General features: G+C 41.6%; 2 protein-coding genes and 1 long non-coding RNA gene across 8 annotated transcripts; 1 reads left to right on the top strand and 2 right to left on the bottom strand.

Annotated features, from left to right (window-relative positions):
• Positions 1–17,627: 17,627 nt before the first annotated feature.
• csnk1g1 (casein kinase 1, gamma 1) lies at positions 17,628–152,939 on the bottom strand. 6 transcript variants are annotated; one of them, XM_034159975.1, is made up of 14 exons: positions 152,755–152,939; positions 124,403–124,816; positions 123,715–123,755; positions 104,372–104,441; positions 86,541–86,692; positions 76,274–76,508; positions 76,090–76,175; positions 66,968–67,052; positions 66,640–66,788; positions 66,452–66,559; positions 47,474–47,584; positions 31,879–31,985; positions 25,401–25,424; positions 17,628–20,936 (listed from the first exon to the last, which is right to left on the bottom strand). In XM_034159975.1, the coding sequence occupies exons 2-14, from the start codon at positions 124,587–124,589 to the stop codon at positions 20,882–20,884; spliced, it is 1,410 nt and encodes a 469-aa protein (XP_034015866.1). In that variant the 5' UTR covers positions 124,590–124,816; positions 152,755–152,939; the 3' UTR covers positions 17,628–20,881. The 6 variants fall into 6 exon arrangements, with proteins under 6 accessions (XP_034015866.1, XP_034015882.1, XP_034015873.1 ...); XM_034159991.1 differs by having other exon boundaries at positions 86,541–86,689; XM_034159982.1 differs by having other exon boundaries at positions 152,772–152,932.
• On the top strand, positions 30,361–47,074 carry LOC117501177. Its single transcript, XR_004557955.1, has 3 exons — positions 30,361–30,371; positions 36,134–36,137; positions 46,995–47,074. It is a non-coding gene; the product is annotated as an uncharacterized LOC117501177 (long non-coding RNA).
• A 2,631-nt stretch (positions 152,940–155,570) lies between the features above and the next one.
• On the bottom strand, positions 155,571–195,357 carry LOC117501132 (sorting nexin-1-like). Its single transcript, XM_034159966.1, has 15 exons — positions 195,195–195,357; positions 185,997–186,144; positions 182,285–182,418; positions 182,079–182,145; positions 181,844–181,887; positions 181,064–181,205; positions 180,917–180,995; positions 179,929–180,004; positions 170,277–170,390; positions 160,177–160,270; positions 159,739–159,944; positions 158,506–158,649; positions 157,507–157,587; positions 157,302–157,373; positions 155,571–156,688 (listed from the first exon to the last, which is right to left on the bottom strand). Exons 1-15 carry the CDS (start codon positions 195,315–195,317, stop codon positions 156,638–156,640), a joined length of 1,575 nt encoding a protein of 524 aa, XP_034015857.1. The 5' UTR covers positions 195,318–195,357; the 3' UTR covers positions 155,571–156,637.
• Between the last annotated feature and the right edge of the window lie 13,019 nt (positions 195,358–208,376).

Raw genomic sequence — 208,376 nt, 5'->3', positions numbered from 1 at the left:
CTGTGGATAAGTCAGCAGGGAGAGCAGCTTCAGCAGCTGGAGGAGGCAGATCTCACCAAGTTTGGTTTCACTGCCGTCCCTGTGAAGAGTGAAAATGATGATGAAAAACCAGAGTCATCACAGCTTCATCAAAGGCGAAGTGATGAGAGCAGAGAGGCTGAGCCTGTAGCCAGCAGCTCATCTGTACACAGAACACTGACAGCAGAAGCTGATGGAGAGGACGAGGGAGGACCACAACCAACCAACCAGCAACTCAGGTCCAAACAGTCATTTACAACCAAATACCAGTGGCAGGAGTTCAGACAGTTCTGGAACTGAACAGAAGGACACTTGGCTGGATAATCCACCAGATCAGCATAGTTCTGATCCTGGACTCCAGCAACAACAGCGTCAGTGGGCCAGAAGAAACAAACGAAACTACACCACAGTAAATTGGACCATTGATGAGAAGAAAAAGATCTTTCACTGCTTCACTTACTCAAGGCATGAAAAGTGGGGCAGAAAGAAAAAGGCAGTATTTGAAGAGTGCATAAAAGACGCGGATCTACCATCACAAAAGAAAGAAGCCACCACAACTACAAAACTGGAATCGATCGCCTCACAAATTGCAAAATATCTGACAGCAGAGGAAATAAAAAAAATAAAGAAGCCCAAAAAGAAGCGATTAAAGATTATCAGTTGATGGATAAAGGGAAGTACTCCAGTCTGAAAGGAGTCAGTGGAAGATGGAGGAAGAGTGGATACTGCTGTGGGCAAAAGAATATGCCAAAATGAAATACCCCAAAAACCAGACAAAGAGATCTAGAGAATGGCAAAAAAATATTCCACCACCACTGCCCAAGTAAGAAAGACATCCCAAATAAGACTCTCACCACCCAAAAATCCAATTTTATCAAACAAAAACATTTCTTGGAGGATGAAATAAAAGCAATGCAACAGAAGGTTGGGCAAATGATCAGAGACGGCATCTGCCCTCTGACGCAACCCATTGCACCACCAAAAAATGATTTCCCTCAAAAAAAGTACATCCCCGAAAAAACAAACCATCCACTGCCTCCGGAAAAAATGTACAACTCGCTGCCTCCCGCAAAAAGGAGCAACTCACTGCCCCCAGAAAAAACAAACCATCCGCTGCCTCCGGAAAAAATGTACAACTCGCTGCCTCCCGCAAAAACGAGCAACTCACTGCCCCCAGAAAAAACAAACCATCCGCTGCCTCCGGAAAAAACGAGCAGTTCACCAGCTCATCTACAAAATAATATACAGGTGCACACAGACCCAGAACAGAAGGAACTAGAAGAGGAATTGGCAAATAAGATTGAAGAAACAAGAAAAATGGACATGAAAGAGCGCCCAAAGCTGACTAAACTAAAGGAGAATAAAAAATTCAAAAATATCCTGCAAAAAGTTAATATAGGACTGACCAAACTGGTCCCAAAAGGAACCACATTGACAGAGTTAAACTCTGTAAATTATGGAGCGGCATGGTACATACAAAGTAAATTAGTCCCACAAGATTTGGAGAGAAAAGGAACCACAAATAAGAAAAAGAATACCATGCCACGATGGAAAAAGAAATTACAACAAAAAATCAGCCGCCTAAGAGCAGAGATCTCCCAAATCAATCAATCAACTTTTTTCTTGTATAGCGCCAAATCACAACAAACAGTTGCCCCAAGGCGCTCCACATTGCAAGGCAAGGCCATACAATAATTATGAAACACAGTCTACGTCTAAAGCAACATAACCAAGGGATGGTCCAGGGTCACCCGATCCAGCCCTAACTATAAGCCTTAGCGAAAAGGAAAGTTTTAAGCCTAATCTTAAAAGTAGAGAGGGTATCTGTCTCCCTGATCTGAATTGGGAGCTGGTTCCACAGGAGAGGAGCCTGAAAGCTGAAGGCTCTGCCTCCCATTCTACTCTTACAAACCCTAGGAACTACAAGTAAGCCCGCAGTCTGAGAGCGAAGCGCTCTAATGGGGTAATATGGTACTACGAGGTCCCTAAGATAAGATGGGACCTGATTATTCAAAACCTTATAAGTAAGAAGAAGAATTTTAAATTCTATTCTAGCATTAACAGGAAGCCAATGAAGGGAGGCCAACACGGGTGAGATATGCTCTCTCCTGCTAGTCCCCGTCAGTACTCTAGCTGCAGCATTCTGAACCAACTGAAGGCTTTTTAGGGAACTTTTAGGACAACCTGATAATAATGAATTACAATAGTCCAGCCTAGAGGAAATAAATGCATGAATTAGTTTTTCAGCATCACTCTGAGACAAGACCTTTCTGATTTTAGAGATATTGCGTAAATGCAAAAAGGCAGTCCTACATATTTGTTTAATATGCGCTTTGAATGACATATCCTGATCAAAAATAACTCCAAGATTTCTCACAGTATTACTAGAGATCAGGGAAATGCCATCCAGAGTAACGATCTGGTTAGACACCATGCTTCTAAGATTTGTGGGGCCAAGTACAATAACTTCAGTTTTATCTGAGTTTAAAAGCAGGAAATTAGAGGTCATCCATGTCTTTATGTCTGTAAGACAATCCTGCAGTTTAGCTAATTGGTGCGTATCCTCTGGCTTCATGGATAGATAAAGCTGGGTATCATCTGCGTAACAATGAAAATTTAAGCAATACCGTCTAATAATACTGCCCAAGGGAAGCATGTATAAAGTGAATAAAATTGGTCCTAGCACAGAACCTTGTGGAACTCCATAATTAACTTTAGTCTGTGAAGAAGATTCCCCATTTACATGAACAAACTGTAATCTATTAGACAAACATGATTCAAACCACCGCAGCGCAATGCCTTTAATACCTATGACATGCTCTAATCTCTGTAATAAAATTTTATGGTCAACAGTATCAAAAGCAGCACTGAGGTCCAACAGAACAAGCACAGAGATGAGTCCACTGTCCGAAGCCATAAGAAGATCATTTGTAACCTTCACTAATGCTGTTTCTGTACTATGATGAATTCTAAAACCTGACTGAAACTCTTCAAATAGACCATTCCTCTGCAGGTGATCAGTTAGCTGTTTTACAACTACCCTCTCAAGAATCTTTGAGAGAAAAGGAAGGTTGGAGATTGGCCTATAATTAGCTAAGATAGCTGGGTCAAGTGATGGCTTTTTAAGTAATGGTTTAATTACTGCCACCTTAAAGGCCTGTGGTACATAACCAACTAACAAAGATAGATTGATCATATTTAAGATTGAAGCATTAAATAATGGTAGGACTTCCTTGAGCAGCCTGGCAGGAATGGGGTCTAATAAGCATGTTGATGGTTTGGATGAAGTAACTAATGAAAATAACTCAGACAGAACAATCGGAGAGAAAGAGTCTAACCAAATACCGGCATCACTGAAAGCAGCCAAAGATAACGATACATCTTTGGGATGGTTATGAGTAATTTTTTCTCTAATAGTCAAAATTTTGTTAGCAAAGAAAGTCATGAAGTCATTACTAGTTAAAGTTAATGGAATACTCAGCTCAATAGAGCTCTGACTCTTTGTCAGCCTGGCTACAGTGCTGAAAAGAAACCTGGGGTTGTTCTTATTTTCTTCAATTAGTGATGAGTAGAAAGATGTCCTAGCTTCACGAAGGGCTTTCTTATAGAGCAACAAACTCTTTTTCCAGGCTAAGTGAAGATCTTCTAAATTAGTGAGACGCCATTTCCTCTCCAACTTACGGGTTATCTGCTTTAAGCTACGAGTTTGTGAGTTATACCACGGAGTCAGACACTTCTGATTTAAAGCTCTCTTTGGAGCTACAGCATCCAAAGTTGTCTTCAATGAGGATGTAAAACTATTGACAAGATACTCTAACTCCCTTACAGAGTTTAGGTAGCTACTCTGCTCTGTGTTGGTATATGACATTAGAGAACATAAAGAAGGAATCATATCCTTAAACCTAGTTACAGCGCTTTCTGAAAGACTTCTAGTGTAATGAAACTTATTCCCCACTGCTGGGTAGTCCATCAGGGTAAATGTAAATGTTATTAAAAAATGATCAGACAAAAGGGAGTTTTCAGGGAATACTGTTAAGTCTTCTATTTCCATACCATAAGTCAGAACAAGATCTAAAATATGATTAAAGTGGTGGGTGGACTCATTTACTTTTTGAGCAAAGCCGATAGAGTCTAATAATAGATTAAATGCAGTGTTGAGGCTGTCATTCTCAGCATCTGTGTGGATGTTAAAATCGCCCACTATAATTATCTTATCTGAGCTAAGCACTAAGTCAGACAAAAGGTCTGAAAATTCACAGAGAAACTCACAGTAACGACCAGGTGGACGATAGATAATAACAAATAAAACTGGTTTTTGGGACTTCCAATTTGGATGGACAAGACTAAGATACAAGCTTTCAAATGAATTAAAGCTCTGTCTAGGTTTTTGATTAATTAATAAGCTGGAATGGAAGATTGCTGCTAATCCTCCGCCCCGGCCCGTGCTACGAGCATTCTGACAGTTAGTGTGACTCGGGGGTGTTGACTCATTTAAACTAACATATTCATCCTGCTGTAACCAAGTTTCTGTAAGGCAGAATAAATCAATACGTTGATCAATTATTATATCATTTACCAACAGGGACTTAGAAGAAAGAGACCTAATGTTTAATAGACCACATTTAACTGTTTTAGTCTGTGGTGCAATTGAAGATGCTATATTATTTTTTCTTTTTGAATTTTTATGCTTAAATAGATTTTTGCTAGTTATTGGTGGTCTGGGAGCAGGCACCGTCTCTACGGGGATGGGGTAATAGGGGGATGGCAGGGGGAGAGAAGCTGCAGAGAGGTGTATAAGACCACAGCTCTGCCTCCTGGTCCCAACGCTAGACAGTCACAGTTTGGAGGATCCCAAAAAATTGGCCAGATTTCTAGAAATGAGAGCTGCTCCCTCTAAAGTGGGATGGATGCCGATGGATCCCAAATGGCCACATTTTTGGGAAACAAAAACCACAAAAAGAATCTTCTTAAAAAAGTAAATCACATTAAAAGAAAATACAATGTTGAAGACAAACAGCTGCGTGGGAGGCTGAACATCAAGCCTTAGTAAAAGCTTAGTAAAATTAGGAACAAAGACAAGAAAATACAAGCAAAACAGATAAACTATTTGCAAAAAATCCCAGACTAGTGTACAGAAAGCTGGCAAACGACACAATAGAAGTACAACAGCCACCTGAGAGAGAGGAAATTGAAAAATTCTGGAGACCACTCTTTGAAGACCCAAAACAACACCAAGAGGCTGAGTGGATTGAAAAAATAAAAGAGAAAAACAAAGACAAACAACAAATGCCAGCAATTGTAATCACTGAAGAGGACATCAGAAAGAAAATGAGTGAATACAGTAACTTCAAGGCACCTGGCATCGACAAAATCCCAAATTTTTGGCTGAAAAGACTGACAGCATTACACCAACATTATGCTGTGACCTTCACAAAAATATTGAACGGAGAAGAGGACACACCAGACTGGATAATGACTGGGAACACAAGCCTACTACCAAAGACCAAGGAAACAGCTTCCCAACAAGTACAGACCCATCTGCTGCCTAACAACAATGTACAAATGGCTGACAGGAATCATAGCTGATTGTTGTGTGGGCCGCCCGAAGAGGAGGTACTGCTGGCCCAACACCAGAGGGCGCCCTGCCTGTAGTCGGGCTTCAGGCACCAGAGGGCGCAGTCGCTGCCAGGAGCACCAGGAACTCTGACAGCTGTCATCCATCAAGTCATCATGCCACCCATAAAAGCCTGGAGAAGACACCACACCTCTGCCGAGAAATCGTCTGAATCATTCAGGTAGACACTCAGCCGTATTATTCAGTTGTGACGTCCTTCACGTCTGTATTAGTAGTTAATTTGCCTTCTGAGTTTGAAGCTTCTCCACGGTCTGCCGAGTCGAAGGGAATGGTAAGAGGTGGGGTTCTCCACTCTTCACTCTTATACTTGTGTAGTGGAGTCTGCACGGATAACCAGAGGATGCAGTAGGATTAGGAGGTGGTGTTTTCTCCCTGTATCAGGAATACTCAGCTGACTGTTTACTGGGTGTGTGCACACACACCCACTCTTGACTGTTTCTGTTCCCTGCCAGCAGTACCCGATCTGACAGCTGGAGACGGTGGCCACCTGGTGACTCGGGACTTGGCGGCTCTGGAGTGTTCCAGATCCGTTGGCGGTGGAAATCGTGTGGGTCCCGACTCTTCTCTGGACAGGCGTCTCCTATCCTCGAGCCTGCCCACACGACACCAACTTTATAATTGACTTTAGTATTGCATTGTATCTGTATCCATTGTGCATTTTTCACAACATTAAAAGTGTTACTTCTTATTTCCATTGACCGTTCATTTACGCTCCCTGTTGTGGGTCCGTGTCATTACACTTTTCACAACAGCTGATGCCATTTATGAACATCTTGACACTGGTAGCTACCTGGAAAATGAACAGAAAGGATGTTCCAAAAGAAGATTAGGAGCTAAAGACCAGTTACTGATAGACAAAGTTATCCTGGAAGATTGCAAAAAAAGGCAGAGGAACCTCAGCATGGCTTGGATTGACTACAAAAAGGCATTTGACAGTGTACCACACTCCTGGATCATGAGGTGCTTAGAACTCTACAACATCAATGAGGAAATAAGATCTTTCCTGAGAGCACCAATGAACAAGTGGAACACCACCATCACCCTCAATCACACAGAGGGACAAACAACAATCCCAGACGTACGAGTTCAGAGAGGAATACTTCAGGGAGACAGCCTTTCACCTCTCTTATTCTGCTTAATCATGGACCCGCTCAGCAAAACCCTGAAGGAGCAAGACATCGGGTATGACTTAAGCAGAAACAAGAAAAAAAAAACAAAAAAAAAACTTGTGAACCATCTGCTGTTCATGGACGATTTGAAACTCTATGCCAACACAAAAAAGGGACTCGGTCAGCTCAAGGAAACTGTCCATAAGTTCTCAAAAGACATTGGTATAGAATTTGGACTGGATAAATGCTCAAAATGCACAATGACAAAAGGTAAAAAGACAAAAACCAAAAACATACAATTGGATGAAGGGAGCTACATTGAAGACCTGGCTGCAGACTCCACATACAAATACTTGGGAATTGAACAAAGTAATACAATTGAGCACAAGAAAATGAGAACAAAAACAACACAAGAATACTTAAACCGCTTAAAAAAGATCTGCAAAACACAGCTGACACCAAAAAACAAGATCACAGCCATAAACCAGTTTGCAATACCAGTGGTGACCTATGGGTTTGGTATAGTGAACTGGCCACAATGTGAGCTTAATAAGTTGGACACAAAAACCAGGAAGATGCTCAGCCTCCACAAAATCACATACAGAAATCAGTGCATGGACAGAATATATCTCCCTCGCAGAGAAGGCGGTCTGGATCTCACTGAAATCAACCAGGCCTACAGAGCATCGATAATAAATATTGGACAGTACTTAAAGAGCTCTGAAGAAGAAATCATAAAAAAGGTCGCACAACACCACGAGGCCTTAACTAAACGGACCTCAATCACTAAACTGGTAAAAAAAACTTTGGCGGAGAACTTCTACAAGAGAGAAAAAGCAACAGTCTCATGCCTGCAACAAAACTTGCAAGACAGACCAGAGAACAATACAGCAAAAAAGAAGGAAAACATCAAGTGGAAAGATGGAAACAGCACAAAAGAGCCGGACATTTCCAAGAAGAACTCGAAAAGGAATACATCGACAAAGTTGGATCAATGCAGTGGCTAAAAAATGGAAAACTTGGTTTTGATGGAGAAAGACTTCTGATTGGAGCACAAGATCAGGGACTTCTAACAAATGGCTTCAAAAAAAATGGCAGGGATCTCACAGAATGATAAATGCCGATTCTGTCATACAGCTGTTGAGAGTGTAAACCATCTAACATCAGCATGCCAGATCCTCATGGCAGATGGGCATTATACATCCAGACACAACAAGATCTGTCAATATCTCCACTGGAAAGTATGCAAGAAACTGGAGATGGAAGTCAAAGAACATGTCTGGGAGCACAAGCCAGCACCAGTCTCATCCAACGGAAAAGTAACGGTCTTCTACTTGCTTGCCTCTACTGGTGGTTGGCTCTCACTGCGGTATTGTATCACTTCCTGTTCCGGAGCACAGCGGTGTTTTTCTGTATCTGTTAGCTGTTTAATCTGCGCAGTTAGATTGATCTAGTTATCTAGATTACGATTTGTTTCCCAGTGTAATCTTTACGTGCCTTAACTAAAGCACTCCTTCTGCTGAATCACCTCTAAATTATTTACACATTATTCACTTTGCGTGTTTTTAGGAATCCGCTAGGTTAGCGTAGCTACTAGCTCTTAGCCGATTTAGCATGGCGGCTTCTCCTGTCTCTCCCGCACTTTTCTGCTCTGGGTGTGAAATGTTTAGTTATTCCTCGGCCTCCTTTAGCAGTAACGGTACTTGTAATAAGTGTAACTTATTCGTAGCTTTGGAGGCCAGGCTGGGCGAATTGGAGACTCGGCTCCGCACCGTGGAAAATTCTACAGCTAGCCAGGCCCCTGTAGTCGGTGCGGACCAAGGTAGCTTAGCCGCCGTTAGTTCCCCCCTGGCAGATCCCGAGCAGCCGGGAAAGCAGGCTGACTGGGTGACTGTGAGGAGGAAGCGTAGCCCTAAACAGAAGCCCCGTGTACACCGCCAACCCGTTCACATCTCTAACCGTTTTTCCCCACTCGACGACACACCCGCCGAGGATCAAACTCTGGTTATTGGCGACTCTGTTTTGAGAAATGTGAAGTTAGCGACACCAGCAACCATAGTCAATTGTCTTCCGGGGGCCAGAGCAGGTGACATTGAAGGAAATTTGAAACTGCTGGCTAAGGCTAAGCGTAAATTTGGTAAGATTGTAATTCACGTCGGCAGTAATGACTCCCGGTTACGCCAATCGGAGGTCACTAAAATTAACATTAAATCGGTGTGTAACTTTGCAAAAACAATGTCGGACTCTGTAGTTTTCTCTGGGCCCCTCCCCAATCAGACCGGGAGTGACATGTTTAGCCGCATGTTCTCCTTGAATTGCTGGCTGTCTGAGTGGTGTCCAAAAAATGAGGTGGGCTTCATAGATAATTGGCAAAGCTTCTGGGGAAAACCTGGTCTTGTTAGGAGAGACGGCATCCATCCCACTTTGGATGGAGCAGCTCTCATTTCTAGAAATCTGGCCAATTTTCTTAAATCTTCCAAACTGTGACTATCCAGGGTTGGGACCAGGAAGCAGAGTTGTAGTCTTACACACCTCTCTGCAGCTTCTCTCCCCCTGCCATCCCCTCATTACCCCATCCCCGTACAACTCTGCTTCCTGGTCCCAACCCTGGATAGTCACAGTTTGGAGGATTTAAGAAAATTGGCCAGATTTCTAGAAATGAGAGCTGCTCCATCTAAAGTGGGATGGATGCCGTCTCTCCTAACAAGACCAGGTTTTCCCCAGAAGCGTTGCCAATTATCTATGAAGCCCACCTCATTTTTTGGACACCACTCAGACAGCCAGCAATTCAAGGAGAACATGCGGCTAAACAAGTCACTCCCGGTCCGATTGGGGAGGGGCCCAGAGAAAACTACAGAGTCCGACATTGTTTTTGCAAAGTTACACACCGATTTAATGTTAATTTTAGTGACCTCCGATTGGCGTAACCGAGTGTCATTACTGCCGACGTGAATTACAATCTTACCAAATTTACGCTTAGCCTTAGCCAGCAGTTTCAAATTTCCTTCAATGTCGCCTGCTCTGGCCCCCGGAAGACAATTGACTATGGTTGCTGGTGTCGCTAACTTCACATTTCTCAAAACAGAGTCGCCAATAACCAGAGTTTGATCCTCGGCGAGTGTGTCGCCGAGTGGGGAAAAACGGTTAGAGATGTGAACGGGTTGGCGGTGTACACGGGGCTTCTGTTTAGGGCTACGCTTCCTCCTCACAGTCACCCAGTCAGCCTGCTTTCCCGACTGCTCGGGATCTGCCAGGGGGGAACTAACGGCGGCTAAGCTACCTTGGTCCGCACCGACTACAGGGGCCTGGCTAGCTGTAGAATTTTCCACGGTGCGGAGCCGAGTCTCCAATTCGCCCAGCCTGGCCTCCAAAGCTACGAATAAGCTACACTTATTACAAGTACCGTTACTGCTAAAGGAGGCCGAGGAATAACTAAACATTTCACACCCAGAGCAGAAAAGTGCGGGAGAGACAGGAGAAGCCACCATGCTAAATCGGCTAAGAGCTAGTAGCTACGCTAAGCTAGCGGATTCCTAAAAACACGCAAAGTGAATAATGTGTAAATAATTTAGAGGTGATTCAGCAGAAGGAGTGCTTTAGTTAAGGCACGTAAAGATTACACTGGGAAACAAATCGTAATCTAGATAACTAGATCAATCTAACTGCGCAGATTAAACAGCTAACAGATACAGAAAAACACCGCTGTGCTCCGGAACAGGAAGTGATACAATACCGCAGAAGACTGCCCCTCCCTGAGCCTGGTTCTGCTGGAGGTTTCTTCCTGTTAAAAGGGAGTTTTTCCTTCCCACTGTAGCCAAGTGCTTGCTCACAGGGGGTCGTTTTGACCGTTGGGGTTTTACATAATTATTGTATGGCCTTGCCTTACAATATAAAGCGCCTTGGGGCAACTGTTTGTTGTGATTTGGCGCTATATAAATAAAATTGATTGATTGATGTGAATGTTGTAGCTGTAGATATAAGCCATTGTATCAGCACTTAATAGAGTGCACTTCTAATTGTATTTTATTTCCCTTTTTATAGACCACATTTACACTGACAGTGCAAAGTTAGTGAACTGCTGTATGACGATGATTAAAGGAGCCTAGAGTTATTCCAGCATCCAGTTTGTGTTCCTTACCGATATCCCGGGGCGGATATCAATACCAGAGCTAGAACCTATACAGTCCTTGAGCCCAAGTCCTTGCTATTGAACACACACACACACACACACATATATATATATGTGTGTGTGTGTGTATGTCTGTATAGGTTCTATACAGTCACACACACACACACACACACACATTTATATATATATATCCCTTCATTACCCCATCCCCGTAGAGACGGTGCCTGCTCCCAGACCACCAATAACCAGCAAAAATCTATTTAAGCATAAAAAAAAAATATATATAGCACCTTCAACTGCACCACAGACTAAAACAGTTAAATGTGGTCTATTAAACATTAGATCTCTGTCTTCTAAGTCCCTGTTAGTAAATGATATAATAATTGATCAACATATTGATTTATTCTGCCTTATTGATTTATTCTGCCTTACAGAAACCTGGTTACAGCAGGATGAATATGTTAGTTTAAATGAGTCAACACCCCCGAGTCACACTAACTGTCAGAATGCTCGTAGCACGGGCCGAGGCGGAGGATTAGCAGCAATCTTCCATTCCAGCTTATTAATTAATCAAAAACCCAGACAGAGCTTTAATTCATTTGAAAGCTTGACTCTTAGTCTTGTCCATCCAAATTAGAAGTCTCAAAAACCAGTTTTATTTGTTATTATCTATCGTCCACCTGGTCGTTACTGTGAGTTTCTCTGTGAATTTTCAGACCTTTTGTCTGACTTAGTGCTTAGCTCAGATAAGATAATTATAGTGGGCGATTTTAACATCCACACAGATGCTGAGAATGACAGCCTCAACACTGCATTTAATCTATTATTAGACTCTATTGGTGTTGGGTATTTTCTCCTCCAAACATTCTTAAAACCTTTGATAAGACAAACAGAGTCAAGAAACACCAGTGAGACAGAAAGTCAAATTAATCACGCGCGGAGTGCAGCCAGGCTGTACACCAAGGCTACACTAAAGTCTGGCCTGTGCTCCCGCTCTTTTTATTAGAGAAGCCCTCATTACATCATAAAACTTGTCCTAAGGGGGGGAAGGATGACGCAAGACAAGTTTCTTCCCGTAACCTAAACACATACGTCAATAAGTGCAGCTGTAAGGAAAAACAGTTTCTTTCTTTTACTCTTATCATCGAAGGTCAGCACATCCCGTTCGTCTGTTGCAGTTATCAGCTGTTGTGCATCTGCCTGGAGTGTCCTGTTCTTCACACTAAGCATCACATCACAACAGTCAAAACAACCTTCAGTTCTTTTACTCCCAGTTCAGATTGACCCCAGCATGCTAAAACAAGGTTGAATAACACGTACATTCTCGGGGTTAGGTGCAAACAGCACAACACCGTTCTCATAAGAAAGAAGACAAAGGTACAAATGTTTAACAGTGATAACATATATATATATATATAAAATCCTTAACAATTGGCTTTGCTCAAAATGTAAATGAGTCCACCCACCACTTTAATCATATCTTAGATCTTGTTCTGACTTATGGTATGGAAATAGAAGACTTAACAGTATTCCCTGAAAACTCCCTTCTGTCTGATCATTTTTTAATAACATTTACCCTGATGGACTACCCAGCAGTGGGGAATAAGTTTCATTACACTAGAAGTCTTTCAGAAAGCGCTGTAACTAGGTTTAAGGATATAATTCCTTCTTTATGTTCTCTAATGCCATAGAGATGCTGTAGCTCCTCTGAAAAAGAGAGCTTTAAATCAGAAGTGCCTGACTCCGTGGTATAACTCACAAACTCACAGCTTAAAGCAGATAACCCATAAGTTGGAGAGGAAATGGCATCTCACTAATTTAGAAGATCTTCACTTAGCCTGGAAAAAGAGTCTGTTGCTCTATAAAAAAAAGCCCTCCGTAAAGCTAGGACATCTTACTACTCATCACTAATTGAAGAAAATAAGAACAACCCCAGGTTTCTTTTCAGCACTGTAGCCAGGCTGACAAAGAGTCAGAGTTCTATTGAACCGAGTATTCCTTTAACTTTAACTAGTAATGACTTCATGACTTTCTTTGCTAATAAAATTTTAACTATTAGAGAAAAAACATTACTCATAACCATCCCAAAGACATATTCTCTTTGGCTGCTTTCAGTGATGCCGGTATTTGGTTAGACTCTTTCTCTCCGATTGTTCTGTCTGAGTTATTTTCGTTAGTTACTTCCTCCAAACCATCAACATGTCTATTAGACCCCATTCCTACCAATCAATCAATCAACATTTATTTATAAAGCGCTTTACAGCACCGACTGGTGTCCAAAGTGCTTAACATTAAAAACACAAATTTACAAAAATAAAACACATATAAAATTTTAAAACAACACATAAAAAAAGAACATAAAAATAACAGAACATGTCACCTCCCCATTAAGTGTTAAAAGCCAGTTTAAATAAATAAGTCTTTAACTTAGATTTAAAAAGTGCTAAGTCAGGAATAGTACGTAACTCAAGAGGTAGCTCATTCCACAGTCTGGGGTCAGCTACCGCGAAAGCATGATCACCCCAGCGTTTATATCTTGACCTTGGAACATCTAAGTAAAGCTGGCCAGACGCCCTTAATGTCCTACTGTAGCTGCGCAAAGTTAAAATTTCAGACAAGTAGGGAGGTGCAAGGCTATAAATAGCTTTAAAAACAAACAATAAAATTTTTAAATCAATTCTAAAACGAACTGGAAGCCAGTGGAGTGAGTACAGGACGGGCGCAATATGCTCACGTCTAAAAGTGTTTGTTAGAAGACAAGCAGCAGCATTCTGCACCAACTGGAGACGTGCAAGAGATGACTGATTAATGCCCGAATAAAGTGCAATACAATAATCAAGTCTGGAGCTGATGAAAGCATGAATGGCCGTCTCAAGATCACGTCTACTGAGGAAGTGCTTTACTTTAGCCAAAAGGCTAAGTTGGAAAAAACTAGCTTTGACAACAGAATTTATCTGTTGATCGAACCTCAAACAGCTGTCAAATATCACTCCCAAATTCTTGACAGCTGGTTTTACATAGTTAGCCAAAGCACCAAAATTTGGTGTTACCACATTTGGTATGCCAGAGCGCTCAAACACCATGATCATCATTCAGGTAAAGGAAGTTTTGGGACAGCCACTGCTTTACATCAGGAATACAATTAAATAATGATGACAAAGCATCACTCCCATTAGTCCTCACAGGCAGATAGATTTGCAGATCATCTGCATAACAATGAAAGGACAGGTTGTGCTGGGTTATAATTGACCCCAATGGCAGAATGTACAAAGAAAATAGAATCGGCCCAAGGACAGAACCCTGCGGCACTCCACAGCACAGAGGAGCAGTTGACGAGGAAAGGTCCCCAATCATGACAGAAAAGCTCCTTTCAGCCAAATATGATCTAAACCACTCAAGTGCAGTACCATGAATGCCAATAAAATGTTCTAACTGGGAGACAAGTACTGTGTGATCCATAGTATCAAAGGCTGCTGTGAGGTCCAACAGAACCAGCACAGCAGGATTCCCTGCATCCACCGACAGAGTAATATCATTATGAACTTTTAAAAGTGCTGACTCAGTGCTGTGTCGTGATCTAAACCCATATTGGAATTTTTCAAGGATGAGATTGTCTTCTAAAAATGATTGTAACTGTAAAAAGACAACCTTTTCTAAAACCTTAGACAGAAATGGCAGATGAGACACAGGTCTAAAATTAGATAAAACTGATGAGTCCAGGTGAGGTTTTTTAAGAAGAGGTCGAACCACAGCATGTTTAAAAGCAGCTGGAACAGACCCTGATCTAAGACAAGCATTGATAAAAGTTAGGAGACCGCCCCAACAGTATTAAAAGCCTCCTTCAGCACCTTAGCTGGAACAACATCAAAAGGACAACTTGTAGATTTTATGTGTTTTACAACATCAGCGAGAGATGCAAAAGAAATGGGCTCAAACTGTTCGAGCACAGCAGAATGTGCACGAGGAGCAGACAACTCAACATTACAGCTCTGATCAGCATTCTGTCTGACTGATGAAACCTTATCAATAAAAAAACTGAAGAAACTACTCACAGGTTGTGGTTGTAGCGTCCATCAAAACAGAGGTGTGTGGATTTACAACTGAGTTTATAGTCTGAAATAACACACTGGGACGATGACAACTGCTCGAAATAATATGAGACAGATATTGTGCTTTTGCCTCCTTCACAGCCTTCTGATAGTCAGTCAGACTGTCCCTCAGAAAACCCAGAGACACCTGTAGTTTGTCCTTTTTCCATTTTCTCTCCGCCCGTCTGCAGCGTTGCCTGAGGGCACGGGTCGTGGCATTTAACCAGGGGTCGGATTTTGATTTCCTGGATTTGCAGCGCATCGGTGCAACAGAGTCCAAAATGACTGTGCATGTAGAGTGGAAAGAAGAGAGGATGTTATCTGGGAGTAATGGAGAAACCAGTCCATTCATGGCATAAAACTGAGAGTCCATGAAGGCAGCAGCAAAGTCCCCCGCTGTCGAGGAGGTGACCAAACGGTGGCGAGAGACAGGAACAAGTGGCTTACTAGCAGATGGAGGAGCAATAAATTCAAAAATAACAGGAAAGTGATCTGAAATAGCAACGTCTGATATGTCCTTAAGTGAAACTGAGAGCCCAAAAGAAATAACCAGGTCCAAGGTGTGTCCAAGATTATGTGTTGGTCCATCCACAACTTGTGTTAGACCAAAAGAGCTCAGGAGGCTTTTAAAATCATCAGCCAGCTGATTAGAAGGACAACAGATATGAATATTAAAATCACCACAGACCAAAAATTTGTCATATTTTGGGATAAAATCTGCCAGAAAGGCAGATTTTACCAGGCTGCTCAAGGAAGCCCTACCATTAATTAATGCTTCGATCTAAGCTAAAGCTTATAGTTAGGGCTGGATCAGGTGACCCTGAACCATCCCTTAGTTATGCTGCTATAGACGTAGACTGCTGGGGGGTTCCCATGATGCACTGTTTCTTTCTCTTTTTGCTCTGTATGCACCACTCTGCATTTAATCATTAGTGATCGATCTCTGCTCCCCTCCACAGCATGTCTTTTTCCTGGTTCTCTCCCTCAGCCCCAACCAGTCCCAGCAGAAGACTGCCCCTCCCTGAGCCTGGTTCTGCTGGAGGTTTCTTCCTGTTAAAAGGGAGTTTTTCCTTCCCACTGTAGCCAAGTGCTTGCTCACAGGGGGTCGTTTTGACCGTTGGGGTTTTTCATAGTTGTTGTATGGCCTTGCCTTACAATATGGAGCGCCTTGGGGCAACTGTCTGTTGTGATTTGGCGCTATATAAGAAAAAAGTTGATTGATTGATTGATTTGCTGCAGGACAGGTGCCGTCTCCATTCTGGATTACAAGGAGGCTGGCGCGTGATAGAAAAATGGAGAGAATGTACAGTTATTACGATGCTTTAAATCCTCGGGATAAAGCTACTTATCGTGATAGATGTGTAGCAGTCGGTTCAGTGGATCCGTGTCTTATACCAGATAGTGAATTTAGTGGTGATGTAACGAACTGGACGACCGTGTCACACTGCGATATTGTGAACTAGGAAGCTGCCGACCAGGTCAGCCTCGCCGGCCTCCTGCAGAGCATCACAGCGCAGCTCTGAAAGCGGAGGTCGTCTTCTCTCACCAGGCAGCAGCTCGGTGCTCGAGGACCACAGTGTAAATAAGCGTCCGTATTGGAAGCGTTCTTGTGTTATCCTCGGCAGTATTTTTTATGTATTCTTATATAATTTTATTGCCGAATAAAATAAAATAAAATTCTGGTAGCAGTGGATCTCTTAGCGCCATGGTGCCGTGAGGCTTCTTCACACCGACGTTGAAGCTTCTGCAATTGTTCGCCAAATGCACGTAGAGTGATACAGCGGCCACCGCGTTGTAATCCAGAATGGCCGCGGGACACAAAATGACGTGACCGATACGTCACATGAAAACCCTCTATAACTACTTTTTGCGCAGGAATTCATCAAGCACGTTGGTCGCGTACCAACACCGAATACCCAGAAACTCGACAGTTGTTCGGCCATCAAGACAGCGTCCACTTTTAGCTTGTCATAAACTAAGCTCGTGGCGCTCGTGAGAGTCTGCCCAGTGAAAGAGAACTGCTGTGACGTCACACGGCAATTTTACAGTTGCTTCCAACACTGCGGACCCGCACACTACCGCCCCCTGGCGCCTGGAAGACAAAAGTGCTGCTTTTGAAGTAAGGCAACATTTATTTTCTAAGTGGTCCAAAGTATGAATTAATTGAAGCCCAGTTCCAAAGTATATCAAAGAAATGAAACAAGCTTTGTAACAGTAAATGTTTTGGATGTATGTGTTAGGTGAACCCTGGTCGGGTTCAGAGCTTCAGAGCGTTGAGCCACGTGCACTTTGATGACAAACTCCAATCATCATAAAGGGTCCTCACATTTCCAGCATCCACCTTACATGGGCTGGTCAGGATTATGGAGAAGGACACACACACACACACAACAAAAATTTTGAAAACCTTTTGTCTAGAAACCTCAGACATTGATTACTGAAGTTGTTTAACATTTTTAAAAGCATTTAAACACAACCTTCAGGATCAATGCGATCCAAACCTCGGCACAGGATGAATACCTTGACAACACTAAACCTGCTTCATGCATTTAGAGAAACAGGACACTCTGCTATTCCCCTTCAGTTGTCTCCATTTCGCCAAAGTCTGGACTCAAGTACGATGAAGAACCACTTCCAAGACACTGCAGTAAGGTGGAGAGATCTTTTATTTTACATTAAAAAAGGGTGCAAACTGGAGTTTCCCTGTAGGTGTGGAGGGAATAAAAAGAGATTTTGTTTGTGTGAGACACATCGTATATTAATCTGAGTCAGGGTGGGGTCATCTCCGATAAAAAGGACCTTAGTCGTTCTGCAGCGTAAAGGGGGGGGGGGGGGGACATAAAAAGAAATGTGGGTTCATTCTTGAAGCCCTTGACCAACTCATTCAAAATTTCTTAACTGACATTCATATTTCAATACAATAATATTTATTTACAGTTTAAGATTCCTCTCATAAATCAAAAAAGTTACTGAGAAGGATAAACTCTTGAGCTGTACAGTTTTCCACAGTCGGGGGGGGGGGGGGAAGAGATACATCTTATATGTAATCCCAACAAAAGAACAAAAACTGTACAATTTACAAATAATCAGCACAATATTGCAGTAATGTCACTTTAAATCTGTCTCAAAGGAAAAAAAAAAAACAGTAAATCCAAGAGGATTCTACAGTACAGCAACAAGAAAAAAGTGCCAGAGAACCAACAAAGACCTCATCGCTCACGTCCTCCTCAGCTTATACACGCAAAGCATCAAAGAGGCGCGGAAATGATGCTGTGAAATGTCAAATTATAAACAAGACAAAACGTGTTGGGAGCAGCTGTACAAGCCCAGCAGGGTCAGCTCCAGATAGGTCGTGTGCACAGAGTCCATACAGAGGACTCATTGGGCTGAAGGAAGCCAAAAGACGGAAAAGCATCATAGCAACATCTTCAACAACCACAAACTGAAGAGCCAGAAAACCCAGTGTGGAAAAGCAGCTGCAAAACTGAGCAGTCAGAGCACATCAGTGTTGGTCAGCAGTCAGACTCCAGCGCTTCCTCCTACTGAATCAAGCTGGACACCGCGAGGACGGGGCGTTCCAACACATTCTTCTTATCTTCCTGGCACAGGTAAAGGCTAGTAGTCTCAGCAATGGCACTGGGGAGTTCCAGGAAACATTGATGGCTATCGAGTGGCGATATCCATCTCACGACACAGGAATACTTTTGACCGTATCGGGCGGAAAAGCAGATCTCGCCTGAGTTTTTCAGGAGGCAGCAGATGGCAGAAGCTCAGGCTCTTACAGACGCCACATCCAAGTCCAAAGGAACGCACCAAAGACTGATCAACGATCTAAATCCACTTCAAAGTGAAAAACCAACGAGCACGCAGAACTGAAGGTCCTCTGGAAAACCAGACAACTTGACGACCATTCCTGTCAAAACAACTCAGAATCACAACTTCCCCGTCTAACAATCTCACGCCAAGACGTCTTGGGTAAATTAATACCTGCCATTCACACAGCCTCTTTCCTGCAATCCCCCTCACATCCTGTGTGTGTTATGGGGAAAACAAAAGGTCCCGTAGAGTTTGAGCTTCAAGTACTTTCAAAAACAATAAGTTAGATCCCGGAATGACCACCGCCAGCAACGGGGCCGGAAAAACTAACCCCATACAGTGTAAATACAGACCATGAGCAAGTTTACATACTGATTCAACGAGATGGTCCGCAACACACCAAATCCACCAAGGACTCAGCATCATAGTCCGTGCAGAGGGAAGGACGTCATAGCACAAGGAGTGGGTGGGGCTTTAAAAACATATTGCCTGCACCCTACAGGGAAGGCCAAGGACATGAGGCGCTACAATATAAAGTAAGGAGCACATGAAGGTACGAAGGAGGCTCTCCTGAGGGGACGTCAACCTGTGTAGTGCAGTTATGGTGCTGAGCTTTTCGGTTCCCTCTAAACCACGGCCATGTGGAACAGAAAACAAATTCACATTAGCAAGATAAAAAAAACAAAAAACAAAACAAACTAAACCTGTTGAGGCTAGGTGACATATCAAGGCTGTCCTCTCTGACAAAAATGATACCAACATCCAGGGTCATGCCTCCGTCAGGTGGACCAAATCAGACAGAGGGGCTTTGCAGCGCGGCTCTTAAACACCTTTACAGATTAATACACCAAACCTTGCGTTTGGCTTTGCTCACTTACAGATACATCATCAGTCTTACAAGTCATTAACTGCTCTGAACTATTTGGGAACAGTCATGGAACTTTAGGCTTGATTATACAGGCAGCCCTAAACATCTGGCGTGTGCATCATGCTTCTGCCACATTAATCACGTCATGTGGCGCTCGTTTGGGGGTTAAGGCATTGGACAGCGGCATTGAGAGGCTTCAGCTCCATCACTGCGCTGAACTCTTCTCATCACGCTGAAGCAAAAATTCCTCCAGTTTCCACCAGTGTAGAACGTCAAGTCCGTCACGTGATTTAAACAGACTGCGTCGGACTCCAGACTCGCTGATTTTGGTCTTGTGTGTCCTTTTAAAAACATTGGTCTTGCTTTTGTACTGCAGTCTGCTTCCCATGCGCAGAACATATAAACGCTCCACAGTCGTTTGTGTTTCTGTCCGTACATTCAGTGTGTGTATTAGAATTAGTAAGAAAACTGCCGGCAACCAAGAGATAAATAGCATAAATAGTATATTTCAGCCCCTGTAAGGACTAAAAGCTGCGTGAAAGTCTAAAGCGTAGCGGTGTAGTGTGTAGTGACGCCGGTGCGGTGAAGACGAGCACTTCAACCGAGCAGCGGGGACAGACGGCCCTCCTCCTCAGAGGACATAGTGCAGGTCTTCACAGGTGACCTCTTCAGAGGAAAAGGTGCACAGCTGACGCAGTCACGTGCACACATTTAGTCCCCGTCAGGAATGTCATCAGGGCTCTGACTCAAAACCAGGTCACGACCGCTCTCACCTGGGATTTAGCATAAAAAAATTAAAATAAAATAAAAATAGGATTTTTTTTTTTAAAGAAAAAAGAACAAAGAAAAGTAAAACAAAGGGCTGAATGAGTCACAGTAAGGATGAATTTGTTTTCACAGAAAGACCAAAGTCTTCCTTTGCACAAAAAAAAAAAAAACTGGCAAAAGCTGTTTTATGAAGATTATTCCTCTGCTAAACTCAAAGAAAAAAGGATCCCCATTTAGACAAACAGCTGGCAAAACATTTCCATGTAACTTGGAAAGAGTTTATAAAAAAAAAAAAAAAAAAAAAAACCTAAAATAATTTTTTTTTCACTCCCACTGAAACAGACGATCGTGTTGTAGGTCATGAGAGTAGTTTTTTCGGCCGTCCACAGAAGCTGTCTCTGTCTTCACAGCTGAGGCGGACACTTGTAGCGTTTCAAGCCTCCGGGCAACTCATTTGTGTCGTGGCGTGTTCTTCTTCCGTTTTCGCTTGAAGAAACAGCAGCACCTGCAGACACAGAGGAGCGGCGAATCAACGAGCACCGTCGCACAAAAAATAAAACCAACAACACAGACTGACACGGCAGCGAGACAACATACAGACACCATAAAAATAAAAATGAACTGCAACTGAGATGTCAGAGGTCAACTACAGACTACTGCAGCAACTACACAACTCTGTACCTAACCCCCCCCAAAAAAAGGAACAGTGCGTGGAAAGTGCATGAGACACCAACATGATGAAATGATGAAGCTGTAGGGGGAGGGGAGCGGGGGGTGAAGGCAGGATATCGACTGCACACAGATGAGATTATTAGTGATGTTGGTCATGTGACGATTCACTACTTTAGACTGTGAGGAGACAGTTAAGGTCCTGGTTTATTCTGTCCACTCTGCTCAAGTTTTACAGCAGAGGTACAGAGTTTCTTTCCTCTAAAGGTCCATAAATTATTTGGGGGGCCATAAGCCACCCTTAGCACTGTGTTTAAATCTCTCTCTCACACACACACACACACACACACACAAATCACATTGAGATGTTTTATCTTAGTCGTTCATTAATGAGCTGTCTATGTAAAAATTAGGCGTCCACATGGCCCGACTCGGATTTTGATCAAATTTTCACCAATTACCCTTCAAATAGATTGATAAGGCATGGTAAAGTTGTTTTTCCATCAGGCAAAATTTTACTTGCGTTTTGGTCAATTCAACATTTGATGTCAAAACAGCCTGAAATCCTGTTACATGTATGTAAAAGTTTGTGCCTCCCTGATGATTTTCCTTTATAAATCATTGGTTGTCTGAATCAGAAATTTCAGTTAAATATATCACATAGCAGACAAACACAGTGATATTTGAGAAGTGAAATTAAGTTTAGAACTGTAAGTAAAATAGTTCAGTTCACCAGTACTGGTGTAAAAGTGTGTATCTGTCTTGAGGAATAACGTGGTACAAATACAACACTTTCAAAATTTGAATTATGTAATGTTGAAGCTGAAATATCACATGAGATAATTCTAAAGTTGTAACATAAAGGGGCATTATAAGAGTCCAACTGGTGAAGCCGAGAGTGACGAGCAGAACGTCTGGTATCACAGTCACATCCCAAACTCCACACTGTTCTCATTAATAATATCATACACACAACACTTTTTGTAAGATGACAATGTAAGTTTGACCTTTACACTCCTTGTTACCTCGACATTCAAAGTTATTATGATATAAGATACAAACGGTCTACAACCTGTGTTCTGGCTGTATGTTTGAATGATATTAAGATTATCCTACCAACACAAATATGTGTCTTTAATGTGATACTTTGGGAATAACTGTCTTTGAAGAAAATTCTTATTAATGTAGATTTCACATGCTTTGGAGCTAGCATACTGCTTAAATTAGGTCACATATATTATTGTTCTAATGCTAATCTCTTCATATACAGTATTAATGATAGGAGGATATTTAGACACTTCCTTTACTGTGAGATGTGGCAAAGTGTTTGAAATAGATGAAAATGTAGGAAAATGCGACACTGACCTTGACATTTCTCAATGACCTTGGATCACACAAATTACCCCATAAATGAACTTCTCAAACCCCAAAACATACAAAATGATACCTCATTTGCTGAGCTATGTCAAATATTACATTTTTCAATTTCCCTACTCCTCCGGAATTTGACCCTGGGAGGGCAACATATGAATTTCAAAACGTTCGAATCACTGAAATATACGTAAAAGTTCTGCCAGACGGACAATGAATCTTTGGTATTTGGATCATGGTTGATGATGCCCCATAGCCAGTTTTTCCAAGCCACACTTCCAGATGGGCAGTGTTGCCTCAAATTTGGGCATTTTTAAGATATATTTTAATGTAACGAGATTTCAGGCTGATTTGACATCAAATTTTGAATTGACCAAAATTTGACCAAAATCAGAATCGGGTCATGTGGATGCCTACATAGGCAGACGTCTGATTTTTACATGCACAGCTCAATCAACAGACAGCTGATCAGTTGCCACGGCAGGTCAATGCGGGGTCCATGGGCCATGCATTGGGCAGCCCTATTGCAGCGTGTGACCCATTGTTCTAAAGGTGACGTCACAACTAAGTACACTACAAAAGTGACGACAGCTGGTAAAAATCAAAGCTTGTGGTGTCTGGTTGACATGGTAACAACAGATTTGAGGGGGCAAGTTTTCCACAGGTGTAAAATTCAAAATTGTATCTATCAGGGAAAAAAAGTGATGACGTCTCATCAACATTAAAGCGAGTGAACTGTAAGTTAATACTGGGAAATTTATCCAGATATAAAATTATTTATAGCAAAGTAAAGACCAGATGTTTGCTAAAAATAAACAGACGGGTGATTAAGACTTTGACTATCGCACAGATACCAACTCAGGTTCATCAGTGCCGACATGTCCTTTCTGCGATGCCTGATACACAGTGCGCAGAGCAACACGATAGACTTAATTAGACTTAATTTTCAGGCCTCCGCAAGCCAATCTGGAGAACTACAACACAGAATAATACTGCAAAGACTCTGCTTCCTAAGGCCCTGTGTCCAGATGGCGATTTTAAAATGATCATTCTTCTGGGCCCCACCATATTTTTCAATTGTTCTAAAAGAGAGCATACAGTAGTGTTCATAATAATAGTAGTGCTATGTGACTAAAAAGATTAATCCAGGTTTTGAGTATATTTCTTATTGTTACATGGGAAACAAGGTACCAGTAGATTCAGTAGATTCTCACAAATCCAACAAGACCAAGCATTCATGATATGCACACTCTTAAGGCTATGAAATTGGGCTATTAGTAAAAAAAAAAAGTAGAAAAGGGGGTGTTCACAATAATAGTAGCATCTGCTGTTGACGCTACAAACTCAAAACTATTATGTTCAAACTGCTTTTTTAGCAATCCTGTGAATCACTAAACTAGTATTTAGTTGTATAACCACAGCGCTTGTAAGTTGAAAATCCCTGAACTTTTCAGATTCACCATGATGTCACTGCAGTGCTTTTTCAGACAAATGGGAGGAGAGGTTTACTTCCAGTGATTTGTCACTCAAAATCTATCATAGTAGAGACAAAAATAATCATCTGTGGTAGCAGACTGGACATACGCTTGGTTCTTGCTGAGGGCGAGTGCTTTTTAAATTGGCATACACTATAAAGGTGGTTGTTAGCTGGTCCCCCCCCCACTAAAAACGCAGGAACTGCTGGGATGAAGGGTTTGTAGGTGCCATCTCACTCAACAATTTTCCTGCAGATAAACACGCTACATGGACACAGGGCCTAAAGCTGTTCTTTCTCTGGGAAGTCAATTTAAATTAGGGGTGGCCAAGTTCGGTCCTTGAGATCTACCTTCCTGACACACTTAGTTGTCTCCCTGTTCCAACACACCTGAATCCAATGAAAGACTCGTTAAAACCCTGCTAATAAGTCTTTCATTGGATTCAGGTGTGTTGGAACAGGGAGACAACTAAGTGTCAGGAAGGTAGATCTTGAGGACCGAACTTGGCCACCCCTGATTTAAATGATTGCATGTTTGACAAATCAAGATAAATTACAGATCTGTGAGCAGGACCACAAAATTATACGTCCACTCAACTGTACTATTTACTAAAAGGTCCAACCATCTTCCTTTTGAAGACAGTGGACCAGAATTACTTTCCTGCTTGCAGTGGTTGGGGTTGGTTGCAATGCTTGAAGTGGTTCAGGACGAGTTGAACTTACAATTTATAGTCTGAGGTATCAATTAAGCACAAAAGGCCAATGATGTCCCCTTCAAAACGCTGGACCAGTGACACTTTACTGAAATCTGCGGATTAACATGCTCATAGTGAGACAGACAGATGGACAGGGTAATTCCTTCCCCTGAACACCATCCCAAAATGTTTGTTTGGGGGGGGTGTATCCTGAAAATAGAGGACTGACAGCATCACCTGTTAGATTACATGTGGTTACTGTTAATGTAGCAGTTAGCACTCAACAACTTAAAACGATACTGTTGTCAGCTTACAGATAAACGATGAGTTACACTGGTGCTCATAAATACGGAATGAAAGCATCCTGGTCTGTGAAGCATACACATCTTAATTCTGTGGGTGGCAACAATGTGTGTGATGAATTAAAGGCACAGTAGAGGGAGAACTCTGACCCCAGCATCCTTAGATTCTGCTACGAAAGTCAATTTGCAGACAGTTTTTTTGTTTTTGTTGCAGCCCTGAGAATAAGACTGCATTCTTGCATTCCAGCGTGCGCTAATGTGTGCTCATTTAGTTAGCTGATTAAAGCGAGTCAGCGTTGGCTAAAGAAGGACCTGTGGTTGGTGGCTTGGCAGTGATGAGAAACTCTACTGACATAGGTGGTGTGAGACGGCACTATGAGACAGAACGTGCTGGGCCCAGCCTGAGCGGGTCCACTGCCTGTGCCGTGAGTGAGGCGGACGAGCAGAGAGCGACTCACCACAGGTTGAGCATTTTCACGCAGCTACAGAGGAGAGAGGAAAGAGTGTCAAGGAGGAAAAGATTAACAACAGCAAGAACAAGATGATGGGGACTGGACTCACATGCACAAATATATGAGGCAGGAACACACACACACACACACACACACACACACACACACACACACACACACACACACACACACACACACACACACACACACACACACACACACACACACACACACACACACACAGAGAAACTGATGGGTTAAAGAGGATCACTTCCTGTATTGTGTGTCATCCTCAGGACTAATGGCTGTGACGATAATTATATGTTCAAAGAAGAAGAACCTCGACTGTCACTGTACATACATACATACAACAAAATCTGTCCTTTGCATTTAATCCATGTCAACAACAATTAGACACAATCCAACCGGGGACCAACTCCAGATGGAGAGACGCTGCCTCGGTCAGGAGCAGAGCCTAAATAAGCAGGTTTTTGGTTGTGAGAGGAAACCGGAGGAAACCCACACAGACACGGGGAGAACATGCAAACTCCACACACAAAGGGCAGGATGCCATCCCACGACCTTCTTGCTGTGAGGCACCAGTGCTAACCACTAAACCATCGTAACACCATCCTGAGAACTGTGCAGGTGGATCTGCTACAGTTTTGTGAGGTTGGATTTCTGCCTGAGAATTCCAGAATAAATGCAGATGAGGTCTGGATAAGCCACGCCCCCTCACTGTCAACACTATGAGGGACCAGTCTGCTGAAAAGTCGCTCCAACAGAAGGTGACTGACAGTCTGCATGGCTCCATAACAAAGAGTATGCGTTAAATTTAAGGAAACGCTGTTTCACACAGCTGAAAGAACACAGAGTGGGTTCAAGTCAAACATGTGCAGAATGATTCAGTCTGATGATCAGAAACTAATTTATGGACCTGACGAAAGAGTTGATCAAACACCATGGATCAATTCAGCACAGAAACCAAATATCCCCCTCAAGACTGATGCAATGCTTTCAATAACCCAACATAAAGCAAACATTTACTTGTCTGAAGAGCTGATCATCACCCTCCTGAATAGAGACATCAAGAGGACGGCTGGAATACAAACGAGCAGAGCGCGGCATGTGGGTCAGAGGTCAAAATACCAACTCCAGTCTGGCTCCACCCAACCAGCCCCATTTTAAAAAGACATCTATATCCTTATCTTTGCACCAATGTGGCTTTAAACAAGTCAGGATGGACACCAGATGGTTTCCAAATCAGTGACTACTGCAGGTGGTTCAGCTCAGATGGGAACAACGTGACGCAGGACAGCAACGCTGCAAATGCTCAAAACACAAAGGAAGGAGAGCCACTGCCCTCGTGGCCTATAGGAGAGGAAGAAACGGATGTCCAAATTTAGTTTCTGTCATTACAAGAATAACACAGAGCCTGGCGGCATGTGCCCCAACTGTCAGGGAAGAGTGCTCTTAGAGACCAACCCCCCCCAAAAAATTTAAAGCATTCTGGAGTTAATTTACCAGAAATTGTTTAAGGACACAAAGACAACAAGGCCAGGATCTCGACGTCATGGCCCCAACCTTTGGAGGGGTAATCTTGTATGGTGTTGACAGTCTGAGGACAAACTGTTAAAGAACAACAAACACAACTAGTACTCCTGGTGCTGCAAAGTAAACTGCACGTGCACATGGTTTGGGTTAAGAGAACCCACTTGAGTTCCAGGTGAGCCCTTATGCCCCGGTCACACGGCATACAACAATTCCTGAACAACGGGAAAAAAGTCACAAATTGCCAAGAAAAGGTGGACGAAAGAGCTTTTGACTTTTCTCATCACCGAACAGCCTGCGAACCAAGAACGCAAAAGGAACGAAAGAGGAACAAAACAAAACCGAAGCTAACATTGATTTCCACGCTTTAAAAGAAACACGTCTGGAGTCACTGCTGGAGCAGTGTGTGTCTTCATCCTGCTCTGCGTTCCAGGACTCAGCACTGGGAAGGTGCTCTGTGGCACCTGAGTCCTGGAGAAGCTGCAAAGAGAAGCGCGTGATCTGACCCACTGTGGAGATCCGTGCGCACGTCAGTGGATCCACCTGCTCTGGTTGCTTGTCCAGAACAACAGAGGGATCATTTCCATCATTAGAATCCTCACTGTCTGGTTCAGACTGATGACGCGCTGTGCACTCCGTCTTGCTCCAATAAAAAAAAAAAAAAAAAAACACATCAAAGCGCTTGCTCAACATTCATAAGATGCCTCATTTAAAAAAAACAAAACAAAAAAACAAACACTAACCACACACGCTAAAGACTCCACCAAAATAATACACACTCCAAACATGCCAAATACAGTGAGGAAAATAAGTATTTGAACACCCTGCGGTTTTGCAAGTTCTCCCACTTAGAAATCAAGGAGGGGTCTGAAATTTTCATCTTAGGTGCATGTTCACTGTGAGAGACATAATCTTAAAAAAAAAAAAAAATCTGGAAATCACAATGTATGATTTTTTAAAAATAATTTGTATGTTACTGCTGCAAATAAGTATTTGAACCCCTACCAACCAGCAAGAATTCTGGCTCACACAGACCTGTTAATTTTTCTTTAAGAAGCCCTCTTATTCTGCACTCTTTACCTGTATTAATTGCACCTGTTTGAACTTGTTACCTGCATAAAAGACACCTGTTCACACAATCAATCACACTCCAACCTGTCCACCATAGCCAAGACCAAAGAGCTGTCTAAGGACACCAGGGACAAAACTGTAGACCTGCACAAGGCTGGGATGGACTACAGGACAACAGGCAAGCAGTTTGGTAGAAGACAACAACTGTTATAATTATTTATTAGAAAGTGGAAGAAACACAAGATGACTGTCAATCTCCCTCGGTCTGGGATTCCATGCAAGATCTCACTTTGTGGGGTAAGGATGATTCTGAGAAAGCTCAGAACTACACAGGAGGACCTGCCCATTTGAAGTTCACCAGTGACCATGTGGATCATCCAGAGGAGGCATGGGAGAAGAAGAGGACCATCTCTAGTTCTCAAGACCAGGCACCTAAGTGGCTCTACTCTACTCTTTTCTACTCTCCTATTTTACTCTTCCTTTTTAGATATTTAGATATACCTTTATATACTAGCATAGTTCCACCTTAGAATTGGAATATGATATATAAGATATACCTTACTGAATTTTCATGTGGTCAGATGAGACCAGAATAGAGCTTTCTGGAATCAACTCCACTTACCATGTTTAGAGGATGAGAATAACCCCAAGAAAACCATCCCAACCGTGAAGCATGGGGGTGGAAACATCATACTCTGGGGGTACCTCCTTCCCTCAGTAAGAGCATTGAAGATGGGTCATGGCTGGATCTTCCAGCATGACAATGACCCCAAACACACAGCCAGGGCAACTAAGGAGGAGCTCCGTAAGAAGCATTTCAAGGTCCTGGAGTGGCCTGGCCAGTTTCCAGACCTGAACTCAATAGCAAATCTTTGGAGGGAGCTGAAACTCCAAACCTGAAAGATTTGGAGAAGATCAGTATGGAGGAGTGGACCAAAATCCCTGCTGCAGTGTGTGAAAACTTGGTCAAGAACAACAGGAAACATTTGACCTCTGTAACTGCAAACAAAGGCTACTGTACCAAATATTAACATTGATTTTCACAGGTGTTCAAATACTTATTTGCAGCAGTAACATACAAATAAATAATAATAAAAAAAAATTATACATTGTGATTTCTGGATTTTTTTGTTCTTTTTTCAGATTATGTCTCTCACAGTGGACATGCACCTAAGATGAAAATTTCAGACCCCTCCATGATTTCTAAGTGGGAGAACTTGCAAAACCGCAGGGTGTTCAAATACTTTTCCTCACTGTATTTCTCAAGTCTTTCAAATACCAAAACTCTAATCGCTGTCTGTACGCCCGAAATGTATGCGTACTCAGCGTTTTTCACATGTCATTGCATATGTAAATTTGCTCGCAGCTGCATATGTTTGCTTTTAATGTATGCGTTCTGTCATGTGTAGCCCTTGCTGCACTCCTGCCTTTGTTTTTTTTTTTTGTTGTAGAAATGCGCTCTGTTCTCAAAACAGTAAAGCAAACAGCACTCAGGTTTCCAGATGTACAGTGGGACATATTGCTTCCTTGTCAGGGCTGGAAACATCAGCTCGCAAAGTTCAGGGTCCTTCTGTGCCCCCCCCCCCCCCCCCCCAAACAGTAGAAAATATTGACATTTAAAGTCATAAGCAAACTTAAACCTTGCCCCCTCTTGTTTCAGCGCAGAGAGAGAGAGAGAGAGAGAGAGAGAGAGAGAGAGAGAGAGAGAGAGAGAGAGAGAGAGAGAGAGAGAGAGAGAGAGAGAGAGAATCTCTCTGCCTTTGTTTTTCAAAACCCTGGTGTTTCTGATCATAGATCAAAACTGTTCACACGCAAACGTCCGATGCTGCTGAAACCTTTTTCACACTTGATGCTCAAAGTCACGCTTCTGTAAACTGCCGCCTGGTTTGCACAAACCAAGGCGCACTTTGCTCTGAGAGGTCACTGCAGATGACATGAAATATTAAATCGTGACAGCCCTCAGCAGCTCTATGGCAACGAGGCTGATCGTGCTCCTGCAAACCCCCTCCCGCTACGAACAAATACACAGCCATAAAGGATCACTTCCTCCAAACCTTTGAACTGTCAGACTTAAAGGGCCAGCAGGCTCTTCTCTCTGCACGGGCTGGAGGACAGCAAGCCCTTCAGAATGCTGCAGCTCCTGACAGGACACTGGACAGATTTTTTGTGCAGAAACTCTCTCCCGGCTGGACTGAAAAGCACAGGAGCCAAAAATATCATAGGAGTGGGCAGGAGGCCTGAAAAAAAAAAACCTGCTGGTTTGCTGTGGTGGCTACTGTATCACTGTATTACTTTATTAGGCCATATATATTGATTTATAACAGAAAACTGTCAAAAGGGGGAATAAAAATAAGTGTAAAGATAATTGAATATATCATCAGAGCAGTAAATTGATCAGTCCGTGTGAATGTCGCGCATTGACTCCATGTGCGGTTATTTCCACCAGCTGCAGCTGATCCACAACGTGAATTCTGCCTTCCAGCACAGCTCTTATATAATCATCTGAATCATCTACCTGTTGCCACATGTACAGAAGGGCTGGATTGTCATTCCTACACTCATATTTAATAAAAAATTATAAGCGCACGCAGGAGGCAATTGCTGCTGCTGCCGCTGTGTTCATGTACCGTTGGAAATTACATGTTTTTTTTTTTTTGCTTCAAAATCACCAGTTGCTTGTGTCAGGAGTGTGATTTTCATTTTATTTTTGGTAAAATAATTCATTGTATCGGCACAAAAGTTTAATTCTGGTGTATATAAGGTGCCTGAGCCCAGTGAAGCTGACCCCCCACCCTGATAAAAAAAAAATAATAAAAAAAAAAAAATCCAAGCAAACAGGCAGTTTGCCCTGTAGTTTCCGATGGTACATGAACGCAGCAGCGACAGCAGCAGTGCTCACAAACTGGTGTCGCAGACTGAACAGTCCACCCCTAAAAATTGATTCACCTTTTGCATCTGCGCATGTGTCATTTCGGACCACAGCAGCTCGTCTGAGACGGAGTCTCTTCACCCAAAGCAAACAAATGGATTAAAGGTTTTATTAACCATCAGATGATAAAGGTAAAACTTCTTGAATCATTCTAAAGTCAGTTTTAGAAACGAGGCCCTTTTTAAGGTGAAACGAGGTGAAATTCCGTGGCACTTTGAAATGTCCGACATGCAATGAACGCATCAGCTAGCAGCTCGTTTAGCCGTGGCTCTGATTGCTTCTGCCACTTATTATGATGAAATAATGCTGAATTTATGTAGAAATTACTGTTTTAAAAAACCTTCAGATATCTGTCACTAAGACAGATGATGACTGGAAGCAGTTTGAAGCAGAAACGAGGTGATAATCAGTGAACCGTGTCATCAGGGGAGCCGATTTTTAGGGGGACAGTTGGGTCTATGACACCGGCTTCTGCAGTGTGTGAAAACATGTAGCTGGTTGAACGAAGTCAAACTAAACGCTAGCCTTACAAAAACTAAGCAAATGATAAGAAACCATCAAGAACGACAGCAAAACAGACGAATTGAGGTTTTCGGCAGCATTTGTTCCAATTTTTTGACAGTTTAAAAATCCTGACAAAGCGCCAGCTGCAGGAACGAAACTGTGCGAAGGTTAAACAATGCCAATGAAAAAGTCAATGAAAGTCCAGATTTCTCATTTCGTTTAGGCTTTGTTGCCTTTTGTTAAGTGCCGTGTGACCGGGCCTTTAGTTGCAAGGGCCTTTCTGTTAATGTGAGACTTAAGGATTAAGAGACAGTGAACAACTAAACTACAGGAAGGACCTGTCCCACTGTCACAGCTGAACATGGCGTGAGGAGGAGAGGAAGGGACAGACAGACACGGACAAGATGGCTGGAGGTCGGTGACACGTACTTGGCCTCGTCCACCACTTCCACCTCTGCCTGAGCTGTGATCGGCGCGTTGGAGTGAACAGCCAGCTGGTCATCTGCGTTCAGCTCCCCGTTGGTGGAGCTGACCACCTGCGGGACAGACACAAGTTACTTCAGACAAACACACAAGCATTGAACTGCAACAAACTACGGCAGCAAAGCAAAGCCCACCCGTGGGTTCTGTGTCGACTGTGTACTGACAGAACAGAATGTGCAGTAATTCTGCACTGTACAAAAAAAAGGTACACGTTATATATTCTACCAGCAGCTCACTTGGTTCAAGGCGGGATTCCTAAAAAATACACAGTGTGGAGTCACCGGGTGTGAACGTGAATAAATTACAAGAAAGACTGTCACTTACAAACGTGTTACAAGAGTTTGGCACGATTTTCAATCCTACAGACACGTCTAACGCTCCACAGTGGGAAGAGACTGTGTTTTATTTGGCGAGTGTTACTGTGCAAGCTGCACCACCTAGTACAGTAGATAAATGCATATATAAGAATGTTTCATTTTGTGATATAAGCACCAAGTTTAATACAACGGTACTTTTGCAAAAAATCCATTTGCCACTTCAGTTTTCATGATGGTGCACTTTTTTCAAGATGGCGCCTGGAAATATGTCATTTTGTCATGTATTTGCACAATCTTTGTTTATTTTAATGTTGTACCTGTTAGATACGGTACTGTGGACTCGGGGAGGGGGGATTTTAAATCAACTTCAGGCAATATTTTCATGTTTTTTAGATGGACTGTTTACGTTTTTAGTAAGTGTACACACATGCTGTATAATGTGTATGCTGTAAAACCTGAGATAGTAGTTGGGATGTAAGGGTTTAGTAGTAGAGATAGTATTTTTACCTCCAACACCAAAGATGGGCAGAGGTTATATTTTGTGTTATTTTTCATCTTATGAAAAGTCACTTCTTAAAGGACTTTGATCTTGAAATTTTTTTCCAAGATACAAATTTGTGGAATTGGAAACTAGTGTTGGACCACTGCAGTCTGCTTTTAGAAAATATCATTCCACAGAGACAGCTCTCACTAAAGTGGTGAATGATCTTCTGCTTGCAATGGTTTCGGACACCACTATGGTTCTGGTGCTGTTAGTGCTGCATTTGATACAGTGGATCATCATATTCTACCTGATAGGCTGGAAAATCATTTTGGGATTACTGGGAGTGCCCTTGCATGGTTGACATCATACTTGACCAGCCATTCTGTTTTGTACATTAAAACTACCTCTAACCTTAGTGACATGAAACTTGGGGTTCCACAGGGGTCTGTCTTAGGCACCCTGTTTTTCTCCCTTTATATAGCACCCCTTGGGCGTTTTGGGATTACCTTTCACTGCTATGCTGATAATGCTCAGTTATACATGCTAATAACTGCTGGTAATCTCATTCACATTTCAAGATTGTCTTGGCTCGTGTGTCATACATCACACTGACAAAGTGAGGAACCTTGGAGTAATTTTTGATCCTTCGTTGTCCTTTGACCTCCACATTATAAATATTACGAGGACTGCTTTCTTCCACCTGTGAAATATAGCGAGGATTCGTCCCATCCTGTCTATGGCTGATGCCGAGACCCTGATCCATGCATTTATCTCTTCTAGATTGGACTGCTGCAATGTTCTATTTTCTGGTTTACCACAGTCCAGCATTAGGGCTCTCCAATTGGTTCAAAATGCTGCAGCCAGACTTTTGACACAAAGCAGAAAGTTCGACCACATTACACCCATTTTGGCGTCTTTTCACTGGCATCCTGTCCCAGTGAGACCAGATTTTAAGGTTCTGCTACTAGTCTATAAAATTGTTCACAGACTGGCACCTCCCTACCTAGCTGACCTAATTAAACCTTATGTACCGGCCCGGGCTTTGCGCTCTCAGGGTGCAGGACTACTTTGTGTCCCTAGTGTGAATAAGAAGTCTGCGGGTCACAGAGCTTTCTCTTATGCCCCTGTTCTGTGGAATGAGCTCCCTGCGTCAATAAAACAGTCAGATTCTGTGGAGACTTTCAAGTCCAGACTTAAGACGCACTTATTTTCCCTTTCGTATGGCTAGCATACTGCTATAGTATAGTTCTGCGCTTTTTACTCTTAATTCATTTTATTAGGAAACTGAGCGTGCCACAGCCTCAACTTTACCTAAATTCATTTGGGTTTCGTATAGACATTTAATAATTTTGTACCATAATACCCTAGATTTACTCACCAATGCGTTTTATTTGTGCAAATAGGCAATTTTTTTGGTGGCCATATTGAAAACCAGCTGCTATTTTACAATTTCATGAGGCTAATGGCTTTACTGAAGAAAATAATTCTCAGAAGTATTTATACCAATTTTGGTGCTTGTCTAATCAACTGAACACTTCTTATACATATCTGCTGCTCTAACAGCTGTCAACATGACATTACAGTTTAAAATGCTAAAATACACAAATTTACAATAGTCTGAAAGTACTGAACTTATGTTAATTTGCTTTTTATATGCTCTTATATTTTTTATCATTATACATTTTTTGACTTATTTTTGTTTCTGCTGTTCACTGAACATTTCTGGGGTCGAGATAAATAAATATATATTAAGACTGTTGACACAGAGTCAGCTGGATGAAGACCCTCAGGCATATGTCTGGGTTTGGGGGTGTCTGGCTATGGTTGAAGGTGTGGGCTCTGGCAACCAACCCTCATGGACCACAGGCCATGGGGGTTGGTTGAGGGAGATGATGGCGATTGTGTGCCCCGTGGCTTTCAAGAGCCTCCTCTGGGTGTTATGGACGCTGACAAGGCTGCTCCATTGCCAGGTTTGGTGAGATTGGGTGCACTTATTCATTGGGTGGCTCGTCTATGGTCCCAATGGTCACTTCTCACTCTCCCGCCCCAGTGGAGTGGCGTACCGATCCTATCCTTGCACGTCTTCTCCCACAGAAGCGGGGATGCTGTGTACTCTGTGGTGCTCGTCACGGCTACGGGGCCGTGTCTCAGTTTGGGGTTTATAGATCACTAATGCAGCTCTTTATAATATTTCTATGATCACTGCACCATCCTGACCAACTCCTCTACTATGCGCAGCCTGTTTCTTTCCATCTCTGTTCAGTCCTCGTTGTTACAAGCAGTCCATTTCCCCATTATGGTCACTGTTCAATACCTCCCCCCCAAATCATTGGAAAGCAAAAGGGGACAGAAACTCACTGCTGCAACGCTAAAAACTGTACAACTTTTTAATGGTATGAGCCAGTTGTAACTTATACTGGAGCGGTATATATACAGATACAGTGTTTAAAAAAAGAAAGTGTTGGTTTACCTCCTGTCATTTACATTTGAAGTTGCTGAACAACCACCCAAAGTTTAGGTAAAATTAAACACTGAACAGACATCTTACAGTCTAAAAACAAGAATTTGATGTACAAGTTTTGATTTATTTTTGGTTTTCTGAAATCAACATGGTGAAAATCCCCCAAAAATATCCATACAGTACATGCAGTATTTCAATGAATGTTAGGTCGGGTTTGGGAGCATGTGCTGGCACTGGCACATCCACCACATGCCAGAACAGGGTGGACAGATGGCAACCATCCAGCCAACCAACCATTCGTTCCTACCTCTTGAAAGACATCTGTTGCAGCCAGGTGACAAATGGGGTCCCCTTGGCATTCTCCAGCTGCTGGAGCTTAAATACTTACTAATGTAAATCGGCCCCACCATATACTGTCCATGACTCCATAAGCTCTTCACAGGCATTGTTTGTTTAAGAATGCTGAGGACACAGGGGCAAGAATATCTCTGCCAAGACAGGTGAATATCTACAAGTTTGACATCTTCACCACATAGAGATACACTTTTGATGGCAGAGTTGATGAAGTTATTGAAGGCCTGGATCTTTATCCTGATCTGGGACAATTACAATCCCAGATACTACAATTCTTCAGGTAGCTTCTCAAGTGCTGCAATCAGGGTGTCCAATGATTCTGCAAAGATCATAGCATTCTCTGTGAAGTCAAGGTCAGCCAACCTTTCCTTGTCAACAAAGATGTCTAAGCTGATGTTTCCACTTCATGCAAGAACATGACAAGAGCCAGAACACGTCCCTGATGAACACAAGTCTTCAGTGGGAAAAATTCTGCGGTTCTATTCACCTGTTTTACAGCAGTCATAGCTCTTGTGAACAAGCTAGCAATGATGTCCAACAATGTCTTGGGGATCCCATAAACTGTCAAGATGGCCCAGAATGAAGCCCTGTCAAATGAATCAAACACTTTGCAGCACTGTGCTCAATGATGAGGTCGTCGGTGCAAAGTCAAACATTTCCAGTCACTGAGAGGCAAGTAACTGGAACTGAATCCTGTTAAGTACAATACTTGTAGGTGATCACCCTTTCCTTCCCACAGTGGAACAAGTCCTTTCTTACAGTCTGTAGGTTGACACGTCTCCCAAATTGAAAGATTTAACTTGTGCACACAAATTAATCAAACTGTGGGGATGAGCTATACATAGTCCACAGACAAAGCACATCAGGTCCCTCATTGTTTTGAGTATTTTCTTCTCCATGGGCCTCCGGTGTTTGTGGCTGTCCTGTGACATTATGTGTGCATTTTGGAAATCTGGACCTGCACCCCGTCACAGCTGAGATCAGGTTTGTACAGAGTGGCAAGGCTGCAGCCTGTAAAGTGACTGTAGCATTTAAATATCATATTCATAAACAGTGAGATCCAAGTTTAATTAATTTGTGTTTCAATGTTTTTCAACACCAGAAGGGGAAAATCAATGGCAACATTTCATTTGTTTCAAATGAGGTTTCAAAATACTCTGAAGTAATGTTTCAAGCGGACATCGATAATTTTCAGAACCAAAGAACAGTTTTGGTACCATGCCCACCCACATGTTCAATCTATTGCTTAATTCCAGTTTGACCTCCCATCATGTTGTAGATTTCATCCTGAATTCTCCCCTGTACTAGGCATCGTATTTCTCCCCACAGCTGTTATCTGAGCAGAGTCATGAGAACACAACATGTCAGCGTTCAGGAGGTAAACTACAGATGAATTCCAACCACAGCTATTTGTACTTTTAGATTATTTATTCAGCATCCGCTAACCATCCAACAGTGGAAAACATATTTATTGGATATGATACAGACAAAACAAAGTTGCTCTTTTCATGGATCGGATGCATTAAAGTTCACCAGATGTCACATACAGTTGTATGTAAATGTTTGGGCCCCCCTGATGATTTCCGTGATTTTCCTTTATAAATCATTGGTTGTTTGTAACAGCAATTTCAGTTAAATATATTTAACAAGCGGTGATATCTAAGAAGTGAAATTAAGTTTATAGGCTTTACAGAAACCGTGCTATAATTCTTTAAATAAAATTCAGCAGGTGCATAAATTTGGGCACCCCAACAGAAAAAAATCCATCAATATTTAGTAGATCCTCCTGTTGCAGAAATAACAGCCTCTAAATGCTTCCTATAGGTTCCAATGAGAGTCTGGATTCTGGCTGAAGGTATTTGGGACCATTCTTCTTTACAAAACATCTCAGGTTTGTTGGTTTCTGAGCATGGACAGCCTGCTTAAAATCACACCACAGATTTTCAATAATATTCATGTCTGGGGACTGAGATGGCCATTCCAGAGCATTGCACTTGTTCCTCTGCATGAATGCCTTAGTAGATTTTAAGCAGTGTTTAGTGTCGTCTTGTTGAAAGATGCAGCCCGAGTGCAACTTCAACTTTGTCACTGATTCATGAACATTGTTCTCAACAATCTGCTGATATTGACTAGAACCCATGTGACCCTCAACTTTAACAAGATTCCCAGTACCTGCACTGGCCACACAGCATGATGGAACCACCTCCAAATTTTACTGTAGGTAGCAAGTGTTTTTCTTGGAATGCTGTGTTCTTTTTCCGCCTTTTATGTCCAAATAACTCAATTTTAGTTTCATCAGTCCACAGCACCTTATTCCAAAATGAAGCTGGTTTGTCCAAATGTAATTTAGCATACCTCAAGCGACTCTGTTTGTAGCATACCTCAAGCGACTCTGTTTGTAGCATACCTCAAGCGACTCTGTTTGTAGCATACCTCAAGCGACTCTGTTTGTAGCATACCTCAAGCGACTCTGTTTGTAGCATACCTCAAGCGACTCTGTTTGTGGCATGTACGCAGATAAGGCTTCCTCTGCATTACAGCATCATACAGCATCTCTTTGTGCAAAGTGCGCTGTATAGTTGAACGATGCACAGAGACACTTTCTGCAGCAAGATCATCTTGTAGGTCTTTGGAGCAGGTCTGTGGGTTGACTGTGACTGTTCTCACCATCCTTCGCTTCAGCTTATGAGATTTTTCTTGGCCTGCCACTTCGGGCCTTAACTTGCACTGTGCCTGCGGTCTTCTATTTCCTCACTATGTTCCTCACAGTGGAAACTGACAGCTGAAATTTCAGATAGCTTTTTGCATCCTTCCCCTAAACCATGATGTTGACCAATCTTTGTTTTCAAGTCATTTGAGAGTTGTTTAGAGGCTCCCATGTTGCCACTCATTAGAAGAAATGCAAAGTGGGGAAACATTTGCAAATGGCCACCTTAAATACCCTTTCTCATGATTGGATTCACCTGCGTAAGGAAGTCAAGGGTCAATGAGCTTACCAAACCAATTTAGTGTTCCAATAATTTGTGCTAGATGTATTAAATTCAACAAGGGTGCCAAAATTTATCCACCTGCCTAAGTTTTTAAATAATTATTGCACACTTTCTGTAAATACTATAAACTTAGAGCCATGTCAGTAAGTTAGAGCAGCTTCTTAGCTCAGTGGAGTTAGATGTTACGGGCACTCCAGATGAGGTTAGTGTTGGGCCGGCTAGCGAGCCTATTAGCATCAGCTTAGAAATGCTGGCTGTGGAGGACGGCTTTCAGACTGTGGCTAGGCGGAGGAAGCCCCGTAGGGCTTGGTGCCCGGTTGTGGCACACCGATCACACTCGCCAGTGCGAACTGTGAATCGGTTCTCCCCTTGGATTTGCCAGATGTGAATTCTCTGAGTCCACAAGTGACTTCGACTCCTGTCTCCAGCCCGAAACACCGGACTTTAGTGATAGGGGATTCTATCACCCGCAAAGTCAAGTTACAGACGCCGGCTGACATTAAACGTATTCCTGGGGCCAGAGCTTCTGACATTGCATCTCATCTTAGGGTGCTGACGCTGAAGAAGGGAAGACAGATGAAGGAACATGACATGAGATATAGTCACATAGTTATTCACGTTGGCACCAATGATAGCAGGATGAAGCACTCAGAGGTCACAAAAATGGACAGAGAGGACTTGTGACCTTGCCAGAAAGATGTGTCGGCATCAATTAATAGTCTCTGGTCCCCTCCCCTCCCAGGGTACTGATGAGGCGTTTAGCAGGCTGACATCGTTAAATAGGTGGCTGGCGCAGTTTTGTAGACAGCAAGGCTTTAGCTTTATTGATAACTGGCCTTCGTTCTGGGGCCACCGTGGCTTGCTGATGCCGGACGGCCCCCACCCTACTGGGGAAAGCGCCGCCATCTTGTCTGCGAACATAGATAGAGCTCTACAGGGAGGGTAACATTAGGAATCTACAGCAGGCCACGGAGCAGGTGATTAGAGACCATGCAAGGCTTATGACAAATGTGGGTGTGGAATCCATTAGCTTAGCATGGAATTTAGTGCAGAAAATCCACTATGGTGACAGTGCAGTCTATTTGGCAGGGAGGGAATTTCAACAAGTTGAGACTGTGGCCTGCTTCCGTCGTCGTGTCCATAATAAATCATAGAGAGATATGCTTTCCAAACTTAATACCCATTATTATATTGGATGATGTTGAAACTGAGGATAGCCAGGTGATTGTTCCAGCAATAGCAAAGATTTCGTGTCTGCTACCTACAATGCGCATGGAATGTCTTAAACCTAAACCTACTTCTAGGCATCTTATATATGCTACTCTGGAACCAGCCCTAAACCCAAACAGTTCAACTGTCAACCCCACTGAGGTCCTTAGACTGGGTCTCATTAACATAAGATCACTGTCCTCAAAATCACTGTTGATCAATGATCTAATTATTGATCATCACTTAGATATGATTGGGCTATGTGAAACCTGGCTTAAACCTACAGCTGTCCTTCCCTTAAATGAGGCCTGCCCACCAGCATATACATTTAGTCACATCCCTCGTGATGCGAAGCAAGGCAGGGGTGTTGCTCTTATTTATAAATCTAGGTTTAGCTTATTAGCTGTTGGGGGTTACAAATATCACTCATTTGAGCATCTGATTCTCCGCTCCGCTCAGGATTAAAAGTATATATCTATCTATCTATCCATCTATATTACACATTGCCAAGGTCAGAAGAATAAAAATCAGCCGTATTACTTTGTCACTGTATACAGGCCTCGTGGCCCATATTCTGAATTCTTAGATGAATTTGGTGCGTTCATCTCTAACTTCTCAACTAGAGCAGATAACATTCTGATCACTGGTGACTTTAACGTTCATATAAATAAGCCTTCTGATCCCCTCTGCAAATCATTTATGGAAATTGTGGATGCATTAGGATTTTGGCAATGCATTCGGGATTCGACGCACATTAGTGGAAATACCATAGATCTGGTTCTCGCACGTGGTATTGCTGTCACGAATATTGACATCATGCCTCTTATATCAGTGGTCTCTGATCACGCACTTATTAATTTTACAGTTTTGCTGCCGTGTTTAGTGGAACAACAACCTTATGTGTCATTATGGCGATGCATCAACTCCTCAACTAAGACTGAACTCAAAGCTAGACTGCCTGATGTCTTAGCTTCACATTTGACAAATACCCAGTCAGTAGACAGACTTGTGGACAGTTTAAACTCAGTGCTCAAAACTACACTCGACATGACTGCACCACCTGTGTTAAAACCGTGCTCCCCCAAATCACAGTCACCTTGGTTCAATGATTATCTGCATGACCTCTTGCTTGCTAATAATGCGTCTTGTAGACCTTGCGTGGCATGATGCTATCTTAGACTATAAGCATGCATTATTGGCTACAAAGCGAGTTCTTGTTCGACACGGTGGCAACACTTATGCATGGACAACCACCTGTAGTTCGCTGTCCTTTTACAGCACAAGATTTCCTGGATTACTTTGGTAATAGAAGACATTAGGTTAAACATATCCCAGCATGCCTTAACCCAGCCACCACACCGTGCTATTGAGGAGAATTTGATAGTATCTCACTAGGCATGGTGACAAAACTCGTAATGTCAACAAAACTGTTTAAGGACCTGTGGCCCACTCTTGGGCCGACTGTGCTGGAAATTATTAATCTTTCTTTAACTTCTGGATCTGTTCCTAAATGTTTCAAATCTGCAGTGATTAAACCATTACTTAAGAAACCTAATCTTGACCCTAGTGTATTGACAAACTATCGGCAGATATCAAATCTATCATTTTTCTCTAAAATTCTGGAAAAAGTGGTGTCACGGCAGCTCATAGACTATCTTACTGAGAATAATCTCTTTGAGCTACTGCAGTCTGCTTTTAGAAAATATCATTCCACAGAGACCGCTCTCACTAAAGTGGTGAATGATCTTCTACTTACAATGGATTCGGACACCACTACGGTTCTGTTGCTGTTAGATCTCAGTGCTGCATTTGATACAGTGGATCATCATATTCTACTTGACAGGCTGGAAAATCATTTTGTGATTACTGGGAGTGCCCTCGCATGGCTGACGTCATACTTGACCAGTCGTTCTCGCTGTGTTTTGTACAGTAACACTACCTCTAATCTTAGTGACATGAAAGTTGGGGTTCCACAGGGGTCTGTCTTAGGCCCCCTGCTTTTCTCCCTTTATATAGCACCCCTTAGGCACATAGTGCGGCATTCTGGGATTACCTTTCACTGCTATGCAGATGATACTCAGTTATACGTGCCAATAACTGCTGGTAATCTCGTTCACATAAAATCCTTAGAAGATTGCCTTGCAGCAGTGAGAAGCTGGATGTCTAGAAACTTCCTACTTTTAAACTCTGATAAGACTGAAATGATGGTTCTTGGTCCAGTGAGACATCGGCATCAATTTGACCAGTTAACGCTCAACCTCGGCTCGTGTGTCATACATCACACTGACAAAGTGAGGAACCTTTGGATAATTTTTGATCCTTCGTTGTCCTTTGGCCTCCACATTAGAAATATTACTACTGCTTTCTTCCACCTGCGAAATATAGCGAAGATTCATCCCATCCTGTCTATGGCTGATGCTGAAACCCTGATCCATGCATTTATCTCTTCTAGATTGGACTGCTGCAATGTTCTATTTTCTGGTTTACTGCAGTCCAGCATTAGGGCTCTCCAACTGGTTCAAAATGCTGCAGCCAGACTTTTGACACGAAGCAGAAAGTTCAACCACATTACACCCATTTTGACATCCCTTCACTGGCTTCCTGTCCCAGTGAGATCAGATTTTAAGGTTCTGCTACTAACCTATAAAATTATTCATGGATTGGCACCTCCCTACCTAGCTGATGTAATTAAACCTTACGTACCGGCCCGGGTTTTACGTTCTCAGGGTGCAGGACTACTTTGTGTCCCTAAGGTGAATAAGAAGTCTGTGGGTCACAGAGCTTTCTCTTATCATGCCCCTGTTCTGTGGAATGATCTCCCTGCGTCAATAAAACAGATTCTGTGGAGATTTTCAAGTCCAGACTTAAGACGCACTTATTTCCCTTTCATATGGCTAGCATACTGGTAGTTTTGTTTTACGCTTTTTACTATTAATTCATTTATTAGTAATTGGAGCGGACTGTGGCCTCAACTTTACCTAAATTCTGGGTCTTTTAGTGACGTTTAGGGCTTGTGGCCGGCGATCACCTTAGTATTTCTGTTTTTCTTGTTGATTAATGCTGACAAATGCCTGATGCCTGATTCTGTTTATTCTCTGTTTAAGGTGCAGCTCCATCCAGAGATGGGAGTTGTATTCATGTTGGCAATCCTCCTGTCCTGTGCACCAATAGCATTTCTTGTATATTCATCTGTGAATTGTTCTGTAATTTATGTTTGTATCATGGCCCAAGCAGAGGGTCACCCCTCTGAGTCTGGTCTGCTTGAGGTTTCTTCCTCAGAGGGAGTTTTTCCTTACCACTGTTGCTCTGGGGGTTGGTAAGGTTAGACCTTATCTGTGTGAAGCGCTTTGAGGCAACTCTGTTGTGATTTGGTGCTATATAAATTAAAATAAATTGAAAATTGAAACTTCATTTCACTTCTCAAATATCAGTGTGTTTGTCTGCTATATGATATATTTACCGTATTTTCCGGACTATAAGTCGCACTTTTTTACATGTTTTAGCCGGGGGTGCGACCTATACTCCGGTGCGACTTATAAATGAAAAATATACCGGGAGGATCTCAATTAATTTACTGTAACAAAACAATTTTACGTGACAGAGTCGATCTATGTTTTAAAATGGCCACCGGAAAAGGAAATGCAATGCATCATGGGCACTGTAGTATGACGGCCATCCTATAGTTCACGCTGGTCGCGATAACCAATCAGAGAACAGAACGTTGGATGCGTATTCCTCACCTCACCCACAGCGTGTGAAGCTGACGAACACGGTGCTTGCTGTTATTCCGGCATGGCAAACAGAACAACTTCAACCCTTGGATATCAATGTGAGCAGAGTGTTTAAGTTGACGCTGAGAGCTGCGTGGGAGCATTGGGTGAGCGACGGCGGAGGATTAGCGTGTGCACTTGGAAGGAGCTGGCGTTGATGATTGTGAAAAGCGTTTGAAGCAGACGAACATGGTGTTTATTCCGGGACGGCTAACAAGACAGCTTCAACCCTTGGATATCAGTGTGAGCAGAGTTGACGCTAAGAGCTGCATGGGAGCACTGAGCGACGGCGGAGGATTAGCGTCTGCACTTGGAAGGAGCTGGATCGACACCGCTGGGTGGTCATGAGCTGCGCAGGTAGGTGCTGCATGGTTCGGCTCGCAATGTGGTTCGCAAAATACAAACATATCTGTAGGTAAAATGCAGCTCACGAGAGGGCACTCACGGCTTGTGTGACTGTTCCTGCGACTTCTGACTACCATAGAAAAATAAAAATTTTAACGTTACTGATAACATAACAAGACAACGGAGAAGGCCCGAAAAAATGCCACCAAAAAGAAAATCATACTCTGCAGATTACAAGTTGCGACTGGTGAAATATGCATCCGAAAACGGTAGCCGTCACAATATTATCATCTGAACTTTTCATGTTAACATACCTGTATGTCCATGGGACTTATAGTCCAGTGGACCTTATTTATGGTTTATTTTTCTTTATAATGGATAAAGTGGCTGGTGCGACTTATACTCCGGTGCGACTTATTTATGGTTTGTTTTTCTTTATAATGGATAAAGTGGCTGGTGCGACTTATACTCCGGTGCGACTTATAGTCCGGAAAATACGGTAACTGAAATTTCTGATCTAGACAACCAATGATTTATAAAAGAAAATCATGCAAATTATCAGGGGGCCCAAACTTTTGCATACAACTGTAGTTTGCTCTTATGACATGTTGATTTAATCTGGTGAGTTAGAAGATGTCATTTGTAGTTTTTGTGATCCTCTACAAAAGGTGGCTGGGATGCACTCACTCATCTTATCCACATTTCTGCTGTTCAAGCTCTGTGTTGTATTTTCAGTGGGTCAATGATTTAGAAACAAGATGAATGCCTCTTCAAACAGTATGGAAGATTCCAGAAGAATCCATAAACTGGTTCACAGTAACTCATTTTAAAAGCTTTTGGTTGCCAAAGCTATGTTCACTTATCTCTGGCAGAAAAACCAGCTAGAGGTCATTACAGCAGAATCCCTGTTATCTGCAGCGGCAGACTGTAGGTGACGACGTGAGACGTCGTCATGTTTATACCATCAACACAGACAGTAATTTGCATTAACATCTCAATGAAAATAATGGAACATCCGGTTTACAGTCTCTCACTTACAGCCGACATTTGAACACAGCATAAGGTATAATTAGTGGTGAATTGGTCTACTACCACTATTTAGTTTCATGATTTAGAAGCTCTTATTTCCTGACTGTTCCACATTGTTTAAGCAGGCAGTCATATTGACATCTGCAAACTGGTGACCCACTGAAAACCCGACACTGAATAACAACCTGAAATAAATTCACCTTTCAATTCTTACTTTTATTTTTCAGTTCATATATAAAAGCCACGTCCCTTGGTTAAGGACCTGCTCTAAAGTTGGCATGTTTTACCCTCAATGCCCTTCCTGATCCAACTCCAGCTGAACAAAGAAAACTGTCATGGGAAAGCTTGACCCCACAATCTTCTTGATGTGATGCATGAGAGCTAACCACTGCACACGGAAATAAAGTACAAGTTATTGTTGACTTAACACATTGTGTGATAAAATGGAAATGTGTAACTGGTGAAAACTGAGTTTGAAAGTTTTTAGCCATGCTGTATGTAAACTCACAGGCCCAACTATAAAATGTCAATCAGGGCTGCCATTTTGCAAATTTTCACCATCTGGGTTGGGCAGCCCCAGATGTCATGCAATGGTGCAGAAAATCAACATATCCCAGCAAAGGGTAAACGGGAGGGAAAGGAATATATGGCTGTAGATCTGTCTCATAAGTTTTATTTTTTATATATATATTTATATATATATATATATATATATATATATATATAAAATAAAAGTGTGTGTGTTATTTCCTGTGAACTTGTCCTTTATTTGCACAGGATTTTTAAGCAGATTCAAATTTGAAATATTCTCATTGAGATTAAATCACTCTAGGAAAAAAAAACCTAAGGATAATGCAAACTTTTCTGTTGAATGACACTGCAAAATTAATATATATAAATAGCAACTCATCTGAGAAAATGTCATTGTGAATGCCCAACCTTTGTGTTTTCACTATTATGAGATGTTCAGTTGGCATATATGTCTGTAAGGTAGAATATATAAGGACTATACTTACTCTTAAAAGTAAAAATGAAATAAAAAATATATAAAACATACTGCAACTCATTTTTTTCCTGATAATGACACTGATAATATAGAACCCATCCAAAAAAGGGGCATTTTTGACAAAAGCACACTTTACTGTGATTTCAGACGGGCTGATACTGGGGCTTTAACAGGTGTTTATGCTTAGTTTGTCTTATTTACCTGATACATCTACACAATGTGTGACATAAGGTCTAAGAGACAGATCTGACCACTCATACGGTGCATCCAGAAAGTATTCACAGCGCTTCAATTTTTTCCATTTTTTTATGTTGCAGCCTTTTTCCAAAATGGCATCAATTCATAATTCTACTCAAGAACCCATAATAACAACATGAAAAAAATGTTTTTTTTGGTTGCAAATTTATAAAAACACGTCCATAAGTATTCACAGCCTTTCCTCAATACTTTGTTGATGCACCTTTGGCAGCAATTCCAGCCTCAAGTCTTCTTGAATATGATGCCATAAGCTTGGTGCACCTATCTTTGGGTAGTTTGATTGATTCCTCTTTGCAGCACCTCTCAAATTCCATCAGGTTGGATGTGGAGCGTCGGTGCACAGATATTTTCAGATCTCTCCAGAGATGTTCAGTCAGATTCAGGTCTGGCCTCTGGCTGGGCCACTCAGGGACATTCACATAGTTGTCCTGAAGCCACTCCTTTGATATCTTGGCTGTGTGCTTTGGGTCATTGTCCTGCTGAAAGATGAACCGTCGCCCCAGTCTGAGGTCAAGAGCGCTCTGCAGCAGGTTTTCATCCAGGATTTCTCTGTACATTGCTGCATTCATCTTTCCCTCAATACTGACTAGTCTCAGTTCCTGCTGCTGAAAAACATCCCCACAGCATGATGCTGCCACCACCACGACATGCACCATTAACTGTAGGACCTTATATGTAGACAGGTGTGCGTCTTTCCAAATCAAGTCCAATCAACTGAATTTACCAACAGGTGGACTACAATTACGCTGTAGAAACATCTCAAGGATGATCAGTGGCACAGGAGGCACCTGAGCTCAATTTTGAGCTTCATGGCAAAGGCTGGAAAACTTATAGTAAAGTCTTGGCTGCTACCTTGTTTTTCCACTCGGTGTTACCACAGCACATCCAAGGTGGATCTGCATGTTGATTTGGCACAAGTAGGATGCCAGATGGCCTTTGTAACGCAACTCCACATTACATAGAGAAATGTGGCATGGGTGGGGTTTAAACTGGGAAGCTTCTGCAATGAAACCAAGCGCACTAATTACTTGGCCACCACCCCTGCCTAAAGGCTGACATTTCTTTCCTTTTTTTTTTTTCATAAATGTGTTCAAAGACCAAAAAAAACCAAAAATAAAACAAAAATAAAAACTTTCACATTGTTATTAAGGGGTATTGTGTGTCGAATTTTGAACAAGAAGAAGAAGAACAAAAAGAATTTCACCCACTTTGGAATAAGGCTGTAACAAAATGTGGAAAAAAGTGAAGCACTGACTACTTTCTGGATGGACTGTAGGCTGGATGAGGGCTGCTGGTTAACAGGGTGAGAGATGTATACCTGCACTGAGCCCCCGTGCCTGTCCGCTGCCAGGTGGGAGGTCAGATAGGAGGAGTTTGGCTGGCGAGTGGGCTGCACCTCCCATGCTCCTCGTCGGTCAGAGGCTGCCGTCTGCTCAGGAGGTGGAGGTGAAAAGGGGAATGGGATTGGGGTGTGATGGAAGAGGGAATGGTGATCAAGTAGTTGTGTTAGGAAAGATGGCAGTTGGATGTGCAAGGTCAGGTAGCATGCAAAGCAGAGCATGAGAAATAAAGGAAAATAAAAGCAAAAATAAATTATTTAAAATCAATGTGGGACTTCGGCCGGAAACATGGGCCAGTAATTATTAAGCCACAAAACACAATCACAGTGGTTGCAATTCTCAAACTTTGATTCTCATGCTCACTGAAATATGCACATGAAATAAAAAATAAATTAAACTCCATGCTGGCTGTATGGCAATACACAACCACAGATCAGAACCAAATTATACAGGAAATCCTCCATAAAATCTGCTCTCTCCTCCTCTGGTGGACTTTACCTAATTGCATGTGTTGTTGGTGTATGGTGGCCTTCTGCAGGACAAAAGCATCTTGAATAAATGCTTTGGTTCCCAATACCTTGACTGCTCATCTTACCGTGGCAGAGACTTGTAACCTTTAAATTATCACAGGCATTATAAACTTGTTACGTGTTCGAGTGGCAATACTAATTCAATTCTTCAAGCCAAGTGGACTGAAGGTGTTCACCTCAAACACTGCAACTTCTGTCAAAACCGCAGCAAACAATGTAATGTGGACACTTTTTTGTGAATAATTATATTGTGGTGCACCTTTAAAGAAGATGTGGATGCCTATTGTTAATTTCAAGTCACAGAACCTTCTTTGTCACCATTTCTGACAACAGTTATCCAGTTGCCATCTGCTGCTGCAGTCAATATTAGACCTTTTATCCAGTATTAAACTAATCTGAAGCTGTAATCTGTTTCTGTAGCATGAAACGGAAGAGAGCCTCTGATTCACCCTAGATTGAACACTCATCCAACGCAGGTTCCACCACAGGCAAGGCTGGAACCCACCTAAAGTTTAGTAGACTGGGACAATGCAGGTCTAGTGGACAGGCAGCCCTCAAGTGGACACAACCACAATTTAATCCCAGTTGACAAACTGGCAGTTGACCCAGCTGTGCCACACTAACCTGCTCTGTGGCACAGCTGGGTGAGTGTCATTAACAGAGGTCTGTGTCACAGAGTGCTAATATGTAACGTGTGCTTCAATCCTTAAATATTACACCATTCAATAAGTGTCATGACTAATACAACACACATCACAGACATTTTGTGCATGCTCAACCTCGTCACATGGATCCCAATCTCACAAACATACACTTTACATTCACAGTAACTGTCACTGCAATACGCTGTACATTTCTGTTCAAAGTGGCCCTAAAGCGGATTCCCATCACATCACTGTGTAGTGCACGACCGGCTTTAGCTACCACCAAGTTCCTCCCGGTGTGTGGCTGAATGGGTTGAGCAAAATGTGAAGGATCATTGTAAGGCACTTTGAGCATCTACATCAAATGGGAAAGTTCAATAATGAATGAATGAATGAATTTATTCAGCACACAGACAAAAATGACAAATTAGCCTCACAGCAAAAAAAAAAAAAAAATCAATCTGACAAGGCGCCCATGTGATTGAAAGGATGTGGGCAGAAGCACAAGCTTATAAATGCCCACCCCTTTAACCAAAAGAACAAAAAAATGTATATGAATATGTATACATATATACACACCCATGATAATTGATACAAAATTTAAAGTAATCACTAAACTAAGATTCCAAAACACAAACATGCAAACAGCAGTGGACCGTGCAGCCCCCCCCCCAAAAAATAAATAAAATAAAATCGATAAACCTAATTCATCATACTATAATAAGTAATTAAATGATTTTTGAAGAGCCTTTTGAAGCCAACCAAGTTACCGAGCGACTTTATGTTATCCGGGCACAAATTCCAAATATTAACACCTTTAACAGAAACACAATGACTTTTTACTGTAGTTTGAATCTTCAGTTTTTGAAATAATAATGTTCCTTGCAAATTATGACTGGAGTCCCTCATTTTGAACAGGTCCTGGACATGTTGTGGTAAAAGGATATTTTTTACTTTAAACATAATTTGTATTAAGCTATACTCAATCAGATCCCAAAATTTTTAAACATTTAAACAGACGAACAATGGATTTGTAGGCTCATGATATGCTTTCTAATAATTCTTATGGCTTTCTTTTGTAGTAAGAATATTGAATTTGTATTCATTTTGTAGGTGGTTCCCCAACCTTCAATGCAACAGGTCATGTACAGAACTAGTAATGAATGATATAGGGCAACTAATGACCGTTGGGGGAGGAAGCATTGTGCTTTGTACAAAATGGCAATGGCTTTTGCCATTTTTGATTCAACATAATTTATGTGTTTTCCAACTCAATTTCTCATCAATATAAACCCCAAGAAATTTAGTTTCATTTACAAGTTCAATTTCAATATCATGCACTAGTAAATTACTAGATAAATTCCTGGGTTTATTTACAAATATGATACTGTGACGGCCCCTGCGGCTGTCTTAATGTGTTTGTAATCGTTTTACTACAGAGGTCTCAAACCGGTTCCAGAAAGGGCCGAGAGGGTGCAGGCTTTCTGTGCAACCACCCACTCCATTAAGATCACTTTGAGCAGGTGAAATCAGTTAATCAGTGAAATCACCTGCTGGAGTGGGTGATTTCACAGAAAGCCTGCACCCTCTCGGCCCTTTCTGGAACCGGGTTGAGACCTCTGTTTTACTATGTCTGTTGTGTGTTCTGAGGTCCAGGTCACCAGGAGGCGCTGTTGTGGTCCTCTCTGTCTGGTCCTGCCTGGGCTTTTTTCATCACGCTATGTTTTTGTTTTTCTTTTCCTTTTTCTTATTTTAATAATAAATATTTGTTATTGGTTTTAAACAACCCGTTGCTTCTGTGTGTGCCTCTGAAGTTTTGTTGCGGCTTGTGAGCTGAGTCGTAGCAATACACTTAGTTTTACCAAAATGAAGCGATAATTTATTTGAATCAAACCATTCTTTGAACTTCTGTAGTTCCCTCTCCATCAAGTCAAGAACCTCTTCCAAATGATCCCCACGTGTCATCAGCAAACAAAATGCAACTCACAAATTTTTAAACCAAACATATGTCATTAATATACAAAAGAAACAACAAAGGCCCAAGGACTGAGCCCTGGGGCACCCCACAAGTACACTTCAAAACTTCAGAACTTACCCCACCAACATGAGCATACTGATACCTATTGTGCAGATAACTTGCTATCTAATCATAAGCTAGTCCTCTGATACCATACTTCCAGTTTATCCAGTAATAAGGTGTGATCTATGGTACTGAATACTTTCTGTAAGTCAAAAAAAACAAACAAACAAACAAACAAAAAAACCACACTATACAGTATATTGCTTGTTTTCAATTGCATTTGTAATATGTTCCACAAAATTAATCACCGCCAATGAAGTTGTCTGATTTTTTTTCAAAATCCATATTGTTGCTCAATTAGTATGTGATGTTTAGATATAACATCATTTAACCTCTTAATAATACCTTTTCCAAAAGTTTTGAAAACTGAGGTAACAATGAGTTTGGCCTATAGTTTGAGAAAACATGTTTGTCACCAGAATTGAACAATGGTATTACTTTAGCTATTTTCATTTTGGAATGAAAATCTCCCAGTCATTAATGACAAATTACACATATAAGCTAGAGGCTTAGCAACACAATATTTTTTTAATCAAAAACATGTAAAAGTTTTCGCAATCTGTAGATTTTTTTCCTTTTAGTTTATGAACTATATCAATTATTTCATATTCATTACTTTCTCTGATAAACATTGAATCTGAAGAGTTATTTCTTACTGTACTGTTATCCCAAGAATGTAATTAGAAGGTACTATTGAATTTGCTAAATTTTTCCCACATTAGCAAAATATTTATTAAAATTATTTATTATGGGTTCCTTTTCCTTAACAATTGTTCCAGTATTTGTGTAAAAATATGTTGGATAGTCTTTGATAACTTTTATTTAATAGCTTCCAAGTACCTTTAATGTTTGTTTTATTTTTTTCCAATAAATCACTATCGTACTGCCTTTTGCAAGATCGCATAATGTTGGTAAGCTTGTTTTTGTATGTCTTGTATTTGCTCTCAGCCTGAGTTTTAAGAATTGCTTGTACAATTTTTTTTTCTTCTTACATGCATTCAGCAGTCACTTTGTGATCCAGGGTTTAGCAGCATATCACTCTTTACCAAGTTTTAACATCAATGGACAATGTTTATCGTATAAACTGGAAATGTAAGTCCCTTCGGCTGCTCCCTTGTTTGCACTCGAGGTCACCACAGCAAATCCAAGGTGCATCTGCATGTTGAATTGGTTTTACGCCGGATGGCCTTCCTGACGCAACTCTACATTACATGGAGAAATGTGGCAGGGGTGGGATTTGAACCCGGAACCTTCTGCACTGAAACCAAGCGCATTAACCATTTGGCCACCACCCCTATCATATAAACTGGAAATAATCAAGATAAATGATTCACATGATTGATCAATATCCTCGGTGTAAGTGTCATGCCCGTTTTGGTGCATTAAAGCCGTTCTAAGTTTTGCCATAGATTCCTCTGTTATTTTCCTTTTGAAATTTGTGATTTCGGTATGTTCAATTTTGTCAACTAAGGAATTATAAGCAACGAAGACTGGCAAGTGATCATTAATGTCACTAATAAGCAACCCACCCATTAAACTCCCAACAATGACATTTGTTAGTATATTATCAATGAGTGTCTGAGTTTGTAGTAATCCTAGTTGGATGTGTTATTACTGGATACAGTCCCATACAAAACACAGAGTCTAAAAATTCAGCTATTTGTATTTGACTATGAGGACTAAGAAAATCTATGTTGAAGTCTCCACAGACATACAAAAGCTTATTATTTTTAACTGAGTAGTACAATTCCGGCAATTTCTCCACAAAAGTATTGATGCTAGAACTGGGAACTCTATAGATGCAACTTATAATTATGTTTTTGGATTTTTCACATGTAACACATTCAATAACGTTGTCCAAAGAAAAGGACATATTGTGAACAATTTCACAGTGATGGCTAGATCTAACAGAGTGCAACACCTCCACCCTGTTTATTCACCCTATTTTTGGCAAAAAAAAAAAAAATAAATTATAACCCTCAAACTGGACAGAGTCAACATACTCATCTTTTAACCACGTCTCAGTCACTGCAATATCTGAAAAACATTCAACACAATATGACGCCTATCTATCAAAAGCACATTAAACCTGTCAACAGTCATGGCTATTATTCAACCAGGGAGAAATACATGTGTAAGCTGTGTACACTGTCTACACATGTATACAGTCTTGAATTCTAATAAATACAGTCAACTACGTAAGTATTTAGACAACTTTTGTGATTTTGCCCTGTGTTTAGAGGTAGTTAATGATTTTCTTCTTATAGCCGCTTGTGGGGTCTCTCTTCAGACACTCGTATGTATTGGAGTCACTGAGCAAGTTGTTCATCTTGGCCTCGTAGTCTGATGTGTTCAACACAGAGCCCTACAGGTGCCCACAACTACAGACGGAAGGGCTAAAGAACAACAACTTGTCCAGAAAGCCCTCACAGTATGTAGGTACCCATGATGGTCCCTGGATAAAGTGCAGAAGTCCCAGAGAACAAAGACACCAGACAGACAGGAGACGGAGACAAGAAGAAGAGTGTCTCTCCCTTATTTAGCAGGAGTAGGGGAAAAACTACAGAGGATCTTCAGACAACACAAAATCCCAGTTTACTTTAAACCTGTTAACACCTTGAGACAGAAATTAGTTCACCCTAAGGACAGGATCCCTAGTTACAAACAGAGCAATGTAGTGTATTCTATCAGATGCCAGGAAAACTGTAACGAAACACTAAATAGGCAAGACTAAACAACAGTTACACAAAAGGCTATACCAGCACCTCAGAGAGGGCGCCAGTGGACCTCAGTCTGCAGTTCATCTCCGCCTTAACGGCACTAACCACACGTTTGAGGACAAGGAAGTTAAAATCTTAGCCAGAGAAAGGAAATGGTTTGAGAGAGGAGTGAAGGAGGCATTTTATGTGAAACAGTTGAAACCCAGCCTTAACCAGGGAGGGGGTCTGAGACACGTTTTGTCCCCCATTTACAATGGGGTACTCAGGTCTCAGTGGTGGGCACAGATAACCAAAAAATTAACTTTGATAACAGATAATCAGATAACTGAAAAGTTATCTTTGATAAAGATAAACCGATAAACCACCCAAAAATGTATTGGAAGTTACAGATAACCGATAAATTCCAGTGTTGTCTCCGGTACATTTGCAACTACTAACAAGCTGAATTTGAGTTTTAACACCACGATCGCTTTTGTAATCGACAAAAGACGCAAACAATGAATCAGCATTTCTATGTTTGAACATGCTGCCCCCTGCTGGAAGCTACATGGCTACAGCACTGAAGCACCCTGAGAGCAGTCACAAAGCCAGCTCTCTACCAATCACAATGCTCGGGTCAGGCGGAGGTCTTGAAAAATAAAGGCATCCTGACTTATGGTTTTGTGTGAATACTGATAGAATAACTCCATTAATGTCAATTCTGTCATATGTACAAAGTTAAAACATATATGTTTTAATGTTGAATAATGCACTAATTCTGAGGTTTTGCAACAAACAGATCACAAAGGATTCTGGGTAAAATGTGCCTCTGCTAAACAGTGATTGGTTCAATCATTCATTATGTAAACCAACACGTTAATGTGATGTGTGTCGTGTGTTGGTGTTTACAGATAATTGAGATAAATGTGCTTTTGTAAAATATTCCATTTTTTATTTGTAAAAACAGTCATTTTTACGGAGCCCTGGAAGTGTCATCGCAAAATGTTTTACAAGTGAAGAGAATGTGCGCACGTTTTATGATGTTGTAAAACGTGCATTCAATATTGTTGACATAAATGTTGGCTTTACACTGTGCAAGAGAATTTTTTGGACCGAGTTTCAGGTTAATCGCGTCCTGCATTGTGTAGTGTACATGAAGTAACAAGCTTCGTTTAACATCTGATGACCACCTCCTGATCGTCGATCGTATGGTCGAATGAAAATCAAGTGTCCAACCGTGCCTGTGCAAACACCGCAGAGCTGTCTTGTAATGTTTTTTTTGTTGTTGTTTTGTTTTTAAACTTAATTTGTAAAAAAAAGCCATTTGCAAAGCCAAAAAGGTGATTTGACAACACTGCCATCTACTGTTGCCCAGACGCTTAGCACTTAGGGCGAATACTGCCATGAACACCACTGGACAGTAGATGGCAGTAGAGGCCTTGAAATCTTTCCAAAACAAAATCCCAGATAATCCGTCTGCTACATTAAGATGCGTGGAATTTAACAAACACAAATACAATAACGTCTATAAACCAAGATAATATATTCACAAGAGTTTTAGGCACTAGAGTTTAATGCTGCTGTCCGTGGAGCCTGAACAGTGTCTGAAATGCATTTGTCCTGTCGTGAACACCCTGTCCTACCCATAATGAACTGCTGGGCTCAGCATGTGCTCACACAACCTTAAAAATTAGCACATTATTTTAAAACTAAAATATATATCTGATATTTTCACTTTATAAAACTTCAGACATGACAGTAATTTTAAATAACTTGTCCAAAATTAGTTTTGTTAAAATTTGAACCATAAGTTAAAAATGTATGCCTCTGGATGACTTGGGTGATATTGCCAGCGTATCAGTATGGTGTTAAAGGAAATTATTATTTTTTTTTTTTGGTGACTAGTTCTCCTTTGCCTGCAGAGGTAGAATGGTTTTTCCTGGAAGTATCTCTCTACTATTTGCAGAGGGTAGAACTATATACATCTATTAAGAAACTTTTAACAGGTAGGTCTCAACTAATTTTAAAAATGTTTGCTGTTCAGCTGGGTTTACTGCATTATCGGAGGACAATTCATCGGAAGATAATTAGTCCCATAATGGTTTTTAAAGTTATCTAAAAAGATAATCCGATATCGAAAACATTATCTTCGATAATTATCTGTTATCGGATTATCGGAAGTGTGCCCACCACTGTCAGGTCTAAGCAGTTTCAGTCTTTTGTTCATGGTAATGAGTTATTTACGTCATCAGGAGACTCGTCAGGAGAGGGGTCAGTCCCATCGTTAGGAGGGACAGCTGCCCTGTCATTAGGAGGGTGCTAACTAGAGCACAATAGATGCTAATTAAAGCTGTTGTTTAGTCACTAGCCAACAGCAGTCTGCCTCTCCGTAGGAGGGGCTGGTTAGGTTTAAAACTCCAGCTTTTGTGGCTTCTGTTTGTTCTTCTCTACAAGGGTCAAGATAGAAGTCAGACTACCAGAACAAGAATTTTAGCTGAGGAAGCTTCTGCGATTTGAAGCGAAACATCCTCTCATCAAGCAACCCAGTCCAGTCGAAGATTTATGCTTCTCTACTATCCTAGTCAATTGATGCAATATTAACTGATTTCATCGTTACTTTGTATTTGTCTGCTCTGACTGTTGATTCAGTTCATAAAGTTTGCGGTGTTGCTGTGGAGGATGCGCCCATTTTAGTGGGGAGTGGAGCGACCAGTGAAAAAAACATTTTCTAAAGCAGGGGCCCGGTGCAGAGCCAGCACGTTCATTTCTGACAGGTCTTCATGCCCAAACGAGCAAAGTCCAGTGCTGTCCACCAATAACACTCCTCATACATTGAGGAAAATAAGTATTTGAACACCCTGCGGTTTTGCAAGTTCTCCCACTTAGAAATCATGGATTTTGTCTGAAATTTTCATCTTAGGTGCATGTCCACTGTGAGAGACAATCTAAAAAAATAAAAATAAAAAATCTGGAAAGCACAATGTATGAGTTTGTAATAATTTATTAAAAAGGCTGGGATAAACACTACACAAGAATACAATACACAGGAGATGACACTAGAAATAGAAACCCAGATATAAATTAAGCACCAGAATTTAACAGAATTGTTAAATCCCAGCCTTGGGCTCCCAAGGCTGGGATGGACTACAGGATAACAGGCAAGCAGCTTGGTAGAAGACAACAACTGTTATGATTATTTATTAGAAAGTGGAAGAAACACAAGATGACTGTCAATCTCCCTCGGTCTGGGATTCAATGCAAGATCTCACTTTGTGGGGTAAGGATGATTCTGAGAAAGCCAGAACTACACAGGAGGACCTGGTCAATGACCTGAAGAGAGCTGGGACCACAGTCACAAAGATTACATTAGTAACACATGATGCTGTCATGGTTTAAAATCCTGCAGGGGGCAGCAAGGTCCCCCTGCTCAAGCCAGCACATGTCCAGGCCCATTTGAAGTTCACCAGTGACCATCTGGATGATCCAGAGGAGGCATGGGAGAAGGTCATGTGGTCAGATGAGACCAGAATAGAGCTTTTTGGAATCAACTCCACTTACCATGTTTAGAGGATGAGAACAACCCCAAGAAAACCATCCCAACCGTGAAGCATGGGGGTGGAAACATCATACTCTGGGGGTGCTCTTCTGCAAAGGGGACTGGACGACTGCACCGTATTGAAGGGAGGATGGATGGGGTCATGTATTGTGAGATTTTGGCAAACAACCTCCTTCCCTCAGTAAGAGCATTAAAGATGGGTCATGGCTGGATCTTCCAGCATGACAATGACCCCAAACACACAGCCAGGGCAACTAAGGAGGGGCTCCGTAAGAAGCATTTCAAGGTCCTGGAGTGGCCTGGCCAGTCTCCAGACCTGAACTCAATAGAAAATCTTTGGAGTGAGCTGAAACTCCAAACCTGGATCTAGAGAAGATCTGTATGGAGGAGTGGACCAAAATCCCTGCTGCAGTGTGTGAAAACCTGGTGAAAAACTACAGGAAATGTTTGACATCTGTAATTGCAAACAAAGGCTACTGTACCAAGTATTAGCATTGATTTTCACAGGTGTTCAAATACTTATTTGCAGCAGTAACATACAAATAAATTATTAAAAAAAAAAAAACATACATTGTGATTTCCAGATTTTTTTTTTTTTTTTTAGATTATGTCTCTCACAGTGGACATGCACCAAAGATGAAAATTTCAGACCCCTCCATGATTTCTAAGTGGGAGAACTTGCAAAACCGCAAGGTGTTCAAATACTTATTTTCCTCACTGTAAGTAGGTTCGCAAGTCACTATACTCTATGCACAGGAGCACAATGGTGCATAAGAGGACAAAGGAACTGAACTGCACACCAAAATTAACATAAATAGAACAGAGTAATAAATGCTAAAGCTTGAATAACAAAGGTCTGCACCACGTTTTAACACCTTCCACATAATTTTCAAACAGAAAGGGTGTTTTACAGCGACAAGTAGTCGCTATGCTGCCAACTAGGCAGGGCCAAAATAGACGAAGTCTTATTTATGCAAATGCTGAGTGATGTAACAAGGTGGCTGCCAATCAGAGTAACAGGACCTTGATGATACATGATGCGCATCATTTGTTATATTTATAGTTATTTATATTTCATGTTTAAAGTGTAAAATATCAAACATCAATTAAATTTGTCATAAGGGTTTGAAAATAAAATGTTTGAAGTTACTGCTTATATATAAACCATCTGCAGCTATACTGGTATAGTAAATGTTTTTTAGTCTCCAATATCGGTATTGTATCCCCGCCAACCCCATCCCCCCAAAAAGTCCATATTGGCCGGGCTCTACTTTTTCTCGTAGATGCCGCCAGTACTTACCATACCAGTCACTATAATTTCCAGTGATATACATCTGCTTCATGCATCGTGTGGAGCATTAAATCAGCCACTTTTCCCCAAATGACTCTGCACTCATTTGTGCCACCATGTGGGCAGTGCATGTTTGTGCCTCCTGTAAACACAGGGACCTCTGTTTGCTGCATGGCCATGACTTTAAGACAATAAAACAGCTCCAGTCTGGGCTCAAATGTCCTGTGAGGTTTCTGGAAAAAAATAAAGCTGAAATTTCAAATCACTCTATACTAACTCCTTTTCTATTCCGCTCCATATGAAACTGTTTAACTGGTGATCGAACAGACAACATTGGCAAGATGCACAGTCTGTCCAATTACAGGGGCTTCAATCGCTACAGTCCACCATCACAGCTGTCACACATCTTTATAAAAATGCGACATTTAATGGTGCCATGAAATACCCCTCATTTCTCTGTATGCATATGAACTGCAAACAGACATAATAGTGTAAAAATGTATTGTCATGGTGAAACATTTTTGAAGTACTGTATTTTCTGGAGTATAAGAGTCTTTGAGGTCATGCGGCTTGTACTCTGGTGCAACTTATATACTGAAAATCACAAGTTTGTAACTAATAATAGTAATAATAATAATAACTATTTCTACAGGGGTTTCTCAGTAATCAAAGCACTAAACAAAATACACTCCAATAATAAAACAATAAATGGCAATAATAAAAAGTACATGCACAAAATTCACAAAATTCACAAATTAAAGAAGCCATAGCAGAAAAATGTGCAACTTATCGTCTAGTGGGACTTATACTCCATAAAATACGGTAATTACTGCATAAGCCTTGATGAAACCTTACAGTGACATTAAAGCAGCAAACAATTCTCTCCACAACTGTATACTGACCAAAACTAGCTACTAATCTTATTAATTACTAACAGTCAATCTTAGCTGATCTGTTAAATTATTAGCTTATTGTTGAATCATCTCTTCCTTGTCTCACTCATGACCTAGAATGAGATTTTCTGATTACTGTGTCACTGTAGAGCTACAAGGCAACACCTCTGTGGGAGGTTCTTTAAAGTATTTTTAAGTTTAAAGCAAAGTATTTTAATGTTTGTGCTTCCTTGTCCTGCTCTCACATTTACACGACATCCGTGGTGACTCACCCACACGTGATGTAGCTGCAGCAACTTGCAGTCGCCATCGTAAATTTGTAAATTTTTGATATGTTTTATGTCGCACAGACCAGCAGCTATGTTTATGACTTTATATTGTGCAATGTTCGATTCCACAAACAATTTTTTCCCCTTTACCAACTTTACTTGCTGATTTCAATGTAGAAAAGCCTGGTGTCACAGCTACGCCACAGTATGTTAACACATCCATCCAGACCCGGTGTGGTCTACAGTACCTTAATTGAGAGAGCGGCGTCAGAACATGGTGCCATTTTGGTTCCAACTGCACTCAACTACTGAATGAACTTTTAATTTTTTCAACATTTTTAAAAAAATCATTTAACCACATACAGCAACAGATCCAGGTACAGGTGCTATCAAAATAAAAGTACAAATAGTTAAACTATCAAATTTACAATTTATGATGATTTATTTAATTAATTTAAAGCCTGATTTATGCAGCTGCAGCTCTGTAACTCTGTGTCATACAGTGACATGCGTAACAGTTTAAAAGTTCTCCGTCTCTGGATTATGTTTTATTCTGGACTAATTTGACCCTCAAGCTTTTCTTTCAACAATCATCACCTCCAAATCAAAGGTAAACTGTACAATTTCCTCTTTTACTGACTTCGTGCTGTAAATATGCAGACTTTTCAGATCCATTTATCAGCGTGTGCACTGCAAAAACTACTGTAATATGATGGGAGACGAAGGAGTGAAAGCAGAAAAGTGTCAAATCACAGCCTTTTGTGTCTGATTTAACAGGTGCACATCAGGCTGCAGGTCCGAGTCTGAACACGGTGTGAAAGAAATAAATGGTCGGACTTTTAATCACAGAAATGACTCCAGTCCCACTTTCCTCAAATCGGCAAGTGTCAGAGCTGAAGTTTAATTTGTACATCTGTTACTGTGCACGTACAGACTGCTTGGGAGACATTGGGCGTCATTTGCTGCTATCGACAGATCTGTGTGTGGTCTTCGGAGTGAGATTGCATCAGAATTTTGGCTCTCTGTTGGGACTGTTTACACAGAGTCTGCTACCTGCTGCTTTGGACTTGAAGTCTTTTTCAAGACTTTTTTTTAATTTTTACTTTTTTACTTTTTTACCTTTTTACTTTTTTTTTTTACTTTTTTACTGTGCTCCAACGCCTAAGGAAGACCTCTAACAGTCGAAACATCGCGACGGAGCACTTTTATCAGCTAACTTTCATCAGCGTTGGCAAGCTAACTAGCTTGCTAACGCTTTCGTTTTTATTTATTTATTTTTTTATTTATTTTTTGGCACTGTTGTCGTGCGTTATCTGTGCTGCTCCACAGCGTGTTTGGTCGATTTTTATTTTATTTTAGCACCGTTGTCGTGCGTTCGCTGTTGTCGTGTGTTGCCTGTGCTGCTTCATGGCCTGTTTGGTGCCTTGATTGGGGCACTCCTTCTGCTGAATCACCTCTAAATTATTTACACATTATTCACTTTGTGTGTTTTTAGGAATCCGCTAGGTTGCGTAGCTACTAGCTCTTAGCCAATTTAGCATGGCGGCTTCTCCTGTCTCTCCCGTACTTTTCTGCTCTGGGTGTGAAATGTTTAGTTATTCCTCGGCCTCCTTTAGCAGTCAATCAATCAATCAATCAATTTTTTTTTATATAGCGCCAAATCACAACAAACAGTTGCCCCAAGGCGCTTTATATTGTAAGGCAAGGCCATACAATAATTATGTAAAACCCCAACGGTCAAAACGACCCCCTGTGAGCAAGCAGTAACGGTACTTGTAATAAGTGCAGCTTATTCGTAGCTTTGGAGGCCAGGCTGGGCGAATTGGAGACTCGGCTCCGCACCGTGGAAAATTCTACAGCTAGCCAGGCCCCTGTAGTCGGTGCGGACCAAGGTAGCTTAGCCGCCGTTAGTTCCCCCCTGGCAGATCCCGGGCAGTCGGGAAAGCAGGCTGACTGGGTGACTGTGAGGAGGAAGCGTAGCCCTAAACAGAAGCCCCGTGTACACCGTCAACCCGTTCACATCTCTAACCGTTTTTCCCCACTCGACGATACACTCGCCGAGGATCAAACTCTGGTTATTGGCGACTCTGTTTTGAGAAATGTGAAGTTAGCGACACCAGCAAACATTGTCAATTGTCTTCCGGGGGCCAGAGCAGGCGACATCGAAGGACATTTGAAATTGCTGGCTAAGGCTAAGCGTAAATTTGGTAAGATTGTAATTCACGTCGGCAGTAATGACACTCGGTTACGCCAATCGGAGGTCACTAAAATTAACATTAAATCGGTGTGTAACTTTGCAAAAACAATGTCGGACTCTGTTGTTTTCTCTGGGCCCCTCCCCAATCAGACCGGGAGTGACATGTTTAGCCGCATGTTCTCCTTGAATTGCTGGCTGTCTGAGTGGTGTCCAAAAAATGAGGTGGGCTTCATTGATAAATGGCAAAGCTTCTGGGGAAAACCTGGTCTTGTTAGGAGAGACGGCATCCATCCCACTTTAGATGGAGCAGCTCTCATTTCTAGAAATCTGGCCAATTTTCTTGGATCCTCCAAACTTTGACTGTCCAGCGTTGGGACCAGGAGGTAGAGCTGTGGTCTTATACACCTCTCTGCAGCTTCTCTCCCCCTGCCATCCCCTCATTACCCCATCCCCGTAGAGATGGTGCCTCCTCCCAGACCACCAATAACCAGCAAAAATCTATTTAAGCATAAAAATTCAAAAAGAAAAAATAATATAGCACCTTCAATTGCACCACAGACTGTCAGAATGCTCGTAGCACGGGCCGTGGCGGAGGATTAGCAGCAATCTTCCATTCCAGCTTATTAATTAATCAAAAACCCAGACAGAGCTTTAATTCATTTGAAAGCTTGTCTCTTAGTCTTGTCCATCCAAATTGGAAGTCCCAAAAACCAGTTTTATTTGTTATTATCTATCGTCCACCTGGTCGTTACTGTGAGTTTCTCTGTGAATTTTCAGACCTTTTGTCTGACTTAGTGCTTAGCTCAGATAAGATAATTATAGTGGGCGATTTTAACATCCACACAGATGCTGAGAATGACAGCCTCAACACTGCATTTAATCTATTATTAGACTCTATCGGCTTTGCTCAAAAAGTAAATGAGTCCACCCACCACTTTAATCATATTTTAGATCTTGTTCTGACTTATGGTATGGAAATAGAAGACTTAACAGTATTCCCTGAAAACTCCCTTCTGTCTGATCATTTTTTAATAACATTTACATTTACCCTGATGGACTACCCTGCAGTGGGGAATAAGTTTCATTACACTAGAAGTCTTTCAGAAAGCGCTGTAACTAGGTTTAAAGATATGATTCCTTCTTTATGTTCTCTAATGTCATATACCAACACAGAGCAGAGTAGCTACCTAAACTCTGTAAGGGAGTTAGAGTATCTCGTCAATAGTTTTACATCCTCTTTGAAGACAACTTTGGATGCTGTAGCTCCTCTGAAAAAGAGAGCTTTAAATCAGAAGTGTCTGACTCCGTGGTATAACTCACAAACTCGTAGCTTAAAGCAGATAACCCGTAAGTTGGAGAGGAAATGGCGTCTCACTAATTTAGAAGATCTTCACTTAGCCTGGAAAAAGAGTTTGTTGCTCTATAAAAAAGCCCTCCGTAAAGCTAGGACATCTTTCTACTCATCACTAATTGAAGAAAATAAGAATAACCCCAGGTTTCTTTTCAGCACTGTAGCCAGGCTGACAAAGAGTCAGAGCTCTATTGAGCTGAGTATTCCATTAACTTTAACTAGTAATGACTTCATGACTTTCTTTGCTAACAAAATTTTGACTATTAGAGAAAAAATTACTCATAACCATCCCAAAGATGTATCGTTATCTTTGGCTGCTTTCAGTGATGCCGGTATTTGGTTAGACTCTTTCTCTCCGATTGTTCTGTCTGAGTTATTTTCATTAGTTACTTCATCCAAACCATCAACATGTTTATTAGACCCCATTCCTGCCAGGCTGCTCAAGGAAGTCCTACCATTATTTAATGCTTCAATCTTAAATATGATCAATCTATCTTTGTTAGTTGGTTATGTACCACAGGCCTTTAAGGTGGCAGTAATTAAACCATTACTTAAAAAGCCATCACTTGACCCAGCTATCTTAGCTAATTATAGGCCAATCTCCAACCTTCCTTTTCTCTCAAAGATTCTTGAGAGGGTAGTTGTAAAACAGCTAACTGATCACCTGCAGAGGAATGGTCTATTTGAAGAGTTTCAGTCAGGTTTTAGAATTCATCATAGTACAGAAACAGCATTAGTGAAGGTTACAAATGATCTTCTTATGGCTTCGGACAGTGGACTTATCTCTGTGCTTGTTCTGTTGGACCTCAGTGCTGCTTTTGATACTGTTGACCATAAAATTTTATTACAGAGATTAGAGCATGTCATAGGTATTAAAGGCACTGCGCTGCGGTGGTTTGAATCATATTTGTCTAATAGATTACAGTTTGTTCATGTAAATGGGGAATCTTCTTCACAGACTAAAGTTAATTATGGAGTTCCACAAGGTTCTGTGCTAGGACCAATTTTATTCACGCTTCCCTTAGGCAGTATTATTAGATGGTATTGCTTAAATTTTCATTGTTACGCAGATGATACCCAGCTTCATCTATCCATGAAGCCAGAGGATACGCACCAATTAGCTAAACTGCAGGATTGTCTTACAGACATAAAGACATGGATGACCTCTAATTTCCTGCTTTTAAACTCAGATAAAACTGAAGTTATTGTACTTGGCCCCACAAATCTTAGAAGCATGGTGTCTAACCAGATCGTTACTCTGGATGGCATTTCCCTGATCTCTAGTAATACTGTGAGAAATCTTGGAGTCATTTTTGATCAGGATATGTCATTCAAAGCGCATATTAAACAAATATGTAGGACTGCCTTTTTGCATTTACGCAATATTTCTAAAATCAGAAAGGTCTTGTCTCAGAGTGATGCTGAAAAACTAATTCATGCATTTATTTCCTCTAGGCTGGACTATTGTAATTCATTATTATCAGGTTGTCCTAAAAGTTCCCTAAAAAGCCTTCAGTTGGTTCAGAATGCTGCAGCTAGAGTACTGACGGGGACTAGCAGGAGAGAGCATATCTCACCCGTGTTGGCCTCTCTTCATTGGCTTCCTGTTAATTCTAGAATAGAATTTAAAATTCTTCTTCTTACTTATAAGGTTTTGAATAATCAGGTCCCATCTTATCTTAGGGACCTCGTAGTACCATATTACCCCATTAGAGCGCTTCGCTCTCAGACTGCGGGCTTACTTGTAGTTCCTAGGGTTTGTAAGAGTAGAATGGGAGGCAGAGCCTTCAGCTTTCAGGCTCCTCTCCTGTGGAACCAGCTCCCAATTCAGATCAGGGAGACAGATACCCTCTCTACTTTTAAGATTAGGCTTAAAACTTTCCTTTTCGCTAAGGCTTATAGTTAGGGCTGGATCGGGTGACCCTGGACCATCCCTTGGTTATGCTGCTTTAGACGTAGATTGTGGGGGGGTTCCCATGATGCACTGTTTCTTTCTCTTTTTGCTCCGTAAGCATCACTCTGCATTTAATCATTAGCGATCGATCTCTGCCCCCCTCCACAGCATGTCTTTTTCCTGTTTTTTTCCCTCAGCCCCAACCAGTCTCAGCAGAAGACTGCCCCTCCCTGAGCCTGGTTCTGCTGGAGGTTTCTTCCTGTTAAAAGGGAGTTTTTCCTTCCCACTGTGGCCAAGTGCTTGCTCATAGGGGGTCGTTTTGACCGTTGGGGTTTTTTATAATTATTGTATGGCCTTGCCGTACAATATGGAGCGCCTTGGGGCAGCTGTTTGTTGTGATTTGGCGCTATATAAGAAAAAAGTTGATTGATTGATTGGGGTTTTTAATGGAAATACATTGAGATCAGACGGGACATTTTATCAGATGCGAGTAAAAATCCATTGTACAAAATCCGTTATATACTGTTTATTACATGGAAAACAATACAAAAACTTTGGGACTTTATTTGTCTGGTGACTGTGAATATCTGGTTTATACGATGACGGTTTAGGTGAGTTTTACTGTACATGGGACTGAACAATAAATTTACCGCTCAAAAGTTTGACGAAGATATCGGCTTCCATCCCACACAGCTGACTATTTTCCCAAATTTTTCTTCTGTTCGGATCTGAAGGGAATCTGTACATCTTGAAGCCCTTGTTGTGTCTATTTGTGTCTCCAAATGCACAACAACCCGGCATTTTCAGTGAATAAATAAATAAAATAGCTGGATTTTCATGCAGACATATTAACAGCAAACACTATTTTGAACCCAAGATGGCACTGGGAGTCATGTGACCATCCCCCCCCCCCCCCCCCCCCCGTCACAACTCTCTCAATTAAGGCACACTAGTGTGGGCAGCTTTTACTCATCATAATTAATTATATGTCATCCCCAATACATTAGATATCACCAGCCCAATTAAACTGCACTCTAAATTGTTCTGAACAATACAAAGATCAATGGGAGTTATGATTTGAAAACCACATATGCTTTTTGCTTGCATTAGGAGCAGCGGTTAGCTCCACTGTCTGACTCTGCAAGCTGGCACCTTCCTGTGTGGAGTATGAATTCTCATTCCCACATCTATGAGGAGTCCATCCCACAGTCCACAAGCATATGGGTTAAGACATAACTGGTGACTCTGAATAGTGCACACATGTGAATGTGGGTGGCTGTGTGTATGTGGCAGCCTTGTGATGGACTGGGAAAAATGTACCCTGACTTTCATCCAGCGGATTCCCCCATGATCCTTACAGTCTTGGTTCCTGCACCTTTATACCAGGCTGCATTATTAGGTTTAGAAATTGTGCTGTTGAATCTGAAGAACCCTGTGTTGGTTAAAATCTGTGAACCTCATCGAGTGCCTCCAGTTTGTAACTTCTCAGCCTTCACTGAAACATTTTCATGCCACTTATTAAAAAAAAAAAAAATCTAACAAACACGTGTACCTGATTCCTTATTGGCGGGTGCTGTGATGGCCGGTCCCTGTGAAGATGGCTCTCTCTTGTGACAGCAGATGCCCCAGAGTCGATGTGGACAGAACCCACTGGTGTGGGCTGTGAGGAACAAGAACCAGTTCAATCCTGTGCAATCAGTAATTTAAAATATTTGGCTTCTGTTAGCAAGTGCTACTTACTATTTGTCGTCCCACCCAGTCGTACGTGTAGTCAAAAGTATATCCTTTTCGCTCAAACAGTTCAGTAAACAAGGTTCTCAAATATCCGTAGTCAGGCTTTTCAAAAAAGTCCAAGCGCCTCACGTATCGCAGGTAAGTGGCCATTTCCTCTGGATGACAGCAAACAATGTTTAATTGACAAATGTTCAAATGTAACATCAAAGTGCTGTGCTGTGCAGTGGGTTGACAACTTAAACCTTTGGCTTGGAAAACATTCCAGTATTACCAAGCATCTGCAGATTTCTGCAGCCAAATATGAGCTTCACAACTCCTGAGAGAATCAGCATACCTGGGAAATTCTCACAGAGGACCTCAATGGGGGTGTTTCTTTTTGTGTCTCCAATCTTCTGGTATCGTTCTTTTAACGTGTCAGCCTACAAGATAACACATACGACCAAACATTTTTAAACAGAAGCAGCCAAAAGAATCAATTCAGAATTATTTGCAAAAGTAACAAAAGTGATCATCTGAAATGGAATACGAACACAGTGGTAGTAAAACACTAACAACAGACTTGTGTAATTTAGGACAAAATGCTATGACAACTTTTTTGTGTGTATAAAAATAAATAAATAAATTAAAAAAAAAAAATCACAAACTGGTGTAATGTGCCATGACATTATATTTAATGCTCAAATTAAAACAGTAACTGAGCCAAAGTTGTTTTCATGGTTACTCAGCTAAATAAAGAGGCCATGATGGCAGGACTGAGTGAACGTCAGTACAATTGGAGAAGAACGCACACAGTATTTTCTGGAGTGCAAGTCGCACCGGAGTATACAGTGAGGAAAAAAAGTATCTGAACACCCTGCGATTTTGCAAATTCTCCCACTTAGAAATTATGGAGGGGTCTGAAATTTTCATCTTAGCTGCATGTCGACTGTGAGAGACAATCTAAAAAAAAAAAAAAAAAAAAAAAAAAATCCGGAAATCACAATGTATGATTTTTTTTTTAAATAATTTATTTGTATGTTACTGCTGCAAATAAGTATTTGACCCCCCACCAATCAGCAAGAATTCTGTCTCTCACAGACCTGTTAATTTTTCTTTAAGAAGCCCTTATTCTGCACTCTTTACCTGTATTAATTGCACCTGTTTGAACTTGTTACCTGTATAAAAGACACCTATTCACTCACTCAATCACACTCCAACCTGTCCACCATAGCCAAGACCAAAGAGCTGTCTAGAAACACCAGGGACAAAACTGTAGACCTGCACAAGGCTGGGATGGACTACAGGACAACAGGCAAGCAGCTTGGTAGAAGACAACAACTGTTATGATTATTTATTAGAAAGTGGAAGAAACACAAGATGACTGTCAATCTCCCTCGGTCTGGGATTCCATGCAAGAGCTCACTTTGTGAGGTAAGAATGATTCTGAGAAAGCCCAGAACTACACAGGAGGACCTGGTCAATGACCTGAAGAGAGCTGGGACCACAGTCACAAAGATTACGTCAGTAACACATGATGCTGTCATGGTTTAAAATCCTGCAGGGTAGCAAGGTCCCCCTGCTCAAGCCAGCACATATCCAGGCCCGTTTGAAGTTCACCAGTGACCATTTGGTTGATCCAGAGGAGGCATGGGAGAAGGTCATGTGGTCAGATGAGACCAGAATAGAGCTTTTTGGAATCAACTCCACTTACCATGTTTAGAGGATGAGAACAACCCCAAGGTTTAAAAAAAAAAAATCATACATTGTGATTTCCGGATTTTTTTTTTTAGATTATGTCTCTCAGCCAGTACATTCTGAGTGCCGGTCCCAAGCCCAGATAAATGAGGAGGGTTGCATCAGGAAGGGCATCCGGCGTAAAACAAGCCAACCCAACTATGCAGACTCAGAATCAAATTCCCATACCGGATCGGTCGCGGCCCGGGTTAACAACGTCCGCCACCGGTGCTATTGCCCAACAGGGTGCCGGTGGAAATTGGGCTACTGCTGGGCGAAGACGACAAAGAAGAGGAGGAAAACACTGCCACGAACAGCGGGAGAAGAAGAAAACTAGAAGGGTGGAAATGAGAGTGGGGACTTTGAATGTTGGTACTATGACTGGTAAAGGGAGAGAGCTGGCTGATATGATGAGAGGAGAAAGGTAGACATATTGTGTGTGCAAGAGACCAAGTGGAAGGGAAGTAAGAGCAGGAGCATCGGCAGTGGGTACAAGTTGTTGTACCATGGTGAGGACAGGAAGAGAAATGGTGTTGGGGTCATTTTAAAGGAAGAGTATGTTAAAAGTGTAGTGTCTGACAGGGTGATGAGTGTGATGTTGGAAATTGAAGGGGTGATGATGAATATCATCAGTGCATATGCCCCACAGGTAGGTTGTGAGATGAAGGAGAAAGAAGATTTCTGGAGTGTGTTAGATGAGGTGGTGGAGAGTGTGTCCAAGCATGAAAGAGTGGTGATAGGAGCAGACTTCAATGGGCATGTTGGTGAAGGGAACAGAGGTGATGAGGAAGTAATGGGTAGATATGGTATCAAGGATAGGAATGGGGAAGGACAGATGATGCAAAAAGGATGGAAATTGCTGTGGTGAATACCTACTTTAAGAAAAGGGAGAAGCACAGGGTAACATATAAAAGTGGAGGAAGGTGCACACAGGTAGACTACATTCTTTATAGGAGATGCAAGCTAAAAGAATTCACAGACTGTAAGGTGGTAGCAGGAGAGAGTGTCAATAGACAGCATAGGATGGTTGTTTGTAGGATGACTTTAGAGGTAAAGAAGAAGATAGTGAGAGCTGAACAAAGGATCAGATGGTGGAAGCTGAAGGAGGAAGACTGTTGTGTGAAATTTAGCGAGCAGGTGAGAGAAGCACTAGTAGGAGGGGAAGCAGTTTTGGACAACTGGAAAAGTACTGCAGATGTGGTGAGGGAGACAGCTAGGGCAGTACTGGGTATGACATCTGGACAGTGGAAGGAAGACAAGGAGATTTGGTGGTGGAATGAAGAGGTCCAGGAAAGCATAAGGAGAAAGAGGTTGGTTTTGGGATAGTCGGAGAGACGAAGAAAGTAGACAGGAGTAAAAGGAGATGGGCGTAAGGCAAGAAGAGAAGTGGCAAAAGCAAAGGAAAAGGCATATTGCGAGCTGTACAAGAAGTTGAATAGTAAGGAAGGAGAAAAGGACTTGTACCGATTGGCCAGACAAAGGGACAGAGCTGGAAAGGATGTGCAGCAGGTTAGGGTGGTAAAAGATGCACATGGTAATGTGCTGACAAGTGAGGAGTGTGTGCTGAGAAGGTGGAGGGAATATTTTGAAGAGTTGATGAATAAAGAAAATGAGCGAGAGAAAAGGCTGGAGGATGTGGTGAGATTAAATCAGGAAGTAAAAGAGATTAGCAAGGAAGAAGTGAGGGCTGCTATGAAGAGGATGAAGAGTGGAAAGGCAGTTGGTCCAGATGACATTCCAATGGAAGCATGGAAATGTCTAGGAGAGATAGCAGTAGAGTTTCTAACCAGATTGTTTAATAAAATCTTGGAAAGTGAGAGGATGCCTGAGGAGTGGAGACGAAGTGTGCTGGTTCCTATTTTCAAGAACAAGGGTGATGTGCAGAGCTGCAGTAACTACAGAGGCATAAAGCTGATCAGCCACAGCATGAAGTTATGGGAAAGTAGTAGAAGCTAGGTTTAGAAAACAGGTGACGTCTGTGAGCAGCAATATGGTTTCATGCCGAGAAAGAGCACTACAGATGCAATGTTTGCTCTGAGAATACTGTTGGAAAAGTACAGAGAAGGACAGAAAGAGTTATACTGTGTGTTTGTGAACTTAGAAAAAGTTTATGATAGGGTGCCAAGAGAAGAGTTGTGGCATTGTATGAGGAAGTCTGGAGTGGCAGAGAAGCATATTAGGGTAGTGCAGGACATGTACAAGAATAGTGTGACAGAGGTGAGATGCGCAGTGGGAATGACAGACTCATTCAAGATGGAGGTGGGATTACACCAAGGATCAGCTCTGAGTCCTTTCTTGTTTACAGTGGTGATGGACAGGTTGACAGATGAGATCAGACAGGAGTCCCCATGGACTATGATGTTTGCAGATGACATTGTGATCTGTAGTGAGAGTAGAGAGCAAGCTGAGTCTAGTCTGAAGAAGTGGAGATATGCGTTGGAGAGAAGGGGAATGAAAGTCAGTAGAAGCAAGACTGAGTCCATGTGTGTGAATGAGAGGGAGCCCAGTGGAATAGTGCAGTTACAAGGAGTAGAAGTGGTGAAAGTAGATGAGTTTAAATATTTGGGGTCAACTGTTCAAAGTAATGGAGAGTGCGGTAGAGAGGTGAAGAAGAGAGTGCAGGCAGGGTGGAGTGGGTGGAGAAAGGTGGCAGGAGTGATTTGTGACCGAAGAATATCAGCAAGAGTGAAGGGGAAAGTTTACAAAACAGCAGGAGGCAGAGCTGGAGGTGGCAGAGCTGAATCAAATCAATTCAAAATCAATTTAATTTATATAGCGCCAAATCACAACAAACAGTTGCCCCAAGGCGCTTCATATTGCAAGGCAAAAGCCATACAATAATCACAGAAAAACCCCAACGGTCAAAACGACCCCCTATGAGCAAGCACTTGGCGACAGTGGGAAGGAAAAACTCCCTTTTAACAGGAAGAAACCTCCAGCAGAACCAGGCTCAAGGAGGGGCAGTCTTCTGCTGGGACTGGTTGGGGCTGAGGGAGAGAACCAGGAAAAAGACATGCTGTGGAGGGGGAGCAGAGATCGATCACTAATGATTAAATGCAGAGTGGTGCATACAGAGCAAAAGAGAAAGAAACAGTGCATCGTGGGAACCCCCCAGCAGTCTAAGTCTATAGCAGCATAACTAAGGGATGGTTCAGGGTCACCTGATCCAACCCTAACTATAAGCTTTAGCAAAAAGGAAAGTTTTAAGCCTAATCTTAAAAGTAGAGAGGGTGTCTGTCTCCCTGATCTGAATTGGGAGCTGGTTCTACAGGAGAGGAGCCTGAAAGCTGAAGGCTCTGCCTCCCATTCTACTCTTACAAACCCTAGGAACTACAAGCAAGCCTGCAGTCTGAGAGCGAAGCGCTCTATTGGGGTGATATGGTACTACGAGGTCCCTAAGATAAGATGGGACCTGATTATTCAAAACCTTATAAGTAAGAAGAAGAATTTTAAATTCTATTCTAGAATTAACAGGAAGCCAATGAAGAGAGGACAATATGGGTGAGATATGCTCTCTCCTTCTAGTCCCCGTTAGTACTCTAGCTGCAGCATTTTCAATTAACTGAAGGCTTTTTAGGGAACTTTTAGGACAACCTGATAATAATGAATTACAATAGTCCAGCCTAGAGGAAATAAATGCATGAATTAGTTTTTCAGCATCACTCTGAGACAAGACCTTTCTGATTTTAGAGATATTGCGTAAATGCAAAAAAGCAGTCCTACATATTTGTTTAATATGCGCTTTGAATGACATATCCTGATCAAAAATGACTCCAAGATTTCTCACAGTATTACTAGAGGTCAGGGTAATGCCATCCAGAGTAAGGATCTGATTAGACACCATGTTTCTAAGATTTGTGGGGCCAAGTACAATAACTTCAGTTTTATCTGAGTTTAAAAGCAGGAAATTAGAGGTCATCCATGTCTTTATGTCTGTAAGACAATCCCGCAGTTTAGCTAATTGGTGTGTGTCCTCTGGCTTCATGGATAGATAAAGCTGGGTATCATCTGCGTAACAATGAAAATTTAAGCAATACCGTCTAATAATACTGCCTAAGGGAAGCATGTATAAAGTGAATAAAATTGGTCCTAGCACAGAACCTTGTGGAACTCCATAATTAACTTTAGTCTGTGAAGAAGATTCCCCATTTACATGAACAAATTGTAATCTATTAGACAAATATGATTCAAACCACCGCAGCGCAGTGCCTTTAATACCTATGGCATGCTCTAATCTCTGTAATAAAATTTTATGATCAACAGTATCAAAAGCAGCACTGAGGTCTAACAGAACAAGCACAGAGATGAGTCCACTGTCCGAGGCCATAAGAAGATCATTTGTAACCTTCACTAATGCTGTTTCTGTACTATGATGAATTCTAAAACCTGACAAACTCTTCAAATAGACCATTCCTCTGCAGATGATCAGTTAGCTGTTTTACAACTACCCTTTCAAGAATTTTTGAGAGAAAAGGAAGGTTGGAGATTGGCCTATAATTAGCTAAGATAGCTGGGTCAAGTGATGGCTTTTTAAGTAATGGTTTAATTACTGCCACCGTAGCTACTCTGCACTGTGTTATATGGCATTAGAGAACATAAAGAAGGAATCATATCCTTAAACCTAGTTACAGCGCTTTCTGAAAGACTTCTAGTGTAATGAAACTTATTCCCCACTGCTGGGTAGTCCATCAGAGTAAATGTAAATGTTATTAAGAAATGATCAGACAGAAGGGAGTTTTCAGGGAATACTGTTAAGTCTTCTATTTCCATACCATAAGTCAGAACAAGATCTAAGATATGATTAAAGTGGTGGGTGGACTCATTTACATTTTGAGCAAAGCCAACAGAGTCTAATAATAGATTAAATGCAGTGTTGAGGCTGTCATTCTCAGCATCTGTGTGGATGTAAAAATCGCCCACTATAATTATCTTATCTGAGCTAAGCACTAAGTCAGACAAAAGGTCTGAAAATTCACAGAGAAACTCACAGTAACGACCAGGTGGACGATAGATAACAAATAAAACTGGTTTTTGGGACTTCCAATTTGGATGGACAAGACTAAGAGTCAAGCTTTCAAATAAATTAAAGCTCTGTCTGGGTTTTTGATTAATTAATAAGCTGGAATGGAAGATTGCTGCTAATCCTCCCCCTCGGCCCATGCTACGACCGTTCTGACAGTTAGTGTGACTCGGGGGTGTTGACTCATTTAAACTAACATATTCATCCTGCTGTAACCAGGTTTCTGTAAGGCAGAATAAATCAATATGTTGATCAATTATTATATCATTTACCAACAGGGACTTAGAAGAGAGAGACCTAATGTTTAATAGACCACATTTAACTGTTTTAGTCTGTGGTGCAGTTGAAGGTGCTATATTATTTTTTCTTTTTGAATTTTTATGCTTAAATAGATTTTTGCTGGTTATTGGTGGTCTGGGAGCAGGCACCATCTCTACGGGGATGGGGTAATGAGGGGATGGCAGGGGGAGAGAAGCTGCAGAGAGGTGTATAAGACCACAGCTCTACCTCCTGGTCCCAACGCTGGACAGTCACAGTTTGGAGGATCCAAGAAAATTGGCCAGATTTCTAGAAATGAGAGCTGCTCCATCTAAAATGGGATGGATGCCGTCTCTCCTAACAAGACCAGGTTTTCCCCAGAAGCTTTGCCAATTATCTATGAAGCCCACCTCATTTTTTGGACACCACTCAGACAGCCAGCAATTCAAGGAGAACATGCGGCTAAACATGTCACTCCCGGTCCGATTGGGGAGGGGCCCAGAGAAAACTACAGAGTCCAACATTGTTTTTGCAAAGTTACACACCGATTCAATGTTAATTTTAGTGACCTCCGATTGGCGTAACCGGGTGTCATTACTGCCGACGTGAATTACAATCTTACCAAATTTACGCTTAGCCTTAGCCAGCAGTTTCAAATTTCCTTCAATGTCGCCTGCTCTGGCCCCCGGAAGACAACTGACTATGGTTGCTGGTGTCGCTAACTTCACATTTCTCAAAACAGAGTCGCCAATAACCAGAGTTTGACCCTCGGCGGGTGTGTCGTCGAGTGGGGAAAAACGGTTAGAAATGTGAACGGGTTGGCGATGTACACGGGGCTTCTGTTTAGGACTACGCTTCCTCCTCACAGTCACCCAGTCGGCCTGCTTTCCCGGCTGCTCGGGATCTGCCAGGGGGGAACTAACGGCGGCTAAGCTACCTTGGTCCGCATTGACTACAGGGGCCTGGCTAGCTGTAGGATTTTCCAAGGTGCGGAGCCGAGTCTCCAATTCGCCCAGCCTGGCCTCCAAAGCTACGAATAAGCTACACTTATTACAAGTACCGTTACTGCTAAAGGAAGCCGAGGAATAACTAAACATTTCACACCCAGAGCAGAAAAGTGCGGGAGAGACAGGAGAAGCCGCCATGCTAAACCGGCTAAGAGCTAGTAGCTGCGCTAAGGTAGCGGATTCCTAAAAACACGCAAAGTGAATAATGTGTAAATAATCTAGAGGTGATTCAGCAGAAGGAGTGCTTTAGTTAAGGCACGTGAAGATTACACTGGGAAACAAATCATAATCTAGATAACTAGATCAATCTAACTGCGCAGATTAAACAGCTAACAGATACAGAAAAACACCGCTGTGCTCCGGAACAGGAAGTGATACAATATCGCAGTGAGAGCCAACCACCAGTAGAGGCCCTGAAGATGTTGAGATTCTCTTTGGGAGTGACAAGAATGGACAAGATTAGGAATGAACGTATCAGAGGGACAGCTCAGGTGGGACGGTTTGGAGACAAAGTCAGAGAGGCGAGACTGAGATGGTTTGGACATGTGCAGAGGAGGGACCCAGGGTATATAGGGAGAAGGATGCTGAGAATGGAGCCACCAGGCAGGAGGAGAAGAGGGAGACCAAAGAGGAGGTTCATGGATGTGCTGAGAGAGGACATGCAGGTGGTTGGTGTGACAGAGGAAGATACAGAGGACAGGGTGAGATGGAAACGATTGATCTGCTGTGGCGACCCCTAAAGGGAACAGACGAAAGACAAAGAATTATGTCTCACAGTGGACATGCACCTAAGATGAAAATTTCAGACCCCTCCATGATTTCTAAGTGGGAGAACTTGCAAAATCACAGGGTGTTCAAATACTTATTTTCCTCACTGTAAGTTGCAATGGTCCAAAAATGCCTCTAAGAGGAAAAAAAAAAAAAAAAGTACATGTTCATTTGCACGCACGCACACACAGACAAACATGAATGTCTTTCATTTGCGCACGCACACACACACACACACACACACACACACACACACACACACACACACACACACACACCCTGTTTCCTGTGCGTTTTTACAGCGCAGTTCTTCATGTCATTGTACATGAAGATTGATATTTGATTGATTTATTCATATATATTTGCTTGAAGTGAGCATGAGTGCTAAGTGTAGTTTATCTGGAGTCCGACACGAGGAAAAGCTCATAATAACAATGTCACGATGATCGTGAGTTTAAAGAATGCTTTAAATGTGACCTGACTTGGTTTTAAATGGGTGCTGAAAGTAATCAAGCTCTGTTAGGAAGTTTCCACCTCTCTCCTTTTATTAAAACAATAATTAGGGATCAACCCCGTTGTGTTTGATGATTCGCAGACATTAGTGCTGGATTTTACGGTCGCAAAAGGAGTTTTACCGGCAGTGCGTTAGTGATCAATAGATTTTCTGACACTGCCAGGTTCATGACATACCTTTAAGCCTTGCCAAGGTAGACTTCCACGAAGAAAATACATGAACATGTGTCCCAAAGCCTCAAGGTCATCTCGTCGGCTTTGCTCTGTAACAGGTTTTGGCACACCACACAGAAACTGCAACTTTGACAATACAGAGTACCACAGAACCAAAACAAACATAATGCTACAAAACCAATCTTACCTTTGCCCAGATGTGTGTTTATGGACATATATCGCGCAGTCCCAGTCAAACTCTTGTGTTCCCGGTATGGAATGTGCTTTTTGGTCTCAGGATCAATGTATTCCTTGGCCAGGCCAAAGTCAATGATGTGGATAATGTGTTCCTTTTTATTCTCTTGCCTTCCAATAAGAAAGTTTTCAGGTTTTACATCTCTATAAATTAGGTTTTTAGAGTGCACGTATTCCATTCGAGAAATCTGGTAAAAATAAAGATACAAAGGAATTAGGGGAGGGAAAAAAAAGTAGTTCCAAAGTCATATTTGTGCGACAGAAGTTGACATGGTTTGGGGAAATCCTAATAATGAATCCCTGAGGTAGTCACATTACAAGACTCAACAAGGAGACATTGGCATGTTTGCAGGGAATCACAGAAGACAACTGGTTTCCCCAGTATACCTGCCAGAGAGTAAATATATACAATAAAACTCGCAGAAGCTGTCATGGTATAAACTGGATACTCATTCACCGGACAAAAGCAAAAGTCCCAATGCTTTTGTATGGTTTTCCATGTAATAAACACCATATATAGTGGTGGGGAGGTGATGGTCTAGTGGATAAGCCTTGGGCTTGAGACCAGAGGATCCTCGGTTCAAACCCCAGTCTAACCAGAAAAATCACTAAGAGCCCTTAGTCAAGGTTCTAAAGTCCCTAGTTGCTCCTGGTGTGAAGTGAGCACCTCGCATGGCAGCACCCTGACATCGGTGTGTTTGTGTAAATGGGTAAATGTGAGGCATAATTGTAAAGCACTTTCAGCGTCTGGTGCAGATGGAAAAGGGTGATATAAATGCAGTCCATTTACCATTTATATAATGGATTTTGTATAACAGATTTTCGCTCACATCGGACAAACGTCCTGTCCCATAAAAATGTATTTCCATTAAAAATCCTCACATGTACCACACAGAGCAGTCTGGACATGCTCAGTAACAGAGGTACAAAATGAAGTTCAACACTGATACTCATTAATTAAATGAAAGTGGGTACTATATTTCCTTGTATGAAAGACTGGGAGGGCTTTTATTTTTTTTCAAACTGTGCTCGGACCCAGCCCCTAAAGGAGGCAGGATTTTAAAATTATCTGAAGGTTTCCAAAACCTGAGAACCGACACATGTAGGTTTAGTTGTACAGTGTGTGGTGTCAGCCACACGGTAAAAATAACACACAAACAGATTTGTTTTCCGGATGCCCCCTGGACGCCTCGCTGGAGAGGTGTTCCGGGCACGTCCCACTGGGAGGAGGCCCCGGGGAAGACCCAGGACATGCTGGAGGGACTACATCTCTCGGCTGGCTTGGGAACGCCTTGGGGTTCCCCCGGAGGAGCTGGAGGAGGTGTGTGTGGATCTGGAGGTCTGGGCGGCTTTGCTTGAGCTGCTGCCCCCGCGACCCGACTCCGGATAAAGCGGAAGAAAATGGATGGATGGATGGACGGACAAACAGATTTCACACACGAACATTCCCAGGTCAAACAGCTTGCTTTCTGATTGGCTGCTTGTCACATTTAACTCCTCACGTCCTTCTTGACACACCACACACGGCAGGAATATCTGATAAGATTATATTTAGCAACATCATGATTGTCAGGGCGTCCTTAAGCTTGTCGGAAAGGGAAGATTGGGTCTGATATCGACCTAATTATCTTGCCATGTGAACCAGGCTTGATGTTATGAAGCCTCACGGAGCGACTGATTGATGCGTTATAACACCGCTCAGAACATGTTTTCACGATTATTTGATTTCTTTGTGCGACTGACATCGTTATTCAAGCATTCAAACGGCGATTCCTATCACCACACAACTCCAACTTTCTCCACGAGAAAGTTTTTTGACAGTTCTTGTTATTGAAAGAAGCCATGTCTCCCTTGTGATGTCATCACGCGTGCGCTTAGGCGCTGTCTAGCGGGATCTTGAAAATTTCTTTTTTCAAATCAAATCAACTTTATTTATATAGCGCCAAATCACAACAAACAGTTGCCCCAAGGCGCATTATATTGTAAGGCAAGGCCATACAATAATTACGTAAAAACCCCAACGGTGAAAACGACCCCCTGTGAGCAAGCACTTGGCGACAGTGGGAAGGAAAAACTCCCTTTTAACAGGAAGAAACCTCCAGCAGAAGCAGGCTCAGGGAGGGGCAGTCTTCTGCTGGGACTGGTTGGGGCTGAGGGAGAGAAACAGGAAAAAGACATGCTGTGGAGTGGAGCAGAGATCAATCACTAATGATTAAATGCAGAGTGGTGCATACAGAGCAAAAAGAGAAAGAAAGACTCAGTGCATCATGGGAACCCCCCAGCAGTCTAAGTCTATAGCAGCATAACTAAGGGATGGTTCAGGGTCACCTGATCCAGCCCTAACTATAAGCTTTAGCAAAAAGGAAAGTTTTAAGCCTAATCTTAAAAGTAGAGAGGGTGTCTGTCTCCCTGATCCGAATTGGGAGCTGGTTCCAGAGGAGAGGAGCCTGAAAGCTGAAGGCTCTGCCTCCCATTCTACTCTTAAAAACCCAAGGAACTACAAGTAAGCCTGTAGTCTGAGAGCAAAGCGCTCTATTGGGGTGATATGGTACTATGAGGTCCCTAAGATAAGATGGGACCTGATTATTCAAAACCTTATAAGTAAGAAGAAGAATTTGAAATTCTATTCTAGAATTAACAGGAAGCCAATGAAGAGAGGCCAATATTGGTGAAATATGCTCTCTCCTTCTAGTCCCCGTAAGTACTCTAGCTGCAGCATTTTGAATTAACTGAAGGCTTTTCAGGGAACTTTTAGGACAACCTGATAATAATGAATTACAATAGTCCAGCCTAGAGGAAATAAATGCATGAATTAGTTTTTCAGCATCACTCTGAGACAAGACCTTTCTAATTTTAGAAATATTGTGCAAATGCAAAAAAGCAGTCCTACATATTTGCTTAATATGCACATTGAAGGACATATCCTGATCAAAAATGACTCCAAGATTTCTCACAGTATTACTAGAGGTCAGGGTAATGTCATCCAGAGTAAGGATCTGGTTAGACACCATGTTTCTAAGATTTGTGGGGCCAAGTACAATAACTTCAGTTTTATCTGAGTTTAAAGCAAGAAATTAGAGGTCATCCATGTCTTTATGTCTGTAAGACAATCCTGCAGTTTAGCTAATTGGTGTGTGTCCTCTGGCTTCATGGATAGATAAAGCTGGGTATCATCTGCGTAACAATGAAAATTTAAGCAATGCTGACTAATAATACTGCCTAAGGGAAGCATGTATAAAGTGAATACAATTGGTCCTAGCACAGAACCTTGTGGAACTCCATAATTAACCTTAGTCTGTGAAGAAGATTCCCCATTTACATGAACAAATTGTAATCTATTAGATAAATATGATTCAAACCACCGCAGCGCAGTGCCTTTAATACCTATTGCATGCTCTAATCTCTGTAATAAAATTTTATGGTCAACAGTATCAAAAGCAGCACTGAGGTCTAACAGAACAAGCACAGAGATGAGCCCACTGTCTGAGGCCAAAAGAAGATCATTTGTAACCTTCACTAATGCTGTTTCTGTACTATGATGAATTCTAAAACCTGACTGAAACTCTTCAAATAGACCATTCCTCTGCAGATGATCAGTTAGCTGTTTTACAACTACCCTTTCAAGAAATTTTGAGAGAAAAGGAAGGTTGGAGATTGGCCTATAATTAGCTAAGATAGCTGGGTCAAGTGATGGCTATTTAAGTAATGGTTTAATTACTGCCACCTTAAAAGCCCGTGGTACATAGCCAACTAATAAAGATAGATCATGTTTAAGATCGAAGCATTAATTAATGGTAGGGCTTCCTTGAGCAGCCTGGTAGGAATGGGGTCTAATAGACATGTTGATGGTTTGGAGGAAGTAACTAATGAAAATAACTCAGACAGAACAATTGGAGAGAAAGAGTCTAACCAAATCATTGCATCACTGAAAGCAGCCAAAGATAACGATATGTCTTTGGGATGGTTATGAGTAATTTTTTGTCTAATAGTTAAAATTTTATTACCAAAGAAAGTCATAAAGTCATTACTAGTTAAAGTTAACGGAATACTCGGCTCAAAAGAGCTCTGACTCTTTGTCAGCCTGGCTACAGTGCTGAAAAGAAACCTGGGGTTGTTCTTATTTTCTTCAATTAGTGATGAGTAGTAAGATGTCCTAGCTTTACGGAGGGCTTTTTTATAGAGCAACAGACTCTTTTTCCAGGCTAAGTGAAGATCTTCTAAATTAGTGAGTTATACCACGGAGTCAGGCACTTCTGATTTAAAGCTCTCTTTTTCAGAGGAGCTACAGCATCCAAAGTTGTCCTCACTGAGGATGTAAAACTATTGACGAGATAATCTATCTCACTCACAGAGTTTAGGTAGCTACTCTGCCCTGTGTTGGTATATGGCATTGGAGAACATAAAGAAGGAATCATATCCTTAAACCTAATTACAGCGCTTTCTGAAAGACCTCTACTGTAATGAAACTTATTCCCCACTGCTGGGTAGTCCATCAGAGTAAATGTTATTAAGAAATGATCAGACAGAAGGGGGTTTTCAGGGAATACTGTTAAGTCTTCTATTTCCATACCATAAGTCGGAACAAGATATAAGGTATGATTAAAGTGGTGGGTGGACTCATTTACATTTTGAGCAAAGCCAATCGAGTCTAACAGTAGATTAAATGCAGTGTTGAGGCTGTCATTCTCAGCATCTGTGTGGATGTTAAAATCGCCCACTATAATTATCTCATCTGAGCTAAGCACTAAGTCAGACAAAAGGTCCGAAAATTCACAGAGAAACTCACAGTAACGACCAGGTGGACGATAGATAACAACAAATAAAACTGGTTTTTGGGACTTCCAATTTGGATGGACAAGACTAAGAGTCATGCTTTCAAATGAATTAAAGCTCTGTCTGGGTTTTTGATTAATTAATAAGCTGGAGTGGAAGATTGCTGCTAATCCTCCGCCTTGGTCCGTGCTACGAGCATTCTGGCAGTTAGTGTGACTCGGGGGTGTTGACTCATTTAAACTAACATATTCATCCTGCTGTAACCAGGTTTCTGTAAGGCAGAATAAATCAATATGTTGATCAATTATAATATAATTTACTAACAGGGACTTAGAAGAGAGAGATCTAATGTTTAATAGACCACATTTAACTGTTTTAGTCTGTGGTGCAATTGAAGGTGCTATATTATTTTTTCTTTTTGAATTTTTATGCTTAAGACTACAACTCTGCTTCCTGGTCCCAACCCTGGATAGTAATGGTTTGGAGGACTTAATAAAATTGGCCAGATTTCTAGAAACGAGAGCTGCTCCATCCAAAGTGGGATGGATGGCGTCTCTCCTAACAAGACCAGGTTTTCCCCAGAAGCTTTGCCAATTATCTACAAAGCCCACCTCATTTTTTGGACACCACTCAGACAGCCAGCAATTCAAGGAGAACATGCAGCTAAACATGTCACTCCCGGTCCGATTGGGGAGGGGCCCAGAGAAAACTACAGAGTCCGACATTGTTTTTGCAAAGTTACACACCGATTCAATGTTAATTTTAGTGACCTCCGATTGGCGTAACCGGGTGTCATTACTGCCAACGTGAATTGCAATCTTACCAAATTTACACTTAGCCTTAGCCAGCAGTTTCAAATTTCCTTCGATGTCGCCTGCTCTGGCCCCCGGAAGACAATTGACTATGGTACTGGTGTCACTAACTTCACATTTCTCAAAACAGAGTCGCCAATAACCAGAATTTGTTTGTCGGCGGGTGTGTCGCAGAGTGGGGAAAAACGGTTAGAGATGTGAACGGGTTGGTGGTGTACACGGGGCTTCTGTTTAGGACTACGCTTCCTCCTCCTCAGTCACCCAGTCGGCCTGCTTTCCCGGCTGCTCGGGATCTGCTGGAGGGGAACTAATGGCGGCTAAGCTACCTTGGTCCACACCGACTACAGGGGCCTGGCTAGCTGTAGGATTTTTCAAGGTGCGGAGCCGAGTCTCCAATTCGCATAGCCTGGCCTCCAAAGCTACGAATAAGCTACACTTATTACAAGTACCATTACTGCTAAAGGAGGCCGAGGAATAACTAAACATTTCACACCCAGAGCAGAAAAGTGCAGGAGAGACAGGAGAAGCCGCCATGCTAAACCGGCTAAGAGTTAGTAGCTGCGCTAAGCTAGCGAATTCCTAAAAACACACAAAGTGAATAATGTGTAAATAATTTAGAGGTGATTCAGCAGAGGGAGTGCTTTAGTTAAGGCACGTGAAGATTACACTGTGAAATAAATCGTTATCTAGTTAACTAGATCAATCTAACTGCGCAGATTAAACGGCTAACATACAGCAAAACACCGCTGTGCTTCGGAACAGGAAGTGATACAATACCGCTGTGAGAGCCAACCACCAGTAGAGGCAGCAAAGTAAAATACCCACCTTTTTTTAATATAAATGAGAAAAATGTGTTACATACATATGTTACATTGATTACTTGTGTTGGTTTTTACGTACAATGAATGACAACCAATCAGTATGAGTGGAGGCTTAGTTTACCCATAATCCCTTTGGTGTGTTAATGTTCAAATCTTCAGAATTAGTGCATTATTTGAGTTGTAGTCTTACACACCTCTCTGCAGCTTCTCTCCCCCTGCCATCCCCTCATTACCCCATCCCCGTAGAGACGGTGCCTGCTCCCAGACCTCCAATAACCAGCAAAAATCTATTTAAGCATAAAAATTCAAAAAGAAAAAATAATATAGCACCTTCAACTGCACCACAGACTAAAACAGTTAAATGTGGTCTATTAAACATTAGGTCTCTCTCTTCTAAGTCCCTGTTGGTAAATGATATAATAATTGATCAACATATTGATTTATTCTGCTTAACAGAAACCTGGTTACAGCAGGATGAATATGTTAGTTTTTCAGACATTTTGTCTGACTTAGTGCTTAGCTCAGATAAGATAATTATAGTGGGCGATTTTAACATCCACACAGATGCTGAGAATGACAGCCTCAACACTGCATTTAATCTATTATTAGACTCTATTGGCTTTGCTCAAAAAGTAAATGAGTCCACCCACCACTTTAATCATATCTTAGATCTTGTTCTGACTTATGGTATGGAAATAGAAGACTTAACAGTATTCCCTGAAAACTCCCTTCTGTCTGATCATTTCTTAATAACATTTACATTTACTCTGATGGACTACCCAGCAGTGGGGAATAAGTTTCATTACACTAGAAGTCTTTCAGAAAGCGCTGTAACTAGGTTTAAGGATATTATTCCTTCTTTATGTTCTCTAATGCCATATACCAACACAGTGCAGAGTAGCTACCTAAACTCTGTAAGGGAGATAGAGTATCTCGTCAATAGTTTTACATCCTCATTGAAGACAACTTTGGATGCTGTAGCTCCTCTGAAAAAGAGAACTTTAAATCAGAAGTGTCTGACTCCGTGGTATAACTCACAAACTCGTAGCTTAAAGCAGATAACCCGTAAGTTGGAGAGGAAATGGCGTCTCACTAATTTAGAAGATCTTCACTTAGCCTGGAAAAAGAGTCTGTTGCTCTATAAAAAAGCCCTCCGTAAAGCTAGGACATCTTTCTACTCATCACTAATTGAAGAAAATAAGAACAATCCCAGGTTTCTTTTCAGCACTGTAGCCAGGCTGACAAAGAGTCAGAGCTCTATTGAGCTGAATATTCCATTAACTTTAACTAGTAATGACTTCATGACTTTCTTTGCTAACAAAATTTTAACTATTAGAGAAAAAATTACTCATAACCATCCCAAAGACGTATCGTTATCTTTGGCTGCTTTCAGTGATGCCGGTATTTGGTTAGACTCTTTCTCTCCGATTGTTCTGTCTGAGTTATTTTCATTAGTTACTTCATCCAAACCATCAACATGTTTATTAGACCCCATTCCTACCAGGCTGCTCAAGGAAGCCCTACCATTATTTAATGCTTCGATTTTAAATATGATCAATCTATCTTTGTTAGTTGGCTATGTACCACAGGCTTTTAAGGTGGCAGTAATTAAACCATTACTTAAAAAGCCATCACTTGACCCAGCTATCTTAGCTAATTATAGGCCAATCTCCAACCTTCCTTTTCTCTCAAAAATTCTTGAAAGGGTAGTTGTAAAACAGCTAACTGATCATCTGCAGAGGAATGGTCTATTTGAAGAGTTTCAGTCAGGTTTTAGAATTCATCATAGTACAGAAACAGCATTAGTGAAGGTTACAAATGATCTTCTTATGGCCTCGGACAGTGGACTCATCTCTGTGCTTGTTCTGTTAGACCTCAGTGCTGCTTTTGATACTGTTGACCATAAAATTTTATTACAGAGATTAGAGCATGCAATAGGTATTAAAGGCACTGCGCTGGTTTGAATCATATTTGTTTAATAGATTACAATTTGTTCATGTAAATAGGGAATCTTCTTCACAGACTAAAGTTAATTATGGAGTTCCACAAGGTTCTGTGCTAGGACCAATTTTATTCACTTTATACATGCTTCCCTTAGGCAGTATTATTAGACGGTATTGCTTAAATTTTCATTGTTACGCAGATGATACCCAGCTTTATCTATCCATGAAGCCAGAGGACACACACCAATTAGCTAAACTGCAGGATTGTCTTACAGACATAAAGACATGGATGACCTCTAATTTCCTGCTTTTAAACTCAGATAAATCTGAAGTTATTGTACTTGGCCCTACAAATCTTAGAAACATGGTGTCTAACCAGATCCTTACTCTGGATGGCATTACCCTGACCTCTAGTAATACTGTGAGAAATCTTGGAGTCATTTTTGATCAGGATATGTCATTCAAAGCGCATATTAAACAAATATGTAGGACTGCTTTTTTGCATTTACGCAATATCTCTAAAATCAGAAAGGTCTTGTCTCAGAGTGATGCTGAAAAACTAATTCATGCATTTATTTCCTCTAGGCTGGACTATTGTAATTCATTATTATCAGGTAGTCCTAAAAGTTCCCTAAAAAGACTTCAGTTAATTCAAAATGCTGCAGCTAGAGTACTGACGGGGACTAGAAGGAGAGAGCATATCTCACCCATATTGGCCTCTCTTCATTGGCTTCCTGTTAATTCTAGAATAGAATTTAAAATTCTTCTTCTTACTTATAAGGTTTTGAATAATCAGGTCCCATCTTATCTTAGGGACCTCGTAGTACCATATCACCCCAATAGAGCGCTTCGCTCTCAGACTGCAGGCTTACTTGTAGTTCCTAGGGTTTGTAAGAGTAGAATGGGAGGCAGAGCCTTCAGCTTTCAGGCTCCTCTCCTGTGGAACCAGCTCCCAATTCAGATCAGGGAGACAGACACCCTCTCTACTTTTAAGATTAGGCTTAAAACTTTCCTTTTTGCTAAAGCTTATAGTTAGGGCTGGATCAGGTGACCCTAAACCATCCCTTAGTTATGCTGCTATAGACGTAGACTGCTGGGGGGTTCCCATGATGCACTGAGTGTTTCTTTCTCTTTTTGCTCTGTATGCACCACTCTGCATTTAATCACTAGTGATCGATCTCTGCTCCCCTCCACAGCATGTCTTTTTCCTGGTTCTCTCCCTCAGCCCCAACCAGTCCCAGCAGAAGACTGCCCCTCCCTGAGCCTGGTTCTGCTGGAGGTTTCTTCCTGTTAAAAGGGAGTTTTTCCTTCCCACTGTAGCCAAGTGCTTGCTCACAGGGGGTCGTTTTGACCGTTGGGGTTTTACATAATTGTTGTATGGCCTTGCCTTGCAATATAGAGCGCCTTGGGGCAGCTGTTTGTTGTGATTTGGTGCTATATAAAAAAAAAATTGATTGATTGATTGATTATTTTAAAATTAACAGATATGCGTTATATATCACTTTGTGCATTTTAAGAGTTTACATTAATGTAGTTATTTTATCCGGTATGACAGCCACACGAGGGTGGCAGTTATAGCCAGGTAGAGGATCAGTGAAGGATTACACAGCAGTCAAAATGTAAAAATGCTCTAATCATATTGAAACATATACCTCATCATTTGACTGATTACTGAACCGGTTGCACATCCGGGAACTCTGCCTGTGAGATCTTAGCAACGCCGGCCGGTGTGTAAACAATCCATAGCAGACAATGTAAATTGATGCAAGTTTTTCACCACTTTTTTTTAAATGCCTCAGCAATGCGAGGCAGTGGGTTGTACCAACAAAGCGAGAAAGACCTTGAGAGGACAGACAATAGTGTGAACTCACCAACTGAATTGCTATCATTAAGACTGTCTTCAGTGAAAAGGTCCTGTCACAGAGGTCAAAGAGATCCTCCAGACTTGGGCCCAGCAGCTCCAGAACCATGGCATTGTACTTCCCGCAAGGTCCAAAGTAAAACACCTGGGGCACACCTTCTGCTGTAAAACAAAACAAGTGAAATCAGAAAAATCCTGGTCTCAGGGAGCACAAGAGTAGCACTGTTACTTCAGCAAGTAAACAGAAAACTGCTCGACAAGAAGCAAACATGGTAATAACCAGACTAATCTTTACCGCATTTTACAGTTGTTTATTAATGGTGGAAGTCTGCAATAGCTGGTGAACATCGTAAGAGTATGTTTTATTCTATCCGTCAATGACATTTATAGTTCTGACCAAAGTGAAACAAAAGAGGGAGCTCAAAATGGATAGAGAGGAAGCAGAACATCACAATGGACAAAAGGGCAGGAAAATGTAATCCTCCTCCTGGCATCCGTCCATCTGTGGGAGACGATGCTGTAGTGTCGAGATTGTTTTTTGTTTTGTTTGTTTTTTTTAAATGCAGTTTTTCCAATTCAATTTCAATTTATTTTCATTTATATAGCACCAAAAACATAAAGCTGCCTCAAGGTGCTTCACACAAATAAGGTCTAACCTTACCAACCCCTAGAGCAAGAACACAGGTGACTGTGGTACAAAAAAACTCCCTCTGATGATTTGAGGAAGAAACCTCAAGCAGACCAGACCCAAAGAGGTGACCCTCTGCTTGGGCCATGATACAGACACAGTTGACAATACAAATTTACAGGAATTTGTCGTCTTTTGTTTCTATCTGCACCTGCGCAAATGACTTATCAGCCCAATGCACAAGTGACAATCTCTGCTGCAGTTGTTGCACGTGTGCTGTGACGCCTGCTGAGGCTGCCACTGTCACTCCTCTTTGCTCAGCAAGGCCTTGGTTCCTCTCCTGCTCAGACGGCTGAGCAGGAGAGGAACAGGAAAATGCAATGCAGCTCGGTAAATATTAACTTCAAAGTACAACAAAGCAAAAGCCACTGTCACCCTTCAACCACAACAAAAAATAAACTTTTCATTTAAGCTGTAATACGACAACCTCCCAAATGAATCCCAACATCCTTCTACAACTCACTTTAATTATACCGAAGTCTCTTCCTCTGGCTGTTAGTTTGTGTCACTGTTCAGTTGCTACAAAATTAATGTCAAGCCGGCACTCTGACCATTGTGCCGCTTTGAAGGAGTGGTTTATTACACTTCTGATCTGAGAAATAGAAGTCTTTGTGATTGCACCAAAAGTGTGTCAGGTTAATGCCTAAAACTAATACATAAATGAACTTTGAACTTTGTATCCAATTTTCATGGCGAGCACAGAAACAGCTACCTGAGTGAAGCCTGCGGTTACACTGAATTACACTGATCCTGCACAGGCCTGTCCCACTGAGTGCAGGATGGGCAAAGGTGGTAGGGAGTCTGACCAGCTTCTGGGGTAATTGAATTCTCCGCCCTTACTTGTACCAAGTGGTGAGTCTGATCAGGAGGATGCTACCAGAGGCTGCTGCTTGGCGAAATCAGCAGAGATGCTCCGGGTTATAACTTGATCAGTTATGGTCTAAAAGGAGACAGATTTGGCTCACGAAATCAGGATGGGCCACGGTGCCAGTTTTTAGGAAAGCATGACTCATGGCAAGAGATTAGCATGTCATAGGTATTAAAGGCATTGCGCTGCGGTGGTTTGAATCATATTTGTCTAATAGATTACAGTTTGTTCATGTAAATGGGGAATCTTCTTCACAGACTAAAGTTAATTATGGAGTTCCACAAGGTTCTGTGCTAGGACCAATTTTATTCACTTTATACATGCTTCCCTTGGGCAGTATTATTAGACGGTATTGCTTAAATTTTCATTGTTACGCAGATGATACCCAGCTTTATCTATCCATGAAGCCAGAGGATACACACCAATTAGCTAAACTGCAGGATTGTCTTACAGACATAAGCACATGGATGACCTCTAATTTCCTGCTTTTAAACTCAGATAAAACTGAAGTTATTGTACTTGGCCCCACAAATCTTAGAAGCATGGTGTCTAACCAGATCGTTACTCTGGATGGCATTTCCCTGATCTCTAGTAATACTGTGAGAAATCTTGGAGTTATTTTTGATCAGGATATGTCATTCAAAGCGCATATTAAACAAATATGTAGGACTGCTTTTTTGCATTTACGCAATATCTCTAAAATCAGAAAGGTCTTGTCTCAGAGTGATGCTGAAAAACTAATTCATGCATTTATTTCCTCTAGGCTGGACTATTGTAATTCATTATTATCAGGTTGTCCTAAAAGTTCCCTAAAAAGCCTTCAGTTGGTTCAGAATGCTGCAGCTAGAGTACTGACGGGGACTAGCAGGAGAGAGCATATCTCACCCGTGTTGGCCTCCCTTCATTGGCTTCCTGTTAATGCTAGAATAGAATTTAAAATTCTTCTTCTTACTTATAAGGTTTTGAATAATCAGGTCCCATCTTATCTTAGGGACCTCGTAGTACCATATTACCCCATTAGAGCGCTTCGCTCTCAGACTGCGGGCTTACTTGTAGTTCCTAGGGTTTGTAAGAGTAGAATGGGAGGCAGAGCCTTCAGCTTTCAGGCTCCTCTCCTGTGGAACCAGCTCCCAATTCAGATCAGGGAGACAGACACCCTCTCTACTTTCCTTTTCGCTAAGGCTTATAGTTAGGGCTGGATCGGGTGACCCTGGACCATCCCTTGGTTATGTTGCTTTAGACGTAGACTGTGGGGGGGTTCCCATGATGCACTGTTTCTTTCTCTTTTTGCTCCGTATGCATCACTCTGCATTTAATCATTAGTGATCGATCTCTTTTTCCTGGTTCTTTCCCTCAGCCCCAACCAGTCTCAGCAGAAGACTGCCCCTCCCTGAGCCTGGTTCTGCTGGAGGTTTCTTCCTGTTAAAAGGGAGTTTTTCCTTCCCACTGTGGCCAAGTGCTTGCTCATAGGGGGTCGTTTTGACCGTTGGGGTTTTTCATAATTATTGTATGGCCTTGCCTTGCAATGTGGAGCGCCTTGGGGCAACTGTTTGTTGTGATTTGGCGCTATATAAGAAAAAAGTTGATTGATTGATTAGCAGAAATAATACATGTGATTTAAATTTTTAGTTTGTGCATTTTTTTTTTTTTTTTTTGCTAAATGTAGGGAGATGTTGCCACTTTTGGGTGCTCAGTGTGATGCCCACCAGCAGTTACTGAGGATGGCTGTAGATGTAGAATTCTAAGAGATGCTGCCAAATCAGTCAATGTTACTTTGCCAGTTTACTGAAGCTCATTCTTTGCAGCAAGAAATAAATTTATATTAGGCATCATCATCTTCAAACCCAATTCAGTAAAATTTGTGACCGTACTGAAAATGCAAATGCAAACATAAAACTTTACTGTGCAAAACAGAAGTCTTATGTTAATCTCATCCAGAACTGGTGTCTACTTTTCTGGGCTCAGAGGTATCAGGGATGGACCATCACAGAGTGGAAATGTGTACTGTGGTCAGATTATTCAGTGTTCCAGATCTGTGTTGGAAGAAATGGACACAATGTGCCCCAAACCAAAGATGAAAAGGACCATCCAGACTGTGGCTATACGGCTGTCTCAGGACCCTTGGTAAAGGCAGTTTACACTTATGATGGCAGCATGAATGCAGAAAAGTACACAGATTTTAGAGCAAGTCCAGTGACTTGAAGACACTGGACTGGCCTGCCTGCAGTCCTAACCTGCCCCCAAAGAGTTAGGACTCCAAAGATCACAACCCCATACTGCTGCAACCCTTAAGACGTGTTTGCAGGAAGAATGGGACAAAATAACACCTGAAAAGCTTCTTAGTTTAGAATTTTCAATGACAAAATGTCTCAAGTGCTGTGAGAAGGAATGGCAACATTACAAACAGCTAAATGCTTTAGCACTTTTTTTCAAATGTGTTCCAGGCCTGAAATTCATGTACATTAACAAGTAAAATGAAGGTTTCCAGACAAAACATGAAATATCATAGCTTCATCCATACTGTCTGCATTGAAACAGAAGTTAAAGTAAACACAAGAATTACCATGTTTCCCACTTATTAGCATTTTTTCCCCCATGAGCTTTTTCTTATTGGGGTTGTACTCACATACAACCCCTGGCAAAAATTATGGAATCACCAGCCTCGGAGGATGTTCATTCAGTTGTTTAATTTTGTAGAAAAAAAAAAGCAGATCACAGACATGACACAAAACTAAAGTCATTTCAAATGGCAACTTTCAGGCTTTAAGAAACACTATAAGAAATCAGGAAAAAAAAATTGTGGCAGTCAGTAACGGTTACTTTTTTAGACCAAGCAGAGGAAAAAAATATGGAATCACTCAATTCTGAGGAAAAAATTAAAGGAATCATGAAAAACAAAAGAACGCTCCAACACATCACTAGTATTTTGTTGCACCACCTCTGGCTTTTATAACAGCTTGCAGTCTCTGAGGCATGGACTTAATGAGTGACAAACAGTACTCTTCATCAATCTGGCTCCAACTTTCTCTGATTGCTGTTGCCAGATCAGCTTTGCAGGTTGGAGCCTTGTCATGGACCATTTTCTTCAAATTCCAAAGATTTTCAATTGGATTAAGATCCGGACTATTTGCAGGCCATGACATTGACCCTATGTGTCTTTTTGCAAGAAACGTTTTCACAGTTTTTGCTCTATGGCAAGATGCATTATCATCTTGAATAATGATTTCATCATCCCCAAACATCCTTTCAATTGATGGGTTAAGTGTCCAAAATATCAACGTAAACTTGTGCATTTATTGATGATGTAATGACAGCCATCTCCCCAGTGCCTTTACCTGACATGCAGCCCCATATCATCAATGACTGTGGAAATTTACATGTTGTCTTCAGGCAGTCATCTTTATAAATCTCATTGGAACGGCACCAAACAAAAGTTCCAGCATCATCACCTTGCCCAATGCAGATTCGAGATTCATCACTGAATATGACTTTCATCCAGTCATCCACAGTCCACGATTGCTTTTCCTTAGCCCATGGTAACCTTGTTTTTTTTTTTTCTGTTTAGGTGTTAATGATGGCTTTCGTTTAGCTTTTCTGTATGTAAATCGCATTTCCTTTAGCCGGTTTCTTACAGTTCGGTCACAGACGTAAACTCCATTTTCCTCCCATTCGTTCATTTGTTTTGTTGTGCATTTTTGATTTTTGAGACATATTGCTTTAAGTTTTCTGTCTTGACGCTTTGATGTCTTCCTTGGTCTACCAGTATGTTTGCCTTTAACAACCTTCCCATGTTTGTATTTGGTCCAGAGTTTAGACACAGCTGACTGTGAACAACCAACATCTTTTACAACATTGCGTGATGATTTACCCTCTTTTAAGAGTTTGATAATCCTCTCCTTTGTTTCAATTGACATCTCTCGTGTTGGAGCCATGATTCATGTCAGGCCACTTGGTGCAACAGCTCTCCAAGGTGTGATCACTCCTTTTTAGATGCAGACTAACGAGCAGATCTGATTTGATGCAGGTGTTAGTTTTGGAGATGAAAATTTACAGGGTGATTCCATAATTTATTCCTCAGAATTGAGTGAGTCCATATTTTTTTCCCACTGCTTGGTCTAAAAAAGTAACCGTTACTGACTGCCACAATGTTTTTTTCTTGATTTCTTCTAGTGTTTCTTAAAGCCAGAAAGTTGCCATTTGAAATGACTTTAGTTTTGTGTCATGTCTGATCTGCTTTTTTTCTACAAAATTAAACAACTGAATGAACATCCTCCGAGGCCGGTGATTCCATAATTTTTGCCAGGGGTTGTACAACCCCAATTCCAGTGAAGTTGGGACGTTGTGTTAAATGTAAATAAAAACAATACAATTATTTGCAAATCCTCCTCAACCTATATTCAATTGAATACACCACAAAGACAAGATATTTAATGTTCAAACTGATAAACTTTGTTTTTGTGCAAATATTTGCTCAATTTGAAATGGATACCTGCAACACATTTCAAAAAAGCTGGGACAGTGGTATGTTTACCACTGTGTTACATCACCTTTCCTTCTAACAACACTCAGTAAGCGTTTGAGAACTGAGGAGACTAATTGTGAGTGTCATTACTGGGTATAAAAAGGAGCATCGCCAAAAGTCTCAGCCGTTCACAAGCAAAGATGGGGCGAGGATCACCACTTTGTGAAAAACTTTGTGGAAAAAAATAGTCCAACAGTTTAAGAACAATGTTTATGGATTCCATCATCTACAGCCCATAATATAATCAGAAGATTCAGAGAATCTGGAGAACTTTTTACACATAATCAGCAAGGCTGAAAACAAACATTGAATGCCCGTGACCTTTGATCCCTCAGGCAGCATGGCATTGTGTAAAGGATCTTACCGCGTGGGCTCAGGAACACTTCAGAAAACCATTGTCAGTTAACAAAGTTCATCGCTACATCTACAAGTGCAAGTTAAAACTCTACCTTGCAAAGTGAAAGCCCCCTTTCACATGTTTTATTTTCGACTACGCAGACAAGAATAAATAAAAAAATTTTGAGATCATATATACCTATATAAACACACACCTTGCATTATACATATCAACAAGTATTTACATAAATACACTACCTCTATACACAAATGCCCTTGCATGCACCAATACACACACTAGATTCAATGAGATTTGACAGTATAACACTTTTAACCCACATACATGCACCCATGGGCACCCAGCCCATGCATGCATGCACGCACATTTACCTATATTCGATTAAACTTGATGATATATTAATTTTTTTTTTCCCCCCCCACACACATGTATCATGGGCAACTCGTGGGCATTCATATTTCCCATACGTTCGTCATGCCCAAATAATATAACAGTTTAGATCCACAAACATACACACCTGTATGTATACTAAGAATTATGTTATTCAGTTTCATATTTTTAATATTTTGAGTTTTAAATTTCTTTTGAATTGATGTACTGTAGTACATACTTTGATGTCCTCAGTTAGGTTATTCCATAAATCCACCCCATGTCTCGTAAGGCACATTTGTTTCATTGTTGTACGAGCACACTGTTTTTTTTAATTATATTTCCTTCTTAGATTGTAATCTCCCTCTCTTTCACTAAACAATTTTTGGAGGTTATCTGATAGTAGGTTTTGTTTCACTTTAAAAATAATTTGTAAAGTTTTAAATTCTGCAAGATCTCTAAATTTTAGTATTTTGGATTGTAAAAACAGTGTACTCGTATGATCTCTGAAGCCTACATTATGGATGATTCTCATTGCCCTTTTCTGTAACTTAAAAAGTGTGTCTACATTACTTTTATATGTATTACCCCATACCTCAATGCCATAGCTAATATATGGTAATATTAATGTGCAATAAATAATATATAAGGACTCCTGATCTAAGAAATGTTTGGCTTTCCCCATTATGGAAATACTTCTGGCCATTTTGGATTGTATGCTAGCAATGTGGGGTTTCCAGCACATCCTGTGATCGATTATTATTCCTAAAAATCTATGTTGGTTAATCCTTTCAATAGGAACCATGTCAATTTTAAGATTTATTTTTGTTTTCATTTCTCGGTTTCCAAAGAGCATTAATTTTGTCTTTGAAATATTAAGTGACAATTTATTACTATCAAACCAATTTTTTAATTTAATAATTTCTATTTGCATTTCAATCACAACTTGTTCCAGGTTTTCCCCAGAACATACTATTGTTGTGTCATCAGCAAAGAGGATAAATTTCAGTTTTTCAGAGATGAATTGCAAGTCATTAATATAAATTGAAAAAGGTTTAGGTCCTAAAACGGACCCTTGTGGAACTCCACAATGTATCTGTTTAAACAAAGATTTATATTCTCCTATTTGTACATATTGTTGCCTGTTGTTTAAATAAGATTGGAGCCAATTTAGTGCAATACCCCTTATGCCATTTTTTTCCAATTTACATAATATGTTGTGGTTAATAGTATCAAACGCCTTTTTTAAGTCAATGAAGATCGCCATTGTATGTTTCTTTTTATCAATATTATTTGTTATTTCTTCCACTAAATCAATTAAAGCTAAAGTTGTTGATCTATTTTTTCTGAAACCATACTGGTTATCGTTTAATATCTTGAACTTTTCAATGTATTGATCTAACCGTACTGTATATAGTTTTTCTAAAATTTTTGAGAATTGAGATAACACAGATATAGGTCTATAATTTGAGAATAGATACGTATCTCCACTTTTATATATAGGTGTAATTTTGGCAATCTTCATTTGACTTGGAAACTCTCCATTAATAAAAGATAAGTTATAGATCTGACTTAGAGGTTTTGCAATTTCATTAATGACTTGTTTAATTATTGTAGTGTCCAACTTATTGCAATCTACTGATTTTTTTTGCCTTCAATTCATTAACAGTGTTTATTATTTCCATTTTGTCTGTTGCTGATAGAAAGAATGAATTTGAGTTTACTTGTTCAGTACTTATTTCTGAGGCTGAATATGGCATTTTTATTTCAGCTGCCAATTCTGGCCCTATATTGACAAAATAATGATTAAATGCATTTGCTAGCTCTTCGTTGTTATAGATCTTTTTATCACTGTCAATGAAATAGTCCGGCAAGGTACTACGGTTCTCCTTTTTTCTGATGACACTATTACATTCCAGAGACCTTTATTATTTCCCTTGTTTTGTTCTAGTTGTGTTTTATAATACATCTTTTTACAATTTCTTAATACACGTCAACTTATTTTTATATATTTTATATTTATTTTCTGTTTCGATTGTTCTTTCTTTAATAAATACCCTGTATAGCCAGTTTTTCTTTTTACAGGCATTAATTAAACTGCTTGTCATCCATGGGTTGGTTTTAGCTTGTTTGATTTGGATTGATTTCACAGGGCAACATTGATCATAGAGAGTCAAAAATTTATTCAAAAAAGTGTTATAAGCCGAGTTAACCTCAGTTTCATCTAATATTACTTTCCAGTCTTGTTTTAATAGACTTTGTTTGAATATCATTATTGATTCATTTGTTTTTACTCTTATGAAATTAGTAATCTTAATATTTTTAAGTGCCGCCGGGCCGCTCCCTGTTGGTTCGTTGAGCTGCCCCGGTGACTCTGGTGGCTGCCCCTCCTGGCCCCTGTGCCCTTCTGCTGCTCTTTTTCTCCTGGGACCCTGCGTCTTGGACCGATTTCTGTTGTTGCTTGCGGTCGGCCGTATGGCTTCTGAAGTGGAGTGGTCCACGTCATATGGTAAGGTTCTATACTTTTGTCTTGGCCCAACACACCAGCCACAGTATTGATCGGATATTTAGCTGTGATCTGGGTCTCTGTGTGTGGATGGTTGTGTGTTTGTAGCCATCATTACAATTCAGTTTTGGGTGCTCAAGGGGATCAAGACACTGGTGTTCTAGATTAAGGTATGGATGCTCACTAATTAGACAACAGACCGTTGCTGTCACTGTTTGTTCATGTGTGGTTCATGTTGCGAGCTGCAATCGCTTCCTGTTCATGTTGTTCGGGGGGAAAGTGAAGTTTGCACTTAACATCCGGCTTATTGTAATAAATACTTTTTTTTTTATTAAACAGACGTATATTTTACCTGTGCATAATAAAATAAATTAAAAGAAAAAAGTTTTATTATGTGTTCTTACCTTAGAACCAGACGAATGCGGTTAACGGAGGGGCGGAGGTTTGCGTACAGTGTAAACAAACTAAACAACTGTAGATCCTTAAAAGGATCAAACAGACATAACTAATTGTAAACTTGCAGGTCTTTGGACCCAGAAACAGATTTATCACATGATGCGTTACGTCAGAGCTTAACAACCGGATAACTATACGTATATGCAGACGGGGGGAAAATATAAATATATTTTTTTAATTTTTTTTTTTTTATGCTTTCATCTTCTAGGGAGCTCTGCTTCCCCCCCCCCCCCCCCCCCTTTTTTTGGCTTTCAACTTCTGGGGTGCTCAGCTCCCAAGACCCCCCCCCCCACACACACCTTTTTAAGCATTTTTCTTTTTTGCCTACAATATGCCCAAATTATATGGCAATACTGTCATATCAATATGATATATGACTATGATTTCACACAAAGTGCAGCAACAGTGAAAATTAAACACTTAAAACAGTAATAATACCACACTCATTTTGCAGTCATCATAAGGTTAGGATACAGTGTATTGGAACACTTGGAATTTCACACATATTATGTTAGATAGATTAAAAAAGAATAATAAGATTAGAAAATCAAACCTTCACTGTGCCTTGTGATAGAATCACTACGATGACCGCTCCAAGATGGCAGCTGCATTTCTTGTGCCTCAGGAACCAACGCGGTGTCTACTCCTCTTTATAATGTCTGTGTTTGTCTACTGTCGGTTTGTGCCATTTTCTCCTTTGGGGCTGAATTTTTGTATCACTTCCGGTCTGTGCCTTCATCAACCATAAAAGCGAGCTTCAAGCCGTTGCGCGGTGCTTCGCTCGTATTATTAATATGTACATGTCACGGACATGAATAAGCAAAGCTCTTCAGCATCTCACCACGTCATTTAGGTCCTTCAGTGACCAGACTCATAAGTGTCAGAAAATAAATGAACAAACTAAGAAACTAATGACAAACCATTAAGTGATCTCAGCCAAGTCTATCACATTGACTTCAGTGTGTGTGGGTTTGATCACTACTATAAATTCAATACCTTGCACACATCCATATAGGATTTTTTTTTAAAACCATTCTTTAACTTTTTTTAGTACCACGTTCATATATGATTTATGATCATATTCTAATTTCCGAGGACAATTATTTGCAGCAGCAGCAGCAGGTGGCTAAACACATTGGGGAGGTCGTGGTCTGGAGATGATAAACCCTTGACTTGATTTACCCCTCATACAGGCAAACTCACTGTGGTGTCCTTTAGCAAGGTCCTTCATCCCCAAGCTGCTCCCAGTGTGCAGCTGAGAGCTTTGCATGGCAGCACTCTGACACTGGTATGAATCATTGACGTATGACTGTAAATTGCTTTACGCGTCGCCATCAGATAGAAATGTGATATATAAAAATACAGCCCATTACATTTACCATATGTATGGCCAAAACACTGGTAGTAGAGAGATACTATGTGATTCAACATTCGGGCTTTTATTTGTTAAAGGTGGAGCTTTGTTTTTAGTCTGACGTGAGCCATGAGCTTGTATTTGGAAAAGAATGACGACCAATGCCCTCGATACTTCAACTGGCTTTAAAGCCAAGCAAAACAGACTGGTAGAAGTGAAATATTAAGAAGATTATAATAGGACAAAAAACCCCAAACAAAACAGATTTACAATCTTTTTAAAATTCAAATAACATGTATGTAAACCAAATCAAATTAATTCATAAAGACCACACATCTCACACAGAAGTGTGGTGGAGCACACAGCCAAGAAGAAATGAGGTCAGATTATCCAATTTGGAGAGAGGACAGAGGCAGGTTGGTACTAAGAGAGACAGACCCAGTCTCTAAATATTTAGTATGTTTCCACACAGGCTGCCTTTGCCACAGTCATCTTTCCAAGACAATAGCGCTTACATTCAGTCAGAATAATGCACACATGCAATGCTGAACAACGCACAAAGAGTCATCTTTTATGTTTCTGTATGGAATTCAGAATGTCATAAAAAGTATCTTTCCACATGGTCATTATATTAAGCTTATAGCATTATGAAAATATTTACTTTGACATGTTCATGTAAAATATATTATATGTACATTTGAAATAATTTCACCAAAGTATTGTCGTAAAAGAACTCGTATACCTTCATTTAATTAGCTTAATTCTGGACCCACTCATCCTGTGCAGTCACACGCCGCCCACCACGTATGAGAAACACGGGTTCTACCATCGACATCTCAGCACAACACATCACTAATCTTTTTGACAAACAGACTGACTCCAGAAATACTTTATTTCACCAACAAAATAATAGTAAGTATCGGTGGGGGGGTGAGAGAAACCCTGCAGCACACAGTGAACACAGCTGGAAGGATCACTGGTGTCCCACTCCCCTCCCTGAAAGACAGATACACCACCCGCCTCACCTGCAGGGCAATCACAACTGTCAGTGATGCAAGCCACCCCGCTCACAATTTGTTCAACCTCCCGCACCACCAGACTCACCAACAGCTTCATCCACCAGGCTGTTAGGAGGCTAAACTCACTCCCCTCTCCACCCCCAGCTCCATAACATCCTGGACTTCTAAACCCTCTGCCCCACACAATGAGTGTCTTTGCACTATTATGCCACTTTGACACTTTGTTAAAAACAGGAAACACTTCTGCTGCTATTACCTGACTGTACTTGCACTACTCTGCCACTTGCACACTAAGGTTAACAGAAATACCTCAGCAGGAACTATTTGCCTTGACTGTCTCTGCACCATTTTTATCTTCCCTGCCACTTATCACACTGAACAGTGAGCTTTTAATTCTTTATTCTTTTTCATTTTGTATCTTCATCACCTCTTATTTATTATTTACTTGAATGCTAGTTATGTCTGTCTTGTTGACTAGCTTACTGTCAGGAATATTTCACCGTGAGATTGTGGGAAACATAATTTTGATTGCTTTGTATGTCTGGTACATGTGAAGAACTAACAAAGCTGACTGACAGATTTCCGCTATCACATGTTTTTTCCCCCCCAATATGCATGTTGCATATTAATGGATTATGCAAAAGTTGCTCATTCACTCACGGGTTTGACACCACTAATCACACAAAAGGAGCTTCAAAAGCATAATTTTTAAACCAGGTTGGCAAAATGTGAACAAGAGCCATAAGATAGTTTATGGCATAGAAGAGGTGAGACTGTAGCTTTTGCTTCAATGTTTGATACCAGAAATGTGTTTTCATATTTCTAAAACATGATGTGATTGGCAAAAAGTAACAGAAGATTTGGATTCAGTGCCCCAAAATCCCATTGCCCCATTGAAAAACTCCATGCAAGAAAAGTCGCGTTGACCTGTCTACGGCTGACACTGAGACCCTGATACATGCACTTGTATCCTCTAGATTGGATTATTGCAATGTTTTGTTTTCTGGGTTGCCGCAGTCCAGAATCAGGGGTATTCAATTGGTTCAAACGCTGCTGCCAGACTCTTGACACGAAGCAGGTTTGACCACATTACTCCCATTTTGGCATCTTTTCACTTGCTGCCTGTCTCTGCGAGATCAGATTTTAAGGTCCTGCTACTGGCCTATAAAGTTGTTTATGGACTGGCACCGCCCTACTTGGCGGATCTATTTAATCTCTACGTACCGGCCCGGGCTCTGCGCTCACTGGACGCAAGATTGCTCTGTGTCCCGAGGGTGAAAAAAAAGTCTGTGGGATGTAGAGCTTTTTCTTGTCATGCCCCAGTCCTGTGGAATGATCTACGTGTTTTAGTGAGGCAGTCAGACTCTGTGGAGACTTAAGTTGTGTCTGAAGACGCATTTGATTGCTATTTTATATGGTTAATATATTGTTTACTATCCTTTTATTCTTTCTTTTTTTTAACCTTTTAAACTTTTTTATCATGTTGTTAATGTTTTCATCATGCTCTGATTTTTTTGGTTTAATTTGTTTTGGTTTTGTTGTCGAGTTGTTTTATGTGAAGTGCCTTGAGACGACGCTGTCGTGATTTGGCACTCAGTAAGTATAATAAATTGAAAATGAATTGAAAATTGAATTGACCAACCAAATGCCACACACTGTAAAATAGTACATTTTTAGATCCTACAACACAATACAAACAACTTGTCACCAGTTTCAACAAAATCTGAGCACTGGGTAAATTTGACCCCAGGATGACCATTATGGGGCTATACTGCTTTAACTAAAGGTTGGAGCCTAGGCAAATACAGACTTTATCCATTATCGTATAGTATCGTACAAAAGGAGATAAACATGTTAGTGTACATTAAAACACAATTTGACAATCAATCAATCAATTTTTTTTTATATAGCGCCAAATCACAACAAACAGTTGCCCCAAGGCGCCTTATACTGCAAGGAAAGGCCATACAATAATTATGAAAAAACCCCAACGGTCAAAACGACCCCCTGTGAGCAAGCACTTGGCTACAGTGGGAAGGAAAAACTCCCTTTTAACAGGAAGAAACCTCCAGCAGAACCAGGCTCAAGGAGGGGCAGTCTTCTGCTGGGACTGGTTGGGGCTGAGGGAGAGAACCAGGAAAAAGACATGCTGTGGAGGGGGAGCAGAGATCGATCACTAATGATTAAATGCAGAGTGGTGCATACAGAGCAAAAGAGAAAGAAACAGTGCATCATGGGAACCCCCCAGCAGTCTACGTCTATAGCAGCATAACTAAGGGATGGTTCAGGGTCACCTGATCCAGCCCTAACTATAAGCTTTAGCAAAAAGGAAAGTTTTAAGCCTAATCTTAGAAGCAGAGAGGGTGTCTGTCTCCCTGATCTGAATTGGGAGCTGGTTCCACAGGAGAGGAGCCTGAAAGCTGAAGGCTCTGCCTCCCATTCTACTCTTACAAACCCTAGGAACTACAAGTAAGCCTGCAGTCTGAGAGCGAAGCGCTCTATTGGGGTGATATGGTACTACGAGGTCCCTAAGATTAAGATGGGACCTGATTATTCAAAACCTTATAAGTAAGAAGAAGAATTTTAAATTCTATTCTAGAGTTAACAGGAAGCCAATGAAGAGAGGCCAATATGGGTGAGATATGCTCTCTCCTTCTAGTCCCCGTTAGTACTCTAGCTGCAGCATTTTCAATTAACTGAAGGCTTTTTAGGGAACTTTTAGGACAACCTGATAATAATGAATTACAATAGTCCAGCCTAGAGGAAATAAATGCATGAATTAGTTTTTCAGCATCACTCTGAGACAAGACCTTTCTAAATTTAGAGATATTGCGTAAATGCAAAAAAGCAGTCCTACATATTTGTTTAATATGCGCTTTGAATGACATCCTGATCAAAAATGACTCCAAGATTTCTCACAGTATTACTAGAGGTCAGGGTAATGCCATCCAGAGTAATGATCTGGTTAGACACCATGTTTCTAAGATTTGTGGGGCCAAGTACAATAACTTCAGTTTTATCTGAGTTTAAAAGCAGGAAATTAGAGGTCATCCATGTCTTTATGTCTGTAAGACAATCCTGCAATTTAGCTAATTGGTGTGTGTCCTCTGGCTTCATGGATAGATAAAGCTGGGTATCATCTGCGTAACAATGAAAATTTAAGCAATACCGTCTAATAATACTGCCTAAGGGAAGCATGTATAAAGTGAATAAAATTGGTCCTAGCACAGAACCTTGTGGAACTCCATAATTAACTTTAGTCTGTGAAGAAGATTCCCCATTTACATGAACAAATTGTAATCTATTAGACAAATATGATTCAAACCACCGCAGCGCAGTGCCTTTAATACCTATGGCATGCTCTAATCTCTGTAATAAAATTTTATGGTCAACAGTATCAAAAGCAGCACTGAGGTCTAACAGAACAAGCACAGAGATGAGTCCACTGTCTGAGGCCATAAGAAGATCATTTGTAACCTTCACTAATGCTGTTTCTGTACTATGATGAATTCTAAAACCTGACTGAAACTCTTCAAATAGACCATTCCTCTGCAGATGATCAGTTAGCTGTTTTACAACTACCCTTTCAAGAATTTTTGAGAGAAAAGGAAGGTTGGAGATTGGCCTATAATTAGCTAAGATAGCTGGGTCAAGTGATGGCTTAATTACTGCCACCTTAAAAGCCTGTTGTACATAGCCAACTAACAAAGACAGATTGATCATATTTAAGATCGAAGCATTAAATAATGGTAGGGCTTCCTTGAGCAGCCTGGTAGGAATGGGGTCTAATAAACATGTTGATGGTTTGGATTAAGTAACTAATGAAAATAACTCAGACAGAACAATCGGAGAGAAAGAGTCTAACCAAATACCGGCATCACTGAAAGCAGCCAAAGATAACGATACATCTTTGGGATGGTTATGAGTAATTTTTTCTCTAATAGTTACAATTTTGTTAGCAAAGAAAGTCATGAAGTCATTACTAGTTAAAGTTAATGGAATACTCAGCTCAATAGAGCTCTGACTCTTTGTCAGCCTGGCTACAGTGCTGAAAAGAAACCTGGGGTTGTTCTTATTTTCTTCAATTAGTGATGAGTAGAAAGATGTCCTAGCTTTACGGAGGGCTTTTTTATAGAGCAACAGACTCTTTTTCCAGGCTAAGTGAAGATCTTCTAAATTAGTGAGACGCCATTTCCTCTCCAACTTACGGGTTATCTGCTTTAAGCTACGAGTTTGTGAGTTATACCACGGAGTCAGGCACTTCTGATTTAAAGCTCTCTTTTTCAGAGGAGCTACAGCATCCAAAGTTGTCTTCAATGAGGATGTAAAACTATTGACGAGATACTCTATCTCACTTACAGAGTTTAGGTAGCTACTCTGCACTGTGTTGGTATATGGCATTAGAGAACATAAAGAAGTAATCATATCCTTAAACCTAGTTACAGCACTTTCTGAAAGACTTCTAGTGTAATGAAACTTATTCCCCAGTGCTGGGTAGTCCATCAGAGTAAATGTAAATGTTATTAAGAAATGATCAGACAGAAGGGAGTTTTCAGGGAATACTGTTAAGTCTTCTATTTCCATACCATAAGTCAGAACAAGATCTAAGATATGATTAAAGTGGTGGGTGGACTCATTTACTTTTTGAGCAAAGCCAATAGAGTCTAATAATAGATTAAATGCAGTGTTGAGGCTGTCATTCTCAGCATCTGTGTGGATGTTAAAATCGCCCACTATAATTATCTTATCTGAGCTAAGCACTAAGTCAGACAAAAGGTCTGAAAATTCACAGAGAAACTCACAGTAACGACCAGGTGGACGATAGATAAATAAAACTGGTTTTTGGGACTTCCAATTTGGATGGACAAGACTAAGAGTCAAGCTTTCAAATGAATTAAAGCTCTGTTTGGGTTTTTGATTAATTAATAAGCTGGAATGGAAGATTGCTGCTAATCCTCCGCCCCGGCCTGTGCTACGAGCATTCTGACAGTTAGTGTGACTCGGGGGTGTTGACTCATTTAAACTAACATATTCATCCTGCTGTAACCAGGTTTCTGTAAGGCAGAATAAATCAATATGTTGATCAATTATTATATCATTTACCAACAGGGACTTAGAAGAGAGAGACCTAATGTTTAATAGACCACATTTAACTGTTTTAGTCTGTGGTGCAGTTGAAGGTGCTATATTATTTTTTCTTTTTGAATTTTTATGCTTAAATAGATTTTTGCTGGTTGTTGGTGGTCTGGGAGCAGGCACCGTCTCTACGGGGATGGGGTAATGAGGGGATGGCAGGGGGAGAGAAGCTGCAGAGAGGTGTGTAAGACTACAACTCTGCTTCCTGGTCCCAACCCTGGATAGTCACGGTTTGGAGGATTTAAGAAAATTGGCCAGATTTCTAGAAATGAGAGCTGCTCCATCCAAAGTGGGATGGATGCGTCTCTCCTAACAAGACCAGGTTTTCCCCGGAAGCTTTGACAATTATCTTTTCAAACATTTCAAATTTTCCACTATACTAAGATTTTCCCTCCTTGAGGAAGGTGGCAGCTGTCTAAAAATCATTTTCTGACAGTCTGGTCTCTATCGAATCCAAAACGGCAAGAAAATCAATTTTAGCACAAAAAACCCTACGGAATCTGTTTCACTGACATACCATACCACACGCATGCATGTGTACGTATACACACACACACTTGGACCTTACCTGTAGATCCCAATGTTTTGTAGAAACGATACTCTAAATGTAGCTGTGGTGCTCTCGATTTCACTGGTTCCTACACAGTGGACACAACCAAACAAGCGCACAGTGAAAACAATGTTGCAAACCATCATAGACCAATGGGGCCTGTAATGAAATGTCTGAATTAGCCAACCTCTCTAAAAATATAATAGTGGCACGCACACACACACACAACAAAATGAGCTTCAACTGTTTTGCCATCAAGGCCTGAGTGTTATGGTTTGGACGCGGATTGAGGAGCGATCCAGCGTCTGACTGAACCCAGCGTCAAATAACCAGAAACAGTTCCAAAAGAAACAAGTTTTATTTTTTTTCCCCCTAGTGCTGTACATGAAATACTAAACAAAACTGGTGAGGTGAAGAGACGGCGCGCTTTCTCAGCGTCTCAATAGATCGGAGCCCGAACGTTTTGGACTCAGGAATTCCGCCGACACCCCCCCAGGTGGCTTTTTCCAGGACTGTACTCTCTGACGTGTGCTGACCGCGTTTGCCTCTCTGAACGAGGTGAATTGTCTCCACACACACCCATATTCATCCAACCGAATTCAGATCGCTCCAGTTTTTCAGAAGAACTCTGTGACTGCATGCGTAGTTGGGCTCTGTGCCATGGAGTGGTGCAGAGAGGAGGAGGAGGACAGAGCCAGATGTGTGGCTTCATGCAGCAGGTGGAACACCTGCAGGAGCACACTGAAGAGCACTGAAATGATTTTTAGCCGACTTGGTGTCAGCAATCAAACTGAATGCGGTGCAGCAGGGTTTAATTGTGCGTGCGCCTCTTCCTCTGCCGGACTGGAGGAGGTGCAGAGATGTCTGGCTGCACCTGAGTCTCCTCTCGCTCCTCTGGTTGCTCAGACTCGTTCTCCTGCTCATCAGTTACAACAGCAGGTGAAACAACTGCAGGAGCGTCCTGAGGAGCTTCAGCAGGAACTGTGGAACAACACTTGGAGCTGAGTTTAATTGTGCGCACGTGACAGAAAACTGATTCGTCGTGGCGCGCAGTGAAATGTGACGCCACGTTACAAGTCGTGTCAAAACTTGACAGTTTCCGTGTCACTTCGTAATAACGCGTGGCAGTTTGGGCTCCAAGAACCATCACAGGAACCACTATGAACGTTGTCACGTTCTATTAAGAATCACAACTCATCAAGACGGATCAATACGCTCAGTTGCGACCTCCACGACGTGAGATGAAATGAGGGTGGTGTGTGACAATCAAGGAACATTTTTTGACAGGCAAAAACGTGCTCCATGAATATCAAGAATATCGCACACCAACACGCACTATTAAGAAACCTATTCAGATGCGTTAAGTCACATTAAGAGTGTCAGGAATGTGCCACGAATGACAGAAAAATGACATTCATAATGCGTCTTGGTTATGTGTAAACGCACCTTTAATATGAAAAGCAATAATCACACTTCAATCTTGCTTATTGCATTTCTGAACTTTCCAGTAAGGGCCGGGTCACACGGCATTAGCTGAACGAAGGAAAAAAGTCAGTCGAGAAAAAGTGGATGAATGAGCCTGGACGTCTCCCATCACCGAGAAACCTGCAAATGCAGAGCGCATAAAAGACCAAAACAAAACCAAAACTAACTAAAGAAAAAAATTAAGCAACAGTGACCTTGATGCTTTAAACAAAATCAAAGTGAAGCGCCAGCGTGTGATCATTTCTGCAGAGAGTCTGTGCTGTCCACAGCCACCTGCGGCTGCGTTGTCTTGACAATGTGTGCACGCATGCACGTCCGGAATGCTGACGGTATGGGAACTATGCAAACGATGAGGAACAGTCAACACAGAAAGCAAAACGGAATCTTATCTTATCAATTTTTTTTTTTTTTATATAGCGCCAAATCACAACAAACAGTTGCCCCAAGGCGCTTTATATTGTAAGGCAAGGCCATACAATAATTATGTAAAACCCCAACGGTCAAAACGACCCCCTGTGAGCAAGCACTTGGCTACAGTGGGAAGGAAAAACTCCCTTTTAACAGGAAGAAACCTCCAGCAGAACCAGGCTCAGGGAGGGGCAGTCTTCTGCTGGGACTGGTTGGGGCTGAGGGAGAGAACCAGGAAAAAGACATGCTGTGGAGGGGAGCAGAGATCGATCACTAATGATTAATGCAGAGTGGTGCATACAGAGCAAAAGGAGAAAGAAACAGTGCATCATGGGAACCCCCCAGCAGTCTACGTCTATAGCAGCATAACTAAGGGATGGTTTAGGGTCACCTGATCCAGCCCTAACTATAAGCTTTAGCAAAAAGGAAAGTTTTAAGCCTAATCTTAAAAGTAGAGAGGGTGTCTGTCTCCCTGATCTGAATTGGGAGCTGGTTCCACAGGAGAGGAGCCTGAAAGCTGAAGGCTCTGCCTCCCATTCTACTCTTACAAACCCTAGGAACTACAAGTAAGCCTGCAGTCTGAGAGCGAAGCGCTCTATTGGGGTGATATGGTACTACGAGGTCCCTAAGATAAGATGGGACCTGATTATTCAAAACCTTATAAGTAAGAAGAAGAATTTTAAATTCTATTCTAGAATTAACAGGAAGCCAATGAAGAGAGGCCAATATAGAATACAGATGAAATGAGGTTGTCAGGATTTGTTCACATTTTTCAACAGTTTGAACATTTTGACGACGCGCCAGCTACAGGAACAAAGCTGGACAACGGTTAAACGATGTCTCTGAAAGTCAATGTAAGTCCAGATTTCTTGTTTTGTTTTGGCTTCAGTGTCCTTTGTTAGTGCCATGTGACCGGGGCTTTAGGTCCTTACAGACACAATTAACTACTGAGCCACAGAATAACACAGTCACTACTACTCTGAATGTAACCAATGACAATGCCAGTCAAGCCAATAAGTGTTGAGTAACTTTTGTGCTATATAATTGACCCAACCTTGGCATACATATACTTGGACATACAAGCAGTAGGCTATTGAACACTGCAGTAGTATGGGGCAGCAGCAGCAGTTGTAGTTAAGGGTAGCGATATTTTTGTACTGAGCCAAACTTGGCATAAACATACGTGAACATAGTAGGCTATTGAGCACTTTAGTAGTAGTTGTTAAGGAGAGAGACACTTTGTACTGCATCATCATCAGCAAGTGTGCTAAAACTTGCAGATGTTATCTCCCTACACAAAACATGACGGCGCCCTGTACAACAGCGGCTGCTTCAGCTCCCAACAACACAGCGAAAACATCGTTAATTCCACCACCTGCAGCGCAGTGAAACTGTGCTAGAGCTACATACGACCGTTAGGTTTAGTTTAGTTTAAGTAGTTATTTAGTCTGCGTGAACACAGAGATGCAGACCACATCATCACATTGACGGTCCTATATGCTTGTATGTAACTTTATGTCAATAAACAGGAGAAGGAGATGGGCGGGGCCCTTCAGAGCTGGCGAGACGGTCGATAACGGAGGTTGACGCTCGTTTGCTCTCTCCTGATCAAGAAAAGAAGTTCAGTGTCTCCTGCGTGATTATTTTTCTGTGTTAACTGAGTTGTTCTTTTCAGGTCCAACTCTGAACAACTCTGACAATATGCTACACCGATTAGATCCACCGGCCTACAAAGCAGCAGAGTCTCCCACCAGCATAGGCTGCACACGGTGGCACCTGAGGTGGTGCGAGAGGAAACAGAAGTGTGGTTGCCGCGGTGGACTTACAGCTAAGTTAAAAGCTAACCCGAACCGATCACTGCTCCCCTCTATCCTGCTCACCAACACACGCTCCCTGGAAAGCAAGCTGCATCCTCATTTTCACTGAGACGTGGCTTAATACATCTGTTCCTGATGCGGCCATTAGCCTGGATGGGCTAACAACATTCAGAGACTTTTACCTGCCATGGGAATTCACCTCTGTGACCATTGTTGCCGTGTACATTCCATTCAGTGCCAATAACAAGCAAGCACTAAGTACCCTCACCTTCAGCTTGGGACTCCGATGAGGGCAGTCGCATCTACTCCACTCTCCCTTATCTCTGTTCTCTGCTTTAACCATCAAGTCCCTACTTCAGACTGTGAATTCCTCAAATTATATTGGATACTGGATCTATTGGACTACTATTGGATTAACCATGGAATTGATCAGCTGGTCTCTGAACGCTATTGACACCATCTTTTCTACAAGAAGGTCAGGACCGGGGGATCCTACATGCCCAGATGGAACGTATCCTGTGGGCTATGTTCTCGACTCCTGGGGGTCTTGGTGTGTGGCATGCTTGGCGCCTTTCTCTGTTGAGGACGTCGAGGATTTATTTATTTTTGGTCTTATGGCAGCAGGGCTGGTACTTTCTGGCTTATGTGCTGCCCTGATCTACTGGAAAATTGGCAAAACAGTATCAAAAACCATGGCCCCTCGCTTGTCCGTCATGATTAACGAGGTGGGCAACGCTATGCATTCTCAGACTGCGATTAACTCTTGAACTCAGATGCAAACCGGATGACATCTTGAAGCAGATGCGTGCCTTGCAGATGAAGATAATGGTTTTGGAGGCCGGAGAATATTCTTAATTGGGAATATTCTTAATTCATAATCGGGATTTGGTTGTTCAAGTGAAGCTGTAAAAAGTGTTTTTCACTGCTCAAATCACAACACGGCAGGCTTATCAGCCTGAAGGACAAATTGCCCGACTGTTTTCCTCCAGAGGACTGTCTTTGGCTTTAGTGAACATTCGGCTGTGGCGCAACTCAGGGTTGCTGCGTGACCTTCACCCACTTGCATCAATTCGAATAACGGACTTCTTCAAATTTTGTGCACATAAACAATGTCAAATGTGTATGTGCTGTCTTTAATTCGGATGTGTGCCATTTTTACGTTAAACAAGTAATAATTGTGGACTAATTGCTGTCTGAGGTAACTGGAGTGTAAAGCCCCGTTTACACATAGACGGTAAGAGCTCCCGGAAGCGTCCCAGAAGAGTTTTTGGCCGTCTTAAGGATCAAACGGCGTTGTTAATGCCGTTGCTAGGGGGCGTGGCTTAGTTCCAGCTTTACTGGGAATCGTCGAAAAAATTATTCAACATGTCGAATAATTCCGGGAGCGCTCCCGGAGATTTCGCGTGACGACAGAGACAACGCGAACAATGGCGTTTGATACTTTTTAATTGCCATTTCATCCTGCCCTTCCGGCTGATGGGCGGTGGTCAGTATAAAAACGCTAGTGCGCTGCATGCAGGCCTTTCACTCGTGGCCAGCTCCAGATATTTTTGCAGAGAAGCTCCAGTATGCCTCCTAAAAGAAAGTTGGCAGCGGCAAGGACAAGAAGAAGGAAACCAAGAGGTCTGGTTCAGAAGCAGAGGGGAGGCCTGTGGGAGACGGAGCAACATGTTGAGGTGGGGGAAAGGAAGGAGAAGAAAAGCTGAGGATGATCTCCCTCCCCCTGCAGTGACAGAGGCATGTATTCCTGCTGCTTCAGCCTATTATACTCTGGGGGCGGTGCCTATATGCAAATGATCCTTGAGTAACGCAGGATTTGCCTGGATAAAAACCTGGGTATTAACCAGCGGTACACAGGGCATTATCGGCAGCAGCAGAACACCGCCATTCTCACGCGTGTCTTAACCTGCGATTGTAAAGGATAAAACTGGGTATTAACCCCCGTTGCCTGACGTGTGCCGGCTACGGGGTCAAAACACCGCTTTATTCGGCGGATTTAGCGGCGTTTTATCCGCATATTTGCGGATAGTACGGCGGTCAAAACGGCGGCGAAATGCTCTGCCCCTTTCCACCGTGAAAACAGCCAGAACTACCCGCCGACAACACCGTCTGTGTGTAAACGGGGTTTAAACATCATTTCTCCACTGTGAGATCAATAAAGCATATCTCATCTCATACATCAAAACAGCCTTCAGAGCAGCTCCATGTCCACACCTCAGACCATCTCACTGTTATGTTAATTCCAGCATACCAGCCTTTGCTCACCAGAGAAAAGCCTGCAGTGAAAGTGAGACTGTGGCCTGAGGGTGCCATGTCTGCACTGTAGGACTGTTTTGAGTTCACAGAGTGGGGTGTGTTCAGGGAGGCAGCAACGGACAGTCAGCACACAAATGTGAAGGAGTACGCAGTGTGTGTGTCTGAATATATCCAGTGGTGCATGGAGGAGGTCACAGTAACAAAGACAATAGTAACTTGTGCCAACCAGAAAGCTTGGATGACAAAGGAGGTGCGCTCAAGACTGAGGGAGCGTGATGCTGCTTTTAGGTCTGGTGACGTGGTGGCACTCAGATCAGTGAGGGCCAGTCTGAACTGTGCCATCAAGGTAGCAAAGGGTGCACACAGACAGAAGATCCAGGGTTTCTTCTATGACCCCAGCAACACCAGACAACTGTGGCAGGGCACACAGACTGTCACAGGCTACAAAGCCACACCCTAACCCTGCCAAAACGAGCTCAATGAGGAAGCTGATTTCAACAACTCCTTTGAGAGGTTTGAAGCACAAAACACCACCACCGTAAGGAAAGCTACCTCCTACCCCGAGGAACAGGCCCTGATATCATCCCAGGTTGGCTGATCAAGGAGTGTGCAGACCAGCTGGCCAACATGCTCAGACATTTTCAACACTTCACTCAACCAGGCTGTTGTCCTCCCGTGTTTCAAGTCAGCCACAATCATTCTAGTGTCTAAGAAGCCAACAATTACGTGCCTTAATGACTTTTGTCCTGTTGCGCTCACATCGACCATCATGAAATGCTTCAAGTAGGTTGTTAAGGACCACATCCTCTCCACACTGCCCCATCATTTGACACATACCAGTTTGCATACCAGCACAACTGCTGGACTGAGGACGCCATCTCTGCTGCTCTCCATCTGAGCCTGGAGCACCTGGAGGAGAAGAACACCCACGTGCGGATGCTGTTTCTGGACTTCAGCTCAGCATTCAACAAGATCATCCCCCAGGACCTGGCATGTAAATTGGCTCAACTGGGCCTCAACACGCCCCTGTGCAACTGGTTGCTGGATTTCCTCACCGGCAGAACCCAGTCTGTCCGTATGAGGAACACCACCTCCAGTGTCACCTCCCTGAACATGGGCTCCCCCCAAGGCTGCGTTCTGAGCCCCCTGCTGTTCATCTGGTTGACCCATGAATGTCGTCCAAGGTACAACACCAATGACATGCTGAAGTATGCAGACGATGCAACAGTTGTGGGCCTCATACAGGACAATAATGAACTGGCCTATAGAGAGGATGTGCGACATCTGCTGGACTGGTGTAAAGCAAACAACCTGCTCCTGAACGTCGACAAAACAAAAGAGCTCATTGTTGACTTCAGCAGATCCTAACCAAGCCACACACCACTCAACAACACAGCAGTGGAGGTTGTCAGCAGCACCACGTTCCTGGGGGTACACGTTACAGACAACCTCAACTGTACACCACTTCCCTGGCAAAGAGAGGTCAGCAGCGTCTGCATTTCCTGCAACGGATGAGAAGAGCCTCCTTTCCCCCTCCCATCCTCTCCACCTTCTACAGAGGGACCATCGAGAGCCTGCTGGCCAGCTGCATCTCCATCTGGTTTGGGAGAGGCAAGGTTTCAGCTTTTAAGTCCTTGCAGAGAGTGGTGAGGACAGCGGGGAAGATCAATGGGACTCCACTCACCCCCATCCAACACAGTGCCCACAGGAGATGCCCAGCCAGAGCTCACAGGATCCTCTCCGACCCCACCCCCACCATGGACTATTCTCCACGATGGCTTCTGGCAGGAGGTTCTGCAGCATGCATTATATATACATACACGTACATATATATATATATACATACACATACATATATACATACACATACATATACACATATACAATCAATCAATCAATCAATTTTTTTATATAGCGCCAAATCATAACAAACAGTTGCCCCAAGGCGCTTTATATTGTAAGGCAAGGCCATACAATAATTATGTAAAACCCCAACGGTCAAAACGACCCCCTGTGAGCAAGCACTTGGCTACAGTGGGAAGGAAAAACTCCCTTTTAACAGGAAGAAACCTCCAGCAGAACCAGGCTCAGGGAGGGGCAGTCTTCTGCTGGGACTGGTTGGGGCTGAGGGAGAGAACCAGGAAAAAGACATGCTGTGGAGGGGAGCAGAGATCGATCACTAATGATTAAATGCAGAGTGGTGCATACAGAGCAAAAAGAGAAAGAAACACTCAGTGTATCATGGGAACCCCCCAGCAGTCTAAGTCTATACCAGCATAACTAAGGGATGGTTCAGGGTCACCTGATCCAGCCCTAACTATAAGCTTTAGCAAAAAGGAAAGTTTTAAGCCTAATCTTAAAAGTAGAGAGGGTGTCTGTCTCCCTGATCTGAATTGGGAGCTGGTTCCACAGGAGAGGAGCCTGAAAGCTGAAGGCTCTGCCTCCCATTCTACTCTTACAAACCCTAGGAACTACAAGTAAGCCTGCAGTCTGAGAGCGAAGCGCTCTATTGGGGTGATATGGTACTACGAGGTCCCTAAGATAAGATGGGACCTGATTATTCAAAACCTTATAAGAAGAAGAATTTTAAATTCTATTCTAGAATTAACAGGAAGCCAATGAAGAGAGGCCAATATGGGTGAGATATGCTCTCTCCTAGTCCCCGTTAGTACTCTAGCTGCAGCATTTTCAATTAACTGAAGGCTTTTTAGGGAACTTTTAGGACAACCTGATAATAATGAATTACAATAGTCCAGCCTAGAGGAAATAAATGCATGAATTAGTTTTTCAGCATCACTCTGAGACAAGACCTTTCTGATTTTAGAGATATTGCCCAAATGCAAAAAAGCAGTCCTACATATTTGTTTAATATGCGCTTTGAATGACATATCCTGATCAAAAATGACTCCAAGATTTCTCACAGTATTACTAGAGGTCAGGGTAATGCCATCCAGAGTAAGGATCTGGTTAGACACCATGTTTCTAAGATTTGTGGGGCCAAGTACAATAACTTCAGTTTTATCTGAGTTTAAAAGCAGGAAATTAGAGGTCATCCATGTCTTTGTCTGTAAGACAATCCTGCAATTTAGCTAATTGGTGTGTGTCCTCTGGCTTCATGGATAGATAAAGCTGGGTATCATCTGCGTAACAATGAAAATTTAAGCAATACCGTCTAATAATACTGCCTAAGGGAAGCATGTATAAAGTGAATAAAATTGGTCCTAGCACAGAACCTTGTGGAACTCCATAATTAACTTTAGTCTGTGAAGAAGATTCCCCATTTACATCAACAAATTGTAATCTATTAGACAAATATGATTCAAACCACCGCAGCGCAGTGCCTTTAATACCTATGGCATGCTCTAATCTCTGTAATAAAATTTTATGGTCAACAGTATCAAAAGCAGCACTGAGGTCTAACAGAACAAGCACAGAGATGAGTCCACTGTCTGAGGCCATAAGAAGATCATTTGTAACCTTCACTAATGCTGTTTCTGTACTATGATGAATTCTAAAACCTGACTGAAACTCTTCAAATAGACCATTCCTCTGCAGATGATCAGTTAGCTGTTTTACAACTACCCTTTCAAGAATTTTTGAGAGAAAAGGAAGGTTGGAGATTGGCCTATAATTAGCTAAGATAGCTGGGTCAAGTGATGGCTTTTTAAGTAATGGTTTAATTACTGCCACCTTAAAAGCCTGTGGTACATAGCCAACTAACAAAGATAGATTGATCATATTTAAGATCGAAGCATTAAATAATGGTAGGGCTTCCTTGAGCAGCCTGGTAGGAATGGGGTCTAATAAACATGTTGATGGTTTGGATGAAGTAACTAATGAAAATAACTCAGAACAATCGGAGAGAAAGAGTCTAACCAAATACCGGCATCACTGAAAGCAGCCAAAGATAACGATACGTCTTTGGGATGGTTATGAGTAATTTTTTCTCTAATAGTTAAAATTTTGTTAGCAAAGAAAGTCATGAAGTCATTACTAGTTAAAGTTAATGGAATACTCAGCTCAACAGAGCTCTGACTCTGTCAGCCTGGCTACAGTGCTGAAAAGAAACCTGGGGTTGTTCTTATTTTCTTCAATTAGTGATGAGTAGAAAGATGTCCTAGCTTTATGGAGGGCTTTTTTTTATAGAGCAACAGACTCTTTTTCCAGGCTAAGTGAAGATCTTCTAAATTAGTGAGACGCCATTTCCTCTCCAACTTACGGGTTATCTGCTTTAAGCTACGAGTTTGTGAGTTATACCACGGAGTCAGACACTTCTGATTTAAAGCTCTCTTTTTCAGAGAAGCTACAGCATCCAAAGTTGTCTTCAATGAGGATGTAAAACTATTGACGAGATACTCTATCTCCCTTACAGAGTTTAGGTAGCTACTCTGCACTGTGTTAGTATATGGCATTAGAGAACATAAAGATGGAATCATATCCTTAAACCTTACAGCGCTTTCTGAAAGACTTCTAGTGTAATGAAACTTATTCCCCACTGCTGGGTAGTCCATCAGAGTAAATGTAAATGTTATTAAGAAATGATCAGACAGAAGGGAGTTTTCAGGGAATACTGTTAAGTCTTCTATTTCCATACCATAAGTCAGAACAAGATCTAAGATATGATTAAAGTGGTGGGTGGACTCATTTACTTTTTGAGCAAAGCCAATAGAGTCTAATAATAGATTAAATGCAGTGTTGAGGCTGTCATTCTCAGCATCTGTGTGGATGTTAAAATCGCCCACTATAATTATCTTATCTGAGCTAAGCACTAAGTCAGACAAAAGGTCTGAAAATTCACAGAGAAACTCACAGTAACAACCAGGTGGACGATAGATAATAACAAATAAAACTGGTTTTTGGGACTTCCAATTTGGATGGACAAGAGACAAGCTTTCAAATGAATTAAAGCTCTGTCTGGGTTTTTGATTAATTAATAAGCTGGAATGGAAGATTGCTGCTAATCCTCCGCCCCGGCCCGTGCTGCGAGCATTCTGACAGTTAGTGTGACTTGGGGGTGTTGACTCATTTAAACTAACATATTCATCCTGCTGTAACCAGGTTTCTGTTAGGCAGAATAAATCAATATGTTGATCAATTATTATATCATTTACCAACAGGGACTTAGAAGAGAGAGACCTAATGTTTAATAGACCACATTTAACTGTTTTAGTCTGTGGTGCAGTTGAAGGTGCTATATTATTTTTTCTTTTTGAATTTTTATGCTTAAATAGATTTTTGCTGGTTATTGGTAGTCTGGGAGCAGGCACCGTCTCTACGGGGATGGGGTAATGAGGGGATGGCAGGGGGAGAGAAGCTGCAGAGAGGTGTGTAAGACTACAACTCTGCTTCCTGGTCCCAACCCTGGATAGTCACGGTTTGGAGGATTTAAGAAAATTGGCCAGATTTCTAGAAATGAGAGCTGCTCCATCCAAAGTGGGATGGATGCCGTCTCTCCTAACAAGACCAGGTTTTCCCCAGAAGCTTTGCCAATTATCTATGAAGCCCACCTCATTTTTTGGACACCACTCAGACAGCCAGCAATTCAAGGAGAACATGCGGCTAAACATGTCACTCCTGGTCCGATTGGGAAGGGGCCCAGAGAAAACTACAGAGTCCGACATTGTTTTTGCAAAGTTACACACCGATTTAATGTTAATTTTAGTGACCTCCGATTGGCGTAACCGGGTGTCATTACTGCCGACGTGAATTACAATCTTACCAAATTTACGCTTAGCCTTAGCCAGCAGTTTCAAATTTCCTTCAATGTCGCCTGCTCTGGCCCCCGGAAGACAATTGACTATGGTTGCTGGTGTCGCTAACTTCACATTTCTCAAAACAGAGTCGCCAATAACCAGAGTTTGATCCTTGGCGGGTGTGTCGTCGAGTGGGGAAAAACGGTTAGAGATGTGAACGGGTTGGCGGTGTACACGGGGCTTCTGTTTAGGGCTACGCTTCCTCCTCACAGTCACCCAGTCAGCCTGCTTTCCCGGCTGCTCGGGATCTGCCAGGGGGGAACTAACGGCGGCTAAGCTACCTTGGTCCGCACCTACTACAGGGGCCTGGCTAGCTGTAGAATTTTCCACGGTGCGGAGCCGAGTCTCCAATTCGCCCAGCCTGGCCTCCAAAGCTACGAATAACCTACACTTATTACTGCTAAAGGAGGCAGAGGAATAACTTAACATTTCACACCCAGAGCAGAAAAGTGCGGGAGAGACAAGAGAAGCCGCCATGCTAAATCGACTAAGAGCTAGTAGCTACGCTAAGCTAGCGGATTCCTAAAAACACGCAAAGTGAATAATGTGTAAATAATTTAGAGGTGATTCAGCAGAAGGAGTGCTTTAGTTAAGGCACGTAAAGATTACACTGGGAAACAAATCGTTATCTAGATAACTAGATCAATCTAACTGCGCAGATTAAACAGCTAACAGATACAGAAAAACACCGCTGTGCTCCGGAACAGGAAGTGATACAATACCGCAGTGAGAGCCAACCACCAGTAGAGGTGGTTATACACATATACACACAAGGACTGTCCATGAAGTATAGGTCCTTTTTATTTTTTCAAAAACTATATGGATTTCATTCATATGTTTTTACGTCAGACATGCTTGAACCCTCGTGCGCATGCGTGAGTTTTTCCACGCCTGTCGGTGACGTCATTCGCCTGTGAGCACTCCTTGTGGGAGGAGTCGTCCAGCCCCTTGTCGAATTCCTTTGTCTGAGAAGTTGCTGAGAGACTGGCGCTTTGTTTGATCAAAATTTTTTCTAAACCTGTGAGACACATCGAAGTGGACACGGTTCGAAAAATTAAGCTGGTTTTCAGTGAAACTTTTAACGGCTGATGAGAGATTTTGAGGCGATACCGTCGCTTTAAGGACTTCCCACGCAGTGGGACGTCGTGCAGCGCTCTCAGGCACCGTCATCAGCCTGTTTCAAGCTGAAAACCTCCACATTTCAGGCTCTATTGATCCAGGACGTCGTGAGAGAACAGAGAAGTTTCAGAAGAAGTCGGTTTCAGCATTTTATCCGGATATTCCACTGTTAAAGGAGATTTTTTTTAATGAAAGACATGCGGACGGGTCCGCGCGTCGGGACGCAGCCGGCGCGGTGCGGCAGCACAGGAAAAACACCTCCGTGTTGATAACCATTTGTAAAATCCAGGCGGCTTTTGATGGCTTTCAGTGCAGTATATGAGAAATTGTTTAACAGCTGGACATGTTCCAACTTGTCCTTAAGGCTTCCAACAGAGGTGTTTTTCCTGTGGCGGACTGCAGCGGCGGCTGCAATCCTTAAAGCGACAGTATCACCTCAAAATCTCTCAGCCGTTAAAATTTTCACCGAAAACCAGCTTAATTTTTCGAACCGTGTCCACTTCGATTTGTCTCACAGGTTTAGAAAAAATTTTGATCAAACAAAGCGCCAGTCTCTCAGCAACTTCTCAGACAAAGGAATTCCGACGAGGGGCTGGATGACTCCTCCCACAAGGAGTGCTCACAGGCGAATGACGTCACCGACAGGCGTGGAAAAACTCACGCATGCGCACGAGGGTTCAAGCATGTCTGACGTAAAAACATATGAATGAAATCCATATAGTTTTTGAAAAAAATAAAAAGGACCTATACTTTATGGACAGCCCTCGTATATATACATACATACACACTTGTTCCAGTTTTTGCTGTGTACTCTGGTAGCCAAGCAACGACATTTTGTTGCCAGACTCGCTGTTGTGTTTTTGTGCAATGACAAAGAAATTCTGTCTAAAAGTTTGGTGTCATACTTTTATATTTTCTTTTTCCTTTAAACTTTTCATCTCTAGCAGCAGCGTAATCGTAGTAGGAGTGGCAATAGCAGCTATCTCTTCTTGAGGTAGCTTTAGTCGAGCCGTAACAGTTCTCTAGAATCCAGGGTAGGTGGGAGGTGATAGCTTTGTTGGTGAAAATGAAGACTTCATTTCAGTCTCTCAATCAAACCCGCCCTGTGGTGTGTAATCGGCGAGTGAGGAACACGCACTGCTTACATACACTGCCTGCTGAATAGGGTGCAGCTTATGCCTGCTTCACCACATTTTGTTATATTAGTGACAGAATTAACCACCAGCATTGCTGAAACAGAAAACCTTTGACCTCTTCAACTTCTTCAAGTACTGTATTTTTACATGAACCAAGGACATAATAAAATGATCTGTGTTTATTTATTTGTCTTTTAGCAGGATTACATCAAAACTAGTGCACAGATTTTGCTGAAATTTTCACCACAGATACATATTAGGTTATGGAAGAACCCAATACATTTTGGAAGTGATCTGGATCCAGATCCTTGATCACGTTTCACTGTATATAGGCTTTGAAGGATTACGTCAAAACTACTTCACGGATTCTCACCAAATTTGCACCGCAGATAGATATTAGAGCATGGAAAATACCACTGAATTTTGGAGGTGAGCCAGATTGGGGGACGTCAGAAATCTCTGATCTGTTACTTTATTTACTGACTGAACACCGTAGAGAACCCTCTCTCTAATACTGTTACATTAGGTCAAAATAATCTGCTCTGATCAACATAATTGGTCTCCTTCTGTTAATCTGCACAAAACTGCCTTCACGTTATCACCTAAACAGCTCAACTTAACATGAAACCCCAGCATTCGCATGAAACTTTACACCATAGCAACACAGAAAAAGAGTGGAGAAACAGAAATGTAAGAGCCAAAAGTTTCGACTGACAGTTTACTCACTCTCAGTGCTGCAGCTGTGTCATGCAACAATCAAACAGAAAACTATTCAAAACAATCAGGAATGGATTGGTAGAGGTACTTATAAAATACTTTTAATTTACATTTCATGCAAAATTTTTTTTTGATGTAAATAACTGCATGTTACACATTAAAGTTAAACATCGACAGCCTTCTGCTTTATAGGCCAAAGGATACCGGCAGCACCATGTGCCTGTCAATAAAAATGAATAAGTTGCTCATTAACAAGTTACTGAGCAACTCATCATTAGGTTATCTATTATTAAGAATGTTTATCTAAGTGCACCTAACATTTACTGAGCAACCGGTGTTCAAACCTTTACAAGAGAAGGTCAATCACATCTCTTTATCAGCTGCATTACACACACATGCAAGAGGGAAGTAGCTGAGTAGTTCACATCAACACTTTTAACAACAGAATTGTAATCACTGTCTATTGCTTACTAAATGTCATCTATGAGAAAGGTTAGCTACAGTACATCTGAAAAGTACTCAGTGCTTCAGTTTTTCCATGTTATGTTACAGCCTTATTCCAAAATTGAGTAAAATAAGGTTTCCCCCTAAAAATTCTACTCACAACATCCCATAATGACAACATTTTTTTTTTTTTTTTTTGCAAATTTATTAAACAAACAGGAAATCACGGGTACATCAAGTATTCACAACCTTCGCTGAATACTCAAGCGCTCTGGAGCAGGTTTTCATCCAGGATGTCTCTGTATATTGCTGCATTCATCATGCCCTCAATCCTGACTAGTCTCCCAGTTCCTGCTGCTGAAAAACATCCCCACAGCATGATGCTGCCACCACCATGCTTCACTGTAGGGATGGGGCCTGGTTTCCTCCAAACATGACGCCAAAGAGTTCAATCTTTGTCTCATCAGACCAGAGAATTTTGTTTCTCCTGGTCTGAGAGTCCTTCAGGTGCCTTTTGTCAAACTCCAGGTGGGCTGCCATGTGTCTTTTACTAAGGAGTGGCTTCTGTCTGGACACTACCATACAGGCCTGATTGGTGGATTGCTGCAGAGATGGTTGTCCTTCGGGAAGGTTCTCCTCTCTCCACAGAGGAATGCTGGAGCTCTGACAGAGTAACCATCAGGTTGTTGGTCACCTCCCTGACTAAGGTCCTTCTCCCCTCGATTGCTCAGTTTAGACGGGCAGCCAGTTCTAGGAAGAGTCCTGGTGGATCTGAACTTCTTCCATTTACGGATGATGGAGGCCACTGTGCACATTGAGACCTTCGAAGCAGCAGGAATGTTTCTGTACCCTTCCCCAGATCTGTGCCTCCTGACAATACTGTCTTGGAGGTCTACAGACAATTCCTTTGACTTCATGCATGGTTTGTGCTCTGATATGTAGACAGGTGTGTCTTTCCAAATCATGTCCAATCAACTGAATTTACCCCAGGTGGACTCCAGTTAAGCTGTAGAAACATCTCATGGATGATCAGTAGTGATCAGATGTCTTTGGGAGCTGCTGTAATGATGAGCTTTCTCCTGGGATCAATAAAGTTTTTTTGTTGTCACAGAAACAAATCTGTTGAGGTGCTCTTTTTATTTTAAAGAAAGTAATGAGATGAAGAGCAAGGCAACATTGCTTTTTGGCACCCCCTCAGTGATTCTCAGGCAGAAAAAAGCTATATGAACACAGAGCCTTAATAGGGCCTTGGACAACTTCACCCTGGACCTGAACCAGCTGCTCAAGACTGTCGAGATGATAGTAGACTTCAGAAGGAACCCCCCCCCCCTCCCTCAACAATACTGTGTCTACTGTGGACATTTCAGGTTCCTGGAATCCACCATCTCCCAAGATCTGAAGTGGACCTCCCACATGGACTCAATTGGGAAAAAGGCACAGCAGAGGATGTACCTCCTCAGACAGCTCAGGAAGTTCAGGAGCTGCTCATCAACTTTTCCACATCCATCATCCAGTCTGTCCTGTGCATCTCCATCTGTTTGGTTTCCCTCTGCTTCCAAACATGGTATCCACAGACTTCAACCAACTGTCAGGTCTGCAGAAAAAAATCTGCAGCACCAGCCTGCCCTCCATCCAGGACTTATACCAGTCCAGGAAGTGTGCTGGTAACATCTCTGCAGACCCCTCACACCCTGGACACACACTGTTTAAACTCCTCCCCTCTGGTTGACAGTACATGCTCTGTACATCAGAACAACCAGACACAGGAACAGTTTCTTTCCACAGGCCATCACACTGATGAACAAGTTAACCTGCCAAAAACTCACTCATTCATATACCTCACAAACAACTTCAATCTGTTGTCTGTTTGACATTTTTTCCCCTCTTATTGCACTTTTTTTTTTTTTTTTTACTGTGAATTTAGTGTATATTTATACATGCTGTACAGAGAGTGTGCAGCTCAAACCGAAGTCAAATTCCTTGTATTCTGTGGATACTTGGTGAATAAAGGCTATTCTGATATGCTTTGGCATTGATTTCATAGGTTTATGCAAGTCTACTGGAGGGAAGGAATACCATTTTTTCCAAAACATAATTCCTCCTTTGGCTTTTGATGAAGCTGATGGAGAGCACAAACACTTAACCCAAAACCTTTCATAGGTGTTCAACCAGCTTGAGATTGAAGGAGTGTGAAGGCCATGATATAAAATTAATTTTCCTACTCAAATAACTGAGTGACCCTTTGCGCCCTGTGGACAGCAACATTATTTCCCTACTTATCCACTGAGGATAAGTAGGGAAATTTGTCATCTGATGAACTGAATAAATAAATAAATAATTGAGCCCAGCCCACTTCCTTGACAAGCTCCTGTTAACCTTTGATAACTTGCCATCATTCCTTCTATTTTTACAACTGGATTTATGGATGGCCAGATTAGTACATCGGTTCTGCCGGTCTGTTTTTGCTTGGGTCCACACTTTTATAACCAGGACTGTGAAATGAAAATGGGAATTAAATGATACTTTTTCAGCATCTCCTGGAAGAACAAATCTCAAAATTATTGGATATTTAAATGATCTTATATTCAACCTTTTATTTGACCTGTCAATGATGATGTTGAAATAACAGAATATGACGTGGAAGTAGGACCTGGAATGATTTTCCTTTAATTGTAAACCAAATTATGCATTAACTCAGAACAATTAAACTACATGATATTTATGAAGACTGAAAAGACTGTTACAGCATTTCAAAAACCACAGCTAAAGCTTGTTGAATATTTGGAAAATCATGGTAAAATATCAATAACATACTTTATAGTAAAAAGTCATTTATATCCTTGTGTAAATTCATGCAGCCTAAATCCATTCAAAGCCACAATGTCTTTTTTACCTTGTCTAAAATCCTGTTTGAACAGCAGAATGTTTCCAGAGAGAGAAAAATTCTTACCGCGTTTTCCTGAGGGCACAGTTCACTTTTCCCGTTTCTTTTATCTTTCAGGTGTGTTGATGAAGCCAGTGACGATCCATGGATTCTTGTCCTTATAAGACTTTTTCAAACCGTCTTTTTCGCCATCTTCTCTCTGTGCGACGTCGCTCCGTGACAGACATGCTGCACAAATCTTTTAAAAACTTGAAAGCTCTAAAAGTTTACGATGTCCACATGCTGAGTTTAGCTTAAGCGTCGCACAGGAGCCACACAGCGTCGCCGCAGCAACCAACCAGTCCTGCTTTACAACAACTGTCGTAACAGCTACGCTTTGAGTGGCATTTTTCCTCCGCGAAACTCCGCAGATCCGAGGAAACTGATTTGTATCTGTAACACACAGATCAGTGTCCGTGGACTTATAAAACTTACACGATGTCGTAAAAAAAAGAACGCGTTGCGATAAGCATTTTAAAAACTCAGTGATGTTCACGATTGAGTTTGTGTGCCAAATAAATTCATTCATTCATTAAAGAGTACATCACTGACACCACGCCCCGCCTCCCCATGATGAAATCCGTGGAATCCCACGGATCTGCGGAGTTTTCACAGCCCTGTATAACCAAGAAGTTATCCAGTTCAAAGTGTCATTCCTGTTCTGCATGAAGACCTACACATGATTTTTGTATTCACTCAGGTATGTCTGCAGGGATGTCCCTGGTCACCCCCCCAGGTTTTATTTATGCTGATCCAGAGTATCTGCTGATAGAGTTCTAATCTGATACCTGTATTTTCCCACATAATGTACTTGCACGGAGCACACTGCAAGCACGTTAACGTCATTCCAATGTATATGCTTGTCACATTAACAGCTCATACCAAGCTGCTCCTTAATGTTTTTGTTCAATTATTTATCTGTACAAAATAAATTTTTATATGGCTCATCAAGTCCACTAAAAGTACACTATTGTAGTAGTGAAACGATAATACTCCATGTAATATTGAATGCATGACAATTTCAGCTGTAAAGAATAACACCATTATCATAATTTTTATTCCATTTCAATCAGAACATCCATAAATGTCATGGTGTGTCAAATAAAAGTAAGCTTTGAAGAACAAAATCAAGTCTAAAATAACACAATGACTGATGAGATGGTCCTCATGTCTTCAAGACAACGGTACCTAAAAATGCTCAACCTTAGGGTCGCATCCAGAAAGACCTCACACAAAGGCATGAAAAGAAGAGAGAAGTGTGTGCAAAGGTATGACATAAATCAGAGAAAGAAAATGTGCTTACCAGTTTAATAGCTACATATTCATTGGTGTAGAGATTCTTTCCTGCAATAAAGAAACAAATGCACATTAGGATCCTACGGGGGGGAATAAAGGACCACAACACTCTATATAGTTAGCGGTGCACATAACTGGTACTCATTATGCTCTTGTGTGCTACAAATTGATGCACAGCAGACAGCACACAGAGGGAAACATTTTCCTACAATCTGTCATTGTTTTCCTACTATGACATGCTTCCCTTGTGTTTTCTGCTGTGCATCATTTATTTTTAGCACACACAAGCACCATGAGTACCAGTTATGTGCATACCTGCATATAGTTTACTTTGCTCAGTCACATATGTGAGTTTTGCTGGGAAAGCAGTGTTTGGGGATTTCAGACTTGATTTTCTGTGAACTCACTGACAAAGAGGGAGGGGGAAAGTCAGACAACATTTGATCAAAATTCTTGGCAGCCTAAAACCCTTTGGACAGTGCCTCAAAGAAGCTGAAAACCATATATTTCAGATTTTGTTTATAGAGAGAGTTCCAACTTTTACTTTTGCACAATATCCACCCCTCTGAATGAATAACACACAAACTGTGTTAAAAGATATACTGTGATGCAAACTCTACAAGATCCACATGAGAAAGAGTTCCATTTGTTTGTTTTACTTTGGGGGAGGGGAATCAAACAAACAATAGACTTACCAAGTTTCAATTCTCCAAAGTTGCCACAGCCAATTTTCTTGCCCACACGAAAATTTGGGCCCACCATGAGAACTCCAGAGGAGCTTGAAGATCCAGAGGGTCGAGACGAGTGCCCACTGCGGCTTCCCTGGGACACTTTAGTGCTCCTGGTGGGCCGCTCACCATATTTATCTCGCTGCTGATCCATGGTGTGAACAGCATAGATCAGCAGGTGCCTGCAGTGATGTTAAAAAGAAAAGAAAAGCCTCCTGGGCTGGGCCCACCACAGCCACAGCCCTGGTTATCGGCTGCCCCTAAGTGGCACTCTCATGGATCAAAAGATGGTGGGGCCTCCCCGTTCTCACGCTGACTCCTCTTATGCTCTCCGCCCTGCTGACCACTGGCTTCTAAATTTACTGCAGGACGGTGGCAGGCCTGTGACACAGACAAGGATAATTAATGAATTTTTGAACAAAAATGACTAGATACATAGGTTGTTATTCTATAGAAAGAACAATCACCCCAAATGACAGAGAAAGATTGGGGGGGCAGTCTAAGATTAATCAAATCAACTGTTTGTACTGATGTTCATCGACAGGCAGTGATTTTAAGATGATGTTACCAGACTTACCCAGACACAGCAATGTCTTAGTGCTGAAACGACTGAGCCCCTTCTACCCAGTCAATATTTAAACTTAAACTGTGCCTAACTGTTGTTAGGAAATCCAGGCTTGAATGGGAACTTTGATGAAATCACTCAAAATGCCACCATGACTTTATGCTATAGAAAGGACCGTGTTGTAATTGCTTCTGGTGAACAGGATTTGTGTGTGGTCCTCTGTGTGACTCATGCCCAGTACTGCCTGTGCAGTTAGCGAAGTTGGTTTTAGGGGCAAATGTGCATTGTTGCAATTACACAAACACAGGAAGACAACATGTCTGTAAAACAGGTCTGAAGCAACTCTTTCAATGCACAAAAGAAAGAAACAAAAGTAAAACTAGCATTTAATGGATTCATATATATATATATATATATATACACACACACACACAGTGGGGCCAACAAGTATTTAGTCAGTCCCTGATTGTGCAAGTTCTCCTACTTGAAATGAGAGGTCTGTAATTTTCATCATAGGTACACCTCAACTGTGAGAGACAAAATGAGAAAAAAAAAAAATCCAGGAAATAACATTGTAGGATTTTTAAAGAATTTATTTGTAAGTAATGGTGGAAAATAAGTATTTGGTCACCCACAAACAAGCAAGATTTCTGGCTCTCAGACCTGTAACTTCTTTAAGAAGCTCTTCTGTCCTACACCTGTTACCTGTATTAATGACACCTGTTTGAACTCGTTATCTGTATAAAAGACTCCTGTCCATAGCCTCAAACAATCAGACTCCAAGCTCAACCGTGGCCAAGACCAAAGAGCTGTCGAAGGACACCAGGAAGAACATTGTAGAGCTGCACCAGGCTGGGAAGAGTGAATCTACAATACTTCAGACGGGCCTGGATACATATTGTCTTAAGCAGGGGGACTTGCCTGGCACTGCAGGATTTGAGTCCCTCTCTGTGTCGTGTGTAGCCTTTGTTACTGTTGTCCCAGCTCTCTGCAGGTCTAATCCAATTACATTTTTTCCACAAATTTGATTGGTTAATCGTGTGAGATTTCAGACCGTATAATATCGGGGTAACTGTGGAAAAATATTTGACCGTTTCACATTTGAATGTATTACTCTGTGACGAGATGTCATTCCTGTCCTCCGGGCAACTGCGCAGTATTGTCGATTTATGCAACGAGACACACAATTTGAAACAACACCAGCTGCATGCGCTGCTAGTTGAGAGTGAAATGGGTGAATTTAAGATACCATACGAAAGAGTCAATGGTGATTCTGATACAGAATTAATGTTTCACATTTGATGGATTACTCCCTGCCCTGACCGCTGTTGGAGCGATGCTGTCTCACGTTAAGCCTCGCCGACCGATTTACCTACAGAAACATAAACTGTGCAAACGATGGAATTAGATTAGAATGGGAATAACCCCCACGTGGCTGATTATTTGCGGATGTACATGCTGTTATACGGTCGCCATAAAGCTCAATATGTGAACAAGAATAAATGTCCGCAAATCAGACACAACAGGGTTATTCCCTAAATATGCATATGCCACGGACATCATGAGCAAAGCACTTCAGCATCTCACCATGTTATTTTGGTCCTTCAGACTTTTTTTTTTTTTTTTTTTTTTTTTTTTTTTTTTTTTTTTGAGTAAATACCACTCTCATTTTACACTCATCATAAGCTTATGATACTGTGCCTTCCAAAAGTACTGGAACATTAACGACCGAAGCTCTTCACTATCTGTGTATATATATCATCAAAAATTAATCTAAAATTGAATAACTGTTGCAGAACCTACCATCGGTTTGTGGCTTTGTCTATGGGCAGATTTTTTCTGCCATTGCGGTTTGTGCCTTTGTCTACCATCGCTTTGTGGCTTTTTCCGCCCTATGGGCAGATTGTTTTGTGCCATTTCCGGTTTGTGCCTTCATCAAGCTCGTATTAATATGTATGTCTCGGACATGAACGAGCGACGCTTTTTAGCATCTCATCATGTCATTTCCAGTTTTGCTCATATTAAGGCCCAGTCACACGGCACTTAACGAAGGGCAACGAAGCCCAAAGGAAACAAGAAATCTGGACTTTCGTCTGTATCGTTTAACCTTCGCTCAGCTTCGTTCCTGCAGCTGGTGCTTTGTCAGGACTTTTAAACTGTTGAAAAATTTGAACAAAGGGCAATGAAAAACCTCAATTTGTCCATATTTTGTTTTGCTGTTGTACTTGATGGTTTCTTATCGTTTGCTTAGTTTTGCGGTAGTGCTGGTGTGTGTGTGTGTGTGTGTGTGTGGGGCTTCTGCCGTTACATGTGCCAGTAATGCCGTGGCACTGGCTGACCAAGAAGAATTTGTCGGCCTCTCTGCCAGCAGACGGCCGCCCGTGATCATGGTGTTGGCCAGTGCTGTGCACATGAGGAGAGAGTTGCTGCCCAAAAAGTCCGGCCTGAGCTCTGAAGGGCTTGCTGTCCTCTAGCCTGCGCAAACAGAAGAGGCTGCTGCACCTTCCAGCGTCTGACAGTTCAAATGTTTTGAGGACGTAATCCTTGATCATTGCGTATTGCACGACTTTGATCCTCACACTTGCACGCACGTAGTTGTTGTAATGATACCACCTGCTGTATTCCAAGCTGAACGCCGTGCTTTGTTCCACCTGCAGCCACATGCTCTGTGCTGGATGCTATATAAGTAATTATTTTGTGGTGGATTAATAATTTTTCTGCAAGTTGTCTGCTAAAACCAGCTCTAAGCTTCCTGAATCACAGAGGAGCACACCGGCCAGAGCCCTTCATGTCTGCACAAATGAGCTGGAGAAAGCATTTGGAGCCATCTAAAAAGATAATTATTTGTCATGTTTAAATCATAGGAAATCAAATCAAATCAATTTTATTTATATAGCGCCAAATCACAACAAACAATTGCCCCAAGGCGCTTTATATTGTAAGGCAAAAGCCATACAATAATTATAGAAAAACCCCAACGGCCAAAACGACCCCATGTGAGCAAGCACTTGGCGACAGTGGGAAGGAAAAACTCCCTTTTAACAGGAAGAAACCTCCAGCAGAACCAGGCTCAGGGAGGGGCAGTCTTCTGCTCGGACTGGTTGGGGCTGAGGGAGAGAATCAGGAAAAAGACATGCTGTGGAAGGGAGCAGAGATCAATCACTAATGATTAAATGCAGAGTGGTGCATACAGAGCAAAAAGAGAAAGAAACACTCAGTGCATCATGGGAACCCCCCAGCAGTCTACGTCTATAGCAGCATAACTAAGGGATGGTTCAGGGTCACCTGATCCAGCCCTAACTATAAGCTTTAGCAAAAACGAAAGTTTTAAGCCTAATCTTAAAAGTAGAGAGGGTGTCTGTCTCCCTGATCCAAATTGGGAGCTGGTTCCACAGGAGAGGAGCCTGAAAGCTGAAGGCTCTGCCTCCCATTCTACTCTTACAAACCCTAGGAACTACAAGTAAGCCTGCAGTCTGAGAGCGAAGCTCTCTATTGGGGTGATATGGTACTATGAGGTCCCTAAGATAAGATGGGACGTGATTATTCAAAACCTTATAAGTAAGAAGAAGAATTTTAAATTCTATTCTAGAATTAACAGGAAGCCAATGAAGAGAGGCCAATATGGGTGAGATATGCTCTCTCCTTCTAGTCCCTGTCAGTACTCTAGCTGCAGTATTTTGAATTAACTGAAGGCTTTTCAGGGAACTTTTAGGACAACCTGATAATAATGAATTACAATAGTCTAGCCTAGAAGAAATAAATGCATGAATTAGTTTTTCAGCATCACTCTGAGACAAGACCTTTCTAATTTTAGAGATATTGCCCAAATGCAAAAAAACAGTCCTACATATTTGTTTTATATGCGCACTGAATGACATATCCTGATCAAAAATGACTCCAAGATTTCTCACAGTATTACTAGAGGTCAGGTTAATGCCATCCAGAGTAAGGATCTGGTTAAACACCATATTTCTAAGATTTGTGGGGCCAAGTACAATAACTTCAGTTTTATCTGAGTTTAAAAGCAGGAAATTAGAGGTCATCCATGTCTTTATGTCTGTAAGACAATCCTGCAGTTTAGCTAATTGGTGTGTGTCCTCTGGCTTCATGGATAGATAAAGCTGGGTATCATCTGCATAACAATGAAAATTTAAGCAATGCTTTCTAATAATACTGCCTAAGGGAAGCATGTATAAAGTGAATAAAACTGGTCCTAGCACAGAACCTTGTGGAACTCCATAATTAACCTTAGTCTGTGAAGAAGACTCCCCATTTACATGAACAAATTGTAATCTATTAGATAAATATGATTCGAACCACCGCAGCGCAGTGCCTTTAATACCTATGGCATGCTCTAATCTCTAATTAAATTTTATGGTCAACAGTATCAAAAGCAGCACTGAGGTCTAACAGGACAAGCACAGAGATGAGTCCACTGTCTGAGGCCATAAGAAGATCATTTGTAACCTTCACTAATGCTGTTTCTGTACTATGATGAATTCTAAAACCTGACGAACTCTTCAAATAGACCATTCCTCTGCAGATCAGTTAGCTGTTTTACAACTACCCTTTCAAGAATTTTTGAGAGAAAAGAAAGGTTGGAGATTGGCCTATAATTAGCTAAGATAGCTGGGTCAAGTGATGGCTTTTTAAGTAATGGTTTAATTACTGCCACCTTAAAAGCCTGTGGTACATAGCCAACAAATAAAGATAGATTGATCATATTTAAGATCGAAGCATTAATTACTGGTAGGGATTCCTTGAGCAGCCTGGTAGGAATGGGGTCTAATAGACATGGTGATGGTTTGGAGGAAGTAACTAATGAAAATAACTCAGAACAATCGGGGAGAAAGAGTCTAACCAAATACCAGCATCACTGAAAGCAGCCAAAGATAACGATATGTCTTTGGGATGGTTATGAGTAATTTTTTCTCTAATAGTTAAAATTTTATTAGCAAAGAAAGTCATGAAGTCATTACTAGTTCAAGTTAAAGGAATATTCAATAGAGCTCTGACTCTGTCAGCCTGGCTACAGTGCTGAAAAGAAACCTGGGGTTGTTCTTATTTTCTTCAATTAGTGATGAGTAGTAAGATGTCCTAGCTTTACGGAGGGCTTTTTATAGAGCAAAAGACTTTTTCCAGGCTAAGTGAAGATCTTCTAAATTAGTGAGACGCCATTTCCTCTCCAACTTACGGGTTATCTGATTTAAGCTGCGAGTTTGTGACTTACCACGGAGTAAGGCACTTCTGATATAAGGCTCTCTTTTTCAGAGGAGCTACAGCATCCAAAGTTATCCTCAATGAGGATGTAAAACTATTGACGAGACAACCTATCTCACTCAGAGTTTAGGTAGCTACTCTGCCCTGTGTTGGTATATGGCATTGGAGAACATAAAGAAGGAATCATATCCTTAAACCTAGTTACAGCGCTTTCTGAAAGACTTGTACTGTAATGAAACTTATTCCCCACTGCTGGGTAGTCCATTAAAGTAAATGTAAATGTTATTAAGAAATGATCAGACAGAAGGGTGTTTACAGGGAATACTGTTAAGTCTTCAATTTCCATACCATAAGTCAGAACAAGATCTAAAGTATGATTAAAGTGATGAGTGGACTCATTTACATTTTGAGCGAAGCCAATCGAGTCTAACAATAGATTAAATGCAGTGTTGAGGCTGCCATTCTCAGCATCTGTGTGGATGTTAAAATCACCCATTATAATTATCTTATCTGAGCTAAGCACTAAGTCAGACAAAAGGTCTGAAAATTCACAGAGAAACTCACAGTAACGACCAGGTGGACGATAGATAACAAATAAAACTGGTTTTTGGGACTTCCAATTTGGATGGACAAGACTAAGAGTCAAGCTTTCAAATGAATTAAAGCTCTGTCTGGGTCTTTGATTAATTAATAAGATGGAGTGGAAGATTGCTGCTAATCCTCCGCCTCGGTCTGTGCTACGAGCGTTCTGGCAGTTAGTGTGACTCGGGGGTGTTGACTCATTTAAACTAACATTCATCCTGCAGTAACCAGGTTTCTGTAAGGCAGAATAAATCAATATGTTGATCAATTATTATATCATTTACTAACAGGGACTTAGAAGAACTGTTTTAGTCTGTGGTGCAGTTGAAGGTGCTATATTATTTTTTCTTTTTGAATTTTTATGCTTAAATAGATTTTTGCTGGTTATTGGTGGTCTGGGAGCAGGCACCGTCTCTATGGGGATTGGGTAATGAGGGGATGGCAGGGGGAGAGAAGCTGCAGAGAGGTGTGTAAGACTACAACTCTGCTTCCTGGTCCCAACCCTGGATAGTCACGGTTTGGAGGATTTAAGAAAATTGGCCAGATTTCTAGAAATGAGAGCTGCTCCATCCAAAGTGGGATGGATGCCGTCTCTCCTAACAAGACCAGGTTTTCCCCAAAAGCTTTGCCAATTATCTATGAAGCCCACCTCATTTTTTGGACACCACTCAGACAGCCAGCAATTCAAGGAGAACATGTGGCTAAACATGTCACTCCCGGTCCGATTGGGGAGGGGCCCAGAGAAAACTACAGAGTCCGACATTGTTTTTGCAAAGTTACACACAGATTCAATGTTAATTTTAGTGACCTCCAATTGGCGTAACCGGGTGTCATTACTGCCGACGTGAATTACAATCTTACCAAATTTACGCTTAGCCTTAGCCAGCAGTTTCAAATTTCCTTCAATGTCGCCTGCTCTGGCCCCCGGAAGACAATTGACTATGGTTGCTGGTGTCGCTAACTTCACATTTCTCAAAACAGAGTCGCCAATAACCAGAATTTGTTCCTCAGCGGGTGTGTCGTGGAGTGGGGAAAAACGGTTAGAAGTGTGAACAGGTTGGTGGTGTACAGAGGGCTTCTGTTTAGAACTACGCTTCCTCCTCACAGTCATCCAGTCGGCCTGCTTTCCTGGCTGCTCGGGTTCTGCTGGACGACATCTAACGGCGGCTAAGCTACTTTGGTCCGCATCGACTACAGGGGCCTGGCTAGCTGTAGGATTTTCCAAGGTGCGGAGCCGAGTCTCCAATTCGCCCAGCCTGGCCTCCAAAGCTACGAATAAGCTACACTTATTACAAGTACCATTAATGCTAAAGGAGGCCGAGGAATAACTAAACATTTCACACCCAGAGTAGAAAAGTGCGGGAGAGACAGGAGAAGCCGCCATGCTAAACCGGCTAAGAGCTAGTAGCTGCGCTAAGATAGCGGATTCCTAAAAACGCACAAAGTGAATAATGTGTGAATAATTTAGAGGTGATTCAGCAGAGAGAGTGCCTTAGTTAAGGCACGTGAAGATTACACTGTGAAACAAATCGTTATCTAGTTATCTAGCTCAATCAAACTACGCAGATTAAACAGCTAACAGATACAGCAAAACACCGCTGTGCTCCGGAACAGGAAGTGATACAATACCACAGTGAGAACCAACCACCATAAATGTTTACAGTGTCATGGCTTGGTAAAACAGTTGCATGTTCTTCCATTCTTGTGTGCAGTTGAGAGATTTAACATATCGTTATAAAGAATTTAGAGAAGTGTGACTGAGCCATCCAAGAGAGAGAGAGCATCTGTCCCTTTGTCTCTCTCTCTCTCTGCCTGGTACGCGTGCATTTCGGGTGTACAGACAGCGATTAGAGTTTTGGTATTTGAGAGATTTGAGAAATATTTGGCATGTTTGCAGTGTGTATAATTTTGGTGGTGCATTTAGCGTGTGTGGTGGTTTGTGTTTTTTTTTTTTTGTTAAAAATGAGGCGTCTTATGAATGCTGAACAAGCGCTTCAGTTTTTGTTTTATTTATTTATTTATTTATTTAAATTGGAGCAAGACTGAGTGCGCAGCGTGTCATCAGAGTCTCAACCAGACAGAGAGGATTCTGCCGATGAAGGAGATGATCCCTTTTTTGTTCTGGACGAGGAACCACAGTAGATGGTGAATCCACCGACATGCGCACAGATTTCCATAGTGCATCGGATCACACGCTTCTGTTTGCAGCTGAGCTGTGCCCCAGTACTGAGTCCTGTAACACACAGATGCAGACACACACTGCTCCAACAGTGGCTCCAGGCCAGTTTCGTTTAAAGCGTTGAGATCAAAGTTAGCATTAGTTTCATTTTGTTCCTCTTTCGTCCATTTCGTGCTCTTGATTCGTAGGCTATTCAGTGCTAAAGCTCGCCCGTCCACCTTTAAAAACTTTTTTCCCTTCGTTCAGGAATCATAGTATGCTGTGTGACTGGGCCATTACACTCATTCTGTAAAACCACTGAATTCCTTTGGGATAGTTTGGTTTTGTCTTTTTATTTACAATTTTGAGTTTGTCTGCATAGTTTTGACAAGCATTGCTTCTGACATGCAGAGAGAGAATTATGGGTAATTATTAACAATGCTTTGTGACATGCCGCCATGTGTCAACACAGACGCTCAACAGCAGCTCGGCTCTAATGCAAGCCAAAGAAACTGACTCCACCAAATTTACCACAAGATAAAGTGGATGGAGGAGCACGATGTTTACATTAAACACTGAGAAGCACAGAAAAGACTGCACACAAACAGTCCAGATAAACGCTTTGTTTTACGAGATACAACCCCAATTCCAATGAAGTTGGGACACTGTAAAATGTAAATAAAAACAGAATACAATGATTTGCAAATCCTCTTCAACCTATATTCAATTAAATACACCACAAAGACAAGATATTTAATGTTCAAACTGCTAAACTTTAGTGTAAAAAAACACTTAAAAAAAAAAAGGATGAAAACATCACTAATGAAGCATTTCTGCACTGCCATAAGCCTATAATCAATGATGGTTAGAGTCGAACCAGCATTTCAAAGTAAAGTGTGCATTAATGGTAAGCCTCCAACACCCGACAATGGTGGATTATACGCTACCCACACTTTACCGAGTCGGAACAGATTGAAATAATTACATTATCATCAAAAGTAAAGCAGAAGCTGCAGCTTCTGCACACAGCATCTGGAAAGTATTCAGCACTTCACTTTGTCCACATTTTGTTATGTTACGGCCTTATTCCAAAATGGATGAAACTAATGTTTCCTTGGAATTCTACACACAATACCCCCTAATGATAACGTGATGGTTGTGTTTTTTTAAAATTGCAAATTTATAAAAGAAAAAAGAAATCACATGTTTAAGAACAATGTTTCTCAATATTCAATTGCAAGGAATTTAGGAATTCCAAATTTAGGGAATCCATCATCTACAGGACATAATATAATCAGAAGATTCAGAGAATCTGGAGAACTTTCTACACGTAAGTGGCAAGGCCGAAAACCAACATCGAATGCCAGTGACCTTCAATCCCTCAGGCGGCACTGCATTAAAAACCAACATCACTGTGTAAAGGATCTTACCGCGTGGGCTCAGGAACACTAAAAAAAAAAAACCATTGTCAGTTAACACTGTTCACCTTCCCAAGCAGATGAACCTGGTTTATTGGTTTAGGATTATAAAAGTTAAGTTTTCAGTTCGTGGTATTCAAAAATAACTTTTTGGTTAGCTGTGCCCACCACTACGTAAAATAGACATCTTGTCTATTTGGGCTCCGCCGAGCAGCAGGCATAGTGAGCACTTGTCACTTGCCACTGCAAAATACCCACTATGAATGAAAATTTATGGCAGCATAGTTTTGCCTCATTTTGTAGCTTACAAGACCAATGGGTGATGGGGATTCCAGCCATGCTTGACAGCAATGGTAAGGTTAGACCTTACTTCAATTCACTTTATATAGCACCAAATCACAACAGAGTCACCTCAAGGCGCTTCACCCAAAATTCAGAAAACAAAAAATGAAAGACTAAAAAAAACAAACAAACAACAACAAACACAGCAACATAATATGCAAATATGCTTGCTACACGAAAGGGAAAATAAGTGCGTCTCAAGTCTGGACTTGAAAATCTCCACAGAATCTGACTGCTTTATTGATGCACGAAGATCATTCCACAGAACAGGGGCACGATAAGAGAAAGCTCTATGACCCAGAGTTTTTATTCACCCTAGGGACACAAAGTAGTCCTGCACCCTGAGAACTCAGTCTGGGCCGGTACGTAGGGTTTAATTAGATCAGCTAGGGAGGAAAGTGCCAGTCCGTGAAAAATTTTACAGGTTAGCAGCAGAACCTTAAAATCTGATCTCATTGGGACAGTAAACCAATGAAGAGACGCCAAAATGGGTGTAATGTGGTCAAACTTTCTGCTTCCTGTCAAAGGTCTGGCTGCAGCATTTTGAACCAATTGGAGACCGCTAATGCTGGACTGTGGTAAACCAGAAAATAGAACATTGCAGTAGGCCAATCTAGAAGAGACAAATGCATGAAATAGGGTCTCAGCATCAGCCATAGAGAGGATGGGACGAATCTTCACTATATTTTGCGGGTGAAAGAAAGCAGTCCTCGTAATATTTCTAATCTGGAGGTCAAAGGACAACATAGGATCAAAAATTACCCCAAGGTTCCTCACTTTTTTTTTTTTTATTTAATATTTATTTCATTCATTTAAAAGAAAAACAGAAAAGCAAAAAACAAAAGCACCACAATACCAGAATGAAAAGGAGCAGAAAGAAGAACAAGTCTTATGATTTCTGCCCCTTTTAACAATACAATCTTTCAATATACAGCATCATAGTCAACATTATTTAACAGATTGCATTTCTTTAACTTGTCACATACCACTGACCCATTTCATAATTATGACCATTAATTAATAGATTACATCACTGACAGGTTACATTTAAACTTAAGACACTCCAAACATTATTAACAGTTTACTTTTTTTTTTTGACTTTCTTGCAGCCCACTGACTTACTTCATAGTTTCATACTTACTTAATACATCTAATTTAATATGTTTTTTTAAATAATTTAAGCGACCTTAATTCTTTAATTTATTTATTAAGATTGTTCCATAATTTGACACCATTTACTGCAATACTCCTTTCCTTTACTTTGGTTCTAAATCTTGGTTTTTTAAAGACTTCTATTCCTTTCAATTTATAACTACTTACTCTTTGTCAATGTGATGTATGACACATAAGCCTAGGCTAAGCACTAGCTTGTCAAATTGATGCTGATGTCTCACTGGACCAAGAACCATCATTTCAGTCTTATCAGAGTTTAAAAGTAAGAAGTTAATAGACATGCAGGTTCTTACTGATGCAAGGCAATCTTCTAAGGATTTTATTATGGATGAGATTACCATCAGTTATCGGCATGTACAATTGAGTATCATCAGCATAGTAGTGAAAGACAATCCTAAAACCCGCAATATATGCCCAAGGGGTGCTATGTAATGGGAGAAAATCAGGGGGCCTAAGACAGATCCTTGTGGAACCTCAAATTTCATGTCACCAAGGTTAGAGGTAGTGTTACTGTACAAAACACAGTGAAAACGATGCAGTTTATGCATATGCAGTTTTCCTCTGCTCAGCAGTGTAAATAATATGCAGGGGTGGTGGCCAAGTGGTTAATGCGCTTGGTTTCAGTTCAGAAGGCTCCGGGTTCAAATCCCACCACCGCCACATTTCTCCATGTAATGTGGAGTTGCGTCAGGAAGGGCATCCGGCGTAAAACCTGTGCCAATTCAACATGCAGATCCACCTTGGATTTGCTGTGGCGACCCCGAGTGCAAACAAGGGAGCAGCCGAAGGGACTTACTTTTTAGCAGTGTAAACAATATGAACATGTGCATCTATGCATCTGTTATGTGAAGACTATGTGACACTCACATTTTAGTGATTCTACACTAGTATGCACACATATACTGTAATGAATGTGTACTGACTGTAAAAGCTAAAGCCCCTTTCACACTGGGGCTGCTCCCAGTTGCTTCCTGTGGTGTCATGACGATGCAGGAATATCTGCGTCAGGTGCGCGCAGCAGGGGGCAGAGAGGAGGTGAGAACACAGCTTGCAGGTTCTGCACAGAGAAGTCAGAGTGCACAGTTTGGCTGCAGACAGACTGTGCACTAGGGATGTCCCGATCCGATCACGTGATCGGAAATCGGGCCCGATCACGTGGTTTCAGACTTGATCGAAATCAGACGATCAAGAATCCGATATAGATTTTATCCATATTATTTTGATCAGCGCTATTTCAGGCTCATTATTGCAGATTAATGGGCCTTTCACGCGTCGGAAGCATCAGAGGCGTGAGACGCGTTGCTTTTTAGAGGCATCAGAAGTGTCGCTTTAGCTTGGCTTTTGACGCAACGCTTCTGACGGGAGCATGCATTGCCGCTTGTCGGCAGGCTGACACGGTCAAAGTTCAACCCAATCTTTTATTTTTTAAATTGAACAAAAGAAAAAACAAGTTCAACCGGACAGAGGTGGGGGAGTTACACATGCAAAGTTTCTTTCGCAGAACTGCTGTTTGTGTGTTTACGTGCTCAGCCTGACGCATCGATGGAATGACAAGAGGATGATGGACACTTTCCCACTGAAACTCTGGCTCAGTCATCCTTCCGTGCGCAGCAGGACCCGGTGCTGACCAAGTCCTCAGGACGACGATCTGTCATCTGATTAACAAAAAGAAAAAAACAAATTGTCCTGTGATCGTTTGTCTGCAAAACGGAGCGAGAGATGGCGTGCGCACTCATCACATTTAGGAGCGTGTCTTAAAGAGCTTCCGTCTTCATTCACGTTCACTGCGCTGCTCTGAACTTGTTGAACACTGAAAGCATCAGAGGGACACTGAGGACTGTCAGGACGCAAATGTAAGTTTTTGTTTTTTTTTTCTTTTCAAGTTGACTTTTGAACCTTCGACACTCTGAGCTGTGACGTAGCTTCGCGCTGTCCAGTAGGAACGACGCGTCGGGCCAAAACATGGAAGACTAGTGGCAGAAACCACTGATCTGTACAAATGGTAAATGGACTGCATTTATAAAGCGCTTTTCCATCTGCATCAGACGCTCAAAGCGCTTTACAATAATGCCTCACATTGACCCCGGTGTCAGGGTGCCGCCATACAAGGCGCTCACTACACACCGGGAGCAATAGGGGATTAAAGACCTCGCCCAAGGGCCCTTAGTGATTTTCCAGTCAGGCGGGGATTTGAACCACAGATCAGTGCAGAAACCACATCTGAAGAAAAATCCTTGGAAATGTTTTTGTTGTTGTTGTTGTTTGTTACCTCAAAATTTCTGATTACTATTTAAAAAATTTAGAACACTTGTAATTAAAATAGCTAAATCAATAAATGGTTCTTTAAAAACCTTTCATCTATAAATTAAAACCACCTGTTATTTCAGATTAGATAATTTCTTATTTAACATACGGAACCTTGGACATTTATTTTTAGACAAATAAAATGGAAATTTGTACATTTTTTTTTTTAAGTCTGGTAGATTATTACTTGAGTGTTCACGCTACCTCAAGAAGTGCACTGTTTAATTCAGTTTTTTAAAGTATCGGAACGGGACTCGGTATCGGCAGATACTCAAAATCAGATGACTTGGAATCGGATCGGGGCCAAAAAAACCTGATTGGGACATCCCTACTGTGCACTCTGACTTCTCTTCTACTTTATACGAGGTCTGTCCATAAAGTAATGGTCCTTTTTATTTTTTTCAAAAACTATATGGATTTCATTCATATGTTTTTACATCAGACATGCTTGAACCCTCGTGCGCATGCGTGAGTTTTTCCCACGCCTGTCGGTGACGTCATTCACCTGTGAGCACACTTTGTGGAAGGAGTGGTCCCGCCCCCTCGTCGGATTTTCATTGTCTGGAAATGGCGGAATGAAAAGGACTTTTTTCCATCAGAATTTTTTCAGAAGCTGTTAGAGACAGGCACCTGGAAACCATTCGAAGAATGGAGAATACTCTTATACTCACTCGACTGGTAAGCACTGAAAGCCAAGATAGGCATGTCCCAACTTCTGGCAATCAGTCTGTGAGCAGGACTTTTATGGATTTTATTTAAACACATTTGTGAGAGAAGAAGCTGCTGCTGCCTCATAGTGCCTCTCTTCACCAGACAGCTCCACACAGAGAAGGAGCTGAGCTGCAATCAGCATTTTTTTCTGTGGTCTTTTTTTTTTCAGCATGTAGTTTTTACTGCATTAAGTACACGGTATAAAAACAATCCTGCGTGATTTATACTGCAGGAACAATGGAACACAGCAGGAATCATAAATTGGCTTCCGCGCCATGCCGGGTAATGCCTCTTTGCCCCGAGTTACGCCTCTTTGCCCTGACTTGTGCTGGAACCACTTCCTTTCTGCCTCGAGCACAGGACGCCAAAGAAATTAAACAGCTTTAATTTTTCGGCGCCCCACTTGTTTCCTCCTTTGCACCCCTCGCGCTGTGGTGGCGCCGAGCTGCATCGTCTCGGCACCGAGTTGCTTCCACACGGCGTCATCATAATGACGCACGGCACAACCGGGAGCAACCGGGAGCACCCCCGGTGTGAAAGGGGCTTAAGACTGTAGTTTTACTTTGGCCGTTTACTTGGAGCTCCTTTGTTCCTGTCTCACACTATTAAACACCTTTGGCCTAGGGGATGGGGGTACTTAGGTGTGGCCCCTGGTGGAAGAAGTCAATAAGTTTGCTGACTTGTCTGCGATTACAGTGTAAAAGCTATATTGTTATAATATAATAGTATAATGCGAGGTATTACAAGATACACAAAGTAACTTATTTCTCCTTTGTTTTAGTGATGAGCCTCAAGAATCTCCACCTACATCTCCTGTCCAGCCAACCCCCCACCCCTCCTCCTCCTGTCAGGACGAGTGCCTTTTTTAATTTATTGAAATTTTTTTTTTTTTTTTTTTTTTTTTTAAACTTACCGTTTTTACTACATACATACACGTCATGCCCTGTGTTCTGCAGCACATCAACGGAGACTTAAATTAATGTACGGTAGTAACGCTTGTTTGACATGGGCCATGTCCAATATTGTAATTCCAACAGTGGACATTGGCGCATATGTAGAGTCTTTTGTCAATGACGTCAACCCTGAGTGGAAAATACCCGGATATTCTACAAAGATGGTGGCCCGCGGGCACTCGGGAGAGCGTGAAGTTCAAATGTCTGATAAAGCTATGTACTTGCAGTACTAGTGTAAAAAGTGTGGAGTATCAGCTCTCTGGTATGTTTCTTATAGGAAAGTATTGCATTTCTCACTGTTTAATGTTCCCCTTTAACCAGGACTCTTGTCTGTTGCGGGCAAGAAAGAATCATCCCTTTCACACCAGCGTTTTTATTCGTTTCTCATTACGTGCCTTTTTATGAGGCAGCGCAATGCGCACAACAACAGCTGTCTCGCGTGGACTGGACCATTAATATCTTCCACTTTGATATATATATATATATATATCCTTGTGTGTTGTTGTGGAACTTGAGTGATTAAACTTCGCTCCTCCAAATGCTGCCACCATTTCTGTCCATCTGTTACAGACTATGCATCTCCTCTGGGCTGCAGGGTCGACCAATGAGACGCTCCCTCTCCCTCTCCGCTCGAGCCGGCTGCTCTTCTGGCCCAGTTGTGAACATCCAGGAGTTCGCTTGCTTTGGACTGTCTGCTGGAGCATGTTTAAAGCTGGTTTCCATAGAAAATCACAAATACAAGCTCCCCTACTATGAGAAAACAACGGTAGCATGAAGCTGTGTGCAAACTTCTCAACTAAATTATCCTGGTACTTGTAGCTCATTTTACAAGTAAAAACTCAATTTCTGTTGAAATTTGCTGAATCCCCGACCACGTGAAAGCATAAGTGAAATGGAAACATACACCAATGCGGAAATGGTGCAGCTGTTGCCATGACAGTCGCACAACAATGACATCACACCCTAGACAAGCTCCTTGATTGACTGATTTTGTTTAGTAAGTTCAATGTAAGTACATCAGATACAGTGAAGAAAATAAGTATTTGAACACCATGTGATGTGGTGGCCAAGTGGTTAGTGCGCTTGGTTTCAGTGCAGAAGGTTCCCGGTTCATATCCCACCCTTGCCACATTTCTCCATGTGAAGTGGAGTTGCATCAGGAAGGGCATCCGGTGTAAAACCTGCGCCAATTCAACATGCAGATCCACCTTGGATTTGCTGTGGTGACCCCGAGTGCAAACAAGGGAGCAGCCAAAGGGACTTACTTTTTCCCCACTTAGAAATCATGGAGGGGTCTGAAATTTTCATCTTAGGTGCATGTCCACTGTGAGAGACATAATCAAAAAAAAAAAATCCAGAAATCACAATGTATGATTTTTTAATTTCTTTGTATGATACTGCTGCAAATAAGTATTTCAACACCTGCGAATCAGCAGAAATTCTGGCCCTCAAAGACCTGTTAGTCCGCCTCTAAAAAGTCCACCTCCACTCCACTTCTTATTCCAAATTAGAAGCACCTATTTGAGGTTGTTAGCTGCATAAAGACACCTGTCCACCCCACACAATCAGTAAGACTCCAACTACTAACATGGCTAAGACCAAAGAGCTGTCCAAAGACACCAGAGACAAAATTGTAGACCTCCACAAGGCTGGAAAGGGCTACGGGGCAATTGCCAAGCAACTTGGTGAAAAAAGATCAACTGTTGTAGCAATTATTAGAAAATGGAAGAAGCTAAACATGACTGTCAATCTCCCTCAGACTGGGGCTCCATGCAAGATCCCACCTCGTGGCGTATCAATGACCCTAAGAAAGGTGAGGAATCAGCCCAGAACTGCACGGGAGGAGCTGCTCAATGACCTGAAGCGAGCTGCAACACTGTTTCCAAGGTTACTGTGGGTAATACACTAAGACGTCACTGGTTAAAATCATGCATGGCACGGAAGGTTCCCCTGCTTAAATCAGCACACGTCCAGGCCCGTCTTAAGTTTACCCAGGACCATTTGGATGATCCAGGGGAGTCATGGGAGAAAGTTATGTGGTCAGATGAGACCAAAATAGAACTTTTTGGTCTTAATTCCACTCGCCGTGTTTGGAGGAAGAAGAATGCTGAGTACCATCCCAAAAACACCGTCCCTACTGTGACGCATGGGGTGGACTTCTCTACTATGGGGGTGGAAGCATCATGCTTTGGGGTGTTTTTCTGCACATGCATGGGACAGGACAACTGCAGTGTATTAAGGAGAGGATGACCGGGGCCATGCACTGCAAGATTTTGGGGAACAACCTCCTTTCCTCAGTTACAGCATTGAAGATGAGTCGTGGATGGGTCTTCCAACATGACACTGACCCAAAGCACACAGCCAGGATAACCAAGGAGTGGCTCCGTAAGAAGCATATCAAGGTTCTGGAGGGGCCTAGACAGTCTACAGACCTAAACCCAATAGAAAATCTTTGGAGGGAGCTCAAACTCCATGTTTCTCAGCGACAGCCCAGTAACCTGGCTGATCTAGAGAAGATCTATGTGGAGGAAATGGACCAAAATCCCTGCTGCAGTGTGTGCAAACCTGGTGAAAAAATACAGGAAACATTTGACCTCTGTAATTGCAAACAAAGGCTACATTGTGATTTCCGATTTTTTTTTTTTTTTTTTTTTTTAAGATTATGTCTCTCACAGTGGACATGCACCTAAGAGGAAAATTTCAGACCCCTCCATGATTTCTAAGTGGGAGAACTTGCAAAATCGCAAGGTGTTCATATACTTATTTTCCTCACTGTAATGATATATGGATGGCACAAGAAAGTGTCATCCAGCATTTTTTAATCAAATCTATGATTTTATATCTAATTGTCCAATATTTTGGAAATGTGTATGTAAATGGTAAGAATATCATGGTTAATTCCAGAGCCATTTGGCATATTTAGAGTGTAGATTGTTGCGCATTGTCCAATAAATAACATAAGAAGAACTTGGTGTTGGAGATTTTATGTCTTATGTCGCTTATGTTGTAGACTGAAGTTGCAGGAAATGGCCTCCATTTGTACTCGGGGGTCGAAAAACATCTTTTAACCTACTTGCACTGGTGCTAGTAACAAAAAAAAAAAAAAAAATTACTTGCACCAAAAAAGTTACTTGCACAACCAAAAGTCAGTCTTATATTAACATTAAAACTTCTCCTCTGATGTGTCAGACTCTTCTTCTCTGGGGAGAGTTTGAGAGGAGAGCAGCAGCAGACAGTTTTTTTTGTCATGTGCACGCGCAAACAAATCGTCCGTGAAGATTTTATTTATTAACTACACAGATGTATAATAAAACAAATGGTGACTGGTTTATAACACAATTATGACAGAGTTTGAGGGGAGAGAGAGCAAGGAACTTCGGAGCCCTGGAAGTCTCATCGCAAAATGTTTTGCATGTGTAGAGAATGTGCGCAGGTTTTATTATATTGTGCGCTCATTTTGTTATACTGTGCACACGTTTTAAACATTGAGTAAAACAAGGGCACAACCTACTTAAATGGGGCCACAATTTGTAAAACGTGCACTCAATATTGTCTTGACACATAAATGTTGACTATTAGTCAACAAACCAGCAGACAGTATAATACATTTCCCCATTAGAAATGGATCTGGTCAGAGTGTATCATCATGATTTGGGTGTACAAGGACATTTAGAGAACTCCAACTACCCAGCATGGCATCATCTGGAGTTTAAGCACATTAAAAAGGATGCTGAGGGCGAAGCGTCTCCCCGTCGTGAGGATGACAGTTTAAGTCATATTATGGAGTTCATAATATGGAAAACGTGTACACGAATTATCACGGCCAGGAAAACGTGCGCACATTTTATTAATTTGAGAGCACGTTTTATTAATTCGTGGGCTCAATTAAAATAAAATGTGTGCACAAATTATCATGGCCAGAAAAAAAATATCACTTTAAGTGACCTCTCCCGGGTTCTGTAAGGAACCGCAGCGGCAGCCAGGTTTTTTTTTTCCCACGTGCGCGTGTAACGGAGGCCAGCAGGTGTCGCTGTGCAGATGTAGTTAGTAAACCTCACTCCCAACAGCTCAAAAGGATTCTCTGGTCACAAGGCCAGAGCCCTAGGTTTCAGCCTTCTGGTTAGAGAGCTGACTCCCATGCCGGAGCTCGTGAGTTCGCGTCCCGAGGGGAGCGAATGGGCAGAGTCATAACACAACGCAGAATGCAGCCGCTACATGCGCAAACTAACCATCCGTGAAGATAATTTTATTAACTACACAGATATATAATAAAACAAATGGTGACTGGTTTATAACACAATGATGACAGAGTTTGAGGGGGGAGAGAGAGAGGAACCGCAGCGGCAGCCAGTTTTATTTTTCTTTTCTTTGTTTACATGTGCGCGCGCGAACGGGACAGGAGGTCCTCAAACTGGAACTCCTGCAGCTCCAGTTATTTGCTGCAGCAGCAAATAATGAAACTCCCTGAATTGGGAACATCTCATGAGGATGTTGTGAACCCAGGGACGGCGCCGCTGGCGACATTTGTCAGCTTTCCACAACAAATGGAGCACAGCAACTCGCTCCGTGTGTGAGAGTCATAAAATGCAGAGAAGATGAAGACAACACACTGGAAATGATTTTTTTTCCTTATTTATTCTTTTATTGGTTCATTCTACTGGTGCTTATAGTTGATAAAACTTGGACAAAGTTACTTGCACCAGTGCTAGTGCAGTATAAAATTATGTGCACTGCTCGAATAATACGTGCACAAACTAGCACATGCACGTACTATTTTGACCCCGGTACTTGAAACAGTCAACATGCCATAGCTTCCAACGGAGGAGAACTGACTCCCTCCTCAGTTGATAGTTGCCAACAGCACCGCTATACTAAAAATTTCTGAGAACCCTGTGTAGTATTCGCACCGAGTGAAATTCTTATGGTAAATAAATAAAACTCTATTAAAACAGAAGCAGTTTAATATTTTGCCATCTAAAACATACAGAACCATAACTCAAAACAATCATGCGCACTAAATTGTGATTGTGTACTGTTACACTGCTAATACTTGCGGAAAATTGCACTTGAACTGTTTTTAAATAAGTTTATGGCTGGGCCACCAAAAATGTAGCCCGACTAAAAAATTCAAGATTCTGGAGGCCTGTGGGAGCCAGTACTTGAAAACAACAGCTTCCGTCCCCGCCATGAAAAACGCTTAAGTGAAATATGGCACAAGATGAATGCATTTTTTTTTTTTAAACATACTTGAGCTGCTGTACTGCGGTCATACATGACAATAATGCAGTTGCTCCTTACATGCAATACAACATGCATTTGTCTACGATCCTGGCATAATGTGCATGTACTGTATGGCCGACTGTATCCAAATGCCACCAACCCTAACCATGTTAGAGAAAGCAAAGCCACCTTGACAACAGCACGAATTTTGGCTCAGCACTGCAAAACTCAACTTGATTTATAGATCACTTTTGAACAGCCAAAACTGAAACAAAGTGCTGTACATGAAATTCATAAAAACAACAAAGCAACCGAACAACAATAAAAACAACAATAAACAAGCAAAACAGACAAAGAGGCCTGTCTAATGTGCAAAGGTAGAGCATTCCAAATTTTTGGAGCTGCAACAGAAAATTATCAATCCCGTCTGAGCGTTTGCTTGGACCTCGGTACCTCAAGAACCAGCTGATCAGCTGACTGTAGGCAGTGTGCAGGGCGTAGGGGTGAAGCAGCTCAGAGAGGTAAGGCAGGGCAAGGCCATTTAAAGATTTAAAAACAAATAAAATAATCTTAAAATGAACTCTAAAGTGCACAAGCAGCCAGTGGAGGGAGGCCAGGATCGGTGTAATGTGCTCCCTCTGTCGTACCGCAGACTTAGAGGAACGGCAGCATTCTGAACTAATTGGAGACGTGCAAGGGAGGACTGGCTGCTAACTCCAAAGTAAAGTGCATTACAGTAATCCACCCGAGAGGTGACGAAGGCATGATTACTGTTTCAAAGTACTGATGTGTGAGAAAAGGCTTCACCTTAGCAAGCTGCCTGAGCTGAAAGAAACTAGACCTAACTACTACACTAATTTGGTGTCCATCTTAAAAGCCAAATTAGGTCAAGGTCAGGTTTATTTATAAAGCACATTTACAAACAGTCAACACTGCCCCAAAGTGCTGTACAATAAAAGGAATTAAAATTATAAAGTTAAATACAAGAACAAAATAAATCAACAAAACAGTAAAAAAAAATATGTGGCAGTGTTCAGCTCATCTTGTGTTAAAAGCCAGTGCAAAAAGATATGTCTTTAAAAGAGTTTTAAAAGAGTCAATTGAAGGAGCCAGTTGGACATTCAATGGCAGAGAGTTCCAGAGCTTAGGCCCCGCAACAGCAAAGGCTCTGTCTCCCCTGGTCCTTAGCTTAAGCCCCGTTTACACACAGACGGTAAGAGCTCCCGGAAGCGGCCCGGAAGAGTTTTTGGCCGTCTTAAGAATCACACGCCGTTGTTAACTCCAGCACTAGGGGGCGTGGTTTAGTTCCAGCTTTACCGGGAATCGCTCCCGGAATTATTCAACATGTCGAATAATTCTGGGAACGCTCCCGGAGACCTCCCGTGATGACGAACAACGGCATGTGATACTTTATAATCGCCGTTTCATCCTGCCGCTTCCTGTAGTGCCGCAGTTCTCGTCGCGCCACAATGACCAAGCAGGGACTGAATATGTAGTGACGTGGAGATGTCTGGAGTTTGAAGATGTGAACATGTCCTGTATCTGGTAGCAGCCTGTGAGCAGGACTTATGTCTCTTTTGTCCTTTATTTTACAATAATGACAGTTTTTGGAGCGAGCAGCAGCACCACAGCAGCATGGAGCGGAGGTTCTTTTAAATTTTATTTTACGTGCGTGCGAATCGTCCTGGAGATTATTTTACTTATTAGCTACACAGCTGTATAATGAAGGAAACGGTGACTGGCTTCTAAACACAATTATGAGAGTTTTTTGGGGGATAGAGCGAGCTGCAGCCAGCAGCAAACAGCAGCCGGGAGCGGCCTTTCTTTTTTTCTTTCATTTTTTTTACGTGCGCGCGCAAGAGAATCGTCTGTAGAGAATATTTTATTAATTAACTACACAGATGTATAATAAAACAAATGTGACTGCCTTCTAAACACAATTATGACAGAGGTTTTTGGGGGAAAGAGCGAGCTGCAGCAAGCAACGGACTTTATTTATTTTATTTTTTTTTTTATTGTTTACATGTGCGCACGTGAACGGGACAGTTGATCCTCAAACTGGCTCCTGCAGAGGCCGAAGGACCGCTGAAAGCATCCGTCATCCAGATACAGCTCCTGGAGCAAATAATAATAATGATACTCTCTGTATTGGGAGCTTTCCACAGCAACTTGCTCCGTGTGATCAAGGTCCGTCATATTAATTTTGACTGACAACCGGAGCCGGCGAGCTCCACCCCTTTCCTCCGCGAAAACAGCCGGAACTACCGCGAACTTCGGTCTACGTACTACTCGCCGACAAAACCGTCTGTGTTGTAAACCAGCCTTTAGATCTGGGACAGACCAGTAAACTCTGGTCCGCGGAGCGCAGAGCTCTTCCTGGAGTGTGCAATGACAGCATATCAGATAAATAAAATGGGGCTTGACCGTATTAGTAACAGTACTCTTCGCATAAGCTGTCAATGGACCCAAATCAACAGGGGAAGGTACAAAGGAGCTGCTAGGGCCAAACACAATCACCTCTGTTTTCTTCTCATTACAATTTAGGAAATTTAGGGCCATCCAGGCCTGAATATCCTCAAGACATAACAGCAGAGGTTTGAGAGAAAAGGCATCACTTTTCCTCAAAGAGACATACGAAGTCTGTGATAAAAGTAACAGACCTTATTTTTTTCAAAAACCATATGGATTTGAATCACGTGTGATTACATCAGACATGCTTGAGCCCTCATGGGCATGCGAGAGTTTTTTCACGCCTGTCGGTTACATTATTCGCCTGTGGGCAGTCTTTGAGGAGGGGCCCACCCTCTCGTCATTTTTTCATTGTTTAGGAATGGCTCAGAGACTGCTGCTTTGTTTGATAAAAATTTTTTCAAAAACTGTAAGGCACAACTGAGTGGACACCATTCGATAAATTCAGCTGGTTTTCGGTAAAAATTTTAACGGCTGATGAGAGATTTTGGTCTGTAGTGTCGCTTTAAGGACGGCCCACGGCGCCTGACGGCAATGTGCACTTCGAGACGGCAGCGTCTCGCCATTTCAAGTTGAAAACTTCCACATTTCAGGCTCTGTTGACCCAGTAAGTCGTCAGAGAACTTTCAGAAGAAGTCGGCATGAGGAGTTTATTCGGACATTCCATTGTTAACGGACATTTTGTAATGAAAGAACGTGCGGGCAGAGTCGCATGTCGGGCTGGACCCGACCGCGGGGGGTCACGACAGGAAAAACACCTCCGTTGGAAACCTTAACGGGCAAGTTGGAACATGCCCAAGCTGTTAAACAATTTCTCAGTTACTCATTTGTTGAAAGCCATCAAAAGCCGCCTGAATTTTACAAATGGTTTTCAACATGGAGGTTTTTTTCCTGTCGCGGCGCACACAGATTTGCCCAGTCGTCACGGAAACGACTCGGCGAATATGCGCGCACGTCTTTCATTACAAAATGTCCTTAAACAGTGGAATGTCCGCATAAAGTCCTCATGTCGGCCTCTTCTGAATTTTCTCTGTTCTCTCACGACGTCCTGGGTGAATTAAACCTTAAATTAGGATGTTTTCAGGTCGAAACAGGCCGACGACGGCGCCTGGAAGCGCTGCGCGACGTCCCGCTCCGTGGGAAGTCCTTACACCGACAGAAACACCCCATAATCTATCATCAGCCATTAAACTTTTTAACGAAAACCAGCTTAATTTCTCGAATAGTGTCCACTCGAATATCCCTCACAGGTCCAGAAAAAATGTTGATAAAGCAACGCGCGCCGTCCGCAGCGGCTATTAGACAAACAGCTTCCAACGGCGGGGTGGAGCACTCCTCACTCAAGGCCTGCCCACAGGCGAATGACATCACTGACATACGTGAAAAAACTCACGCATGCGGACGAGGGTTCAAGCATGTCTGACGTAAAAACATATGAATCAAATCCATTTATTTTTTGAAAAAAATAAAAAGGACCGCTTTTTTCATCACAGACCTCGTATAACTGGCTGTCAACAGCATAACAATGAAAAGCGACACCATGTTTTCTGAGGACAGACCCTAGGGGAAGCATGTACAGGGAGAAAAGCAAGGGTCCTAAAATAGAACCCTGTGAGACCCCGTGTAAAAGTGGAGCGGAGGAGGATTCACAAACCCCAAGACCAACGCGCATAGTCCGGTCTGCTAAACAGGACCGGAACCCGTCCAGGGCACTACCACCAACGCCCACTAGCTTCTGCAGATTTAACAGGATAGTGTGGTCTACAGTGTCAAAGGCAGCAGTCAAGTCAAGCAAGAGCAACATCGTTGCCACTATCATTTGCCATTAACTTTTTTTTTAAAAAGGACAGTATCTGTGCTATGCAATGTTTTAAAACCAGACTGAAAAACCTCCATGATGTTGTGTTCTTCAAGGAAGGTTTTCAAGTTGTGCATAGACAATTTTCTCTAGAATTTTAGAAATAAATGGCAGCTTGGAGATTGGCCTGAAATTTGCTAAAACTGTGCTATCAAGGCCAGGCTTCTTGAGCAGAGGTTGTATTACCGCATGTTTAAGCTTACAGGGACAACACCAGAGGACAGGCTGCTATTTATAATGGTGAGAACCGACTGCCCTAATGTAGCAAAAACTTCTTTAAGGAAGTGGGGAGGGACCACATCATGAGGGGAACCTGATGGTTATATGTGGGCCACCATATCACCCTCTGTGCAATTTGTTGTGCAAAAGTGTGTCATTAGATCAGGGGTGGGCAATCATGTGCCATAAAGGACCGAGACACTGCAGGTTTTCCGTGCAACCAATCACCTCAGCAGGTGATTTTATTAATGATCAGGTGTCTCAGCAGGTGATTTCATTGACAACCAGGTGTTTATGTTCAGAGGACAAGCTCACCAGCAACCCACCTGTTGAGGTGATTGGTTGCACGGAAAACCTGCAGTGTCTCGGCCCTCGATGCCCAACCCTGCATTAGATGGTACGCTTCAAAAGCCATCTTGACACTTGAACAAATTTGATCCCCGCACTGGCACACAATCTTGTGTGCCAATTAGACATGGGTCGAAAACCAGTTTCACAGTATACTGCGGTATGAAAAAGCCACGTATTAAAACCACTAAAATCTTCCGTTAGACCGTCCCTACGGTATGAGCGGGTTATGAGAATTCTTGACAGGCAGAGCGGAGGCGGCCACTGCTGCCCTTCCCCCGGCGCACATCTCTGTCTCTGTTTACAAAACAGGCAGCTAACGTTAGCTAGCTCTGCATCATGACTGAAGGAGGCGAAGCCTGCACTGAACTTTTCCCTCTGTCTAAAAGGACCAAGTCAACTTTTTTGTTTTATTTTCCGCAGAATAGCCCTTCAAACCAAAAACGGTGGCAACAAAGCACCGTAGCTATGGGCTGTGTCGGACGCGAAGCGATTCAAGATACTCATGTAACTCGCAAAGGATTACATGGAAGGAGTAAACATTATCCCATCTTTGAAACCACTGAGAAGTACAAGCGGCGGACTCGAGTTGTGCTTGTGGTCAACCAAATTTCTCCCACAGCCATGTCAAGAAGGACAAATACATCTATTCCAAGCACTTTGTTGGTGAAGCTGGGCCAAGTATAGGGCTGAAATGATTTATCGAGTAATTCGATTACAAAAAAAATGTTTGCGTCGAGGCTTCGTTTAAAGCTGTAGTACATACACCAAGCCTGTATGTGGCGCTGTAACGCTCCCACAAAAAACCACAGAAGAAGACCATAGCGCTAATCAATGTAGCAGGCGATGCTACAAGTTTACAAAGCCACACGATGAGTAAAATAAAGCCTTTTAAGAGAAAGGGTCCGCCCGTATCGTCTGAAACGGACTTATTGCGCATTTAAAGTGAAGCAGTGTGTTTGTATATATTAAATTAAAAAAAAAAAAGTTTTGCTCCACGGGCCGTTCTCCACCTCCGTAGATGAAGCGAAAGGACGCGCACTTTAAATGGGTCATGTTTAATGATTAAAAAAAAGGGTTAATAAAGATTTGGTAAGAGTTTTTAAATCAACAGGCAGCTTTTGTGGAAACGCTGCAATCCACAGTTGTTTTTCAAAGGCTCTGTTATTCACCAAGTATCCACAGAAAAATAATTTGTCTTTGGTTTGAGCTACACTCTGTTCGACATGTAGAAATATACACTAAACACTGAATGAAGCACAGTAATAAAAAGTGCAAATGAAATATGCAATAAAAAGGAAAAAAGAATGTCCTGTCCACAGACTGAAGATTTCATAGACTGCCTGGACTTATGGTCTGGCAAAGCTCTAAAACTTAATATGAAAAAATAAATAATAACATGGTAAAACAGAGAGCAGGAACACCCTAAACTTAAAAATCTGCATGATGGCACAGCAACATTGTGCCACTGCTTAGGGAGAGCCCTGCCACTACTGATATTGTTTAAAAACACAAAGGTACTTTTTATCCGATTACTTGATTAATCGATAAAATAATTGATTCCAAAAATATTCGATAGCTGCAGCCCTAGCCAAGTATGAACATCCAGATTTCCTGATGTTATTCCAGCCACGTTTCTCCCTAAGCAAGTAAGTCATGTTTCCCACGGGGCAGACGCTACATGTCTAAAAGAGAGACGACCATTTTGGTATTTTCTCTAAATTTAATCAGCAGTATAGTGCTCGTAGCGGTAGACATCGCATCAATTAGTGTGCCTGAATCACGCGCGCTTCATATGCAAATAGCCAAAATGTTGTTAAAGCACATTTTAAAGCTATACATAATACCGTGAAACCGCGGTATTTTTGCCCAGTTAACATACCATCCAAATCTCATACCGGCCCATGCCTAGTACCAAGGAGTAAACTTGTAAACTGTGTGAGGCCCTGTGTGCATTGACAGGCAGTGTTTGCGAATAGGATGCACAATGTTCACAGCTAGTTCATGCAAGTGGCACAAAATTTATTCATTCCAGAATAAATTAATAGACTATCAAATGACAAGGATCTATATCAGGTGTTATATAAAACAAATAACGAATGTTTTTTCATTTGTGTAAAAAAATATTTCATCTTTCATCTCATGAAATATTCTTACGATTCTACTCAAACATTCATTATTTGTACATTGACACTAGTATTGAACACCACAGTGGGATCTGAATATGTCTCTTCATTCCTAAAGCACATAGACTCCATTGTGTCAAACCAAACAGCTCAACGCCTTCACGGCGACGTGCAATGTTGTGTGAAACTGAATGAGTCATTTGTATTTTGAAGAAAAAAGGGGGGAGCGAGTTTCAGCTAAAACAAGGACTATGTAGAAGTCCAAAAGAGTCTTAAGACATATTTTTAAGAACCGTTTCCTTGTCATAAAGCCTATTGTTCACTCACAACAATGAACCGGGCGAACACGTCCCGGACAAAGCCAGAGCTGCTGCTGCTGAGACTCTGGTCGATCAGTGTTAGCCAATACGGCTAGCTCACGGAGAAAGAAGAAAGAAAAAAGGCAAAAAGCTAACGTTAGCCACACGGCAAACAACATAACCAGTGGAGGGAAACAAAATACCCGATATTGGCATTTTATTTGCGAATGATATGAGAATGTCCACCTTTAACGAACACCTGCTGACGGTTATGTGACAGCTGGAACCAACGCAACAAGGAAATTAGCCCCGTTAGCACATACACAAGACCAGCCAGCTAACCAGCTCACTTACAAACACAACAGGCTGACCTTCGCTGGGACGAATCCACGCACCACCCGTCCACACCTCACCGCAAACGGACACGAATAAGGCCGCACTCCGTGCTACTTCTCGGTGGTGCCTGGTGCTAACGGCCAGCTAGCCTCCTCCATTCTTCGCTGCTTTCTGCCTCCAAAACACCGGACGTGGAAACGACACCGCCCGCTTCAGAGCGCACACACTTCCGGGTCACCACCTACGAGGTCATGCACCCTGAAGCCAGGGAAGAAAAAAAAGGGCCCAGCAGGCTTCGACTAATTCAAACTTTATCAAAGCTGATGTTTTTGAGAGTATCGGAGTCGAACTATCAGCAGCAATCAATTTGCTGATTTCTCAACATTCTTTTTTAGAGCAACGTTGGACACCTTTTTTTCTGCCAGAAAAAAGTTATTTTCCTTGATACATGGCAAACGGACTTCATTTACAGAACACTTTTCCATCTGCGTCAGATGCTCAAAGTGCTTTACAATTATGCCTCACATTCACACAGACACACACACACCGATGTCAGGGTGCTCACTGCACACCGGGAGCAACCCAGCGATTAAGGACCTTGCCCAAGGGCCCTTAATGATTTTCCATTCAGGCCGGGGTTTGAACAGTGGATCCTCTGGTGTGAAGACCAACACTTAACCATCACCTCCCCATGCAGATGAACCTGGTGTCCAGCCGTCATCACCAACCATTCCACTCAATATCGTGATGTGATTGATGTCAGACACTCAGCCCGAGGAGAGTTGATGCAGAAAACCACGTTTGAATCTCTCACCTCACTTCTGAAACATGGGTATTATTTTAGATAACAGCATCTGATCTGACGTTGACCTTTGACATGACCTGTACTGCAAGACAAGTTTATACACAAGTCTACCTGCAGTTATTCTTGGGTGTTTTGAAGATATCACAGAAAGACATGTTCATTTGCAAAAGCATCTTATTACTTTGTAATGAAGGTAAAAAAATAAAAAGTGTATGAAAGTCTGATCTTTAATAAGAGCTCACAGTGAGAAGTCACACCTTCAACATGACCTGCTTTCACTAAGGAGTGCAATAAACCCCGGCGCCCAGGTACAACATTGATAAATGACGTCTTTCTGCAGAAGACTTTCACAAATGTTCAGTGACTTTTGACCCATGACCTTTTGACCCCCCAAAAAAATCACTCAGGATCTAGAGATCACTATAACGCCACTTGTTATGTAAACAAGCGCTTTATGCTTTTTTCTGTCACCCTGTATATTTATGTATCCATGTTTAATAGATTTTAATACTATATTATCTTACACATTTACATTTTATACAAATAATCAACTAAAACACAAACCGCATTTAGTGAAAAGTAGGCCATTTGAGAAGCTCCTGTGTTCACAAGATTTTATTTTTTAAATACGAGTATACAACATATGCATCAGTGACCTTGAAATTTAGACCCCAAAGTCAACAGCTATAATCTAAGTTTGATGACAATCAGGCAGTTAAAAAGGAAAAAAAATATATATATATTTATTTTTACAAAGTATGCCTTGGAGACCTTGACCTTTTGACTGCAGACTTCTTGGGGTCACTGTGCATATGTATACCAGGTTTGGTGACAATGAGGCCAACACAACTGAACTCATGGCGCTCACACCTGAAATATCGCCTGACTGTCTACACACACAAATGCAGTCACATTTCATTTGGCATATTTAATTGATTACAGTCTTTCTAATGAATAATGAGGTGTATTAATCAGCCTGATGTGTCAAATGCAAACAGGCTGTTTAAGAAGAAGAAGAAAAAAGTCTAAGACAGTTCAAAAGTTCCAAACAGCCTTGATCCAACAGTTCCAGACTGCGCTGACCCATGTCAGGTCCTTCTGGTTCTTTAAGGGTGTACTGCAGCTTCATGAGGTTACAGCTTAACCCCCCCCCCCCCCCCCCCCCCAAAAAAAAAAGATATTTCATATGAAAAGTACTATACAACCTTTAATTACCTCCACCAACAAAGTTATCACCTGTTTGTGAACAGCCTGGAACAAACAATTTCTCATGTATTATGATTTTTTTTTTTCCCTGAAGATTCAATTTTCAAGGTCAGAGGTCAAAAGTAGGAAAAAAAATATAGGAAAACTCCCTATCCTTTAACATGGAACTGAATCTTCAAAAACTCATAACTGTCAAAAAAGATCAAATATCTTTCATATTTGAAAGTGTTATGTAGGATGGTATCCTTTATCAATTGACAAAGTTTGATCCAGATCCAATCAAAATTAGATTTTGTGGCCATTTAAATGTAACACTCAAAACCCCAATTTAATGTATATTTTACATTATATCTTAAACGTGGCCCAATCACTCATATTTGAAAGTGAGGTGCAGACTGACACAGTTTGTTCTGGATCTGATCTGGATTGTGGATTTTGTGGACATTTGAATTTAACATTGAAAACCACATTTGATGTACATTTTGCATTATATCTCAATCAAAAATGCCTCAATCACTCATTTGTGACAATGAGGTGCAAACTGACACTCTCAATGAACAGACTACATTTGAGCCGCAATTCTTTTTAACCTTGAAAAGCCCTTTTGATGTATATTTTGTTACATTTTAGCTTATGAAAAGCCACTTCTAACAGGACCTTAAGGTTGAAAAGTTTTTCCGAGGTAAAAATTTGTGGAATTGGAAACTATGGTTGGTGGAGGTTTGCGCTCTATGAGCACGATGCTCTAGTTGGAGTAAGCAGTTGAAGATGAGTGAGAGAGTAAAGTATTATACAAATGTCCACAACACAAAAACGCTGCACACACCTCAATCAGATTTATTTTGTACATATTTATCCTGTGTAGCATTTCCAGGAAAATGACTGCTAATGCAAAGTGGCCACAAAAATAAAGCACATTCTTGCACAAATATGAGATGACAGAACACCACACAGACATGTTGGATAAGAAAATAAAGGACAGCAACACATATGCCTGTGCCTTTGTCACCTTCTTTGGAATGTATCAAAAGTATGTGGATGTTAGTAACATTTGAGTGGTGGGTGGTTTTATTTAAGTCCTGTACAAACACAAGTAATCTATGTGGGCAGTAAATCTCTGCAGCACCTTCTAATACACTCATTTTTGTTTTTATTAGAGTTTCAACACCCACACAAGTGGATCGTGGCATGGCTCACAGCACTAATCTCAAATTCAAAAACAACAATCTCAGGACATAAAACTGGAGTGGAAGAGATGGATTTATGAAAGAAACATCATCCTGTCAAATACATATAAAAAAAAATAAATAAAAAAAAACTGTAGATAATGCTCCTTTTTGTTATTTAACACGTGACAAGTCTGTAATCCTGTCGACTCTTTAGTAAGATTTCTGTGGTCTGTTAATATTGTGTGGTAAATTGTAACAATGTGCCAACACACGGTTCATCATTCTGGTTTATGAAAGAATGCATTTCCAACTGTGCAACACATTTTACTGCATCATCATCAGACATATGAACAAAGATCCTTAAAAGACTGGAATGACTTATCTAGTTTCTACTGTAAACTCTATAAAGAGTACCTCTGTGTTAACATGATCATACTTTATATAGCCCACTGATAAGTAGAGGGGTGTACAAACACTCCAGTCAACATCACTTCTGCAACACTCCCGCCTCACACCGTGTTAAAGTCAACACCATAAAAAAGAAATTACGCAACAAGAAGTGTAACTGTAGTATATCAAAAGCTGTACAGGAAAAGAGTAAAAAGAAGAGATGAATGGAAGTGTCTTGTAGATTTCAAAAAGAAAAGTTCTCTCCACCATCCTGGTTAGAGGTAAAGTGTTCAAAAAGGCAGTTGGGGTCTTTCAAAATTTTCAGTCTTCGTTAAGCTATTGCCTTTGCCTCAGGCAGGAACGCCTCCCAAAACTTTACAAGCTGCAATACACAGGAAGCAACAATGAAAAGCCAGTTCAAACACGATGGATACCAAAACCCTCTATTAAACTGACTATTAAAGGTCGGAGTGTCGATAAGTTCCATCCTTTCTCCAGTACTGGAGAAATTAAGGAAGTGAATCTCTCGCTCTGCGTTTGGGAGCTTGTGTGTATGAGCACGACTGTAGAGAGCCAATGAGGTGTTCCACAGTCTCTCTCTGTGTCTCCCTCGAGCACGCACGCACGATGGCTGAGAGAATTAAACACTCAAATGTGTGCTTGCACTTGATTGTTTAAATTGTATACAGAAAATAAAGCAATGTTAACTCTGCTCTTAATTTGATTTTTTTCCCCCTCTAAAATGTACTGATAAGAATATAGTTAAAATACTGGACAGATACGTAGTACCATTGACAGTAGTAGTACCGTTAAACTCATAATGCCCATCCCTAGTGTGATGTCCACACCATAAATAACCTCCACTGGTTTCATTAAGAGATTATTATAATATTTAACTGAACACTTCAGAACTCTTCAACAAATCTTTGTTCATTAGAAGAAAGTGACGTAATATGAATTAATTAGCAGTAATGTGTACTGAGGGAAGAATTTACCCGTTGCTGTGACTGCTGCATTGACTCCAAATATTTGATTATCTGGTTCTTGAAGTCTTTGGCTTTTTCCTTCTGTGGGAGACAAATAAAGAGTAAACAGCCTCAAGACCGTTGCCATTCTCAGCCTTTCAAGCACTGTAAACAGTCATAATACAGGTGCACTATGTATGATAGTAATGTCAGAAGAGCAAATGTGGGAACATACCTCAAACCTGAGGACTTCTTTTCGTACGGTCATACTGGTTCTGTCAAAATCCCTCTCATACTGAGCAACTCTCGTCTCCCACTGTGGACGTGCATAATGAATATGAAAACAGTGTGCCTGCTCGTGATATTTCCTAGTGTATGTGATTGTCATGTTTGTCAACATTACATTTAAATGCAAAGCAACACTGATCAATGGATTATCAGCTGCTCACTAGACATGCTGCCTATCATAGGAACAGATTTAGGATCACACGCACCCATACATACTAGCGTTTAAGGGCCTTTTCACTCTCAGAAGAAGACCATAAAGAGTGCACTGCATCCTAAAAATTTAGTTGAACATGTCAGGGACATGGTCAAAATAAAAAAAATGTGGCATATTCAAATCTGTATGTTGTCCTGATTACTTTACTGCCATGTTCTCACATGTTAACAGCTGACTGAGATGATCTCAGGCAAAAAATGGATCATATAGTACAATGGACCTATGGTGAGGAGAAATTTTAGGGTTTTGTCTCACGTTATTTGGCAGCCTAGAAAGGCAACCCACTAAGATGCTGTGGCCCAAGAACAGAATCTTGAGGCACTTTGGTACAGATTATAGAGATGTTTTAATTCATACCTGGACAGTTACCAAACAAAATAATGTGGTCAACTGCATCAAAACCTTTTGGCAGTCAATGAAATGTACCACAAAATAGTTTTTTCTTTAAAAGGCAGGCATGTTAATTATTTACTGAGGATTTTAAAGTTTTAGGCAGGTTTGCATGTTTCAAAAGATTACATTATTTGCATTTTTCCTAGTTTATATGAAGAATTTCTTTCTTACATCTCAATTATAACTGTACACCCCACCTGACTTCCCTGTGTAAAGAAAAAAACAACACAAAAAAAAAAAAAACAGGTGAACAACTGACTAAGCATATAAATAAAGAGTGAAGGAAGCTGCTGTATTTCTGCCAGTCACTGAGGTTTAGCTGCGTGCTGTGTCTCTTACCTCAGTGATCTCTTCTTTTGCCTGCTGAAGTTTTTCCGGTTTGTTGGCCCACAGCAGTTTGGCCTCCACCTCTCTCTTCTTCTGCAGCGTGCTCTGAGCTTCCTGCCAGCGCTGCCACGCCCGCATGCGCTGGTCAAAACAGCCCTGCACACATCAATCACAGCGGTTCTGCCAGGTTCATCAGTAATAACCACAAAAATATTTATTCTTCAGGACCGTCCCACTCCCAACAGCAAAACTGATCCAGCACAATATTATGAGAACGCCAAAGACATAAGCTATTAAATAATCCTTACTTTGAAATCTGATTCAAATGTTTAAACTTAAGTTTAAAAAAAAAAAAAAAGGAGCAAGATATCCAAGAAAAAGAGTCATTTTAACCACATATGGGGGAGTGAAATAAATGATTCAAGGTCAATGAAAGTCTTTGTATAGGTAGAAAATGATTCAAGGAATCTACACACAGAGTCAAAGAACAACTATAAATAGAGAAGTGTGCCGAATGTCATTTTCACCCTTCTGGGGTGTCTTTAGAATGATTCAAGGACAATGAGCTTTGTTTATTTGGTTGGTTGGTCTGCAGGCAGCCTCCCAAAGAATATTAATGTAAAACAAAAACGGATAATCTGCAATAAATCAAGTAGTATTAAAAATGTTTGTTTGTTTTTGTCCTTTTGTGGGGCCCAGAGGGATTCAATCGTAACGTCCAAATTACCATGACCAGACAGTCCCACAAGGACAGTCTGTACCTAGTAAGTCCCTTCGGCTGCTCCCTTGTTTGCACTCGGTGTCGCCACAGCAAATCCAAGGTGGATCTGCATGTTCAACTGGCACAGGTTTTACACCGGATGCCCTTCCTGACGCAACTCCACATTACATGGAGAAATGTGGCAGGGGTGGGATTTGAACCCGGAACCTTCTGCATTGAAACCAAGCGCATTAACCATTTGGCTACCACCCCTGCGAGGGACAGTCTGTACCAAATGTCAAAAAAATGCATTGAACAGTTTTTCAGAAAATCACCTAATGGTGCACCGTGTGTCTTGGTGTGGTGTTTCTCCTATAAACCTCGGTCCAAAGGACGAGAAACAACCATCATCTGGACATCCATTTCAGAGCCACGTTATATTTTTGATTTCCCTGGTTTTGTATCAGTGGAGGACTTTGGCTCCTCAGCGTTCGTCTTCTTTGCTTCCTACGACCATTTCTTAAAAAAAAATAAAAAACACTTACGCGCACAGCACCGAGAAGGCGAATGTAGTCGGCCAGCAGCTCTGCAAAGACGAAGAAGTCGCTGGCTGCCTGCTCTTGGTGCAGCTGCTCCATCTTGTCCTCCACTTCTGCCAGCTGGGACAGGGCCCGGGACAGAGCAGTGTTATCCTCAGAATTTCCCAACATGGCCACACTTTTGGCAAATATTGCCGTGTTCCCACACAGCTCTGAGGTTAAAGGGCAGAGAAAGAAAAAGAAAGAAAGAAAGAAAAGAAAAGTTCACATCCCCAGTTTCACCGTGAAAAGCCTGATCACAAAACATGAATGTTACTGAAAGTGAAACACCCAATTTTACATAAAAGAGTGCAACTACTGACATTTTTATTATTACAAAGTACAGCACACAAATGAGGGAGATTAAGAAAACAAATCTCTCTTGGGAAGTAAAATAAAAGTCACCTTTTCTGTGACCGACCAGGGAGTCGACCACAGCATGGAGCTTCCTCAGCTGCTGCTCCTCACTCTCCACCTCCTGGAACTTGTCTTCAAACCACTGGAACACACAAGAAAGATGAAAAGAAATAACTTGGCACCTGTCCTGCTGCATCACAAAATTCACTGTGATTAACAATTTAATCTTTCAAATCAAATCACAAATCCTCATCGCTTAAAAAGTCAAAGACATTTTATTTACTGTCAAAACAGCTAAAACTCAGAAACCGAACATTTAAATGAAATGAGGAAGGGTTACTTGAGGATCCACAAAGCTCTACTGTACAGATACTCAACGAAAACCTAATACCTGATTGAGCTACTTTATTTTCCACATTAAACTCCATGGTTTTATTTTTAACTAGACTTGCAAGTTCAACCGAATGACCATCGAATGAGGCTGATGTTTGAGGGATGACAAAATAAAAATAAATAAATCCAACTGGGCCATCCACATCATCTGCCATGAGGACCCCTAGAAGCATGGGCGCCGCCATTTTGAATCGTCACATGTGCCATGCCATCCGTTTCATCCGCCCTGAGGACCTGGTCATGACAACGTCACTTCCTGTGTCCTTCCACATCAGAGCAGTGTTCACCTCATCCAACTTAAGGACCCCCAGAACCAAAGGTCACATGATGTGATCTAAAAATGGTGTTGGGGAACAACTGATTCGGCCGCAAGGAAAAAAAAAAAAAAAAAAAAAGAACCTGTCACGGAACATCACTTCGCCGGCATTGCTAAGCACATTACTAAAACCTCATAGATGGAGTGCCCAGATGTGTGACTGAGTCAACAGACCAAAAAAGCATCTCAGATTTCTAAGTAAGTAGTGGATTGTGCCCAAACTATTTACATTTAAGCAAAAAAAAAAAAAAAAAAAAAGCTGGCTTTTAATACCTAGTGGTGCTGTGACGTTTTGTTTTTATGTGCTGTTTTAACTTGATTGTACGTGTGTTTTGTATGCTTAAAATGGAGAGGGGTCGTCAAGACGGACCTGGTTGGGGCTGAAGGGTTTTAGCCATGCTAATGCTTCCCAGAGCCATTTTACAAAAAACAAACAAACAAAAAAAAAAAAAAGACAAAAAACAAAAAAAAAAGTCTGAAGGACCTAAATGACACGGGGAGATGGAGAGTGAGGAGCTTCCATGCATGTGAGAGGTAAATAAAGAAAATGCTGGGGGTGGGGGGTAGCCATGCTAATGCTCCCCAGAACCATTTTTACTAAAAAAAAAAAAAAAGTCTGAAAGACCTAAATGAGATGGTGAGGGGGTTCACTCCTCAACCCTCTGGAGTCTTGGCTACTTTGGGGCATTTCTGAGTACTTTTGGTTTTACATTTATAATTTACCTTTAAAAACTGTTTACTTGGCCTTGTTTGGTGTCATTTTTTTTCACTCACCTGTGTGACTTTACAGTTTTTATTTCATTCAGACATACTGCATTAAAACAGTGGCCAAACATTCACTCCAAAACCAGAAATTCGAATCAGAAAAAAATTTTTTTTTTTACTGTGAAAACCAAAAATATGTTTAACAAACCATTTATATAACTTAGAATGCAGATATAAATTGTAAATTTTAAAAATATATGTAAAAATGTAGCATAAACAAAGGTATATACAACAATTCACATTAAAATGCAGGAAATGCTTCAGCCATTTTTGTGGATATTTACATGCAATAAAATGCCACAAAAAATGTGGCCAAAAAAAAAAAAAAAAAAAAAAAAAAGCAATAGAAAAAGGTGTTTGGACTTGGGGGGGGGGCAGTCTCGACCTGAACTGCTGTGTTCTCCGCCCCTGGAGCCTGCTCTGTGTTCCAGGAGTCAGGCTGGAGCAGAGCTCTCTGCAGCGCTGAGTCCTGGAGAAGCTGGAAAGAGAAGCACGCGGTTCGATCCACTGTGCTGATCTGTGCACACAGTTCGGTGAATCCACCTGTTCTTGTTCATCCAGACCAAAACAATAAAGTCCACTTCATCAGACTAATCACTCTCTGGTTCAGACTCTGATGACGTGCCCCGTGCTTTGATCATCTTCATGCAGTTCAAAAAAAAAAAAAAAAAGACGCGCTGTTCCAGACGCCTGATTATTTTGATACACTAAATAAATAAAATAACTACACCACACACGCTAAACACACTCCAAGAATGGCAAATATCACAACTTTCAAACCTGATTGCCGCCTGCAGTTCACTCCACATGAAACAACACTTTTCTTTGTTCAGCAAGCAAATTACGTGGATTGGGGATCACTGTTTATTCGGTAATACATTTTACACCAGTGACGAAGAAAAATTTATGTATTTTTTTTTTTTTTTACTTGTTTGCTGTCACAGACAGAGAGAGACACGGAAGACGAGTCCCAGTCACAAAACACGCATGCACATGCACACGCACACACCCGTGGGTTCTGTGTGTTGTCATCAGACCCACGTGGAGTTGGTGATTGTGATTGGTTAGCTCCTGAGTTTTCCACCAATGGTAACACCCCTCTCTCCTGCTGCAGTTGAGGGAGTCATATTTCTTTCCAGCCCTCTCACTCCTCCAGCTGAATAAGCGGAATAAGGGATGAAGTGGAGGTGTAATAGTCACTAGGTGTTCACAGGAAACATTTATTTATTTCTGTATGTATTTATTTATGTATGTTCATTGTTAGTTGCTTTTATATTTTCTGTTGTGTTTCTATTCAGGTTCTTTTTGTCTCTTTCTCTAAAATTGTATATAATAATCATTAGATTATTCATATTTAAACAAAAATAAATTTAAGAAATATTACAATTTGAAAACAAATGTACCCGAACGTGATGACAGCTGCAACTGCTTAATGCTAACTTTTAACGTTGAAAATGCCGTAGACATGCTAACGTGTTAGCATTGCTCCCGTTTTTAAGTTATAAAATACATCTATCAACTGTTTCAGAAGACCATAACAGGTCGGTTTAACAGAAAAAAGGTAAATAATACTCACAGACATATGCTCTTTAGGGTTTTAGTGGGGGAAAATTAAGCGAAAGAAAGAAAGAATAAACAAAGCAATAGATCGAAGCATTGCTTCAATCTGTGAACCACTGCTTTGATTGGTTCCAGGTTCAAAGCAAAGCCGCGCTGCAGAAAAGTTGATTACGGACCAACTGCAGGGTCTGTAATCAATGTAGAGAAATGATCATTTTCCTGACAAACACCCCCAAAACAACGGCCACTCTGAAGGACCGATAACAGAATCGTTAAGCACAAAGCTTATTGATGTCGGTGGATCGAATCATTTTTTAACGATACCCGAAAGGAACCGGTTCTCGATACCCATCCCTAGATGTGACCAGTGAATTTGGTGACACCACACCTGAATTTACCGAATATTTTTCTGGTATCTTGTTTTTGCACTTGTAGACGGTCTCTACACTTCCATTTCTCTGCTGCCTGCTCGTTCAAATCAGTGTTGTTTTTCCAGCTCAGAGGAAGACGGCTCATATGGATAAAAAATAAGGTTGTAGCTCCTTGTCTACCTTCCTGAGGTTAGAAACTAGTGTTTGTGAGACTTCCGGTGGAGCGGGCATCCCACATGGCCACGTAGTTTAAGTGCTGTGGAGCCGCTCTCCTTCCTCCCCCTTCCCACTGTTGCCAAGTGCTTGCTCACAGGGGGTCGTTTTGACCGTGGGGTTTTTCCGTAATTACTGTATGGCCTTGCCTTACCAATATAACACTCCTTGGGGCAACTGTTGTTGTGATTTGGCGCTATATAAATAAAAACTGATTTGATTTGATTTTAAAAGTTCCGAGAGATAGGATCTAAACACTTGAAATATTTGCCGGGGGACGTACAACTTTGTTTTAGTATGCAACAAGTCCAGAAAACTCTTACGCAGTACGGTTTAAGGAGCCTCGCACGACAGACGGAGGGAAGCACGGAGGACAACATGGCGGCTACTCCAAAACCATTACAGACGGACACCGCAACCGAGATAACGACCATTAAAACGCTGCTACAGAATATCGCTTCCGATATGAGCAGATTAATGTCCGGGTATGGATGCAGTTCAGGCAGCAGTGGATAACCTGGGAGCTTGGATGACTGAAGCTGAGACTCGAATATCAGATCTGGAAGATCAGAGTCAGAACCTGGATTACCACGGTCGGCACGGCAACCAAAACCATCGCCCAGTTGCAGGAGAAGTAATGTACCTCGAGGGACGCCGGCCGCCACAAATAATATCCGTATAGTTGGAATAGAGGAGGGCGCAGAAGAGCGAGACGTGCATAAGTTTGTGCAGAAGCTCCTGGCGGAAGTTCTGGATATTGAAATGGGCCCGGAGTTCAAAATTGAGCGCGCCCACAGAGCAGGGTCAGCGGGGGCAACCGGGCCCGGCATGTTCTGGTACGTTTCCTGAGGTTCAGAGCCAGAGGAGACGGTGCCTGCACGCAGCTCGGAGAAGGAGCGAGTGGAATGGCGAGGAGAGGGATTTCTTTCTTTCAGGATCTCTCCCAGATGTCATACAGAAGCGCAAAAATTTGACAGAGCGAAGAGACAGCTTCAAGAGAAAGGGCTTCGTTACTCTATGTTGTACCTCGGCCGTGACTGAGAGTGGTGGCGGACAAACATCCGACACACCTTCACCTCTCCTGAAGAGGTGATGGACTTTATCTCTAAGAGAGCTGAAAAAATACCGCGGAGACGGACAGGATGGTGCCACTTACGGCTCACTTAACAGAACTGTTACATGAGTCATTCGATTTCGTTTTTTAAACACAAATTATACTCAGGTTCATATGGTTCAGTGCTGGAGCCCAAAGCAAAACATTTTGGGTTTTTATTAATGCATGCGTTTTCTTTTTCCTCACGGTTTAAATTATATTCCACACACAACAGGTATTTTACGTTCCTAATCTTTACCTCTTCTGGACTGGAAATATATTGAGGATGTTTATGTAATAAACAGCTAAAGAACTGTTTTAAGCCACTAAAGATGTTTGATGGACATTCAGCATGTTAATGCAAGTGTCAAACACTGGTATTCCAGGATTCCTATTTGAATTTATGCTCTAAATGCTGACTTGCGGGTGTTGAATTTTTATTTTATTATTTATTTTTGTCCTTTATACACTGAATCATTAAGGAGTGCTGGGTGTTTTCTATCTTAGGGGGCTATATTATTTATTGTTTTTGAAAGTCTGGCTATTTGTATAAACTATCTTTCCCTGGTGCTGTAAATGATCATAAGACTATAAGGGGGGGGGGGGGGTGAGTACTGCGGATGGCGGGTCGGGACACAGGTGTTTCACGGACGTTACTATTTCGTGTCTTGTTTTTGGGGATAAAGGAGCAATCCTGTTTTGTTTTTTTTTCCCTTTCTTCTTTTGGCCTTTTTCTTTTATGTGTACATTACAGTCACAATAATATCAAGCTGCTTTCACATGATTTCATCTTCATGGGTAGGTTTTTCAAAGTTCAATATGAGGGCTGAGAGTAAAATAATAGAGAGGTTATTTTAGGATGGTTCATACACTTACATTTATTTCTTGGAATGTTAAGGGGGCCAATCTTGCTATAAAAAGGAAGAAACTTCTCCTGTACCTTAAACAAAAAAAGGTAGATGTCTGTTTTTTACAAGAAACTCATCTAGATAATGATGAGTCAACAAAACTGCAGAGGGATTGGGTCAACAAAGTATTTTATAGTGCCTACTCATGTAGCCAAAGGGGTGTCTGTATCCTATTACGTAAAGGTGTAAATATCACTATTCACAAACAACTCTCGGACAGGGAGGGCAGGTGGGTAGCAGTAAGTGCAGATATGTTTGGTAGCAGATGCTCTTTTATTAATATACACACCAAACACAGACTCTCCTGATTTTTTTGCTAATATTTGTAAGGTGGCTAAACAACTGGGGGATACTTACATAATTATTGGGGGGGACTTTAACCAGATAAGAAACCAAGCCCTAGATAAATCAAAAGCTACCGGGGTGGGATTAGTACATAAATCACAACTAGCCATAGATGTTCTGGAAGACGAGTTGGGCTTAACCGATATTTGGAGAACTCACACCCCCGTGAAAGGGTATATACTTTTTATTCAAATCCACACTCTTCATATTCTAGAATAGATTTCCTATTATCAAAACAGTTAGTGCAGTTGTCTCTACTTCAATTGGAAATATTGTACTTTCAGACCATGCACCAGTTGAGGTGGTGTTGGGTTTTAAAACGGAAAACGAAACCCCCCGAGGTTGGTGGAGACTTAATACCTCTTTGCTCAAAAGTGAAGAATCATGCAACTTTATCAAGAAGGAAATCCTTGAGTACTGGGAATTTAACAAAGGCTCAGCTTCCAATAGTGGACTAGAATGGGATGCATTTAAGGCCTGTTTGAGGGGCCGCTTAATACAACATAGTTCTTATTTGAAAAACAAGCCACTGTCCGATTACTTGAACTGGAAAAAGAAATTAAGGATCTGGAAAAAGTGTATGCATCCCAACTAGACCCAACAATCTTTACCCAGCTGAATAAATTGAAATTTGAACTAAACTCCATACTGCAAAAAAAGGCTGAATTCTTGTTATTCCAATGTAGACAGAAGTATTACGAACAAGGAGAAGCTGCAGGGAGATTTTTAGGCCAAAGAGTAAAACAGCGACATAACCGTACTTTAATAACCTCGGTGGAGAATGAAAATGGGACAATAGTGACAGGCAGAGGAGAAATTAATGAAGTATTTAAGATATTCTATCAAAAATTGTACACTTCACAGGGTGGGATAGAGCAAAAGGATATAGATATGTTTTTGTCCCAAATGGATCTACCTACCCTATCTGAGGAAGATCAAAAGGAGAATGGGGGAGACATTACACTGGAAGAGGTTCAGCAAGCTATAAAGAAGATGAGCCCTGGGAAAGCTCCTGGAAATGATGGGCTGCCAATAGATTTTTATAAAGAATTTGTGGACCTACTAGCACCAAGGCTAGTGATAGTTTTTCGAGATGCAATTAAGAGGGGTAATATGCCAGAGAGCATGCAATCTACAGTAATAACCTTGATACATAAGAAAGGTAAAAGCCCACAAGTGTGGAAATTATCACCCAGTGTCTCTTATAAATGTATGTTAATGCATTACTAAAACATTACTAAAATACTGGCCAAGGTATTAGCCAGGAGGCTAGAGGTACATTTACCCAACCTGATTCATCTGGATCAGGTAGGGTTTATTAGAGGAAGGTCTTCAGCAGATAACATCTGGCAGGCAAGGAACTACACTGAAAGCTTTTGATAGAGTGGAGTGGACTTACTTGTTCAGAACACTAAACAGGTTTGGATTAGGTCCCTCCTTTATAAATTTGGTTAGTCTCCTATACTGTAATCCCAAGGCCTCGGTTTTGACGAATGGGAATTTATCCTCCTGTTTCCCTTTATTCCGGGGTACAAGACAGGGCTGTCCCCTGAGCCCTCTGCTTTTTGCACTGGCACTGGAACCCATAGCAACAGCCATCAGGAAGAATCCAGTTATTAAGGGTATTTTAGCTGGAAAGTTTGAGCACAAACTATTTCTTTACGCAGATGATATTCTGTTAGTGACTTCAAATCCAGAGACAGTGGTTCCTCAAATTTTGTCTTTAATTGATACTTTCTCTATTCTTTCAGGCTATAAAATAAATTGGGGAAAATCTGAGGCAATGCCACTGTCTAGACTATGCCCACAAAGTATTAGACAGAATTGGCAGTTTAACTGGCTCCCTTCAGGTTTGGTGTACTTGGGGATAAAACTCACACCAGGTTTAAAAGATATTATGACAGAAAATTTACTTCCCACCCTGATGAAAATTGAGAACACTTTACAGAATTGGGCTAAATTAGGATTATCTCTGCTAGGTAGAATAAATGTCCTGAAAATGATGATTATCCCACAAATTAACTATATTTTGCACTTGCTACCCATAAGTCTCCCATCCCCATTACTTAAAAAATTCAACGTAGCAGTACATTTTTTTTATGGGGAGGCAAAAGACCTGGTTTAAACAGAAATAAGATGAATGCTGCAATTGAAGATGGAGGTCTCAATCTTCCAAGAATGGATTGGTATCATTATGCCTTCTCTCTCAACCAGTTGGCTAAAATAGACAATACAGAAGCCCAAGCCCCTGGCTGGGTTCTGATTGAAAAGGAACTGACGGAGCCTATTCCATTGCAAGCTTTTATCTCTCAAACTGGATGTGAAAGTCCATCTGGTAATCTGTTACTGTTATTCGCCAAAGAAACTTGGCAAAGATCACATAATATTATTGGCTCTGACCCCTTTTTTACTAAACAGTCACCCCTTTGGCATAATAAGCAGTTGAAAGTAGGGAAAAAAAACTTTGTATTGGAAATCATGGGCTATAACAGGGATTATATATGTTGGAGATGTTTTGAGGGTGACAACTTAATGTCCTTTCAACAACTGGCTAGTAAATACAAACTCCCCAAACAGGATTTTTGGAAGTATTTGCAGTTATGAAGCTGTATATTGCAACAAAAACAAAAACTTCCACTAGTTACTCAATCTGAGTTACAAAAATAATGCAGATTAACCGGGGGGTAAAGGTGGGGCATCTAAATATTATAGTCTCATGAGAAAATCTCATCCACCCAAACTTGAGGCTCTTAAGAGGGCATGGGAGAAGGATTTAGGGGGTGAGATTGTTGGGGAGAAGTGGGAAGAAATTACCACATCTTGGCATAAGATATCAAGAGAGACACAGACTCGCTTAATTATGTACAAAATTATACACAGAATGTATTGGACCCCCAGTAAGATGGCAAGGTTAAAGCTCTGTGACTCGGAGTTATGCTGGAGATGTGAGAGGTGGGAGGGAACACTTGTACACATGCTGTATGAGTGTGAAATGACACAGAACCTTTGGAAAAGATAATATTAGTTCAACAAAGTTCTGGAGATAGATATGCCTCAGGGCCCCGCCTCGTGTATTTTAGGTTTGATAGGTGAAATGAGGTTATCCGGTCAGCAGAACCTATGGTGTAATTGGCCCTTGTGACAGGTTGTAGGATCATCCTTAGACACTGGAAATCAAAAAATGTTATTCCAATCAATGAATGGTTAGAAGAAATGACCAAAATGGCCAACTATGAACGGTTGACTTTTAGACTGAATGACCAGAGGAGGTTGTTTTGAAATTATGGGGCCCCTATTTGAACCACTTACAAAATGGGTGATACGTGAAATGTAGTAGTTTGATTTTCATGTTAAGGATGAAATACTCAGACTGTAAAAGATCTTGGCTGTGAAGTGGAGGGGAGAGGTGACTGTGGGAGGAGAGCAGAAGAGTTGGAGAACATTAACCTGGGACTCGTGGTATATATATCTCTCCCGCCACACACCCAAACCCCCCCCCCCCCCTTTTTTTCTCTCTTTCTCCCTTTTTTCTTGTTGTTAACAATTTACTGTAGCTGTAGTGGGTTTGTTCTTGTCCCACTGTGTGTGTGTGTTGGTTGTGTTGGTTTTACTGTTTTAAAGTTCATAAAGCAATAAAAAGTGAATTACAAGAAACTAGTGTTTGTTTTTCTACAGCATTTCTCTTAAGATTATTGAGCCGTAAACTTTGAATCTGTGAATATCTTTCCAACTTTACCGGAGTCTCCAGGGGAGGTTTCTGTCCTCCCTGAGTTTGACAGCTAGGTTATCAGTTGACAGGTGGACTGTCCCAGTCAAACTCCACACCTGCTGCTGTCCCCGGAGCAGGTCCAGCACTTGACACCAGACGCGAGAGCCGCTCGGAGCTCAACTCCCCCCCCCCCAACAAAGACAAAAGAAAACATTTTTGCGTTGATAGTGTTTGCAATCAAAATTTCCTGCAGTAATTGTTCTGTAAACTACATACATATATACATTTTATATATATCATGAATGATATTCACGTTTTGTGAGGCCTGCGAGATTTTTTTTTTTCCACATTTTGCAATTAATGGTTTACAGATAAATCATGATTTACAGCTGATTCATGTCTTGGGGGTTAACACGTGACCCTCAGTCTCCTGTAAAGTGTAAAACACTGTCCTCAGAGAGAAGAAGCCACTTACAGTGTCAGACTCATTCATCTTGATGGTCATCTTGTTCACAGCATCGGATGCCCTGTTGATCATCTTCAGGAAGCCAGCCCCACTCAGGGCCTGGGTGTTCACCGCCCTAGGAAGCTGAAAACATTTGGCTCAAATTAGCAAGTGACTAAGGATACACTGTACTTTTAATCCCAGTGCAGCATGGGAAACTGCAAATATAAATGTTCTTACTCACGCTTTACAGATCTCACAGTTTCTAAAAATACGGAGTAAAAAAAAGCTGCATAGCTGCTACTTCAGTAACACTGGCATTCAATCAAAAACAGAACTGTGGTAGATTAACACATTCTCCAGGCTGAAGACCGGTAGGCCAAAGTCACATCACTGTTCACCAAAATGTTTTTAAGAGCACACACCTATACGAGTTTTTTTTTTTTCTCCACACAACTTGTACAGTCAGGATACAAGTTGTGTGGAAAGACTATTTTACCACATATCCACATTGGACTGTTAGTGTTCTCTCTCTACATTTATCCAACATTTGACTTCAGCAATTGGTGCTTTTATAACAACTGATAGTCTTCAAATAAATTAAAATAAATTTGATAAAGGTGCTCATTAAATCACCAATATCACTTTTAGTCTCATTAACAGCGGATGTTGGGTTAGTTTCTTATCCAATTCTATAAATGGAAATCCAATAACACATTTTTTCTGGCCCAGTGCTGGCGTCAGCATTTCTGGGAAACTCACAACTTCAGACGTGTTTCACATCAATATGTGACTGACTTCTATGAGCGTGTTAAATATTTATATTTTCCTCCACATGAATATTTCACATCCATGTAACAGAAGAACCATAAAATGCAGACGTAGCACGGCATGGTGGCTTAGTGGTTAGCACTGGTGCCTTCACAAGCAAGAAGGTCGTGGGATCGCTTCCCGGCCTTTCTGTGTGGAGTTTGCATGTTCTCTCTGCGTCCTGTGTGGGTTTCCTCCAGTTTCCTCCCACAATCAAAAACATGCTTATTTAGGGTCAGGTTAGGGTCCTTTCCTCTGCCCCTGACTGAGGCAGCATCTCTACATCTGGAGTTGGTCCCCCGGGTGCCGGACTGTGGGCTGATCACTGCTCCTAGAGGTTGGATTGTGTCTAACTGAAATTAGGATGGTTAAATGCACAGGACACATTTCATTGCATGCAGTGCTTAATTTGTAAATCATTAGGTACTGGAACGCAAAGTACATACGACAGCACGGCGATGACGAGATGGACACAGGTCCCGGAACGCACAGAAAAACAACATGTGAATGGCCACTTCTAGAGCTGTGGCACTTAAAAGCCTCAGACAACATCCCTTTGATAAACAATTAACCAATATTTAGGTTATACTCTGCAGGGCACATGCAACTGTCCGCACCAGGAGGGACTTAACAGGTCTACGTGTAAAACATTTAAAAAAAAAAAAAAAAAAAAAAAAAAAAAAAAAATCAGAGCTTACAAAAGGTTACATAAATCTTCCATTTTTATTTAAGGATTGGCACGGCGGCCTACAAATGCAAAGTATGCTCACCATTTAGTTGTTCAAAATACTCCACATCACCAGAACTGATCTGCTGTCCAAACAGTTGTGCATCCCATCCCTGACCTCTCGCTGCACGTCCCACACTCCTCTTCTCCGCGCTCTCCTCTCCCCCAAGACATTCCAAGCTAGCTATCCCTGTTCCCACCTCTTGGTCCAGCTTGATTGTTCCTTGCTCCAGGCTAGATGCTAAGGCACTGGACTGTTGGTGAGCGATGCTGCTGCCCCCATCGCCGGTTGCTTTAAGTCGTTTTGTGGCATCTCCCTCTTCCTTTTTCTTAAAAAAGGACATCAAATTCATCTGTCGTTTTTTTGGAAATGAAACACCATTCGGTTGCTCCTCACATGCGAATTTTCTAGGTTTCCATTTTGTTCCTGTTGGGGCGTGGTTTGTGTGCCAAGCAACAAATCAACTCTCAAATAATGTTGAGCTTTAATAAACAACATGAACTTATGAAGATTTGTTATTTAAATAAAATGTATCAATTTATTTTATACATTTTAAAACGGTTTTCATATAACATTATTTTTTATTCACGAGAGGTGCCGGATCAGCCCAAATAAGTCCCAGAAACACAGGGGGGTCAAATCAAGAGGTGCCGGATCCTGTTCCAGCAGGATCCGGCTCAAATTAACCCCTGATTGTATGTATGAATCTACAAACCCCTGGCAATAATTATAGAATCACTGGCCTCGAGAGAATGTTCATTCAGTTGTTTAATTTTGTAGAAAAAAGCAGATCACAGACATGACACAAAACTAAAGTCATTTCAAATGGCAACTTTCTGGCTTTAAGAAACACTATAAGAAATCAGGAAAAAAAAATTGTGGCAGTCAGTAACGGTTACTTTTATAGACCACAGCAGAGGGAAAAAAATATGGACTCACTCAATTCTGAGGAAAAAATTATGGAATCATGAAAAACAAAAGAACGCTCCAACACATCACTAGTATTTTGTTGCACCACCTCCGGCTTTTATAACAGCTTGCAGTCTCTGAGGCATGGACTTAATGAGTGACAAACAGTACTCTTCATCAATGTGGCTCCAACTTTCTCTGATTGCTGTTGCCAGATCAGCTTTGCAGGTTGGAGCCTTGTCATGGACCATTTTCTTCAACTTCCACCAAAGATTTTCAATTGGATTAAGATCCGGACTATTTGCAGGCAATGACATTGACCCTGTGTGTCTTTTTGCAAGGAATGTTTTCACAGTTTTTGCTCTATGGCAAGATGCATTATCATCTTGAAAAATGATTTCATCATCCCCAAACATCCTTTCAATTGATGGGATAAGAAAGTGTCCAAAATATCAACGTAAACTTGTGCATATGATTGATGTAATGACAGCCATCTCCCCAGTGCCTTTACCTGACATGCAGCCCCATATCATCAATGACTGTGGAAATTTACATGTCTCTTCAGGCAGTCATCTTTATAAATCTCATTGGAACGGCACCAAACAAAAGTTCCAGCATCATCACCTTGCCCAATGCAGATTCGAGATTCATCACTGAATATGACTTTCATCCAGTCATCCACAGTCCACGATTTGCTTTTCCTTAGCCCATTGTATTCTTGTTTTTTTCTGTTTAGGTGTTAATGATGGCTTTCGTTTAGGTTTTCTGTATGTAAATCCCATTTCCTTTAGGCGGTTTCTTACAGTTCAGTCACAGACGTTGACTCCAGTTTCCTCCCATTCGTTCCTCATTTGTTTTGTTGTGCATTTTTGATTTTGAGACACATTGCTTTAAGTTTCTGTCTTGACGCTTTGATGTCTTCCTGGTCTACCAGTATTTTGCCTTTAAACAACCTTCCCATGTTGTTTGTATTTGGTCCAGAGTTTAGACACAGCTGACTGTGAACAAGCAACATCTTTTGCAACATTGCGTGATGATTTACTCTCTTTTAGGAGTTTGATAATCCTCTCCTTTGTTTCAATTGACATCTCTTGTGTTGGAGCCATGATTCATGTCAGTCCACTTGATGCAACAGCTCTCCAAGGTGTGATCACTCCTTTTTAGATGCAGACTAATGAGCAGATCTGATTTGATGCAGGTGTTAGTTTTGGGGATGAAAATTTATAGGGTGATTCCATAATTTTTTCCTCAGAAATGAGTCAATCAATCAATCAATTTTATTTATATAGCGCCAAATCACAACAAACAGTTGCACCAAGGCGCTTTATATTGTAAGGCAAGGCCATACAATAATTCCGTAAAAACCCCAACGGTCAAAACGACCCCCTGTGAGCAAGCACTTGGCGACAGTGGGAAGGAAAAACTCCCTTTTAACAGGAAGAAACCTCCAGCAGAACCAGGCTCAGGGAGGGGCAGTCTTCTGCTGGGACTGGTTGGGACTGAGGGAGAGAACCAGGAAAAAGACATGCGGTGGAGGGGAGCAGAGATCAATCACTAATGATTAAATGCAGAGTGGTGCATACAGAGCAAAAGAGAAAGAAACACTCAGTACATCATGGGAACCCCCCCAGCAGTCTAAGTCTATAGCAGCATAACTAAGGGATGGTTCAGGGTCACCTGATCCAGCCCTAACTATAAGCTTTAGCAAAAAGGAAAGTTTTAAGCCTAATCTTAAAAGTAGAGAGGGTGTCTGTCTCCCTGATCTGAATTGGGAGCTGGTTCCACAGGAGAGGAGCCTGAAAGCTGAAGGCTCTGCCTCCCATTCTACTCTTACAAACCCTAGGAACTACAAGTAAGCCTGCAGTCTGAGAGCGAAGCGCTCTATTGGGGTGATATGGTACTATGAGGTCCCTAAGATAAGATGGGACCTGATTATTCAAAACCTTATAAGTAAGTAAGAAGAATTTTAAATTCTATTCTAGAATTAACAGCAAGCCAATGAAGAGTGGCCAATATGGGTGAGATATGCTCTCTCCTTCTAGTCCCTGTCAGTACTCTAGCTGCAGCATTTTGAATTAACTGAAGGCTTTTCATAGAACTTTTAGGACAACCTGATAATAATGAATTACAATAGTCCAGCCTAGAGGAAATAAATGCATGAATTAGTTTTTCAGCATCACTCTGAGACAAGACCTTTCTAATTTTAGAGATATTGCGTAAATGCAAAAAAGCAGCCTTACATATTTGTTTAATATGCGCTTTGAATGACATATCCTGATCAAAAATGACTCCACGATTTCTCACAGTATTACTAGAGGTCAGGGTAATGCCATCTAGAGTAAGGATCTGGTTAGACACCATGTTTCTAAGATTGGTGGGGCCAAGTACAATAACTTCAGTTTTATCTGAGTTTAAAAGCAGGAAATTAGAGGTCATCCATGTCCTTATGTCTGTAAGAAAATCCTGCAGTTTAGCTAATTGGTGTGTGTCCTCTGGCTTCATGGATAGATAAAGCTGGGTATCATCTGCGTAACAATGAAAATTTAAGCAATGCCGTCTAATAATACTGCCTAAGGGAAGCATGTATAAAGTGAATAAAATTGGTCCTAGCACAGAACCTTGTGGAACTCCATAATTAACCTTAGTCTGTGAAGAAGATTCCCCATTTACATGAACAAATTGTAATCTATTAGACAAATATGATTCAAACCACTGCAGCACAGTGCCTTTAATACCTATGGCATGCTCTAATCTCTGTAATAACATTTAATGGTTAACAGTATCAAAAGCAGCACTGAGGTCTAACAGAACAAGCACAGAGATGAGTCCACTGTCTGAGGCCATAAGAAGATCATTTGTAACCTTCACTAATGCTGTTTCTGTACTATGATGAATTCTAAAACCTGACAAACTCTTCAAATAGACCATTCCTCTGCAGATGATCAGTTAGCTGTTTACAACTACCCTTTCAAGAATTTTTGAGAGAAAAGGAAGGTTGGAGATTGGCCTATAATAGCTAAGATAGCTGGGTCAAGTGATGGCTTTTTAAGTAATGGTTTAATTACTGCCACCTTAAAAGCCTGTGGTACATAGCCAACTAATAAAGATAGATTGATCATATTTAAGATCGAAGCATTAAATAATGGTAGGGCTTCCTTGAGCAGCCTGGTAGGAATGGGGTCTAATAGACATGTTGATGGTTTGGATGAAGTAACTAATGGAAATAACTCAGACAGAGCAATCGGAGAGAAAGAGTCTAACCAAATACCGGCATCACTGAAAGCAGCCAAAGATAACGATACGTCTTTGGGATGGTTATGAGTAATTTTTTCTCTAATAGTTAAAATTTTATTAGCAAAGAAAGTCATGAAGTCATTACTAGTTAAAGTTAAAGGAATACTTGGCTCAATAAAGCTCTGACTCTTTGTCAGCCTGGCTACAGTGCTGAAAAGAAACCTGGGGTTGTTCTTATTTTCTTCAATTAGTGATGAGTAGTAAGATGTCCTAGCTTTACGGAGGGCTTTTTTTTATAGAGCAACAGACTCTTTTTCCAGGCTAAGTGAAGATCTTCTAGATTAGTGAGACGCCATTTCCTCTCCGACTTACGGGTTATCTGCTTTAAGCTGTGAGTTTGTGAGTTATACCACGGAGTCAGGCACTTCTGATTTAAAGCTCTCTTTTTCAGAGGAGCTACAGCATCCAAAGTTGTCTTCAATGAGGATGTAAAACTATTGACGAGATACTCTATCTCACTTACAGAGTTTAGGTAGCTACTCTGCACTGTGTTGGTATATGGCATTAGAGAACATAAAGAAGGAATCATATCCTTAAACCTAGTTACAGCGCTTTCTGAAAGACTTCTAGTGTAATGAAACTTGTTCCCCACTGCTGGTAGTCCATCAGAGTAAATGTAAATGTTATTAAGAAATGATCAGACAGAAGGGAGTTTTCAGGGAATACTGTTAAGTCTTCAATTTCCATACCATAAGTCAGAACAAGATCTAAGATGTGATTAAGTGGTGGGTGGACTCATTTACATTTTGAGCAAAGCCAATTGAGTCTAATAATAGATTAAATGCAGTGTTGAGGCTGTCATTCTCAGCATCTGTGTGGATGTTAAAATCGCCCACTATAATTATCTTATCTGAGCTAAGCACTAAGTCAGACAAAAGGTCTGAAAATTCACAGAGAAACTCACAGTAATGACCAGGAGGACGATAGATAACAAATAAAACTGGTTTTTTGGGACTTCCAATTTGGATGGACAAGACTAAGAGTCAAGCTTTCAAATGAATTAAAGCTCTGTCTGGGTTTTTGATTAATTAATAAGCTGGAATGGAAGATTGCTGCTAATCCTCCGCCTCGGCCCGTGCTACGAGCGTTCTGGCAGTTAGTGTGACTCGGGGGTATTGACTCATTTAAACTAACATATTCATCCTGCTGTAACCAGGTTTCTGTAAGGCAGAATAAATCAATATGTTGATCAATTATTATATCATTTACTAACAGGGACTTAGAAGAGAGAGACCTAATGTTTAATAGACCACATTTAACTGTTTTAGTCTGTGGTGCAGTTGAAGGTGCTATATTATTTTTTCGTTTTGAATTTTTATGCTTAAATAGATTTTTGCTGGTTATTGGTGGTCTGGGAGCAGGCACCGTCTCTACGGGGATGGGGTAATGAGGGGATGGCAGGGGGAGAGAAGCTGCAGAGAGGTGTGTAAGACTACAACTCTGCTTCCTGGTCCCAACCCTGGATAGTCACGGTTTGGAGGATTTAAGAAAATTGGCCAGATTTCTAGAAATGAGAGCTGCTCCATCCAAAGTGGGATGGATGCCGTCTCTCCTAACAAGACCAGGTTTTCCCCAGAAGCTTTGCCAATTATCTATGAAGCCCACCTCATTTTTGGACACCACTCAGACAGCCAGCAATTCAAGGAGAACATGTGGCTAAACATGTCACTCCCGGTCCGATTGGGGAGGGGCCCAGAGAAAACTACAGAGTCCGACATTGTTTTTTGCAGTTACACACCGATTTAATGTTAATTTTAGTGACCTCCGATTGGCGTAACCGGGTGTCATTACTGCCGACGTGAATTACAATCTTACCAAATTTACGCTTAGCCTTAGCCAGCAGTTTCAAATTTCCTTCAATGTCGCCTGCTCTGGCCCCCGGAAGACAATTGACTATGGTTGCTGGTGTCGCTAACTTCACATTTCTCAAAACAGAGTCGCCAATAACCAGAGTTTGATCCTCGGCGGGTGTGTCGCCGAGTGGGGAATAACGGTTAGAAATGTGAACGGGTTGGCGGTGTACACGGGGCTTCTGTTTAGGGCTACGCTTCCTCCTCACAGTCACCCAGTCGGCCTGCTTTCCCGGCTGCTCGGGATCTGCCAGAGGGAAACTAACGGCGGCTAAGCTATCTTGGTCCGCACCGACTACAGGGGCCTGGCTAGCTGTAGAATTTTCCACGGTGCGGAGCCGAGTCTCCAATTCGCCCAGCCTGGCCTCCAAAGCTACGAATAAGCTACACTTATTACAAGTACCATTACTGCTAAAGGAGGCCGAGGAATAACTAAACATTTCACACCCAGAGCAGAAAAGAGACAGGAGAAGCCGCCATGCTAAACCGGCTAAGAGCTAGTAGCTGCGCTAAGCTAGCGGATTCCTAAAAACACACAAAGTGAATAATGTGTAAATAATTTAGAGGTGATTCAGCAGAGGGAGTGCTTTAGTTAAGGCACATGAAGATTACACTGTGAGACAAATCGTTATCTAGTTAACTAGATCAATCTAACTGTGCAGATTAAACAGCTAACAGATACAGAAAAACACCGCTGTGCTCCGGAACAGGAAGTGATACAATACCGCAGTGAGAGCCAACCACCAGTCATGGATGAGTGAATCCATATTTTTTTTTCCCTCTGCTTGGTCTAAAAAGTAACCGTTACTGACTGCCACAATTTTTTTTTCTTGATTTCTTATAGTGTTTCTTAAAGCCAGAAAGTTGCCATTTGAAATGACTTTAGTTTTGTGTCGTGTCTGTGATCTGCTTTTTTTCTACAAAATTAAACAACTGAATGAACATCCTCCGAGGCCAGTGATTCCATAATTATTGCCAGGGGTTGTATATATATAATGACAATAAAGGCTCCATTCTAACATATCACATTTGCATGGAGACAGTCTGAAGTAAAAAAATCCAGAGTTTGATCTGTGTGAAATAACGAATAACGTCAACCGACAACAAATACCAACAAAAACATGATATAATAACATCAAAGATTTACCAGGGGTGTTAATGTTTTTGTGTAAATGATGATTAAAAAAATTCGGGTCGGCGTTTTGGTCCTTTTGATCGAACCAGCCCCATGCAAATTTATTCCTGATGAACTTTAAATCGTCTCCCTGCAGCAGAACAACGTTTCATCCATTTCTTTTGTTGTTTCAACACAACGCGGAGCTCATTTTAAAATCAGCGTCTCTCATTGGCTGCTGTGTGGTTGAGTGGAGCTGCGCTGGGTTGGATCAGGACGTGAAAACATGAGACAATATCCACAGTGACGTCTCATCAGAGACATTTCCAAATGATTTTTACAAATCCAAACATCGTGAAGACAGATCACAGGCTAGATCCGATGCGGGCCAGGAAAACAAAAATAACCCTTATTTCTTCTTCTTCTTTCAAGTTTATTGGCGGTTTACAAACCAACACAGTGCATTAATGCCACCAACTGTTTGGGTGTGGAGCATTAATGGATTCTGACATATATCATCAAAAACAACCTGGAAACGTTCACCACGTAAGTAAAAACCCAGATTTCCAGGAATTCCCAGAAAACCACCATCACTGGCCATTTATCACCAGCTTCAACTGACATCTTTAAATACAGCATGAACCAAGAAAACCTAGTGAGATGTGAACGTTGTTTGGACTGTTAACAGCTGGATTTGCTGACTGATAAATGCATCCAATGTTCAGAATGGCAAAGACATTCACAGTGTTCACCTTGTGGAACATGCACGTGTTCTACTTGGCATTTAAAAAGGCCACAGCATTCACGTCAGAATGGAGCCCATCTTAGATCTGGACTGAGACTCAACCTTTAGGACTCAACTCAGACTTTTTAAAGTAATCGACTATACAAAAAAAAATGAACAGAAAGGAATGTTTAAAGGAACATTTAAGTCTAAAATTATTATGGAGCTTATTGCTGTATCTGAAACTTCTGACCTCCTCCTTCTCCAAGAACTCACAGACATCAGGGTCTTGCAGTAAAGATGGATGAGCCACAACTCTCTGAAGATACCTGGAACCAGCACCAAAAGAAAGAAGGTGAAATGAGTAATGGATGAGTATCCAGTCTACCAAGTTAAAATGCATAAAAATAATAAAAATCCCAGACATAACAGGGTTTTTCTTCTTTCCTAGAAAGTTGTAGTAGGAAGGTGACTGCTATGGCGAGGGAGCGGAGCAACCAAGTGGGTAGTCTAAAACAAAAACGCCAAATCAGAGCATTTTTCAACTGTGACGATTTATCTACAACGATTGGAATCTTTTTTGGAGTAATTATACCATTTCTAACCATCAGACACATTGTCCTGTGGTGTTAAAGTGATATTTTCTCAGGGAAAGGATTGTTTTTCCTGTTGTCTAAGTAATGTATGGGGTGTGAATCTTTGAGTATCTCATGAGCTGATCATTTCAGGAGTGACTCAAGTGTGCTGCAGTGTGCTAAGAAAGGTGGTGCCACAAAAGTAAAGTGTGTCTAAGATTATGCAGATTATATTTGAAAAAGGCAATATAAACAAAAGCTAATCTAGGAATAAATTAATTTTTGACAAGGCTGTAGTCTGATCTAATAGAGAGACAGTGATTTAACACAAATATGTACCTCTACACTTTAGCTTTTATGTTCCTAGTTGGGAAGAAAAGAATAAGAAAACAAATTCCATTTATTTTTCCAAACGTTCCAGACAGAGTAATGCAGGCTGCTACTCTAGTGCTCCTTCAGTCTGTCCCAACACCCCTAGCAGCACAAGTGAACAGCACTTGAGGCTTAATTGGTTTTTCAGTAAGAAGGTGCATGCTGAGAGTACGGTGGCCCAACACCCCTGTTACATGGTTTCAAAAAAACCCAGCATAATATAAATAAGACAGACAGTGGATGCAAACTTTCTCAATGGTAACTGGACAGTATGAAACCTGAATGGATCCTTGCCTCTCCAGAGCTGCTCTTCTTCTCTCCACAAACTCTACTGAAGAGGGGTCGTCCATTCCCACCTTCACTTTGGTCATTCCTGTAGGTACAGTCAACACTTAATAAATGAACACAATCTGTGCAAAACGCACAGACACGCTGACCTACCTACGACACTTTTCTCTGGCGGCGGAGGAATGATGTAGCCGTGCAGTGACTGCTTGACCGACAGCTTCTCAAAGAGACCCAGGAAGTCACTGAAACGCCTCCTGACAGAGAACGTCTTACTCCTGAACACGGGCAAGGATGTCTGTTGATGAATAAAAACAAATAAATAAATTAGCAAACTAAAAGGCACAGGAGTTCAAATACTGTACCAATATGAATAGAGCATCTGTTCAGGTGAGAAATGCTGAAGGTTGGTTATTACCATGACTGTATGGCTTGGAATGTTTAAAAAAATATAACCATAACTACATAAAAAAATAACTTGCATTTTTGGTTGAAAAATAAATGGATTCCATGCCTTTTTGCAAATTCACCCTGAAACTGTATATTTCCAATTCCAAACAACAGTTTGACTGTCCTTTGGAAACAACAAATAACAAAAGATGGTCAACAACACGTCTTTATCCACCACAATGTTTCGGATCCGTGTCAACATTTGTTGGCTGTCTTAAAGGTGAGGCACCACCTTCTCCCAGTTTCACAAAATGCACAAAAAAGAGCCCTAAAATAACAATAAATACAATTTTAAAATCTATACCCTTCTGCAGACTTTTTAAATTTTGACTTCAACACAAAAAGGGCATTTCTCCCAAGGGACAGGAAAGATGTTTTGTAATTAATTATGTCAACTATCCAACCCCCCCACCCCAAGGGGAAAACGTGATGTGCTTGGTACAGGTCATAGATGTAAAAGGTATTTGCACAAGCTTGAATACAGACCTGGGTGGATACTTTGTAGGCCACATATGCGTTCATGCCATCTCCTGGAAGAACAGAACACATCAAAGAAACACAAAAATGAGAATGGCAGAGCTTTCATTCTACAATCAAACTTAACATGTGAAGACATCAAATCTACAGAAAATTACAACAAAATGACATTTTACATGTCATTTAATTATAACTTATAAATGGAACAAAAGACGTCAATCTTAAAATGGGTGAAGCTACTAACCAACTTTCTCTGGATTGGTGACTGCAACATCCACATCAAAAGCATCGCTGCACTCTTCCTCCTCCGACTGCAACAAGGAGGAAGAAAGTAACAACTCGCATCCAGAAACATCTTCACATTGATGCATTTGGAAACCTGGCTGCAGCGGACAGGTAGGCTGACGATAATAGAAGCTTCAGCAAAACTCAGCAGACGCCGGTCTGTACCTGCTCCAAGGAGGTGGGCTTCATGGCGGCGGGGCTCTGGGATGAAGAGGCAGCATGACGAGGAGCAGAGGAGGCGGCGAGCTCTTTCTGAGCAGAGCTGCTGGACTTGTTGGTGCTCAGCTCCACATGAGCCTCTGAGGAAGGGAAAGACTTCTGTCTGACTCTTCATCAAAATAAACAAATAAAACTAAGAGATGTGACACTTGAACAGAGGAATTACTCAAACACCAATCAGACAGCCTGGAAATAAGTATCTCACAGAAGACAATTTTCACTTTGTGAGAAAGAACAAGTGATTTCTGGACAATTACAACCACATTATTGAGCATTCAGAGGACCCAGAACCAGTAAACACTTCACCGCTATGATGCAGCTGGAAGAGATGCAGTGAAACGGCAGAACCATTATCCTCGTACAATAAAGATAAACTGATCACGACGTACACAATATCACCCACATCTATTCATTTTCCAATTCTGACTTCACACCATCCCCTTTGTGTTTCAGAATGCAGCCATTAACAGCTGTCGACTTCTTAATCTGTTCACCATCTACCTTTTTTCTAGAAACTCTTTTGTGATGGTGTCCTAGAGTTTGAAGGTGGACACAGTTAAGAAAAGAGCAAATTGTTCTCCTGCTGAACAGATTATATTTCACTCACTAACCACTGCTGCTCTTTTCTAAGGCAGCATCATATTATAGAAGGACTTTAACCTGCACATTATTTAAATACTTCAGGATAAAAACACACTTTAAGTGGACAGTTTTTCTACAGCTTTTACGTAATTCAACACCAATTAAAATTAAAAGTTTTTTTGATGACTAATTTTTCACCCCAATCCCCCCAATTTATAGTGCATCCGGAGAGTATTCACAGTGCTGCACTTTTACCACATCTTATGTTACAGCCTTATTCCAAAATGGATTAAATTAATTTTTTCCTCAAACTTTAAAAAAAAATTCCATCATTAACATGTGAAAGGTCTGAGATTTTTGTAAATTTATGTGAAAAATAAAACTAAGAAATCTCATGTATGTAAGTATTCACAGTCTTTGCCATGAAGCTCAAAATTGAGCTCAGGTGCCTCCTGTTTCCACTGATCATCCTTGAGATGTTTCTACAGTTTAATTGGAGTCCACCTGATGTAAATTCAGTTGATTGGACATGATTTGTAAAGACACACACCTGTCTACATATAAGGTCCCACAGTTGACAGTCAGAGCACAAACCAAACATGAAGTCAAAGGAATTGTCTGTAGACCTCTGAGACAGGATTGTCTGGAGGCACAAATCTGTGGAAGGGTACAGAAACATTTCTGCTGCTTTGAAGGTCCCAATGAGCACAGTGACCTCCATTATCTGTAAATGGAAGAAGTTCAGATCCACCAGGACTCTTCCTAGAGCTGGCCGCCCATCTAAACTGAGCGATTGGGGGAGAAAGACTTTAGTCAGGGAGGTGACCAAGAACCCGATGGTCACTCTGTCAGAGCTCCAGCATTCCTCTGTGGAGAGAGGAGACCCTTCTAGAAGAACAGACATCTCTGCAGCAATCCACCAATCAGGCCTGTATGGTAGAGTGGCCAGACAGAAGCCACTCCTTAGTGAAAGGCACATGGCAGCCCACCTGGAGTTTGACAAAAGGCACCTGAAGGACTCTCAGACCAGGAGAAACAAAATTCTGTGGCCTGAAAAGACAAAGATTGAACTCTCTGGCGTCATGTTTGGAGGAAACCAGGTACCATCCCTACAGTGAAGCATGGTGGTGGCAGCATCATGCTGTGGGGATGTTTTTCAGCAGCAGGAACTGGGAGACTAGTCAGGATTGAGGGAAAGATGAATGCAGCAATGTACAGAGACATCCTGGATGAAAACCTGCTCCAGAGCGCTCTTGACCTCAGACTGGGGCGACGGTTCATCTTTCAGCAGGACAATGACCCTAAACACACAACCAAGATATCAAAGGAGTGTCTTCAGGACAACTCTGTGAATGTCCTTGAGTGACCCAGCCACAGCCCAGACCTGAATGTGAACATCTCTGGAGAGATCTGAAAATGTCTGTGCACCGATGCTCCCCATCCAACCTGATGGAGTTTGAGGTGCTGCAAAGAGGTATGGACCAAACTGCCCAAAGATACTGTAGGTGCACCAAGCTTGTGGCATCATATTCAAGAAGACTTGAGGCTGTAATTGCTGCCAAAGGTGCATCAACAAAGTATTGAGCAAAGACTGTGAATACTTATAGACATGTGATTTCTTAGTTTTTTTATATTTAATAAATTTGCAAATAAATAAATAAATAAATAATCATGTTGTCATTATGGGATGTACAATTCTTGTAGTAGAATTTTAAGGGGGGGGATTTTGGAATAAGGCTGGAACATAACCAAATGTGCAAAAAGTGATGCGCTGTGACTACTTTCCAGATGCTCTGTAGTTGTTGTGCTTAATGTGTTGTTGTATTTGTATTTTCTTTTGCACATTTTCTTTCCCTTTAACTAAAATTGATCATCACTAAGGGCCCTTGGGAAAGGTCCTTAATCCCCTAGTTGCTCCCGTTGCATAGTGAGTACCTTGTATGGCAGCACCTTCATATTGGGGTGAAGGTGAGGCATTATTTGTAAAGGGCTTTGAGCATCTGATGCAGATGGATAAGTGCCATATAAATGCAGTACATGTAGCTCAGATCTATCGTAAAACGTAGGCCCAGAGTAGTACTGAGTTAAACGTTTTAGTTGTTGTTGATAATAATAATAATGATAATTAATTCTTATTATTGTAGTAGTAGTAGTAGTAGTGGTGGCCAAAAGCAGGGGTGGTGGCCAAAGCAGGGGTGGTGGCCAAGTGGTTAATGCGCTTGGTTTCAGTTCAGAAGGTTCCAGGTTCAAATCCCACCCCTGCCATATTTCTCCATGTAATGTGGAGTTGCGTCAGGAAGGGCATCCGGCGTAAAACTTGTGCCAATTCAACATGCAGATCCACCTTGGATTTGCTGTGGCGACCCCAAGTGCAAACAAGGGAGCAGCCGAAGGGACTTACTAGTAGTAGTAGTAGTAGTATGAAAAATGTCTTCAAAAGCGGACCTTTAATCAAAGAGTGTTGTGGAAGGCACATCCCCCCACAACACCCTCTTTCCATCTGGATCCACCTCTGGTTTGCAGTCTCTGAGCAGCAACAATCAAGAAAGCACGACCTGACTGAGAGATAATAAGGTTTTATAAGCATATTTATGTCATGCTGTCCTCAAAAACAGATTTTAGGTGTATTTTGGGTAAATTTTTAAAAAGTGTTAGTGTTTGTTGTTATGTATTTCAGGACTTCAGCTGTGTTTTTAGCTTAACCACAGCACGGACACTCACAGAGACGCTCGGAGCAGACTTTGAAAGAAAAGTTTAAAAACATGTTTGTAGAACTCTGCTCTTTGCTCGCTGTCGTGACCGTGCTGAGACTCAGACACACCGCAGCCCCGCAGACAGGGCACGGAGGAATGAGAGGAACAGACAGTACCTTGCTGCCAGGAGAAACACTAGAAACAAAACAGAGACATTACTCCAAGAACTGACTTTTGAACATGGTAAATTTCTATCTTGCACCTCAGGTTTGATTTTGTAGCCTATTTGATGGAAATCGGTCATAGCGACGGGGAACTTTATTCCCTGCAGCAATCACAGAAAAATAAACCCAAGAGCAAATGGACAAATGTCATATTCTAACCAGCAAACAGATCACTGTCCTCATCTGAGTGGACTCCATTGGACTTGGCAGTGGTGCTGGTGTCTTCCTCCTCACCAAACAGATCTGGAGGTTCTTCAGCAGATCGTTCTGGCTGAAAAAATCCTCCGCTGATAGCCACAGGGTTACTCTGCATATGGGTGCACAAAAATACAGAGCAGCTAATGTTAGTGTGAAAACTGTTAAGATTTAAACAGTTGTAATGTGATTTTATGAAATACTGTGTACAACATTATAACAAAGCATAAACAGGTTTAAAATATTTTTTAATCTCAGTATCGAACTTTGCATTGGCTGCCACTCAGTATTAAAAAGGACATGGAAAGGATCAGGGTGTTCCTAAACGGCTTTGAGTTTAAGTGAAAGGTCACAGGAAGGCAGCTGTGAAAAATGTACATCAAGGAAAGCGATTCTGCAGCTGTGGTAGAGCACACTCAGAGAGGAAAGGCAGCCTCTGCTGATGCCTGGGGTCCAAATAGTCCATGAGCCAGTCATGAATTCTGACCTAATTTATGATTCCAGGGTGGTAGCTGTAGTCAGGTAGGGGTCAATGAAGAATTACACAGAGGTCAAACTTTAAAAATACTCCAATCATGTTGAAAACTATATCACATTATTTGTCTGATCATAACAATTCCAAAAAGTTATAGTTTGGACTATCTATGATGGAATCTTCTGGAGTTAGGGGGTAAAAACAGCAAAATGGTGACAAAGGTCAATTTCAGTTTGTACAGGGCTCAAAAGTTGGAGCAAGTTGCTCCAATTTCAGCAAAAGAAATATGCAAATGATTGGTTGAAATAAAAGGATCAATAAATGGAATAGTTTTGACTGTGATGAATGCTCTGTCTCCAAAGTAAAGGTCAAACAACGTCAAAATCCATTGAATTCTATGACGTGATATACGAGGTCTGTCCAAAAAGTAACGGACCTTTTAATTTTTTTCAAAAACTATATGGATTTGAATCACGTGTGATTGCATCAGCCAAGCTTGAACCTTCGTGCGCATGCGTGAGTTTTTCCACGCCTGTCAGTTGCGTCATTCGCCTGTGGGCAGGCTTTGAGTGAGCACTGGTCCACCCCTCCCATCGGATTTCTTTTGTCTGAGAACTTGCCGAGAGACTGCCGCTTTGCGCCATGAAAATTTGTTTCAGAAACTGTTAGAGACAGGCAGTTGGAAACCATTCGAAAGATTCAGATGGATATCGGTGAAGATTCTGTCGGCGTCATGCGGATTAAGGACTGTTAAAACCTTTTTAAAGATGGCCCATAGCGAAGGAGGGCGCACGGCGCACAGAGCGGCCATTCGACAGGCTGGATCAACCAGATCATTTCTAAACTGAACGCTGTGTTGATCCGGGACATCATATGACTACCACAGAAATGGCAACAGAGCTGGACATAGCACTTTTGCGGCACATTCCACTGTTACAGGAGATTTTGTAATGAAAGACGTGCGGAGGATTTCGCACGTCGGGATGGAGCCGCTCATGGTGCGCAACAAAAAAAAAACACCTCCATGTTGGAAACCATTCAGAAGATTCAGACGGCTTTCGATGGCTTTCAGTCGAGTGAGTATCCGAGAAATTGTGTAACAGCTGGACATGCCACAACATGTCCTGTGAGACTTCCAACACGGAGGTGTTTTTTTGTTGTGCGCCATTGCGGCTCCGTGCCGACACGCGAAATTCTCCGCACGTCTTTCATTACAAAATCTCCTGTAACAGTGGAATGTGCCGCAAAAGTGCTATGTCCAGCTCTCTTGCCATTTCTGTGTGACAATAAAAATCCGACGAGGGGGGTGGACCAGTGCTCACTCAAAGCCTGCCCACAGGCGAATGACGCAACCGACAGGCGTGGAAAAAACTCATGCATGCGCACGAAGGTTCAAGCTTGGCTGATGCAATCACACATGATTCAAGGGTGATTCTTAGACTACGGGCACTTATGTCCTTTGATCATATTGTATGAAAAACAGAAAAGGGGAAATTTCGCACTTTTATAGTTACCTTTACAATGAAAGTGTGTTAAGAAATTTGTTCTAGTAGTCTATGATGACTTTTTCACCTTTTTTCAGCATCATTATAGGCAAATATTGCCGTTTTGTGCTTGTCCCACACCCAGACTTTTGCTCTTCAATGATAAAAATGAATGGTAAAGAAACGTTTTTTCTAATGTTTTAAAATATCTCTGAATAAAATATCAGTAAAATAATCAAAACATAATTGGGGTATTCAATGTCATACAACTGTTGTGATTTTTTTTTAAACAAAATGTAGTTGTCCCACACTACTGCCGTAATTTCCACCACAACACTGTAATGTCCCTAAACAGTTTGTATGAAAGATTGTTTGGGTAGTTTCTATGGAGATAAACAGTGACATCAGAGCACATGTATATAGCGCCAAATCACAACAAACAGTTGCCCCAAGGGGCTTTATATTGTAAGGCAATGGTGTGGTGGAAATTACATTTACAAGGCTAATAGTGCCCGTAGTTAAAGAATCACCCTCAAATCCATATAGTTTTTGAAAAAAAAAAAAAGGTCCGTTACTTTTTGGACAGACCTCATATGTTACCCTGTAACATAACTAAGCATGACAAATGGTGCAAACTATTCCTTTTTAGAACCCTATTAACCAAAACAATAATTTGCATTTTTTTTTTTTTTTTTTTTTTTACTGAAATTGGAGCAACTTTAACTCAGCCACATGGGGTGTGCAGCCAGTACATTCTAAGTGACGGTCCCAAGCCCGGATAAATGAGGAGGGTTGCGTCAGGAAGGGCATCCGGCGTAAAACAAGCCAACCCAACTATGCGGACTCAGAATCGAATTCCCATACCGGATCGGTCGCGGCCCGGGTTAACAACGTCCGCCACCGGTGCTATTGCCCAACAGGGTGCCGGTGGAAATTGGGCTACTGCTGGGCGAAGATAACGAAGAAGAGGAGGAAAACGTTGCCACGAACAGCAGGAGAAGAAGAAAACTAGAAGGGTGGAAATGAGAGTGGGGACTTTGAATGTTGGTAGTATGACTGGTAAAGGGAGAGAGCTGGCTGATATGATGGAGAGGAGTAAGGTAGACATATTGTGTGTGCAAGAGACCAAGTGGAAGGGAAGTAAGAGCAGGAGCATCAGCGGTGGGTACAAGTTGTTGTACCATGGTGAGGACAGGAAGAGAAATGGTGTTGGGGTCATTTTAAAGGAAGAGTATGTTAAAAGCGTGTTGGAGGTTAAGCGAGTGTCTGACAGGGTGATGAGTGTGAAGTTGGAAATTGAAGGGGTGATGATGAATATCATCAGTGCATATGCCCCACAGGTAGGTTGTGAGATGAAGGAGAAAGAAGATTTCTGGAATGTGTTAGATGAGGTGGTGGAGAGTGTGCCCAAGCATGAAAGAGTGGTGATAGGAGCAGACTTCAATGGGCATGTTGGTGAAGGTAACAGAGGTGATGAGATAGTAATGGGTAGATATGGTATCAAGGATAGGAATGGGGAAGGACAGATGGTAGTTGATTTTGCAAAAAGGATAGAAATGGCTGTGGTGAATACCTACTTTAAGAAAAGGGAGGAGCACAGGGTAACATAAGAGTGGCGGAAGGTGCACACAGGTGGACTACATTCTTTATAGGAGATGCAAGCTAAAAGAAATCACAGACTGTAAGGTGGTAGCAGGAGAGAGTGTCACTAGACAGCATAGGATGGTTGTTTGTAGGATGACTTTAGAGGTAAAGAAGAAGAAGAGAGTGAGAGCTCAACAAAGGATCAGATCAGTACTGTCATACCCAGTAAGGAAGACAAGGAGACTTGGTGGTGGAATGAAGAGGTCCAGGAAAGCATAAGAAGAAAGAGGTTGGCGAAAAAGTTTTGGGATAGTCGGAGAGATGAAGAAAGTAGACAGGAGTACAAGGAGATGCAGCGTAAGGCGAGAAGAGAAGTGGCAAAAGCAAAGGAAAAAGCATATTGCGAGCTGTACAAGAAGTTGAATAGTAAGGAAGGAGAAAAGGACTTGTACCGATTGGCCAGACAAAGGGACAGAGCTGGAAAGGATGTGCAGCAGGTTAGGGTGGTAAAAGATGCACATGGTAATGTGCTGACAAGTGAGGAGTGTGTGCTGAGAAGGTGGAGGGAATATTTCGAAGAGTAGATGAATAAAGAAAATGAGCGAGAGAAAAGGCTGGATGATGTGGTGAGAGTAAATCAGGAAGTAAAAGAGATTAGCAAGGAAGAAGTGAGGGCTGCTATGAAGAGGATGAAGAGTGGAAAGGCAGTTGGTCCAGATGACATTCCAATGGAGGCATGGAAATGTCTAGGAGAGATGGCAGTAGAGTTTCTAACCAGATTGTTTAATAAAATCTTGGAAAGTGAGAGGATGCCTGAGGAGTGGAGACGAAGTGTGCTGGTTCCTATTTTCAAGAACAAGGGTGATGTGCAGAGCTGCAGTAACTACAGAGGCACAGCCACAGCATGAAGTTATGGGAAAGAGTAGTAGAAGCTAGGCTTAGAAAACAGGTGAAGATCTGTGAGCAGCAATATGGTTTCATGCCGAGAAAGAGCACTACAGATGCAATGTTTGCTCTGAGAATACTGTTGGAAAAGTACAGAGAAGGACAGAAAGAGTTACATTGTGTGTTTGTGGACTTAGAAAAAGCTTATGATAGGGTGCCAAGAGAAGAGTTGTGGCATTGTATGAGGAAGTCTGGAGTGGCAGAGAAGTATGTTAGGGTAGTGCAGGACATGTACAAGAATAGTGTGACAGAGGTGAGATGTGCAGTCGGAATGACAGACTCATTCAAGGTGGAGGTGGGATTACACCAAGGATCAGCTCTGAGTCCTTTCTCGTTTGCAGTGGTGATGGACAGGTTGACAGATGAGATCAGACAGGAGTCCCCATGGACTATGATGTTTGCAGATGACATTGTGATCTGTAGTGAGAGTAGAGAGCAAGTTGAGTCTAGTCTGGAGAAGTGGAGATATGCTTTGGAGAGAAGGGGAATGAAAGCCAGCAGAAGCAAGACTGAGTCCATGTGTGTGAATGAGAGGGAGCCCAGTGGAATAGTGCAGTTACAAGGAGTAGAAGTGGTGAAAGTAGATGAGTTTAAATATTTGGGGTCAACTGTTCAAAGTAATGGAGAGTGTGGTAGAGAGATGAAGAAGAGAGTGCAGGCAGGGTGGAGTGGGTGGAGAAAGTTGGCAGGAGTGATTTATGACCGAAGAATATCAGCAAGAGTGAAGGGGAATGTTTACAAAACAGTAGTGAGACCAGCTATGTTGTATGGTTTAGAGACAGTAGCACTAACAAAAAGACAGGAGGCAGAGCTGGAGGTGGCAGAGCTGAAGATGTTGAGATTCTCTTTGGGAGTGACAAGAATGGACAAGATTAGGAATGAACATATCAGAGGGACAGCTCAGGTGGGACGGTTTGGAGACAAAGTCTGAGAGGCGAGACTGAGATGGTTTGGACATGTGCAGAGGAGGGACCCAGGGTATATAGGGAGAAGGATGCTGAGGATGGAGCCACCAGGCAGGAGGAGAAGAGGGAGACCAAAGAGGAGGTTCATGGATGTGCTGAGAGAGGACATGCAGGTGGTTGGTGAGACAGAGGAAGATACAGAGGACAGGGTGAGATGGAAACGATTGATCTGCTGTGGCGACCCCTAACGGGAACAGCCAAAAGACAAAGAAGACTGAAATTGGAGCAACTTTATTATCTGACCCCTGTACAAACTGAAATTGACTTTTGTCACCATTTTTTTGCTGTTTTGACCCCATAACTCCAGAACATTCCATCACAGATAGTCCAAACTATACCTTTTTGGAATCGTTATGATCAGACAAGTAATGTGATATAGTTTTCAACATGATTGGAGCATTTTTAAAGTTTGACCTCTGTGTAATTCTCTATTGACTCCTAGCTGGCTACAGCTACCACCCTGGGATGGCTATCATACATTTTTGTGTAGGCCATGATACACTGAGGCTGGATTCCAACTGTCGATTTTTCCCCTTAAGTGGTACCGAAAACCTGCTTGGCCCATGGACTAAAACATCAGGCAGAAATTATACATGCATGCATGTATCAGGCATACATCCTGATATCCATATGCATGGATATGCATCCAATGTATGCTTGATCCATGCATGCATGGATCAGGTAATGTAGGCTAATGGCATTATCAATTATAAATACAGCTTTCAGTGTCATTGCTGCTCAGAGGAGCCATGATGGATTGTGAATTTGGAGTACGTGGGGTTTGTATGACTTGTCGAGAACAAATTATGACTTCAGTGGCTGTTCCTGGGAGTGCATAACTGAGAAATTTTGACCTCTGAGTACAAATGGAATGCACCAATACTTACTGTATGCACCGCATTTCACATTTTGCAGTGCGTCCCCTTAGAGTGCAGCTGGAGGAATCAGTGGTTGTACTGGTTGCTAGTGCGGGTTTGAGGACCCCCAGTTTTGTGAAATGGAAAATCATAGATCTTGCTTATCACAAGAGAAAGCAAGGAAGCATGAAAAGCAAAAATGTGAAAGAAAAACTGATGAGCATCATGACCAGAGATGGCATAATGCAATCTGCAACCTCACCACTAGAGGACACTAAATCATACACACTGTAGCTTTAAGTTATGGTATGTAATGTAGTTTTGATCCTGTATAATCTGCAGTTGCCATTATGACACCTTCACGATAGTGATCGAGGTGTTTCCAGTGAGCAAACATTAAGTTTTCAACAGATATGTCTCCACACACACACACACATGCACGCGCGCACACACACACACACACGCACACACGCTATGAATATTTTGGTAAGAAGCTAGAAGCACTCAGAGAGTGCAAACCTCCGCCAAGGCCATAGGGTCACTGACCCTAAAGAGATTCCCTCCTTGGCACAGTGATCTATTCAACAATTCAGTGTTACAACCAAAACTATGATACATACACTTTTCTTTCCTTTATATTTGACATCCTTGACCATGAAAACATATCACTAGAACTTGGAATCACTTTTATGTCTTTATTAGTTCAAATGTTATTGTATAAAACGATTTTTCGGTAATGGCGGTTTTCTTCTGGATCTAGCTCCATAACATTTGAAGCTACATCAAATCTGATGACACCTTACTGAATCATTACAGATTCAGCTACAATTTGGTGTTAGTTGTGCATCTCTAGCTTCATTTGTCACCTCACACTGACACCTTTTCTATTTTCCCTATATTTTTGCATATTCTGGATCACCAGATCCGGAATCTGGATCCGATCATCACCAAACTTTGTTGTTTGATAGAACATTTGACTATGTTACACCCTCATTTTTTTCAAGCCTTTCTGCCTTGTTTTTGTGGAGTTAGAAACTAGAATGTCAAAATTCCCCCTATCCCGCAATGGTGAAGAATCCTTTAAAAAAATTCCTGGATCCGGATCGTGATCCGGATCACCACTAAAATTTAATCACTTGTTCCTCTTGTCACTTCCAACCACTCCACAAAATTTCATCAAAATCCGTTCAAAACTTTTTGAGTTATCCTGCTGACAGACAGACAGACAGACAAACAAACAAAAAAACTCGACCGAAAACATAACCTCCTTGGTGGAGGTAATAAAGTACCTGTAAATAAAAAATAAACAAAAACTGTGTTTATTTTGAAAATATATCAAGCAGTTGAATTTTGGACAGAAATGACTTTCCCATTTGAAAAATTCATAGTTTTCCAAGTTGAATAATTTCCAAGGCAGAATATTCACCACAAAAATATTCACAGGTAAAATACATTAGACTATGTACTTTTACTAAATGATGCAATAGTGGCTACATCCAGGATTTTTTCCGCACAGGGTAGAAGTGAATCCGCATGAGTAAGTTTCCGTCCAAAAGTGTCCACTCCGAAATACAGGTTTAAGACCTCGGTATTTTAACACTGTAAATATTTCTGCTAAGACAAGGTAATAAAAAAATATCCACTCACTTCATAATATACATATTATGTACTTGGAAAATTATTGGTTGTTAATTTTGAATAAGACCCACAACGAATCTGTCTAAAATATTTTGTCCACTCCGAAACCATTTGTTACAAATCTTAAAGTATCCTGTATCATTAATCTTTCCTGATTTTATTGATTTATTTCTCTAATATATCAAGACACTTGTGATATTATATACTTCTGAACTATTTCTGACAGTCTCGACACCGTTTTAATTTTTTGCAGCCTATTGACTTAATATAATTATCCAAACACCAACAAAAGATGCACAAATTGCTGGAATACAATACAAGAGTTATCACTTTGGGCCATGTATTAATATTTTCTTGAAACTAAAATCGAAATAACGAAAAAAACGAAAATAAAGTTACAGCCAAAATTTAAAAAGTTTCTGCAACCATAAAGGTTAGAGATATAAACTAATTACTAAAAACAGCAAATTGAAGACATCAATTTTTGACCTCTTTGGGACTGAATGCTCTACAATATTGTGAAAATGCCCATACACACACACACACACACACACATATATATATATATATATATATATTATATATATGTTCATTGTTATTTACAAAAAGATCATAATCTTATTTATAACTTGTACATGTCAAACAAGCCCCTCTATTACGTCACGTGACAGCTGCACAAGGTCCATGTTTTTGTGTTATCAGTGCATCATCGATATACTCACCTCTGTATGTTTATACAAGACAATCAATCAACCATTGGTGTAAGACGTGGATAGGCAGATGTTTTTCAGGTTCAGGTTTTTCAATTCGCAATTTTATGTTGGTTTTAAACAGCTGACGAGGTCGTTTAAAAGCAATAACAAAAGTTACTGGTTGAGACATTGGATATCCAGATAAGCAAAATGTATCAATTAATAATCATCTAAAAGAACACCTTTAAAATAAGAATTAGCTTCTCATGTTAACTAGTGCTGTAGGACAAACATTCCAAACGGAAAAAGGTGGAACTTTATGACATCATGTTAAACACACCCAGGTTCTGTCGTTTCGACTTCTATGACGTTTATAATTTTGTTTTAGATGGTACTTAACGACATTCCATGTGTTTATGAGTTTTATTTGTCCGTGTGTGTGTATGATCGTTCACATGCTAACTGGCTAGCTGAGCTCTGTGTACTCAGTCACTAACTGGAATTAATAACCGTCAAACTTACGTTATTAACAAAGATGTCCTCGCCGTCTTCACTGTCTCCGTCCTCCGCGTCACGCTGTCCCGTTCCTGTGTCCTCCGCTGCTGCGGGGAAAGGAGGGGGAGTCCGGTCAGAGCTGGCCGCCATGCTCCCTGCTACTGCCCGGTGTGACGGAGGCGGAAGGGGGAGTGACACGTCATCAAACGTGGAAATAGCGCCATCTGCCGGCGAAAAAGAAACCGCCGCCTCCTGCTCCCCTTTAGGATTACATCAATGTTGTTTTCTTTCTGATTGCTGACTTTCTAATGTATTAATATTTTATATTTTGCTGTGGTTTTTACTGGGTAAAATCTGACTGTTGTTATAGACTCCAGCCTCCTGTGACCCATATAGAAAATAAATTACTATTAATATGCAGAACTATTCATTCTTTCATTCATTCATGTATAGAATTACCTTTGCAACTACATGACAAACTAAAAATTTTCCCATCACACTTATTTTCATTTAATAGATTAAGTTTAGCAAATAAATAATTCCAAATGAACAAATAAACCGTGATGACATTTCAAAAATATTCAGTGACCAATGTAGCTACCTGTCTTGTCAAAATCTGTGGAATCGGTCAGTGTCTTGGTGTGTTGACGGTCAGTGTCTTGGTGTGTTGATGGTCAGTGTTTGGTGTGTTGACGGTCAGTGTTTGGTGTGTTGACGGTCAGTGTCTTGGTGTGTTGACGGTCAGTGTTTGGTGTGTTGATGGTCAGTGTCTTGGTGTGTTGATGGTCAGTGTCTTGGTGTGTTGACGGTCAGTGTTTGGTGTGTTGATGGTCAGTGTTTGGTGTGTTGACGGTCAGTGTTTGGTGTGTTGATGGTCAGTGTCTTGGTGTGTTGACGGTCAGTGTTTGGTGTGTTGATGGTCAGTGTCTTGGTGTGTTGACGGTCAGTGTCTTGGTGTGTTGACGGTCAGTGTCTTGGTGTGTTGACGGTCAGTGTTTGGTGTGTTGACGGTCAGTGTTTGGTGTGTTGATGGTCAGTGTCTTGGTGTGTTGATGGTCAGTGTCTTGGTGTGTTGATGGTCAGTGTCTTGGTGTGTTGATGGTCAGTGTTTGGTGTGTTGATGGTCAGTGTCTTGGTGTGTTGATGGTCAGTGTCTTGGTGTGTTGATGGTCAGTGTTTGGTGTGCTGATGGTCAGTGTCTTGGTGTGTTGATGGTCAGTGTTTGGTGTGTTGATGGTCAGTGTCTTGGTGTGTTGATGGTCAGTGTTTGGTGTGTTGATGGTCAGTGTCTTGGTGTGTTGATGGTCAGTGTCTTGGTGTGTTGATGGTCAGTGTCTTGGTGTGCTGATGGTCAGTGTTTGGTGTGTTGATGGTCAGTGTCTTGGTGTGTTGATGGTCAGTGTTTGGTGTGTTGATGGTCAGTGTCTTGGTGTGTTGATGGTCAGTGTTTGGTGTGTTGATGGTCAGTGTCTTGGTGTGTTGATGGTCAGTGTCTTGGTGTGTTGATGGTCAGTGTTTGGTGTGCTGATGGTCAGTGTTTGGTGTGTTGATGGTCAGTGTCTTGGTGTGTTGATGGTCAGTGTTTGGTGTGTTGATGGTCAGTGTCTTGGTGTGTTGATGGTCAGTGTTTGGTGTGTTGATGGTCAGTGTCTTGGTGTGTTGATGGTCAGTGTCTTGGTGTGTTGATGGTCAGTGTTTGGTGTGCTGATGGTCAGTGTTTGGTGTGCTGATGGTCAGTGTTTGGTGTGTTGATGGTCAGTGTCTTGGTGTGTTGATGGTCAGTGTCTTGGTGTGTTGATGGTCAGTGTTTGGTGTGTTGATGGTCAGTGTCTTGGTGTGTTGATGGTCAGTGTTTGGTGTGTTGATGGTCAGTGTTTGGTGTGTTGATGGTCAGTGTCTTGGTGTGTTGATGGTCAGTGTCTTGGTGTGTTGATGGTCAGTGTTTGGTGTGTTGATGGTCAGTGTCTTGGTGTGTTGATGGTCAGTGTTTGGTGTGTTGATGGTCAGTGTTTGGTGTGTTGATGGTCAGTGTCTTGGTGTGTTGATGGTCAGTGTTTGGTGTGTTGATGGTCAGTGTTTGGTGTGTTGATGGTCAGTGTTTGGTGTGTTGATGGTCAGTGTCTTGGTGTGTTGATGGTCAGTGTCTTGGTGTGTTGATGGTCAGTGTTTGGTGTGCTGATGGTCAGTGTTTGGTGCAGCAGCAGCCACAGCCTCCCTCATGCTGTTCTCACCATTTGCCTCACAGTAAATCTCACGTTTAAGAAGAGCCTAGAAGTTTTGGAGAAGGTTGAAGTTGGGTGAGGAAACGGGCCGTGTCATTATTGTGTCGTCTTTGAGGCCGTTGCTGGCTTGATAAGCAGTGGAGTACCAGGATGCCTTGTCCTGCATTAAAAAAATTAATTAATAAAAATAAATCATGGACTTCTTGAATGATTCAGACTTTTTCCTGTGAAACTGTTTGAATAAATTCTTCTAAAAACTAACAGTAGGTTTGGGAGTTGATTTTAAGTCCATCTTCAATCAGAAAATGTCCAACGAGCTGATCCTTAATCACAGCCGTCTGCGTCAGAACACCTCACACTCCTGACTGGCTGAGCTGAAGCGTTGCTGTTTGTCCGTTAATGATCCAGACACACATCCCGTCCATCTGGTCCATCAAGAGTCACTCATTTCATTTGTCCATAAAACCCTTTGACAAATCTCTCTTCATATTTCTTGACCCAACTTGTGAGTCTTGCTCAGTGGAGGTCGTCTTTCAGCCTACCACACTTTAGCCAAGTCTCTGAGCATCGAACACCTTGTACTTCTGGGCCCTCCAGGTGGGTTGTAGTTCTGGAATACAGCAGCACTGGAGGGTTCCAGGTAGTTTCACACTGAATTCTTCTCAAGTATTTGTGTCTTTTCTTCTCCACACTTTCTTGCGACCCTCTTGACTATTTGCAGTAAAACATGTGTTTGGTGATTAAGTCTCAGTAGATGAACTCATTGAAGAACGTCGAATCCCTTTGAAAGCCATTTTGCAAGTTTTGAGTTTTCAGTGTGTTCAACCTCTTCTTGGTCCACTTTGCCTGAGGAAGAAGCTGTCGGTGGCTCAGTGATTTAGCAGTTAGCACTGCTGCCTCACAGCCAGAAGGTTGTAGGATTGCTTCCCACCTCGTCCTTTCACTATAGGCCTGTCCAGGGTGGACCACACCTTTTCATCAAGCGGCCACTGGGAAAGTCTCCAGCTCCCCAGTGACCCTTAATTAGAATAAGGGGGTATAGAAAATCAGTGAATGAATGATTCATTAGTTTTAGTCATTAAAAAAATCCAAATTCTTTGATTTCAGCTTTTTAACTGTAAATATTTTCTGGTTTATTTTTCCAGTTGCTTTACTCCTTCTGGTAGACCGAGTATCTTTGGGATGTGGACATAACACATTTGAAGGTGTCATCTTGGGCTCTGGAGAACGCTGACTGACATTTTTCACCGTTTTATGGAAGAAGTCATTCCTGTATAGGCCCTGAGGATGGACGCCATGGCATCAAGCGGATGAGGGGGCTCCACCAGTCCAACACAGATTACTTCCCCAGCAAAGGTCAGGGTGGACAGAGAATGTAGATTAAGCGTCTTGCCCAAGGACACAGACAGGATTCAAGCTCAGGTCTGCATATAGGCAGTCCAGCTCCTTATCCACTCAGCTACCTGCTCCGTTTTACAGTAGTGTTCAGAATAATAGTAGTGCTATGTGACTAAAAAGATTAATCCAGGGTTTGAGTATATTTCTTATTGTTACATGGGAAACAAGATACCAGTAGATTCAGTAGATTCTCACAAATCCAACAAGACCAAGCATTCATGATATGCACACTCTTAAGACTATGAAACTGGGCTATTACAACCCCTGGCAAAAATTATGGAATCACCGGCCTCGGAGGATGTTCATTCAGTTGTTTAATTTTGTAGAAAAAAAGCAGATCACAGACATGACACAAAACTAAAGTCATTTCAAATGGCAACTTTCTGGCTTTAAGAAACACTATAAGAAATCAAGAAAAAAAGATTGTGGCAGTCAGTAACGGTTACTTTTTTAGACCAAGCAGAGGAAAAAAATATGGAATCACTCAATTCTGAGGAATAAATTATGGAATCACCCTGTAAATTTTCATCCCCAAAATTAACACCTGCATCAAATCAGATCTGCTCGTTGACATTGACCCTATGTGTCTTTTTGCAAGGAATGTTTTTGCAGTTTTTGCTCTATGGCAAGATGCATTATCATCTTGAGAAATGATTTCATCATCCCCAAACATCCTTTCAATTGTCCAAAATATCAACATAAACTTGTGCATTTATTGATGATGTAATGACAGCCATCTCCCCAGTGCCTTTACCTGACATACAGCCCCATATCATCAATGACTGTGGAAATTTACATGTTCTCTTCAGGCAGTCATCTTTAGAAATCTCATTGGAACGGCACCAAACAAAAGTTCCAGCATCATCACCTTGCCCAATGCAGATTTGAGATTCATCACTCTCACTGCGGTATTGTATCACTTCCTGTTCCGGAGCACAGCGGTGTTTTTCTGTATCTGTTAGCTGTTTAATCTGCGCAGTTAGATTGATCTAGTTATCTAGATTACGATTTGTTTCCCAGTGTAATCTTTACGTGCCTTAACTAAAGCACTCCTTCTGCTGAATCACCTCTAAATTATTTACACATTATTCACTTTGCGTGTTTTTAGGAATCCGCTAGCTTAGCGTAGCTACTAGCTCTTAGCCGATTTAGCATAGCGGCTTCTCCTGTCTCTCCCGCACTTTTCTGCTCTGGGTGTGAAATGTTTAGTTATTCCTCGGCCTCCTTTAGCAGTAATGGTACTTGTAATAAGTGTAGCTTATTCGTAGCTTTGGAGGCCAGGCTGGGCGAATTGGAGGCTCGGCTCCGCACCGTGGAAAATTCTACAGCTAGCCAGGCCCCTGTAGTCGGTGCGGACCAAGGTAGCTTAGCCGCCGTTAGTTCCCCTCTGGCAGATCCCGAGCAGCCGGGAAAGCAGGCTGACTGGGTGACTGTGAGGAGGAAGCGTAGCCCTAAACAGAAGCCCCGTGTACACCGCCAACCCGTTCACATCTCTAACCGTTTTTCCCCACTCGACGACACACTCGCCGAGGATCAAACTCTGGTTATTGGCGACTCTGTTTTGAGAAATGTGAAGTTAGCGACACCAGCAACCATAGTCAATTGTCTTCCGGGGGCCAGAGCAGGCGACATTGAAGGAAATTTGAAACTGCTGGTTAAGGCTAAGCGTAAATTTGGTAAGATTGTAATTCACGTCGGCAGTAATGACACTCGGTTACGACAATCGGAGGTCACTAAAATTAACATTAAATCGGTGTGTAACTTTGCAAAAACAATGTCGGACTCTGTTGTTTTCTCTGGGCCCCTCCCCAATCAGACCGGGAGTGACATGTTTAGCCGCATGTTCTCCTTGAATTGCTGGCTGTCTGAGTGGTGTCCAAAAAATGAGGTGGGCTTCATAGATAATTGGCAAAGCTTCTGGGGAAAACCTGGTCTTGTTAGGAGAGACGGCATCCATCCCACTTTGGATGGAGCAGCTCTCATTTCTAGAAATCTGGCCAATTTTCTTAAATCCTCCAAACTGTGACTATCCAGGGTTGGGACCAGGAAGCAGAGTTGTAGTCTTACACACCTCTCTGCAGCTTCTCTCCCCCTGCCATCCCCTCATTACCCCATCCCCGTAGAGACGGTGCCTGCTCCCAGACTACCAATAACCAGCAAAAATCTATTTAAGCATAAAAATTCAAAAGAAAAAATAATATAGCACCTTCAACTGCACCACAGACTAAAACAGTTAAATGTGGTCTATTAAACATTAGGTCTCTCTCTTCTAAGTCCCTGTTGGTAAATGATATAATAATTGATCAACATATTGATTTATTCTGCCTAACAGAAACCTGGTTACAGCAGGATGAATATGTTAGTTTAAATGAGTCAACACCCCTGAGTCACACTAACTGTCAGAATGCTCGTAGCACGGGCCGGGGCGGAGGATTAGCAGCAATCTTCCATTCCAGCTTATTAATTAATCAAAAACCCAGACAGAGCTTTAATTCATTTGAAAGCTTGTCTCTTAGTCTTGTCCATCCAAATTGGAAGTCCCAAAAAACAGTTTTATTTGTTATTATCTATCGTCCACCTGGTCGTTACTGTGAGTTTCTCTGTGAATTTTCAGACCTTTTGTCTGACTTAGTGCTTAGCTCAGATAAGATAATTATAGTGGGCGATTTTAACATCCACACAGATGCTGAGAATGACAGCCTCAACACTGCATTTAATCTATTATTAGACTCTATTGGCTTTGCTCAAAAAGTAAATGAGTCCACCCACCACTTTAATCATATCTTAGATCTTGTTCTGACTTATGGTATGGAAATAGAAGACTTAACAGTATTCCCTGAAAACTCCCTTCTGTCTGATCATTTCTTAATAACATTTACATTTACTCTGATGGACTACCCAGCAGTGGGGAATAAGTTTCATTACACTAGAAGTCTTTCAGAAAGTGCTGTAACTAGGTTTAAGGATATGATTCCTTCTTTATGTTCTCTAATGCCATATACCAACACAGTGCAGAGTAGCTACCTAAACTCTGTAAGTGAGATAGAGTATCTCGTCAATAGTTTTACATCCTCATTGAAGACAACTTTGGATGCTGTAGCTCCTCTAAAAAAGAGAGCTTTAAATCAGAAGTGCCTGACTCCGTGGTATAACTCACAAACTCGTAGCTTAAAGCAGATAACCCGTAAGTTGGAGAGGAAATGGCGTCTCACTAATTTAGAAGATCTTCACTTAGCCTGGAAAAAGAGTCTGTTGCTCTATAAAAAACCCTCCGTAAAGCTAGGACATCTTTCTACTCATCACTAATTGAAGAAAATAAGAACCCCAGGTTTCTTTTCAGCACTGTAGCCAGGCTGACAAAGAGTCAGAGCTCTATTGAGCTGAGTATTCCATTAACTTTAACTAGTAATGACTTCATGACTTTCTTTGCTAACAAAATTTTAACTATTAGAGAAAAAATTACTCATAACCATCCCAAAGACGTATCGTTATCTTTGGCTGCTTTCAGTGATGCCGGTATTTGGTTAGACTCTTTCTCTCCGATTGTTCTGTCTGAGTTACTTTCATTAGTTACTTCATCCAAACCATCAACATGTTTATTAGACCCCATTCCTACCAGGCTGCTCAAGGAAGCCCTACCATTATTTAATGCTTCGATCTTAAATATGATCAATCTATCTTTGTTAGTTGGCTATGTACCACAGGCTTTTAAGGTGGCAGTAATTAAACCATTACTTAAAAAGCCATCACTTGACCCAGCTATCTTAGCTAATTATAGGCCAATCTCCAACCTTCCTTTTCTCTCAAAAATTCTTGAAAGGGTAGTTGTAAAACAGCTAACTGATCATCTGCAGAGGAATGGTCTATTTGAAGAGTTTCAGTCAGGTTTTAGAATTCATCATATTACAGAAACAGCATTAGTGAAGGTTACAAATGATCTTCTTATGGCCTCGGACAGTGGACTCATCTCTGTGCTTGTTCTGTTAGACCTCAGTGCTGCTTTTGATACTGTTGACCATAAAATTTTATTACAGAGATTAGAGCATGCCATAGGTATTAAAGGCACTGCGCTGCGGTGGTTTGAATCATATTTGTCTAATAGATTACAATTTGTTCATGTAAATGGGGAATCTTCTTCACAGACTAAAGTTAATTATGGAGTTCCACAAGGTTCTGTGCTAGGACCAATTTTATTCACTTTATACATGCTTCCCTTAGGCAGTATTATTAGACGGTATTGCTTAAATTTTCATTGTTAAGCAGATGATACCCAGCTTTATCTATCCATGAAGCCAGAGGACACACACCAATTAGCTAAACTGCAGGATTGTCTTACAGACATAAAGACATGGATGACCTCTAATTTCCTGCTTTTAAACTCAGATAAAACTGAAGTTATTGTACTTGGCCCCACAAATCTTAGAAACATGGTGTCTAACCAGATCCTTACTCTGGATGGCATTACACTGACCTCTAGTAATACTGTGAGAAATCTTGGAGTCATTTTTGATCAGGTTATGTCATTCAAAGCGCATATTAAACAAATATGTAGGACTGCTTTTTTGCATTTACGCAATATCTCTAAAATCAGAAAGGTCTTGTCTCAGAGTGATGCTGAAAAACTAATTCATGCATTTATTTCCTCTAGGCTGGACTATTGTAATTCATTATTATCAGGTTGTCCTAAAAGTTCCCTAAAAAGCCTTCAGTTAATTCAAAATGCTGCAGCTAGAGTACTGACGGGGACTAGAAGGAGAGAGCATATCTCACCCATATTGGCCTCTCTTCATTGGCTTCCTGTTAATTCTAGAATAGAATTTAAAATTCTTCTTCTTACTTATAAGGTTTTGAATAATCAGGTCCCATCTTATCTTAGGGACCTCGTAGTACCATATCACCCCAATAGAGCGCTTCGCTCTCAGACTGCAGGCTTACTTGTAGTTCCTAGGGTTTGTAAGAGTAGAATGGGAGGCAGAGCCTTCAGCTTTCAGGCTCCTCTCCTGTGGAACCAGCTCCCAATTCAGATCAGGGAGACAGACACCCTCTCTACTTTTAAGATTAGGCTTAAAACTTTCCTTTTTGCTAAAGCTTATAGTTAGGGCTGGATCAGGTGACCCTGAACCATCCCTTAGTTATGCTGCTATAGACGTAGACTGCTGGGGGGTTCCCATGATGCACTGTTTCTTTCTCTTTTTGCTCTGTATGCACCACTCTGCATTTAATCATTAGTGATCGATCTCTGCTCCCCTCCACAGCATGTCTTTTTCCTGGTTCTCTCCCTCAGCCCCAACCAGTCCCAGCAGAAGACTGCCCCTCCCTGAGCCTGGTTCTGCTGGAGGTTTCTTCCTGTTAAAAGGGAGTTTTTCCTTCCCACTGTAGCCAAGTGCTTGCTCACAGGGGGTCGTTTTGACCGTTGGGGTTTTACATAATTATTGTATGGCCTTGCCTTACAATATAAAGTGCCTTGGGGCAACTGTTTGTTGTGATTTGGCGCTATATAAAAAAAAAATTGATTGATTGATTGATTGATTGATCACTGAATATGACTTTCATCCAGTCATCCACAGTCCACAATTGCTTTTCCTTAGCCCATTGTAACCTTGTTTTTTTCTGTTTAGGTGTTAATGATGGCTTTCGTTTAGCTTTTCTGTATGTAAATCCCATTTCCTTTAGGCGGTTTCTTACAGTTCGGTCATAGACGTTGACTCCAGTTTCCTCCCATTCGTTCCTCATTTGTTTTGTTGTACATTTTTCGATTTTTGAGACATATTGCTTTAAGTTTTCTGTCTTGACGCTTTGATGTCTTCCTTGGTCTACCAGTATGTTTGCCTTTAACAACCTTCTCATGTTGTTTGTATTTGGTCCAGAGTTTAGACACAGCTGACTGTGAACAACCAACATCTTTTGCAACATTGCGTGATGATTTACTCTCTTTTAAGAGTTTGATAATCCTCTCCTTTGTTCAATTGACATCTCTCGTGTTGGAGCCATGATTCATGTCAGTCCACTTGGTGCAACAGCTCTCCAAGGTGTGATCACTCCTTTTTAGATGCAGACTAACGAGCAGATCTGATATGATGCAGGTGTTAGTTTTGGGGATGAAAATTTACAGGGTGATTCCATAATTTTTTCCTCAGAATTGAGTGATTCCATATTTTTTTTTCCTCTGCTTGGTCTAAAAAAGTAACCATTACTGACTGCCACAATCTTTTTTTCTTGATTTCTTATAGTGTTTCTTAAAGCCAGAAAGTTGCCATTTGAAATGACTTTAGTTTTGTGTCATGTCTGTGATCTGCTTTTTTCCCACAAAATTAAACAACTGAATGAACATCCTCCGAGGCCGGTGATTCCATAATTTTTGCCAGGGGTTGTAGTAAAAAAAAGTAGAAAAGGGGGTGTTCACAATAATAGTAGTGTGGCATTCAGTCAGTGAGTTCATCAGTTTTGTGGAACAAACAGGTGTGAATCAGGTGTCCCCTATTTAAGGATGAAGCCAGCACCTGTTGAACATGCTTTCTCTTTGAAAGCCTGAGGAAAATGGGACGTTCAAGACATTGTTCAGAAGAACAGCGTAGTTTGATTAAAAAGTTGATTGGAGAGGGGAAAACTTATACGCAGGTGCAAAAAATTATAGCCTGTTCATCTACAATGATCTCCAATGCTTTAAAATGGACAAAAAAAAACCAGAGATGCGTGGAAGACAACAGAAAACAACCATCAAAATGGATAGAAGAATAACCAGAATGGCAAAGGCTCACCCATTGATCAGCTCCAGGATGATCAAAGACAGTCTGGAGTTACCTGTAAGTGCTGTGACAGTTAGAAGACGCCTGTGTGAAGCTAATTTATTTGCAAGAATCCCCCGCAAAGTCCCTCTGTTAAATAAAAGACATGTGCAGAAGAGGTTACAATTTGCCAAAGAACACATCAACTGGCCTAAAGAGAAATGGAGGAATATTTTGTGGACTGATGAGAGTAAAATTGTTCTTTTTGGGTCTAAGGGCCGCAGACAGTTTCTGAGACGACCCCCAAATTCTGAATTCAAGCCACAGTTCACAGTGAAGACAGTGAAGCATGGTGGTGCAAGCATCATGATATGGGCATGTTTGTCCTACTGTGGTGTTGGGCCTAAATATCACATACCAGGTATCATGGATCAGTTTGGATATGTCAACATACTTGAAGAGGTCATGTTGCCTTATGCTGAAGAGGACATGCCCTTGAAATGGGTGTTTCAACAAGACAATGACCCCAAGCACACTAGTAAACCAGCAAAATCTTGGTTCCAAACCAACAAAATTAATGCCTCGCAGATGTGAAGAAATCATGAAAAATTGTGGTTATACAACTAAATACTAGTTTAGTGATTCACAGGATTGCTAAAAAAGCTGTTTGAACATAATAGTTTTGAGTTTGTAGCATCAACAGCAGATGCTACTATTATTGTGAACACCCCCTTTTCTACTTTTTTTTACTAATAGTCCAATTTCATAGCCTTAAGAGTGTGCATATCATGAATGCTTGGTCTTGCTGGATTTGTGAGAATCTACTGAATCTACTGGTACCTTGTTTCCTGTGTAACAATAAGAAATACAAGGTTTATTAGAAAAGTATCTGACCTTATTATTTTTTTCAAAAACCATATGGATTTGAATCATGTGTGATTGCATCAGACAAGCTTGAACCCTCGTGCGCATGCGTGAGTTTTTCCACACCTGTCGGTTGCGTCATTCGCCTGTGAGCAGGCTTTGAGTGAGGAGTGGTCCACCCCCTCTGCGGATTTTCATTGTCAGGAAATGGCGAAATGATTTGGGCTTTTTTTCCATCAGAATTTTTTCAGAAACTGTTAGAGACTGGCACCTGGAAACCATTCGAAAAATTTATCTGGCTTTCGGTGAAAATTTTACGGGCTTCACAGAGAATAAGGACTGTTACTTCAGCTTTAAGGACGCTCGGCGCCGAGGTCCGTACCGCCATCGAGAGCCACAAACCACCGGATCATTTCTAAACGGATGGCTCTGTGGAGCCAGACCGTCATGTGCACTTTCTCTGGTTATCACAAGAGCTGGACATCAACCATTTTCCGGCAGATTTCACTTTTAACAAGAGATTTTGCCATGGAAAGCCGAGCGGAGGCTTCGCGCGTCACGATGGATTCGCTACTGAAGCGAGACAAAACCACCTCCGTTTTGGTCTCACAGGACGTCTTTGAGATGGCGTTCAGACAGCTATCATTGGTTTTTCCATCTAGTGATTATCCAAGAAATTATGGATGTGCCTGGACATGCCACAATTTCTCGGATAATCACTCGATGGAAAAACCACCGACAGCTGTCTGAACGCCATCTCAAATACGTCCTGTGAGACCAAAACGGAGGTGTTCCTTTGTCTCACTTCATCAGCAAATCGGTCGTGACGCGCAAAGCCTCCGCTCGGCTTTCCATGGCAAAATCTCTTGTTAAAAGTGAAATCTGCCGGAAAATGGTTGATGTCCAGCTCTTGTGATAACCAGAGAAAGTGCACACGACGGTCCGGATCCACAGAGCCATCTGTTTAGAAATGATCCGGTGGTTTGTGGCTCTCAATGGCGGCACGGAGCGCGGCGCGCTGAGTGTCCTTAAAGCCGTCCTTAAAGCTGTAGTAACAGTCCTTATTCTCTGTGAAGCCTGTAAAATTTTCACCGAAAGCCAGATACATTTTTCTAATGGTTTCCAGCTGCCAGTCTCACACGATGTCCCGGATCAACACAGCGTTCAGTTTACAAATGATCTGGTCGTTCCAGCCTGTCGATGGCCACTCGGTGCGCTGCGCGCCCTCCGCCATTGTGGGCCATCTTTAAAAAGGTTTTAACACTCCTTAATCCGCGTGACGCCGACAAAATCTTCACCAATATCCATCTGAATCTTTCGAATGGTTTCCAACTGGCTGTCTCTAACAGTTTCTGAAAAAATTCTGATGGAAAAAAAGCCCAAATCATTCCGCCATTTCCTGACAATGAAAATCCGCTGAGGGGGTGGACCACTCCTCACTCAAAGCCTACTCACAGGCGAATGACGCAACCGACAGGCGTGGAAAAACTCACGCATGCGCACGAGGGTTCAAGCTTGTCTGACGCAATCACACTTGATTCAAATCCATATGGTTTTTGAAAAAAATAATAAGGTTGGATACTTTTCTAATAGACCTCGTATACTCAAAACGTGGATTAATCTTTTTAGTCACATAGCACTACTATTATTCTGAACACTACTGTATGGACTGAACAACTAATTGAGAAAATATTCGATGGACTGATTAATTATGAAAATAATGAGGTGCAGCGCTGCAGTTTGTCCCATCTGTGGCTGATGCAGCATTCTGCGGTGAGAGTGGAATAAACATGCAACGAGGCCACATTTTATTCAGCACTCAAAATGCCATGCTGTTATTTCCAGTGGTGGGCACAGCTAACCAAAAAGTTAGCTTAGATATCCGCTAGCTGGAAAGTTAACTTTTATAACGATAAATGGATTAAAAAAATTAGCAGAAGCTACATTTAACTGATAACCACTAACTTTTAGTCCTGACTCCAGTACACTGTCAGCTACTG

This window comes from Thalassophryne amazonica, chromosome 2, assembly GCF_902500255.1.
Source record: "Thalassophryne amazonica chromosome 2, fThaAma1.1, whole genome shotgun sequence".
In the NCBI taxonomy this organism is placed as follows: Eukaryota; Metazoa; Chordata; class Actinopteri; order Batrachoidiformes; family Batrachoididae; genus Thalassophryne; species Thalassophryne amazonica.
This window is presented reverse-complemented; position numbering and strand designations above follow the sequence as displayed.

Excerpts from the sequence above, each read along its gene's own strand:
- csnk1g1 (XM_034159975.1), bottom strand. The coding sequence starts at position 124,589 with ATGGATCAGCAGCGAGATAAATATGGTGAGCGGCCCACCAGGAGCACT. Across the intron at positions 123,756-124,402 it reads CTTTGGAGAATTGAAACTTG|GAAAGAATCTCTACACCAAT; the intron begins GTAAGTCTATTG and ends TCTTTATTGCAG. Across the intron at positions 76,509-86,540 it reads TAATGATAGCAATTCAGTTG|ATTTCTCGAATGGAATACGT; the intron begins GTGAGTTCACAC and ends TATTTTTACCAG.
- LOC117501132 (XM_034159966.1), bottom strand. The coding sequence starts at position 195,317 with ATGGCGGCCAGCTCTGACCGGACTCCCCCTCCTTTCCCCGCAGCAGCG. Across the intron at positions 170,391-179,928 it reads AGTTCTTGGAGAAGGAGGAG|CTTCCTAGGGCGGTGAACAC; the intron begins GTCAGAAGTTTC and ends AAATGTTTTCAG. Across the intron at positions 156,689-157,301 it reads TGCAGCAGTCACAGCAACGG|CTTGTAAAGTTTTGGGAGGC; the intron begins GTAAATTCTTCC and ends TGTGTATTGCAG.